Here is a 288,358-nt window from a genome sequence, read left to right as displayed (position 1 = left end):
CTATCCTTTTGCAAATACGGATAAAAATAACTGAAAGACTCAAGATCAAAATTCCGTGTGACATCTAATTGATGCTGGAGAGGCTGTAGATCAGTGAGGAGATCAGACCCATTGTCTGTACACTTGGACTTGCTACACAAGAAGAAATAAAAGTAATCCTGCGAACAGTATTTACCCTGCCTTACATCCTGTTGCCCATTATCCTACAAAACATTTTGTAATTGAGTAACAATAAAATGTTCTTGTTTTACTAAGACGAGGATGGCAATCTGCTGGTTAAACCCACAGCCTCTGACCACAATGCAATGGAAGAATAAAGTCACAGAGGTTTAGCAAATGGAACACAGAACATCCAGACTGCAGTTAAGTATTGATAGAACCCAGTCACGTCATATACCTTTGTTTGTACGGGTTGTTTTTAGATCAGTAAAACGTAACTGCTCTCAGTAGTGTCCAGATCCTAAAATACACTTCAAAATATTCCATTTCATGTTTTGTATAAAAAATTGTAAGAAGTAAGTAAAAAGTACAGAAGTACCGTATCATCATGAGCCTTAATATAAAAAGTTAAAGTACTCAGTAAGAATGGCCATTTCCACAATATGGGCTTTGGAGGGAGGCCTGAAGGGAGGGGCTGGGGTTTATTTTGGTTGAATACTTTCTAGTTTACTCTTGCTGATTTCTCCAAAGTTACCCACCCCTGCTTTAAAGGGGCCATCCAGATATTTAGTATTGCACTTCCATAAAACTGAGTGACTCAGAGAGACAGATTACAAGAGGGATGGTCAAGAGGCTAACACATCCTGATAATCTGTCCCTTGTATTGGCCCTTAATGCAGCTCATTAGCAGGTTTTTGTGAGACCCTCCCTGCCTGGTAAACAATCATATCTTTCAAACTCCTCACCCCTGGTTTCCATTGTTAGCCCAAGCGGAGATAACCCTGATGACATCATCCAGGTTATTGACCTTACCATAACAAAGGTCCTCCAGAACCACATAAGACATTATACAATTGTTTCCACATGTTGAATACTAGTACTCGTGATACGTAAACTGCTGTGATGTGTAGAACTAGACACAATGTTGGGAAGATTAGATGTAGGAATGCATCATGTTTTATTCAGAACGCATGGTCGCTTTGTAAGTCTGCAATGTGACTAATAACAAATAAACAACTAAATGTCTAAAGTACAATATTCCGCTCTTATGTTTCATGAAGGAGTATGAACGTCATTGCCGCAAAGATTAAAACACATTCTTCAAATTGTCATTTTGCATTAGTGTGTGTATTATATATGACAACATTGAAATAAAAGTTTTTATTATTGTATTTTTTCGATTTAAACTTTCAGGTTTAAAAAAATGATTCATTATCAGTGCCAAAATTAGGTTGCAAACTTGTCTTTGTCATTTCACAAAAAGGCCCGTTATGAGCATTCTTACTTGAAATGAGCTATCAGTACAGCAATTATGCATATTCATATTTTCAAAATAAAATGTTATTCTTTTTTTCAATTTTAACTGCACAGAGACATGGAAAATTTAATTTCAGTTTTATTCCAAATTTGATTTCAATATAGCAGCTGTGCTGTTGACTTCCATAGATTAAAGTATACATTTCATTAAGTGAAAATACTTAAGTACATTAACCTTAAAAATGTAGCCATTTGTTCTTTAACTTTCTGAACGCGTTTGTTTTTTTGGTTGTAGGAAAGTGAATGAATGAGAGTTAATAAACACCTTGGCATGTGGCATGTACCATGACAGACCATGACAGCATATAAATAAATTAGATAGATATAAAAAAAAAAGAAAGGAATTGGACCCGAACGACGCCCAAAAGGTCACCGGTCATATCACGCATCAGGAAGCATGAGAATTCGACACAGATTCCAACGATAACATCCAAATTTCTCTCCGTCAAAGCATTCAAAAGTTACGTCCAAGAAGCCACCACAAAGCACAACCCAACACTGCCAAGATCAGAACTGCACCATACCGTGAGACGGTTTTGAGGGCGAAAACTGAGAAATCCAAAATAAATCCATATGAGCGATCTGTTCCTGAGCTCACTGTGAGCGTCTGAAACCTAAAATGGTGATTTTCCGTTCATCTGACACAAAATGTAGGTCAATATGCTGGCCGGCGCATCATACAGGGGCTTGGGGCTTGGGGGGTTGAGCGGCACGGTTTTGGAGTTTTAGTGGCTGAAAATTCTGTCAATCACTTCATGGAACATACGGGTGTGTTCAAAATAACCACCCGGTTCGAACGAGTGGTCACATGCTCAGATCCGCCCACCATCAAGGGCTCCATACACACAGACAGAGACGAGGAAATTGCATGGAGGAGAGATATGATGACCCCCAGAGAGGTCAAAATGGCTCAAAATGATGCCAAACAGCTGTTATGATAGATTGTACAATATGAGTGATAAACATAGTGAAATATAGTGAAATATATAGTTATATAGTATATAAATGTACAATGGAACAGCTGCAAATCCTTGTTCGAAAATGAGAATTTGGCGTGTTTTTTCGTACACAAACTTCTATAAATTGGGTTTGCTTCACTTTATTTACACCAAATCTTTTTGTGAGGCACCTGCACCCTTTTTGCTATGAATTTTTTCAAGCGAACCTGACAATTTTTAATTTGAGCTGTGTGCCATCTTCATTTACTATTAACCAGTAACATATACACAATATTTACTCATCAGAACAGATCTCACAAGTGTTTCTGTTATAAAAAAAAAATAGACCTTGTAGTTAGAGATTTACACTCTCGAGTATGGGTATGCCATTTTCGAGCAAAGGCCTAAAAATAGGCCTTGGGTTCAGGAGGTTAAATGTAACACTTCAACAGCAGAGCTACCGAGCTGTTCCTGGTTGTGTAGCTCTGGTTAGCTGGTCTGAAAGGAGGAGGGGGGGGGGGGGGGGGTCATTGAGCAATACACAAGGAGAGTGACTGTTGACCCCCTCTTCACCCACTCTCATCACTCAAGCGCATGTGTGTATGTGTGTGTGTGTGTGTGTGTCTGTACACGTATACACACAGCTGTCGTCAGTAGCAAATTGGCCATCAGACAGAGGATGGTTAGATGAGCGGACGGATGGCACCTTCAGGATATGTGGCTTTTAAAACCCCATAAACCTCTTGAGCCGCTGGGCTAAAACTCTACTCTCTGGGTGTGGACTGACAGTTGGCGTGTTCCAGTTTGACGAAGATTGGTTTTCCATGGAACACACACACACACACACACACACACACACACACACGTCTTTATTACTGTACTTGTGAAGGCCCCAGCAAACGTATATCCTCACCTTGGATGATTTTCCTCTTCCCCTGATCCCTGTCATGACATTTGGTTCTCATAAGTATAGAAAACCTATAGCAGGCGCGCACTCAAACGCACCACCACCACCACCATCAGCCCGGCTCCTCCACCCTAAACTCTGCACTCTGTCATTTGGAACAATAATAAACAAGCGCAGAGGAAAGCTAAAAACCTGCTGAAATCTATTACAAGGGAACAGTGTGGTTATAAGGCCGCGAAGGGGGGGGGGGGCAACTTCAACATCAGTGTAATTCCAAGTGCCACGCTGATCCGGGCCAGGCTTGCCACATACACTTATCTGATCCTTACGGGTGGTCCGACCAGCGCCGCATGTTACTAAACCCCACAGATCTCGATGTCTTCTCCGCTCCACGCTCTCCGTGTGGATCCAGAACCGAGTCTGCAGGAACGATGATCCAGAAGAGCTGGAACAGAGGACCGGGCCTTAAATGTTCTTTTTTCTATTTGCTTCATTTGAATAATGAATGTATTTCACCAAAAGATAACAAAGATCACAAAATGTCAGGAGTTTTTCTGCACTAATTGGCTGATAATCACATAAATATATATATATATATAAAAAAAAAGGAAAAAAAAACATATATACATATATATATATATATATATATATATGTGTGTACTGCCAATGTTAAATGGAACCATTGAGGGACGGGTTTAGCCGAAGCATCGCAATAAAAGCGAATTGGATAATGGTGAAGCAAAATGTGAAATATCTCTAAAATAGGAAAGACAAATCTACATTGACCTAGAATCACACAGCTAAATAATACCAATTATGAATTTATTTTTCTAATTGTATTTTCACTTAGCATTACTTCCCGCTGACAGGATAGAGTGGGGAATTACTGAATCCATCTCTCATAAGTAAAACAAAAAGGTATATTTAAGGATTACTAGAATGAATCAGTCTTTATAACCCACCAATATGTACTTAGCTTGTAATTACAGAATATAGAGCTTCTTCTGAGGTAATAACAATACAAGATGCTTAGTCTTATTGCGCTGTTTACAGTGAAGTATGAGCGCCTTCAGTGAAACATATCTGACAGATATGCATGAGGCAGAATTCTAAAAAGAAATAGTGAACTAGTTTTTGTTAACTTTGGTTTCAGCTGTTGATTTCTTCCCCATAACAGAAACACATATTTTAAGTAAGTTTTCATTTGAACCTTCAGTATTGCAGTAACCCCTGACAAACACAGAGGGGAGCCCTTTCTACCCCACACTCTTCTGTTGACACACTTATGTGGAGAGAGAGAGAGATGTTTTGTCAGCAGCAGGCCTTCTCACTGCAGATATTCTGACATTCTGACGGGTGACGGCAGGGAAAGCACAGGTGGAAACAACGGAAAGAATGATGGCTGAACTCCACGGGGCCGCTTTGGGTTCGGGGTCCTGGTGTCGTTCATGCTGGCTCACTGTCACGTTGTCACGACTTAGCGGGACACGTGTTATCAGTAACACCTGTGCATCTCCTACTGTGACAAAAATATCTTCTGACTGAAAGGAAACAATACAGAAGCTGCACATCATGTGTTGTAACAGCAATTTAAAATATGTTCTACATTGAAAAAATGTGTTTTTAAATTCAAAATAAATACATTTTATTCTCCTATTTATAATGAATAATAGTGTACTGAGAGACATTTTGACACATCCTCAGTATTCTCCTTTACCACTATAAGCTGCTCATATGAATCTCTTTCTTTCTTATTTTTCCAGAGCTTCAACAACATCATGGTTCTTGACGTATGGTGGAACTTAAATCACTGATAACAGGTATTCCAATTAAAGTAAAAAACAATAGAATATTTAAAAGTATTTCATAAAGAATATATTATAAATTAAGGTTGAATTAATTAAACAAGGAAATACATACAAATTAATAGCCAGTGTTAAATAATTTTTTCAAGCACTGGTAAATTTATAGGTTTTGTTCTATTTTGCTTCCATAACATTTAATGTCTTCTTTCAGAGCAGTGGAAAGAAAACATCCAAAATACACACGTAGGTGTTTTGTCTGTTTGTGTCTGTAGATTTATTCTAAATTCACCAAAAGTCCCCATTTTGGAAACTTGTAATATGAAAATAATTGTCTTAATGTGAGTAATCTGGGGTGGTTTCATGGTGATATCTATTAGTTATTTATTAAACACCATTTTCTCTAAATTATTTTTTTTTCTCCGATTATGAGCCAGAAATCTTGACTTCAGGAGCACTGACATACATCAAACTTTACAGTTTCATTCCTATCTATATTGATTTTTTATGGCTGTTGACAGTATTTTGTGATTTATGGAGTAATACAAAGAGATATTTGTTCTGTAAAAACATTTTACTCTAATATGTCAATAAAACGAAACAGGAATTTTGAACCTGGCTTTATCCAATGTTCACTTCTGTAAATATACAGGACTGTCTCAGAAAATTAGAATATTGTGATAATCCCCATACGTGTGATTTAGTTTACTGAACCAAGCTGAGTGTTTTTCAAGGCTCAGGAAACCCTTGCAGGTGTTTCGAGTTAATTAGACGATTCAAGTGATTAGTTGAATACCCTACTAGTATACTTTTTCATGATATTCTAATATTTAGAGATAGGATATTTGAGTTTTCTTAAGCTGTAAGCCATAATCAGCAATATTAAAAGAATAAAAGGCTTGCAATATTTCAGTTGATTTGTAATGAATCCAGAATGCATGACATTTTTGTTTTTTTAATTGCATTACACAAAATAAAGAACTTTATCACAATATTCTAATTTTCTGAGACAGTCCTGTATATGCATATTTAAACAAACAATCACGATTTCTATTTGTTACCCTGTTCACCTGTGGTGTCTCCACTTCCATGTATGAGTCAGTATTCCTAAAATCAGAGGATAGCAGTACGTCTGTTATGTATGTCTCATCAGATCTCATCTACTGTCTGTCTTTATTAAGGCTTACATGTGTATCTGTACGTCTCTCGACCTCTGTGTATCTACATCTAATCTAATTCATTCATTTGAGATAATATGTCTGAAAGTGATGTCAATATCTACATCTAGCAGTATGTCCACGGTCAAATCTATTCCACGAATAGTGTCAGAGACAGGCTGTATGATTTCCATCTAAATAAAAACATATAGCATTTCATCATGTCCTGTAAAGTGTTCACATTAACTGAGCTGTAACTTAGAGTGTTCTACTGAATTCATCAATACACCCCTGCGGGAGAATTAAGCCGTTCTGACACCAGCTTCAGCAGCTGGCAGGGTGCGTTACACATGAAAAAAATCAAAGAGGTGAATCTGATCTCAGGCTGCAGGAAACCAGCGCTAGCCTTTGCAGTGAACCTAGCTAGCTTAATGTATGGGCTTTGTGTAGTCTGCGCAGAAATGTACATGAACATGAACTGCTCCCTCATTTGTCTTGCTTTAGGTGACAGATGAGAGCGGCTGATGAAACCTGCCTTTTCAGAGTCCATATGAAAATAATTATAGAGCGTGACATGACTGGCTTTGATGAGGAGGAGGGAAGCTGACGAGAGCTAATACATAGTCAATATAAACATTAACATTCATGTGGTCAGAGTTTATTTTTGTTCCTCATTGTTCATTTTATTTAATGGAATTATCCATTTTCGCAGGTTGTCTTTTGCAACAGATAAGAGGGTAAAAAAAGATCCACCAGTCCTTGAAGTTTCATTGTTTTATACCTATAATATTCCAGTACACCTGCTTTACTGCATTGATGGCTTCCTCAACCTTTTCATTGCAGTCTCAACTAATTCTGCCCAGTCTCCAGGAAAAAATGTATTGTACTGTATGTTTCTGCAAACCATGTGTCAAATGTCCATGTGTTTGTTACATTTGTTACATTGCGTTGTTAAGTTGCGTTGTTACATTGCGTTATGTTGCATTGTTAGGCTACGTCGTTCCGATACATCGTTAGGCTACGTCGTTACGCTACGTTGTTACGCTACGTCGTTACGCTACGTCGTTACGCTACGTCGTTACGCTACGTCGTTACGCTACGTCGTTACTTTACGTCATTACTTTACGTCATTACGTTATGTAGTTACATTAAGTGTTACGCTGCATTATTTTGCATTGTTACATTACGTTGTTACTTTATATCGTTACTTTACGTTATGTAGTTACATTAAGTGTTACGCTGCATTGTTATGTTGCATTGTTACATTACGTTGTTACTTTACATTGTTAAGTTATGTTGTTACGTTATGTTGTTACTTTACATCATTATGTTGTTATGTTTCGTTGTTATGTTAAGTTTCTTACGTTACATCGTAGATAGACATTGATATTTTAACAAAAAACATTAATCACTTAGCATTTTGCGTTTCTGCTAGCCTGATACAAGGCTGATATGAAACGTATTCCTGAAATGTATTTTTGGTTCTTCAACGTCAAGATTCAACGTACCCTTGGTTTGTAGAAATGTTTAATGCCAACATTTTCTTTGGTATGTTTGGCCTAAAATGATCCCCACTGTGGTTTTCAAAAAAGGCTTCGAGGCTTCCTCCCAGGAAATCAGCAGCTAAAGAATCCCTCTTGCCATGTGACAAGTTTTTGGTTAAAGGAAATTGGATTTTCTTTTATGTACTGTAGTTTCGTTTCTGAGGTGGAGCATGACATTTCATTCGTGACCTTGGGCACAGAAATTTGATTTTTTTTTTTTTACCCTCGTGTTCTACTTACTAGTTTTTTCAACCACATCTAGAAGTTTTCCTTAGCAGATATGGTGACCATGACAAGACCAACATGATAACCATCCACTGCATGAAAGTTGAAAGTTCAAGGTTAAATGTCATTGTTACTGCCCAAAGAAACTAAGAAATGCAATAGCAATGCTATGTTCATGCTATGAACGACAAAAGCAACAAAGCGTGGTCAGCTACATTGACGGTGAGTCACCATGGAATTGTTAGTCACGCGCACATTGACATCATTAAATAACACTGGCTAACAGCATTTTCTTGACTGAATGGAACAGGGTGAAAAAAAAACATGATTGGATGATGCATCATCACATCATTAATGCACCAAAAAAAGTTGAGAGTTGGGCATTAGTTTGTAGCTTTATTCACCGGCTTCCATTGCAAATGTCTCTCGTAGCCCGTTAGAGGGACATATTATACATTTCAGAATGTTTCCTCTACTATACACGCACAATATTTGAATGTAAAAGACTACGAAAGCACCTGGAATCGCTTCCTCATTCTCCTCCTCTACGATATCCCTCAGAGATGACAAGTCACACCAGATCCTCCACAGTAAACACATTTTCGTGCAGCTACGAAACCTCTGACAAGGCAAATGGCTTTGCATTGGCAGGCAATTTTAACACACTCGTATGTCAAAACAAGCAATATGAAAGTTTCTTATCCCTACATGAGGCTTGGGAAATCTCAAGTCTCTGAGCGAGAAATGAAAGTTGGAGGTGCATATCAGGCACAGCTATCTGTTATAGCGAATAATGGCTCGACCCGGCCGCTGGAATTCCACAAATACATTTTAGCTTTGGCGTCACGTCAACTTCATGTAGCAAACATAAGAATTTGATAACAGCATGTCGGTGATGAATAAAAAAATCTATTCATTTGTCCACTGTATGAATACACCATCAGCACAAACATGCACCGCTCCAATAAGTGCATATTGCTCTTGGCCTCAGCCTCGGCTGGATTAGATTGTATTGATATGAGGAGATGGATTGGAGATAGAGAATTAGAGTGGCATACCTCCTGCTATAATGCTTAATTTATCTCATATTCAATACATGTGGACAGAGTTACTCCATTTGCTGTTATTTCCCCCCCCGGGAGATGTTTTATGAATGAGATCTTCCATTTTAAGAAAGAGGAAATGTGATCATGGCATGTAGATATTGCAGAATTCAATAATTGACTGTCATTTTCTAAGAGGCAAAGACTGTATAATTTCTATATAATACAGTGGGTAGTTGCCTTTTGAGTCCTTCTTTGACTTATTTATATACAAAGAATATATTAATTAAGTGTTAGCAATAAAGAACAATATATTCTTTTGATAGTTAGATCCTTGGAATGAATGTGAACATAGTTTAACCCTTTTAAATACAAAAGTCACACAATAACACAAACATACTAACCGATCGAGGCAGCAACTTCTGTTTTCTGTGATGTACAAATGTTTTTTGTCAAAGGAGTCTTTTGGCTTTGAAAAGAGCATAGATAACAGCTTCAGTTCCTGTCGAAAAGGGCTGTTTGACGGAAAGGTCATAATACAGATTTTTGTATGTGTTTAATATATGTTTAGCTACTGCCCCCGTCCATAGCAGTACATCGCTTTGCTCCCTTGCTGGTACTACTGCCTGTTTCTCCAGACTCCATCACTTTAAGGAAAAATATGTAACCAACGTTAATGTATCCTCAACACACAGAAAACAACACAATCTTATTGTTAATTGATGAACGTAGACCGTTTTTCTTTTTGGGACATCAGTAAAAAATTGGTTTGTTTTTTGTACAGTACAATCCAGAGTTAATGGCCATGCTTTTGTCCTTCATCTTGTTTGTAGTATTCATTTTGAGAAATAGAAGTAAAGAGTGAAGATACAGAATGCAGAGAACTCGAATGTTCAAAGCATTGGAGGAAACACTGGGGTATAAAGACCTATTGAGTTTCAGTATCAGGTTTGACCATTTACAATCAGACCTGAAGCGGCAGGAACGGATCGCCCCTCCAGCTGTGCAGTGATCTCACACACACACACACACACACACACACACACACACACACAAGGACACCCTGGTTGATATCAGTTACATCTGACCTGATAAACACGAGTGTACTGTCATAACACCCCGACATTGCGTGCTCAGAGAAACCACGTTGGACGCCGAACCAAACAGAGCTTGAAATTTGGACCTGATTGCATGGCTGTGTGCCGACTGCAATTGGCCACACTGGGAGTTGATGGTAGACTGAACCATAGCGTCCCGTATGCTGAATGAAGCAGACATCATTCCTAACTTGCCGTTCGCCCCCATCACAGAGGGCTTTGTTGAAAAGGAGGGGGAAAAAGTGGAGTCAAAGTGAATACGGGCCTGGCTCATCCTAACCATCCTCCCTTCAGCAGCCTGTTAGAGGCTTCCTCAAGTTTCCAATGACGCTACAAGTTGAGCAGAGGCTCTGGGAAAGGGAGACAGGCTGAGGAGTAGAGTTTCCATCCCACCTACCATGCGGTGCCCTCGCCGGACCCGAGCCCACTCCATAGCCACATTTATCCTATTACACCAATCTGCTGGGATCCACTTCATACGCTCACAAACAGTTGGAAAATGTGCAATACGATGGAATTGACAAGAAACCGCAGTTGTGGTGCATATTATGTCCATGAATATAATTCCCATAGATTTGGGCTGCCAAACATCTCAGACCGGCTTAATACCTTTATATCAAATCCCTCTAAAAGCGTATAATTTCCAGTGATTGCTCACACTTGCGGCCTACTTACATTCACATTGACAACCAAGCAGTGGCACGACTCCAGAGAACACACTCTATCTCTCTAGTGTTTCCTTGCGTTGCCAGCTTATTTATTCTGCACAGCTTTAAGTGGTGGCTGTGGAAAAGGGAGGAAACAAAGAGTCATTCTCAGACCATGTGTTAAGTTAATATAAAACTTTTTTGAGTGGGAAAATCTAGCACGCTTTCAGCCTTTTTCGGGCCTCAAATATTTCACAGAATCAGAGTTGAGGAACTGCAGAGCAATTTACATCATCCATTTCAATGGCCATGTGACATCTAAGCTGTCAGTAATGTTCTGCATGAATCTCTCTCAGCCTATAAGACTGAGTGAGATTGATCTACATTTCCTCTAAATGGCTGTAGTATGGTGTACTCCATAGGCACCGTGCCTCTATGAGAGATGTGGTGCGCCGTAAAAATGAAATTAATAAAGAGACTCAATATATAATATAACCATGGAATTGTAAAACAACTAAAAAGAGTTCTTACTCAATATATTATTTTTACAAAGGCATTTTCACGATAACCGTTTTATCTCATAATGCTATCACAAAGTCTTTGTCAATCAAGACCAACAGGACAGCGACAGTATTTCAATTTAATTTAATTTAGTTTAATACGATGGGTGTAATAGTGCCAGGCAGTAGGTCTGCAACTGTGCTGCAGTATTATTTTTGTTTCAGGAGAATACTGTCAAACCGGACCAGTAGCTTATGGTAGCTATGTTAGCACAAAAATAGCCACCGTAAACTACTGGTTGGACTATACCAGTAGCTTATGGTGGCTAATGTTAGCATAATGATAGGCCCCATAAGCTTCTGATCATACCAGACCACGTATAGCAGCAAAACCCCTGACTGTCCTGAATTGAGCAAGGGTGTGTTTTATTGCTTGCCAACCTCAGTCTCACATTAAATGCCATGTACATTATACAATACATTCCTGAGGCATCATTGTTGTAACTTTTAGTATGACTTATGATAATATTAAAGAACACTGAACTTTTAGATGGTCTGGTAGGGATGGGACTGACTGCTTTGGGCTCCAAAGATGCCCGTGCCGGTCCCGGTTGTTCCTTTGGCCTCCTTCAAGTCGACCACAAGTAGTGGGTACTTGCTTTTCTTTCCCACTGTGACTCTTGCTGACCGGTGAGTGACCAAACAAAAGTTAGCCACATCTGTTTCCATCTGTACATCTCACAGTGCAGCGTGTGATTTAGAATACTGTATATTTGAGAGGAAGTCTGTTCCAAGTGGCCAGGTTCCAGCACCACGGAGCAGCTGTGCGTTTCAGCACATGCTCCAGCCCCGCTCCGCTCCAGTTGGCATCATGTAATGGGTCCAAGCTCAAGTGGAGAAAGGGATCACTAGCAGTCTCTGACTACACTGCCTGGGAACAGACAGCATAAGAAAATGTCCAGTCAAGCACTATGTACAGGGTGCATAAGTATCACCATCTTGCACCAAAAAGCAACAAAATTCTGCTGACTGACGTCATTGTATACACTACTGTATGGCTTAAGACTATGCAAAACGTCTTCAAGCCGACTATTCCGACTTTACAGTCTTGTTAAATACTCACGCACCGGTGGTGTAGTTTGTTTATAGCCTAATGTTAGCTTTTTACTTCTGGCAAAAGCCTTCACACTTCAAAAATCATAAAAGTGACGTTCATTTGTGACGATTTTCTATCTGAATTTACAAAATGTGTAAGTATCATAAACTTGAGTTTGCCACAGACCTTATTTTAAGCAATAATCCAAAATCCAAAGGAAAAATCCGATTGGCTGAACCAGTGAGATGCTACCTTTCTGGTTGGCCTCCACAAATATGTGATGATCTAAGAAAGTCAGGTTTACTACAGGTTGTACTGGCATACCAAATGTTCACTGTCCATTTATTAAATCCATAATAAGATGTTCAACATTTAAGAGTTGACTTGTTTACCAAATTGTTTCTGGGGTTATCTTGAAGTGTAAGGACATTGTGACATTTTGACACTTTACTTTCACTTCTTGACATATTATTTACCTGAATATCTGATTTGCTGTTTTATTTATTAAGTCAATAGTATAAAAGAAGAGGCAACGTCTTCCAAAAATGTTATATTTACATGGGAATCTTGATCTCACTCACAATGACTGGGAATTTACCTAATCCTGTCATGTGATGTTTCTTCATAAATTGGCAACACATACAATTACAACCGCAATCATGTCCACATAAAAGTAAAGAAGTGGGAAAAAGACAGCAGTTCGCCACCGTTTTTTCTTTTTTCAGTACATACCGTTGTGCTCCAATACAGTAGATCGCTGTTGTTTCCTGTTTATCGACAGTAAATGTTTCTTTTAACCAGGACCAGGACCATTTCCTAACCTTAAAGTTACTGTGAGGAACTTTTACGTGTTTATAAAACAGTCTCAATTTAATGCTGAATTCCAAAAAAAACAATTGTCCTGCCTCTCCATTTGCAACAAACCAAATCAATAAAACACAAACGGCAATATTCTATACATGTAATGCACAGAGCAACAATATGAAGGCATTTCTCTGATCCACATACAAATAACGCATCAAACAGATCTGCATGATAACTCCAATAACCTGCTTCCAAATTTTGCATCATGTATAGTTATTTTCTAAATCAGCCAATTTCAGCTCCTCAAATATAAGATATATAAGCACTTTCTCATTTATGTCAAACATACATGAAATTGTTGCAAGCAAGTTTAATCATCTTCGACAACTTAAACAACGACTAGAGAGCAAATGAAGCTGACATCTGAGCTCTGGCACCTGCTGCCTCTTCTCTTTTGGAGCAACGGTGGAACAATGGTCTCTTGGTTTGGTCACCTCCTCCGGCCAGGAGCAGAGCTTCACCTCACTGCTTTGCCGGTCTTCGTAAAGGAGCGCTGGTGTCGGGTGTTGGACCGCCAAAATCAACACAGAATGAATTACTTGTAGCAGCTTTAACCAAGTGGTTATAATTTTAAGCATGACACTGAAGGTCCCCTAATCTTTGAGTAGTTATTTCTAATCCAAACTATGAACTTTCCCTTACTCTAAGTTATTTCTGTATAACCCTAACCTAAGCTAATAAAAGCGTTAGATCAAAGATTTGTTGTGGTTTTGGAGGGCAGGGTCGTAAAATGCTTCACTCTAAATTATTTCACCGTAAAATAATGGTAACTTACTGGCAGCAGGGACGCCAGTAATTTACTGTTACGGTATTTTACCGTATACTGGATTACGGCAGGATAACTGGGTTTTACCATGATTTTGCGGTATATGCCAGAATGTTACCGTTTATTTACAAAGGGTAATACAACCCGCTACTTTTGCATTTAATTCCCAACCAATACATGAATAACAATAGACATTCAATACATAATTGTTGCAGTTTATTACATGTTCTTAAATAATAAAGGGACATTTGTATTACATCACAAAACTCACAATGTTTAGAAGAAAACTAATAAAATCTTTAATGACCAGCTTAACTGAACTCATGAGCATAACCTCATAACAGGTTATATAACCTCATAACACTGAATTAAAATAGCATCAACAGTGAAACACTGAATTCAAATAGTATCAAGAACAGTGTAATAGAACTGCATCACAGTCTAGCTTGTTGACAAGTCTTATACACATTTATAGTTATTTTGAACTGCATGAACTCACATGAATGAAAACAATAACGAGAGAGAACACCTTGAAAGAGGACTTGACTGCAGCATCTGGCTGTTATCCTCAATCTCTGATGACGAGTGACTGTAACACAAACAAAATAAAAAACTTTAGAAACTTCTGGAAAGTTCTATGACATCCAGGATAAACACACTTACAAGAAGCTTTGGGTGTGCAACTGTGGGTTTGCATGTGCCTCACATGTGTTAACATATCAGTGCAAGTCTTTACAAAAAGCTAATACAACAATACCATACAGTTTAAAAGAACAGACTATGTGATGAGCTGATTACGTTAGATGAAGAAATGAAGCTAAGACAATGGATCACAATGGACTTCAACACTAAAATGAGTTTGAACTGGTTGTAATGTTGCTCTTGGGATAACACACACATAACGTTACTGTTAGCATTACCTCAACTGTTCATCGTCTTGAACACACGTCTGTGATTTCTGGTCCGCTCTCCCTTTTGATAATCATCCCGTTTGCAGTCCTACAGTCGGTTCTATAAGAGCACAAGTAAACACAAGTTAGGTTACTAATGTTACATCTTAACACTGTAAAATTATTAACTTTATTCATGTTAACTTAACTTTCTATGCTGTTAGCTAGCTAACCTTTCTAAGGCTGATTGAGCTCGAGCTAGCTAACGTTACAGAGCTAGCTCCGCCAATATTAGCAACGTAATGTAATGAAACAGACAAAGTGAAACATTATCTGAGATGTTAACAGTTCAATAATCATAAAGACAAAACAATAATGTAGACTTTGAATTTTGGGTGATAAGCTAACTTTACCTCGGCTCCTTGGTTGATCTCCACATGGCTGTGTTCAGAAGGATGAACTGAAGCTGTTGTGTCCAAAGTCACGTTCAGGAGCAGTCGGTCACGTCTTGTCACTAAAAAATGACTACTGTATCACACTGTTAAATTACGGTAGTCTGCTGTTATTGTTAATTACATTAGTCATTTAGCAGACGCTTTTATCCAAAGCGACTTACAATAAGTGTATTCAACATAGGTATTCAAGAGAACTACTAGTCACCAGAAGTCATAAGTGCATCTCCTTTAAACAAGCATCTAAGAGCATAAACCAGAGCAAACGTACAGTGCAGAAACAAATGAATACAATAAGTGCTACAAACTAGTATGAATACAATAAGTGCTAAGTGGAAGGCTCAGGGTAGCACTTCTTGAAGAGGTGAGTTTTCAACCTGTGCCGAAAGATGGGCAGTGACTCTGCTGTCCTGACATCAGTGGGGAAAAACAATTCCACCATTGTGGGGCCAGGACAGAAAACAGCCGTGATCGGGTCGATCGGCCGCAGGGACCTCTGAGCGACGGGGCAACCAATTGCCCCGAGGCAGCAGAGCGAAGTGGTCGGGCGGGGGGTGTAGGGCTTGGCCATGGCCTGGAGATAGGAAGGAGCTGTTCCTTTCACTGCCCTGTAGGCTAGCACCAGAGTCTTACACTGGATGCGAGCTCTTACAGGGAGCCAGTGTAGGAAACGGATGATGCTTGACGTCATTAACTGTTCATTTACGGCATTTACTGTTAATTTACATGCAAGGGATGAACATTTAACTGTATGTTAGTTTTTATGAAATACTGTAAGATACCGTTGAAAATTCACCGTTAATTTACAGCAATTCGTTAGGGCAACGTATTTGTTGTGGTTTTGGTTTTATCATGCAGTTCGTTTTTATTAAAGCCATAATCATGGTTGAGATATATAGTAATCATTACTGTGTACCTTTCATTACACAGGAAATGAAGCCAAACAATTTTCTTACTTTTACAATCCAACTAGCGGTTTCGGTCAAGCCCTCAGTTTGACCTCAGACAGACGGAGGACAGGAGCTGTGGACTCTGACTTTAACTCCTGTGTGTTTGCGTCTGACATGAGATTATGCAGAACGCTCGCGGCTCCCTGCCCTCCCACTTTACTTCCTTGTGGATTAATGTCTTGTTTTCTCACCATTATGTTAAGCAGCCACATTAAGAGGAGAACTTGTCATGCCGTCACAAGTGTTTTTTCCTGTGTCTAATAGTCCTAGTTAAAGGCTCTGGTCTAATAAACCATATGATTAATTAAAACATGTCGCTCGGAGCACCGTTGTGGCTGGGTGTATGGCTGGGTCATAAGGGGGGGGTTAAATGGCTTTACGGTTAGACTCAATGGAGGCGAGCAGCTCCAGCTCCCATTACATCATTCCATCCACATGCTGAGCTGGGACATGGTGATGTCACTCAGTTTACTCAGCTTCCAAGCCATTTGTTTTCCTATGAGTAGCCCTTTTGTTTATTTTCATAATTTTGAATATCACTCTTTGCCAGTTTAACATGGACTCTAAAAGAGAAGTGCCCATTAAAACGCCCTTTCTGACAATTTGTTTGCTTTGCAGGGCTCAATTATCAATGTACCAGCACCTTTTACAGGACCCCCGGCTGTAAGGTTTTAAGAGCTCCAGGAGAGGTTAGATCTGTGATTCTTTCTGTAGCTTTCCAGGAGGAACCTTGGGAGGCGCTATAAACACCTCCACTGCTGCCAAGGTCTCCACGCACACAAAAAGAGGCAGAAAACCCCACTTTTTTTCCCCTTCTCTTTTTTTCCCCTTTTGGGACCCCAAAGACGTAATTCCACAGAACAACAACTTCCCTCTTCTTGATAACTGTTAGCCTCCAGATGATCCACAGTGAAATTATGCAGCTCAAATGTATTCCAAGAGCATTAAATGAGTGTAGATACAGTATCGTGACCGGCCCACCCTCCAGGGCTGCTCACATAGCAGATGGATTGGGCTCAAATTATCCGGCTGTCTTGGTGACTTAGGATGTCAAACTGATAAGATACTGGGACTGTGTCCACACGATACACAATAATACCACCTAATCAAGGAACAAAAAAAGAAACTGCACTTCCTCATACCGAGCCTTTTACTTATTACCTCACCCGAGGTAATTGTTAAATTCTGCAGGGATGTATTTTGAGTGAAGGCATCAGCGTCATGCTATAAATTCTACCTACGAGTTGAAAAAAGAGATTGAAAGTCCAAGTTCAGTGAGAGTGCAGGCTGAAGCAGGGGCCTGCAACCGCCTCTGGGTTTCATCCGATTTGCGGTGGCAATAAAAAATACAAATAAAAAATAAAAAGGCAGCGGGCCACATGCCGGTCGTCTCAGATGTGTTTTGGACTGAAAATAGGATTAATGTGCTAAAGTGTGATTAGAATGGTTAAACACGATTCATTGGAACGGACTCCAGTCGCCCGGGGAGCTGAGAGGTGGAGGCAGTTTGTGTGTGTGTAAGTGTGTGTGTCAGGGTGTTTCTAGACAGATTCCAGCTGAACCAAGTGAACAAAGTGCGCTAACTGTCCAGGATTTTCCATGTCTTTCCTCCTGTATGTGTGTTGTGCGTGTGTGTGCGCACAAGTGCCTTTTCCTTTTGCATTTTCTCATAGCCTGCTTGTCTCAGAGCAGATTGAACACAGCTGAGAATGTTGGTCTAGGCCTGCAGCGCAGCATCCTGGGGGAATAGGCAGGAACCACAAGGCTGGACTTGGCTCGCCCCGCGACGGCTGAAAACTGCCATGCACCCAGGGCAGGGGTCCAGGTGGATCGGCTGGGGAGAGGGGAGTAATTTGGGGGTTATTTAAAATGATCTATTAAACCCCTGAACTTTAATCAGGGTTGCTACTATACTGACAGCTATGATTTACCTACAAATCAGTAGGACGGGGATGTGAGGGGATGGATAGGCTCAAAATGGGACCACTTCATCTGAATTATTTTCTAGGGGCACAGGGGCCAGGGCGTTAGCATTGCTGAGGCCTGAGGAAAAAGAGAACGATAGCTCTTAGAGAAATCTGCATTCCTTTCCAAATGCAACGGCTCAACATCATCCGCGCCTGGCTGTTGACAAAGAAATTGCTTTATTATCCTTTTCCATCAGCATAGCCTCCTGGTATTAGCATGTCTGGGCTGAGAGAGAGAGGCGAACTAGGCAACCTTGGTCTTGTCATCGAGAGCCAGAATACCTCACACAGGGTGCAGACCCCCACTTGTTTGAGTTGTGTGTAAATACAGGCCGGCTCCGACGGACACCCAAAGTCAAACTGGTTTACGGAGGGCCGGCGTAGCCAGAAAGCAGAACCGAGCGCTCACAGGTCATTACCGCTGCCCGGCCTGTCACTGAGGTAATTGAAAAACCACAGGGGTGTGATGTAATCCGCCGCCAGATTAAAGACAAGTACACACATAAATATACAATCATCACAGGATCAACGAGGACCGGGACAAACAGATAAACACATAATCATGAACACGGAGAACCTGTGGCTCAAACATTCATTAAAAGGTCTGATCAATCAGACATCAGCTTTATTCTCACTATGGACCACAATTACACGGTTTACAGCTGAAATCTTGTTTTTTCCATGATTTGCTATTTGTACAAACATATCGATTTTCAAAAACTGTATATAATGTAAATATATCACTAAATCAAAGTACATATAAATATATTATATCATACCATATATAATATTCTATTATCATTATATCGGATAGTGGTCAAAAGAGCGGCTGTAAAACGGTGGAGTGCTTTTTAATTATTATACATTCTTTACAAAAACAAATCTCCTTTTCTTTTGCCTTATGTTTTGATGCTTTTAATGGTTTTATGTGAAGCACTTTGAATTGCCTTGTTGTTGAAATGTGCAATACAAATAAACTTGCCTTACAAAAAATAGCCCCCCATTATGTTACTCTTCTTCCCGGCAGTATTAATAGACTTGTTTTATTGAAGAAAAGCTGTTAACAAAGCTCTGCTAATTCAGTGATTAACACGTTTACCTTTAAATTCTTCACAATAAAACTCCCGTTATTTTAAAGCTTTTAATTTGAAGCAGCAACATGAGGAAATGTTGGTCTTTCGTCAATAAATATACTAACAGGACTCAGACAGCAGGTCTCAGCTGGGCTCCAGCCCCGGCTTAAAGATGATGACGAAGATGATGCAGCCTACGCTTGATAAATTGTCTGGACTGTGTATGTCTGGCATGTGGTCTGGCTGATCTGATCCCAATGCGAGCAAGATCCGACCTCAGAGCAAACAGTTTTGATGGTTAATGCCTCTTGGCATGGTCAAATGACAAAAGTGGTATTGAAAAGACAAGTGTATCCACAGCCTCTGTGGTCTTAACGTGATGACAGCAGAAACAGTTTGTCCTTGAAGACTTTTATGGTGTTGCACTCACTGTAAAAAGTGACAGAAGTTAAGAATGGAAAATGAGAGCTTGAGAGAGTTTAAACACATCTCACCTCTCCACAAAGCTTGTCCAATCAAAGTGGGCAGGGTTGTATTCTTTGATCCGCCACTGGCTCCCCATCTCATTCCTTAATGGGAAAGAGAGTTTGAGGCGTTGTAAGGTGATGTGACCAACACTTTGTTTGAAGCTTACTGAGGCCGTTATGGTGACACTCCTGAGATCAAGTTGCCTTGAACAGAAGCCGATACACCAACATATATAGGTTGCAAAGCCATGACTTTAAGAAAATCTGTATTCCATTCTCTCCTTGTCTTTACTTTTTCTCCAAACTCAGATTCTCCTTCGTGTGCAAACCTTGTCTTCTAAAAATGTCATTTATATACTTCTTAACTGCCACAGCAAATGCATTTTGAAAAGATTGCAAAGCCGCTTGGATTACGTTTTTCATCAACATAATTAGGAAAGGGTTTTAATGAACGCGCCTTTAAAATGTTCACTAACAGGTTTCATTTGTTTTCCTACGATATCTAAACACGGTAACAAAAGCATAATCAAGTTATGTTTGGATCAACTCAGTTTGGGCAACTCAGCAACATGTCAGGGAATGATGGTGGTCTTGGTTTGATGCTGATACAGTCAACAGCATGAATGGAACCAGGCGGCAACTAATGGATCTGAATAATGAAGCTAATGCGGAAGTGCCTTTAAAGCTGCATTCTCTCTAGTGGCCACCAGGGGGCGACTCCTCTGGTTGTATAGAAGTCTATGAGAAAATGACTACTTCTCTCTTGATTTATTACCTCAGTAAATTGGATGTTTAAAAAAAGCAATAATGGCATCCAAACATAATCATGCTCTGTAAAGCAGCATTACATAAATTGAAATAGAAAATAAAGAGGTGGCAGGTGGCAGTAGCTCCAGTTACTCAGAGCTCCCAGCTTCATGATGATCAACACCAGCCAGAGCTCTGAGGAGATAGCAGCTGCAAAAGTGCACAACAAATATATTAATGAATATTCATTACTGTAGCCTTAATTATAGAAGTGCAATTGATGAACTATTGAACTGAAGATCACTTGTTGCCATTTCTGAAGCAGTTTTTTTCATAAAGAGAAAACAGTCAATATATTGCAACTAAACATTTCTAGTGTTCATGGTCTGTTGTGAATGAGTGGAGATTCCCAGTCTGAATCATTCTCTCTGACTCACCCTTTTAACTATTCCAATCCTAACTCCATCGTCTCTACAGGTGAACCTGATTCTACCTCAGAAAGCAGCTTTATAACAGGTATTTGTTTTAGTTACATAACCTATACCCTGATGGCTCAGCGTCGCTGCTGAAACACGGCAACCCAGGACGAAGATCCTTGCTATCCCATAAAAGTATATGTAGTTGGGCAGCTGGAGCTAATAAACGGCTTCTGAACCCTGTAAAACCTTTATAAGTTCCTGCCTGAGGGTGAACAGGAAAATGGGGAGTGACACAAAAAATAACAGGATGAACACAGGGGAAGGCACCAAAAAATCTGCGAGGATTAGGATTGAAAACAGGGATCATACGTTTACTGTCAGAACCAGTCGGCCGTGTCCTCTGTCACGCTCGCTGGGTGGCTGGACGGTGGATGGCGTCAGGTGTACAGGCCAGCCACACAGGCATGGACAGCTGCGTGTACATTTTCAGAAGAGCCCCTTTTTAACCTTTGTCATAGACTCCCAACAGAAATAAAAAGGCATAATGGAAAGAGAGGAGAAAGCAGCACTTATTTAAACGTTCCAAACCAAATACCCACCATTTACTTGGCAGACACCTTCACAGTGAAAGAGCCATGCTTTACGAGAGTGTTAGCTGAATTAACAAATTGCAAAGCAGAAACACGCCTGCGAGTAAAAACAACCCGAAATGTTTTGTCACATTTCCAGCAAGACCCCGCCACCCCTTCCATCTCCCTGGAATAGTAGCCCCGACTATAGGAGTCCCGCCCAGCGAGGGCGGTGTGTGACATACGCCTCCTTTTTAAAAAAAATTAAAATGTTAAGCCAAGGTGTTTTTCCCCATTAGATTTATAATGTTCCGCAGTTTCCAAGAGAGCCAAACATGAGCAGAGTTGCAGGCTCTTGGCCCCGGCCAGAGGCTTGTAGTGGCCGTGCCCTGACAGCAGAGTAATACGCACTGTCGGGAGAATTCAGACACGATGGGACTTAAAGGGAGGCTTCGCTGATGCCTGTCTGTAATTGGCCCCAGGTCAAGGCCACCCGCTTCACTGCAGATGACCCAGGCAAGCATTATATATTATTACAAGACAGGGACTTCAAAACCCCTCATAAAATGAACTATCAAGGGTTTTACTCCCAACTTTTAGCTCTGGAGTCCTGGACTTTGTAAAAAGCGAGACCCCCCCCCCCCCCCCCCCACACTTCCTCCTCTATGTATACTTTTTTTTTCCACCACCCCTGTCTTTTCTATAGCATTCCCAACTATGGTACTTTTCATTTGAATGAGAGCAGAGCAAGGCAAGACTCTCTCAGCACATGGTAAAGAGTGAAGCGGTCGCCCCGTTGAGAGCAACTCAAACTTAAGTGTTTTTCCTCCAAAGATGACCTGACTAATGGAGGCTCATTGGCAGGGAAGTATCTTTGCCCAAAATGCTACAGCCCGAGGCTCTTTCTCTCCTGACTCACTTATGTAAGTCGGGAGCACTGTGCCTGAAAAGCACATTTTTATACAATCTGTTCTATAAAAAAAGCTGCCATTTGAAGGGAAAGCGAAGCTCACAAGTTGCCTGGAAGGTTAATTTTTAAAACACATGTGCACGAGTCAAAATGTCCCAAAGACGGAGGAATCTTAATGAGGTATTTGGAAATGGCAATCAGGTGCAAGTCGACCTCCATTTGATTAATGGTGCCTTTAAATGACCCTTTCCCACCACGTTCCCAATCCAACTGTGTACAAGGATGATATGTGGACTATTACTGATAACTCTGCTTGTTGAAAAGCTTTGGTTAAGTGGATACAAAAATCCCAGCAAGAGCTATCGTGTATCTGTTGGAGACCAGGCCTTAGTTCTTTCATGCAACACCTAATCCCTATTTTTCCATTATGAAGCGAATGCATAACTTTTTTTTTACATTCTTCAGCAATGCGTTGCCATAAGGCTGTATGTGATTTGTGACCAAAGAAGTTGAAGTGCACTTATTGAAGGGGAACTTTGTTTTTTGTTTTTTTCATTCTTACAGGGCTTATTTTCACATTTAGTGTTAATCGTCGATGCCAGAAACAACACACAATCTTTGTCTAAAAAGCTTCCAAAGTCCTGACAGTTTATTGTGGACAGTGTCCACTATTTATTTTTGACATGTTTTAACACTCTCGTAAAGCATGGATCTTTCATTGTGAAGGTGTCTGCCACTCGGTCCTCTCACAGGACTGAGTGGAAGGCACATTGAGCCTCATTCACAAACGGTGCGAACGCACACATCTGTGCATAAAACGTGCATACAATAGATCAATATTTTCTAACCAGAATTAGTTTGTTTGAACAGATTTAGAACTGCCTCAGACCGTGCGCACGCACAATTGCCTGACTGTCCTAGAAAATCTAAACACACAATTTTAGCTAAATGCACAGCATATTAAAACCGCTTATGTTAAAAAATGCTTCAATAGACGAAAATATTTAATTTACTAATGTCTTAGCCAAATGTCTTAAATGACTATTAACACCCTCACATCCTCATCAATTATTGTCATGATTAGTGTCCTGGTCCTAGCAGACAGTAGAGTATATGAGAATGTCCATATCTAAATGTCACAGGTTTGGTTGTCTCCATCCAATTTCTAGTGCCATGAAATTGTGCATTTGTCGCCAACGTGAAATTACTTTTGCGTTTCTGCTTTTTTTGCTTTCGGGGACTTACTCCTCTCTCTTAAAATAACTTCTCCTCTCGCTCCACCATTAACCTCTAGGCACATGTAGTTCCTTACATTGAGACATAGGCTGCATGGCTGTATGCTGATTGCAAATAGCAGGCAAGCGCCTGTCAATTCAGAATGATTCAGATTCTTCATTCTGATCAACATTGGCCAGTCCACATGTGTGGTGGATCCAATGGTAATTTTGCTTGTGCACTTTCTTTGTGCACAAAGTGAAAACATTTCTACGCACATAGTGGATGAGGCTCCTTGGTTGCAGTCTGCATTTTTATACATTTGTGACAACAACAAGTGCTTTTTGGCAAGTGACACAGCTGTGACACGCTTTAGATAAGGCCAGTATTTTTGTGATTTCTTTCTTTTATATTGGATGATTCTGCAGCTCATAATTTACTTCCAGGCCCTGAGGCCTCCTTGTTTAATCAATAAATTGGAATCGACCGTAAATGACATGAATTCAAGTTAACCAAAGGTGCTGTGGGCGAACTCTTAACTTTGTTCCAGCCACCTCTCAGTCCCGAGGGCGAGCTCATGATAAATCCATACATCCAACCGGTCAAATCTTCATCAAACCTTCTCTGACCTTCAACCTAAAGTGAACCATCAGTAACCCGATACCTGCTAGCGGTGATTTATGGCGCTTGTTAAGAGCTGGGAATGAATAGCTCCCCGGCAGGCTGAATTTGTGCTGACACATATCTGAAGTACAATGAACTTGGTAGCCATTTGGTAAAATATGTTTTATTCTAACTGAAACTATTACGTCAGTTTCTTCTGTCTTCACATTTAAACTGTTAGCAAAACAGTTTATCGAGAAGACCTTGAGGGTCCTATTATGATCTGCTTCTATGGATCCGTGATACAATTTACTGCCAAAGCAGCTCATTTGAGAAATAAATGTGATGTCATTCAGAGACAGTTCAGTTGAGTGAACCAATCAGGGTTTAGCATGGAGACAGCTGTGGGCTTTTGGGCTTATGTCTGTAGCAACGACACCCACACAGTCCTGATGAACTGGATAAGCTTAATTATTTACTGTTAAACTCTTATTAATAACCATGAAACTTCCTGAGTTGATTACTCACATTAAGACAATATTTGTTTTGTTCTACAAGCTTTCAGAAATCTGATGCTCAAGGAAGTAATAAAGGATGCATTGAAGCACCTTTCCTCTGCATTTAGAGGATTCTACCATCATTGCTGCCGCGTTAATTTCACTCCGTTAGAAACCTTGACCTGACAAAAAAGACTATTCCAATGCAGACAAATTGCAGTGAAATAAACCCCTAAATGTGTATTTTGGATGTCTTCTTTCTACTAGTCTGAAAGAAAACATGTTGTGCAAAACAGCCCGGAATCTCAAAATTGACAATGTTTTTGCCTCAAGTGAAACTAAGCATTCAGGAGATTTAAAGCAGCATTCATTGATTTGTGGGGGTCAGCAGACACTGTATGTTTCCTTCCTTCGGGACAATAAAGTCTATCTTATCTTATCTTATCTTACAACAATAGACACTTTTTACGCATCCAGTATAGAGCAACATTCATGTGGAGTCCAGTTTGTGTCCACCTGCTGAATGTAATTCTTGGGCTTTGGGAAATACTGATCCACATTTCTTTCCATTTTCCGAAATTTTATAAACCAAACTACAAATGTATTCAATGAGAAAACTATCAACAGATTATTGGGCAATGAAAATAATGTCTGCAGCCCTTATCAAAGATGCTGTTTGATTTTTAGCTTTGCAACAACCACAACAAACTTTGTCTGGTGAGATATCCACCCTAACATTTCAGGAGAGCGTAAAAGCCGAGCAGAAAGCCTCTCAATGCGTCGCTCGCGTCGGACGAATTGCAACCGCAGGCCTCTCATCCAGCATTATGAAAGCTGGAATACATAAGCTTCTGATAAACAGTCCGATACTGTAATGCATTCGATGCCAGATTGCCTAAATGTTTCACAGCTCTTTTGAAGCTTCCCTGAGCTGTAAGGCCCTCATCATCTCCCCTAATGCATAGGTAATCACATGTGTGTCACTTCTCACCACTTCCCCCTCCTGACAGGCCAATCGGCCAGCCACTCCAAACATGAAAAAACATCCTTTTTACAACATGTTTTTTTCCCTCCCTCCTTTTGGATTTCTTTTTTTTATTGCTCCCGAAGCCTGTGATGGACACCCAGGGAGACTGTGTGACACTGATGGCTGGGTGAGGGCATCATTTCCATGAGTAAAATATCAAGCCCCTGTCAGACCTGTCAACTCTCCCACACACCAGCACACACACACACTCAAACTCAAAGATATGTATTTTTTTCTTTTTTTTTGCCATTGTTGACTTTTCCGTTTTGAGTGTCAAATGAATGCAATAGCTCACGGGGAAGAAAAGGAAACATTGGTATTCACATGTGTGACACTCGAGGGGCCGGCGGGACGCTCGTCTTCGTTCAGTGTCGGCTGGTTCACCGCTTGGCGGGCCGGGGGCCCCGGAGCAGACGCAGGGAGATGGCAGCACTTAGCGTGGGGTCATTTTGTTTTCAGTTGGCACCATTTACAGACACCGTGTGGGTTAGAGAGGTTTGTGGAAGAGAAGTCATTTGTCTCGTCTGTTTTTTTTTCCTTCACTCTTTTTTTTGTTTGTTTTTAGGAGTTTATTTTTCCACGGACCATGATTATTCAGATCTGAAGCCGTTTAAAAGGCCCCAGTCATAGTTTATACGATCCACAGGCCAGCCATCGGTACGTGTGAACAAATGATAATGTTGCCGTGAGTGTACAGACTCGGGGTCGATTACTTTTACACATATTTCATATTTTAAGACATTTGTTAGGACCCATTAGTGCGTTGTGTGCAGGGCCGCATAGCAGCGGGAATACTCCGACCACATGGAGGATTATTTGGATGGATTTTACATATTTTATTTATTTGGTTTATTTGGTTTGCTGTTCTGCTGTTTTTTTATTCCAAAATGTCTCCCAACACAGCAAACTAATCTCCAGCTGAAATATGTCTCACCTTTGTACCAAATGACATGACGTACTGAGTTTCTGTCCAGGAGTCTTTAAGAAATGATGTGTCCATAAAATAAAGTGTGAACATTTTTGTTTTATTTAACATTATATGTATTTGAGCCTGTTTTTAAACTACGTTACTACACGTTGCAGACAACAAGGACATGACCTCAGTGTCCATGCTGATTGCTATTGTTGTGTGTATTTAAGTGTAACTAGACTTTATCTTTGTGTTTAATATGTTTATGCTGTTTCTTTCTCCTGCTAATGACTACTTGACCTCATGTCACATTGGGAAATTAATTCAAACAGATGACTATAAGCCTTTTTTTAAACAATTTATTTTCCTATTTACTGCATGAATCATATCATTACTGGTTTCCTAATCCCCAATTTATCGCATTTTTACAGTTGCAGGAATTTACAGCACAATAATAAAAAGAGAACAGTTGCAATAAAACGGAAGAAAAAAAATAAAGTTGCTCAACTGAGAAGCATTTGTTTAATTTATTGATTCAATAACTTCAGTGTGCCCTTCCAAAACACTATTTCACACAAAGATCTAACCAAGTATTAGACATTCCATGATTGAAAAGAAGCATGGTTTAAACGGTTTCATATGACCTCAATGTCACCACACACACACACACACACCTACACACACACACACACACACACACACACACACACACACACACACACACACACACACACACACACACACACACACACAGATATGCAATCAACATGTACTTTTATTTATGAACACAACTGAGGTACTGGTATTTTGGTAATTAAGCTGTATGAGGCCTCTAGGAGAGCGTATATGGTCTATAAATTGTAGGTATTATCCCTCTTTTGATCATTAATCTACATAAAAGCACTTCTTCATTCCAACCATTTTGATTTCAGTATTATTAAAAAGTTTCCACAGGTTGTCCCCAGAGCAAAATAAAATGTATGACCTGCAAAGCAAACATTTTAAACACATATAAATCCTCATTCCTATTTAAAATGAAAAATGTAGGGCCCAGTATGGATGCTAGTGAGACTCCACAATTTATGCACAATCATATGGTATCTATGAATACCATATGAATATGTCATGATGTTTGATATATTATATTGAAAGAATGATATGATATTCTATAGATATATAAACATTTATCAACTGATCTATATGTAGCGATACACTAATTTCATCTATTTCTGTTTACAGCCATCTAGCCAATTTTCATTACAAATACTATAATTGTCATTTAATTTACCATCAATAATCACATCCATACGTTTTTGCCCCTCGTTTACCCCAAACAATAATTGCTAAGCACCCACAACAAACTTGAATTACAAAAAACATATCATGCAATATATAGAAAAATAAATATATTTGCATATAAAATGTACTTAATTGTAAGAAGTGCTGTCACCCTTCTGTTCCTCATCTTTACATAAGTGTCAGCCCTAACTATGAAATAAAATATCAAAAGTCCCGTGAAAATGTGGCGATGTGGAGACACAGAGCAGTTGATTCTGCGTCTGACTCTCTTGTTCCAGATCCTCTATTGTTGAGACGGAGAGGAAGTGGCAGCAGGGTGACGGTCAAACCTCGAGGCCGAGGCTCCATTTGTCTGCTTCAGATGAGCTTCTCTCTGTCTCCGCTGTAACGTGTGATGGGAGAGATTCATTCACATCATCAGGTGCCGGGACCCCACCCCCCCATCAGCTCCCCCACTCTTGATATGTGTTCCATGCATCTGGGGGCCTAATGAGGAAAGCAAACAGAGATATCGCTGCTTCTTATTTCACGACAACTGTTGCTGATGAGTTGGAGGGATAAGGAGCGGAGGATGTGGGGGAAATTGGGCTCTGGGGTTCTTTCTTCGGCCCTGCGGGGGGCTGCCGGGCAGAGCTTGAATAACAAATGAGTTTTGCTGAGGATTTGGCTAATCATCTCGGGACTTATCAGAGAGAGGGAGAGGGAGAGACCCAGCACTTGAACTGCGGACCCCGGGCCCCCAATTAACGGTGACCACAAATGAAAAGCAGCTGGCAATAATTACATAATTAAAGTGCCTTTGGGGGGGGGGGGGGGGGGGGAAGCATAATTTCTGCAGCCATCGCCATAAATCTTGTGCTGTCCGAGCCCATACGTTTAACATGAACTTTTCTCGAGCAGGTTAATGCATTACTCATATAAAAACACAGTATCCCTTTGTGTTTGACTTGGACCTGCTTAATAACAAAGAGCACGGGGACGGCCGGCGGATCGCTCTGCCCGTGAACGCCTCATGAGTGCCGCTGGAGCATGAAGAGCGACACCTCCACTTACCTCCATGTGTGAACTTTCTCTCCTTTTTTTTTTTTTTTTTTACTTCTTCTCATTCCTCCAAGCCGAGCTGGAGATATTACTCACTGTATCATAACATACTGTTGCTGGGATAAAGCATGTTCAGGAAATCCATCCGACGAGTTCTACGGAGCGCGAACACTATCACAGAGAAATCTATTGTGAATTCCTTTTTATTTTCTTTCATGTCTCGTTCCTTTTGGTTTGGCTGTTTATTTGACACCACCTTGAACGATACCCTGTGTGCTGTAAAAAAAAAAAATAAAAAAAAAAACTACAAACCTACAAACATTCACATTTTCAAATGAGCAGTGAAAAGCTCAAAGCGAACATTTGGTTTTACTTTGGCTAATTCTGCTGAAACTCAAGTACAGACGGTAACTTTTACCCGAGAGACACCGCAGCCACCGACAGATGAGCAATTAAGCAATTACAGCCATTTCACAAAGTAAGCCATAAACACCTCTTAAGTGTATTGTGAATATAGGCTCAGCACGTTCCGCCCTGATCTTTTGTCAGACGCCCTCGCGGATGATTAATAGTTTAATTTTTCAAAATTATTTAGACACACAAATAATTCGATACAACGAGGGGCTATTACCACATCTTGTAATAGACGCGTTACAATGATGAAAGCTTTAATTTGTTTTTAGAGCACTTACAGGGGTTAGAAAAGCCACCTCGCTCCCCGTCATCAATCATGTGTCACTTAACAGAAGTGTTATATTATGGGGAGAAATGCAAATAGGCCGGCTTAAATGCAGGCTGTCCGACAGCTGGCTCTCTCCTCGGCTCTCTGAGTCTCTGCTGGCTGTTTGCACTGTAAAGAAAATGACAAGTATCAGGCGGAGGGTTTGTCCCGCATGAATGAAGGCTGGGGTTGGCAGCGGGGCGTTCAGGTAGCCCGTAATTAAAACGGACAGATGCTGTGAGGAGACATGTGGACATTTATGGATGTTGTAGAAGACAGAAAGGAGGGCAAGAGATAATGTATTGATGTTGTGGATTTGGCCCAATGCGTTTGGATATGTTATCGTACGGTGTAACAGATCACAACACAGTGATGTATCTGTAAGTACGGAAGCCAAAAGTGGCTGTGAGTTCATTCTTTTTTTTAACAATAATATTTTCACAAATTGTCTCTTTTTGTAGAAAACAAAACTAATATTGTTGTTACCTTCTTATTTACTCCGTTAAAAACGTTTTCCATTAGATATATTCATGCATTACTGGGTGGAGATCCTGACGCAAAATGAAAGCGAAGCGTGCTGGGGGATGACATGCAGCAACGGTCCCGAGCTGGACTCGAACCGGGGATGTAGTGATACAGGCTGGTCTCATCCAACATTTGTAGCAATAACTACGAAAAATACTGCAGTGTAAGGCGTAGGTACCCCATGAATTATTTTCATATGTTATTCATGTAATCTCGAAAGAGGGAGTGTAAAGACTGTTAAAACACACACCATAGGGGATGGATGGACAGACGGACGGATGGATGGATGGATGGATCCAACAATCAGCGATCTGTCAACTAGGAGACCGCTGTTCAATTCCCATGTCAAACGACTCAATGTTGATTTATTTATCACGTAACTTACATAACTCAGTAACGGCACTTCTGTGGTTACTTTAACCCAAACGACTATTTATTCCTGAACCTAACTAAGTATTTTGTTGCCTAAACCTGAGTTTCCTGTGAAGAAGGACATTTATTTTGAAAAGACTGTATGTCGAGCGGAAATTGCCACGTTTGCTCGACTTTCGTAAGAAAACGCACAAAAAATGTTGAGTAACATTTCGTAGGATATCATAGGAAACGTAAGAGGATAGGTTGAGTGATAACATGGTCAACATCTTAGACTGAGCCCACCAGGACACCCCACCCTTCTTTTCATTTATTATTAGAACGAGTTAGAATTAAACCAGTCAAACCAGCGTTTGAAATGAAAAATAAAGCCCCTTTCAGGCCTAAAATAAAGAAGATTGAAGCTTCATCTACTTGTTAGTGAAGATTTTCTTGTCATTCAGACCTATAGGTGTTTGTTGTTCTTCATGGCTTTATTAGAAATGACAAGACCACTCTAAAGAAAGAGCCCAGATGCTCAGTGATCTGTGTCACTTGGGAGTGGAGGGAGTTACTGCTAGAGGCTGATGGAAAGTAATGATATGAATGAGGAACAGTATTCCAAGGCTGCAGCCATGGTGTTTTTTAAAACTTGTTGTTGAAGTCTTTATAAATGAAAATTGTGAGCATGAAGGTCCCACCTGTACCAATGAATCTCCTATTTGTTGCTGCAACACATTCTCATTCCCAACTCTTCAAATGGCCCTAAGCTTCATTCTTTGGTGCTCTAGGTTCAGCTCGAGCGTCAGCTTTGGACGTGTCAGGGACGACTTGTCAGTTTCTGCTCGTTAGATGCACACAATCTCTTTTCTAAACGAACTTCCGACGTAGGTTAAGTTTTTAAGTTTACTTCGGCAACAAAAGTACTTGGTTAGGTTTTGGAAAAGATCGAGGTTCGGGTGAAAAGTCTGTTTGATACTTTGTTACCGAACTAGTGTTAGTTAAGTACTTCAGTTACATAGCAAGAAAATAGTAAAGAAGTTAGTTTCACACAGGACATGAGCAACGGTGTTTTCCAGAAAACAGATGTTTGTTTGACCCAACCAACCTTTGCTGCCACCTGTGCTAAATGTTTTTTCTTGCTCTATATGCTACATTAGTTGCTACGACTGTCCAATAACGACGTGGATGGTTTTACATTGGAGTTAGTTGGGAGTGAGTTTGTTTTTATCAGTTTTGTCTTTCAGGATTCTGCTGCCTCGTTTAGAATAGCTCCATGAAGCTCACATGCTTTGTGTAGAGCGTTTTGTTGGATATTCATTCATAAATAATGTTGGCATGAGTGAAAATTGAAAACATAAAGCGGAAGACTGTATGATTATTATATTTGTTGTAGGAGAGTTTTTTTCTTTATACAATTCTATTTCCCACATGAGGGAAAATCATTTTAATGGAACATGAGGACTCATTCCCAGTGTTGGCCTCTCTTAGCTTCCATACCATATGCAATGCAGTTTGTTCATTCAACCTCAGCCAAGGCTAAACGTTCTCTCTAAAGTTAAAGCAGAGTGTGCACTGTGCTTGACCTCACACCAGCCAACTTTAAAAGACATTTCCACTGTTTCCAGGTGAGTGGACAAAGTAAACAGTTTACATGTTGCTGCATATCTGTGACTTCTTTGGGACGGAGGCCCGAGAATTACAGAAAATGAAACAAAAGTAGCAAATTCAAAACCTTGACTGCACAGCAAAGTGTTCCTTTTCAGAAGGCTAAGTGCTGCATGTGCAGTTCAAACAGATTACAAAGCTCCGAGCCGTTCAAGGACCGGGAGTCTCCTCAGCTGAAGGTTAGCCGTGTTCCCACTATCCCCCCCTGCTCCCCTCTTTCAACCAGACCTCTGCCTGTTTTTCTTTTCCGCAGCAGACGATGATGTTTTGTTGTATTGTGGACGAGTTCAAAAGGTGGTGCGAAGCATGAAGGCAAAAAGGTCCCTGCAATTAAGGCTGATCACGGCGGCAAAATCTGAAGCAGATTTATCAGTATTTATGTTCAGAAAGTCCACATTTTGCTGCTCCGAACCCATCCGGCTTGTACTGCAGTTGAGTTTTTTCTGTGCCTGTTTTTCTAACCGGCCTTGTTGACACATCAGCGTGCTGCCACACTAACGCGGGCCTGATTGGGACCATGAGTGTTCCAGCGCGTTTCAAGCATCTTGACAGACTTCAGGGTTAAGATGTTCTGAATTAGATTTGAATTACAACCACTAAATGCCCCTGTCAAAACTAATTACGGCTGACACTGCCCATGTGTGTTGGGCTGAATCACTCTTGTAGGAGAGGCACAGAGCTTAAACAAAGAAATACTCCGAAAGGCATCGCCCCCAGAAATTCTCAGTGTAAAAGGGTAATAGGGAGGTTTTTGTCAGCTCAGAATGCTAATCCACGCTCAGTCTCCGGCCGCGGTTTTGCAAATAAAAGGCCTGCGGACAAAATTTCACTAGAAGGTGTTGTTCTGCTGATTAAAGCCAAATGGCTGTATTTGGAGGCAAGGAGGAGTATTTTCTTAGGTTATTTTATGTGTTTCACCAGGTTAAATCACCATCCGTCCGTCTCTGCTGACGTGATGACAGAGACGGCGGTTTGCATAGATCCCCACACATAACACTGGCTCAGAGGGAGGAGCTTCCAACATGCTAGGAGCTAAATCTCCCCCAGCGGCTGCAGATGTTTAAGCTCACTCTTCCTGACACACTAATTGGCCGGGGAGCCGAGGTATCCTTAAACAACGGTCAGCGTCGGCGAGGAAAAATGAAAGGCCGATGAAATGAATTAAAATTCTTGTGTGAAACGGTGAAAATAAACAGCACGCCTGAAATGGCACCAACGGTCCACAGAGGGGGACCCTGTGAGTTCTCAGGCGTCCCGACTGCCGGCGCTGACATCGCCTGGGGGAAGCTGATGCTCTCTCTCTCTCACTTCACTGACAGCTCAGGTGTGAAAGTTTCACCTTCGGAGAATCAAAGAGTCTCTCCCCACCCCCATTCCAACCCTCCATCCTTCCTTCCTTAACCTCGAATCAGATCTGTTACTTTAAACCGGGCCAAGTCCAGCTTTTACTTTAATAAAGGTATATTTACACTTTTGTTTTAAATTTGGTTAGTTTTGGGTTATAATAACATCTTAACACCAGCAGCTTCATCACCAGAGAGACACGCTGACTCTGCTGAACACAGTCGACAACTCTCTAGGAAAACACACCCATTAAAGTAATCTATTACACATGTACAGTACCCTACCATGATATAGTTCTGCAAAATCTGACGGCAGGATGGACGCTAGACACTGAGCGCATAAATTTGGTGGCCAAAGTACATTTTTGGTGACCCAAATGTAGACTTAATGTATGTTGAAACAACACAGAATGTAACATAACTCAACAGTTATTTATTAAAGGAGTTTGCTACTTGTATAACACATTTTAGTTTAAAAAACAGTGACAAAAATACCCTGATTGTTGGGTATAGTTGCTTTGCTGAAGGCTTGCATTATGTGATTTTTGTACATTTGTATTTTACACCTTTTGTTTAGACAGGTAATGTCATTGAAACCCGTATTCTCACTCTCAAGAGAGACTTGATAAATCCACTGGGGGCCACTGGGGGCCACTTGTGGCCACAGGCCATCAGACCAATGGTTCATGCTTAATGCTCGGAATGGACAACAACAAATGAACATTTGGGTGAATTCTAATTCACTTATATTCAAATAATTCTGTTATACAATAATTGTCATCATACCCTTTTACCTCAAAGTGTCAGTTCAACCAAATTAAACCAAACTGGTGAGCAACACAAACTAAATGTTTTCACTTCATTGTATTGGGCTGGAGTGTGCATATATATATTTAATTATTATCACCGAAGTGAGAATGCAGATTTTTTTGATGATATGGGAGAATGACCCTTTAAATTGGGCAGTTTTACTAATTTTAGTCTTTTCCCTTTACTCTTTGCTTTTACTTTGAATTAAGGTGTTAAACCAGTTGCTTTACCTTCAATCCAATCTTTAACATTAAATTAAAACTATGGTTCTCTGAATTCTTCTTGACTGCCAGAGAAGGTACGTAACACCTGGATGATGAACACGTGGGTGTTATGTCTCTGGAGGTTAGATACAATGAGATAGAACAGGCTCCTTTAATGGCCGCTACATTGTATGGTGCTTTTGACTTGTGGACCATTTTATAGACTTTTTCCTACACCCTGGGACCTTATGTAATATGTGACTGTTAAGATATAATACCAGTTTGTCTTAAATTAATCCTTTCACTCCAGTTTGTGTCCATAAACTTAACCAAAACTCTAAAAGTCCATCAAAATCTCCTCTTGTTTATAGTGGAGAATAAAACCTTAAATCACCTCTATCTCTGCCAGCAGACATTTCAGAATGTTTTTTAAAAACGCACTATTATTGCCTCTTATGTCATCTTTGTACAGGCGTATTATTGTTTTCTCTCAAATATCGTTCTGGAGACCAGCGCGGTGTGTCCATGTTTACAATGGCTCTCATGAGCTCTGATGTAATTGGACTCTCAAAAACAGGTCCAGCAACACCTCGTTACTCGCCGAGGTAGCCTTGCTGTTGCCTTGCTGTTGCCTTGCTGTTGCCTTTGCCCCCTCAACCTCCTGAGGTGCCCGTTTCGTGACGCAACCAGAACCCCCTTTTCTTTTTTTTCAGAGCGACCCCCCCCCCCCCACACACACACACACTCTCCACCTCCCTCCACCGTGCAGAAGCAGCCTGCCACTGACCTCTGCACATCGGTGTGCATTACACACAGCAAGTGCAAATTAGGTTACTGAGTAATATCCACAGAGCCGGGGCCTGTGGGTCTCCAGCCGGCGCTCGTGAAGCATGTTTAAGGAAAACAGTTACCGAGCTGTTATTATCAGGGGTGGGATTAGAGCGGGATTTGGCTGGCCATAAATATATCACAGCTTCATTAAACGTGGACAGGGCTGGAGGGGGGGAGCGGCTGGGACGGGGGGGATTTGAGAAGGCTGGTGTGGGGGTCTGAAAGTTCGGTGTTTAGGACGGGGTGGTGAGGTCAGGGGGCCTGGACGAGGCTTAGCTAATTCTCTTATTCTGGACTTGAAGGGGGGGGGTTGTTGGGAGCGGTGTGAGGCCTGAAAAGCCTCTCTCCTTCTGAAAGGACTTCATTAAGGGCCTTCGTCCCCCGGACGCTCCGGGAAGGCATTAAACAGCTGAGGGTGAAAGCGGAGAAGCCCGAGCCAGCTCAGCCCAAAGTGGAGCCTTGATTTGGTCCGTTTATGCCTCATCATCGGCCAGCGGGGTCTCAGTTTACGCCGCCGGTGGAGAGTCACGGTCGACCAAATTAACTTTGAAGCCATTTAGGGGTATTGCACAAACAGGCAGTTGCGAGTTTCGAGGGATTACTTTGTCTGAAACAATTGAGCTTGATAGCCTCCAAATGGAGGGAAGTGCAGAAAAGCAGAGAGAGGCCATGTGAGGCTGTTTGTGGCTGGAAAAACAAATAGACAAATAGAACATTTAGTCCATCAAACTAACAAAAACCTAAAAGCTGCAGCAGGCTACCGGATTTATTTCATGCCTTCAAGTTGCATTCATTAATAAAAACCCAACATTTGAAATATAATGACTTTAAAGTTGGTAATGCTAATTTGTTTAGCAGTTGCCTATTTACACATTGTTTTCACACATATCACATAGTTTTGAATATTGTATTGTAACTAAAATTTTATTTTAGTTTTAGTTAGTTTTCAGAGTGCGTTTGCATATTTTAGTTTAGTTTCAGTTTTTCAGAAAGGTTTTGTTTTAGTTTTTAAATATTTAGCTTTTATTTTTTCTCACATGTAGCTATATATACATATGAAGAACACTGTTGGAGAACTGTTTGGGGATGGTCATAATGTTTAAATCTTTACTTTTGGGAATCACCTTGAGTCTCTCAATACCACAAGAAAACTTGTCACCTGCAATTACATCCTGACCCCAGTTGCTTAAAATCAGACCCGAGCTGAATAAATTGGTAATAAATTGGTTTAATGTTGTTTGATCTACTACAATATCTCTTGTTGTATCATTCCAACAGACTAGACTGAGTGTGAAAAACAACAATGATTAATTGTGGAGCAATTGTGTCAATTTTGTCTCTCTGCCGTCTGATGTAGTTTAAATAAGCAAATTACTTTTTGGCTGCTTTACATGAAAATATATAAATATAAGGGACTTTTGTAAATATATAAACAATGTTTTTTGTTTTCCTCCCAAAAGTTAAGCTGTATGACAGCAGCATCATTACTAACTGAGGATGACATGTAATGTAAAGTCCATGATGTCTAATGAAGATGTCTTCCCTGTATTAAGCCTGAATTAAGATACCGTGTACCATTCACTGAACACTTTTGTAATTGTTCAGAGTTTGCAGGCCAGAAAACTAAAACAATGAGCAAAAAAAAGTTCATCCCGAACTGCCGTTTTGTTTCATTTCATTAATTCAACCAGATGTGTTCATGTTGGCCATAATTTTGCAGAGCACAAGTGAATTTAATCAATCAGTAGTGATGTATCCGTCCCTTCGACCATCTAAGCAGCTTAAGCCCTGAATGTCTTCAGCAAATAGCTGAATCTTTACTGTCCATCTCCCATGGCCTTATCTAAATTACATCTGCGTAGGAACCGATGTGTTTAAATTGAATGGTCGGGGCGAACAAGCAAAAACAGCAGAGCCCCTCATCCTCCCTGCGTAGCTGCTGTCACTGGAGCACCGGCTGGGAGAGTTTCCAGTCACCATCATGCTGTCAGTTCGCAGAAGGCAAGTAGCAAGTAAAGCAAACTTGGGAGAGCTATGTTTACTTGGTTACTAAGTTGTGAAAGCTTTAAAAACTCAAATGGGCGACTTCGCCACAGTAGAGTACAGTTGGCAGTGAAGTCTGTATTCGTGGGCATTGTGTGTGAACATGAATGTCTCAGAAAGCTGAACGATGGACCCCGATCAACAAACCAGGTCTGCCACATCATGACAGAGCCCCGCAGGTGTGCCTCAACACACATCTGTATAGCATAACTATCTCCTGTCTGTTCATCTAATGGCAGCTGATAATAACGTTAACGTTAACATTTATTCGCTTATTTGCAGCGTAAATATTTGTCAATCAAAAGCGTTTTGACATGTTTTTCATCAAATTTGGCAGATGCTACATCTTATTCTACAGTGCGCCTTGGTGGCTCTTAAAAAATGGCAATTTAGTCAGATTACATTCTCTCTCATATGTTATACATTCTAAAACAGACCTCTTTTTTAGCCTCTGCTCGAAAATTGCATTCCCATACTGAAAAGAGTCTATCTCTGCAACCACAAGGTCTGTTTGAATAATGTTGGTCTTACAATAAAGGGAACACTTGTGAGATTTGTTCAGATGTGTAAATATCAGTATATATGTTACTGGTTAAGAGTAAATGGGACACAGCACAAATTGAAAAGTTTCAGGTTCGCCTAAAAGAATCATAGCACAATATGTGAACAGTCTCTCTGCAAAGTTTGACTTTGATAAAGTGAAGCAGAACAAAAGTTAGAGAGGTTTTAGTTCAGAGAGTTCAGGCGAGGAATTTTCTCATGTACCAAACTATATATGAAAGCCAGAATCCTCTCTGTGTCCTGTGTCTCTCTGCGTACTGGAGTTGACTACGCAGGGCTCTATCTCAGCAACCCATTGTTCGATTTCAGTGATTGACACCTCATTTGAAGCGTTAGAGCCAATAGAATTTAGCTACACCGACCAAAATGAGATTGACAGCACTGTTAGCCAATCAGAAGCAGCAGGGCGCCGTCCTGTGAGACATGCTGGTTGTGACGCAAGGCAATTCTCAGACTTCCTGCTTCGACTCACAGCAATCTCAGTCAACCCTATAAACAAGAGGTTTCCCTCCATATGCGACAGCTCCTTTCTTTCCCCCAAAAAGGAAACCGGGGCGCATAACACCAGATCTATTTGAATCACTCTACCAATCAGAGATGTTCCGTAGAGCTGAGGGAACTGTGGAGTTCATCACTAGTGACCCCTCTCACATCACACCTGGTCATTTCATCCATTGTTTCTGTAAAAAAAAAAACACACACACACATTACTACACTGTAACAGGCTTCTGTTACCCCTGTGTGTTTCTCTCAGCACAATGATGAACACCACACTCACATAGCGTTTCTCAATGTTTCTTTATTTCACTATTGTTCTGTCCTCGTCGTGCGCTCTCCTGCCGTGCCTCCGAGCGCACCTGCCGTCTGAACTTGTCTCTGTGTGGTTCTCATCTTGGTCCTCCGTCACGGCTTGTGTTTATTTAGGGGAGAGAGACACAATCAAAGCTAATTAAGCCTCTTCCCGGCACTGTTCCCTGAACCACTCTGTCCCCTCTGCAGCTGAGCCCAGCCACCACATACACCTTTTAATGTTTGCAATTTACAAATTTCCACATAAACTTTGCTGGTACACTGAATCCGTTTATAAATACAGGCAACAAAGAAAGGCAAAAAGAAATGTGACCGTCAGGAATTCTGCTGCCTGCATGCCATCTGTCAAAAGGCTTCATGCAAATACACCACTGCAAGTCAACTCAATGCTAAAGCTGTATGGGGCCAATACAGAGGTATTTACAGCAGGGGAAAAAGCCACCCTAATAACACTGTAATATTATACTTAAGCTTCTTATTTTTCTTTCAAAAAGTGCATGTGTCACATTGGGGCTCCCTCCTACAAATCGGAATTGAGGGTATTGCACCCTGGCATTTACGCCTGGCTCGGGAACAGACGGTCCAAATGGAACCCAGGTCCCATCTCTCCGCTCCAGAATGGCACGGTTGTTAAGAAGGAAAATACATGAGACGAGAGGCTTGGATATCAGATTATCATTAAGTAGCACCAGATCCCCTGGTATTTTGTCGAAGATTTTGGTATTAAATCTCTGCTTCAAAGTGACTAATTACGCTAAGTCCTGATTTCATGGTCACAGCTGTACCGTATTACCAATCACAACAGCTCGATGCAGACTGCTGCGGTTTCCCTGCACGAGGAGATGCCGCGGCTTATCTATGGCGGTGTCGATGTCACTGAGACGCTCAGCGGAACCATCTGGACCGATACCACCATCTCATCCCGGCCTCATCCCAGGTTCCAGGGCATTTACCTTCAGTTTTTATATTTGGAGGTAAAAAAAAAAAATAAAATAGTGCTTCTCCATCCCTTTCCCTTCATGGTCCGTTGCATGACTCGCTCACACTTCAAGCAACAAGTCACGCTGGATAAACAAGTCACTGTTATATCCTGCGGGGCTCAGTGTCCATGGGAGCTCAGCTGATGTGTGGATGGCCAGGAAAAGATGTCCGCAGCTTAACTTTCTGCATTCATCGGCTGTTAACAGCCGATCGGATTTCTGTGAGTGGGATTTAGTTTTATGAGTAACTGTTCAGCCTGTCGAGTGTAAAATGGTATGTTTTTAGAGGCGCTCTGTCCCCCAGATACTGCACTGTTCATTACATTCCACAGTAGGAAATTGCTCAACAAAATAAATAATGTCCTTGAGCTATTGTTTGCCTTGAGTGTGGAGTAAGAGGAGCGGTTACGGGATCACTGGGAGAGCATGAATGGGAGCATGAATGTCCTGAGCTGGAGTTAGAATGTGAGATATCTAACCCATCACTAGATTGATCTCCCATTTGGCCTCTCATCCCGAAATTTGCAGCACATTGCATCTTCTAACATACCGTCAAATGTTCATTGCATTCAACCACTAGGGGGCGATACAGTAATTCGGCCATTTTTTGCATCTTTAGGCAATCTTCCCTGTTTAACAAGCTCCTCCTTCAGAATCTATGCAATATCGACTTCACATTTGGTCAGGACAATCTGCTTGATGCTGCTCCAGGCCTGAGCACATTTCCATGCCATAATGTTCACATAGTCATAGCGCCACCTGCTGGCAAAAGGAAATTACACGTATTGTACTTTGATGTACTCCTCCTAGTTGACCACATCGGCCTCAAACTCAAAGCCTTAAGACATGATAATGATCCATCCTGAATATTGTGAGTTTGCTGCTGTTGCCGTGGCAATGCAATATTTGCCATGAAAAGGAAGCTGATTTTTATGTGGCTTGGGATGCTCAAAAGCTCATGGAACTTTGCTCATGTGCCATAGGTGATGCAAATAAATATTTCATTAGGGTTTTGGCCTTTGCAGTCAAAATATTTCTCATTAGCATCCCCTACAAATATTCTAAAAAATGGCGGCAGCCCTTTTGTTTAACCTACCATGTATGCAATTTTGAAGGCACATGTAGACTTAACAAAATGGGACCATGCTCTAAAATCAAACGAAGGTTTGCCATTTTTAATTTTGTGTGAATTTTCCTTCCATTTCAGTACATTTCTAGTCGCTATACTTTTAACAAACTCCTCCTCAGAAATTTATCAGATCCACTTCAATTTTGGTCAGTACAATCTAAAGACCTTTGCAATTGAAAGTTACTCAAAGCTTTACGTTTGATGGAATGGCATAGCTGTGGCGTGGCGGCCATTTTACATGATTCCCCATTAAACAACAAGCTGATGTAACTCCACTGGACTTGCTCAAATCTGTTCCAAACTTGCCATACTTGATAACACTCCTGAGGATGTCTAAAAGCCAATTTTCACTCATCGTCAAAGCGCCACCTACTGGCAATGGGAAATCAGCATTATTTAACAAACATTATTCAAATTACATGACATTTAAATGATGTGGTCTACACTTGATATAAGCAACATAATGCATATTGATGCATGTTGTCTAGAGCCATACAGTAGATACAGGAAGTGGTGGATTATTTGCAAAGCATCATTTCCAGCATCACACACTCCATGCAGGCAAAAAAACTCGGGGGCGGGTTGTCCGATGCTCACAGACATTCGCGTCGGCCGGCGTCCCGCCAGCACCCCCGACGTGCACAAAAGTGCGAGGGCCCGTTCATCGCTGCTTGCAGCTTTAATGTTTTTTCCCTTGGCAGAAAAATTAAAAGGTGGGAGACAGAAATTGAATATTTGCTTCAAACCTTTGACAGTGAAATAAAAGAAACCCAGGTACAAATGCAGCCCCAACAATGTAAAAATATATTAAGTGTGTATTTTCCAGACACTAGTTCATGTACCTGTTGAGGGTATATTCAGGGTGTGTCTGGCATGGCAGTCTGATCTCACAGTCGCTACTACCTGATGGAGTTTGGTTAGTCTATATGTGGCACAATAAGTCATGTGAAGTACTATCATTTCTTGGGTGTAATGTAAGTTAGGAGAGTATATTATGTTTCCTATGTGTTTGAGGAGGAAGTGTTCAATGTAGTTAAAATTTGGGGAACAGCGTTATTTATCACCAGCTACATTTTTAGGCAGTAGATCCAGTGGGTGTCCAGTAGGTGTCAGTGTTGTTATATCAGCAGTGTCTGTGACGTAGTCTCACGGGGAAGTCTCACGTGAATACATGAGAGAACGAGAATCTCTGTGTACATGATGGAAGCAGAAAACGCTGTGTAGCGACTGTATACCTAAAGAAATATTTTAGTATTTTGCAGAACATTTTCATTAAATGTGTAGCACCAGATTGAGCCTGTGTGACATCATTGTGTGCACCGCTACATATATATGCCTTTTCAAACTATATGAGTTCATGTATCATCTTGCTCTAAAATTATGAAACTTAGACAATCTTCACACTAGAGAAGCGGATGTTTGCCATTTTTAATTTATTAAACAACTGATGAATTTATTATCAAATAATTGCCAATTTATTTCCTGATGATTAACTGATTAATTTAACAAATATGTTTTCTAGCTCAGTTGCTTTATTTACATCGGTCTTCAGGCTGTCTCTGCTTTGAAATCCAGGGCAGATGCCGTCAGTGTATCAGATGACCTATTTATTGGTTTTGGCGCATTTTAATCAGCAACGCGTTACAGCGTTTATACCTGCTCAATATCTAGGAAATTACCAAGTAGGTCTATAAATGGGGACTGTCTATATTTAAGTTAACTTTTTGTCCCATTTTGTTTTATATACACTACTCATTCCATCCACCTCTCACTCTTTCTCATCGTTTCGCACCTCCTGAAAGGGAGGAGGAGGAGCTGAGGAAGCTGGAGAACCCTCATCTGCCCTAGAAGTGGAGTGCAACCAGATCCAGGAGAAGCGTCACCCAGCAGATGAGAAGAGAAGGGAGGAGATGAGGGAGCTGGAGTTGAAGACCAAAGCTACTATTTCAGCACAAGCCCGGTGGAGAGCCTGCAGGACTCACAAGTCCTTAAAGAACCAGGCAAAGGCAAGAAGAACAAATAAACCTCTGACTAGTTTCTTGCTCTGGTGCTACACACATAAACACCCTAGCTGTCTAATATTATTTTTCTTTTACAAAAAAGCCTGCTGAGCAAATATCATTATACTCCATTATTCGTATGTGTCATTTATGTGTTGTTTTTAATAAAGTACTTCATGTTTTAAACTAGTATTACTATTTTTGTGAAGAACAGATTATAAAGCACTGCAGCATTTTCACATTTTTTGTGATCAACATTTAATATCCAGATTCCTTCTTGATCATTCATTGTCATTCATTTGTCATGTGAACAAGAGCAGCTGGGTATTGATCCACCAACAGTACAAGCTATCTGATATTACTAGATATACAGTATTCATCACGTTTAAACAAGTCACCCTCAAATGTATAGCTACCACTATCACAACTATATCAGAACTTCTAATCAAGCCATGTTGATAACAAAGAAGAGCTAAATGAATAAAAGTTGTTGACTGCTTCAGTGTCGTAAGTTTAGTTAAGTTCACTGTCTTTAAGTTTGACATGAGAACAACTACTAAATTATTCAACTGCTCTTTTTGCTTCTTCTTTTTTGACGCTTTGTCATGAATTCCCCTTCATATTAGCTCGTTTTCATCCTGCCTGTTTAATTAACTCTCCTGTCTTCCATTTCAGGTCCTGCCATTCACACCCTATCATCACTCATTGCCCTCACCTGGTCCTCCACGCCCATCTCACCTGCAGCCCATTCCCTCATTAGTCACTATGTAGGTCCACTCACCTGCACTTGTTCCCTGCCAGATTGTGTTGCGTCTCTGCCAAGCTCCAGCGTTATACGTATATGCATATAACGCTATATATATATATATACACACTACCGTTCAAAAGTTTGGGGTCACCCAGACAATTTTGTGTCAATTTTCAGTTTCTTCGCAATTTCTCGCATGGAATAGCTTCATTTCTAAGAACAAGAATAGACTGGCGAGTTTCACATGAAAGTTCTCTTTTTCTGGCCATGTTGAGTATAATCGAACCCACAAATGTGATGCTCCAGATACTCAACTAGCTCAAAGGAAGGCCAGTTTTATAGCTTCTCTCACCAGCATAACTGTTTTCAAGGGTTTTCTAATCATCAATTAGTCTTCTAAGGCGATTAGAACACTGGAGTGATAGTTGCTGGAAATGGGCCTCTATACTCCTATGTAGATATTTCATTAAAAACCAGACGTTTCCACCTAGAATAGTCATTAACCACATTAACAATGTATAGAGTGTATTTCTGATTAATTTAATGTTATCTTCATTGAAAGAAACAGTGCTTTTCTTTGAGAAATAAGGACATTTCTAAGTGACCCCAAACTTTTGAACGGTAGTGTATATATATACATACATACATGTATGTACACACAGCAGTATTGTTCTGATCTGCCTGTCCCGACCCTGCCTGCCTGTTTTCTCGACCTTGGATTTTTGCCTGCACCTTATTGGATTTGTTTGCCTTTTGGACTGACCTCCCGGTGTTGACCCTGCCTTTACCAAGTACAGAAATCTATACTTGTATTCTGTCTCTGAGTCGTGCTTTTGGGTTCCCGTACCTGTAATCCTTACATGCTTGTCTTTTTCCTGTCCATCATTCTTCTGTGGGGGAGTTTGATATTGTTTTACTCTGTCCTCATGGTCCTGCATGAACATCATGACCTGAGGAGGAAACGGTAGAAAACTGTCAGTTTGTTTTCTGTCTCTCTGCTGTTCATAACCATCTCTGCTCTGTCAGGGTACACACCCTATCAAGCTGTTTCACTGTGTCACTTATCCACAGCTCCGTCTCCTTCTGCCCTGTCATTTCTGTATTCAGTTCTCGTATAAAAATATCTATCTGGAATATGTGGTGACCCTATACATGGAGGGATACGGTGCACGTTTACGGTGGCTCTAGATTCTGGAGCACATTTCTTCTATCGTACCTGTTTTCCTCAGTGACACCATGACTTTAGCTTTCGTGTCCATAAAGACGTTGAGACGAATGTTGTGCCTCGGGGCCAACGTGTGACGTGATCTTTCACGAGAGAATCTCGATGCTTCTAGTAACCACACCTTTTCATTCTTGGTCTTTTTTATGCATTACAGCATAAAATGATGCATTCTGTTGTATCAGGCTTTCACTCTAGAGCCCTGGCTTCAAAATAGTAGTTTCACTCATTTTCTAATGTTGTCCTACTGGTCAAATATATGCTGTTTCTCTGGTTTCCACTAGAGGCATTGCTGCTGTATTATGTCATCTGAGGTTTAAGACTGCTCCACGTCTTCAATAACGTTGAACTCCTGCACGCAGTGTCTGATAGTCAAGAAAGTGCACGGCCGCATCACCTCAATCAATGCTGCTTGCAGCTTCAATCAGTTATTACACAATTAATACACAAGAAAGACCAAAAACAGTTTCCATTTATTTGTAGGCAAGATGGGAAGTAGAGCGGAGGACTCCTGCCTGAATTCATTGACTCTATATTAGCTTGGAAGCAAAGGCCAAAGCTTATGAATTGACGGCACAGTGCACTGCTCGCTCTCGCTCTCTCTCTTAAGTCAATTTCGCTCACCCAGTAGCAGTGGAGCTCTCTCTTTCTCTCTCTCTCCCTGCAATCAATTTAACAAACAATAATCCGGCCAGATCATCCAAAGAAGAGAATAGAACTCGGATGTCAGTGCTCTAAATGAATGGACTTGTTCTACACAATCCACTGCACAAAATAAACATCATAGAAACACTATAAATACAAACTTTTGCATGTGAATAATAAGATATTTTAGCATTTAAAATGTTTTTAAAAAGTGTCATAATCAACCAGACACACTAGTTGCCTTCCACAGCACATCAGTGATTTCTGTTTCAGCGAGACCACCATCGAGTCGACCTTGAGCGCTGCAGAATGAGCCGCTAGTGACGTAACTGGACCCCGGGCTGAGGGTGGGGCTGGAGCAAAGCTACGCTGAGTCACGCCTTTGCTTGAACAGTTTACCAACTTTTTTGTGTAAACTGTGTCACAGCTCTTTTGTCATCAGTTGTATTTGTCTTGTTAATATCTCCTCTGGGAGAATATCTTTTTGTTGACACTAGGTGAAGGGATATAGGTGGGAGGTGGGTCAGTGTCAGGTGATGCACCAGGAAGAGACAAGAGCAAGAGAGAGACTGCAGGACGAATGTTTGCTTTTGATCACGGTAATAAAATCAACCTGAACCACAAACCTCGACTGGACGTTGAACTGAAATGGTGCATCAGTGGCCTTGTGATGTAAGTTTTGGTTTTCCTCTTTGACAAATAGCCACTACAGATTCACATTCCAGAGGAAAGCAGAGACTCTGGCTCCATGGTGGTGCTAGACGGAAATAACAACAGAAAGGTGGATTGAACTGTTTAACAAGTGGCCTCTTCACAAATACTGATGAGGGCCTGGGCATGTTGGTTTGTCCAAAAAGCGTTCTCCATTGTTGTTCGTTTTTTCTTAACGATGGGCTGTTCTGCTCCATACATATGCAGCAGTAACATGGCTGTTACTGTCTGTAGTCGTCCTGTGGACATGGCCGGCAGCCTCTGAAAGGGACTTGGATTTACCAGATTGTGTTACATGGTAGAAATTCCTGATATAATAGAAGACTTTATTGATCCCCCCCAGAGGAGAAATTCACAAGGGTTCAAAATATATTTCTGGGCCAAAGCTTGATGTGGCTGATCATAAGTTTGCAGCTGCAGAACACTATGCAACCAAACCACCGCCCACAGTCTGTACATCAACCTCAGCCTGTGAGCTTCTGTGAGAGCATCACGTCGTCTTCAACTGCAAAGAACACGGCCGGAGCACAAATGAAACGCATTCGCAACGATATGAACGAGACAAAGACATTTCACAAGCGTGTGTCCTGTCCATGCGTTTGTCCGTGTTAACACGCAATCTTCTTTCTGCACTTAGTGCTTATTTCCTCAAAGTCTGACATTGTGTTAGCCAATCCCTCTCTCCTGGTGCTTCATGATTTGCAGCGTAAACATGATCCTCAGACAGAGGAGCCTGACGTGATCAGTGTCTAATGTAAACCGACACGCCGATTACTGTGGTCCAACGCTCAAAGCGCACAACAATCACCCGACTTAGTTTCTCCTCCAATAACGCATGTCTGCTGCTATGGCGTGCTTTGACTCCAGAGCACCAGGCACAATCAAGTTCATGTTTTCGTCTTGAGTTACTAATGACTAATAATCATAGGTTAGCATAGTGGAAATATTAAGCCCATGCTCCACTCCACTGGGCTAGGCTGTGCTCCCCTACAGAGGCAGGATGTCAATTTCTGGCACAAGATAGTCAATACAACAAAGAGCAGTACGTGTCTTTTAGTGTTCGGGAGACGAGGAGCTGTCAGTCATCTACATCTACTAAACTCAAGTCAGTTCTGGTGTCACAATGAGAATAAACAGCTGAATTAACTCCTATTAAAGTTGATTTATTTCGGGGATGAATAAAGGAATGGAGTGTTCCAATGCCGAGTTTCCGATTGAATACATTTAAGAAGCAAATTGAATTCAATCCCTAAGAATTGAAGGTGTTCAATAAGAAATTCAGAGAATATCTGGGATTGAGGGATTGCCACCGCATGGCTCTCAACATGGAGGCGACTGAGCCAGAGGTTAGCCGCTAACGGCGCATGAACAGCGCAAACAACGGCAACGGTGTATAGAGAACCTTTAAGCTTTGAGCGTTCCTTATAGGTAATAAACTGAGTACTAAGGTCGACTCTTTGTCGTGCTGTTTCTCCCTCTGTGTTGTCTTCTCCTTCCACCTGATTGGCTGGTTCCTCCCATGAGCCCTGCTGATCTTCACTGGGGTAACGTGGTCTCATTGCACTCAGAAGTAGACTTCTCCAGACCAAAACTTTGAAAGCAACGTACTATTAAAGGATTTGTGCTGTGATCTCTTCAACAAAAAGTAAGGGGAAGAAAGAAACTTTTCATATTATTGCTGGATTTAAGGGAGGTTTGACATCAGAGTGTCTCAGAGTCCATAACATGTCCTCTCAGATGAATACACTTCTTGTGGGAGGAGATCAAATCATATCTTTGCTCGCGTTTGAATGAAGAGCACAATTAATTGAAATGCAGCGTGAGTGATATGAAGAGACACGAGGGACGAAGACGGAGCCGACAGCAAAGCTGATATGTTCTGGACATATTATTATCTGCGTAATAGTTTTTCTTGTGTTTTTTTTTTAGACGAGTTGACGTGACTCAAGCGATAACACACACGCAACACCTCTGATGGTGTTTTCCATCAGCCAACCTAATATCATACTTTTACAGCTGGGCTCGTATCACATTTAAAGTCGCTATGATTGAGTCCTCCCCCCGATGGCATATTTCTCATTTAGGTTAAATCAAAGAGACGTGGTGTCAGACCTAACCACCGCTCATTACCATCATCGCAGGAGTACAGGGAGCAATTTACCTGTGGAGACGCGGTAATGCTGGATGGAAATAGGCCGAGCAGGAGCTGAAATGATGTTTTTAATTATGTGGCACCTCTCCCACCGTTCCCATGCTGCTACCCGAGCCTCCGACGCCCAAAACCTCATTTCAATATTTGCGTCTCATCAGACGGTGTGGAAGGGGAAGAGCGCTCGGAGAGTGTAGGAGGACCCATTTGGGGCGGAGGGCGGTGAGCGTCTCCATCACAGCGGCCTCTGCACAAACGAAACAGCAGCGGGCGCACCGTCGCACAAACTCGACATTGCGTTGATTATCTGCCTAAACACGCGCCGTCAGCTCATTTTCCTATTCGCTAACACTCTCTAAGGCTTCAATCAACAGCTTGATTCTCAGGTGCTTTCTGGTTTGCGCTGGTTTTCATGGCGGAGGCTGACGAGGCAGGTGTTACCGAAGACCGCAACTGAAGCTGGAAGGATTCAGACAGAAACAGAGAAATGAAATATAAAAAACATTTTGCATATGCTCAGTGCATCATACTTTTCCCCATCTAGTCCTCCGAGCTATCTTGATGAATCAGCGTTAGTAAACAATGGGAATACAAATCTGACTGGCCCACCAAGCCCCACCAGGAGACACATCACCACCATGATACATATACTGGGTACTCAATATAGATTTCATTTGTTGAATTAACTATTCGTAGAATGATACATGAAATAGAAACCGCAGGGCAATGTGATATCATTATCATGGTAATTCAAAATATGTTTGGATATGCGTAATGTATATATTGTTAACCAGTGGCGGGCCGTGCATTTCATACCTGGGCCTTCACTGCTGTCCTGCAGCTGAAACACAGCTACGGTTATTATTTGTTTCGTGTCAAAATGAAGATCAACACCTGGAGATAGACTAACTGCAGAGAATACGCCGAGAGTGTGTCTCCTCTCTTCTCTGAGGCTGCTGTGAGAGTTTACCGCCTGTGAGTGCTTTGGGGCGGCTCACGGCAGCTCCCGCTGCTCGTTCACACAGTGCAAAACGTACGAGCTTTAACGTCAGAGTCAAAACACCAGAAAAGTCTCCAACAACACCAGAACAAGTTGCTAGATTTGTCGCTAGTAGCTTTTGACAAAAAAAGTCATGGTTGTTCAGTACATCCGTGCGTTTTAGTTCCAGTAAGAAGTCCTTCTGGATTCATGGACGCCGGTGAAGACAGTCGAGCCTCCTCAGTTGTATTTCTTGAATACGTTTTAATGCGTTTGAGGCTGAAAACATCCGCTCCACAGAGGCAGCAGATATTGGGATTGTCACCGCCCAACATGTCACGCTAGTCCACTGACCAATCACGTACTTGTAGGCCAGCTAGCAGCTCTGACACGTCAAAGAATACGCCCAACATGTCAAACTAAAGATCTGATTGGTTGAACACTATGACAATCAACAATATCGTCCCCATTCACTTAAACTGCACATGGATTCACTGGTGAGTCTGCAGGCCTGGGGCCTCTCTTCTTATCTAGAGACACAGAGGTGAAATCTGATTGGATAAAAGCTCTACTTAAAACAAGCTGCACTGAAGCAGAGCAACTGAGGAAAACAGTAGGTGTGCAATGAGAAAATAAGATGATGGGGAAAATATTATGATACATGTAGTGTATTTATGAAAAATTGTTCAATTATAAAATAGCTCTAACTTTGTGATTCTGTCTAGGCCAGCAGAGAAGGCTTTGCTGGCCCTGACGGCCCACCACTGGTGTTATCTACATCGTGTCAGATCAGATCTTATGCTGATTTAATAACTATAGTTTGTGAGGTGGGTCAAATATCAGAAACACCTTTTTCATAGTACAGTCCACTATAATACCACCACACTCTCAAACATATAACTGAGTCAACACACACAACTACAGTAGTATCAACAAAAACTGAACATTAAAACGTAAGGTGGCTTTTATTTATTGCTCCACAGTATTACATTATGAAGTGATCTTCAAGTTAAGTGCCTCAAGTACTTTGGTTTCATATATAAAAGCTCTCATGAAACCACAACAGAAAAATGGAACTTAACAACAGTACCCTGCTAACCAAACAGCTGCGAGACCTTGACTGGTGCTTTCACTGGTCTTACCAGGAGCTGTGGTCCTGAATCCTCTCTGCTGCTCTGCTCTGCTCCGTGACTTTACATATTTTAAAGTATTTTTACGCTTAGATTTCTTTAGGATTTTCACTTCCTTGCTGAGCTTTATGTTTTAGTTTGTTCTTGTTTCATTCATGTAGGCAACCAAAAACACAAAAGATGGACAGACTCCACAATCATCATATTTCAGGATCAGCTTTAATGGCAAAGTGTGTACACATAGAAGGAGTTTGCTGCTCTTCATGCACAGATATGGACATATGGCTGTTATTCATTTCCCCCGGGGCATCAGTGAAGTATTTCTGATTCCTGATTCTAAAAACATGGAAAGCTGAACAAAGGTGACAACTATAGATCTACACAATGAAATCATAAACAGTAAGACAATAGTGCAAAGGGTGCTGAGATATATATGGAGTGATGCATGTAACAGGTATGGACAGTGTATACAGTGATGCTTGTATTTGTATCAGTAGTGATGCTATTAACACGTGATAGAACAGTGAGTATTTAAACTATGAAGTGTATCATTTTACTGGTAAAGGAGATCGACACTATGTGACTGACGGGCCTGGAAGAAGAAACCGTCTGGTAGTTTTGGCGTTCAGCGTACTGCAGCGCCCCCCAGTGGGGAGAAGCTGAAACAGCTTGTTGTTAAGAGCGTGAGGGGTCCGCAGCGATGCTTCCTGACTTTGGAGGTGTGTAAGTCCTGGATGGAGGGCAGGCTGGCCCCCAATGATTTGCAGTCCTGACTGTTTGGTGGCTGATCCAAACCCCCACAGTGATGGCTGCGTGGAGAACAGGCTGGATGATTGCAGTGTAGAATTGTATCAGCAGGCCCTTGAGGCAGGTTGAACTTCCTGATGGTGTCTACGTTGGAGGTCCACCAGAGGTCGTGGGTGATGGTGAATCCCAGAAACCCGAAGTCTTGCACAAGCAGACACGGTGTTGTTTAGGTCAAACTGTAGGACATTTAAATCCAAGACAGAAAGTGAGTTTGCAACACTTACAAATGTGTGCCAACCGTCCATGTCACAGTTCACAATACATCCACCAACCATGACTGCAGCAGGCTTGGACTGCAAGTGCATATTTTGTTCTAGCATTACAGCAAGTAGTCTGTGCCTTGTTCCAAAAAACCAAGCAGAACTTGAGGATAACGATATCACACTTTAACATTCAAACCAAATGAAAGAATCAGCCACAGAGAGTTTATAAGAGGTTGCAACTGATTATGTATATATAATATACTACTGAGTAATATATTATATATACATAATAGGAGCAACAGAGGTCAGACTTAAACGATTATTCTCCTGGAGATCAACTGATCTCATTCAATGTGGTGCTGAGTCAGCACGCACAGTAGCGTAATGAAGCTAGTTATGACGGGCCCTTATGAAACACACACCTTCACAGCATTGGACAACATCAACACAATATCATCATAGCATATCTGTATATGACAAACATACCAAAAAATAAAAATCATTTTGATTGAATAGTCTTTTATATTTGTGTTTATGTATTGTTTGTATAATATATAATCACCATATTATATAGATGGAGTCTGTCTGCCCCAGAGCCTTGTGCACTGCCTCGAAGAAAGGCCAACTTCCTGCTGTCATCTCGCCACTCTCGGCCCCTGATCCGGTTCTTGGTAATATCAGATCCTCATTGTAAGAAACACAAAGGTTAGATCAACACTGTACATCTTTTTATAAAGCCTAACTTATTATTAAGACTGGAGCCAGATCATTCCCGAAGATTCCCCATCAGTGTAAAGTAAACCCACATACAGAAATAGCCTGTTATCCACAAGCCCATTCAATAAAATAGGTTCACCCTGCACTTCAAGTGTTCCCACTTCTTAGTGGCTTCAATGGTTGTGAGATCATTCTCCAATGCCGTCTCTCTTATAACCAAACTGATGAGAAAAGCAAAGTGGGGCTCCATGATGTGTTCGGGTTAAATGCAATGTGGCTGTCAGCAGGATATGCCCCTATCAAAGGGCTTAACTGGTGGAATGCTGTGACAAGGAAGAATACACAAATAAAAATGTTTAAAGTGGTTAACACATGAAACGGCTATTTGATTATTATTAAGCATGAAACATTTGGAACTCTATTTTTGATTCTGTTTTTAAACCTGGAAGTGAAACGGTTATGCCTATCAGAATATATGTAAAAAGAGTACATCATAAGCTTCAGCCTCAGCTCTCTGTTTTCCTCTTCATTCATTTTTTTAGTGCATTCTTGTGTCAATAAGTATCAAAATAAATCACTATGTACTGCTGCTACTGCTGCTACTGCTGCTAGGCTTAGCACATACACCACTAGATCAAAAAAAAAAAAGACTTGATCAAAACCTTGAGCAGAAGCATTTCTGTGGCCAGTAAAGTGATGCGCGTACTCCGTCAGTCAGCTGATGAAATGGAGCGTTTGTTGTTCGCTTTTTGTAAACAAAATAGTAATGTTTCATCAGAGCATTTGGAAATCATCATCGTGCCATCATAGAACAAATAACTAAACACAGATCTGGTAATGAATCTAATCACCACTGAGCTTTAAGTTTATACATGTAAACTTCTTTTTTCTCATAGTTGCAGTTGTTCCTTCCATAGTATAGTATGACATAGAGACATAGTACTGTATGTCATAGAGATATAGTATAGTATGTCATAGTGACACATGTCCCAAATCTGAGTTAGCCAGTCAGATATATGTGTGATAAAGTAACATTTGCTATATTTTGCTACGGCGGTGAGGATCTGCCTTTTTTCTATTGTTTTCCTTATTGTTTAACTAACCCACACGTACGCACACACACTCATACACACATATAGGCTGTGCTGTTATGTTCATCTCAGACACACGTCGTGGCCTCTATTGTGTGCTTCATTAGTCTATTAAATGATCGTGTGTGTCCCCCCCCCCCCCCCCCACACACACACACACACGCGATTGTTTGTTGATTTTAGATAGTAGGCTTGTACAGTAGTTGTTCGCTTTATTGACTTGATCAGTATTGTTAGAAGTAAATTAACTCGGTTATACTTTAAAGAGCAGCTTTCTGTGATTACTTGCCCCGTTATTTGTTAGAGATCTTATTGATATCAATCATTTTTATTAATGTCAATAATTTAGTTTTCATACTGAAAAGCAATCCCGCTCCTGCCAGATCCCAGCATCTTTACATCGCTAACAGTTGTTTACTGCTCTATTATCACTCAATATGGTGTAGAGAACCTTTAAATCAGGGGTGTCAAACATACGGCCCGCGGGCCGGATCCGGCCCGCCACGTCATTTTATGTGGCCCGCGAATCCGCCAGCAAAAAAAAAAAATGTAAAAGTCGGACAATTTACAAATATCCGTTGTATCGCGCACGGCGGAGCTCCTCCCCGATCCGCACGCGCCGCGCACACCTCCACCAGCTGCCACATACGCCCCCCCCCCCACCCCCCCACCGAAGACGAAGGAGCTTTTTGGAGGTTTTTATCTTAAGGGGTTAATTCTGCTTTATTAGAACTCGGGTCTTGAGCGTGGACGTCTACTGCTGACCCTGGAGACGTGCAGGGTCAGTCCCCCTACCATCATTTCTATATTTTCAACTACAAAAGTACAGGCAAATATAATAGCCCCTTATGACAGAGCACTGCATCATTCAAAGAGAAATGTTGCAATTTAGGATACATTTGATTGTTTTATTGATTAATCAAATCTAGTTATTCCAGTTCTACATGTATGCTGGGCACAATGTGTTCAGAATCTTTTTGTTTTTATAACAATTAAAGGGACAGTTCAACATTCTGGTAAATACGCTTTTTTTGCAAGAGTTAGATGAGAAGATCGATATCAATCTTGTGTGTGTGTTGTTGTTAGGCTAGCTAACAAGCTAGGTTAGCTGAACAGCGGTAGGGAAATAACTCTGGATTCATCTATTAGTGCATTTTGACAACTTTATGGACCTAATGATTTGAATAAGAGCTATTCAAGCGTTTGTACTGGCAAGTTGATTCACTGCGCAAACATTTTCCTGCTGAATTACAGACGTCTCTTTCCAAAATGTCAGTCTATGGGAAACCGTTTTAAGGCCCAATGACCTCAGGAGACGTGACGGTGTAATTCTACCGTTTGGCTACTATGTAAAATGTGCTTCACAGCCTGGCGCTCTTCCTGGGGTCTCGGTCTTTCTGCTATACTCGGCTGCGCCACACAGACTATAGATGTCAATGTTCTCGTCTCACAGTTACAAAGAGCGTGAATGAGCTGGTGAACCATGCCCGTGAGATTTGGATACTTTGTGTGCGAGAGGGAGGATCAGGGAGAACATGAGTTCCCACATTCAGTACATTTCATAGAAATATTTGCCAGTAGTAGCTGAGACATTGTGGACAATTCACTGTATATATATACATCTGCAAAACACTGAATTAACCCCACAGGACCAGAGGTGAATGACCATACCATTACTTTTATTGTAGATATACTGGGCTACAATTATTTTTTTTTAAAAAGGGGAAAAAAATCCAAACAAACATAATTAAAGGTATTTATGATCCATAAGGTGCAGACCGCAAACCGTTGTACAGTATGAGTGAGGAGTTCAATTTCTATTCCAATGTCTCTTAACCATCGGCTGCAGGTTGTGATGGCCCATAATTCCCCACACTGGTGACAGTTCATCGCTCCATCTGTTTAGCTCCACTCTGCTGGTGCTCTGCTGCTCGGTGACCGGACGTCCCGATTAAAAGGGGGCTGGGGGAGGTTTGTCCTGTGTGCCAGACCAACACACCACAGCAGTAGCATGAATCTCTCTGGTAACGTGTCCATATCAAAGTAGTCAAGAGAAAAAATGTACCCAAGAGTGTCACTTCACCCTTCAAGTCATGATTGGACTCCTGATTCTTTTCTAAGCTGTTTAAGGCAGGATGTCAGAGAACACAGTGTCCTCACATGTTTTTCTTAACAGTGTATTTGTCGGATGATAACCAACAGGCACGTTTAGTCTCCCCCTCCCAGAGCCCCGTGTTCTCTCTTTGAATAGCTTTGTGTAATACCAGCAATTGAAACAGCAGCAAAGCATGAGCCACAAGTTAGTCCTCTTAACATTACGGCATCATATATACACTTCTGTTCTTCACTCCCGTTCACACTGACATGAGGTAAAGTATGGCGCCCAAGTGCAATGCTCAATTGTGCTACATGTAGAAAAAAAAATAAAAACATAGCCAGTACGAGAAAACGTAGTCGGCCCTGACTACCTCAACTTACAACCCCCCCAGTTTAACAAAACATACAAGGCTGTTGGATACTGATGCCACTTAGACTAGATTAATCCTTATTTCCATCAGTCACAGACAGAGATAGAGTGGGTGTGGCACCGTATGAGTAATTTCACATTCTGTTTTTGCCCCCCCCCCCCCCGTCCCTTTCAGAGACGTACAGATAATTAGTGTGTTGAGCCGGTGGGAAAGTCTAAATGGCTGTGTGTGTGTGTGTGTGTGTGTGTGTGCGCTACAGACTGAAGGGCCAGATACACTAAGTACGTTTAAAGTCGGACATTATTTCTCTTAACGGGGACTAAATGCACATCAAAGAGTTACACAGGTGGACTTGAGAAATAATGACAGACTGCACTCTTTTTAACCGATTGTATAAAGAGACAAACTTAAGTTTCATGGTGCAACCGAGCTCACATGTGTTTTTGACAAATCCTCACTTTAATATTTTAAACTGTATGAGGCAAAAAAAAAAAACTGTATTCTTGCAATCGGGTTTATATCTAACTCAAACCTGGAAGAATTGGCGTATTCGGGCCATTGTAGGTCAAATAAATAATGGCGGCGGGGGGGGGGGGTTCTACTCTGTGAAAATACATTTAAAAAGATCATGACTATTATCTCTGAGAATGTCCCATTGTGTTCTGGTAAATGTATGCCTTTAATCCCAGAGAATATCAGATACCATCTTCATCTGGAGACAGTCACATGTCTTGGTAGTTTTATTCATCTCGTTGTACCTACAATGGCCCACAGAGAAGACAATGAGTGTCGTTTGCTTTTATGACATTTTAAGACAAATCACTGTGAAGAACTGCTGACTCAGTGAAACAGAAGTCTGCTGTATACTGTGTGTGTTTGACGCCGGCGGTTTGGTTCGCAGAGTAAACAGACTGCAGCGTCTGTCAGCGTCAGAGAGAGCTACTGAACGGCTCTTGTCTTTTGAGGTAGAAGCACCTGTTGGTGGGATTATACGACTGAATTACATTTCTAATAGCTAGATTAACAGTTTAGAAACCACGCAGGTAAAAGGTGTCTTTTAGTCCTAATTCATGAAGATAGTTAGAAATCAAGTATATTCCCCTCTGCCTGTACTTTTCAGAGAAATCCAACATTTACGAGTGCAATCTGATTATCTCAACAAGCATTTACCCATCTGATAAATCAAGCCTCTGTTTTTACCCAGAATTCAGAAACAGATTCTCTGATGAAATTAATATCTAGCGAATGAGAAAAACGTAATAATAATAATAATAACTGACTGACTGACTGACTGACTGACTGACTGACTGACTGACTCCCCCCCCAGTGTCGACCTCAAGTATGAGAGGGAAGACACGACGACGCAGCTCTCCTCTGCAGCTTGATGGCTGACGAACGGGACAACCGAATCAAACAGATCTCCAAAATAAAAGGTCAAATAAAGAGGTATTATAGTTACAGTGCAAACAAAGAGGAGAAATTCAAGCTTAATACAAAAACATAGCACCAAACAAAAAAGAAAAAAAAAACAAAGACAAGAAAAAGCATGCAATTAACTGAGGTATTCAAGTGAAAAAGGACTTATGGATGAGGGGAGGGAAAAAGGGACATTTAGAGAGAAGCTAAATTTGTCAAAAACAGAAAACAGCTGGTATCCTAATCCGGAGCAATCGACTTCAGACTCGTAGTGTCACATCGGTTACAGCTTTGGTAGACACGGGATGTGAGGAACACTAGTGGGAACGAATTGGCCTTTTTCACAAAAAGAAGACTGTATTTGAGAAAGATTCTGAGCCTTAACACGAGTAAACAATGTAGAAAAGTCTGCAGCATATCAACGCGTGTACGTCTTCCTCTTCTCATATCAAAACCGGATGATTGGCTCCGTGGAAAGACATTTAGTGCGCGAGAATGACCGACCGACCGTCTGTATCAAAACATGTTGAACCAAATCATCAAGATAATGCAGAGTCTCTAGATATATCCATAGATTTAGAACATTTATAGAAGCAATCCAGTTGTCATGGTTTATACATAAACTACAAGAACATGCAACCTCAAGTGCGGTTAAAAACTACTTTAAATTACAGTAACTGGGAATGTTGAAATTCCTATCCCGATTTGCAGGATATGAGGGAGAGTCTTAGCATCGAAGGCCAAGAATATCATTAATGTATCTTTTGTTTTTTTATATATATATTTATATACTTTGCTACGTATATGATTTTGGTGTCAACGTGACCACGCAATTCTCAAAGTAACAGACCCTAATGGAATAAGTGCAAAAATGATTAAGAATACCATTTCAAGACAGATTTCAGACAGAAGTGCCACCGGGTGTCCGTTAGCCACGTCTGCCGTTAGCGCCTTCGGGCTGACTGGCACTAGTGCACAGGCTGAGGAGTTTAGCGTTTTTGTTGTTGTTGTTTTGTTCTTCCTACATACTTTGATTTACACCTTTTGATTGAACTATGTACAATCTAATACTACACAATAAGCATAAGCTTCATCTCATTGACAGAATTTAAGCAAAAACACAAACTCAAACGGTGAGGAATAGACATTGCGACCTGACCTTTTAAACACTTTGCTGAACGTTAATAAAGCACTCATGTGATTACACAAAGCGGAGCGGGAAAGCAAAGATTGTGTTTGCGCAAAACAAAAGAAAGAAAAAAAAAGATCTGATGTGAAGTCAGTTGAGAGCTCAGTTCTGCTTCTTGTGTTGCGTCTCCTCGGTTGTGCCGTCGCGGGGCTGAGGATGCAGGGCTGGCGTCGCGCTGTCGGGAAGCTGGTGTTGGTTTTTTTTTTCTTCTTCCCACCGTTAGCGTCAGTAGCTTAGGTGCTAATGCTGAGAGCTCAGTTGGTTTGGACCTGAGGTTGATTGGCTTTGAGGCTGCGCAGAGCTCGTCGCGCTGCCGCCGACTTGGCGATCCGGTAGCTGCGGCCGACTCCTTTGAACTTGCCCTTACCGACGACCTCCACCGTCACCCGGACCTTCCCGTCATACGTCCTCTCTGCAGGGCTGCACACAGAGGAACGGAAACAGGGTGTCACATTAACAGGGTGTCACATTGTAGATGACAGAAACCAAATCCAAAGATGGACCGTAATCCGAACATCTCATCTTCCCAATACAATGCCGACTCAACACTTCCTCCAGTCACCTGTTGTCTTGATAGGTGACACCAGTAGTTGTACTTTGGATGCTTTTATTCCTATAATTGACAGTATTGTTGTCCTTTTCCTTTCTTTTATCCCAAGTTGTTTGTGTCATAATTAACAGACAGAAATATTTCCATTTTACAATGAAAACCTTTTTTTTTTAATCCAGTCACTTTTAGAATTGCTGTTCAGTTCATTTAAATTATTAAACACTGATGCTTCACATTCTAAATATTCCAGGGGGTCTAGGGCTGGATATATTCCCAAAATGAACAGTTTATTCAGGTACATCTCTTAGTTTGCACACTGATGGACTACAAGGATACTACAGACGAACCCTCTCAGCTCTCTGGATTCTGAAAGTCTAATTTCCCTTTCCCGGGCTTTTATTGTGAAAAATCTGGAGGGAAATGTTGAGTCTCATAGACAAAAATTATACGATAAACAATGACTGGAATAACTGGCGAGCATAAGCAACTGGACATGAATGAATGAACGTCTTCCTGTGACAGAAGCTCAGAGCTCATGTTCATGAAACATTCAAACTGTACTGAAATTCACAACGCCACAAGTTACATTAACAATGACGTCTTAAACAGTCATTAACCCCTATCCTTGTATCTGTGCATAGCTACAATGAATATGTTCCATAACATCTTCCGTGTGATAAACGTAATAGCAGAAGCCGTCATAGGTGCTGGTCTCCTACCTGAACTTGGCAGTTTCTGGTTCCATCTCCAGCAGCTCCCTCACAGGAGAGCGTGGCACGTTGGCAGAGAATTTCTCTGGAGTGGTGAGGGGAGAAAAAGACGTCGGCATAAACATCCTCACACTTTCATGTCCACCCAACTGGAAAAAATCCTGAATGTTTGCTAATCACCCACTCATGCACGAACTGCCCAACAATCACGACTGGGAAAAGAATGAATGCGTACATAAATCAATGTGCCTTCACTGTTCCTCACCTATAAGTGGCCTCATCATTGGATAATACACTTGCCACACCGTCTCCAGTGACATCCTGCTGTCCATGTAAATTGCTCCGGCTAGCGACTCAAAGATGTCCCCCATGGCCTTGGGGACCTCGATGTCCTCCTCCTTCTCCTCATCTTCTTCAGAGCGACGCAGCTGGTTGCCAAAACACACAAAAGGATATTTTGAATCAGCACGACAGAATGCTTTTCTGTTAAACATGATGACATTAAAATGTTTTTATATTCTATGTACTCCCGACAGTAGAATAAGCCATTATAAACCTATATAAAAACAGTCAAGGAAAAAGAATACCGTGATATACCGTGAAACCGGCAGAATCTTAAAATATACCGTGATACACATCTTTGGTCATACCGCCCAGCACTAAGACCTAGTATGGCTCTTTTATGTTTATTCATCCGCAAATAAGTTCACTATTGTATGGTACAATGTTTGTATTGAAATTGTGCCAAAACTTCCCATGGAAGTTCTACAATCATTCGCAACCCTAAACACGTCCAATGCAGACAGTGAGTGAGAGTCTGGGTTTTAATGCATTTTATAAATATATGAAGGGAGCGTTAAGTTGCTCTTTAAACCATTCACTGACAGACTACATGCTACATTTACAGCTTCATCACGTAGTCATGAGAAGTGAGCCGAATGGTGAACAGTGAGTGGTACCATACTGTATTCCTGCAGTACAGTTCTTTATTCCTTTCAGCTGGATTGTCAGTATGTTAGCGTATGAGCCTGCTGTCCCTGGGGCAGAGGAGTACCTCTCCAGTAGAACGAGAGGAGATCTGGTGCCAAGATAGTCATTTCCAGGCTAATTAAATCCAACTGCTAAAAGCATTGGCATATGAAACGGACTCCTAGAAACTGACAGCCTTGTTATTTAGACAGAACCTTTTTTTTTTTTTTTTTTAATACATACTATTATTTTAAGGGAGTTAAAAAAAAACTACTCCAGCAAAAAAAAAAAGACTCCAGCAAAGATTAGGTTTCTTCCTGCAGGGCTTTGTTGTTCAGTACCGATGCTAGCTGCGGGTTCTTTGGGAACCGGAACAGGACTCACCTCGGAGTCCATGCCTTGCATCTCGTTCTTCTCCAGCTGAAACTGCACGAAGTCGTCGATGACGTGGAAGAGCTCTGGCGAGATGGCCTTGAAGTACTTGTGGTAGTCGTACTTGACGGCCAGAGAGGCAAAGATGGTGTTGTTGACGAGTGCTGAGCGCAGGTCGGTCAGCACGCCTGGAGAGTGCTGCCGCGGATCTTCATAAAGGTGCTTTGTTATGAGGTAGTCTAGAATTGCATCGCCAAGGAACTCCAGCCGCTGGTAACAGTCTGAAGAGAAACAAAATAAACGGTCATACATGTGGGGAGGTGACATTTGAATTCAACATTTAAGCACAAACAATTGACTAACAACAAACTAACAATGGATAAAATGGTAAATGGACTGTACTTGTATAGACTTTTCTAGTCTTCCGACCACTCAAAGCGCTTTAACACTACATGTCAACATTCACCCATTCATACACTCATGGGAGGGGCTACTATGTAAGGTGCTACCTGCCCATCAGGGCTATAACATTCACACACCACAGGCACAGCTACGGGAGACCGTTGGGGTTAAGTGTCTTGCCCAAGGACACGTTGACATGGACTAGTGGAGGATCGAACCGCCGATCCTCTGATTGAAGGACGACCCGCTCTACTTCTGAGTCACAGTCAAATGACCACGGGTAATCTGAATAGTGTCACAAACCCTCAGACAATTATCACAAACTCTACTGAGCGTATCTCACTCTCAACTCTCAACTCATCCCGCGCTCAACTCAGCTCCTCCAACAGCACCTTGAAGGTTCTGTGTTGTTTGGCTTTGGAGCAGATGCCAGTTATGATCTTCACAGGAGTCATCAAATGATCAGAGGCGGTCACTTTTGCACATAGCGCCTGCTGCTAAATGATGCAGTGGTAATGGAGACATTTTGGAAAGTCTGGGTCACGTTTGCATTGCGCAATAAAGCCTGCATGCCGGCCCGTCATGGCAGGAGCCCCCGTCTGTTGTCACAGACACCAGCTTTGCTAACGGAACCTTTTTCTCCACGAAGAACCTCTTCACCGCATTGTAGATGTCTATTCCCCTCGTTGTCTTCACGGGCAGAAGTGTCAGGACGACTTCAAACACCGTTCGGATAAACATCATCAGCTGAGCTGTACTGGTGCTGTCCACGGACTCGTCGCACTGGATGCTAAACCACCTGCACTGAACCAGATCCCGGTCCAGTTGCTCCGTCAAGTTTTCGGATATAGCCGACACTCTTCTCACCATCGTACTGGACATCAGAGAGAGCGGAGATGGCATCAGGACCATTCTTCTCGTCTTTGAACAGTGTTTGCAACTATCATCATTGCTCCTTTCAAGACCTCCCCGTCCGAAAGGCTTTCTTGTTCTTCATCAAAAAATGTGCAGCTCTAAATGAAGCTTCAGTTGCTTTTTGTGATTTTATCACCGGCCTCATGAAAAAAAGACTGTTTGCCCAAAGCTGCCTTTAAGTCACGAGCTTTTTCTGTCCGTAGTGCGCTGCCAGGTGGGTAGTTAGCATGCAAGCTATTGGGACACGTGCTGAAGTGTCTCTCCACATTGTGCCGCTTTGCCGTCGCAACAGTTGCCCCGCAAATGAGACACACACATTTGTCTTTCAGTGTCGTAAACAAGAACTCTTCCTCCCAATCACTGTGTAAATAGTATGTTTTCTTTCACTTTTCTGCCATGTTTTCTTTAGTTTGGGGGGGTCATCTAGCTTCGTAGCTCCCCATCGTAGCTGCGCCCGCTTCCTTGTCTCAGCTCAGAGAGTGAGATGGCGATTTGACATGCGCACAATATTGAACTTTGACTTCAGACAAGGTCAGAGTTCATATATACATACATTTATTTAGTTAACATTTTATATTAAATATTGTCATTTTAAATCTACAACAGCATCTAAAATCTTTAGACGGAGCTCCATGGTGACTAGTGCTATTGTTAGAACATGCCTTGCGGCCGACTCGTGTGGTCTCTGCGGGCGACCAGGTGCTACCTCTGGGATAGACTATCTGGATGGACCGATGAATGTGTAGATGTGTGGATAGACGTATCTAGATGGATGGATGTGTGGATGTATAAATGGATCAAGGGGTGGACAGGATGGAATTTTTGCCATCGTCCATAACATATATAACATAACATTTAATCTAAACAAAGATTCATGTCTCAATGCCTCGACATCCTTTACCAGCAACAGTTTTCATAACCAGATGCTACTTCTAATCCCCAAACACTGTACAGTAAACCGACGCTGTGAGGTGAAGTCTGACCTGTGATGGTGTTGTAATGGTAGGAAGCGTGGGTGAAGGCTTGCAGAAGGTAAGCCTTGTTCTGAAAGGTGTAGTTGATCTTTCTTTCGAAGTTCTCGAAGCCGGAGATGAGGTGGTTGAGAGTTCGCTCTGCGTCTGGATGGTCCAGCAGGCAGCGGGGCGGGATCTTCAGCCAGCCGTAGCACAGGTCGATGGCGGTGATCTGACAGCTCTGCACCACTGCTCCAGTCTGGGCCCCTCTCTCCAACGGTAACACCTGATGTCATCAAAAAAACAACTCTTAATACCTGTGTGACAGCTGTGAAACGTCCTACACAAAGACGTCAAGTCATGTTGCAGAGTTTCCACTTTGTCCGTCATATAAAATGCCTGCTCTCTCATGAACTAGCCCCACGCTAGTAGCCGGTACCATTGCTGAATCACGAAGTACATGTTTACCTTGAGGCCCAGCGAGCAGAGGAACATCTGGGCTGCTCTCTCTCCACAGCTGGTCAAGTAGCAGCCCAGCAGCGCCTCCACGCAGTCAGCAATGCTCTTGTCGGCGATGCACTGCTCCGTGTGCAGGTCGTAGGAGATCGACTGCTTGCCGAGCTCGGCACCGCAGTTCTCCTCAGACGGGTTCCAAAAGCCCACCACGAAGTCGTCCTCCTCCCCGGCCTTACTGGGGTCCAGGTAGCACATGGCGTCCCACGAGCTGTAGTCGAACTCCTCTGCAGCAGGCGCGCTGGGCGCCGGCTCCGAGGGTTGGTGGGCTGCGGTGGGGTGGTGGGGCTTCTTGGGGGGCTTCCACTCGTACGGAGACTCCGTGGAGGGGGAGGAGCTTGAGGCCGGGGCGAGAGGGGGAGGGAAGCCACTCAGCGAGATCTTCTTACCGAACGCACCAGATCCCAACAGCATGTTGTCGATGAACTTAATGTGCTCCTTGTAGTACTCCAGATCGTCCTCCATGTTGACTTCGTCCTTTGGCTCGTCCTTCAGCATCAGCTCACTATCCTCGTCCACCTCCTCGCCTTCCTCATCGTCCTCATCGTAGTCATTTTCAGGCTGCCCGTTGCCCAGAAGATCCTCTTTGGCCTGGATGATGGATGCAATCATCATCGTTAAAATGTTCATCTCTACACTTCATAAGGACGCCAGTCAGTGTGGAAAAAACAGTTGATTGACACTTCAGACCCCTGAAAGCTTAGACTGCATTTTGGGGGTGTCTATAATCAAAAGACAATTATTTATCACATGCAAATGTCACTAAAATGCTCTTTGAAAGCTCAACAATTTCCAGCAGTTTTCATCAATCAAAAAGCTAAACATTTATTCACAAATATGAATACTGAGTTCGAGAGACAACTTTCTACCGTAACTGACACAGGAGACGTTTGAAATATATTTGAAGTTGCTGCCGCAAGGAATTGTGGGGCGCCATTATCTTCCTTTCTTTCGTAAAGGATGGTCCAGTGTATCCTATGCTAAAGGAGATAAGAAAGGAAGCACTGGAGCACCTTTCCTTAGCAGTCAGAGAATTGGATCGGCTCTTATCACGGCTGCCACTTTGATACTTCCGGGTCATTTCACTCAGCTAGGAAGCCTCCAGAACAAGAAGGACTTTTCGACGGCAGTCATTGACTGTGTATGCAGTGAGTTATGATAAACTGAGATGTTGTATGTTTCTCTGAATTCTTCACCTGGAATTGTCTTTTAGTCACATTAAGCTGCCTTTTTGTACCAAATGCTACATTGAGATATTATAATCATCATCATCTTAGAGTAATAGCACTACATGTTGTTTTTATATTTATTATAATATATTAGAGAGTCTAGACTCAAACATGTGTTGCCTCACAAGGTGAAAGCCTGCCCTCTAGTGGGCTTAAAACATCATAACACTGACAAGATCCATGACAGAAATGAATGCATGAACGTGCTCACTAAGCACAAGCATTCTCTTACACACTTTATCTTTATCACACACTGCTAATTCTTATTTCCTCTCTCTGCAGTGCAGTATAAAGTGGAGAAGAAGCATGAAAGCCACTGACCTCCTCCGAGTCCAGTATGTCTGTGCTGCTCTTATCCTGGTTGACCACGTAGCCAGGAGGCAGCCAGTTCACGGGGGGGTCGAAGATGGACACCACCATCCTGCTGGGGAGCCCCTTCTTCTTCCCCAGACGGTACAGGTTACAGTTGCTCACCTAGAGGAGAGGATTAGAGGATGAGTCGAGACCTGTGCACGCCATCGTCAATGACTTCAACGCATCGATTGCGATTGTTTCCTGGATATTTAGTGAAACTAATGAAAAGAGCTGACCAATCAAAAGATGCACTGAGTCTGCTTTCACCTGTAAATGGACTGTACTTGTATAGCGTTTTTCTAGTCTTCTGACCACACTACATGTCAACATTCACCCATTCATACACTGATGGGAGGAGCTACTATGTAAGGTGCTACCTGCCTATCAGGAGTATCTAACATTCGCACACCAGAGGCAGTTGGGGTTAAGTGTCTTGCTCAAGGACACATCGACACGGACAAAGGATATTTGTCACTAATAATGGAAAAACGTTCAATTGTCATTTTCATGAATCAACTAATTCCAATAAAGGGGAGGTGCAACTGGAAGGATAATAGTCAGTGCACAGCGGGTCAGCTGAACATGCAAAAAATGTCACACTTGTCCTTCAGCGTGTAGTTGTAAATTACAGGCAGGCATACACCCAAACAAGTAAGGAAGATAACGCTTCTGTAAATACGTAAATCGGTTTTTCTGGAGCTTTTAGCCAAAGAGTGAGGACTTCTAGAGTGGGAGGAGTTTGCTTCATTGCCATGGTTTCAGCGTGATCATGTGAGACAAATGAGCAAACTTCCGCTGATGAAGGCCTCAAAATAAGGGTGAAAGCTCCTGAAAAACAATGTAACAAATATCAGATTTCTCTTTTTTTTTTTTATTGTGTGCATGTTTTCCTAAACTGTTGCAATCAGCTACTGCGACACAACTTTAGCATTCACAGAAGCAATAAACTGTCAATTCACTTTTGATACTCCGTCGTCCTCATAATAAGTCATGAACTGTCTCACCTTCTTGCTGCGCATGTAGCTGAGCCGCCCCTCGTGAGCATCGGGGTAGGTGCAGAACAGGTACGTGGTGATGGCGTGCTTGAGGAAAGAGTCTCCGAGCATCTCCAGCCGCTCCAGGTTGAAGCCGTCGCTGGCGTTGGATAGGGTCAAGGCCTGCAGGATGAGGCCCGGGTTGGGCCCCAGGCTTTTGGGGGTGTCTCCGGTCTGGACTTCGAGCTGGGGGACAGCGGCCGGATCAGGAGAAGATGCTGTGGAGGCGTCTGGACCCGTGGCTGCCCAGCTGCAGACTGAGGTAGCTTTACATGCGTGGTGTGAGGTCCTCCCCGGTGTACATTCATCACCAGGCTGCGGATGACTGGAGCTGGGCTTCTTCGAGCCGTGAGAGGGCTGCAAGGGAACTGAGGTAGTGGTTTGCATTGATTCAGGACTCTGCAGCCCAGGGGAGCTGGGCTGGGAGCGTTGGCAATTGTCACGTTGGTGAAGGTGCTCGTCGTGGTGGCCGTCGTCATCACAGTCGGTGACTAGGGCAGTGCCGTTGGTTAGGTTCCTCGTGCATGAGGCTTCTCCGGGCTCGGGGGCCGCTTGGGGCCCCTGCTCGGGCTGGGAAGAGGGGTGACTACTGGGCTGAGTGAGGGGATCAGGGTCAGGGCTCTCAGTCTCTTGGTGCGTACAGTGACCCTCGTCGTCCTCACTGCTGGAGTCGGGACAGGAGATGAATGTTTTGCTGTTGATGGATCTCTTCCAGCCAAAGTCCAGGTTTGGGTACCTGCCCCACACACACACACACCATCTATACATTAGGATGCTAGGAAACATATAGTTTATAGAAATATATAGTTTGGTACATGACAAAATTCAAATGGCACAGGTGGTGCCAAAATGACCATTTTGGTGACCTCGCCTGAACTAAAACCTCTCTAATTTCGTTCTGCTTCACTTTATCAAAGTCAAAGTTTGCAGAGAGACCGTTCACATATGGAGCTATGATTTGGGAGATGTTTAGACCTGCAGCTGCATCATTCCAAAGAGATAATCATCCTGAAAGTGTTTCCTTTTTTTTTAGGCAAACCTGAAACTTTTCAATTTGTGCTGTGTCCCATCTTCATTTACTCTCAATCAGTAACATATATACTGATATTTACGCATCTGAACAAATCTCACACGTGTTCCCTTTATTATAACACCAACATTATTCAAATAGACCTTGTGGTTGCAAAGATACTCTTTTTAGAATGGGAATGCAATTTTCGAGCGGAGGCCTAAAAAAATAGGTTGACCTTTTTAAAAAAAAAAGGTCAAGCTCTTTAATTATATGCTTTAAAGTTGTGTCGTCTACGATTGAGTGGGCCTGCATATATGCAGCTATGATGAAAAGATTCAAGATCAAATTAAATATTAGAAGTGTATCCACATATATAACCGACTTCAGTTAAACCTTCGGCATACCACTTCACACTATTTGTGTACCATTGAGCTTCCTTAACCCGGCAAACCGAGGTAAACCAACTAGAATGCTACGACAAAAAGCTGACAGCAAATGGTGCTCTGCAGAAACACGTTCCAGGTAAAACTCGCGCTTGTGCGAGTAGTAGATATTAACAGCTGTTTGGGTTTCAGGGGGACCCAAAGTCCTGATTCAGCAAATGCAATAAGTGAACGTATCATTAGGAAGTCATGTGTTAATGTATGTGACGGGGACCTGAAGTCAGGGGGCAGGGTCCGGGCTCCCACTCCGGCTTCACTGGCTGTCTGGGCTCGGAGCTCCTCGGCGGTCAGAAGGCAGTGGAGGCGGTAGAGGATGCTGGGCAGACACACTGCTTTCCTCCACAGGGAGGCGGGGATGGGGTGGATGGCACACAGCTCTGGAACCAGGATCTGACAAGCACAACAGTAGTTTAGACCGGGACTGTTGAAGGACAGACTGTTTGGAAGGTGACGCGGCTGAAACTCATTTCTGTAGGTGGTCACACTCACACATACCCTCTTTCCACCAAGCGTAAATGGGTTTCCACTAGAGCGTAAATGGGTTTTTTAAAGTGGGGGAAAGCCACTAAAAGTAGGTGACAGACTCCTCTTCCATTGCCAATAGACGAGTATGCCTGACTTTACTTTTTCTGGTGAAAATGTAGACCAGGAAGGTTTAACTAACAGATCCATCAGACATCTTTATTACACCCACAGAACTCATTTTGACCCCTTCTCTACAATTACAGTGTACACGCGGTGCGTTATTGGACTCACTGAAATGAATGAGGGGGCTGTGTTTTCCACCACAGAGGCACCATTACCTGTTTGTTCTGCAGACTCTCCCACTTGGCCTTCCTCTTCTCTGCACTGCTGAGGGGCAGGGCTTTGCCCTTCTGGTTCAGGTGCCGAGGGGTTAACAGGTTCAGCCTGAGAGCACAAAGAAAACAAGAGCCTCGGCTTTAGGCCTGTCTGAACACCACACACGTACAACGTGCTGTCATTACACTGGGGCTTTTGACAAATTTGGCTTTTGCTAATCATATAAGAGAAGACTCCGGTTCAAGGACTGACTCAAAGTATTGTGAAAACCTCCTAAAACAGTGCAGATCCAGAGTGATCGAGTTATGTATTCCTTGCACTTGTCTCCCTTGTCAAAACCTGGCTTCTTAATTACCCACAATGCAACTGGTCTGCAAGGAGCTTGGTGGGAGATGCAGGTGTGGTTATGCTAGTAGCAGCCAATGTATCCTGGAGCCTCTACTAGCGTGTAGCAGAGATGAGCAGCAGGCTGCAGGAGTCTGGTTGTATCACTTCTTTCTGACTCCAACCAAAGCTGACTCGAGTGACATCACTTGAGGACACTGAAGGCTTTATACTACTTGAAAACCCTGCAAAACACAGGCTGGTGTGTACAATTGGTGGCGTTCCATTGAACACATTGTGTAACATAGGGCAAGATATTGAAAAAAAAAATGAAATGTCAGTTTTTTTCTGCGATGTATATTGTGATATGAAAGGGAAAAATGAATTTTCACCCTACATTTTCTAGACTACATTTCAAATCTGGTGCACTTTGCTTGTGCTCTAGTAAACAACATAATCATAAACGCATAGGTTATATAGATTTCAATGGTGCCGTCACACCCACAAGCCGCACAGGGCCGATGGGCCCCCACCTGTTGAAGTGTAATTATATAAAAAACATCCAAATGAACAGCGGTTCACAGTTATATCTAAGTGTCAGGGTCCCGGTGCTGCTGACCTGGAGGAGGTGTGGTCTACGTCCAGAAGCGGCTGGTTCAGGTTGGACAGGTCCAGGTTGTACTTGGTTTTGTAGTACTCGGCAAACGTCTCGTACTCTGGCGAAGGAAACTTACTGAGCGGTGTCAGGTCTGTGTACACATCGGCAACGTAGAAGCGGTGAGGCTGGTCAAAGTTACGATACCTGGGAGGGAGGGAGAGTGAGACAGTCATTATGTAGCTCAAACCAGTGACATCAGGAGCATTTATACAAGTAACCATGGTACCTTGGAATGATAACAGCATCCTGGTAGTCCTCCAGCTTGAAGGTGAAGGGGTTCTGCTTGGTGTACTGAGTGGTAGGAATGCCGGTGCGGGCCTCAGACTTCTCAATGTCCTCCATGAACATAAAGTCCATATCTAGAGTGTGGGAGTCCCCAACTGAAGGAGTCAAAGAAGCGCCCAGAGAGACAGAGAGAGAGAGAGCACTGATAAGCATCTCCACACGGACAAAACCATCCACCGGGCTCGACCGAGAGCGATTCTACTCACCGACATTCAGAGGTAGAACGCAGTAAGCCGAGTCGGCCAGTGTGGGCTTGAACTCCAGCGCCGGCTTCTCCAGGCGGAGGATGTGGGAGAAGATGTACTGGTGCAGGCGGGTGATGAGGTCGAGCTGCACGGTGGTGAGTGCAAAGCCAGACTTCTGCAGCTCGATGGAGATGGTCACCTCGCCCGAGCGGGTGTACACCGGAAAATGGGGGATCTGGACAGAAGGAAAGCACCACCCATAACCGATGATGAGAGGACGACACTGAAGACATTTCTTTCCTTGGATGAGTGAATAAAGGAGGTGAAAACATGTTAAGTCTGGTCTGAAAGGTGTTAACCGGGTGGCGTACTCGAGGTATGGGTTTGGCGGTCAGGATGCCGAAGCACCTGGTGGTGTCCTCCGGTGGGTAGAGCTTCCTCCGGCGGAAGTTGAGCTCATCAGGGAGAGGGGTGGTGAGGACCATCCCGATCACATATAGGTAGTACGTCTGCTCTGGTACAGCGTAACTGTCCCGTAGACACTCTGGTATCTGAAGAGGACAACAACAAATTACTCTAGAGGAGCATTCCTAATTGCTAATTGGTCATTTACATCATTTGTTCTGCATTAGTAAAACAAGTATGCGCCCGAAAAAGGTTTGCTTTGCGTATGACCTCGTCATTACAGGTACACCAAAGCTAGGGACTCAACCTGCAGCGAGCGTGGGGGGGGGGGCTGTAACTTCTCCGTCTGTATGCAGCACGGACTTGTGTCATTAAAGCAGCACAATCACACACTAACTAAATTGTATGGAGATGAGTCCATGAGTGCTGAATATTTGTACTCCTGGTGTTACCTCACTCGGCGTCTCCTCGTCCTCCTATGCGAGTAGAATTATTTGTAGGATATATTCTACAGTATTGTTGTTTGTATTGTTATTGAGTGTGTGTTTCTCATCCACAGAGTCAGGGAACTCGAGCTGTAACGGACGAGACTCTCTTACGGCTTTAGGGTAGCACTGCCTCCTCTTGGTGGAGCCGGGCCGGCCTGGTACGCTGGTCTCCTCCTCATCGTGGAGGTCCAGCTCCTCCTCATACTTCACCGTCTCCTTACCCACCGGCATCAGGTGATCGTCCAGCTCACCTGGGAGGAGGAGAACAAGGATAACAAGGTCAGACAGATGCAGGAGAACGTTCTATGGTGGCTGACAGGGAATATTTTGTACTACTCATACATCTGCAACATTTCAATTGAGGTTTTACCTATTTTGTGTAGTTTCTCGCAACATAGTAGTGCAACTGCTTTCTCTGCCAGTCTGGCACAGATCATTGTCGGACCCTGTAAAGACAGTGGCAGGTTAAGAAGTGTCTGGATTATACACTGCATTCGTGTACTCTGACAAAATCACTCAAGTGTTGAACAGTCAGGGCTCGCCTGCTGTAGGATGTGACCGTTACTGAAATTCTTAAAGCGTAGATGTTCATCCTCACCTTCACAGGGACTCTCAGAGGGGAGTTGATGGGTAGGTAGAGTGTGGACTGGAAGCGTTCGTCCTGCCTCTCAGCAGTTTTACACTTGGGTGCCAAGTGGGTGAATGGGTCACTGGGCAGCCGGGCACAGTACCTGAGCACCAGAGCAACGGAGACATTCAGAAAGTGTGGCCGTGGGAAAACTAACATACATGACTGAACTCTTTTGACCTGAGGGAGCGCCATGGAGGTGAAGAAAGAAAATGTTGATGATGAAAACGTTGGTGGGGTTATTGCAATGTAATGAAATGAGTTAGAGTGTAGTAGCCCTTTAAGATGTCTGTACATTCTAATTACTGTAACATATGTAACTGTATGTTACTGTAACATATATACTGTAACATATATACATACATACAATATATATATATATATATACATATACATATACACATATACATATATATACATATACATATACACACATACAATATATATATATATATATACATATATATATATATATACATATATATATACATACATACATACATACATACATACATACATACGTACGTGCGTGCGTATCTCGGGGATGGAAGGGGTCTGTCTAACTAACCCCTATGTTGTTTTGCGGTACTTTTACGGTAATTACAGACTTCAAAATAAAAGTCACCTTCTGGTGAATGTAATTTCACATTTATTCAGTCTGTCAAAAAAGTCTGTAAATAAATGCAACTAAATGAATATGAATATATATATTGAAGAAATAAACTGAATTCTTGAAAATACTGTCTGCAAAATGTATTTCAGAGAAAAATTGAATTCCAACGTTTGAATAATTAATCAAACTCAATAATAACATATTTCCAAAGACCAATCTGACTTAAGAATGATGGTACATCACCTTAGAGTGTTCAGATTAGTTAAACCAAACAGTAAATCTGAAAATATCTAGATATACATCTATATTGCAGCATGGCCTAAATAGATTATTGACCCGTGATATCGCCCAGCCCTACTTCACAGAAACATTCTTCTACCTGTTGATGTGTCCGATGGCTGTGTTGATGGTGACCCGCGGACCTCCATCCTCAGAGTGGAGCACATAGGGTGGGAGGATGTTGTCGTCGTCCAGCACCTGCTCCACTTCAAACTCACTCACCTCCACCGACTTGGAGCACTTGTTCCTTAAGATCTGCTCACAAGTCAAATGAGATGGTCACCACAACATGATATAGTATATCTACCAACATAGCTCAAACTAACAGTTTCTAAATCTCTCCTGACATCATTGAAATAATCAACCGCTGACTGAACCAAGCGAGACAAAGAGCAACAGTCACCTTCTCTATGGCCTTGTAGGTGGTGAGATCGTCTTCGAAGGTTCTGGTCCTCTCACTGTCCGCTAGCATGATGTAGTTGGAGACCGGTGCTCGGGCTCGGCCTTTGGACTGGACGTAGGACCTGTACTCTGTGGGCAGGTCGAACCGCACCACCAGGTTACACTTTGGGATGTCCACGCCTTCCTCCACGATGCTGGTGGCAATCAGCAAGTTGGTTTCATGAGCCCGGAATTTGCGCAGAACCTGAGAATGAAAAGGGGGCGGGGCACAAAGTCTTGATACTGCTTTGATACTCAGTGAGAAATTTGATCCAACGAGATAATAGAACAACTCAACATTTTGTTTGACATTCACAAGCTTCCCACATTATTTCAATAGTTTGTTATGGGATCTTGTCAGCACCAGAAACAGGGTCTGAATGGAACAGGTGATTCCAAGATTCTTAATTGTTCTTTATTCAACAATAAAGAACGTCATGTTAACTATAATGTAGGCGGGATCTTCCCACCGCGGATGAACAAAGAGAGCGCTCTGGACCGCTGCAGCTGCTCAGTGGCCTCGTCTCTCAATCCTCACAATGGTGCTGATACAATGCGTGAAGTTGGCAGTTTGCAGGGTGGGGTCGGTTGTGTTTTGGGCGGTGTGGATTGGCTCTCATAACTGGTGTGGCGAATATTAAAAAACCCTCACCTGTGCATCACTTCTTGATAGAAATCTTTGGCACATCTTTGGCACATTTCAATATGTTTGGTCAATTATGTATTAAGCCAAACATGGTCTAATATATAGCCTATTGCATTGGCTTTGAGACTGTTATCATTAAAGTGTAATACAATTATGTTCAAAATAATTCAATATGTTGCAAAAAGCTACCGGGTAGAGTGCACAGTGCACTGTGGATATTCTTGTGAGTGATGCCTGTTTACCTCCTCCTGCTTCCTGAACTCCACCTCCATCTGCTTGTTCCGCGGCTGGTTCTTGCCGATGCTGTGGCCGGTGATGAAGTTGCTGCTGATGTAAGCCAGCTCCGGGTCCTGCTTCCCCGCCTCTTTGATCAGACTGAGGAGGAAATGCAGACTGAGTGAGTCACTGACTCTGACATTTTACTACCTCTCTCTCAGCTGCAGTGTTCCAGGAAATAAACCACGTGTATTTAACAGGGTCACGGTTCTGGTTAAAACAAGACGTTTACTTCACATTAAAAGGTCAGCAACAGCCACATATGAAAGTATAATAAACATCACAAAGAAAAGGACGGAGCCCCACCGATTGAGGACGACAGCAGTGTACCGCCTCTCCACAAAGATGATGCCACACAGGATGTTGGTGAACGGCGAGGGAAAGTTTGCCTCAGGCCTCTCTTTGGCCTCCACCTCCTCGTCCTCGTCCTCATCCTCGGAGTCGCTCCACGACACGTAGTTGTCCTGGTTGCGGTTGTTGTACCACTCCACGCTTTCAAACTGCTGCCGCTCGAAGGGCTTATACTCGTGCAGGATCTCGAGCAGCCGGAGGACCTTGGGGGTGACGAACTTGAGGTCCAGCGAGGCGGGCGAGAAGTGCTCCTCGCAGAGGGCGTGCACCTTGCGCAGGATGGTGTCCGTGAAGAGCAGAAATTTGCGGCTGAGCTCCTCCTGCTCGTGTTTGATGTACTTCTGGAGCTCCCGCACCATGATGCCCGCGGCCTTATCTGCACACCAGGGACCCAGAACCTGCAGCACGGCCAGGCAGTCCCCCAGGATCTGGACAGGACAGAGACAGTGTGAACAACAGTTGGATTTGGGGGTTTTTCTCCCACTTATGGTCTTAAACTCTTTATGAACTCATAAACTGTAACTGCATATTGACCAGAGGAAACTAGGTCTAAATTTAGCAGCTGGGCCATCGTCCTTGTCACCAAAATGTCAGTGCTGCAGGGGCAGTGGCTTCCAGAGGCCCAGGGATTATAGACACTTTTCAACAGCAGGAACTCTCCCCAAGGGACATTTTGAGGAACTCATATTTCGACTGCAGGGACCAGGCTCTAAATTAAGTTCCAGGGACATCTTATTCCTCAAAAAGGCCCTGGTTGAGGTACTGCTCGTGTACCGCACAGAAGAAGGAAGTATTCTGGTATCGACTGAGGACCATTTTAGGACGAGAGGAAAGCATTTCTCTTCTGACTGACTCTGCATTTCATTCCTTGCATAGTGCAACAGTAAATACTTTTAAGCTGTAAATGTCCCAGTGACACAAAAAACAAGCTTTATTTCCCCCCCCCCCCCAACAAGATGAAAGATGTGGATTTCTAACTACAAGAAATTCCTTTCACAGGGTTAAAATGACATGCACCATTTCTTTTTTAACCTACATCACCTTTTGGTTTAATACGCCTTCTTTCTCGGCACTGCTGCCAGCGAATTACCAACTTTTCAATTCGGTTTGGAGTGACACAGTAAAATAACTTAATAACAAATTTGACACGGTCATAGTCCGGATTATTCTGAAGAGGATTACAAAGAACACTTCAGCAAACCTCTGAAAGACAGCGTTTCCGAGCACATATTCAACATGTTACAGTAATGAGCACCTGTGGTCATAGTCAGGGACATCCTGAGCAGGAATCCCTTGTGCTTCTCAGCAAACCTATCATGGAAGCCGTTTTATTAAATTAGGACTTCTTTGGTGACGTCACATGAATGAAACACTACAATCTTTGTAGCTCTGACCTGTTTGGAGATGAACGTGGGATCGCGGTCCTCTCTGGTAACGCATATGTTGCAGTCACTCAGGAAGTGCAGCGCTTCATCCAGCTCTGCCTGCAGACAGGAAGAGAGGCCGCTCTTATCCACGTAGGGGCCACAGTCCAGCACCACTTCTCTAGGCTGAGAGGCGTATCTGAAACATAAAAACGTACACCTTGGGAGTCACTGCCACTGGCATGCTGGTCTTTGGCTGTCATTGATTCTCATCCCTCAGATGATTTTACTCTCTGTTTGAACAAAGTGATCAGTGAAATCACTTGTGAAACTCCCTAGTGTTACCTGTCCAGGACCACAAGGTCAGTGGCAGTTTCAGCGTTGCTCTTCAGGATCCTCTCCAGATTCTGGATCTTGTGCTCCAGGTCTGACGGGTCACACCTCCCATTCAGGATGGAGGCCGTGAGACCCAGGATACGGGGACTGCACGAGCAGCCCTCAAACAGCTGCACAGAGGGAGAGGAGAGCAGGTCATTCACAAATCTCTTGGCAAAGAAGAAAAAGAAGGTGAATTTGACTTTGCGACCACCATCTCACCTTCATTATCTCACAGTAAGGGTGGTCTGTGATGGCCAGGTGGCAGTCATCAAACACCACCAGGTTGATTTTAGACAAAGGTAAGATTTTCTTCCTCAGAACGTGCAGGAATATGTGGCAAGTCATGACCAGCACCTGTACAGCAGAAGGTTGAGAAGGACATGTTATTGTCAGCAGTGATGACCATGATTCAGTCCGACTGTGGAACGACATTCAGGGACAGTGCTGCTTGTTTGAGTGATGCGCATCAATAGCACATCTTTGGGGAGGATGGGAGGATGGACACTTCTGTAGCGCACTGGTATCTTACGGCTCTTACCAGATCACATGAGACTGGGAGGTATTTTAGGAGTTTAGCAGGACAGTTAGATAAAGCTCACTCTGTGGTGGCTGCTCGATCATGGTGCACTCGTGGGGGGAACGGATCACAAGACTCGTGCCTCGGCAGAGAAAGAAGGGAGCAAATGAAATGTTTAGAGATGCCCCGATCATGTTTTTATTTGCAAATCGTCAATGAGCCACATTGGCCAGGACAGATTGTGTTTGTTGTCGTTTTGCTAAAGCAGCTGATGTATAAAGCTTCAGATTTTCTTTCCCCACCACAGTCCCAAAACATCCTTTCAACCACTCTGAAGTCAGTGTTGAAATCGTCACAAATTCTAAATGTTAACCTATTCATTTGTTATGGTCAATTATAGTGGTTATTTGCATAAAAACACCAAATCAAACCATTAGTAAAGAAAAGAGTGTCAGTAATAGTTTTAACGATGAAATATAATGTGCTTAGAGCTAGTGTTCGGAGGTTAAACAGCTCATAATTCATCTCTAATATCTTTTGTATTCTCCTTCAAACAACTGGATTTATTCAAGTTTATCACCAAAACTACATTTTACAAGATTACCTTAGAACACATCGTGATAACATTAGGATTTATCATCAATAGCATCCCCCAATACTCATTTCTACCGATGAGAGCTTGAACACATCATAATGCTAAACAATGGAACCACCGTCCATTAGCTGTTAGCTCCTGTGCTGCTCCTGCCGATTTAAACACACGAGTGTTGATTACAATGTTTCATCATCAGCGATCAGTGACCAGAAAGCATCAATGCTGCTCTCGTGGTCAGAAGACCGGCAGCAAAGCTTCATTTCACATTATGACGGTTAAACTGTGTAATTAATCCAGTGCATGTGCGAGCCAAACTGTAGGCCTTAAATAATGCATTTCTGTGAGCATGTAGCTAGTGTTAACGTATTAAAACAAACACCGATCAGCACACCTGATTCTCCATTATCTCTTGACTCCACCGTTGGTCAGTCCATGATGAGGTCTCCTCCACATCTGTGTACTCTCCCACTTGGAGGTCAGAGTGAGTCCTGACTGCAGCTGCTTGCTGAACTACAGACAGAGCTGTACAACACAGACCAGGGAAACAGTAAACTACTTGGAAAGATCCAATTAAATGTAAAACGACTACGTGCAACAATGCTGGTTTCAAAATGCATTTTACAGTTCACAAAAGTGACAGGAAAACTTTGTGTGCTGTACCTGTGTTCACCAGAAAAACAGTCCGCTTTGCATTTTCTTGGTAACGTCCCCGGATTTGGTGGGAGAGCTCCTTTGTTAGAAGCACTGCAATAAAGGTCTTCCCTGAGCCAGTATTCAAGCAGACGATAGTATTATGTTCAATAGCTGCTTCCAGAAGTTCTACCTGTGGAGGAAGGTACAGGTCCACAGACAGTGAGCTAATGGAGGAAAGTGAATACAATACAAAAGAACAGCAATGAAGAGCTTTTGATACACCTTCAGCCTGTATGCATTCACAATCTAACATCCATGTGGAACGGCCGCCTCCTCACCTGATATTTCCTAGGTGTATAGATGTTGTCGTGGATGGCCTCCTGCTGCCATGGCAGACCAAAGAAAGGCCCCATGGGTGAGGTGGCAGGGGTGACAAGCTGCAGGCCTGCCATGCTTCAAAGAGGTGGAGGTGAGGAGGGGGGGGGGGGGGGGCTGGGCTCCTCCAGTCGTCCACTTTATTTCATTTCATCATCCTCTTCGGATCAGAAGTTCACTGGCAGGGGAAGAGGAGACCGCGTTAACGTACTAGAGATCAGCTAGTCCCGCCCACTGGCCTCAGAGCGCCATCTAAAGGCAGAGGGGCTGCTGAAATGGAAGATTATCTGGTAATAATGCTCGTAGAATTAATGTATGAGGAAATATACTTACAGGTAATAACTGAGACTTTCTGGATAAGCAGACAACACTTAATCTGGGCTTCATGATAAAATATCTCTCAATCAACTCCTGATGCTCCCCCACATTTAGCTGGAAATAGACCTGAGAAACCAAAAACAGAAAACATTGACATACCGATCCATTTCAAACCAAATGCCATGAATTTTAAATGTAGAGGAAGCACTCGGGGTAGCTTGGCTTCCACAGAGACTGTATCCGTTACTCATGTGCTGATACTGTGATAGTACACAGAGTAACTTCTCACCTCTGCACAAATGGGAAGTGTCGGGATTGGGACTGGGTCCTCAGCTCTGCAAAGACAAAAAGCAGAGCGCAAAATGAGAATGGCATGGTTCTGCTGGGTGCCAGATGCTGACGAAGGTACATCGAGCAGAGGGAAGAAGGACCCGTCACTAGACTGAGACGAGCCGGCCCATAATGGACTCGACTGAGAGTACCGCTAAGCCCCACAGCCGGAGCCAGTCTTTAGAGTAATGGAGCGGCTCTCATTTGCGAGTGATTAAAAACAGTTAATCAAATCTAACCTGATGAGTTGTTGGTCTGCGCCGTGGACGAAGTGCAACAGTGTAACGAAGTGAGTTCTCGCGCAAAGAAACGTGTCGATCCAGAACAGAACCACACTGCTGGTTCAAACACTGGCCAAATCTCAAATGTGCAAGTTGTCAACACGCGGGTAAAGAATTCAGAATAGGAGGCTCAAGCTCAGTCCGGTTTAACATAACTGGACCTCAATGCGGCCCGAGATGTGATGGAGTCCATCTGCAGGAACCAAGGCAACCGCTTCTTTGGTGCTGCATCTTTAAAATGGTTACTTTCAAATTTGTTAAACGTCTACTGCAGCGCTACGAATACAATTTGAACATTTCACGAGCACGCGCTTCCGTTCGAGCGTTTAACTTTGTAGTCTGTTATTTGCTGATCGGTTAAGTTTGAAATTGTTGCAAAGAATCTTATAAGAAGTACAGTTAACACATCTGAATCAGGAGGACTGCTGATTATTCTGGAGGTGAAGCATTTTGCTCCACTGTTTCCACTATACCCTTGAAGAAAACTGCATGTCTTCTGAGTGGTACTGTTACTGTTTGTATTGCTATGTTGCTGCTGTTCTACTGGCAAAGAGGCACACAGACACAGTAGTCACAACTAGGCTTACGAGGGGTGTGATCCCATTTCTATTCATTACACAGGGGGGCTGAAACAATGGCATGAAAGCTGAGTAAGTGTATAATATCGTTGAGCTTCTATTTTTGATAACGTTTTTATCAACTGATTGCAATAATGAAAACATACAAATGTATTCATGCTAAACTTGCTCAAATAAACTCAATCTACTAAAACGGTTTAAGTATTTCTCAGTGACTTAAAGAATAGCAAGAGGAAGTTATACAAAAAAATGTAAATGTTACAGAAATAAAATTGGTAGGCTTTTATTTCTCAGCAACTTGCTAATTTAGAAATTAAATTGTACACCAGATAAGACCGGTCTCCAGTCCGAGCTTGGGCGCACAGCTGGCGGGTACGTGGTTTTGTTTGCATGACATGAGGCAACGCTTGCTGTCACGGTGACCCAGCGTGGCATTTCATTTTAAATTCATGAAAGACACATCGAGTGACTCCAATCACGCGGTGCATTTAGTGCCAAGAGGCAGACAGTCACGGCAGTGCTGCTTCTTTTTCTTTCACAATTCAATATCATTTGTATATTCAAATGCAATGTCTAGTTAATGTATGTAGAAAGAAAAAAGCTTTAGAAGATAAGAATCTTGATTCTTAAAACAATCGAGCCCCACTCATCTAATTCCTACTGACATACGCCACTGCCGTAGCTTTGTGCAGTATAAAAACAAGTTACTTATGCTGTAATATAATACTGCAAGATGATTTATGAATGCTATACTTTGGTGGGATCTAACCTGCTGGGGGACCAAGTGTGCACATATCCAGACAAAAATACTTAAGTTCAAGACAATAAACGTAACTGTAAGGTATACAGATGAAATGGTGCATTTATTTTAGGTTAGGTCACCTGTAAATGATGGTGAAAGGTGGTATCAGTCAGTGGCGTATGGGTTAAATTAATAAAACAAATCGCTCACACACATAGTGGCATAACACAATCATCGCTGGCATATGTCAACAAGAGTCAGTATATGCCAGTGAGAAGAGGTTTATCACAATAGAACTTGAGCGACATACCTTTGGTCCAATGCAGACAGACTAAGGAATAAAATGGGAAAAAAGACTTTCTAAATATGACAGCAACATTTACCAAGAAGTGTTTGAAAGTAACGTCGATCCTAACGTCAGTCTGAATCTTTCACACCTGTGAGCTCACATTGACGAGCCGACACATCTGCCATTGCCCAACAGTTTAGCACAAGCGAGGAAAGGCAGCTAAACCGAGCAGCACGCATGCAGAACACAGTGGCCAGAACCGTTCATGATCACTGCTTCATATCCAGTGGCTGTCATTAACTCTTGGCAGCCTCCTTTCTCCACATGTAAGCATCAACCCACATATGCCAATAACAAGCCTTCAGCTGGACACTTGGCCATTAATTTAAGGTTGCAGTTACTCGCAGAGACCATGCTGAGTAACACTGGCTACGTTAGCTAGTTAGCGACTAAAGTTAAGCAGCTCAATTTCTGCCAAGCATTTTACGTTATTAGCATTGAGCTAACGTTAATACAAATTACCACAATGTTAATGCAATTTAGTTAAATATTAGCAGATGCCTGCTTAATATTACCTTTACGCTACAGAGCAACGACCCCTCTCAAGAGCCATGGCCTCATTACTGGTGGCAAAGTATGAACAGGGGGACGGCTAGCTTACGCTAGCACCAACGTTAACATTACCATATGGCACATTAGCTTATTTACCTTCTGTTATCTCAACGCTAGCTGAGGCCAAGAAAGATTTAGTACAAATTAAGTAACCAAATAATGTCCCAGACAGCCTATTAGCTTCTTACATGGCATTAGGAAAACCTCTTGCAGCGTCCACCAAGGTAGCTTAACCTAGCATGGCTAGCGAATGGTAAATCCGACGGATTGCGCCTGTCTGGAACCAGTTCTTGACCTGGCTATTCTGATGGCCGAAGGTATGCACGTCTGAGCGTGCTTACCGACTGCGAGACTTACAGAGCCACACTTAAATATGGCTTCACCCAAAATGTACAGCGTGTAACGCAATACAACGTCTGGACAGTGACTACAGCCACCATGCACCATCACCATGTCAGCGAGCCAGTTTGCTAGCAAGCTAACAGCTAGCAGGGCCAACACATGCTCGAGAGAGTAGCGTTATTCCACGAAGACGAGTCATATCATTCTGTACACAATCTCACCTGAGGTTTGCGTTTCAATTGATAGTCTCGGCTAAAAATACTTGAAATCGTTCGTTAGATATCCTCACTGCCAGTCACTATTGCTGTTCCGATTTGGTGGCTACTCGTTCCACGGTGGGACCCCTTCCTTTCAGCCGGGCCTCTGCTACGCCAAAACATTAACGTAAACTCCGTCACGACCAGCGGCGATCTGCTACGCCATTCTACTAACGCGAAGGAGAATCTCTGCCCTTCGTAATGTGCTGAACGTCTGGAGGTCTCTACAGTTCCACTTTTACATTTATGTGTTTACCTTAACACACTCCATCAACATAATGGAACCATAATACCACATTACATTTTTATTTTATTTCTTATTATAGCAAACACAAACGAGCACAATCAAGCATTTCAAAGGTTGCAAATGTGAACATATAAAAAGGCATATATATATAAATAATTTTCCAAATCAGATTTATGTGTTTTAGGTCCCATTATGTTGATAGAGTATGTTAAGGTGAAAACATAAATGTCAAGTCATATAGGTGATGTGCATGGTAAACATGTGTTAATGTAAAGGCAAAATCACAATTATTCATATCTTACAGTTCACGTATCTTACATATAAATTGGCAGATGAATTCATATTTTTCCCAACCCAACAGGCTCATGATGTCCAATCAAAGTGCAGCAGGCGGAACACTTCACTGCCATATTTTCAAACCACTTAAATATGTTCAGCCCTGCTGAAGTTGTTCACTGTGTTACTTGATGTCCTCTAGGTAGCAGCATTACTACACACAGGCATAGTGTTCAGGTACTAGAACAGACTAGAACAGTAGAACAGACTAGAGCAGTAGAACAGTAGCACAGTACTAAAACAACATAACCTGCAGTTACGAGAGAGGTAAACTCAAGTCTCAAGTTTCTAAATTGGCATTTCGGATTCACTGTATCTGGATGGATGGATGGATGGATGGGTGGATGGATATATACTTTATTCATCCCCAGGGGGAAATGTGTATGTTGAATGTAATGGCATTCATGAAACTGTTTATATACAGGATAATATATACATCAGGAAAAGTATTATTTGAAGCCATAGGATCCACCTTAAAGCAAATATAAGAACATAAATATGTGGTCTAAAGGTTACCATTAAAAAGACAGTCGCCTAATATGAGAAAAATATGAGAAAATCACTCCTAATCTAGGACTCCGAGGTAGAATTGTTGATTCTAAATGAAGAACTCTTGAGAGTATTCTCACAATGTTTAAGAATACGGCCCCAGGCTGATGAGCGCTACCTTTTCTTCTGGGTAGCTGAAAGAGAACAACACACTCAGTGGAGCTGAGGTGAACTGCAGAGTACAATGATACGTCTCTGTGGGTTGTCCCTACGAGCCACCTATTTCCCACGACACAGTCATTTGAGCGTTTCCTTCTTGTAAAAACATTGATTACAAGTGCTTCATTCATTATTCAGAGCATATATAAGGCTCTGAACATGGCGACGGCTTGCAGCTAACAGCGCAAACAGCGGCAACAGCTCGGACGGCGTTAAGCGCCATCGTCGGTCACAGCAGCATGCAGACCGGAAGCCGTGACCTAATACTGACATTTTACTTCATGCATTTCCTTAACGTTAAGCCTCATATTCAAACTGCCCAACTTTAAACTGTTCACAGATCTCTGTGAATCTGCCCTTCAATTCAAAACACTCACCACAAGAGACAAAGGGTTTGAAACACGTCTTTTATTGCAGTCGACTGGTGCTGTTGAAACAATTAGAACGACTGAGGCTCCACTACATAATATGCTCTTACTAGGTCAGTCATTTACAGTGTTTTGGTGGTGTGGGTGGCCATGGTCACTGGATACACAAACACACACACAGTCCACTGCGTCCTTGTAAAAGACCTTAAACCGCCCTCTCTTCTTTCTCAAGTCCTCTCCCAGATTCAGAGGGAGTGCCATCGTTAGTGACCTTACCCTGCAGTAGCTGTCTGGAGGGCTAGGGTGACATTTCTTTTAATAAAAGGCACCAGCCACATGTGGTGGGGCATCGTGATGCATGTATGGCGAAACAGGTCCAAACCTGAGGGCACTGCATGGCGTTTTCTCCACTGGAAGGACACACTAAAGGGAACTTGATCACCTAAATCTGCCCCTTAATCTAACCGTCAGTGGGAGGAGGTTCCACTCTGAGGGTAAAGATAACGGGGACGTATTATGAGAAACCTTTCCAGTGCTTGTACATCTACATGTGGGTATCTGGAGTTTCCTACCGACACCTAAACGGTGAAACAAGACAACCCAGTTACTTTGTTGTGGGCATCAGAATACATTCAGAATTGTCTCCTCCCCCCTCTCTTATGTCACATTCAGGCTCTTCTGTAAAACTGAGCTGTGTCCTATTCCCATTAGGAATGGTAACTCCATGGTCTATTTCAATACGTCAACATGCAGAGAAAAACACTTGATGTTTGCAAGTGTGTCTCTTAAAGTACGTCTATACAGCAATTTAGGAAAGAAAATACAGTTTGAAATGTAATGGCGTCCGAATTACCTTTTTTTAAATCACCATTATGAGGAATTTTTATGAAGACATCTGAAAAGTTGCAAAATGTTCATACTCAAAGTAATAGCAAAAGTAATGCATCATTTCATTAGTACATTTTCAAAAGCACTGTACTTGTACATGTAACATTTTGAGGTACTTTATGGGATTCCAAAGATTGATTGACTTCTTGTATAGTAACCGGTAAATTAGTATACTAGGACAAATGAATATAGTGCATTCTGTATGCCGTGAGTAAATGGTGTGGATTTGGGACACCGCTTTAGTTCTAACAAGGATAACTGTACAAAAACACACACTTGAGACGTGATTATGATGCAGTGTGCTCTAGTAATGACCCAGTCGGTACCGAGCTGGAATGAATGCTCCCCAGTCACTGGATGTATATCCAGAGTGAACACTTCTGCCACTGTGGAAGAATGATCGGATGAAGGATGTGCACTTTGTCATAGTGCTTCATTACAATGTTCAAAAATAACATATTATATAGAAAGATATTACACTGTAAAGCATTCTCTTTTCATTGACAAGCATAGCTCAATCACATAAAACATTTCTTTGTCGTAAAACTTTAAAAATCCATAATGAGACACAGAATATTACAAATACATATTCTGCCTAAACTATGATACAATATAGAGCCGCTGGAGTTACTTTCTAGGTGTCCATTACTGTGTTTGTGGCGAGTTGTACTTTACTTGTTAGCACTTATAGCACGATCTTTGGCAGTTTGTATTCCCGTCATTAGTTATCTTTACAACAGTACAGGTCTGTGAGCTCAGAAAGCCTGGCTGCATCATATATATTCTTCTTCAGCTCTACCATCTCCAGTTTATATTCTCAGTTTAAAGTACTTTTATTTCATTGTCTTAAATGGCTATTCAGATAGGCAAACGGTGCATCCATAAATCCATAGTATATATATCTCTATCTACAAATCAGAGCGTGCTGTACAGTCACGTTGTCTTAAAACGTCAGCTCAGCAATAAACCGTAACGTCTGAGTGCCTTTAGGGGCCACAGATGTCCACATTTAAACTGAAACATTTTGAGAAACACAACAATGTTATGAGAAGGGAGTTGTAATTTGGAGGAGAAGTTATAATGTTACATAAAGTCATAACTTTGTGACTAAAAAGTCAATACTTGGAGAGTAAAGTCACAACTTTACAAGAAAAAGACGTCTTGTTGGTTCTGCTCATTATTTACGGGTCTCTGGATACCTTATCACTCAGTTAATCATATTTGTTTGTATTCAAATAAATAAAAAATGTTTGACACAAAAATAATTTATTTTAATAACACTGACGTTTCTCAAAATATTTTCCTCATAAAATTACAGTTTTTCTTTGAATGCGACTTTTATCTGTAAGTTTACAACTTAACTCTCCAAATCAAACAACTTTATTCTTGATATATTGTGACTTCTTATCTTGTAAAATTAAAATTGTATTCAAAATATGAGTTATTCCTCAAAACCTCTTCATATTTCCCCAGCAGTGGCCAGAACACATTGTAATACAGATTACTTCAAGCCACATCGAAAGCTAAAAAGCAAAACGCTAAAACAAAGCTCTAGTAGTTTAAATACACAATCTTTGAAATGCCTTCACTTGGTCTGGAGTATAGTCAGTGTGATGAGAGGAAAGAGGCGTGGCAGTTGAGCTGTATGTGTGTGTGTGTGGTGGTGCATTACATTTTTATGTCATTGACAAAATTCTATTTTTCCCCCCTGTGTGTGTGTGTGTGTGTCTTTGTGAGTGAGTGTGTGTTCAGGGATCGAGGTTCAGCAGCAGGCTGGGCAGTGTCTTCAGGTCCATCTGTGGCAGCAGCCAGAAGCAGTAGAGCAGCAGCCAGAGCAGCAGCAGCACATAGAGCTCCCAGCTCTCACTGCACCTACACACACACAAAGACAGGGGAGCGGTCAACGCAGCTCTATAGAGATTATGGTAGCAAGCAGCACTGCAGCTTTGAGTCATTAGTAGTCATGGAGGACAGAAATCCATTCTAATGTTCGTTACAATAAAAGTCAAATATTGATATTACATTTACTGTTCTGATAGAGACCATTACAGAAACATCCTGAGTCTGAAATCCTTTCTTAGCTCAGTTTAGGATGGCATTTAGGATTTCTGGTGTTACAGAAACATTTTTCCTGACTGCATTTAGAAAGAAAGAAATCTTATCTTATAGGATACAAATTCAGCTACTGCAGACATGTGCTAATGTAGGGATTTCCCAAGTAAGGAATCCTCAATTAGGATGGCTTATAGACCCCGTCCTTAATTCTAAAGAGCTGGGGAAATGGCAGCAGCGCTGTTGTTAGGTCTGTAATGATAGAGGGGCTACTCGACTGTATGATGACTTAAATGCTTTTTCATTTCGATGCTTTAAATGTCCCAGACCATGTATTCAAGGTCACACATATCGACTGCCAAGACCATTCATTGGGAGTTTGATCGAAGCAACATTGATGACTACTACTACGAGCAGTGAAACCGCTTCGTTGTGAGAGACCGATGTAGTATAGAAAACGTTCTTACCAAGAATCAGAGTCACCGTTGTCAGCTTTTCCGGTCGCTGCAGTCGCAGCGGTCTGGTTGTCCTGTGAGTCGTAACATAAATACAAGGGAAACACTCTCAGTAATCAGTATCACAGAGAACATCAATCCAAACGGAGATGGAGTGTCAAACCAACCGTGGACTCGGTGAAGCGAGCTCCCTTCCTGTGACGGAGAACTGGAGGGATCTGGCTTTCATCCTGTCTGCTGGAACCTTTACTGTCACTCCTGAAAAGACAAAATACATTAGTTTAGGTCTCCACAAGAGAGAGAGAGAGCAGGCCCAGGAAATACAGTGGGAAAAGATATTAAGACATCTTTGGGACTTTTTTCAAATATTAAAAGTATGAAACCAAAACTAAAACCCTACTTAACTATGCTTTTTGGGCCATAGGAACCTGAAAAGAACACCATTTTCCTTAGAATACTGACGAATTGTTTTTAATGTAATTACAATAAATTGGTGGCAGAAGACAAGTCAACGCAAAGATAAATGAAAAGAACTAGTGGAGCAAATTAAAAGCAGCAAAGCCATGATGGGCTTCAAGGCACAGACCTGCAAAAGGCCCACCAGCACTCACTCCTACACCGGAGCAGACTTTAGAGTCGTTGTTTTGTGTCTCTTTGTATTTGTTTTGTGTCTCTTTGTAGTCGTTCTGTGTTTGTTTGTAGTTTTTGTGTCTTTTGTAGTCATTTTGCGTCTCTTTGTATTCGCTCCGTGTCCCTTTGTGGTTGTTTTGCCCCTTTTCATAGTCGTTGTGAGTCTCTTCCTATTTGAGTGACATTTTGTTGGCGAGTGCCAGGGGGCCCCTGGGCCCCTGCGTATGTTGATACGGGCTTGTATGCCTGTAAAAGAATATCTTCGTAAACCTTTTCCACTTTTCCCTGAGTTACACCCTGAAAGGTAAGACATCTCTATGGACCCATCAATGACATGAGTAAACTGATGACCAGAAAGTAAGATACTGAATACTGAAGTTACGCTGAAATATTGTTTCCCATATTACACAAAATGCCAGCGCCCTCATGCATACATCATTTCCTCTGAATCCCTTGTTGACTCCCACATGGAACGAGACTTAACAATGAAAACTAATATAGAGGCAATTACAGAAATGGGGTTTGATCTGAAAGTCGGATATCATCACTTTAATTCCACTGCTGAACATGAACAGAGTTACACACTCTTGTATTGATGAGTTAAACCACATTAATGTCTTCCCCGTGCTTCAGTCCACAGTCTCTTAACCCTCAGAAGGCCTTTCTTCATTCCCGTCACCAGCCCACATAGATTACTTTGTTCAGGACATTTAAGGAAATATCTGAGCAAAGGAGAGAGACCAGGTCCGGCCAGCCTCATCCATTGCCATAACACTGGTTTCCCCTGGGTCCACTGTGTTTCTCAGGGAGCGGACTAAGAATAGAAAGCCTACCTCACAGGCTCTGTGTTTTCCCTGGCAGAGCCTGAGCTCTGCTGCTCGGCCTCACTGAGATCGTTGCCGTCTGCTGGAGCATCATCACCCCAGAGTCCTCCTGTCTTCTCCCCGGGCACCAGACAGAGATGCTGGGATTTAGATGCTCCGTTAGTCTCCTGGTTGGTCTTTGTGATCACCTAATAAGAGCAAGACACGATGAGAGACAAAGCTTTCAGCAGCTTAGTAACGCACAGGGGGAAAGACATTTTAACGACGACTGGTCAAATCGCCAGAAGTCAACAACAATTAGTACGTACACATGCAGAAAATATTCCTTATTCCAAAAAAACTAAACGATATTCCTACTAAGCTGTAAATTAATATTTCACTAACATTCATGTTGACAAGCAGCCATATATATTCTGATTAACATAACTGGTGGGGGTCTTGTTCGAGCGTGCAACCAAATCCCTCCTCTCTCGTTCCTTCAACCACCTTTGTGAAAAGGTCGGAGGTGTTTCTCCTCCCAACCCGAAATGTGGGCTTTCCTGTTGTGCATGCATCTTTGCAAAGCGTCAGCTAGTTTGTTTGTGTACAACAAACAGAGCTGGCCCGTAGACAGGCAAGAGGCTGTGTGGCCGTGTGCTGCAAACTGCCGTAAAAACCCCGGTTGAGACACATATTCCGAATGCGCTGTATACATGTCCAAAGAATGCTCCGAAAACCCAAATAATATCAGCATATCCAACATCCTGGTCGGGAAAAGCTCTATTCCAAATAATGCAGAATTCGAAAGATCGGCATGGAAGATGCTGTTTACATTACCCGTATCAAGTTCTGAATAACAGTGAGATATTGGTCTGCATGTTGATGAAATTGAATGTGGATATCCACGGTCCCCACAGGATGAATGCTAATGTCTTCTCTGGCACCACCTTCAGGTCAAAACTTCAACGGGTTTAAAAAGAAAAACTTCTATTTAACGGGCAGATCGCCATGAAAGCTACTGAGCTCATTCACACTCGAGGACTAACCCATTCCATGTTGGGAACTCTGTGAGCTTTTTTGTAGTACCACCTTCAGACCAAAATGTCTGCAACCTAGACATGTTCAAAAACTGCACAGCAGTGCAATAGATTACCATAGATTTTTACTATAAGCATTCGTGCTTCCCAGATGATGAACCCTTCATATAATGACCGTGTCAAATTTCCTCAGGCATCATCCTTTGGAGAAACGTGACATTTGTAGTCCTACTACGGATAATGCTCTAAGAATAGCCATTAATGTCTAACGCTTTTATACTGTATATAGAGGTCAGGTGTAATAAAACCTGTTTCACTCTAGAGCAGGGGTGTCAAACTCATTGTCGCTCTGGGGCCACATCAGCATCATGGTTGCCCCCAAAGGGCCGGTTGTCGGCGGGGGGGGGGTGCTGCTCCTTCTTTGTCGGCGGGGAGGGTGGCTGCTGCTGCTGCTGCTGCCACATACGCTGGTGGAGGTGTGCGCGGCGCGTGCGGATCGGGGAGGAGCTCCGCCGTGCGCGATACAACGGATATTTGTAAATTGTCCGACTTTTACATTTTTTTTTTTTGCTGGCGGATTCGCGGGCCACATAAAATGACGTGGTGGGCCGGATCCGGCCCGCGGGCCGTATGTTTGACACCCCTGCTCTAGAGGCTGCTTGGAGGGCTTTGAACTATGTAGACCTCAATGCTTCAAACATTGTGTTTTAGGATTAAACCCTGACAATCCTATTTAGCTAATTAATTCAATTCTTAGCCTGTAAACTCTTTTGGACGGAAGACACATCGCACAACAAACTTAGTTTGAAACGTTCTGAGAACTCGTTTTAGGTTAAAACAATTACAAATTCAAATTAAAAAGTCTTGTAAACTGCAAATTACTGAGTAGCTCAATTTAATCTGAGGCACATGTTCAGCTACTCTTCCACTCCTTATAGACAAAACCCCATAATTAAGACTGGGTGATAATTCAATATTATTGCTCATTATCTCTGCATTTAATTGCATTGCAAACTAAATCCACATCCAGTTCAATTGTTCCCACAATCTATCACAGTGCGACATCTTTAATGATTGGCTCAAACTGGAGTTTAGATCATTTTCCCTATTTCTGTGAATTGCACTGATATCTCACCAGTGCTCATAGCTGCTAGTTAACGTTTTCAGGCAGTATTCACTGTGGGTTTAACTCTGAATATTTAGGTTTTTCCAATAAATAATTCAAAATAAGTGAACATTAGCGTGAGTACATCACAGTGACAAGCTTTCACAGAGCATCAGAGGAACAGACTATCACTGCATGATAAATGTCAGCAGGTCATCTGGACGTTAGGTGAGACATTGTGGAAGTGTGACATGTCACATTGCTTCATGTTCCTGTTTGGGCAGTTGGACATTAGACACACACACACACACACACACACACAATTGCAAATAATTAGCAGTAAACACAAAGTACAGCTGAGTATAGACCCCTAAAAATAAGATTTCAATAAAAGTAGGCCATAGCTGAGACTGATGGGAATGACATTAGTTTAACAAAGTATTGGACAAATTGACATTTTGACCTGATAGTGGTGCTAGATGAAATGTCAGAGGATCAGCAAAGGTATTACAATTTATTCGGTGGGAAACATACATATCTCTACCAGATTTCATGTCAATCAATCCCAACGTTGTTGGGAGATTCACTCAAAATCAAAAATGTCAACTTAATGGTGGTGCAAAAAAAAAGTCACGGAACATTTATGTAAAATTTCATGGCAAGAGATTACAGTCTGGACCACAGTGGTGGACTGTCCAGACGACCTACCAACATTCACATCCCTAGATATCCCCGTCCCCGACAAAAAAAATGGCCAAAACTGCACTGCAGCTAAACTGAAATACTAAAAACCGAAATGTCTGATTGTACGGAGGTGCAGCTGAATAAACACATTTACCTTGTCATTCTCTTGTATTGAATCCACTCCATTCCTGAAGTCTTCACCCAGCAGGCTGAGGGGTTGGTCAGGTCCAGTCTCTGAAGCAGGAGCTGGCTGGAGAGCAGATACACTCAAAACTGAAGGCCAACTCTGCATTTCAGTATCGGGTGGCTCTACGAACATGGGCTCCTCTTTGTCAGGGTAGAACAGATCCATGGGTTCGATGGGGTCACCAACTACATCTTCTGTGTGAGGACTTTGATCAATGTCTGTATAACACTTGTGTCCATCCTGTTGATCAGCTGAATCTATTTCCTGCTCAGTATTCACAGGTTGAGATGTAGCATCCGTAGAGGAAGTCTGAGAAGTCAAGTCCTTCTCAGTTTTACCTGTCTGAGAGTCGTGGTGGGGACTCTCACATTCCTGTTTGGCCATTTTATCTCTCGTGTCCGGCTCGCTTATGTCTGAATTCAGTGATCTGCTGGTGTCGTGTTCATCCAAATGTCTGCTTTCTATGTCATTTATTTGTTCTGAAGCTGTTGATTTATCATTTTCTGATACCAAACAGGATGGAATCTTAACACAGTCATTGGAGTCACTGCTCAATTCATGTGTGTCAGTTCCCTCTGGCTGATGTACATCATCGTGCCCAGCATGAGCTTGTCTTTCTGGGTCACATATTCCCTCTTCGTCCTGTTCTTCTGGCTCACTGGAAGCAGAGATCAGAGGAACATTAATGCCAGGGCTTGGGTCCAGACTTGTTTCTGAAGCTCTGTCTTGGTTGGTTGGATGTGTCTCTGAGCTAAAGCTTTCTTGAGCATGTAGGTCGCCTCTTAGAACTGCTTCACTTGCTTCATCTTGCGTTTCTACTTCGTCACCCCTTTCCTTTAAAATCCCAGACTCTTCTCTTGACTCCCCTCTTGTCACCTTGGACAAAGAGTCTTTTTCCTGACATCCAGTTTCCACTTCAACCTCCTCACAGTTATCTCTCTCATTCTGACTTTCAGTTTGACCAGCAATTTGTCCTTTCAGGTCCCTTGCACCCCCAATGAAGACCACAGTTCTCTCTTCAAGACTGGTTTTGTTTCGTTGCGATTGGTTAGATTGATCAGTTTCATGGAGATTTTCCCCACCTGAGTTGGCCAGTTCCTCTGCATTGCACAGTTCCAAAGAAGGTTTTTGCTCTCTGCTCTGACTTGCATCGGTCTGTTTAGACTCTACTTCTTCTGTAATCTCAGTTTTGCTATGATCAGGTACCTGTTCTAGCGCTATGTCCTGCTTGTACTTCTGAAGGTTCGCCTCTTTCTCTTTCACTACTTCTGGTTGTTCTTTCTCAAAATGCCCTTGACTTTTCTCCTGGGTGCTCTCCAATGAGCTCAGTGAGTAAATTCCTTCATCGATATACGACTCAGGAATGGACTGCTCATCGGGGGCTCTATCCTCCATGGATAGCACACATCCTTCATCAAGAGTAGTGACCTCCACAGGGGTGGCACGATACACATCCCAGGCTGTTCCACTGTCACACAAAGAACTGTCACTTCGGCTTTCACAAAGCTTCTCTGGCATCACCCCAAACTCGCTCTCCACCCAGGAGTCCGGTGAGCTGATTGCCGAGTCGCCAATTATTGACCCAGTGGTTACAGAGTCAGGTATTGATGAGCCCGTGGGCGAGTGAGTGTAAGACAATTGTGGGGAGTTAGAGGTTGAGTTGTTAAGGACCTCACTGACAGATTCCTTGGGCTCTTCAACCGCACTGCTGGAGGTGTCTTCCATGTGGGGGGGATCTGCTAAGATGTCTTCACTGGACCACGAGCGAGCTGCAGCCGGCCTAAAGGGGGGTGACATGGCGCTCCGATCCTCTGATACAGAGGAAATTAAGATTTTGGGTGGCGGTTGGGTACAGACCCTCTGGAACATGTAGGACCTCTCCTTCACTCTGCTTTGGTGGATGCTATTCCTTATGTGGTTGGAGTCACTGACGTGGAAGTTCAGTCGGCCCATGGAGACACTTCGTTCGATCAGCTGGACGGGCTCCTCCGGCTGAGAGAGAAACACAAAAGTTGGCAGAAATGTCTCTGTGCTCACCATCAGAGATTATTGTTTTGTCAAAATCTGACTGACACATATCCTCCATGCTCTGTAAATGCCACACCAGTTGAGAAAATATATTGAGATTTAATCACAGGGAAAATAAAGCTCCCGGTGTGTAAAGGCCATAAGAAAGGATTCTTACTTCCTCTATGCCAGGGAAGTGCTCCAGGAACTGTGACACATACGTCATGATGGATTGCTCATCTGGTGCATTGATAGTCACATCTGAGCATGGGAAGATAAACAATTTACAATTATCACAGTGGTATTTTACATAAAGTCCCCCTTGATATTTAAGCTTCCTCCCAACAGTGATGACACACACTTTATAACGTAACAGTGCTGGCAATTTTAAATGCGACAAGTCTGAAAAGGGCTGCAGGATCTATTATTTCAGCATCGACATCGTGATGTGCACATGCGAACCAGTCAAATCGGAAACACATTTGCTGCTTGGTACAAAAAGGAAAACTTTCTGGTTTTCCTTGACTAATCAAGTGTTACGCATTATTTACCAACAGTCTATGTATGCCTGGTCAGTCTCATAAAGAACCATGCATATGGCTACACTTCTCAGCGGTCAACACAGCGGGTCAGAGACGGCCACTGCACAAGCTCTGCAGTTCTATCCAGAGTGACCATAACGTAATTAGATCAATGAAGCTAGCAATGTTACATGGTGTGAAAGGGGCTACATATAGTCAGTAAGTGTGGCAGTATTGCTCACACGTGGTAAGCAAATAACACTAAGACAATTTTAATGGAAAAAAGTAACTTAATTGCATAAAAAGTCAACTTTTTTTAACTCAGATGTCATGCATATGGTGGTGTGTCCTGGTGCCAGTTTTCCCCAAAAAATTATATAAAAAAAAAAAAATCACAATAAATGAATAAAATAAAAGCAATAAATGCAAAAATCGCCTTGCTTACAGTTTTGGGATATATTGAATTGTACCCCTTGCATCGTGATACGTATTGTATTAGAAGATTCTTGCTAATACACAACCCTAGTAAAATAGTCTTTTTATGTTTTACCCTCGGGCTCCAGTAAGCGTGGGATACCCAGGCTGTAGTGGGCTATTCTGAAGCCGTCCTCCAGATTCTCCTTGGCGGTTCTCAGCAGTGCCTTCCTCATGTCCACCAGGCTGGGGTCAATGGACTTAATGACCGCCAAGAAGGCCAGACCACTTGTCCAGCTCCTCCCAAAGTCCTTCACTGCCACACTATACCTATGACGGGACATAAAGTGGTCAGTCCGGAAAGACCGCCAAACAAAACATTGCTTACTGTTTTGCTTGCTGTCCATTGGTATGTACTGTATATTCACCAGAAACACAACACTAAGAAAGTTTTTTTCAGACTGCTAGGACTTTATTCAACAATCTTTATAGAAAATAGCAGATTACTCACTTGCGTGTTCGCTTCTGCACCCACTGTAGCAGTTTTTTGATGGCCTTGCTGTGTTCTCGCATGGCCGTGGATGCCGACTGTCTCTCATCTGACGGCGTGCTGCAGTAGGACGTGTCGGAGTCAGAGCTGGTGGGGATGGACGAAAGGCTGGAGCAAGAGGGGAACTGGCTCCTGATGTTCCCAGTAAGCTCCTTAATCTGGGAGGAGATAGTGAGTTGGATTATATTCCCCTTTAGTCAACTGCTTTATCTGTCGATTCAGCTGTTGAGTATCGAATTCAGCCATGTTTCTGCGGCAGATTATTTACCCAAGTGCTTTATGCTGACAAAGTGCTATACATAGTTCCTTATTGAAGTGTGGGATTGGCCCAGACACATCTAACAGTGTTAGAAACTGTCCCAGGTATGAAATAGAATATGTTCTGACTCAAGATTCTTGGAAAAGACAACAAACAGGTTCAAGTCCCCGTCAATATCAGGATTTATTACACCATGGTTACCATAGGAACAATGATACACAATGTAATCAGTTCATCAGATGACGAGAGATACGTGAGAATCAAAGCCCTCAAAACACTCAGAGGATCAGTTCAGTGCTGCATATGTTGATAGACCTTGGAGATGGAATTCAGTGTACTTGTCACGGTTAGTCTGTGAAAACAGTCACGTAAAGTCTGTGATGATGTCAGACTTTAAGAATACAAATTCAGAGCTGAAAGCCTGCATAATAGACTGTATTGGAAACCAGTTGGCCAAAAGTATTCAGTGTCTTGGACGTGTTATCATGCAAGATATTTATATCTATACACATTAAGTGGTTGATCTCTAACAGGTTCAAATCTGGCATTTTAAGATGTTAAAAGCACATTTACCAGAATTCTTTTTTAAGCAATATCATAGCACTAAAGAACATTCCTCCACAAGCAACGTGACCAGAAACCTGAACAGAGTCTTTTAAGAAGTCACATGACTACATAAGACCACCGCGTAGACATGGGTCAATCGTGATCATGATTCTAACGTGTTAAGATGCCAGACTTTAACCATTAAGAGGCAATAACTTGGCTTTGCTAAGACAAAGATTTTGCAAGATAAGAGGATAAAACACACGAAAGCGTTCCTCCAAATGATTTGCAGCAGACATAAGTCACGTGGCCATTCACAAGGAGGTGAGGGTTTAGCTAAATTGAAATCTCTGGCTTGAGATTCAAGACTCTGGAAAATCTTAATCTTTTAGTCGTATTAACATTAATAAAAATGCCTGACGAGCTGACTCGACTTGAGACTTGACCTGGACACTAGCTCAAGGACAAGACTGGACAATAACACAAAGACTTAAGACTTCACTTTGGCACCAGCTCAAGGACTTATGTCTTGACTAGGACTCTCACTCAAAGACTTGAGACTTGACCTCACGCTCAAAGATTTGAGACTTGACTTCACGCTCAAAGACTTGAGACTTGACCTCACGCTCAAACACTTGAGACTTGACCTCATGCTCAAAGACTTGAGACTTGACCTCACGCTCAAACACATGAGACTTGACCTCACGCTCAAACACTTGAGACTTGACCTCACGCTCAAAGATTTGAGACTTGACCTCACGCTCAAACACTTGAGACTTGACCTCACGCTCAAACACTTGAGACTTGACCTCACGCTCAAAGATTTGAGACTTGACCTCACGCTCAAAGATTTGAGACTTGACCTCACGCTCAAACACTTGAGACTTGACCTCACGCTCAAAGATTTGAGACTTGACCTCACGCTCAAACACTTGAGACTTGACCTCACGCTCAAACACTTGAGACTTGACCTCACGCTCAAACACTTGAGACTTGACCTCACGCTCAAAGATTTGAGACTTGACCTCACGCTCAAAGATTTGAGACTTGACCTCACGCTCAAACACTTGAGACTTGACCTCACGCTCAAACACTTGAGACTTGACCTCACGCTCAAACACTTGAGACTTGACCTCACGCTCAAACACTTGAGACTTGACCTCACGCTCAAAGATTTGAGACTTGACCTCACGCTCAAACACTTGAGACTTGACCTCACGCTCAAACACTTGAGACTTGACCTCACGCTCAAAGATTTGAGACTTGACCTCACGCTCAAACACTTGAGACTTGACCTCACGCTCAAACACTTGAGACTTGACCTCACGCTCAAAGATTTGAGACTTGACCTCACGCTCAAACACTTGAGACTTGACCTCACGCTCAAACACTTGAGACTTGACCTCACGCTCAAACACTTGAGACTTGGGGTTAACTGATAAAGGCAAGGCTTACAGTAGCTAGGTTCATTCTAACTGGACACCTTGGTAATGTTACGCATCAGTTCTCCAGTCAAGCATTGAACGAACCTTTTGATTCATCTTTTTTTTTAACTGATTTGAATGATTTGGTACACTGAAAAGAACTGCTTTGCCCATCACTACTTCAAAGAAGATCAGGGTATCGTGCACATTATTACCGTTCCTCCCAGCTCAGACCAGGCAGTGTAGACAGCTACATAGAGTCTGTGTGAACTGCAGAGATAATAGTTTCCTCATTGTGTCCGCCTTTTACATAAACCACACAGTGACCTGCACTTTGATGGGCTTTTGTGAATGGAAAGTCCAAATGCTGTGAAGCAGCCACTTCATTCTTACTCTTGACCTCATTTTGAGTGAAAAAAAGGGAAAGGAAAGGAGGGAACTCAAAGTACAGAGGGGAGCGGATGAAGAGGCATTAGATAATAGGATAGATCAAAAGAATTGGCAGGGAGAATGAGCTTACCTGGAAGAAGAGGATGATGTTCCAGATGAGTCCCAAGACAATGGAGGAGTTTCCATCAGCGACGTCGGCTGCATCGATACTGACTAGCTTCACCTGAGGACACACGAACGCATGTGTCAATCAACAAGCGGTAGGTGGACATGTCTTCACGCTACCTGTTGCGGTACTCACGTTTCTCTCCTCCAGGAAAGACAGGACCTTGGCGATGTTGTTGAGTCTGAAAATACGATGGGACGACCTCTTGAACCCGTGAAGCTGGAGGATCATTAGGAATGAGAAAAGTGTTCTTGAACAATATAAAACCTGCCAACCAACACGACTCTTAATACCAGTACAGCTGCGGCACTGTACAGTTCTCACACTGACCAGCTTGCAGCCGGAGAGTTCTTCCAGCAGGGCCATGAGGATGTGCCCATCCTGTACGTCCCGGAAAAGGTCATGGACCTCAATGGGCGGGTCACACTGAAAATGGAGGGAAAGAAAAATGAAAGAGAGAGAGAGGAGAGGTGAGAATTAGAGCTGAATGTCGAGTCAATTTATCAAATATCTGCAACTCTTGTGATCATCAAAAATGTAATATTTGCTTTTTAAAAGTATGGATTTGATGTTTTTCTTCATCATACATGACAGTTATATGAATATCTTTGTTTGTTTATTTGTTTGTGCAAATTGATCAATAATGAAAATAATCTTTAGTTGCAGCCCTTATAGAATATAGAATAGTTCATAAAATTGGATACCATGAATTGTCACAGCTTTTGACACCATTACACTGTATATGTCTTGGACATTTCGATATTCACCCCCACCCCCAAAAAACCTGTAAATGCAACCGAGAGAGGCATTCAAGATGGACTCAAATCTGAAGAAAGTACAAATGCATCCATCTCAGAACATAAAGGGCACAGTCAGAGTTAAAATCCAGCACTCTGCCATCGGTCCTCCCAAACACACCCTGGAGCTTTAAAGGGGAAAATATGTCAGTGTTCATGGTAAATGTAGTCCACTGAAGCAATACATTCCCCAGTGCACGCTATTGTGACCCAGAAAGGGGAGTCCGCAGATGCAAAAATGTGTTGTGCTACCTGCATCCAGCGCAGTCATTTGATTTGACTGACGTAGTTGGAAGCAAGGAAGAACTACAAACTATTTGTGCTTGGATTTCTCTTGGTAACCACTGGGTGTGCTCTAGAGGGTGCAGTTAGTGCACAAATAAATGCTGCAGCTCCTCAGGACCAATGAAAGTGGGGCGTATAGAAGCAATGTTGGACAGAATCACTTTTCTGGGTCAATACTGCGTACTACATTTACCATCAACACATTGGATGGAGCTGAACCGCTCTCCAAACAGCACTTATCTGTCTTGAAAGAAGTGCTGCGTTACTGCTGGCAGAGATGTTCATTCTAAAGACAGCAGCAGTAAACCCACCGTGTGCACTGCCCGAGCCACTCGGCCCTGTCATCACAACGACTTATTACTAACTCAGGCATTCGTGAACTTGTCTGAACACGGTGAACGGGTGAATAGTGTGGGGGGGCGGTGTGAAGTGACTGGAACTTTCCAAGACGACAGAAGACAAATGTATGATTGTTCATTAGTGGGTCAGAGATTTGATGCCGGGCCAAACAACGGGTCAGAGAAAAGAGGCTCATTGTGTGAGAGAAAACAAAAGATTTGATCAGACGCTCTCAGACTCTCGGCGGCTCACCCGGACTCTCCCCTTTTTGGAGGGCGGGGGGGGACAGAAGCAAAGAACGGCATGTCAGTGTAAACACAGTGACGTAAGGCTCTACTGGAGGTTGCCGCGGCTACATGTACAGGTGCACAGTGACTATGTGAAACCATTTCCTTCATTTCAGAGGGCAGGCATTTGATATATGAGTGTGTGTTTGACATTCATGTGGAGGTAGACTGCACGTAAGGGAGGTTTCTCCCAATCTTTCCCCATTAAAGGCTTTTTCTTTATGAATCGAGGGTCTAAGGACAGAAAGTATCGTAATCCTGAACAGATTGTAAAGTCCCCTCATGTGGTATTGGCCTGTATAAATACAATTGTGTAAACATTTATTTTTCATGAAGCTCTTAATAAATAAATAGGAGAAAATATATATATATATATGTATTATTTACTTATTTGACAAAATAATGTTTCTAAGATGGTACTGTAATTGGTTTATTTCTAATTAATCAATCACTTTGTATTTGCTTGTGTCCCCCATTTGGGCCTCCATACCACCAACCAATCTAGTTTCTTCCCTTTCATTGGCAGGACGCTCCTTGGGTCCCTCGGAGCATTTCTCCTGTATGTGGCCCAAAGCTCCGGGCAGCAGAGGAGGGGCCCCCTCCTCCACCCGGCCATTGTTCCCATACAGCAGCTAGCTGGGTGGTTTGGGGAGGAGAAGGACCACCCTGGGCTAGCTAGACCTGTAACGTCTCCACCGTTCTCTCAGATTAACACTTTAAAGCCTGATGAAACAGGCAGCTCCACACAACCAACAGGCAGAATTCATAAGAGTGAGACGGAGAGACTGCAACTCTCATTTTATGTACAGCCACAGTGTAAAAGCTCATACAGCGAGCGTGGCGGGGCGATCCCTCGCCCATAAAACACCCTGCCACGCCCCACCCAGGGGCCGCATGAAAGCTCAGCGAGCAGCTCTCTAATTAGTGTGGAGTGTGGAGACCGTGATTGAGGCTGTTCCTCTCTGTGTATTTTCTGCAGCCACCGTTTCACGAAGCTGTCAACAAACCTTTTCTAAATGTAGGTTCATCCATCGGGTGAAGGTCCTCTTCTGCACCAGCTCTCTTTCCACTGCAACACAGAAAGAGGAGAGAAAAAAGGATTTCAGTCACCAGGAAACTGAAGCCGAGGCCACAGCACTCACCAGAGAGTCCGGGGGAGCCAGAGGCACATCATCACCGTAACCTATTTGAACTGATCGCTGCAGCGATCGGCCATACTTTAAAACGCAACCATTTGTGCTTAACATGTCAGAGCCTGGACGCCACACAGGTGTTTCCACTTAACTCTGGCTGATTAGACCTCTACATGCAACCCTATATATGTTAATGTGGACCACGCAGACCATGACGGGACGGAAATGTTGCCGTACATCACTACAGACTGAACCTTAAAGCATTGCATTTGAATATATTATTAAAATATGCTTTCCATAAAACAGTTACCACGAAACACAAAATGTAAAAACACTGGACGTGACACTGGCGAAATGCGTCAAAGCATACTGTAAATCAAGCATAACCGAAGTCAGTACAAATGTATAGTTCGTGAGTTATTCGCATTACATGTCTTAAATATCGTATTTCTTTCTGAATTGGGAGGCGGACTGCAACGCTTACTGAAGGAGCTTTAGTCCGCTCAGTCCGCGCTGACTCTGCCCCCCTAGAGAACCGAACGTAGACGCATGAAGCGGAGCGGCAACCAGAGAGGGCGGGAGGAACTCTGGAGAGGTTACCATGGCAGCAAAGTCAGCTGTTATTCATCTTTATGACCAGTGCGGCTCACTGGAGGCACTGGGGCTAACTCTGCATTACACACACACACACACACACACACCAAGGGCTGCTGTGATGATATTGATTGCTTCTTTCTCCAGTGGAACCGTGACTGCTTCAATGAGGGCCGATGGGGAAGACAGCAGAAAACACAGAGACAGGGGAAGAAAATATTGCTATTGCGAGGGGGGGGGGGGGGGGGCATGCTTAGTTGTAGAGCAGTGGCATGAGGATGGTTAATGAGCCCCATCAGTGGAGGAGCAGTCTGTCCCGTAAAGTGCTGCTTACTCACAGGGGAACGCCCCAAATGCAGAGAACCCCCCCCCCAACACTGTTCTCACAATGCTGGAGTTGGGTTGGTATTCAAGAGGCGTAGCTGAGGCTTTAATGCATGAATCTCTGTCAGAGCAGACGGGGGGGGGGTGAAGAGGATGACAAGAGGAGGAGATGACGGGGAATGGAGTGAGAGACAGAGCCTGAGGGCACACAGGCAAGATAAATGAGGAGCACGCTCAAGAACTGTCGCTACAATCGAAAGGAAAAATGAAACCAATTGTTGGCATTACGTATCCATTGATGCAAGCTTCAATAGACCGGAGTGTGATACAGCCACATGATTCAAAGCCATGGCTCTAATCACACACACTTACTCTATCACCCGTGCAAAGTGATAAAACTTATCTGCAAATAAATCCATCTTTGACTAATAGCAACATGTTCACCACCAACCAGCTTCCCTCTGAAAATGCATTATGCCCTCCAGCACTGTCAAACTGAATTGATAAATCATGCAAGTTCAAATAACGATTTCTCTCTTCACCTCAGGCTGTAAAGGGGCCGTCCTGTACCCGTCAGGCTGACCCCTTCCAGCTACCGGTAGACAGCGTGTGTCACGCCGACTGCAGCTAAAAAAGAGAAAAACGAGGGCCGCTGCTTCCAGGAGCGTTAGAAATTGCAATGTTACTCCACTGAGCTAGATGTACAAGCGTATTAATCCACAGCACATTTCACGGGAAATACAGACAGTGCCTTTTCATCGAGCAACGTATTGGTGAAAGAGGAATTTGATTTGATGATGGTGCACGACAAGTCATCAGAATCATCGCACCAGGATTTAGGTACCATGTTGATTCTGGAGCGGGGAGATGAACAAAAGAAAAAGCCAATAACGTAGTGTGGTAGAAATTGAGGTCTGGTGTGCTAGAACAGCATACCTGCTATGTGACAAGAACAGTTAATCAACAGGGAGGTGACGTAGTGAGATGACTACTCTCTTGGCCACTTGCATAAAATAAACCACCAGAGCTGACAATATGGCACATTCATAAGGCTACACTGAGGTATCCAAGGAAGTCCGGACACGGTGACCTAATCTTTCATAAAAGCGTCAAACACTTAAGACGTGGTGCACTCAGCAGTCCTTCCCTAACAGAAACCAGAGCTCCGCTGTGGATAGTATACCTGGAAAAATGACATCAGCTGACGCCATTTTCTTACTGCACTTACTAGGCCTCTTTTTAAAGTTACGGACGGTTTTATTATACATAAGTCTGACTCCATGTGTGTTTCCCCACGGTAACTGGTTACTTAATTACACACAAAATGGGCTTTGTTAATGTAATGTGGAAAAGTGCCTGTATGTGCTGCAGTGGATCTTTGAAAATTGTGGAAAATTGAATAAATGCGGGGCGAAAAGTTGCCAAATTTGTCAGATGTTCCAGCAGACATTTAATCCAGGGCTGGTAGAAGGGCAGTGGAATGGTATCTGGGCGTAAGCTAACACTGGGTTAACAATTTTTGTGTGAAAAGGGGCTTAAATTATCACAGGATCAACCCAGGATCAACTTTCACCCAGGAGGCCGCTGTCCATGTCCTTTGTGGAACCAGAAGTCAACTTTGAATTATTTGTCACATAACTTCCATATTTAAGTATGGCAACTTCCGTAGTTATTTTAATCCAAACCACAATCTTTTCTACCATTTGTTTCAAGCATTGGGAAAAAAAAACAACCCGGAAAGATGGTTATTTTCTGAACTGTGACGATGCACGGGTGCAAAGTTAGGCTTCTCCAGAGTAGAGTGGGTAGTACAATGAAACACTCACTTACTTTTACTTGGATTACGTATTCAGACAAATTGTGTTTGATGTGGAAAGCTAAGTGGCATGTTTAAATGTATGTGTTTAAGGCTGTATAAAAGACTTAGTGATAAACCTAAAAGGTGGGTTTGAACCTTTAGTATACAAAGACTGTATTTCTCCTCATGTCTGAGTTTGTCTAATGCGAGCCCTCTCTGACTCGGAGTGATTTGGTTGATCGTATTTGCTTGGCATGCAAACAGCGGAGGCTCAGCCGAGTATACCGAATCCACATGGACACGTTTAGGGTGACCACTCTTTTATTACAGTTCTGGGTGGAGGGGAGGGCACAAAGGGAGCAAGCAAAAACAATTAAGTGTCAATTAGCTCTGGAGGCTATAAATGAAAAAAAAAAAAAAACTAGAAAGGCAATGAGTGAGTCCTTTGTGGTGTCTGTGTGCCTTTGCAATCAAAGCACACAAGATAATTGTCCCGTAGTCCCTCAGAGGGAGGATCAATGTATATCAGAGACACACAGTGTGCTTTGTATTCACTGTGGCTCCTAAAGGCAATATTTGCACAAAGATTCCCAGCAAATAGTTGGATCTGGTCTATCTTATATCATAGACTTTATTTAATCAGGTAGTCTCGATTGAGATATTATTTGAGACCTGAGAGCAGGCAACCACACAAAGGGCATACAGAAACTACACAGGCCTGGGGTGAAGCATAGCACATCATAATGTACATCTCATTTGAATCGAAAACGTCAGTTCACTTTGTCCTGAGTAAGTTCACAGTGTGTGTGTGTGTGTGTGGGGGGGGGGGGGGGGGGGGGGGGGGATTTGATGACTTGTGGGGACATAAATCTGTTAACACAGTCACATTGCCAGAACTCGCCTTCCTCATGTGTGAGGTTGAGGCTTAGATTTAGGTTGGTCGGTACCATAAATTGGCCAATGGTCCATTAGTGTCCTCCTTGAGCATTTGCAGGCCGTTTCCTGTATGAATGTAAAATAATGGACCAATAAAAGATCCCTGAGGCGCCCCATTACTGATGGAAAATGGGCTTAACTCCACATCTGAGTTTTCCCTGTAAAATGGGAATAAAACCAATTGACCTAAAGACCTAGACCTAAAGACTACAGGTCTAGACTCACCGAGCTACCTGAGCTACTTGTCCACCTGGTGAAGAAGCAGGATCAGAACCATTCAGAGTAAAGTAAACCCAAACAAATGCAAGGCAAATATAATGGCAACTATGGTAACCACTACAAACCAAACAAACAGTACACCGGCTGTCTGCAGAGTTACTGTCGAACCACCCGCTGTTCCAGACTTTAGGACAGAAGTGCCCAAACCTTGTTGGCACAGGATCCCATTTTCACCAGCCCAGATATTTATGGTAGCCATTCGGTTGCTACTAACACTAACAGTCAGCAGTCACCAGTACACTACAAAAACACAACAAGTTATCAGCAGGGCTGGGCAATATGGAGAACGTCACTGTACGTCTGCTCTGGTTTATGCTCTTAGATGCTTGTTTAACAAAGATGTACTTATGACTTCTGGTGACTAGTAGTTCCCTTGAATACCGATGTTGAATACACTTATTTTAAGTCGCTTTGGATAAAAGCGTCTGCTAAATGACTGTAATGTAATGTAATGGTGACCTCAAGGCATCGTAACTAGCATAGTGGCGAATAGCTTAGACTAAAACCTTTGCTAACTTGTGATCGTACCCACAGTACAGGAAAGATCCCTCCCTTCTTTATGTATACAATGCTGGGTTCCAGGAAAACAAGCAGAGGAGCTAATTCACAATGTCGTGTTTAAGTCACAAAGAATGGATTGCGGCCGCTGATAGCACCATAAATTGAGGGTCACTTTCAACGAGACCAATGTGTGGGTCGTGAGGTGGGATAAGTCAGCCTGGGCCACAGTGCTGGTTCCATCTAAACCTCCCAAAGGCAGTTAAGAGACAGGAAACGGGAAAATTAAAGAACAGAATTTGAGAAAGTAGGCAGAAAAATACATAATTTGTTTATTCATTTATATGATAACCTTAATTTAAATTTTTTTTTTTCTTCAAAATGAAGTGTTGGGGAGCTTTATTCATTAAATGTTTATGACACAACTGTCACTGCATCCAGGACAGCCCATATGAAGACACTTCAGTTACCACCAACTCTCTGAAGACGCTAAGAACAACACTTGTGGCTATTAGCGCTGATCTTTGTGAATTCAACTGTTTCTGCAATGAGGCTCATTTGAATGGAAAAGAGCCAATTTTGCTCCAAGTCTCTGCCAAATTTCGGTAGACGCTAATAGCACAGGAGCACTGAGACGCTATCTGCTTGGCAGCGCGATGCCTTTCACCCTTTGAGGGTGCTTTGAGAATTACACGCTTTCTTTTAGTCTTATTTGTGCAGGTTTAGCGGCCCCGAAAGCTTTTGCAATCCTTTCATGAAGTGTATTTATCGAGTAAGTCGACACAAATGATTCGGAGGTTCAACAGTTGCCATGGTAATTGACGTACAAATTAGTATTAAAAACTTTTTTTTTTAACGCTTTCTCATCCTGTCGGGGTTCATATTGCAATAATAACCGGATAGCTGAACATTATCTCTACTTATTCTGAGTTATTCTCAGACGGAGAACTCTGGCTGTTCAATTGGTTGGCTACAGTATATTTATTTTTACATAAAAATGTATTTGGTTTATTTGGTCGCTGTTATTTATTTGGTGGGATTATTGCAGATTTCGTAGCCGTTAAAAAAGAGGAAATCCTTGATTGTTGTCCTCATCTCTCATTATACAATAATAGCAAAGTAACGCACAATATACGTAGATAATGACCGCTAGTTTACTTCCTGACTGACTGGCGACACTGTGTGTGTGTATGCGTGTGTGTAAGCGCGAACAGTAGTTATGTTCTTTACTTCTGCTTTCAGTCTGCTTTTCAAGTGTCGGACGGCCTTTTTTTGTACGACAGCGTTTAGCTGAGACTGACCTCGCTCTGTACTCTGCCTACCAATTAGAACCACGGAGACGACCTCTTCCACTCTGATGAAACAGTCAAATAAAAAGAAGAAATGCCTGCAGATGTTCTGGAACCACCCACGCACACCCCCAGCTCACTTTGAACACAGATGAAAGACAGCGAGCCATAGACGTTCCCTGGCTGTTGTATCCGAGCTCCTTTGTGTCATAATCAGACCGGGAATACGTTTGTGTCTGGGTAGCCCCAGGTAACAGTTAAGAATATTAATAAATACAGAAGGGCTCTTTTATTAAAATATTCCTCCAGCTGCTGTGACAGGGGCATCCCTTTAGACCACAGCATCATCCAGAGGTGGTACATACTACAGAGTTCATAGACAGGCTCGTGCCTTGTGGGCTAAATCATCTCACCTGTTATTTATTGCTATCTGTGTAAGGACGGGAGGAAACGCAAATGCATGTTACCAATATCACATAATCACCTGAATACAAAGTATACAAATTTCACATGAAATTGAATGTGAAACTCCATTGAGGAAAATTGTGTTTTACTAAAAGTACAAGCATAAAAGCCAATGGACGAATTTGTACTCAATATTGTCTCCAGTAAACGATAACATCGGTTTACACGCGGTCCAAACCATGATGGGGGATCCGTACTGATCACAGATCGATAATGGTCCATTACACCACTTTATCATTTGTCAAATATATATATATATATATATATATATATATATATACACACACACACACACACACACACACACACACACACACACACACACACACACACACACACACACATATACAGTATATATACATATATATAAAATAGAATTTTTTAATGTAGATATGACTGTAAATATCTTTTACCTATTTTATCTGAGATTTTTCTCACAATCTGACTATATAACAAAACCAAAACAGAATTGTTATTAATTATTAGCGAAGTTGTTATTCATTCTACAAAAATAATATTCGATTTGAATTTTAGAAGTGTAACGCTTCTAACTATATAACTGTTCACGACAGCGCACAATAAAAACAATGAATGTCTTCCTCATCTAAAGGCCAATCTGCATTGAAAGCACTTTTACATCAGTCACATGATGTCTGACGAAGCATAACTACATTACCCGACTCCAAAGGCTCTGAACTTTATAGAACAACGGAGCAGTGATAGTTAATCAATCATTTACAGAAAAGTCATCGACTCGGTTTCCTGTCTCTCTCACTACTTACTCCATCATCTCAGCAGAAAACATGTGTTGGAACACCAAGAGTGTGATGACGGCCGCCGGATTCGAGGCCGTCAACCAGTAACGTTAGCGCGAGTGAAACAGTGAAGCCAAAGGTTCAGACATCGCTTGAAGAGGCTTTTGCTCGAGGCAGCATATGACAAGAAAAGCAAGCAGTGGAGCGACAAGCTATGCAAGGACATGGTCCCACTCAGAGCAGACTCAGAGCAATGAGGTACGTCTGACCGGGGCGACAATACTGCTATCCCAACATTATACAAACAAACGAGCAAAGCCTTTATACATGACATTAAAATGTTTTTTATATTCTATGTACTCCTGACAGTAGAGTAAGCCATTATAAACCTATATAAAAACAGTCAAGGAAAAAAAATACCGTGAAACCGGCAGAATCTTAAAAAATACCGTGATACAAATTTTTGGTCATACCGCCCAGCACTACACAATGCAAAGCAACAGAACTTAAAGCAACGCATCGTAATACAGCATGGCCAACGGTACGCAACAGCATGCTGCATAGTGTAAAGCAACACAATGCTATGTAAAGCACTGCAAGGTGAAGCAATACGCTGCACCTGCAACTCAAATTTTCCTTCCTGGTAGATCACATTGCACAGTGAACACAGTATTTCTACTGTCTACCTCACGATCGTCACAACAGACAGTCAAATGTTTGTCGCTGCGATAACTTTCAGAGTTTTAGAGTTACAAACCACTCATTTCATCGTCCACTGGTACACTACCTTTAAACAACAAGCCGGCAGCACGCGTGTCTATTTATTCAGTTGAACTGCCTGCTAAGAGCCCTGTCACAACTATCAGAGACACCTTGTTCTACAGCAAAGACACAGAGTCATCAGAACGCTTCTCCTTGTGAATCATCTCTTTATATGTTGCAAAACAGAAACGTGGTATCTCCCTAAAAGCTAGTCCACATGTTTGTGTAACCACTGGTCAATAGTCAGAGGCAAGTGCTTGTCCTCGTGTCATTGCCCCTGGAACACACACGGTCTGCTTTGCACACTGTCTGAAACTGAATGTGACGGCCTAGTTTTCTGCAAATATCAAAAGCATTCAAATGTTGGAGGGTCTGTTAACGGCAGCACTATAAACCCTGCTCAAGAGAATAAATACCTCAAATTAAGATCTGCAAACTAAGCACTTCTTTGCACACAGCAGTTACAAGAGGTTGATTAAAAGATAAATGTGATTAGCACAAATAAGCAAAGAGTTCAACGTGAGATAAAAGGTACGGTTACATCAGAGTATTGTAATGCTTTATCGCATTCCATTAGTGTGGGTGTACTGAAAGATACAGCGTAATGCTTCAGAAGAGATTTCAGGATATCTCCATTGTAGCATCAAAGACATGTTAACATGTCAGGTGATGCTGCGTGAGAAAGGTCGCTTCTATTTATCACTACGACGGTCAGAGCGCAGTGTGGATGTCCGATTCCAAGGTGGAGTTCATGAAAAGTTAGGATGTAGTAAAAAATATAAAGTAAAGGATATGACCCCAAAAAGAGATGATTCATGATTTAATGCCCAAATTCACAGATCATGAGATTCTGCACCAAAGTAACAGCTTCTAAAACAGTTGTTACCAAGCTGTTCCCCTATCAATGTACCGACTTGAGGGGGTGTTCACGTTCATTTTCCCAGTCGGGAACTCATTTTTTCAGATATCTTGGACATCGTGTGAATGCAGCACAATGCCTACAGCATCTTACACGGCATGAATTAGCCTAACGGCTAGCAGACTTGTCCTTACTCCTAGCTTTTCTACTCTCACTTGGTTTAAAGTAACTTCACCTCCCAACGGAACACCACGGTTGAATTTTAGCCTGCAGGCATGTTTTTTCAGCCCAACATTGCAGCCGTTAGTTAGTTACTTAATTAGTTAGTTAGTTAGTTAGCAGCTAATACTGGTAGCGAGGGTAATAAGTTAGCGGACTGATGAGGTAATGGGAGGGGGAAACACTGAACTACAAACACTTATGATTTCCAATGAGGTTGGAAGACACAACTTACGTTTTATTATAATTGTCACATATACGCAGGTACATACATGAAACCTGACCTCTTCATTTAACCCATTATAAGCATTGGGATCAGTGTGCTGCTGTGAAGCATCCTGGGAGAAACATCTTGGACATGTGGACAGGAGGAGCGGGGGTTCAACCACCAACCTCTGATCCACGGCCACCCCTTTTTATAGCATAACCCGAACATCAACTGTTCTATTCTCTTTTGTAAACATGGACAAATATGCACAACAGAATCCTTGCAGGGGATGAGGGGGGGGGGGGGGGGGGGGCAACATAACATGTAGCAGCACACTTGTTTCACATGAGTCCCAGCTAACTTAAGTTAAGGTCTCTCTTCAGCTCCTCCCTCCTCACCAACATATGGATTTCCTGTACCTGGGACGATGCCATGGACTCTACATCTATGTGGTTAAATAAACTAAGTGTGAGGGATAGTGTGTGGAGAGCAGAGATCCTCTGAGCTCCTTGACTGCAGGCACAGCCCTACAACACAAAGGGATAATGGCTCTCTGATCCCTCAGATCAAATCACAGAGACGGCCTTTGGGAAAGCTCTGAATTGTTTAACTGCACTGAGAGCTCCACACAATCTGCCACGGGCTGTCATCCAGACTCAAACGTCATCCACATTCCAGCAGATTACACCAACCATGACTTCCATTTACCTGATAAGCTCACACACCACCTGAGGATAAGGAACCAGGACAAATAAATAAAGCTTGAAGGTAAACGGAGCACTTTTAAACTGCAGCTCTTCCTTTGAAAAAAACATGATGGCAGAAAAGCTTTTCTGACTGCGGGGGGGTTAAACATCAGGACAGAGAGTATATCTGCAGCTCAGGTTAAACCGGTGGAAAAATGAAAAGCAATCCCTGGTGGGTGGGGTGGCTGTTTTTCTGTAGAGTGAAGGCCCCCGGGGGCCACAGGTCAACCTGAGAGCACCGTCACTTAGAAACACTGCCTGGTGAGGCACACGGCTCTGTGTCACGGCTGTTCACCCTCTGCCTCTGTTATAAACGTTAAATATGACATTGATAAATAATCAAAACTATTTATTTGCAAACAGATCTAAAAATATTAGTGCTGGGCAACGATTACAATTTTTTATCGCGATTAATCGGATGTTTTTTTGCGATTAATCGCGATTAATTTTTTTATGTTTGTTAAATTCTCAGTAGCGATAACTACATGATATGCTTATTATACATATTCCAAACAAAAACACTTAAAAAACTCTAATAAAATCATGGCCTGGCTGTTTTCAGGTAGGCTTCTAGAAAGCACTTCATCATCGTGGAGGGATCTTCCGATGAAGCAGAAACAGCACAGTGTGCTTATGAGGAGAGAGCTCAGTGTTTCATCTTAGTTTCAGTTGTTCTCCTCTGATGAAGAGCAGTGAACAGTCACTTCTCTACACTCTCATAACATAAACATAAAGCACAGAAGACTATGAGACAGCTAGATTTTGTCATAAAATATTATGACTTTATTCTATTTGAACTAAATGGTAAATGGACTGTACTTGTATTTCTCTTTTCTGGTCTCCCGACCACTCAAAGCTCTTTCACACTACATGTCATCATTTACCCATTCACACACTGATGACAGGAGCTACCATGTAGGGTGCCACCTGACCATCAGGACTATCTAACATTCACACCTTGGGAGCAATCGAACTGCCGATCTTCTGATTGAAGGATGACTCGCTCTATCATTGAGCCACCGTTGCTCCTATGGTTAACTACAATTTTATTGTTGTAATATTATGATTTTTTTCGTGAAATATTCAGACTTTATTCTGATTCAAGAGCGTCTTTATTCTCGTAATATTGGATATTTTTTCTAGAAATATGACTATATTCTCACAAAATTACAATTTTATAAACGGAATATTACGACTTTTTTACGAGTCGTAATCCCACCTCCGCCGGGGCGCCCGCCAGCCGGCGCAGACCGCACATTTCCTCTCCAAAAGTTTTCAAATGCTTTGGTGTCCTCAGGTTAGCGTAGCGTAGCTCCAAACACCAAGAGCTCAGTTAAAATTAAACACATTACCATTTACCGTCCTCCAAGCTTGGACTGACCATCAGGAGGACCAGCCAGCTGATTGGCCCGGAGTGTCAGGCCAGTGTTCAAAATGAAATAGAACCACTACAAGTTAAGTTACAAGACAGGACAGGCCACGGCTAGCTGGTTAGCATGCTAATATCAGTAGATATCTATGAAACACTTAGACGTCTTTGACCTAACGTAAACCATAAACTGTATATAAGAAGCGGATGTAGTCGCCGTGACGTCACCCATTGGTTTGTGAACTGTGGTTTTGAAGCCTCGAGTTTGGCATTTTGGTTGCCGCCATCTTAGATTTTGGTCATCTGCACTATTTTTTTGCAACCAGTGAACGGAAGTGACCGTATTTAGAGGAGGAATGATGTAGAGACGCCGTTTACGGTTCTGATAGCTACCGTGTAGCCCCGCCCTACAGCATCCCCTGCTTTATGGTCTGTTTGACTCTAAATGGACCATCATTTACTAAATGAACATCATGCTGTATTGAAGAAGACTTGCAACTAAAGATTGAGACCATAAACTCATGTTTACAATGTTTACTGAGGTAATAAATCAAGAGAGAAGTAGAGTCATTTTCTCATAGACTTCTATACAACCAGAGGAGTCGCCCCCTGGTGCACACTAGAGAGAATGCAGCTTTAACACATGAAGCGCTGGCTTCACTTTTCAGAACCGGGGGTTGCCGCCTGGCTTCAACACTGTAACCTCTTCACATTCTGTTCATAACATTAATTCATTTTTTTGAATATTTGAAAGAAGAATTCTGACCACATCTTACACTGCACCTTTAAATCAGAGTATGGCATCTTCCCTTGTATTGGTCTATGTACTTATAGCCTTTAACCCCATCCAGTGTTACCCATTAATAATTGAGGTTGACTGTATGTTTGCTACCTGGCACCTAGTCACCTTTTGTGTGTTTGCTAACTACTTACATTAGCCAACAGCAGGATTAACGTCATGAATGTTCCTGTCAGTCCAGCTGTTGTAGTCAGCTCTATTCAAAGTGATGTTGAAAGATCATGAGGAGTATGTTTGATAGACGGTCTCTGCCCTCTGAATTCAATAACTCACTTTGACATAAATCAAAGTTAGACACTGTGTAAGATGAAAGCAGATCTTGCAGGTTTTTTTGTCAGAGTTATGTGAGATGTGCTCCCTGTTTCCCATTATGTTAGAGGCAGCGTACCTGTAGAAGACGGAACCATCCTCTGTCTCCATTTTCCTCTCAACTATCTCATGAAAGATTCTGCACAGGGATGTGTCAGTGAGCACAATGACATCACTCATGCAACCGTCCAATCGCTGCAGGAACGAGGCAAACCATGAAGGGACGGCCTGTTGTCAGAAGTAAAGAGGAGACTTTGTGATAAGGATACCTTCAACATATCTCCGCGGCATTATCCCCGCCACTGATCTTTCGTCGCCTCCTCCACAGAAACCAGGTGCTTACTCATCGTCTGTGTGTTCATCATGTGGCCTGTCAGCCCACACTTCCCCACACCTACACTGAGACACACTGTATACTTAACTCTTCAGTTTCAGCTCAGAGGAGGGATGTTATACAATCTGAATACTGTATTCCAAAACACACGATAGAGCTACTAATGTAGCCACTGGTTTCCATTCATTAAACCCTGTGTTTCAAAATCCACTTAAAGAAGCTTGAGTGTGCTGCAGCACATTCAAGTCAGCTTACATCGCTGGTAGTTGACAGCTAGTCGATAAAAGGGACAGAAGCAGCTTTAACATTAGTGAAGTTTAGATTTCATATAGCAACACAGACTCACTCGTAACTTGTCAAATACCATTGCTTGGTCAGTGTTCCTACTCTTTTGGTGTGTCAGTTTCTGCTGGTTACATGCATACAGTCTCTTTTCAAAATAAACTTTGAACGTAGGTTAACTTAGTGTTTAGGTTTACCTGGTTAGATTTAGGCAACAGAACTTTTTGGTTAGGTTTTACGATAAGATCCTGGTTTGGGTTAATAAAAGCATGTTTGTTTCGTTACATAACTGGCGTAGCCGACCGGAATTACGCTCGGAATAACAGTAAAATATGTCACTGTTTTCTTGGTTTCACATGGGAAACGAACAACAGTCTACTGGGTGAAAGTCCTGTGTTCGTATGACTTGTCCAACCTACCCTCCCAGTTTTATACTCTTTATACTATGCCAATTGTACTGAGCATCTAATACTGACATGTATGGGTTGACATTGAAGGTAGTTGAAAGGTGCGTCTCCTACAGACGCGAATGGGTGCCCTGGTGCGTCAGCCACTTTTTGACAAGTTGGGAGTGAGCACAGGTTATTTACAGAGGAAGAGGGAAGAGTGTGTTATTAATCGTTCATCATACATTGTCAGGGAACAAGACGAAGAGTCTACAGCCATGCTAGCGGCGCAGTGAGGCTGAACTAAGACAGTGGCTCTTTGAGCTAATTGCTAACATTAGCTTGCTAACATGATCACAATGACAACGCCAATGTGCTCGCAATGACAATATTAGCATGCACATTTCTACCATGTGTTTACTGCTAGTTAGCACAAAGTGCAGGAGGCTGATGGGAATCTCATTAGCTTGGTTGTTAACATGGGCTGACAGATATATATGTATGTGTTGAATTTTAAACCCTATCTTTGGCAATGAGAGGGTGACAGTGATTGTGAGTCAGTGCCTTGTGTTGTGAATGTTGGGTGACTGACAGTGTGTGTGAAAAAGATGAATGGATGCTTTAATAACTCTTTGAGAATAAATGGATACGGATGGAATGGAAGAAAAAAGGACCAATGACAGAAAAAATAAGACTATAAATCTATACTGAAGTTGATGAAATGTGTCATCGGAAAAGCACAATGAACCAAAAGGTGTATTTGACCTCTTACTAAGAGTTTTCCCAACTCCAGCCTGTCATTAAATTAGTCCATGAAGCTCTTCTGTTGGTTTGACCTCAACCTGTGGAGCAATCTCTGCTAGTGAGCCTAAAAGGGAGCAGGATCAGAGGCTGTAAGAGCCTCTGACAGACTTCTTTCTCTCTGCACTAAAACATCAGCAGAGAGGAACCACAGCTACTTTGTCTATGCAAATAAAGGCTCCATGTAAAGTCTGGAACAAAAACAAAAATAGTCTGCTGCAGTGCTTTGCATAGATTTTTCAGTGTACAGAATGTACTGTATGTTTGTACACCTTTGTAGAAACTAATCCTTTAATAACACCTGAACACATTCTTTCTTTAACTGGTGGTTAGTGCTACTGTCTCTTAGCGCCATGACATCTTCATCTAGCACAACTGGTTGGGTTTAAGATAGAACTGGGTGAATTTTGGCAATTTATTTAAATTCATGCTCAACAATGTTTAAAAAGGAAAACCAATATTCACTTTAACTTGAGGTAAATATCATAGACTGTACATATATAAGAAGTGGATGCAGTCGTCGTGACGTCACCCATTGATGTTTTGAAGCCTTGACTTCGACAATTTGGTCGTCGCCATCTTGGCTTTTTGCAACCAGTGAACGGGAGTGACCATATTTGGACTGAGGAAGAGTGACACTCTGGTAGCTATCTGCCAATCACTGTGTAGCCCCGCCCTAAAGCATACCCTGCTTTATGGTCTGTTTGACTCTAAATGGACCATCATTTACTACATGAACATCATGCTGTATTGAAGAAGACTTGAAACTAGAGATTGAGACCATAAACCTTTTTTTCATTAGAGAGAATGCAGGTTTAAGACACTTCTCCATTGACTTCACTTGTCAGGACCGGAGGTCGCTGCCTGGTAAATACCAAATGGAACTGGCCGTCACGTTCCTGTAGTGCACAGTAAGAGTTGTCTTCAGCGTCCGACATCGAGCGAACCACTGTCCGCTGTGAAGTTTGTCTAAAATCTGTGGCAACTATAACCAGCAGCATGACTAATTTATTCCAGCATCTCAAACGGAGGCACGCAAGACAATGGCAGCCCTGAAACTTCCGCTAAAACGCAGCTAACCTCAGCGAAACCTGTTTTCATTGTATCCCATATGAGTAGGAGGTGAGCTGGTTCCCTGTCAGCTACAACATCAATGCAGAGAGAGAGTTGTGTTTGAGACGAGGACAGTGTCTCAGATTTGCTCCAACGCTGAGTGGGACGTGGATTGAAAGACATCCAACATGCTAACGCGCTGTAATCTGGCCAAGAATTACGTCTCCATCACAAGTGGAGTTTAGTATGTTTGTGTTCTCAAGAGGCATCTTTTAGTTTGAAAAGACAAGATTGGTGGAAGTTAAGTTTGCACTTTATTAATCATTTTTTGTTTGCTTTTGTTAATTATATTTGTTAAAATAAAATAAAAATCTATTTGAATAAAATGTCATTTGTAGGCCTAGTTTGTTTTTAAGGGAAAAAAAGTGAGTAAAGTCATAAATGGGGTGTGGTGTGGGAAAAAAATCAGATTTTATTTACAGGCCCTAGTTTGGGAGTGATAGCTTCATTAATCATTAGGATGTTTGGTGATGGGCTAGGGTTGCAGTTTACCAGCATCTTCTCACAGCGCTGTATTTGAAAGCAAAATTTCATTTGTATTTCATTTGTAGAACTCTGCAGTATTCTGCCACGGTGTGTGTGTGTGTGTGTGTGTGTGTGTAACATGTGCTGCCGTATCACAAATCCTGCCCAGGACTGGACATGTACACACTGACAGATGGTGGCTGGACACACCTTCACAGTCTCCAAGACACCAACACACGGCGACAATTTTTCAAGTTTGTTTTGGCCAGAGAGGTGTCTCAAGGACTCATGTGACTAACAGCAAAATTATTCTTGTGGTTAGGATAGATTTGTTTGCGCAAATACAATAAGTAAATATAATAAATCTCCCATCCCTCAGAATTGAGACACAAATGTATTGCCATAGCGTCTTCCTAGAGTCATAGCTCAGTTGGATGTAAACACACAGCCCATATTTTTGGACGTCCATCGCAAAAAGGACCATCCATAAATCTACTTAGAAATAATTAAGAAAAATGTACATGACATTTGTAAGTTTTCTTGAGTATCAGTGTAATCCGTTGGTCAAATTCATCATGGCAAGTCTGTCTCCATATTTATTCATATTTGAAATGTGTCTATAAGCAATTCTGTATCAACAATATGTTGTTATAGGGGAGGTTTTTTTTTCAATGATGAGAAGCCCTTATGACATTCAAACAATTCTGTTATCATCCATCCAGCTAATGAATGTCCCCGCTAACATGTCTGGTATTAACTCCAATGTCTGAGGCTTCATTATATAATATATTTCTAACTCGCACCATTCCCTCAGAGAATACTGGAGCCTAATCCCTGTATTAAATCGATCGCCCATAGCTGAATGCAGCACAGTGGCCCGCAATGCATTTAAAGGATGTTATCTTGGTAAATACGCTTGTTTTTTTCAAACCTCTCCAGGAACCGCGCTGACCCCACAGTTTAATCGACAGCAGAGAGCCAGATGGTGAGATGGAGAGCCAGGCTCAGATGGTGACCAGGAGGGCCTGATATGCACTTTAGATTGAACACTATGTTCACTGGAGGCATTAGAAGCAAAGGGTCAAGCACAGGACAGAACACCCTGAGTCTGTTATCAAAAACAAACAGCTGTCGCTGCTTTCCAAAGTGTCTTTCTCACCCTTTCCTTTTCCAACAGGGTCGCTCCGGTGCTTTCCCACCTCACAGGTTTCCATGGATCCTGGTTATACCTGGACCATGGTCTGGCCTCCTGCCGTGGTTCTGTCATATACACTGAATGTGTTGTAACTCTGTTATGTTGTTCATTCTGTACACATGACATTAGCACACTTCTGTCCATCCTGATAGAGGGATCCCTCCTCTGTTGCTCTACCTGAGGCCTCTTCCTCTTTTAAAATGTTAAATTGTCTCCAAGCCAAGACAATCTTGATGACATCATTAGAGTCATACAGTCATCTGCAAATAATGTACATTCTCCAGCCAATCAGAATCCAGTTTTGATACTATGATATCAATGCTATATAATTTGGCAGAACACGGTACCACAACAGTAACGTTGAAGTCCCAGTGAAACAGAAGTTAGAGCGTCTTCGTCTTCTGCACTGTGACACATTACACAGTGAAATATTTGAGCGGCGTACAGTAACCAGAGGGACTTAAATCAAGCATTTGATTGGACCGCTACAGAGTGTTTTTTGCGTCATCCGGCGGGCGTTGATCTGCGTGTACTGCCCGTGCAGCAGTGACACAGAGTCGGATGGAAATGTTCAAAGTTTCACTTGAAAGAATTCGACCTCAACCACATTGTTTTGGAGATGAAAACACAGTTAACACCGATATCCAAACACACATCTTTTCAGGTCTCCCTCCATATTGCTATGTTAGCTACTTCGATCCACAAACACGGTTCTATATGGAGCGCTGTGGCTCGTAAGGGAGACGCAGACGGTTGACCAAAAGTAAAGAGTTTATCAGACATAACAAGACATCTAACCATGGTGGTGGCGAACGAGCCGTCCTCGTTGCGCCACGGGGGGATAAGAGAGCGCCGACAGGTTGCCAGGAAGGCGGAGCTTAATAGCGGGAGCGCACCGGGCCCAGGTGCCTCCACTTAGGGCGATCACCACCTCTGGTACCTGCTGGCTTAAAGGAACACAGACAAGCAACCAAGGCAGGGAACCGTCACACCCCAGCCTCTTGAAAGTGCTGAAGTTCACCGCTTGTTGTCCGCATTGTGTACAACACTCACGGACGAGCCGTCTGATGAGTGGCTGTGATCCTCTGCATGAAAGCTGGAGGAGCAGCTAGTGCTTAAAAACAATGGCTCCGAGGCTGTTGCATAAGACATGATGAGAGCGGGAGAGCTGGTCCCTCTGCATTACAGCGCTGGAGTCCCTGAGCTGAACATCATCATACTTCCCACACAGTGCTCTCTCGCTCACTCACTCACTCACTCACTCACTCACTCACTCACAAATGCCCACTCACACACACACACACAACCACACTGCCTCCCACCTCAGTGGGATCCAGGTTTCTCTCTCTGAGAACAGCTAAAGTCCCAGTGAAATGAGAAATACACTCCCCCAGTAATAATCCAGTGTCTCTCTGTGTTCATTTATGTCGTAATATGTCAAATATACGTCAAAACATCTATATCAGAGTATTTATGCATCAAATCCCTGACTTTTCAAATTTTAGATGAGTCATCCTGCTTTTCATCCAATCAAATGAGAGGACCTCTAGCTAGTGTCAGGGCTTCAGAGCCAGGACTCTCTCACGGAGAGTCACATTTCACAGGAAGAGCAGTTTAGCGCGGAGATGCTGAAGCTCATGCAGCGGAGATGCTGAAGCTCATGCAGCTAACATGCGGTGAGACTCTGCAACCGACTCATTAGAGCTCACACTCCAGCAGAGACAGACACCACAGGTTGTGTAACTGCTGCTGCAGTGAGTTCATCACACTCTTCAGGGCTCGACACACAATAGCTCAGTGATGCGCAACTTACAGCCCGAGGGCCAGAGGGTGCCACGAGTCCCGCCGACCATCTTCTATGTCGACATGAAAACATATTGATGAGGGACGTAAATGTAAATAAGGCGCCAGAGTGCATAAAAAGTATCACAATGGACTAATAGAGCTTGTTTATCACAAAACACGCCCCAGGACAGACGTCTGGACTAAGCCCCCAGAGTGCTAAAATAGAGGTTCATCTTTTAAATGCAGTAATTTATCTGACTGATCTGTGTCAACCCTTCTGCCATGTTAGTTGATGAGTTAGGTTAATAATTTGTAATGATTTAATCAATGAATATTATTATAATATTATTAATGTTTTATTAACTGGCCTGTCATTTTAGCTCATACTGCCTCTGTCCAACCCAAGGTATCCTGGGTAAAACGTGATGTCTGCTGGCTGCAAAGTGACATCCAATGCCCACACTGTGCAGTTCATATGACTTTAAGAGAGGCTGTTGTCTTAAACTGGTCATATGGCCGAGGTTACACGGAATACCCAATAGAACTTTGGCTTGGTGTCACATGGGATAACAACAGAAGCTCCTGGTGAAAGTCTGCATCTGTTTCACCTGTAATTCCAATTCAAACTAAAACGCATACTTTCAAGGACCAGTTACATTTGATTATCACCACAGCAACCACAACACATCTTTTTTTGTCTTGTTGTGTTCTCATTTATTTGTGGAGGCGGTTGTCAGAATGTTTTTAACAATCAAAAGAGGTCCATAAATTACAGAAGGCTAAGAACCTCTGGCTTAATCAAATACTGGACATGAACAGACAAAACAGCAAACCAACCTCTGACATTTGTACTGAATTGTTACACAAACATATGACAAGAAATATAAGAAATATAATGCATCATTATTATTATTTTTAGCTTTTTTTGTGTTGTCTCTGACTTCCAAGCCCAGGCAACAAGGCAACAGTTGCTCACCAGGTGTAATAAGACACACAGTTCACTGTAATCGCTTTTGGCCAACTTCATCAATCTTCTTTCACGTTTTAAACCCATTAGGATGAAGAAAACCTTTATCAACTACATCTTCCTGAGAAGCAGTGTTGAAGACTACCAAAACCAAGACCAAGTCATGACCAAGACCAGAGTGTATCGAGACTAAGACTTTGAGACCAAGTCATGACCAAGACCAGAGTATATCGAGACCAAGAATTTGAGTCCAAGACTTTAAGACCAAGTCCTGACCAAGACCAGAGTGTATCAAGTCAGAGACAAGACCAAGACTTGGAGGGTTTGAGACCAAGTCAGGACCAAGACCAGGGTGTATCAAGATGTAGACAAGACCAAGACTATGAGGGGTTAAGACCAAGTAAAGACAAAGACCAGAGTGCATCGAGACCAAGACTTTAAGACCAAGACTTTAAGACCAAGACCTGACCCAGACCAGAGTGTATCAAGATGTAGACAAGACCAAGACTATGAGGGGTTAAGACCAAGTAAAGACAAAGACCAGAGTGCATCGAGACTAAGACTTTAAGACCAAGTCCTGACCCAGACCAGAGTGTATCAAGGCAGAGACAAGACCAAGACTATGAGGGGTTAAGACCAAGTCAAGACCAAGCCCAGACAAGATCCATTGAAGACCAGACCAGTGCGAGTCCCATACTGCATGACACACTTACAGTATAGAACACGCAAACCATAAGCCCTCCTCAAATTGATGTAGAAGATCCACATTCCCACAGAAAACAAAGATTCTTCTTCATTCACCTCTTTTATTGCCACATGTTCTGTACATGTGTATCAAAATGCATCGCAGAGGAGAATTTTACATGTGGCCAACACCGTTCTCAACTACACTACTATAAGCATCACACTGATCTTCCTTCAGAAGTTTGGATATTTGAAGTGAACCTAAAGCCGTGTTCCATTAGGAAATTGTAACGCTTGCTTAAGGTGGACCTTGCTTTTGACTTGTATTAATAAGGTGGACACAAACATGACCAAAGATTATGCTGCTCTGTCTGCTGGATGTGGAAATAAGCAACTGTTTGCTAATGAGTTAGCCATAACTTTGCAATGTTGATTCATAAGTCGTATTGATGCTAATCTTTTTCAGATCAGTGACTAGCAGGCCTTGTATTTACTACTCCATCTCTGCATGCTGTTACACTATTCTTACTTGTATTCTGTGCCAACATATAATATGATGTGTTGGTCTGAATGTATCGGGAGATTTATAGTTCTTGCCACTTACAGGCTTTGGGATGAACTGGGGTAGAGCCTTACAAAGCTTTCATTCAGCACACTCATTAAATCAATTACTTCCACTTTAAAGAGCAATTATTGTTAGTCTGCCCCTCTAATCTCTGTAAAGCCGCTGTTTGGCAAACGTGCAGCACTCACAGTGTACTCCAGCAAGTCATGTATCTCAAATTTGTTTCAATATATTTACTATTTAAAATGTTGGCCTGTATGTTTGTGTTCCAGTGTTGCAGGCCTGCAATGTGTACAACAAAAGGTTTTAAATTATACGTCTGTCTTGGGGACTTTATGGTGCATTAAAAATATTGTATTGTATTTCTAAATAAACCAATAAATGATTCGACTTACAACACATCCATTCCACATATTTGAAATTGGGGAAAAACTCTGCAAAACAAAAAATATAGTAAAAGTATAGAACTGCGGTCATGTGATAACTGCTTGGCAAGTTCTCTTTCTCTGAAAAAGTCTGTGAGATGTGGTTCAAGGCTCACAGTTAAGAATATTTTAATCACTGATGTGTGCTTTTACATTCAAAGAAAAGAAAGAGCTCCCTGCTCAGCTCCAGTGATGTAACTTGCTTTTCTGGGTTCATTTGATTGTTTTTGGCTCTGATTTGTGTGGATGACATCATACCATCCAGCGGCTGCATACGGTGGAACACAATTTGATGCGTGAAAGCGTTTCACTGATCCTATCAACAACATCAGCAGTGGACATCAGGTTCTGGGTTTGGTCCGTTAACTTGGGCTTCTTTCAACTGCAGTCATACAGGAATAACTCCAGTGGAGAGGCAGAGAGAACATAGACCAGAGTATAAAGGAGCCCATCACTGACCATGCACCAACAAGCTCATACGGGACCCCCCCCCCTCCCCCCTCTCTGGGGATTGTTTAGTATTACAAATACTATTTAAAGCAGAACGCACCACAAGAAAAAATAGACATCGAAAATGGACAAAACAGTTGTACAGAAGGCCTTTTTGAAAGCATGGGATTTTGGATTGAGGACAATTAAAACAGGGGCTGCAGTATAATTAGAGATTATTGAAGGGAGAGTCTAACTAAATATAGTATTGTTGCATTGTGACAAATATAGGATCCAGTGTTTTGGGAGTTTAGGGAGTATAGATAGATAAACTTGATTTCCGACTCAGGGTCCAGAAAGACAAATACATAAAATGACAGACACAAACAATAAAAGTACAGCTGTACCAATGTCTCCTCAGCTGGACTGGTAGCGAGTTATTGAGTCGACATGTGAATTTATACATAAGATTTCTTAACACAGTTTGGAAAGTATTGACTCGTGCAGCCACAAACATTTTACTAGCACTACTCCATCTCGGTCTCTTTAACAGTATTCTCATTGCATCATTATAAGCTGTACTTGAAGTCTCTGTAAGCTTTTTTTTTTGTAGTTTGACCACAAGTGTGCAGTAGAGTGGTGTACAACATGCTCTGAACAGACACATCTTGACTCCATCTGTACACAGACCCAACTTGTGTGAGAGACTGTTTGTTGTGCATACATCCTACGACATTGCCTAGAAATGTCTTTATCATCGGTATCATCATGTGTTCTGTTATAAAATGACCAAGATATTTTACGTCATCATAGACACCAAGATTTTTGTCAGACAATTTGAAGTTTAGACATTTGTCCTCTTTGGTTCGACAGATCAAGATAGCACTCTTACTGCCGTTGTATTTGATGTCATGTTCCACACCATACAAAGTACATATAGTGTATATATATATATATATATATATATATATATATATATATATATATATATATATATAGTGAGGAGCTGCTGAAGACCAGCGCTACATGGACTAAAAATCACCAGATCATCTGCATACATGATGTGGTTAACCAGAGTATCACCCATCATGCACCCAGTATTACAGGCTTTCAATGCTTGGACAGATCATCAATATATAGATTAAACAGAACTTTTCGGACACCATTGCTAACCCCAAATGGGGCTGAAACACTTTTACCCCATTTAACTTGCATAGTCTGGATACCAGTAAGCCAGAATTCTCACAATGTATGTGGGGACACGTCTTTGGCTCAGTTTGAAAAACAACTTTTTATGATTAACACGATCAAAAGCTTTGGAGGCATCAATAAAACACATCAAAACTGATGAGTTTTGACCTGTATTTGTTGACAGTTTCCTTTTAAGGCATATAAACACAAGTCAGTGCCATGTTTGGCTTTAAAGCCCAACTGGTTATCTGTGGAGGTGATAAACTCATATATTCTGTCCAGCAGGATCCGTTCTAGGACCTTTGACAGTACGCTGGCCAAAGCAATGGGCCTGTAATGATCTAGGCTCCATACTTTACCAGCTCTGTCTTTAATGACTGGCAAGAGAACAGACAGCATTGAGTCTGGTAACAAGCCGTGAATCATGAAGCCAGTAAAACAAATAGCGAGGAGAGGAGCAAACCTCGGACTAGCATCTTTAAGGTGTTCAGCAGTAATGTGGTCTAAACCACAAGCTTTGCCTTCGGACAGTTTATTTATAGCTTGGTGCACCTCATAGGATGTAATTGCCAATGACGCATTACTCTCAAAATTGTTGCAAATGAAGCGAATGGCATACTTATATCTAGCATTAGTGAGCTTCTTGTACTCAAGCGCTGGCTCTTGTCTGGGTCTACCAGCTATAGCCCATGATGTGAAAGCTTCACAGGCTTCAGCACGACACTCAGCATCATACTGCTTCCAGCCAGGTTTGATGTTATGGGTCTTATTGTTATGCTTGTAGTAGGGCTTACTGTCTTTATACAGAGCTCTTACTATATCATTGTACATGGAGCAGAGTATTTAGATTTAGATTATCCTTTGTTTTCCTCTCATGCCTCCACGGCCAACAAAGAATGAACAATCTGAGAAAGTCTTGAAGAAATGAAATAAATGGAGGCTGTCAAAGCATCTCGTTCAGTATATTCCAAGTCTCTTTTATCCGGGTCTAGGCTCACTACTTCCCAAACACATCTTCACCAAAAACTCACTATTAAAAGTTTGTATGTAGTTTTGCTGTTGGTAAATGCCGTCAATTCATCAAGACTTTTGATTCTCCGTTCGCCGTGGAGGGATCAGAAAACAACTTTCTTCAAGAATTGAAGGTAACCCGTGGTGAGTAACTGACTTACAAATGGTCACTTTGGGGGTCAAGTATTCCTTTAAGTTGCTGATGCAGAGTATACTACTTTAAGTTTGCCAAATGAATGTAATGTAATAACCATGATAACTAAACCCACACACAAAGCCAAGTCCATAATCTGTCAAATACAAAGAAAGACTAAAAACAAAATGCGAGTCATGCCTCTAAAAGCTTACGCAGTCAAACACTGATATGCGATGCACGTAATGAGAGTCTCTCTGAACTCCCAGATGTCTGCAGAGGAGCTGAGTGATGGACAGCAGTGCATCAGCTGTTCAGAATGCTCCTCCTGTCCCAAACCCAAAGACGTTAACTTAAACGATCCATTATCAGAATGGTTGACCATCGGGCTAATCTTCATCAGTCCACTAGTCATGTCAGCTCTAAAAAGAATGTCTTCTGCTCATAATAGAGAAGCCAGAAGTTCCTTTTCCTTTTACACTGGAGACATCCACTCTATACATGACAAGTCTGCATGTGAGAGAGGCTCACAGAAGTCACACATGTATTGTGACATTTGCACTGATATCAATTCAGGCGTCCTTGGTTTTTGGGATTTGGGGATGATTTCTGTTTGGCTTCTATGTCGAATCTCTTTTGCTTCGTTGTGTTTTCTTTTCCTACTTACATTTTGTGGTGATGAAAATAAAGTGTTTTCACTTTAACATGTTATGTTTTTTTTCTCCCTTTGTCTGATTATCCACAAATAAAATAAATCAATCACACTCAAAGTTTGTAAGCTGCACTGGGACAGAGAGCCCTTCAGGGACCAGGGACACCGTCGAGGCTCCGGGCTGTGCTCTTTAACACAACGTACTCTTCATGGATGAAATGCCTCCTCACAACACTGCAGGCGGTTACGTCGTGTGTAAAACCATTTGGAACCACAACATAAAGTTTGGGCTGCTCCGCGAAGTGAAAAAGCACCCAAACACCGTCCCAAGTAAGTTCCCCCAAACCAGAGAGCTGGCAGCGTGTAGCTCCGCGCAGGTCGCCCCGAGGACGGTGCGGGGCGACCCGCCGCGCTCCAGCAGCTCACCGTGTTATTAAAGCGGCTGGAACATATCACCGGAGCCGGTCGGGACGCTTCCTACCTTGCAGGTTCTGCACTCGGATGTCGCTGATCTGCCCGATGAATTCCTCACGCTCGAACCAGTCCTCCCACTCGTGTCCAGCCATCTGGAGCCGCGGATAGTTGCTGCGTGGATCCTGGGCAGGAGCACTAAAGAGAGGAGGAGAAGCTGCTGCTGCTGCAGCGGGCTGTCTATTGTCCGGCCGTCTGACCGAGAGCCATGCGAGCCCGGGGAGCTGACAGAGGCTGAGGGTCTCACTGGCTCACTCACTGGCTGGACATCGCTGGTGTTCACTGCAGGTTTTCTCTCCGTCACATCGCAACGGTGGCGGCGCGATGGAGCTCCGTGAGGAAAGCCCGAGGGGAGGAGCGAAGAACGGGGCAGGAAAGAGCTGCAGCACCTGGTTGGTATTTCCGAGGTGGGATGGCGCTGATCCAGTGCCCGCCCGCCCCCATCTCTCTCTCTCCCTCCCTCCCTCTCCCTCTCTCTCTCCCTCTCCCCTTTTGAAAGGGGCATTCATGGAAACATCCATTTTCAAAGCCAAAGCAAAAAACATGTGCGTACAATAAGTAAAGATCTACTAACACAGAAGTGTGTGAACAGAGATGAGTAGCACTGCAACATTGTAACAAGATATATCAATAAAATAGGTAAAGTTTAAGTACAAAATGCAAACAGAATTTTTTTGATTAGGCTCTTAAAGGGCTGGTGTGTAGCAAACATGGGGATTTATTAGCAGTTGGAATATAATATTCATAACTATGTTTTTGTTAGTGTAAAATCACCTGAAAACTAAGAGTCATTGTGTTTTCATTAGCTACAAATTAGCCCCTCATATCTACATATCTCACTGCACACTTGTAATTGTCCTTGGCATAAAAGTGTAAAACCACCGGGCACAAAATGTAAGCTGTCAGTCTTTCCATGTCAAAACAAAATGAAAGGTTAGGAGGAAGTCCTAATACTTTGTGTTACAAGACAAAACATATTCTCTCTGAAGCACCTGCAAGCTGGATTACATGAAAACAAGTCATTATCTTCTGCGGAGCTCTGGCTCAGTATATATTCTGATTTCAGTTGTGCATAAAACAGCAGCAAATAACGTTTCCCTTTCCTGTGCTGCAGTCATTAATTCCAGGATGAAGCTGCGTCTGGTCTCTGTCACCTCACGGGAAATGAGGCTCATAATAGTGAAGCATGTTTATGCACTTCAGACGGACATGTTTGAGTTTTCAGTGGAGCGACAAGGACTGACAGGTGTGGGAGACAGAAAAAGTCCTCATTGGCATATTTTTTGGTGATATGAAACCAGGTTAGGTTTCCTCCATATTAACAGCGCAGGCCACGGCTGAACAGTTGTTCATTATATTAATATGTGTGAGGTATACAGCATCCCTTCATCAAGATTACATTGCTTAAAGGTCGACTCCGTCTGCATTCTTTCCCGGGTTTTTCAAATGGAAACCGTTAGCAAAGAACGATGACGTGGGCTACCAAAGTGAGCTAATCTATAAGGTTATAAATAATGTGAACGCTAGCACTAGCTGACTTAATGTTAGCTGCGCTAAGTTTGGAATAACAAAAAGGTTTTGTCTGGACTTTTTGAAGTGGGGTTGTATGTGTACTCTTGTGTTCTTTGAGTTGAAATGACTGTTTTTGTCAATGGATCCTTCGTACACAACCCTCAGCAAATCGCTTTTTTACAAACACCGAATGAGACTTCCGTAACGCCACTTCCGTATGACTGAATTATTTGAACCCAAACGACATTCTTTTCCTAAATATAAACTAAGTAGTTTTGTTGACTAAACCTAACTAAGTTGTTTCCTGTGAAGACAGAAGTTTATTTTGAAAAGACGGTATGCATGTAAACGAGCGGAAATTCACACGTGTTGCTGGCTTTTGTAGGAAAATGTGCGAGAAATGAGGACTAACCTTTTCATAAGATATCGTATGACCCGTTGTAGGAGGATAGGTTGATACTAGTGTTCGGCGGTATGACCAAAAAGTTGTATCACGGTATTTTTTAAGATTCTGGCGGTTTCACGGTATTTTTTTTTTCCTTTACTGTGTTGTTATATAGGTTTATAGTGGCTTACTCTACTGTCAGGAGTACATAGAATATAAAAACATGTTAATGTCATCATGTATAAAGGCTTTGCTTACTATAGGGTGTGCTCGTTTGTTCGTATTTTCGCCCCGGTCAGACCTTGAATCCAGTGTTTTAATCGTTGCTCTGAGTCTTCCTCGACTGTCTGTAGTGGGACCATGTCCTTGCAGAGCTGGATCGTTATTGTGTTGGTAATGTCGCTCCACCGCTTGCTTTTCTTGTCATATGCAGCGCCTCAAGCAAATGCCTCTTCAAGCGATGTGTGACCCTTTGGCTTCCGGTTGACGGATGACGGCCGTAATCACACTCTTGGTATTCCAACACACGTTTTCTGCTGAGGTGATGGAGTAATTGCTCGTGTTACCACCAGCGGCAACAACAGCAGACCCAGCTCCTCTCTTGGGCACAGACTCTATCGGTGCATCTCCGGTCTGTCTTTGTTCATCCTGCATCGCTCTTTTCTGTTCTTTAATGTAACGTTACTGTAGCGACGGAGCCTCTCCCAGCTGTTAACAGACTGTTGTGCTACCGCCGGGCTAGCTAGCGAGCTGTACCCAGCATGCCATTCGGCGGTGTCATTTTATAAATGTACAATTATTAGTGTTACAAATTGTTTATGTGTCACAAACTGTTGTGTCGTGGTGTTTTGCCCTGTTAAAGAGCGTTAGTTGTGGGTTATTAATTGTTGTTATAAAGTTATAACCATGACTAGCGGTCCCTCTCAATACACTTAAGACAAGTAGCTCCGACCACAGCGCCCTCCGCGGTGAACAATATATTTAGCTGCCTGTTGAAGAGTGACAGCAGTTGTTTCGGCGATGCACCGGTATGACGGTGTGTGAAGCGAAATTAAAACCGGTATACCGCGCAGCACTAGTTGACACCAAACTAAGCTAAGCTAACCACGTCCTGACTCCAGCTCTGTATTCAACACACGAGACCAATATCCACCTTCTGATCGCACTCTCAGAGAGGAAGCAGATAAGCATATTTCACAAAATATAAATTACTAAAACTATTTCTGGGAAGGTTCACGAAAAAGGCTCTGGAATGTAAAGCAGAGTCCAGCTACATTTAAAACAGACAATGTGTATTGTTCACCACGAAGATAAGATGATAAAAGGAGACCGCGAGGAACCCTATGCCCGATATCTAATCATTTCTTTCACAAAAACTTTTCAAGGACCAGCCTCCACTCTCACCCACACGGAGAAACCCACACAAGCTAATACACAAACGGGGATTTCTATAAATAAATACAGATGAGAGAGAAGCAGATTTTATAAGCTCATTTGCATGCTGACCCACATTAACTGCAGTGTGATAGGAGGTTATTTCCCCCTCTCGGAAGCGGAGTCAGTGCACCCCTGCCCACACATAACACAGCAGAGGCAGATGTTACGTAACTATTTCAGAGAGCAAAGTGATCATCTTCCCACTGAGAAAAAAAACCCACAAATCACTGCAGTGAATCAACCTTACAGTGGATCCTAATCTTCGGTGAGCTGAATTCAGAGGCCCGCCAGCAGATATCATCTGGAGTAATCAGTTTAAAGGCCATCTGGCACATTTCACTGCACCCGGCCGTTCAACAAATAATCAAATCACACTGCGGTACTTCCACCGGAACAATGCATTTCTTACGATTTAATGTATTACAACAAGCACTCAACATAACTCATCAGGTCACCGTGTAAAATGGCTCTGCATGCTGCTCCGCCGCTGCCGCCTCTCTGATGAAAACAACTGGGACACATTTAGTGAGTGTGTTCTCATTGTTTTGATTGGCAAAAAGCTGTTCTTTCCAGATTATAAAACTTCACTAAAAACTCTGTGATGCTTGCAAATATCCCCACTGTGGGACTAATAAAGGATAATGTTATTCAGTGTGGCTCTGACACAACAAGGCTGTAAAGCACAGAACACTGACTATAATCCTGAGGGGCTTATTTCTTATTCTCCATCTTCCCCCTCGATTTGATTTTCGCCGCGCTTCTCCTCCCACTGCGTTGCCAACACATGCGTTAAAATACATCAAAACGTGCAGCCTGATCGGGTGTGTCACCTCAAATAAAGTGCCCTCATGGTCACATTTTAAACAACACAAACATACAAATGATGTCAACGCTTTTGGCAGTCTTTCCTCTCTGTTAATTATATTTTGGTGATTTGATTCATGTTCTTTTGCCTTGGAAGCAGGGCTTTGACAGGTAGTTTAGTTTAGTTCTTCATGTGGGAAAAGGCTGACTCACATACATATGTAGAGCTGAATAATGCAGTCAAGAAGGTAGCACATTTCCTCATGTTTGGGTACTTTTCCTCTGCGAGTAAGTTCCGTAACTGTCCATGAGCCCTGGACTTCAGCTGTATGTCATGCTTGCAGTGTCAGAATCTCATCCTCCACTCCAGACAAGTTCAGGTGAAACAGCGGTGCAATTTTTTGATGCGAGTGAATCAACCTCAATATCTTCCTGAAATGTGCAGCACATGCATGTAGCGACTGGCTCGAGTAAAGCAAAGTCTCTAAAGCGTTTGTCAAACTCTGACAGACACTTGTCAATCTGCTCTGTGTAGCGCACACTGTCAAGTTGCGCACACGCCTTCCGTTGTGTCTCCAGTTCCCCAAATCATGGCACTGCAGCTTTGAGGACTGATGTTGCATTTTTCATTTGAAAGCATTAACTGAGCTGATCATATTGACCACGGTTTTGTCTTTTCCTTGCAGCTCTAAATTAAGCTCATTCAACATGTTGGTCAGATCGGTTAAAAATGCCAAGTCTAGCAGCCACTGATCGTCATTTAGTTGGATGTATTCTGCATGTTTAACAACAGAAACTCCTTTATCTCCGGACAGAGCTCTCGAAATCTCTGCAGGAATTTCCCCCTACTAAGCCATCTCACATCAGTATGTAGCAAGAACTCAAGAGTGGTCACAGTCGGCCTTCTCCAGATGTGCACGGAACAGTCGTCTTTGAAGAGCTCTCGCTCGAATAGAGCAGGCCATCTTCCACATCCATTATCTCTTTCATGTTTAGCGCATAATGCTTGTTGGTGTATTATGCAGTGGTAATTAAGGAAGTCGGGGAAAGCATCGTCCTCCCTGCACTTGGCAATAAATCCATTCGAGCGGCCAACCATTGCGGGCGCACCGACCGTGGTGATTGACATCACTTTGCACACTGGGAGCTGGGTTTTGTCAATAAAGTTTTCTAAAGACTGAAAAATGTCCTCTCCCCGAGTGTGTTCTTTCATGGACAGTATTGTTAACAGCTCTTCGTTTGCAGTCATATCTGTAAACACCATCCGAATAGAACTGCACCACTGGGCTGTATCACTTCCGTCCGTAGACTCGTCCAATTGCAGTGAGAAACACTCGCCGTCCGCGATGTCCTTCCAAAGCTGCTGTGTCAAATCATCGGCCACACTTCACACGTGTACGTGTAACTGTACTTCTTGATAGCTGGAGAGCTTTGATTGACGATAATATTTCCGGTTTGTTTTTAAAGTCCCGAAACAACAAGTCAGCTGCTTCAACGAATGCCTCTTTTATCATCTCTCCATCTTGGAAGGACTTCTTGTGCTTAACGATGGAGTGACTCACCCGGAACGATGCTTCGGTGGCAGCCTTCGATTTTGAAGTCAGCTGTGAGAAAAATGACTGCTGTCCGGACAACTGTGGTTTTAGTTCCTTCACCTTTCTCAGCTCGCTTTTCGGCGGGAAGTCAGTGTCGTAGTTTTTATGAACAGTCAGAAAATGCCGCTCCACATTTCCCTTCTTTGGAATAGCGATGGCAGATCAGACAAACGCACTTCGAAAATGACATTGTGAAAAAAAAGTCCTCCCATTCCGCATGGAAGTGGTAGGTTTTTGGTTTCTTACTTGGTCCAGCTACCCCCCACTCATTGTTATACCCTTTCTTCAGTAGAAATAAATTGGAAGGCTAACTAATTAGCTCGCCAGAGTTTTGCAGTAGCCTGTGCGGTTGACTGCGCATGTGTGGTTAGAAAAGACGTGATCTCAGACTGGCTGCCCTGTACGTCAATCAAGTGGCCAATGCCATAGGGAGGATGGATGATGATAGTTTAACAGACTGTCTTATGTGTATCGTTTTGTATTAGAGATGATATGTCCCTTCAGGGTTGCCGTAGAGGAAAAGAATCTCTCGCCTCTGGTCGAAGGGGGGGAACAAAAATAAAGAGAGAAGCCGTGGAGTGAACGAGATGTCTGGTCTCCCGACTCCGCTTATTACCCTCTTATAAGTGTGCCCCCAATACACGAACCCAGGACGCTCGGTCACAATAGGCTAACATCTCGTTTTTTTTTAATGGCATGCGATCTCGAGCCTCGCTGCACTAAGCCTCAGCCTACAGTTCAGCGAGGTCCAGTTAGAGAGAATTTCCTCATGCAAAAGTCCATAACATCACAATAATGTCTAACTTGCGCTATGATTTAGTCCCATATATATTGAATTAGCCAACAGTTGTACTAACGTCTGTATGTAGTCAACAACTGACTGTCAAATCAAATAAAGGTTCAATTGAATAATATCTCAACAATATTCGTTGTCAGATTTCAAATTGAACTGGATAAATTATAAATAATATATAATCTAATAATAAATCAATGTTCTTCTCTCGGTTGAAGTACAATAAGGGCTTAAAGAAAAAATGACATAACAGAAAGCTTTTGAAAAATGTACATTTTAAAATAAAGTACTTAATTTTAGAAAAATGTATTTCACTGAATTGCCATGCAGCTTTAAATTTAGTTCATTCAGGGTGAAAAAACCTGTGATATAATATTGTTCTCATCTTCTAAAAAGAGAGAAATTTGTGTACAGGCACTTTATCTGTGGTTATTAAACCACTTGTTTCAGCTCTATTCCTCTCTGTTAAGATCATTGCTGGGAAGTGAATTGTGTTAGGATTGTGATCATATTGGGCTCTTAGATTGATTATTATCTGTGACTTAATTTCGGATTTGAATGGGTACGTTTGCTGAAAAAAGTTACGCTTTGACTCCTAGTGGCTTTTAACATTTCTGCAGAAAATGCGTTGGAATGCTGAAAGCTGAAGTTAATCGCAAAGAAATTTTTAAAATACAAAAATGTAAAAAAAGCTTTAAATTGTGAAAGCCTAAATGCATTGAACTGCACTGCTGAAAAACCTAGAAGTTGAAATGTATAACTGGCAGAGTTGGAAGCTAAACTGTATTATCTAAAGAAGCTAAAAAATGAATTACAATGCAGGAAAAGCTTGAAGCTAAACGATTCGATGAGTAGTCAAAGTAGTAATAGTAGTCAAAGTAGTAATAGTAGTCAAAGTAGTAGTGGTAGTGGTGTAGTAGTAATAGTAGTAATAGTAAAACTATTATTATTAGTAGTAATAGCAGTAGTAGTGGTTGTAGTGGTAGTTAAAATAGTAGTAGTAGTAGTAATTGGAGTAGTAGTAATAGTAGTATTGGTAGTAGCAGTAATATCAGTTGTAGTAGCAGTGGTAATAGTAGTAGTAGTAGTAGTAGTAGTTGTAATAGCAGTAGTAGTAGTAGTAATCATAGTATTGGTAGTAATAGTAATAGCAGTAGTAGTAATAGTAATAGTAGTAATGGTGGTAGCAGTAATAGCAGTATTTGTAGTAAGAGTAGTAGCAATAATATAGCAGTAGTAGTAGTAGTTTTACTAGTAATAGCAGTAGTAGTAATAGTAGTAGTTGTAGTATTTGTTGTTGTGATAGTAGTAGTAATAGCAGTAGTCGTAGTATTATTAGTAGAAGTATTAGTAGCATTAGAAGAAGTATTAGTACTAGTAGTAGCGGTAGAGGTAGTTATAGGAGTAGTAGTAGCAACAGCAGATGTTGTAGTAGGAGTAACCATTTAGAATTCACACAGCAGAAGAAAGAGGTAGAGCGTCCGAGCGACTTGGCGTGGCATTAGGCTCAGAACGAGGAGGCATGCAGGTTGGCCCTAGAAGAAGTGAAATTAAAGGCTCAGGGCCAGAGAAGAAAGAATCCAGCTGAATAACTTCAATGACTCCCTGGCAGCTGAGAAACGTGAGCGGCTGCAGCCACTGACGAGGAAGAACCGTGAATGTGCTGTGAAGAATGCAGAACAGACTGCTGTGAGGGAGAGACATCTCCAGCAGGATGTCCAGCATGTCCCCCAGGTGGCAGGTGTCCCTCCTCCCCAATACGTCAGAGATAACATGACGCAGCAGCAGGACTGCAACAGAATTACTGCGACCACCACAAACTTTCCTACGTTTTGACCTACAATGGTGTATGAAGAGTGAAAATGTTGGGAATGCCAGCAAGTTTGGAAAAATTACAGAATACTTTTCAAGCTCCTCTCCACTCTAACGGTAATCAGCCCACCCACTCTAACTCTAATTCCGTGCAATACACACCAATTACAAACTCAGAAAAGGACTGAAAAAATCATAAAAGTTAAATTGTTAAATATATTAGAAAGCTGAATCAAAAAGTAATAGTTGACTTGATGACTTGATGAACAAATCATGTGAAAATTGTGTCTGTAGTGTAAAAAATGTGGCTTCAGTGGCGATCTAGAAATGCTGTACGGTTGTCTGTGCAAGATGTTCTTGGAGTATTAACATTGGTCTCTATGGAGCAGAAAGTTAGACTTCCTCTCACTTTGAAGCTGCTGTGGCCAAATGTTTAAATCTGTTGGATTCCACAGTCATTTGTCCAGACCAGGACAAGATTAGCTAAACTTTCATCAAAAAAATGATGCATGAAGAAAATTGTGGAAATGGTGGCAAAATATAAATATTTTTTTCACAAGATTCTGATGCTCCTCTTCACTCTGGCAATGACATCACGCACTCTGAGCTGCACAATACACAACCATTATAAAGTCAGAAAAGGACTGAAAAAATCATGAAAGTTACAATGTGACAGTTCAAAAAGTGTAAAAGATATCAAAAAGAATCATCAGAAGAATGCTGAATCAGCATTCCAACAATTAGCTAAGTACAGCTGAAGCTGGTGGTCAAAAACCATTGGAACAAGTGAGACTGTACTAGTCCATCTAGTAAATGTCAAGATATGAATGAATCCACTGGGTACTTTGAATATTTGTAACATTTTCATGGCAATAGTTGAATAAAGAAATTTCACTTGTAATCACTGTTTTGATGGTTTGCCCCTCCAAGTAGCTCCCATGAACTTCACTCCATTTCAGTTTTAATTTGTTGTCTTTCTGTCTTTGTTGCTGGAGCATGTATCACAGAGCCACACCTGAAAAGGAAGAGTAGTCATTGGATTAAGTGCAGTTACCTTGAGACAATCATCGCCCACGACATCTTGATGTTTCCCTGATGAGCCATATGATCTGCCAGAGAATTCTCCAGTGTTTCCGCTGCTGCTCGTTACATTCCTCCGGATGCAAACTCAAAACGAACTGGAGGGTGAGGTGGGGTCAACTGAGAGAAAGGGAGGTTGCCAAGTTCTTGGTGGACCTTTTCTTTAGTGAGCACAAGTATAATTTATAGAAACTGACTTGAGTCACGATTCTGAATCAACGTATCACATTCTTCTAGTGCGAGTGGATGTTTTAAAAATGTTTCAACTTTGTCGGGAACATCATGTCATTTATTGCAGAACGTTTGGCTGGGACAGAGAGTTGGCAGTGATGACATAAACAGGAAGTGAGTTATAACCCCAAAAATATCCATCCATCCATCCATCGTTCTATCTATGCAGCAAGAGACCATGTTAGTCCTTCTTACACTAATAGAGAAACAGGTTAAGTGAGTCACTGCCTGGAGGGCCCTCAGCCAATCGGGAGCTAGATAACACATGGCAGGGTAGGCTATATTTAACTGTATCTAGGTCCAGGCATACTGTAGGTACATGTGGAGGAGATGACATGTGTGGTGTAAAACAGGTGAAATCACAGAGAATTATCATCAGCTATATGGAGCTTTTTTTAGCTTATTTAAGCTCATTGTTTTGCAACTTGTTCTCACACAGCCGCTCTCCACCACCTGTCCAGCATCAACACACATAAGCCTTTGGCAGAAAATCAATAGAATGGTAAGTAAGTCAAAAATAACTTGTTTCCCCACTGAAAGAAAGAAATCAAGTTTCCATCCAAATTTGAACTGAATTTCAAGAATACCTGCAAATGAAAATGAGAATGAATGCATTTCCATCCACTCCTGCCAGGTCACTATGAGGAGCATTTTGATCATCATTCATTAAACCATTACAGAAGAAGAGGAGGTTATTAATATAGTGCCAGTCAAAGCTACAATTACAGAATAACCATATGGAAAACATGACGTTTATTTTTCTTTCATGTATTAAAGGTGCAATGTTTAACAACTGGCCACCAGCTCCAAACAAATAGGGATCACCATTCCACCTCTAGGTCCATACAATGTCATCAGTTATAAATGACTAACAGCAGTTATCGGTCATAGTCTTCAGGGGTGTTTACTGTGACACTAATCGGAGGCTGTACGTGGGTCATGGTGCGTTTTGATAGTTTGTTTATTGGCTTGGGTCCGAGGTGACAGAGACGAGGGTCTCGCAGCTCATGTGGCGCATCGTTAAAGATGTCGACATCCCCCTCATTCAGAAACACCCCATGTGGACACCTCCAAGTGTCAGTTGTTTATGAACTGCATAGCGTGTGGGTTGATGTCTCGTAGACAACAGAATAAATGATTCACAACACACATTCAAATCATAACAAACCACACAGGAACAAGTTCATCCACTTCCTGACCCACTTCTGCTTAACACACACACACACACACACACACACACACACACACAAATTCCTCCCCTTCCTGTCACGACCATGGTGTCCATCTCCCTGTCCATCTGTTGTGTCACTGCCTGAACGCACAAACACACACACACACACACACCATCAGTTGCAGCCGTTACCATGCACTCTCACCACATGCGGCTAGGAAGGAACACTTGACGAGCAGCTGACCACAGTGAGCTGATACTGTGTCTGTCTGAAGCTGGACTCGATGAAGCTGTGTGGAGCGTGAAGACGGCAGCGTGGGTAGGCCTGATGAAGGTCACATACAATTCATACAGGACATTAGCAAGGCGCTATGGTTTAGCTGCCTAGAGGACAATCTCACCTCTCTGATCTTTCCTACGTCCTTTGTTTAGGTACCACCAAGCTGTTCTGTGCTCACCTGCCAAAATTGGTCTTTAAAGGGACAGTGTGTACGATTTAGTGGCATCTTAGTGGTTTGTGGCAGATTCCATCCAACGTAACACTCCTCAGCTCAGCCCTTCCCTTTCCAAGTGTGTCGGAGAGCTACGGTGGCCTTCAGGTAGAGAGTTATCTTTAGGATTTTAGTACAACAAGGAGCTACTCTAATCAAGATTCTGTTCTCATTCATGACGAAATAATTGCTTTTTAAAACAAATATAGAATTTTTAAAACAAATACATTCAGAACAGAATTAATAGTTACTTGTAATTTAGATCTAACTAGATGTTGTTTCTAGAGCAGCAACAGTTATGTGTACAACAGCAAAGTCACTATAAAGTCATTAATATCTCACTAGAAACAAATCTAAAATGTTAATGAATAATGGGGCCGTTTATTAATATTGGGTTTCGGAACGCATCCCTACCTTCAAATAACGTAAAGCGTGTATGGCTCTCACTAGGACCATTGTTTTGTCCGTTCTGGGTTGCTGTAGAAGCATGATGGCGGCGCAACATGGCGGACTCTGTGGAAGACGATCCGCTCCCTAGGCAGATATAAATGGCTTTTTCTAAGCTCAGGAAAACATAACGATTCTTAGTTTCAGGTCATTATACACCGATTAAAACATAGTTATGAATATTATGTTCAATATCTGCCAATAAATCCTTCTAAATGTGACACACTGTTGGAAAGGTTTTGAAGTCGGTGCGTAGAAGTGATCGACACAACATGAGGTTGTATTTATTTTAAACGTGAGACAATTATTTGACATAATTACGGACGTGGTGCGAAAAGGTCCTTTAAAACACTAAAGATGCTACAAATCTCCTCTGACACCGGGAGACAAGCAATCACACCGGTGGAGTCCTTCATTAAACAAGAGGCACACCAGGAAAGTGAGTTGTTACCGTGACTATTGTCTACAGTATGACTTTAGCAATATACACACAGTAAATCCCATTCATTATGTTCATGGCACATGATATGGGGCACGTGTTATGCTATGCTAATGTTAGCATGACTGGATAGGGCAAACTAGAAGCAGTACCTACACAAAGCTAACGTAACTCGTCAATGTGCACTCACCAGCTCGCTGAAGCCACGTGTGAAATATCACGTTTTTAGGGAGTCCTGCAGCAGCAAGGACACAATCCCTCACTGGCTTCCCATCAATAAGGACAGTGGTACCAACATGGGAATCTAACTACAGACCTCTGTGGTGATGGACAATAATTTAGTGTTCTGAAAAGTAAAGGTTAGGGAGTTAGTGGTCTCCAAATTATGCTGGTAGAGCATGCTGGGATGTGTGACGTTCTGATTGAAGGGGCCTGTCTGACAATGTGAATATTAACAGATGATGCGTCATAAATGATAGACGTGCATGTGCATCTAAAAAAAGATGCTGCTCTATAATTCAAGAGAGATTACTTAAGGCTGAATGATAAATCACATGCAGCAGCTGATACAGGATGTTCAGTTCATGCTGTTGGTAAGGTGTGTGTTTTACACAAATATGTGACAGCCGGACTCTGTGACCCACAAATCCTAAAGATTTCTCTCAGTGAGATTAAAAGTAGAGTTTATATCCCGGGATGTTCTAAATGCTGCAAGAGAGAGGGATGTAAAGCCCATAATGAGGTAGCATTAGCTTCGAGCTGTGTGCAGACCAAACAGAGTGCAGCAACAGACCAAACAGAGTGCAGAAAGTGAAAGACACAGCTGTTTTAGTGAAGACACAGCATCATCCACCATGAAAGGAACAATTCAACGCTCAGTTCTGTACTCAAGCTGGAGTCAGGACGTGGTTAGCCTAGCTTAGCATAAAGACTGGAAGCAGGGGGAAACTATTTCTTGTTATAAAACGAGTATCCGAAATCAAGCAATCTTATTGGTCCATAGCGGTGAGGTGATGGCATCTTGGATTATGGATCTCGCCATGTTGAACAGAAGTGACCATATTTGGAATGCGGAGGAGTGACGTAGTGACGCCGTATACAACTCTGGTAGTGTCAGCGACCTGTCAATCACCGTGTAGCCCCGCCCTAAAGCATCCCCTGCTTTATGGTCTGTTTGACTCTAAATGGACCATCATTTACTAAATGAACATCATACTGTATTGAAAAAGACTTGAAACTAGAGATTGAGACCATAACCTCATGTTTACAATGTTTACTGAGGTAATAAATCAAGAGAGAAGTAGAGTCATTTTCTCATAGACTTCTATACAACCAGAGGAGTCGCCCCCTGGTGGTCACTAGAGAGAATGCAGGGTTTAAGACAGAACCTGGTGGCAACTTTGAATAACAGGTGGGTGCCCTCTGGGGTCGCTCGCCACTAGCTTTCGTCTCTGCTGGGCCACCACAGCTCCACCAACGATCCACCTCTTTGACCATTTGTTGGATTAGCCAGGAGACGGGCTTTGTCCTCACTGCTGGGATGGCAACTTCCTCATCCGCCCACTTTGAGCTTCACAACAGCTCATCAGGAACCTACCGGGGACGTCATTGCGACCAGGTCCATATTCCACACGGTCTTTTACGCATTTGTCAGTTGCTGAAACGTAATCCTCTTATGAGCTGATTTACTTGGTTCGTTCGTCTCCCAGCACAAAACACATCATGACAAAGTACAGAATACAGAGATGCAGAATTTAAAGACAGATTGTAGCAGCTGATCACAGAACAGTTTGGAATCGTTGAAGGTCCCCAAACAAAGGATAAGACAGCGCTCTTGGTCGCTAAACCATAGCTTCTTGCTAATGTAATAAATACACTACCCAGTTTGAGACTAGCGCTATCCGTTGCACCTAAATAATGAATTCAGTTTCATCCTGTATTACAAACTTTTGCAACGAGTAAAATAATAAAAACACATCAGGTTTCTGCTACGCTGCAGCTTGAGGAGGAATCTTCTCTGGGAGGGTTTTATTTGCTCCGTGTATTTGGCAGAGCGAGCGCTCCAGATTGCGGCACAGCTCGGCGGGCCTGGCTGGGAGGCCGAGGTGAGAGCGGCGTAGGAGGCAGCGCACATTCAGAGAGAACACTCTCACTCTGAACACAGACGGAGACGGGCACGGAGAGCAGAGAGAGTGAACGTGTGGTAGCGGGAGTTAGTAGTGTGATGCATCAAATAGCACGCTTTAGTGAGCACAACGTGTACGTCCGTGTCCACTTTCACAGTACACTGTATCACTTGATGTCGGATGCTGGGTGTAAGTTTCGTTTCCTCTGAAAGGTTAGCAAAAAAAAAATTCTGAATTTCAACAGATTTCCACCTGCGGAAATATACGTTTGGCCCATGAAATCCTTTGTTCCAAGTGAGCTAACAAGCTAGCTAGCTAGCTAGCATGACGCTGGTGGAGAATATAGCTCCACTGGCAACATTAGTGAGAAGAATTCTCAAAGCAAATCACACAGAATATTCAAACTTCATTTTTTTATTTCATCAGAATAAAACACATCGGTTAAATACAAGCTCTCCTGAATATGTTTGAAAAGATAAATAAAATAGAATCGTTTCACAAAAAAAAGCTCTCGTCAATCATTACCAGCATATTTAACACCTCCATCTGAGAGCACACACCGGCATTTAGGACATGTTTTGCATAAGGAGTGAACCCAAACTTTCTTCTGTGTGTCTGTCACACAGGCTGCAAAGGACCAGCTGTGCTCAGGAGATTCAAGTCACTTCATGTTGCAGAAGGTTATCAACGGACACAATGTAGGGCTGGAGCCAGGCGACGCCACACGGGCAGAGAGCACGACAGAGGAGGGCGGTGCAATAAGCAGAACACAGGGCAGCACTAACACACTACATGTTTAACTTGGTACATAGGTTATGGCACCGATACAAATGATTAACTGGATGGTATACATAAAGTTTTAAGGCCACGGTAACACGGTAACATGCAGCATAAGTACAGTCATGTTTTGGGGTCGATAGTGAAAGCGTGCGTACGTGATTGAGTCTTTTTATGGTGATGATCGTAGTTTCATCTCTTCAGGGTGAATTATACTGCGACGTGTGACATGAACTCAGAAACATGCCGGAGTACTTGCGAAGTTGCGGCAAATCAAAGACACTGTCTATCGCTGCATATGAAGAATTAGGTTTGCTTGATTTGGTCACTGTTGCCACAGCAACATGATAAATCAATAACAGCCTACAGTGTGTGGAGGTGTTTGGGTGTATTTTTTAGGGGCGCGTGTGTGTGTGTGTAATGTGGAAAGAGAGAGCGTGCAGGACAGAACACGGGTGGTGCCGAGGTTTACAGACCGCCACCTGTGGTCCAGGCTGTGAGGAAGCACCTTCAGGAAGCTCTCAGGTGAAGGAGAGGACAGAGTAGAACTGCTTCAACACGATAGCGGCTATGAGTCGTGAACTCAGTTTTAACAGGATCAAAATAAAGATCACAAATCTGAAGCTTCTGTGCAAAAGCACCAAGGACACGCTGTCAAGTGTCCCACCAACAGAATCAAGCCAGCAGCTGCTATTCTAACGGCCCTTCTGGATTATAAATCAGAGCATTGGATGTTTCCACGAGGGAATGTGTCATCAGAAGAGAGGACACGCACACGCACACGCACACGCACACACACACACACACACACACACACACACACACACACACACACACACACACACACACCTTCAATGGGCGACCGTCAGTACATTTCGGAGTAAATCTTCCATCATGTGATAATGATACTTCATGTGTAATTGTTGCCTCTGTGTCTCCACACTGTGATGAGGATGAGAATGTTTGGTCTCCCTTCCTCTCTCTGGGTCCTGTTCCCCAGTAAAATCACACTGACTTAAGGAATATCAGTAGAACCAGCTTGGGAACATCACCCTGCCCAACAGTAAGTCTTACTGTTCATTCCATTCGTCTCGACACGGATGTTGTTTTGTTTGTTGTTGATTTAAAGATTTCTGTTTTTAGCTTCATTTAAAAAAACAGCGTCAAATGGAGATCTACGACAGGTGGGCTGAACGGCGGAAACATCTTATGGGCAGAGAGGAGAGAGCTCCTGTAGATGAGCAGTTATTATGGGGTGTGGTGCATGAGCTGGGACGAACAGACACTGCAGCTTTAAAAGTGCTACAAAAGTGTAACCAGTAGACCCCAGCAGCATGTTCCACCTTCAATGACATGTTGCTAGTGGAACAGCAGGACTATCTCATCTAAAATCTATGACAAGATATCTGCATATGAATACAGAATCTGGATGCAACGGTGGCTAACGGGACTGTAAACAATAACCAGGTCTCAGCCCGGATATGAGCCGACTGCACCAGAAATGTTCTGCGTATCCTCCAGACACTTCTTGTCGTCAGACCGATGGCTGTTGGCTTCTGATGGGAATTTAGCGCTCTTAGTGTCCAGCCAACACACTGGAGCAGATCAGGGTCCATGTGGTGCAGACAGCCACACACCCTGATGTGGCAGCACCGCACAGCACCGGGGCTCTAATGCTACGGTGACACGATAAATCTGTAAAAATGATCGCAGCAGAAGGATTGGCCCCGGTGCTCTCGGTGTGGACATACGGTGATTTTTATAATACCAGGGACACACATTCAAGTCTTTAAAAAGATGAAACACAACAATTTAAAAAGATAAAGCTGCACTTTGTAGTTCTTTGCAAACTAGTTGTATAAGGTTGCTACATATCATGAGTACAGCATTAGCTAAAAGCATTGAGTTACCTCAGGGACTCTCTGCAGGTCTCCTGGCTTTCTGAGCCGGACCGCTGGGAGTATACAGTTCACCGTGTCATGTCCAGTTCTGTTGCTGTAGTCTTTGGTCTGGATCTGCTACATGTTCCACATAGTGGTAGTCTCAGCTAGTATGCAGCAGGGAGCTGTGCTCCTTTCCGCTGTCACACACTCCGAGGTCCCCCCCCCACACACACGTGTCTGTTTTCTTTCCAACAAAGGGTGTGAAGACGTCCACGAGGTCTGTGTGGACGGTGCAGATTGTTGTTAATAAGAAGCCTTTTCCAAAAGGTTTGGTGTGTTTCATTCTTCTTGAAAATGTGTCTATTGACACTTTACAGTTCTTTGAACTTTGACCATAATTTATTCTCAGTGAGATGATAAAAGCTGACGATCATATTTAAAATTGGGACAAAAAAAACGAATCTCAGAATGAGCATTGGAATTGTAGGCTGTACGCTTATTCTTTGTGATAAGTACTTTGATAATTATCAGATCATTATTGTGTGCTCTTCTAGAATTCCTTCCATTCTAGTCGATGATGATATTGGTCTTAGCAAAATCTAGTTGAATTGTTTTTAAAAGGAGATGAAGATTTGTCGCAAAGCCACAGAACCGGTCCCGTTTTGTGGCATGATGATCAAAGGACAGGTGAGACATAACTCCTCCCTATGTAGGGGGGGGGCCGTCGTACCGGAGCATGACGTTGAAGGACCGGGCGAAGTTGTTGGAGAGGGAGCAGCTGTTGCCTCCGTCCATGAGGGGCAGCAGGAAGGCCAGGAGCAGCAGAGCCAGGAGGAGGAGCCACAGAGGAAGAGCCAGCCGACACACCCGCCGACACAAGCCGGGCTTCTGCAACGACAGCAGCAGCAACACGTTACAGCTTATTGTGGCATTTTCATCAATGCACATGCACACACACTCCCACATTGATTCTACTGATATTCACATCCCAACACTTGCTTTTGGGTGAACCATTACCATCTCGACTGTAATATATGACGTATTATTAGCCGTCAGCCTGCCTCTCCCTCTCCTATTGGTCGTGACATCATAAATCATAAAAAAAAGAAAAAGCAAGTTGGATTTTCATGAGAATTGAAGGATCACGTATTACACGGAAACACAACAGTCAAGCTTTAATTTATGCGTTTTGTGTCCGGTAAGCCAGAGCACGGCCCAATCAGAGGAGCTGCTGGCAGCTGCTGGCGGGACTTTGGTGTGTGTGTGTGTGTGTGTGTGACGAGATAGAGAATGGACGATGTTAGTGTAGCTGCAATAGCACCGGCTCTATCAGAGCAAAGAACGCTGAAGGCTTTCCTCAGTGGAAAACCTCCTCCAAACATGATTTGAGTTTGAGTGACAGATGTTACGTTATGTTTATTTTCTTTGATATGGACATCACAGTAGCACAACGCTAATTTACAACAACCATGCTTATATATACACAAAACACAAATTACATGTGTGTCTACAAGGGTGTTAGGTGTGAGAACAATGTTTCTCTTTTAGCCATGATGTAATACCTCTATTAAAAACATTACAATTGTGTTGCATTTTCAATGCAGTTGGTAGACAGTTCCATAGTTTTGCTCTTTTAACAGAGAAGGCTGAATGAAACATAAATGAATGAAACATAAATGTTGTCATGTGAGGCATCCTATCAGATTGACAAAGATCGGCTTATCATAAATACACTGGTGGGAGCTTTATTCACCCAATGGAAGAGAGAACCAGGCATGTACCGCAAATTACAGTCCTTGTTTTTAGAAGTATATAAGTATTAAATTCTAATAAAAAGCCTCCCTCTTTCTCGTATCTGCTCATACTTTAACAATCAACAATATGTGTTGACTGTTGATTGAACACTTGTGTTTGTCAATCCTCAGTCATGCTGTATGAGTTTAAACTGGAATAACATAATAAGATATGACTGCAGAGCATGTAACATCGTGTAACATTCCTCAGATACGGTTGCTTGTTTATCTAAAGCAATGATGACATGCTACAGCTGCTGGTGTTTAAAGAGTTCTATCTGTGTACGTCTCTCTTCTGCTGGCAAAACGAGTTGGATTCTCTTTCTCTGCATCTGATAAATGAAACTACAAAGTGCGTAGAAACTACAATTTCTCGTCTCTTAATGATCATAAAACCCCAATGTAAACATTAATGTTGATCTAGTAGCAGAAATTAAATATAATGTTCAGAGCTATCTTTTCATTAGTGTGCAACCACCTGAAATGAAGAACAGTTGTGTTGTTGTCATCTTACAATGAGCCCTTCATATGTACATAGCGAGCAGGTCCTCTTCACGGAGTCCTCCATGTTGCACTGCTATGTTTCTACAGTAGCCCAGAACGACACACTGGCTCTAGAGAGACTTTCATGTTTGTACGTTACTTGAAGGCCACCGCAGCTCTCTATGTGAAACAGTGGTAACGTGAGCTGCAGAGTGCAAAACCCTGGTTCCACCAGCCGCCATCTGACCTCCGTAGATTCGTGGCGGTGTAGATGGCTGCTGAGCGAGGTGAAAGTGGGCAGCTCACGTTACCACAGTCTTGCAGAGGGAGAGGTGAGTGGAGGCGTATTCAGCTGGTTGCAATCTGCAACCACACCGCAAAATGCCTGTCTCTTTAAGACAGAACTCTACCTCATATTCTTCACTATTTATCAATGATTTTTTAAATGTTATATTCATTAGCTCACAAACATATTTTGTTAACAACAATCACTGGCAGATGTAGATTGAGAAGGCCTGGGTAAGTAAAGGGAATCTGAAGAGTTATAAGATGAAAGCAGAAGCAGTCCGCCCACAGAGTCACAAACATCACGTACCACTGTGAACTGATTCAGGCTCCAACACTCTCTGAATCCTGTTTACCGCCTACGCTCATCTTTCACCTTCTGAACACTGCGTCACACAGAATCACTGGAAATAACTTCATGTCAAACTAAACTGTTGCCTGCAAAGATACAATTCACTGAGGCTCGGCACCAAACAACCAGACAACCGACGGGCTGCTTTTGTAAGACGGTTGTGTGAATATAATTTGTTAAAATCCATTTCACCAACACTCTGTAGCACTAATAGAAATGTAACAACTGTAGTTCCTTCATACAACGGTGAAATATAATTCAGTAAAACCGCCTTTGTGCCACAAAGCACACTGTATATAATCCATCGGGCTTAACAATAGTTGGAATGCTGATTCAGCATTCCAACTATTGTTATCCTGTTTCTCTTTCTTCAACTTCTATTTCTTCCGTACGTATTTTGCTACTTAACTCCTTCCACATTTTTTAAGCTACAGAAACCGTTCAACTATCAAAATGTTCAGCTCGTTAAGGACACCACAAAATAACTCAAATCCAGTGCTTTTATAGTTACCTTATGAGTACTGCTTCCACCACATTTACCATAATTAGTTTAACAGTTGTGCTGAAAATTAAAGTAAATCCCATAGAATAGGAGTCAAGGGTGAGTTAAGTGATACCAAATGAGGGCTAGGATTGAATAACAGGAATCTACAACGATAACATTTGTCAGCTTTTATCTTAAGAAACATTTTCAAGTGTTTAAATACAAGCCTTGAGGTACAGGCACAGTGTGTGGGACTGTGTGTGTAAAGGTTACTGATTGATGGAAGAGGAAGTGAAACTAGCTAATGATACCTCTATATGACAAAGGACAAAGGTATGTGTTCATGTGTTTCTTAGGGTATCGTTTGAACCTTACCAGTAGCAAAAGCAGTACCCTGAAAGTGATCGAGGGTACTTTTCATTTGATACATTTTGTTGTGTACTTCATTTGATGCCCATCACGTGAGTGGAAACATTTAGTTGCGTAAAGTGCCAACACCACCCCATTTACTTCTTATCAGATGCCAAAGGCGTGTAGTGTATAGCCATTACTTTCCAACGCTTTGGTGACATCTCGGCACGCTAAACTACCAACTCCGTCAAAAACAGCGCACTGGACTTCCCCCACCGTAGACTGTATGGGTAGTAGCTGCTGCGGTAGTGGGCCAATTATACTTGGCATTAAATCCTAAAGCCTAACCCCTAAACATGTTCTCGTAGAAACCCAAAATACAAGCATGAACCTTAAAAGGAACATGATGTGTCACCTTTAAGTGTAGGATTTGTGCCTGCCAACATTGTAGGGTTTGGACTGATATATCTCGATAACCACTGGATGAAAACTACCAAATCAAGTTCAGACGTTCATGTTCCCTTTAGGATGAATTGTAATGACTCATCAGGTCAACATTTCAACTGGTCCAATACATCAGACTCAGCTACATTTTGTAGTTACAAATGTTTAGCATGCTAAAATGCTAAACTAAGACGGCGATCATGTCAAACGTCATACCTGCTAAACATCAGCATGTTAGCATGCTGACTTAGAGCTGAAGACTCTTTTACACGTTAATGTATAATGACATTTATTGCTGAGTTATTTGTTCAAATAAAAACTATTCATTCGTTGGTACAGATCAGTTTTGTGCTCTGGCAGAAACACAGACTGAGAATACTGGTGGATGTGTGCTGAAAGGACCAGTAAACACGAGATGAATGTGGTAAATAAGCCTGATAAACCGGTGACTGCATAGCTATCAGAGGCTTTGACAGCTTCAGAGACATGAAGCCCAACAGTAGCAAAGCAGACAGGAAGTACATTGTTGAGCAGATGAGTGCACAAAGACGCCTGTCATTCCAAGACGAACAAACATTATGTTTAAAAGACACAAAGAATCACAAGGAGCTTAAACTCAAGACTTTTTTTCCCAGCACACCAATTATTGTGGTGAAGCCATAAGTAGCTGTTAAACGGTGGGTGTTTTTGTTTCATGGCACAAGAAGAGAAGGAGAAATGTAGTGACTCCACGGACCATCTAGTCAATAAAACAATCAGCCCCCTCTCCTGCAGATAAAGGATGCCTGTAAAGGCCGTGTGAACACATACAGGAATGTTTGGAGGGCTTTTCTGCTGGGCTGTCTGAGGGGTCAACAGGGGGGCCAATGGGAGGGGGCAGACTTTAATCTGCTCATCAGCCACTAAATGAATGGAGGGGGGGGTTGATTTGCTTGACTTGATGCCAGTCCTGGGTGGTCAGGTCAGGTGTTCGGCTCTCTACGGCCCAAAGACCTCTGGGAAATTTCAATATGTCAATGCCGGTTTAAGACAGACCCAAACATTTTGAATTTCAGCACTTCACAATTCCTCCACCACAAGACAGAATAGAACACACGTTATGTTTCTACTTCCTCTGAATTAAACTATCTCATTGTCTATGTAAGCAGCCGTGCAATGCATTCTGGTATAGTGTTGACGGCTGCTCATTTGCATAAAGTTGAGTTCTTAGCTACTTCATGCAAATCAGAGGCGTCCCACTTGACTCCTTACCTCTAGAGACTGCAGAAACACTTTTAAACTAACTGCTTGTCGATCTAAAATAAAGACGGATTCAACAACTGAATGGCTAACATCTCGGCTCAAATGTTTTTCAGAAACACATTTGGGTGAACTTCCAAACTCGCTGCCATGTTTGTCTGGTTTGAAAGTCAGGAGCAGACGGACCACGGGCTAAAGTGTTCGTCCAATCAGGTGCATAGTGCCAGTGGCAGCTCCTCAACCATAACACACCTCAAATGAGCTCAACAAAAGCTCCTCTCTCTTATACATTATTCTACAGATGTGGGACTGTTGGTTGGACACAAGACATCAGTTCGGGCTCTTTTTCTGACACAGACTACATCTGTTAATCAGAAAATAGACCGATAAATAACTGTGGAATGCAGACAATGAGCTGATTCTATGAACGTGTTGTGCAAGTAAAGTAGTGCTACTCGTTAGCTGGTGGAGCATCATGCCACGATTGTGCTGTCCAGTTATGGTGACCCCATCTTTTTTAAAAACACTTAATAGTTTTGGTGTTACCTTTTGCACTTTGGCTGCGAAGGCCGGCTCCTCTTGTTTGGCTTGGATTCTCTGCAGAGATATAAAACACAGAGTTATACACCTCAACCCTGTTCAAAGTTCAAACCACATGGATGGCTCTTACAAATCACATGAGATTGTGCAAACAATTGTTTTTATTTGGTTCCACCACATCTGGAGAACACGTCAGTAAGTCCACTGAGCAGCAGCTACTTTACAGAGTGACTGTGCGAGCAGAGCTCTAAATGGTGTTACACCGCCACCGTGTGGAGGAAGAACACATCGGTGCACCTAAAGTGGGAATCCTGTGACAACACATTCCAGTGAGGACACGTCAGGTAACGCACGAGGACCCATTTATAGGCAGTTTCCAAAATATCTGTGCTCTGGATTTAAGATTTGTTTCAGATCAGATTTGATAATTCTGCTGCTTCCCAGAAGCTCAAATTGCAACACAAACAACAAATGCAGGAAACAAGGATGTAAACATTTAACATACCATTACACTCACTGCAGACATTATAGAAAGACCCGTCAACCTACATGTGATCTGCGATCTAGACGTAGTAATTCTGTAGTAAACCCTGTATCTCAGTGTTTACACACAGAAACCTCTCTATTATCACCGGCACCAATTCTCCGTCACTTTTATTTCTGTTTCCCACGCATGCACGATTATCCGATTAAAATGATCAAATACACAAATGTATAGGACACAGGATACACGAGCTGACAAAAGCTTCATACATTCAACACGTCTCTATTTGCCTGTAACCAGAGCTGAACCTGAGAACGCTCGGGTCGTGCAGCTGTAGTATGAACTCACAGGGTCAGTGCTGGACTGCAGGAAAGTCGATGCATATTTATCTCTTTTCCAACGTTACTCTGCAATGTTTGCATGGTAACAGGAGAGCAACAGTTGGATTGGAGCATCAGGAATTATAATGACATTTACCTTTATGTGGTTGGACACATCCAGTCACACCAGCAACTATATGCCGACATGCTCCTCATTGTTTATGACAAAACCATGTGAAAAAGATTTGTGCCTACATCAAGCTAACACTTGTGTTGTGAATGGTCTAAATCTGACTCAGAACTGATGTCATTCACTTCAGAGACAGGATGTTGAAGGCATCTCAGACGTCAACCAATGACAGAGTGAGACTGACAGAAAGACTCCCAGATACAGCAGCCTCAACAGCCAATAATAATTAAAGTCCTGCTTGAGGAGATCCATACAGAAAGGTCTGTGATATGAATCAGCATCAGGAATGGGGACAAATAACGAGAGCTGTTAATGACGTCAGTGAAATAAAGAGGAAAGGGTTCCATGTGAAAAAACGTCTCGATGACAAATGATTTAAGATGTTCGTATTCATGTTTGAATAGCATCAATAGCCAATGGTGATATGGTTAGCCCATATGCATGCATTTAGAATGATAATAGTCTATAATTTGATAATGTCAACATAATTATGAAGTGTAATCTTCACACTCAAAACTGTGTCAAAGTTATGAAGAAATATACAACCGATGAGTGCTCAGACTGAGGCTTGGCTAACAGCAGACTGATGTCACATGACTCCTATGACAGGTCTGGTCATAGGAGTGAGACAATTCAAAACACAAGAACATTGGTGAATGTGGCATCATGTTCACCTGATTCCCTCAAACAAACCACTGAAGAACCAATCAAAGAGTTTCTCGCATGAGGCCCAATGAGAGCAATCAAGACTAAGTCTGAAGAACGTGTAGTGGACTTTCTGAGTTTAGCGTTGACTGAAGTACAATGGTTGGCTCTGCCAGGGTTCCCATGAGCAATGAGATTACTCTACCTCCTGTTTAGGATTATTGCTTACATCCACAAAAAGCATTTAAAAGGAATCCTCTGTGAAGTCCACGATGCTAAAAGGAAGGCTCTGCTCTCACCTTGGCACTGGCCCTGGACCTGACGTCTCCCACGTCCTTTAGTTTGGACTTGTAGAGCATCCAGCGGTAGCGGAGTTCCTCCAGACTCACGTCCTCTGCCGGTCCAGAACCAGCCTCGCCGCCTGGACTCTCCTGGAGCAACAGCTGGAACTGCTCCTGACCCCAGCCCACTCCTGCCCTCAGAGCCTGCACCAGGACACAGCAGAGACTTTTAGGAGAGTGGACTAGAACAGGACATTCCTGGTGTCTGAACGACAAGCAGCATGAGGTGCAACTAAACCTTTACCACAAGAGGTCAGTGTGAAGGTGCTTTTTTGTTTCTCTGTAGGTTTCTTTCCATGATGAACAGTGTGAGCCTGTCAGTGGCAAGACCAAGCACTTTTTAGTGGACGTACATTAACGGTGCCTGAAGGATTACATTACAGCTCGGGCCGGCGCATCCAAGATGTTGAATGTGACAAACAAGGGAACAAATAAACAAACTGTGAGTATGCCTGTGCAACATCACGGCATACTCACAGTTGCCATACACGCTAATTACGGTGGAAAAAGAGTATTTGACACAAAAACATAAGGAAATGACCCTTTAACACTTATACAATACTGAGCAGAAGATAACAAAAACAGCTGCTGTGTTTTCTAGAATCCTCAGCAGCAGCAAGCAGCCGTGGTTGTGTTGCATCAGTATTCACAGCACAGTGACAGGAAGCTCGGGTTCTTCTTTAGCACCAATACAAACGTCAGTTCAGTTCAGACTCTATGTACATGTGTCTTACATCACTTGTCAGAGTCAGTCATTCTCAGGAAGCACATACGGACGTGGAGCTTTTGGTAGGATTTAGCAGTGCACGTTCCTATCACTGCCTGACATGTGGGCACATTCCTGCAGACAGATATATGAGTGGAACCACAGGTGGCAGACAGAGCAGTGCCTTGCCGTGTGTTTTATTGATATAATCATCTATTAGGTTATCTGTAAAATGGGATCCGGGGTACTTGACCTCATTAATTACTGGAAGTGCACTTCCACTTAATCTGTTATTACATCACTGTCAGTGGCGCTGGATCTGATGTCAAAGTTAGCACCCTATTGGTAGCATATAAGCAGGGCCAGGGTTGCAGGGTCATACTCCAACTACAGACTGAGCTGTGACAGTGTTTTAACGTCAACAGAAACTCACCGTGAGTGTGTCCTGTCGGATCTTGACTTCTTTGGCGCCGAGTGTTGCTCCCTTGCTGCTGAAGATCCCTGAGAGCAGTTCATTCTCTTTGGACAGCCAGGCCTCAAACTCCCTCCTCCTGGATCTGTACTCTCCTGTGCCCCCCTAAAAAAAAAGACCCCAAACAACTCATAAAACTCTTGCACAACACACCCTAACACTATCAACCAGTAAGCCGTCACTTTGCGCCCTGTTTCAGATTTGGAGTGGCAATACTTGGCACATGTATGGACTGTGAGGAAGGTCGTCTGTCACCAGATGTCTGTGCTTCTTGGTTTTCCTATTGATTTTATTTGTAGTAAAATGGGTGCAAAGGTGATTACAGCCATTCAGAGCCCACCGATATCCTACAACTAAAGCCGGGTTCAGACTAGTTAGAAAAATCCCAACCGATGTTGAAATTGGGTTGCACTACACACACAAGATGTTCTTCTCTCAAATCTTAAACATACACACACACATTTTGGGAGGTCCTTTCGTTCATGTCCGTCTCATTGGAGCAGACTTGTCTCTCTCGTGACATTAATCATAACAGTTATCATCCAGATCCTCCTAAATATCAAACATTCTGTTTGGGGCGGTTGCGACTGGACTGCAAACGGGTTCAGGGGGTTTAACACTGGATCTGTAAACCCGTCACGTTACCAGATAATCTGGGCCGAACATCGGTACCAACCAAGGTCTCGGACTGGACTTGTGCTCTGATTGTCAGGAGGGGGGAATCAGCCTGAGCCAGGCTTAAAACTGGAAAGACATGGGACATGGGATTCAGCCTTGACAGGCAGCCAGGGGGGGTTTTAATTTTTTATGGACCATTTCTCATTAACTTTTTATCCCCATAGCCAATTATACATGACTTGAGGTTGGATATTTCTGACACAGGGACAAGAAAAAAATCCTTCCTGTTGACTTATCAGTACAAACAATGAACCACTGCGCTGGAACATTCTGGTTTGTTGAATAAAAGACTAATGGGAGAGAAGTTGACTGCGAGGCCTAGAGAGCGATGTCGTCATTAAGTACTTTCAGCAGCTTGAATCAGTTCACTGGATCAGTTTGGGGGTGAACTGAGTGTTTCAGTTACGGTGAAGTATTTTGCACAACATAGAGGAAGGAAAGACACAACCCTTTAGTATTCCTGTGTGTCTGAGTGGAGGAACATTTACTTCATCCCTGAACGTAAACTATGAAATGAAATGTACAGAGAAGAACAGTCCAGATTGCTACTCTACAATTTTAACCAAGGGGCGGGAAGTATGAACCCTGCACAAGCATACCACTGGGTGTTGAGTTGGTGGTGTTGATGATGTCTTGGTCGGGTCCCTTCTGAACAGCATGAACGCGCCTCCTCCTGTCTCCATGCTGCCTTCACCAGAGCTCATTCGTAGCCCCTCACTATAGCCGACCTTTGAGGTTAGCGATGTTCCCTCTCTGGCTCCAGCCAAGATGCTGCTGCCGCCCCCCGTGGATTTATCTCTGTCAAGGCTTTCAGTGGAACCTTTCTGGCCTGCTCTGCTGCGAATTCTCCAAGCGGAGGAATCTACTTGGTCGCCTTTAAAGGAGAGTCCGCTGTCCTCGCCCGTCCTGGGTGGGCTCACGTGTTGATCGTCTTGTCCAGCCAGAACGAGGTGACTTTCACCGCGGCCCTGGATCTGACCACCCTGCCCAGTCGTCACCCCCTCTCCCGCCTCTCCCTCCAGGCTCCTTCCTCCCCCTCCAGACCCAGAGCCGGCCAAGGCTCCGTACATCCCAGCTGGCTCGTCTCGTTGTCGGCCTCTCTGGCTCCTGGAGCCTCCTGCCCTGCCCTGACTGGCTCCCTCCCCCAGACTGAGCTCTACTGTCGGGGATGCGATGTCTGCAGACAGGCCTCCAACTCTCCATGACTCAGACTGTGTCTGCTCTGTGGAACTGTTCAGCAGCCTGGGAGATAAAGGAAGAGACGGGTTAAGTGTCTCCATAACTCACTTCAAAGTCTGACGCGGCACAAACGCAAGAAAAGACGCAATGCTCCTCTAATTTCTCTAGCCTTCAACCAGGTTTTATTACTTCTTTTAAAGAAGATCGATTTGTTTGTTTATATGCATGCATAAATATTCAGTACAACAACCATTCATTAACACTTTCAGTAACTGAGCAGTCTAGAGGGAGCACTGTGGGCAAAACACTGTGACTGATGAATACAGTATTGATATGAAACATGCATGTATGTTTACAATTCAAAAATGTGTCTATGTAACATAATTCATGTAAAACCTTGGCTTGAGAATGATCCATTCCTTAACATTGACTTAATTCTCTTATTCTAATGTCTTGAGCTTTCTGTTTTACAGTTAACACCTCGTCACGCCTCGTCTCAAACCATAATCTGTGGAAATAACAGCAACAGGTGACAAAAGCATGCAAAAAGTATTCCTAGTACCTGTGAAGATTGAGACTCATGTTGTACAGGGCAAACCAGGACTCTCGTAGGCGCTGAATGTCTCGCAGAATGTGGACCTGTCCCTCCTCCGAGGTCCTCTCCAAAACCCCCTGACCCTGGACCTCCATCTGCTGCAGCTGGAGCTCCTTCTCGGGAAACTCTCCAAGTGCTCTCTGTGGACGAGGACAATGCAGCGCATGAGTAGACGCGGTGGTGAGAGAGAGGAGACCAACTGCTACTGAGTAGTGAACTTCATATGGCGCGACACCTTGCATCCCTCTACAAGTGGTTTTCAAAACGTGTCCAAAATGACACGTGCTTCATTACTTCCAGTCACAGCCCATCTTTACTGAATGTCATATGTCTGTCTGTGAGCCCAGCTGTTTGTCTATTAACCAAGTAACAGACACAATCCAGCGCCCAGCTCAGCCGATAGTACACGGTAGATGGCTTCATACACATTTTGGGTTTGAGGTCTGGTTTGAGATTAAATCTTTACGGCAACAGTTTCTCAAAATCTCTTCCCAAAAGACATTTTTTTGTGGTGCTGATATCTAGCACATGGGTCTCCACCAAGAAGCGCGTGAGCTACCGTCACCGAGTGGCTCATTAATTAAAGCTTCAAAGCATCTTTTGAAAAAGTCACTTTGTAAACCTCTTTCAATTTCTATCCAATCAAATTCACAGACTCCTGACACAAAGTGAACATTTGTCAATCAGCTGTCAATTCAACGAGTTTTGTTACTTTCCGGGTGGGATTAATCAGTGACGGAGTAACATTAGGCCATGTGAGCATACTGACTAATGACCACAGAAGACATACTCCATTTCTATCTAATAACAGACGGCTGCTTTTCTTGAATGATTGTAAATGACGGGTGTGAGTCTCATTTGCTGTGTAAGCGTGTTAAAAGTTGTAACACCACTTCTTCAGGGTCTTCTCATGGAACTTTCTGGCTGCTAGCAGTCTACAAAGAGACCAGCCTCTGTTCCCCAAACTGAAGACTGAGGCTTGGTTTAGAGGCACACCTCCTAACAAAACACTAAGAGTACTTTGTCTACGGCAAAATTGTAATAGAGGAGATGACTTAAACGTTGATAAAGGACCATACAGTGAGACACAAATGATGTTTGCTAATAGCCACAGAGAATAAACGTAACCCGCCCGCTATCACAAATCAGATATGCTGATTTCAGCAGTGTGTGTTTGACATCTGGGCGTTCTGGTTGAACTGATAGGAAAGGGGATTTAGGGTTTAATCACATACTTCAGGGACTACACATTCATGTTTAATGCTGACTCAGCTGTGACGATTCAGACAGTCACAGATTGTTGAATTTGCAGCTTTTGCAAATCTCATTCTGTCACTGCTGGATAAGAAAGAAGAGACTTCATTTTCTGCCTGTGGTGCAGTGCACAGCTGTTCAATGATCAAACACACCGTCTCCTCTCTGGTACACTCCAGGTGTCTGTTTTAGGCTGATAAGGTGGGTGCTACTTTTCTTTATTCCTAAAGAGGAAACTTTTCTGCACACAAGAGACAAACATTTGATATCCGTGGAGCAGCTTGAAGGAGGGCGGTGCTCCTGAACAGGATGTCAATGCTCTGAGTTAATGAAATGCATTGGCGAAGAACCTCGACCCGCGTTGCTGATGATAGTTCAGTGTAACAAAGAACACTGTAATTATAAAGAGTCTCTGAGGTATTCATGGTCAGGGCCAGCACTAAGGTCGCTGTGAGCTGCCGTCAGTGCTTTTACAGAGAACAATAGACGACAATAATATGAAATGAAAAGGCTATTTCAATGAATTCATGAGTTTTATGACTCAGACTTGCACAGTACCTAATGCTTGTTATTTTTACTCTGTTGTTGTGACTTGAGGAGTTTATTCATGCCCAAACTGAAACCCTACTATTGATCACCACTTTAATGAAAATGTCTCTTCTCCTGCAATCCCCAACGCCTGTCTCTCTCGCTCGACCACACGCTCTCTATGCACTTGGCTGATTGTATTTACTGGACGAACATAACTCTTTACTGGCCACAGGCCATCGGGAAATCCTAATGACGTCAAAGGTTCCGTGTGATTGGCCGGAGCGTTAACGGCATGATGCGTATCAGACAGAACGTAATTGAAAACATTGTTACTATATTCAAAGTGCAACATTGCAATCTTTTGTGATGGGTTTATTGCTCAATGCATCGTAACGAAACACACTCGCATGTTGGTCAGGCAGGCACGGCGCAGAAGGAATGTTCCGCCATGGAAATTAGACCCAGGGTTCACCAGCACAATCACACCGCCAGTAACAGCTCAGACCCGTGTTTTGGCTCGTGAAGCACGACAGTTGGAGATGGGGCTATCACTTGAACATTGCTATTTAAACTCAGCAACAATTACAGAAGTGAAAATATGACTGCATGCTTTGTGAAACTCATTCTGAAATAAATAACATCACTTTTTTTGATTCGTAATATTTCACATTCTGTGTTCATAACACAAACAAAGTGTCATGACAAACAAATGAATGTGTACAATGTTACATGTTCCCTACAGAATCCTAGTATTCAAATAAACCCTGAAATAAATAGAGATAGATGTGAGGTGCAAGAACACACACACACACACACACCTGAGCTTCGTGCTGGCGGCCCTCTACGCTCCACTCCCCTGAGGGGCTGTAGAAGGACTCCAGCTTCTGCTTCATGATCATCAGCCACTTCTCTACGTTCAGCAGGCTGTCGTGGAAGTTCTCGTGGTCTGCGATACTCTCCTCGCTCTCGTGCACCTTCACCTGCAAACACAAGACAAGAGGTCAGCTGGTCAGTCATTGGTATTGGCAACATCTGAGACATCTGTCATTATGTGAAAAGTAACTTTCCATTCCATTATTGTTTTGCAGCTCAACTGCTACGACACCAATATCAATCCTTGGAGTTTGTGTAATTGTTTAATAGTAACATATTAATGTGCTCGGTCACTTTTGACAAAAATTAAGCCCCTTTTCAACCGCAGGAACTTAGGTTATAAGGATGTGATGATCACAGTAACATCTGCTCACAATACGTTTGTCGTGTGCATTTGCATTATCGGGTTAACCTTGATCTCCTCACATGTGTAACTTGAGAAAGCCGTCTGGCTTCCTTTCATGCATATTTTGATGATATAGTAAATAATGTTTTGGCCAGGATAAACATGACATTGAATTTTCATATTTTCATATTTTATTTTATTTATTATATTTTCACCCTTTGCTCAGTCGAGTATTACCAGCTTGTAAAGTCACCTGCTGCTGTTGGAAACAAGGTTGATGAGAGAGACTGAACCAAAGCAGTAACGTTTCAAGACTACGAGCTAAAAGATAGTTTATGTTGTTTCATCACAATGAGCGAGCACTTACCCGACACTACACAGCCATTTGGTCCATTGTTAACATAAATAGATGGATTGGTGTCTTACCCTGGCTGCCTTGTGCAGGTGTTTCCACTCAGCGTAGAGCCTCTCCAACTGAGTCCTGTTGCTCTGACTGGACGAGACCAGAGTCTCCAGCACTGTGATGTGGGCCTCACAGTCCTCCAGGTCCTTCAGGATCACCTGAGGACACACAGGACACACAGCGGGACGAAGTGTTGGTTCACTTATAAAAAAATATATCTAATCTACATATTTAGTATGATATTGCAGTACAGTCTTTCATAATGAATGAATGAATCAATCACTTTGACAACACTAAAAGCAGCGATTTCCTAACTTAAGTGAGATGAAGATCTGTGAAGAGGATGTGAGTCGACTCTTTCACAGACTAAAGATCAAGAAGGCACCGGGCCCAGGCGGTGTGTCCCCCTCCTGCCTGAAAGTCTGTGCTGACCAGCCAGCCCCCCTCTTCACACAGATCTTCAACCGATCACTGGAGCTGTGTGAAGTCCCCTCATGCTTCTAACGCTCCACGATCATCCCGGCCCCCAAGAAATCCTCCATCACAGGATTAAATGACTACAGGCCTGTCTCCCTGACGTCTGTGGTCATGAAATCCTTTGAGAAACTGGTGTTGACCCACCTGAAGAACATCACAGGGCCCCTGCTGGACCCCCTGTAGTTTGCCTACCATGCAAACAGGTCGGTAGATGATGCAGTCAACATAGGACTGCACTACATGCTGCAACACCTCGACTCCCCAGGGACATATGCAAGGGTTTGTGGACTTCACCTCTGCGTTCAACACCATCATCCCAGCAATACTCAAACCCAAACTCTCCCAGCTCACTGTGCCAGCCTCCACCTGTCACTGGATCACTAACTTCCTGACTGACAGGACGCAGCAGGTGAGGCTGGGAAAGATCTGTACTTCCTGAGCTGGCGCAGGAAGTACAACCTCTTCTGGGCCTTTTTCCTTTTGCCTCAGGAGCTGCTGATCCTGTTTTACTCCACCATCATCCAGTCTGTTCTCTGTTCTTATATCACTGTGTGGTTTGGATCGGCCACCAAACAGGACAGGAACAGACTACAACGGACTGTCAGGTCTGCTGAGAGGATCATTGGTTCCAGCCTGCCCTCCATCCTGGACTTGTTCACCTCCAGAGTCAGGAAGCGGGCTGGAAAGATCACTGCAGACCCTCCACACCCTGGACACAAGCTGTTCAACTCCTCCCCTCTGTGTGTGTATATATATATATACATACATACATACACTTTTTTGGGGGGATATATTTGTTCTTGTTTATTGTAAAATAGTGTTTGTACATTGAGAGCGGAGTGGAAACCGGAGCCAAATTGCATGTATGCGTACACATACATGGCCAATAAAGCTGATTGTGATGAACTGATGACTGCCTGAAGGTAGCCAAACACATTACTACACTACCGCATGGGTTCACAAGTGGCTGCTAGGATAAGTGTAATTGATATGATAAATATGACAAAGCTGACACAGAAAACACTGAGTCATTTTCGGATCTCTGCACTGCAGCTATCATCTGTAACTTCTGAGAAGTTGCATGGCACGTGATCTGAATCTGCAGGAGGCGACAATAAAACTGCGCTCAGACCATCTGGTGCTCCGGCTGACAATTTGAGCGGACTCTGATTTGGCCGGGCTCTAGTCTGGGATTAAACTCACCCTGAACTGGTCTGACTGGCTTTTCTTGGCCAGGATGTCAGGCTGGAGGCCGTCGGCTGCCATCAGTTGGTCCCGGAGAGCGGCCAGCTTGGAGCGAATCAGATCATGGGAGTCGCCAAAGTCCTTGGTTCTTGAGATTAAGCCCTGAGAGAGGGGGAGATGAATCGTTAAGAGGGCTTTTACACAGCCAGTCATGAGCACGTCCTCTTTGTTTAAACCTCCTCCATAATAACATGAGGTCTGCACAAGGAGCTCAGGCTTTCTAAACTATTCTCATATCCTTCAAATGCTATTTTGGAATTATATTTGAAATTGAATTTGATAACTTTGATTTACAGCGCTGATAATGTGTAATTATTGAGTGTGTGTGTGTGTGTGTGTGTAGGCGTGTGTGTGTTTCACCTTATGGACATAACACCGCAGCTGTGTTTCCATTCACGGTTCTTTTATGCACATTATGAAGTATCGCATTACAAGCGCAAAACATTTGCTAAAACTTCCTCAATTGAGCAAAACATTTTTTACGCTTTACACGTTCAAACTGAAGATGCAGTGAAGCCAAATGGATGACAGCAGCATGTTAGTACCTGCAGCCTGCTCTTGCTCTGCAGCAGCTGAGTGTGCAGCAGCTCCCTGTTCCGGATGGCGGCACTCAGCTCGCCCTGCAGGCTGTCGGACCCCTCGGGGCCGAACACCGAGTCCAGCAGGTCGCCCTTCACCTGCAGCAGGCAGAGACGCTCCTGCAGCTGGACACCGGCCTTCAGCAGACGCTAGAATCGGAGGAGGTCATTGGAGAGCACATGAAGTCTGCTGTTATTAAATTTATACTCAGGCCACCCCTGTTTAAAGGCTCCACACTGCTGAGGGGCTGCCACAAAGAGGGTGCAATATGAATATTAGTGCATTTCATTTACAGATCAAATCTATAGAGTGCCATGTCATTCAATATAAAATATATAAATATGTACACAAATAAATATAATCCTGAAATAAATGAGGCAATATAGTTAAATAAATAAAAAGTTTTCAAAGGACTCATTTTATTTAATTCAGGGAACTTACTATTATTTCATAAATCCATTTATTTATTTCAGGGGGAAAATAAAAGAAAATAAATAAAAGTCCTCTGAAATATATAAAAGTAGTAACAAAATAATAAAATAAACGTTTTTATTTATTTATTGAACTATATTAACTCATATATTCATATTCACATTTATTTATATATGTATTGCCTCCTTTTTTATTTCATTTAAATATTCATGTATTTATTAAATATTGAATAAAATGTTATTCCATACAAATCCCCATAGCTACTCACACGCTGCCACAGTACACAAGCTTTGACTTTGACATTTCTTTTACATGTAGACTTGAAACTAGAGCGTTATACATCTTTCTGATCTTTTTTTAGGAGTACGTAAATGTGTGGGCAGCAGGAAAGCAGAATTCCACGTTTTGAGCTTTTTCTTTTCCTTCTCCTCGGTGACCCTTGGAAGCACATTGCCTCCTGGCAGGTACTGATTGACATTGTTCATCCTCATGGTTTTATGTGATTGGGTAACAGAGTGAGCACGAGAGAGAGGCCGTACCTCTGAACAGCTTTCTGTCAGAGCTCCTGCTGTGTTCACATTAGCCTGAAGACCAATTCAAGCGACTTTGTGAGGGAGGAAATGAAGTGCAGAAACTCCCTGACATCACATTCGATAGCTGTCTCACAGTTTTACTGAATATGGATGAGTGGCAACCACTGGCATTCTGTATTCTGTGTAGTTTAGAAAGAGCTGGAGCACATTGGAAGGATGTTTGATTTATAATTAGAGTCACAGCTGCAGGTCTCTTATGTGACTTTACTCCTCTATATTTGATGCTGTATTAATTAATGCTCTGAGTGTTGTCGTTCAAGTTCATGACGACTTGAGAATGAATAGGGTGAACTTGTTAAGAAGTAGTTGTTTTTTTGTCGAGATACATGTGTTTAGGTTGTGTGTGTGTGTGTGTGTGTGTGCAGAGTCCTGAAACAGATGAGATTGATAGACATACAGAACTCCTTGCTTTTCATGGTTTTGCCTTCAGCCGTAGTTACAGTGAGAGATGCAAGCTGCAAACAGCTGTGTGTCTACTCGCCTCCCCCAGCTGATTTTAGAGGATCGTTAAATAAATCAAAAATATATTTGTTTTTCAGGTTGATATCTATGCCAAAATAGGCTATATATCATGATTTATTGGGAGAAACCAAGCAATGCTATGTCAGGCTGCTGAGATCGAACCATCTCGATAGTAATTCTATAGTATAAATCTTTGGCACCTCTCGCATTAGACATTACACATGCATTATAATTATTTAAAAAAAACATCAATCATAGCCACATTAAGGAAAAGTGTGTGTGTTTTACCTCTATGCTCTGGACCAGCATGGCGATGTGGGAGAAGTCAGTGACCTCAGCGGAGGCCTCCACAACCTGAGAGACCCTGTGGCTCCACTGTGCGTAGACCAGCAGCGGGTCCTGGAGAATGTTTCTCAGCCCCGACTCGGACTCTGAACACAGCCTCGTCGCTCTGCATTTCACACTGTTACGTGAGCACACAAATGTACGACAGAGAACTTTACTATGGAATTACAAAACTGACCTACAAGGCTGTGGTTAGGATATCGTACATTGTAATATGTGAGAAATAATAATAAACCAAAAGAATGTACCAAAGGAAAACAAAAGTAAATCATTACACAGTGAGAGACTTCAATATTCTGCGTCAAGTCTCCCCACAGGTGCCATCAGGTTCTCTTTACGATCACAATGGTGGGGCGCATCAATCCTACATCAGTCAATAACATTCAACCTCTAGAATAATGCTGAACGTACATAGAAGCTGACATTTATAATGTCCATCCATAGGATCCAGGGTATTCCAGATGTCCCTCTGCCCAGCATTGTTTTCTAGCTCCCTCCAGGAGGATCCCGAGGTAACTCCAGGCCAGATGAGATAATCCCTCAAGTGTGTTCTGGGTCTGCCCCGGGGGCTCTTACCAGTTGGATGTGCACGAATAATCAACTAAAGGGAGGCGTCCAGGTGTCAGATGCCAAACTCGCCCTTTTAATGCCAAAGAGCAGCGGCTCTACTCCGAGCTCCCTCTGGTGTGTGAGATCCTCACCCCATCTCTGAGCCCAGCCCCCCTACGGAGGAAGCTCTTCTATCAGCGATGTCATTCTTTCGGTCTTTCGGAAGACGTTGCTGTGAGAGTAACGTCTGCATACGTTGCACGTAAGCAGCAGAAAATGGAATGAATGCATGGATGGACAACTAACTAGATTCACTAAAATGATTTCTCTGAATGATTTCTACAATTCCCACTACAACACAGCTCTTTCCAGGAAACGCAACAAATTATTCCGAAACTATTTGGAAATAAAGTACACATTTAATGAAAAGGGTTGTTTTTCTTCACTGGACTTGATTTTAGTCGTTTTCACTAAAACACCACTTGAACATAATGACCTCCCAGCACAGGGAACACATGGCGCAACACACTCGAGTCTGAGTTTGAAATATCCAAAACTAGAGCACTCCATTAAGCCTCGCACATCTCTGAAAGTAGCACTAAAAGCTAAGTAGGACATCCTGCTGCAGGGAAATACAATTCAGATGTGTAAAATTATATTTTGAGTCATTTATATCGTTAAAATGCACGAGAAGCACGAGTAATGACCTCATTCTGTTGACACGTTGCGACTGGATATCGTTATCAGGTAGTGTTTGGGGGAAATGTCGTTTTAAGTTGAAAACATTTCCTACTTCGTAAAATATTTCCTCAACCTTTTTATCTTCTTTTGAAAACTACGTTGTTTGCTTTGGCTTGTGGTCTTCTCTGCTTTCCTCGACCACATTTTCAGGTGCATCCTGCCACCAACTGTGAATTTGCATAAACGTGGGCCAGTGCCCATTGGATCCAGACCGTTTGTTAACTAGGTCTTGGTTTACCTGACCCTGGTTTGTGTCATTTTCTGCTGAGTACAGGTTGCACAGAGTACTTAAAATTGTATGTATTTCTTCAGTTGATTGTGTAGGATTCCCTGCTGAGTCTTTGATAACTGGGATGGTTGTTTTATTTGAGTTGTAAGGTATTTACTAGTTTTATTGGTGTACTCAAATTCTTCATGTGTATCCGAAATTCACATTTGCACAGATATATTTCCTATTTTAGAATTAGCGACACACAAGTAGATAAACGAGGACGTTTTAAGATATTATGTGGCCTACATGTGGTCCACAAGGTTTTGTCTTTCAGGGTTTTTCAATAGCGGTAAGCGTCCTGTCACATACCTTTGATGTTCTTTGACAACAGCCAGGACATCATCAGAGAGGTGCCGCGAGTCCTCTGAGAACCTGAAGAGCTCCTTGAGCTGAGCCTTGAGTAGCTCCACTTGGGACTCCTCCCCTGCCAGAGTATTCCTCACGCCCTGCAAGATACACGTATGGAACACAAGCAAAGTGAGCACAAGCCACAGCAGCAGCAGCAGCAGCAGCAGCAAACTTCAAGGTTGCACACTCGCTAAGCTCCTGTTTGATGTAGTGGTGTAACGGACCATTATCAATCCCCCCTCACGGTTCGGCACATGTGAACCAATGATTAATGACACAGTTTAACGTTAACCATCACAGTGTGAAATAAAGTTTCACTAATGATCGTTATCATCTGATATTCAGTAAAACGTGTGATCAGGACATCGGCATTCATGCTTTCTTTTCACTGATCCCTGATAATGTTACATTGTAAACAACCAATTCCATTTTGAAATTGACAGAAGAGCTAGTAACGTTAGCAGCACCGGTAACGGCTAATGAACGGAGATTCCGTTCAGTTACATTATGATGTGTTCAGGCTCTGTTCAGGGAAAATGAATAAATGAATTAAAGCTGCAAGCAGCATTGATCGGGCCCTCGCATGTTGACGCATGTCGAGGGTTCTGGCAGGACTCTGGTTGACGCGGCCATGCATTTCTGTGACCATCATACACCTCGTGCACGAGTTAAATGGTATTTCATGTGTCGACCAATGGCGTAGCCAGGTCATTTTATGGGGTCAGATCAGTCTCAATGATTGAAAATGCACACAGAATGACTCACAAATGCACACAGAAAGTCTCACAAATGCACGCAGAACGATTCACAAATACATTCCAATGCACACATAAATAAATTACGATTTATATAAATGTAAAAAGATACAAGAATACACTTTGAATTGTGACAAATATGTAACTCAACAAAAATCGCTAATTTAGGCCTTTTACTTGGGGTGACTACAAGGCTAACAGTGGGGGGGTAACCATCTTGGAATGATCTTGGTCTTCCTATGCATGAATGCAGCATGACGCCAAATAGTTCTAGACGTTTTGTTTATCAGCTCCAGAAATAAAATCCCAGAATGCACAATAAAAAGCTGTCATCTTTGCACTGTAATGGTCATTTTTCACGTAGTATATATTTCTACTTACGTAGTATATATTTCTACTCAGTATATTGTATTCATGCATAAGTAATTTTGCTCTGAACTTTGTTGAACTTCACCGTGTCTCTGTTGTGCAGAAGAAGAATCCTCCCTCTCTGTTCACAAAGATAACTAACTGTGTTGTATGAGAATGTTCCAGCACCAAGGCCTTTGGGCCGCTGGGTTTGGTTGCTAACCGTTTGTTTTCAGTCTGAGACCAACATGTCTGTAACATCGGCCATCGGCCCCACCTTTGCTCATTCTGTATAAAGAAAGCTTGTTCACTTGTTTCTTGGTTCTTCCTCACTGAGACTGTACGCATTCTGTTGTGACGATTGAACCTTCTCTGCGCAGAGAATAAAGACTTAAAAGACGACCTGGTTTTCGGTATTATGTATTTCAGCAGTAAAAGACTCACGCAAAGCGGGTAGAGGAATATTTTCCACCACAGCACTTTGCACATCAGAAACAGCAGCATCAGTACACTTCCAATGGACCCTTTTCACACCTTCCTGTGTTTCAATGCCACACCGATGTAAACAGCATACACTGTTAACATATAAATAGTCATATCAAATAAATGCATGTAGTGCAAACAAGGCATTTTCAGCTTTAAGCTGCTCCTCCACCTTCGTTGTATTTGTCATCTTGGTGGATATTTTGACTTACATAGCAAGAGGAGCAACAGGTGCCGCTAACAAAAGCAACAATGGCTCTGTCTCATTTAGACGTGCCAGTCAACGAAATGCACAATACCAAAGCCCTGGAAATGGCTCATAGTAAATAGAATGCGAACATTACTGATGTCACTTCACGGTGGACAGAATGACACAGCTGCAGATAATTACGACAAGTAAGTTTGCTTCAGGTGTGTCAAGGACAAAAGCACCGACCGTGTTATCATTGGCCGTCGGCTAACCGGCAGAGTTAAATGAAGCGTAGCCATAATGATGTTTATCAGCTGCGGCCGTGATTAGCTGGCGATGACACACCTGTGAAAAGAGTGTGTCTGAAAAGCACAGCTGTGCTAATGTGAAAAACTCCATTCTTTCCAGCAACTGACATGTGCTCTCATGAATTATTAAACACACTTATTCAATAAAAGCACACCACTGTATCTTCTTTAAGGTTAGGACCCTTACTGGAGAATGTCCTATAACTGTTTGGCATTTCTATCCATTACCACTTTATGCAAATTCTCAGGAGTAGAATATCTCAGCTCAAATATAGATAAACCGTGAGGTGTTTACAATCCATTTCACGTCTGAGACTAAAATTAAAAACAGTGAGGTGACAGCCTGTCTAGATTGCAGCAGATGAGTCCACCGGATCGTTAAGCATTCCAGTCACACCCAACCGAAGCAGCTCCACAGGTCCACAGGAGCTGAAAGATTCTCTTTGAACTGTGAATTCTCTGTCTCCTGCCGATTCTGCCCTTTATCCATCACACGGTGCAAACGTGTGTCTGAAAACGTACGAAAGCTCAATTCTATGGAGACAATGCTTGTCACGTTCATGCCCACTTTTCTGCCAAACAATGCTGCTTATCAATCCACAGGCAGACAAAGAGATGGATGGTTGTCGCAGTGGTAGAAATAGTAATCTGACTGGGATTGTGCCACACCTCTCTGAGAGGCACTCATTCAGTGGATCCACTAAAGTGATAGAGCAGCTTCACTGACAGCCAGGAAGGTGAGATAGGTTGTAAAATATACTGTGATGGAGAAAAAGAATCCAGTCGAGAGTCATCATGTCAGGGCACGTAGGTAGTATCAGCTCTGAGAGGGACTAGAGGAGCAATGATGTTTATGTGAAGAGAAGAGGTACAGAAAGAAGATATCAACATGACAGAAAAAGAAAATGAATGTGTGCAACCACAGAGAAGAATGGATAATAGAAAGGAAGAGATGTGGGAGGACAGATGGAGTGCAAATACATTTGGTATCCTGGAAATGAGCAAAGATTCAAACCTACAGCTACGTATCAACTCTCAGTCCCTTTGTTTCTAAATGTGTCCGTAGCACCATACCAAACTATCAAGTACTGAACATGGCAACTGGGGATATCCTGCAAGAGTCCTCTAGTAGTGAGAAAGCCAATAAATCCTTATTGATATAATAATTAATTAATAAAAAAAAGTAATTTATTTATTTATTCTTATTTATCAATTATATTTTGTAGTGTTAAGCGGAATCTGCAAAGTAGCTAAAGCTCTCAGATAAATGTAGCAGAGTCAAAAGTATTTGCCACGAAGATGTAGAAAGTAGTAGGAAATAGAAATACTTCAACCAGCAGTGTGGAACCTTTGTCGCCCCCTCTGGCAGTGAGAGTAATTACACAAACACTGTCGACGTGTGCTTATGGTGCAATGGTGTTTGTCATGTGCATGAAAACAAAACCGCAGACAGGGGATGTAACATGTGAGTGGCTGGATGAAAGAAGAGATAACTACATTCTCGTGTTTAGAAAAAGTCAGGACTAATGGACGCAGCATATTCTGTTACTAATACAGTTCAAATGAGAAAGCCAAAATACAGATGGGGGAAGGGGAGAAATTAGATTTCTGACCTTTTGCGTGTATACAAGGCTTTACAGTAACCAGGATACTAGGGATTTTTGATTTCAACATTTAGTTCAGCACTGACAGCACTGACAGCTGTAAAGATCATCAGATCATTGGTTTAAAGCCCAGACAACATTCTTCTTTCGACAGTGAGACTACATGATATCAAGTGTGATATTCTTTTGGAATCTACCACACTAAGGCCATATGGTTCAATCTAAATCAGTTCGCTGAGCCTTGTTTTGCTGGGGGGGGGGGGGGAGTCTGGTTGTGGCAGTCTCTAAATCCTCTGCAGCCAATAAACTGTATTTTTCTGTCAACAACGTACGATTACGTACGATTATCTGTGCAACCTGATGTAAGCGGGAGTAAACCGTCATATCGCCCTACCCTACCAAGAGGAGCAGTACAGTTTTGTGTTGTACTTTACGTTAAACAGTTTGCTGTATAACATACATTTGACAAAATCTGAAAAAAGTAGTAAAGGGCAGCCAATTATAACAAAACTAGTGCAGGAAGAGTTGCTGCATACTTCTAAATTGTTCTAATCGAACTAAATCAGTACTGTTGCAATATAGGTTCCATTCCAGTGTCAGCATTGTTTGAAAGAAAATGACCATCCATCTTGGCTTGTATTGAGTTCAACCAAGTGGCAACCTTCAGGTCTGAAAAGTGAAGCCAATGCAGAAGTGCCTTAAAGCTGCATTCTCTCTAGTGTCCACCAGGGGGTGACTCCTCTGGTTGTATAGAAGTCTATGAGAAAATGACTCTACTTCTCTCTTGATTTATTACCTCAGTAAACATTGTAAACATGAGTTTATGGTCTCAATCTCTAGTTTCAAGTCTTCTTCAATACAGCATGATGTTCATTTAGTAAATGATGGTCCATTTAGAGTCAAACAGACCATAAAGCAGGGTATGCTTTAGGGCGGGGCTACGGCTTGCATCTAGAAAACTTCCACTAAACTTTATAAGACGGCAGATATGTTTAAAAAACCGTACCGTGTATTTCCTCCACTGGCCCTCCATCTGCTCCTCGGTCCGGTCAGTGCGATCCCTAGCCTCACGGCCCTCCTCCAGTTCCTGGTCCAGCCCCTGCAGCAGCACCCTGAGCTGGCCGATGTCTTCTCCCAGCCGCTGGCATCTGGCCATGTACTGACTGTGGGAGTCCAGGCTGGAGCGCAGGCCCTCCTCAGACTCACACAGGCCCTGCCTCAGCCTCTGCCAGCCCAGCCTCAGCTCCTCGGCCTCCTCCATCACCATCTCCGCCCCAGAGGGAGAGGTGTTGCCCCTCACCGCCTCTGCCACTCCCTCGATATGCTGCAGGGTCTTCTCCTCGCCGGCGACACTGTCATCCAGAGCCTGACACGGGGGCAGAAGAAGAAGCATTACAATTCATGTGTTGGCTTGGATTCCAAAGGTACAGGTGGAAAAAATATATTCGACTTGGTTTCAAATCAAAAGAAGTATTTCTCTATAACATGAAGTACTTGTGACTTGTGAGGATAGTTGTGTCTACTTTTCATTTGGTTGGTACTTTTAGTTCATAAAAGTACATTTTACACAGCATATTTACTCAAACTATTACAGGTTTGTTTATTCAGTCTCACCTGTAAGGCTTTGAGCTTGTTCTCGGAGGTATCCTCCCTCTCCATTAGATCAGTGAGCTCCTTGGTCTTTGACAGCAGCCAGGACTGGAACCTCTGAACGCAGCCTTGGTATGTCTGGTGCTCCTCAGCGATCTTCTGAAGCAGCGACAGACGCTCCTAGCGCAGCAGGAGACATTTTAGCAGACCTTTCAACACACATTACAGACTTCACACGTGGGTATCTGAGCGTGAATACGAATTAGTATTCTCCTGTGAGACTGAGAGCTGTTGTCTGTTACTACATGATGCTTGAGAGGGCGACTGTGGTGAAGTGGATAGCAGGGCCGTCTTTCAATCGGCGGTTCGATCCCCGGCTCAGGCTCCACTAGTCGCATGTCGTTGTGTCCTTGAGCAAGACACTTTATCCCAAAATAGCTCCCGTAGCTGTGCCTACGGTGTAGAAATATGATGGAATCTGTAGGTCGCTTTGGATGAAAGCATCTGCTAAATGACTGTAATGTGATGTAATGAGCTGTCTGGAGAAGGAAGAGGAAGAGCCGTCTCATTGTGTGGCAGCTGGCATGTATTTGATCATGTTGACTAATCCAGCAATATCTCTACTCTGAATGAAATTGATTAAACAGTAAACTGTTCGCTCCCTTTGCAGATTCAATATAGACACAGAATGAATATCAAATGTATTTACTGTTGTGTGGCTGAGGGATACGCTCATACAAAGAGTAAAGTACAGAAGGAGCGAACATGAATTACAGTTTGAAATGCTTGCTGTGGGATGTAAATTAAGCCAAGGGATCACTGATTTGTGGGCACATACTGTACACTCACTTTGATTCAAACATAATGCAAATCCCACAAACAGCCTCTCCCACACCATCATCAGTGAAAAAACATTTCATCCTTTGAACCTCACCGCCACAATCCCTGTTCCCTTCCATCCCTCGCAAAACCTAGTCAACATGTGTACTGTGTGTGTGTGTGTGTGTGTGTGTGTGTGTGTGTGTGTGTGTGTGTGTGTGTGTGTGTGTGTGGTGGAAGCCAAGAATGAGAGCTGAACAAAAGCCACTGGCATTTCATCTGCAAGCGTTTATCAAGCTCCGTGCTTCCTGTTACAAAGACACAGTTCCTCATTCTAACCAGAGGACCCACATGCTTTCACTGCATGGCTCATTTTCTTTTTCTTCTACCAGTGTGTTTACTTTATTCATGTACTTGTCTTTTCTCCTCATGTGCTTAAAGTATTATTCCACACACAGTGTACCAGCTGACCTGTGTGCATTTTTTACATAAACCACCAGCTTTGCATTAGCATGAGCAGAGCTGCCACAGACTGGGTGCAAGGCTCTGACCGAACTTGTGCAAGAGTGCAAGACCCCGATCACTGATATGCACGAGCATTAAACCACTAGAACGACTTAGTTGAGCCAAAGTCAAGTCCAAGACCTGGTGCAGTTGAGTCTGAGGCAAGACTAAGTCCTGTTCAAGACATAAGCTCGAGCACACAGCTCATTCCGGTTAATGCAGGCAAAATGCATAACAGATAACAGACGAGTTGTAACGAAGGTATAAATAGCAAACGTGGCAAAGTTAAAAGTAGATTACTGGCCCATAATAAAATACTCATTTGCATACTCGTACTACTACTACAGCTACTACAGCAGCCGTCAACGAGACGTGAACAAATTAGAATCGATGTTGGAATTGAGTTGGAACTTGGTTCCAAAGTCAAGCAAAATAACTACGGCTGGGCCATATGGTGAGATTATCCAACCGGCAACCACCAACAACTGGCAAGTGGTGATATATTCATGCAGGTGTGTGTGTGTGTGTGTGTGTGTGTGTGTGTGTGTGTGTGTGTGACGGGCTTTACACATGAAAACACAGACTGTGTGAACACTAAATTTGTAGTCAGGAACATCTCTAGTCTGCTCTCATGTTTACATTTGATGGCAGTACTGTAGGAGATGGACTCACGATGCATGAAAGTCACTTTGCTTGTTTGATTTGCAGCAAACACACATCTGTTGGCTCTGAGCGTACGCACACCTTCCATGTAGGTATGCAATAGGATGTACTGCAGTAGAGTCTGACCCCACACACACAAGCGCCTCACCTCAGCTCTGTCTCTGACATCGTTGTAGGCCTCCTGCAGCCTCTCCTGGGCCTGGGGCGCCACGCTGGGGTCCTGGGTTCTGTTGTGCAGTGCGGCGGCCTCGTCCAGCAGCCTCTCCAGGAGCACCGCCTGGCTGTGGATGTCGCTCACCACCACCCTCTGCTGGTCCACCTGCCAGAGCTTCTCCTTCAGCCCCAACTGCAGCTCCACCACGACGTCCAGGCCGCGCTGCCGGCTCGTCAGCCACAGCTCAAACTCCTCGTAGGCCTTCAAGTACTCGCCCCAGTGGAGCCACACCCACTCTATGCGACTGGGTGTGAGGTGAGACACATGAAGAAGAGTTAGCCTGTAGCACGGAAACATGGCCCCCACCGTCCCATTCCCCCTCAGGTGAACACTGTCTCTGTCACCAATGTTAGCTTTGCTTACACTGTGAGTGCCAATAGCGCCGTTGGCTCAGCCATCGCTATGTTGAGCCGTGTGGAGGCAATAAATACGATCTATTTTTCTAATTTACCAACTTTAAAGACAATCGTAGTTTAGTTTACGAATCACGACACACACACACACACACACACAGTCCACCTGAGGTGTGCAGTGAGTAGGGCAGCACCTGTGACAGTGGATGATATAGGTGCTGGTCTCCTCCCACAGGCCTTTCATGTCTTTGAGCTTAGCGTGGGTGTCGTTTCTCAGCTCTTCGTCTCCGCTCTGCAAAAGGTTCTCAGCTGCCACCAGCGTCATGTCCACCTTCACAAGACCCTCATGCTGCGAGTGATGGATCTTCTACACATTCAGTAGAGCACAACATAAAAAGCATCATCAAACCTCTCATGTGGTACAGTGACTGGGAGCAGCTTTCTCTCACAACGTGCATCATTACTGCTAATACGTCTCAAAATGAAGACCACATTATCTGTCACTCTTCCTGCCTAGCATCTTTGACACGAGAGAACATTTTTAGCATTTTCATCATGTATGCTGCTCACATTTCTCCTAAAGAAGATCATTAAAGTGTCATCTTCTATGAACCAAAGAAATCCCAGAAAACCCATTTATTTCAATTGTCAGACCTTTTAAAGATTACATATAAGTATATTGAAGTATTGTATTCAGCATTGTTTTATTCACCTTCTCATGACTGAGGACAGCGTCACATGATTTCTACTACTACTAGAATGTAAGTAGACATTGGTCCCTAATAAAGGATCCCACAAACACTGGAGTCTACTGACAGAGTACTAAAGTGGCAGCAGGGGTCAGAAGTGAAGGGTCAGGAAGTATCTCACCTCCGTTTCCCGGAGTCGGCCCTCCAGGGCGTCACGGGGTCCCTGGGTGTTGTCATTGGCCTTCAGCCTCTCCTGGACGGCCCGCATCCAGGAGAGGGCCGCTTCCAGGCTCTCCGTGAACTCCTGCTGCTCCTGCTGCGTCATGGCCAGTCCTCGGGCTGAAGAGAAGAACAGAAGTAAGCGTCTGTGTCAGCAGGCCAGTCAAGAAACAAAAAAGCCTGTGTTAGAAACTGGGAGCGTGGAATTTGAAAAGACATTGGCGTTTACAAAGTAGGCGGGGCCTAATAAAGAGTTCATCATGGTAGCATCATGGGACATGTAGGATCCAGTGTTAAGTGGAGCTTGTCCCATGCCAGGGATGAACAATGTGAACACATATGGGTTGAAGCAGGATATTTCATTCCATAAAAACATACTTCCAACCATTCGTTCCAGCCCTAGTTCTGCATATGATTTGGATTGTGACATTTGAAGATAAGACAATAGCCATGATGCAGTGATATTGTTGCACCAAGCACACACAGACTTTGAAATAGGAGCATAGTTTGAACAGAGGAGACATTGCTATTAAATAGATTGATTTTAATATCTTAAATGAAAAGTTTACACTATTTCATTCTTTTTAAAAAATCTGCCTCTCGCGTGTCCCCCGAAAAAAAGCAACTCTCTCTCTCTCTCACTAGAAATCACAAGAAGAATTTTACAAAACTGTGTGTTTGTGTGATAAAAAACCAGCAGGCACACTTTGTTGTGACTGATCATGCAACTCTACCACACGGTCTGGAAACCCCCTGGCCCAAGGCATGTATTTGTGTCCATCTCCTGTGTATACTGGATATTACATTTCATACTTTTGGAAGAAATTGAAATAACTTGTCCTCTTGTCTTGTTATGTACATTTTTCAAGAACATGGTAATGGCACAATTCCAGGAATTCCTGACTGCATAGAGAGCAGTAAGATGAAACTCAGTGTGCCTTGGGACAGAGGCAGAGGTGACGCTAGTAAAGAGTCTGCAGTCAGATGTATGGGAGGAGCACAAAGAGCGACCGCATCATTTCTTAGAGGGAAAATAAAACATTCTCCTCGTGACTCATTCCTCCCAGCACCGCGACATTCCTTCTGTCTGCTCGTTTTGCCTCAGACTCTTGAAACTTGGTCATATGAGGAACTCCTTTTTCTCAGTGAAACACAACAAAACAGTTCGTTTTGTTGTCTATATAATATATATAAGTATACTTCAAAATCAAAATGTCTCATGCTCATACTTTCTAGTTGTTTTTTAATGTTTTCATTTGTAATAGTCTAGTTTAAACAGTCTATCATTTTCTCTTTTGGAATTCACGAGCACCTATGTAGAACTTCTACTTGCCTTTCTCTCTGTCACGCTCTCTCTCTCTTTCTCTTTGAACTCCTTGAACAAACTCACATATGGTCTACATGTTTGTAACACCTGTACAAACAGAAGAAACGCTGTAAACATGCGCCATGACAGCTTACAGTCCTCTCCATCTGAGAAGAGTAAAGTTAATCTTTGTTTGAATTGTATTGTAGCGACCGTTGCAGTCTGTTTATGCACAGTGAAGCCCCTCCCCCCTCACTTTGACAGCTCGTGCAGTAAACTCGCGCATTAACACAAACCTTAATCCAGTTCACTCACACGTGCCACCGTCAGCGGTCATATTCACTCTGTTTGCTTGTCATGCAAACTGCGGTTACCGTGCCCGTTTTTCACTAAAGTCTAATAGTTTAAACATGGAACTTCAGTCTGTTATTAACGACCTATATGCTATGCTAATTCAAGGCTGAAGAGTCAACGTAACTGGTTTACGGTGAATATCCCAAAAGACGGTCTATACCACAGACCCGTATCTCCACAGCTCATTATAGTCCAGTAACTTAATATAAGCACGAGAGGCTCCACGGAGTTCCCACGTACAGATGGAGATAGGCCTATCGTTAAGCTAGCCGAACAACGGTGCAGTTCTATTGGTCAAGTACGGCTCGATAGGAATAAAAACACTTACGGCTTTGTGTTCATCAGGTGAGAGCTGCCTCTACGGTGAACGCTGTCCTGCTGTATTGTGTACAGTGAAGTTGTGGCACAGGAAGTAGAGCCGAGGCACTGGGGGCTGGAGTCATCGCACACTTTCATGCTGCCTTCAATGACTCCTTGTAAAATACAGTACGACCCGACATTACAACAGAAACAAGCTTCGATTATTACTAAAAAAAAAAAATCTTTCGGTGTACGGGGAAAGAGCAACGTACACAGAAACGATCTAAACACAGTACAATGCGTTTCACGTGCAATAAAAATAACAACCACTTAACAATAACACTGAAGTGATGCAACAAGGGCGCTGTGGATGTACATTACTGTAACACTGCAAATAATGGATTAAACGGTACGTTATTATCCTTTTAAAACTAAATATGATGATAAATAAATAATGAAAGAAACACTTTAAAAAGATATAGCACCTTTAGGCCTATAATACTCAGAAATTCTGGGCTACCCTAAGGTATGGTATTTTCCAATTATTGGGGGATTTCACATGTTTTACCACAAATTATTCTTATTAAGGATTTATAAATACATAGAAGGCTTAATATTTTTCCTGTCATGTATTGTGAATTGATTGATGTATTCCCCTAAAACAATGACCGTTACAGGCTCAAGTCAATGATAGCCATTAAAGAAGCTTCCTCCAAAATAAGACACACACACATATATATGTGTAATATATATATGTATATACAATTTGTTATCGGTTACAACTTGTGTTTGTCCTCATAAATAAATAAATCTGTGCGTTACTAAACATCTACAGTATATCCGATAGGGAAGGTTCTGCTGGAAACTATGTAATGAGGTTGTAATAGCAACCAGACATCCATGGCTTCTTATCTTACAATTTAGCCTCCTGACAAGGAGGGAAAGAAAGATGCGAGTGCTTCTTGCTATGGGACCACAATGGCTTTAATTAAGCACATTTATTCATCGAAAACATGCAGAACAGCTCTTTTTAAATCAACTTTCAACTCATACTGTACTTCAGTATTTCTGACAGTTCCCTTCAAACTCACTCGTAGTGTAAAGCAGTGTTACCCGCAGCACATGAACTCATCAGCGGACCAGCTTGAACCAGAGGAAGGAACAAATCCAGGGCAGCTGTTGACTCAGAGCCTCGCATGACACAGATTCAAACTGCAGGCCGCGTCTCAGAGGTCTGTTCCTATTGGAAGAAAGAACAGTGACCACCCAGTTTCCATTCAGTCTATCAGTATTCATCCGGGGTTTGAATTTGAAATACACAGTAAATACTTGATGAAGAAAAACGTTTAGATTACCATTGACAACATTCTACAATAAGGGATATTAATGGATTACCTATCAATTTGCAGTCCTTGACAACCTTCTATAAATATATTAAACCACAGTTGAATTGCTTTCATTTAGTATTACGTTAAATGTATTCACCAAATTATGTCTGCCTGCTAACAGGCCAAGAACTGGATCCCACTCACAGATGTTTGGCTACAAAGCTAATATTAACAACCAGTTACAGTCCAGTTCAGTTGCACTATGCGGTAGGTAACCAGCTTTTATTTACCTTCTTCCTAGTTGGAGTTGAAAATGCGGATTTACTCAAATTCAGTGGTGGTGAAAGTATTCAGATCCTTTACTTCAGCAAAGTAAGTCCACACTGTAAAAATACTCTGTCACAAGTAAAAGTCCTGCATTGACATTTAAGTAAAAGTATGTAAGTAAAATCAGGAAAGTATAGTAGAAAAATGGCCACTGTGATTGTAGACAGTGGATTGTAAAATATATTGCATCATAAGATTATTATTACTCATGCATTCATGTAAAAGCAGGTCTTTTCTGATTTCTCATTTTTAACTACTGCAGCTAATGATCATTTTCATTATGGATTCATCTGCTGATTATTTTCTCCATGTTTCATTTATCTAAACTCGTCATATGTTTGGTGTGTAAAAATCTTAATCTGTAAAGTAACTAAAGCTGTCAGATAAATCTATTGAAGTAAAAAGTACAACATTTCCCTCTGAGGTGAAAAAAACAAACATCACCGTTACCCATTTAGTGGCAACTAACTGTAGAGTTTTGGCCTTCATAGTTCTAGTTCAAGTAAAAAGTCAAATATATGGAACATCTCAACAAATTGTACCTAAAATGTCATCACAACATCTAATAATAATTGACCCTTCAAGACAAGTGAATTTAATCTTCATTTTGTCTCCAAACAGGAAAGAAGAAGACAGAAATGTGCTGTTAAACAGCATGCAATCTGACATCTTTGTATCTCCCAACATGTGACGGTCCTTCCTCTCTTTCCACTCACACCGTCTCTTTTTCTATCCATGGAAATCACAAACTGTCCTAACAGACAACTCATTCAAATTGTAGCTGGCATGCAGCCAAACAAAAGTTTATGGAAGGTCAAGTTGTAACTGAATAGAAACGACAGCTGCTTTATTTCAGTGTTAGCCTGGCTTTGGTTTTTTGAGTGTTGGTTTACTAGAATTACTTGGGTTTTGAATAAACTATTAAATTGTTTTACAAATGTTTATTGTTGACTTTGGTTTGTTTCTAGATTTTGCCTTTCTCGTCAAACAGTTTACAAGAATAGTAATTCATCCTCAATGACTTTCACATTGGAAACACTTTGCAATGGGTTTTTTCAACCCTTCACATAATAAAATGTATTTTATTTGATAACAAAATTTAAAAAAATGTCCCAACACTTCAGTTTCTTGATGCTTTTATATTTAATAATGTCACTTTTCATGATAATGGTGTAATCAGGCCCTCTCCCCTCTCAACCAATCAAATGCAATATACAGGATTCAGAGCATTAATATAGCAGCCAACAACTATTATCTATGTAGAGATATAGTGGACTAATGTCTAGCTGAGCAGAGGAGTCATTCACCCTCAGGTAAACACTGTTAGCTCTGTCTGTACTTTTGTCATAGTTTACACTGTAAGCACTGTTAGCTGCTAGCCGCCAGCTCAGCCGTCTCCACGTTTGCAGCCATTGAAAGGCAATAGAAATATTCCCAATCCCCTATATTGCAACTTTACTGCTACCAGAATTAGCCAGTTAGCACCTGTTAGCTAGAGCAACAACAATACTTAAGTAATTCTATACTACCTAGTTGCTTCTGTAAATAAACACAGTATAGTTATTTATAGTTATTTAGCTTAACAAGGCTGCACAGCAGTGGTGGGCCGGCACGGCCAGCAAGGCCTTCTCTGCTGGCCTAGACAGAATCACAAAGTTATAGCGAATTTATAATTTCATAAATACACTACATGTATTGCAATTTTTTCCCCCATTATCTTATTTTCTCATTGCACAGCTACTGTCTTCCTCAGTTGCTCTGCTTCCAGTGCAGCTTGTTTTAAGTAGAGCTTTTATCCAATCAGATTTCACCTCTGTGTCTGTGTGTAACATGTGTGTTTATTGTATTTTCTGAGAAATGGGCCTTCAGAGAAATGTTTGTTTTCAAGATAACACACTATTGGACAAATTGAATTTTTTAACATAGGGTTGAAGGGATATCAGACTGTGGGAACATAGGGCTGATGAAACATAGGGTTGAGGGAACATAGAGCTGAGGGAGCATAGGGTGATGGGAATATAGCGATGGGAATCTAGGGTTGAGTGAACATAGGGTTGAGGAAACATATAGGCTGAGGAAATAATGGCATGAGGGAACATAGTGCTGAGGGAACCCAGGGTTGGGGGAACATGGGGCTGAGTTAACATAGGGCTGAGGAAATAGGGCTGAGTTAATATAGGGCTGAGGAACTAAGGGCTGAGTTAATATAGGGCTGAGGAACTAGGGCTGAGTTAAAATAGGGCTGAGGAACTAGGGCTGAGTTAACATAGGGCTGAGGAACTAGTGCTGAGTTAAAATAGGGCTGAGGAACTTTAATATAGGGCTGAGGAACTAGGGCTGAGTTAATATAGGGCTGAGGAACTAGGGCTGAGTTAAAATAGGGCTGAGGAACTAGGGCTGAGTTAAAATAGGGCTGAGGAACTTTAATATAGGGCTGAGGAACTAGGGCTGAGTTAAAATAGGGCTGAGGAAACACATGACTGGTGGAACATAGGGCTGGGGTAACACAGGGTTCAGGAAACATAAAGCTGGTGGAACATAGGGATGAGGGAACTAAGTGCTAAATTAATGTAGGGCTGGGAAGAAACATATGGTTGAAGAAACATAGGGCTGCTGGAACATCAGGTTGAGGGAACATTGGGCTGGGGAATCATAGGGTTTAGGAAACAAATGGCTGAGTAAACATATGTGCTTCCGTAAAAGCAGCTAATAGGAGAATTGTGGGGAATACAGAGATGTACTTGTACAGATGTCAATATGTGTTATTTCTGTTTTTTGTCATTTGTAGATAGATGTTTTGGAGTTCAAATGTTTCATTCTGTACTCTGTGTTTCAATTTAGGTATTATGAGAAGTGTGATGAGCAAATCTGAAAAATGCTTTCTCCACATCAGCCTTGGTGTGGTCTCTTTGAAATAGCCATTTGTCAGCACTGTAGAGAAAAACATCTCAAGCGATTTCATGATATATCCCTTTAGCATTCCAATGTTAGGTTTGAAACGTAGCCCTGTAAAACTACTGGCAGAAAATGTTAATCGAATGGAAATGTTTCTAAATCAAAGGCATGCTTAAATTGATCATAATTACATTTAATACCCTGATAAATACATTGTAACATTCTGTAATTTCAGTAGCAACTCATGAATGCTTACAGTGATAGGCCTACAGAACATTTCAATCACAGTGACCGGCTCTCTAAGTTTCAGAAGTTTGGTTGAATTTTGCATATTCTTTTCCTGCTGTTATCTAAATGCTGGCGGTTTTACATATAACTGAAGACTGTAAATTTACATTATATAGACCCAGTGGTAGAGGTAAAATGCTGACCCCCATTTCTTTGGAGCAGGCGACCAGATCTTTAATGCATTGAACTTATTTTCATATTGTTTTAATCATGTCCTTAAAATATTGTAAGTGCTCTCAAGACCAATTGCCAAAGGGAATAAATGAATAAACAGTGAAATATGGCTGTGAATAAAACCCTAAATACACATATGCCTGGCTGCGATTTAAACAGCAACACTTAATTCTGCTACTGAAACGGGATGCTGGTGGTTGGTGTGACCACCCTGAACAGTTACAGGTCCGTTTCTCATGACAATATCTTATAGCCTAGACTAAGTTTCAGGAGAATAAGTAGAACCGCATTACAGACTGTAAATTCAGTTCATGGGTGGTGCTCAAATAAAAACAATGAGGACACCTTTTCCTAATTCCAACTTCTTGTACCCATCACCGGAAGTGATCTAAGAAGTTGTGTTATTTTACATTTTTTCTCTCCAAGTGTGTCTAAAAGTGAATTGTCTAAAATGTTTCAAGTTCATTTCATGTTTTCTGAACTGCATTTGGTTTCAGTTTTGTTAATTCCTTTTGTACCTCTCGACCACCACATATGGGGAGCATATGCACCCATACGAGGCTGGTCTCTGTTCCAGTAGCTATGAACAGACAATGTTCTTTCTAATGGACACGTTTCAATGTTTGGACGTTCTTTCCATGTTATTACATAAGTATGAATATCTTTCACTGTGCTTGTTATTAAAACTTGAGCAGGAATCTGGGCCAGCCGATTCTGCAGGCAAGGCCCATCCTGATTTGGGTAGATAGCATCCAAACCCCTAAAAGAAAGAAGTTCCCATCTAGGTGTGAACTCTTCACCCAAATGCAACAATGTGATCTAATTGTCCGAGGGCCACAGACACCCCAGGACCCTGGAAGAGAAAGCGGACAATTTTCCTGCAGAAGTGAAGAAATGGATTTCTTCAGAGAAAGAGGACGACTTCTATTTCCCAACCAAGTCGATCCATGGCGTTAACGAGGACGGGAAATTCCCTTAATAAACCGAAGGAAATATCTCTGACACACAGAGAGTTTCGTCATCGCGCAGCACGGAGCTGCGTAGCCTGAGTCAGCAGAGAAACTCAGAAGAATTGACTCATAGTAAGGCAAATAGATGTTTTTTTATAACGTGATGTATGCTCCACAATCGCCGAGATTAACGACCGAGATCGTTAATGCTGTGTATTTCAATCCTGCTGCAATCGTGTTGAGATGTTTCACCGCTGGTGAGACCGGAAGTTGCTGTTTCATCGGTCAGAACCGCGGCTGTGCGAATGAGAGAGTCGTCAGTCGTGTTGCTGTAGATGAGAGGGCAATCTTCCGTACTCCACCGTGGCGGGGAGGATCTTATTTTGTTTTTGGAGGATCTTATTTTGTTTTGTTTGCTTTCTCTCTTCTTTTTCTAACCCCCACACACACATATAGCTTTCAGTTAATGTAGCTCTGTGGTGGAGCTAACTGCTTCAGACACACGTAGATAGCGATCTCTCTTTTGTCTATCGCCGTGTTAGAGTCCCGCGCCAATTTGTAGTCCCGCGAGGTGGTCACGTGCAAATTCCATTTTGGTAGTTTGGCCTATCTTCAACGTGTAGTTCCACGTGACGTAGCTACGTTTAGATTACATCACACGTCTGAGCTATTGTCTTGCCCCCCCCCCCCCCCCCCCCCCCCCCCCCACACACACACACACACACACACTCACACACACACACACACACACACACACACACACACACACTGACACTCACACACACACACAATCACACACGAACACACACACGCACACACACACACTCTCACACACACTCTCACACACACACACACAATCACACACAATCACACACTCTGACACACACACACACACACACACACACACACACACACTAACTTGAGGCAGAATTTCAAACAACATACTCGTCACGTGAAGCCTGACGAAGCGTTTCCTCTGATCGAATGACTTCACGTGAGGACTTTAGGTTGGCAGCACACAAAAAGCAGGGTTTTTTCAAAGAGTATCAACATATTGGAGTTCTTAAAATGTTTCTCAAGAGCAGAAATAATGTACATGTATGTTACAATGCAGAAAAAAAGAAATCTATTACATTCTTCTTCGGACAAATTGTCCTTTTCAGCTTAAAGAAGGAATTTGCTTTTCACATTCGTTCATTTTATTGTGAAAAGTGTTACGCCCGGTCTAGGGGAACCTGGACGCAACACAGTATAAGGACTTCCTCTCTCTCTCCCACTCCCAAGAACGACCAGTTATCCCAATGTTCAGTCCATGATATTTATTAGTGACGCCATTGGTAGCGATATACGTCAGGGTGAGCCTGGCCCAAAATAATAAACAAAACAAGCTTCATTAATCAACTATCTAACCTACCCAAACTGAACAAAAGAAAAGACAGGCAGCTTCCCTAACTCCCTACCCAAAACAGGAGAAAACAGAGTAAACAAAAGAGCGGCTCACCCCTACCACTACAGGGACTGTTTATAGAATGTACTAGGGCGGTCGCCCCGATCTGTATCCGATGCAGCACGGTCCGTTTGGGAGTCGGAGAGAAGAGAGAGAGACGGCCGGCCTCCACAGGTGCCTTCTTATGTCCCGCCTCATGAGTCCCCCGTCCAATCACCGGTCACCTACAGGTAGCACTGAAAACTGTCACACTACACAGCCCCAACCTCAGGCAGGGAGGCACACAGCATATAAAATCCTATATTATGACTCGCAGTCATAACAAAAGTGAAATAATAATTTGCCTTTTAAACAAAACTCAAGTTAAAATCTGGTTGGCCAGCTCTCTATTAATACAGGCGATGACAGAACTCTCTTTTTTCCTTTATTTCCTTTCATTTATTTCATTGTATTTATTTTTATTCTATTATATCCATAATTGTTGAGGTAACACTACAGGTACGTTGGTTAATGTGTTTGGGTTGGAGAGGGGAGGCTGCTCATGTTTATGTGACATGAAAACCTCCTGAATATAAGTTAAAACAAGTGTAATTGTACAAAAATCAAGGCATCCTGAGCCAAATAACAAAAAGTGGTAGCACTCAAAGTCTATTCTGAATCCAAAGTTACAGGTCAGATATGCTACTGGTTTACACGACAGGAGTTTGGTGCAAGTATCTTACCACAGCATCCTACATCAGACCCACAGGAAGCTTGAAGTGAGCTCTGAGGCAGACTGGCACAAAGACTTCCTGCCCCCAGGTAGCACTGAAAACTGGCCGACCATCCTTACACTCTGCTGACGGCAGCCTGCGGCTTGCCCCACACAGCGAGCTAACACTGGCAGGACTCAAGAGCGCGACTGAGTCTTCCCCCCAGTTCAAACACTCACCGTCAGCATGGCTCCGAGAAGCCAGCTACTACCTGGGGGCAGTTCTGAAAATATGCTGCGGCCTACCTCAGAGCTATCCAGCTGTCCTCTATGGAGTTGTTTTGTTTCCATACTATACAACATTTCTACAACTGTGTGATTATAAATACCGTGGCTCATTGGGTAGAGAGGGTCGTCCGGTAACCGCAAGGCCGGCGGTTTCATCCTTGGCTGCTACATGTCCTGTGCCGAAGTATACCTGAGCAAGACACTAAACCCAGCCCACTGCTCCCAATATGCTAGGGATTGGTTAAATGCAGAGCTTGAATTTCATATGTATATAATGACGACTATAATACATTTAATTTCATTATATTTTTTAAATAAAGATGTCTACATTTCCCTTTCTCTCCTGTAAGCTAAGCTCTTTTTTATTCTACTAAGTAAATAATCAATGTGAACAATTTGATATTCAAGGAGGGATTTGGTAATCCTAAAATCAGTATGGTGGCACCAAACATCCTGAGCCAAATAACAAAAAGTGGTAGCACTCAAAGTCTATTCTGAATCCAAAGTTACAGGTCAGATATGCTACTGGTTTACACGACAGGAGTTTGGTGCAAGTATCTTACCACAGCATCCTACATCAGACCCACGGGAACCTTGAAGTGAGCTCTGAGGCAGACTGGCACAAAGACTTCCTGCCCCCAGGTAGCACTGAAAACTGGCCGACCATCCTTACACTCTGCTGAAGGCAGCCTGCGGCTTGCCCCACACAGCGAGCTAACACTGGCAGGACTCAAGAGCGCGACTGAGTCTTCCCCCCAGTTCAAACACTCACCGTCAGCATGGCTCCGAGAAGCCAGCTACTACCTGGGGGGCAGTTCTGAAAATATGCTGCGGCCTACCTCAGAGCTGTTCAGCTGTCCTCTATGGAGTTGTTTTTTTTCCATACTATACAACAATTCTACAACTGTGTGATTATAAATACCGTGGCTCATTGGGTAGAGAGGGTCGTCCGGTAACCGCAAGGCCGGCGGTTTCATCCTTGGCTGCTACATGTCCTGTGCCGAAGTATACCTGAGCAAGACACTAAACCCAGCCCGCTGCTCCCAATATGCTAGGGATTGGTTAAATGCAGAGCTTGAATTTCATATGTATATAATGACGACTATAATACATTTAATTTCATTATATTTTTTAAATAAAGATGTCTACATTTCCCTTTCTCTCCTGTAAGCTAAGCTCTTTTTTATTCTACTAAGTAAATAATCAATGTGAACAATTTGGTATTCAAGGAGGGATTTGGTAATCCTAAAATCAGTATGGTGGCACCAAACATCCTGAGCCAAATAACAAAAAGTGGTAGCACTCAAAGTCTATTCTGAATCCAAAGTTACAGGTCAGATATGCTACTGGTTTACACGACAGGAGTTTGGTGCAAGTATCTTACCACAGCATCCTACATCAGACCCACAGGAAGCTTGAAGTGAGCTCTGAGGCAGACTGGCACAAAGACTTCCTGCCCCCAGGTAGCACTGAAAACTGGCCGACCATCCTTACACTCTGCTGACGGCAGCCTGCGGCTTGCCCCACACAGCGAGCTAACACTGGCAGGACTCAAGAGCGCGACTGAGTCTTCCCCCCAGTTCAAACACTCACCGTCAGCATGGCTCCGAGAAGCCAGCTACTACCTGGGGGCAGTTCTGAAAATATGCTGCGGCCTACCTCAGAGCTATCCAGCTGTCCTCTATGGAGTTGTTTTGTTTCCATACTATACAACATTTCTACAACTGTGTGATTATAAATACCGTGGCTCATTGGGTAGAGAGGGTCGTCCGGTAACCGCAAGGCCGGCGGTTTCATCCTTGGCTGCTACATGTCCTGTGCCGAAGTATACCTGAGCAAGACACTAAACCCAGCCCACTGCTCCCAATATGCTAGGGATTGGTTAAATGCAGAGCTTGAATTTCATATGTATATAATGACGACTATAATACATTTAATTTCATTATATTTTTTAAATAAAGATGTCTACATTTCCCTTTCTCTCCTGTAAGCTAAGCTCTTTTTTATTCTACTAAGTAAATAATCAATGTGAACAATTTGATATTCAAGGAGGGATTTGGTAATCCTAAAATCAGTATGGTGGCACCAAACATCCTGAGCCAAATAACAAAAAGTGGTAGCACTCAAAGTCTATTCTGAATCCAAAGTTACAGGTCAGATATGCTACTGGTTTACACGACAGGAGTTTGGTGCAAGTATCTTACCACAGCATCCTACATCAGACCCACGGGAAGCTTGAAGTGAGCTCTGAGGCAGACTGGCACAAAGACTTCCTGCCCCCAGGTAGCACTGAAAACTGGCCGACCATCCTTACACTCTGCTGACGGCAGCCTGCGGCTTGCCCCACACAGCGAGCTAACACTGGCAGGACTCAAGAGCGCGACTGAGTCTTCCCCCCAGTTCAAACACTCACCGTCAGCATGGCTCCGAGAAGCCAGCTACTACCTGGGGGGCAGTTCTGAAAATATGCTGCGGCCTACCTCAGAGCTGTTCAGCTGTCCTCTATGGAGTTGTTTTTTTTCCATACTATACAACAATTCTACAACTGTGTGATTATAAATACCGTGGCTCATTGGGTAGAGAGGGTCGTCCGGTAACCGCAAGGCCGGCGGTTTCATCCTTGGCTGCTACATGTCCTGTGCCGAAGTATACCTGAGCAAGACACTAAACCCAGCCCACTGCTCCCAATATGCTAGGGATTGGTTAAATGCAGAGCTTGAATTTCATATGTATATAATGACGACTATAATACATTTAATTTCATTATATTTTTTAAATAAAGATGTCTACATTTCCCTTTCTCTCCTGTAAGCTAAGCTCTTTTTTATTCTACTAAGTAAATAATCAATGTGAACAATTTGGTATTCAAGGAGGGATTTGGTAATCCTAAAATCAGTATGGTGGCACCAAACATATGAGCCAAATAACAAAAAGTGGTAGCACTCAAAGTCTATTCTGAATCCAAAGTTACAGGTCAGATATGCTACTGGTTTACACGACAGGAGTTTGGTGCAAGTATCTTACCACAGCATCCTACATCAGACCCACAGGAAGCTTGAAGTGAGCTCTGAGGCAGACTGGCACAAAGACTTCCTGCCCCCAGGTAGCACTGAAAACTGGCCGACCATCCTTACACTCTGCTGACGGCAGCCTGCGGCTTGCCCCACACAGCGAGCTAACACTGGCAGGACTCAAGAGCGCGACTGAGTCTTCCCCCCAGTTCAAACACTCACCGTCAGCATGGCTCCGAGAAGCCAGCTACTACCTGGGGGCAGTTCTGAAAATATGCTGCGGCCTACCTCAGAGCTATCCAGCTGTCCTCTATGGAGTTGTTTTGTTTCCATACTATACAACATTTCTACAACTGTGTGATTATAAATACCGTGGCTCATTGGGTAGAGAGGGTCGTCCGGTAACCGGAAGGCCGGCGGTTTCATCCTTGGCTGCTACATGTCCTGTGCCGAAGTATACCTGAGCAAGACACTAAACCCAGCCCACTGCTCCCAATATGCTAGGGATTGGTTAAATGCAGAGCTTGAATTTCATATGTATATAATGACGACTATAATACATTTAATTTCATTATATTTTTTAAATAAAGATGTCTACATTTCCCTTTCTCTCCTGTAAGCTAAGCTCTTTTTTATTCTACTAAGTAAATAATCAATGTGAACAATTTGATATTCAAGGAGGGATTTGGTAATCCTAAAATCAGTATGGTGGCACCAAACATCCTGAGCCAAATAACAAAAAGTGGTAGCACTCAAAGTCTATTCTGAATCCAAAGTTACAGGTCAGATATGCTACTGGTTTACACGACAGGAGTTTGGTGCAAGTATCTTACCACAGCATCCTACATCAGACCCACAGGAAGCTTGAAGTGAGCTCTGAGGCAGACTGGCACAAAGACTTCCTGCCCCCAGGTAGCACTGAAAACTGGCCGACCATCCTTACACTCTGCTGACGGCAGCCTGCGGCTTGCCCCACACAGCGAGCTAACACTGGCAGGACTCAAGAGCGCGACTGAGTCTTCCCCCCAGTTCAAACACTCACCGTCAGCATGGCTCCGAGAAGCCAGCTACTACCTGGGGGTAGTTCTGAAAATATGCTGCGGCCTACCTCAGAGCTATCCAGCTGTCCTCTATGGAGTTGTTTTGTTTCCATACTATACAACATTTCTACAACTGTGTGATTATAAATACCGTGGCTCATTGGGTAGAGAGGGTCGTCCGGTAACCGGAAGGCCGGCGGTTTCATCCTTGGCTGCTACATGTCCTGTGCCGAAGTATACCTGAGCAAGACACTAAACCCAGCCCACTGCTCCCAATATGCTAGGGATTGGTTAAATGCAGAGCTTGAATTTCATATGTATATAATGACGACTATAATACATTTAATTTCATTATATTTTTTAAATAAAGATGTCTACATTTCCCTTTCTCTCCTGTAAGCTAAGCTCTTTTTTATTCTACTAAGTAAATAATCAATGTGAACAATTTGATATTCAAGGAGGGATTTGGTAATCCTAAAATCAGTATGGTGGCACCAAACATCCTGAGCCAAATAACAAAAAGTGGTAGCACTCAAAGTCTATTCTGAATCCAAAGTTACAGGTCAGATATGCTACTGGTTTACACGACAGGAGTTTGGTGCAAGTATCTTACCACAGCATCCTACATCAGACCCACGGGAAGCTTGAAGTGAGCTCTGAGGCAGACTGGCACAAAGACTTCCTGCCCCCAGGTAGCACTGAAAACTGGCCGACCATCCTTACACTCTGCTGACGGCAGCCTGCGGCTTGCCCCACACAGCGAGCTAACACTGGCAGGACTCAAGAGCGCGACTGAGTCTTCCCCCCAGTTCAAACACTCACCGTCAGCATGGCTCCGAGAAGCCAGCTACTACCTGGGGGGCAGTTCTGAAAATATGCTGCGGCCTACCTCAGAGCTGTTCAGCTGTCCTCTATGGAGTTGTTTTTTTTCCATACTATACAACAATTCTACAACTGTGTGATTATAAATACCGTGGCTCATTGGGTAGAGAGGGTCGTCCGGTAACCGCAAGGCCGGCGGTTTCATCCTTGGCTGCTACATGTCCTGTGCCGAAGTATACCTGAGCAAGACACTAAACCCAGCCCACTGCTCCCAATATGCTAGGGATTGGTTAAATGCAGAGCTTGAATTTCATATGTATATAATGACGACTATAATACATTTAATTTCATTATATTTTTTAAATAAAGATGTCTACATTTCCCTTTCTCTCCTGTAAGCTAAGCTCTTTTTTATTCTACTAAGTAAATAATCAATGTGAACAATTTGGTATTCAAGGAGGGATTTGGTAATCCTAAAATCAGTATGGTGGCACCAAACATATGAGCCAAATAACAAAAAGTGGTAGCACTCAAAGTCTATTCTGAATCCAAAGTTACAGGTCAGATATGCTACTGGTTTACACGACAGGAGTTTGGTGCAAGTATCTTACCACAGCATCCTACATCAGACCCACAGGAAGCTTGAAGTGAGCTCTGAGGCAGACTGGCACAAAGACTTCCTGCCCCCAGGTAGCACTGAAAACTGGCCGACCATCCTTACACTCTGCTGACGGCAGCCTGCGGCTTGCCCCACACAGCGAGCTAACACTGGCAGGACTCAAGAGCGCGACTGAGTCTTCCCCCCAGTTCAAACACTCACCGTCAGCATGGCTCCGAGAAGCCAGCTACTACCTGGGGGCAGTTCTGAAAATATGCTGCGGCCTACCTCAGAGCTATCCAGCTGTCCTCTATGGAGTTGTTTTGTTTCCATACTATACAACATTTCTACAACTGTGTGATTATAAATACCGTGGCTCATTGGGTAGAGAGGGTCGTCCGGTAACCGGAAGGCCGGCGGTTTCATCCTTGGCTGCTACATGTCCTGTGCCGAAGTATACCTGAGCAAGACACTAAACCCAGCCCACTGCTCCCAATATGCTAGGGATTGGTTAAATGCAGAGCTTGAATTTCATATGTATATAATGACGACTATAATACATTTAATTTCATTATATTTTTTAAATAAAGATGTCTACATTTCCCTTTCTCTCCTGTAAGCTAAGCTCTTTTTTATTCTACTAAGTAAATAATCAATGTGAACAATTTGATATTCAAGGAGGGATTTGGTAATCCTAAAATCAGTATGGTGGCACCAAACATCCTGAGCCAAATAACAAAAAGTGGTAGCACTCAAAGTCTATTCTGAATCCAAAGTTACAGGTCAGATATGCTACTGGTTTACACGACAGGAGTTTGGTGCAAGTATCTTACCACAGCATCCTACATCAGACCCACAGGAAGCTTGAAGTGAGCTCTGAGGCAGACTGGCACAAAGACTTCCTGCCCCCAGGTAGCACTGAAAACTGGCCGACCATCCTTACACTCTGCTGACGGCAGCCTGCGGCTTGCCCCACACAGCGAGCTAACACTGGCAGGACTCAAGAGCGCGACTGAGTCTTCCCCCCAGTTCAAACACTCACCGTCAGCATGGCTCCGAGAAGCCAGCTACTACCTGGGGGTAGTTCTGAAAATATGCTGCGGCCTACCTCAGAGCTATCCAGCTGTCCTCTATGGAGTTGTTTTGTTTCCATACTATACAACATTTCTACAACTGTGTGATTATAAATACCGTGGCTCATTGGGTAGAGAGGGTCGTCCGGTAACCGGAAGGCCGGCGGTTTCATCCTTGGCTGCTACATGTCCTGTGCCGAAGTATACCTGAGCAAGACACTAAACCCAGCCCACTGCTCCCAATATGCTAGGGATTGGTTAAATGCAGAGCTTGAATTTCATATGTATATAATGACGACTATAATACATTTAATTTCATTATATTTTTTAAATAAAGATGTCTACATTTCCCTTTCTCTCCTGTAAGCTAAGCTCTTTTTTATTCTACTAAGTAAATAATCAATGTGAACAATTTGATATTCAAGGAGGGATTTGGTAATCCTAAAATCAGTATGGTGGCACCAAACATCCTGAGCCAAATAACAAAAAGTGGTAGCACTCAAAGTCTATTCTGAATCCAAAGTTACAGGTCAGATATGCTACTGGTTTACACGACAGGAGTTTGGTGCAAGTATCTTACCACAGCATCCTACATCAGACCCACGGGAAGCTTGAAGTGAGCTCTGAGGCAGACTGGCACAAAGACTTCCTGCCCCCAGGTAGCACTGAAAACTGGCCGACCATCCTTACACTCTGCTGACGGCAGCCTGCGGCTTGCCCCACACAGCGAGCTAACACTGGCAGGACTCAAGAGCGCGACTGAGTCTTCCCCCCAGTTCAAACACTCACCGTCAGCATGGCTCCGAGAAGCCAGCTACTACCTGGGGGGCAGTTCTGAAAATATGCTGCGGCCTACCTCAGAGCTGTCCAGCTGTCCTGTGTGGAGTTGTTTTTTTTCCATACTATACAACATTTCTACAACTGCAGTTGGCAGAGCGCTACCGAGTCTTCCCCACAGTTCGAACGCTCACTGTCACCTTTGGTTCCGAGAAGCCATGGGCTACTAACCAGAATGTAGTTGTTAACATATACTGCAGGACACTCTCCAAACAGCTCAACACAGTGAGCATGAATCTGCTTACATGAAAGGGCAACACCCGACTGTAATAGGTTGAAAAGCCTCAGCCAACGAGCCAGATGATAGACCTTCACGTCAACAGGGAGCCCCCACAGGAAGCCTGACCACAGTTAAATAAAATAAAACTGTACTATAAATTATGAGCAGTTGTTTTCCCACGGCCTACCTCAGAGCCTCAGAGCTGTCCGGCTGTCCTCTGTAAAGTTTTGGAAGATACTGAGTTTAATTTGCATAAGCGCCTGGCTTCATACATAAGATGACACGTCAACATTCTAATTTATTCGAGTCAGAGAACAGTGCGTGTTCCATCCAGCATTCTATTCTATTCTCAAGGGCAGATAATGTCTTCTTTTATGAATTCACTATTTGCTAGTCCAGCGTTCACTATGTTTTCCATGGCACAGTTTTCACAAAACTCCACACATTATGACCCGTTAGCAGTAATGAAATAACCCAGTATATTACAAATAAAATGTGTCTATTGCTTTGCAGAGTCACAAGTCAGAACAAAAGTTTAAGCTGTTGCAAGTAACTCAACAAATTCTCCTTTTAACATTGTTAAGCTGTCTATGTTTGCAAATTCATATTCAAATGCTAATATATTGCATCACGTGTACTTGATGGTAACTATAGCAACATCCAATTTCACCTGCTCCTGAGTTTGGGAATTAGTCAGTTGATGGATTTAAGACCTTAAAACTGTTTTGAACTGAAGTATTTGGTGGTTAATAGTTATTAAGACAAATAATAATAATAAGTCTTTCTATTAATTATTTTTTGTTTGCGTGGCATGTTTCACCGCTCTGATTGGAAGAAAAGATTACCCAATTTACATTTTACTACTATGACTTTTTTTTACATAATATAGGCCTACTATGACTTTATTCAATATGCTATACTGACTTATTTATTACTTTATTCGACATGCTAAAGCTAAACTATGACTTTTTTAGCTTGTGAAGTAATTCATATTTTGCTAGCTACAATGTTAGCGAGCAAGCAAGCTAAGGTTAGCCAGCTAGCTGTAATTTAGCTATGCTGCATGGATTTGGCAAAAACTTTTTGGACATACTTTATATGACTTTTTTCAATATACAATACTTAAACTTTTTAGACATACTGTAATGTGGCTTTTCTTTGACTTGGTCCATAATATTTTGCGACAAAGGATGTTCTGCTTAATGTTTAAAATGTAAAAGGTATTGTGGACTCTCATCTTAGTACAAATATTCATTTTTAATTGAAAGCTTTCTAAAATTCCTCTTTTTGGGGTCCCAGTAAAGGAGGACGATGCTGTAGGATCTCTGAAGTACTTAAACTGCAGGCTTACTATCTTAGTGAGCGTGCAGTATGAGAAAAACGGAACTGTGATCTCTTCGTATCACCGCTGTGCTTTCTGAAAGTTGGCATGCTTCGAATGGGATCAACATTTATATGGCCTGTGAGAATGCTTCCTGTTAAAGGGTGAAATTAGCCTTGTGTGTTTCTATTTTTTGGAACCTTTATCAAATGCAGTCAGTTGTAACTTTTATTTTCTCACTTTGTTACCATAGACCTTTATGTCTTTTTTTTATTGTATCTGATATCTCTTTGTATCACCGCTGTGCTGTCAGTCATGCAGAGATTAGCTGTGAAATATTGTGTAATTTACATAAACACACATGACTGGATGAGATGCAGGACGAGGAGGAGCTTGTTGATGGCAGAGAGGAACCCTCAGAGGGAATTATTGTCCTGTGAATGACTTACTGTTTTCAGCCATAAGATTGTTAAGACTATATTTTCAGGGATCATTTCTATAGTGTTTGATTTGAGAAATGTGTTTCTAAAGTGTTTGGTCTTGCTAACCACGATGATGAGATGCAATATTTCCCACTGAGCATGTAGCGGGCACAGAGAAGTGATTCAGTTCACACACTTTCTGCCCTTGATGACTGTTCTTTACTTCCTTGTGGAGTTAAGAGGTGGGGAATATCGACAGAGTGGTTTTCAGAAATTGTAAATTTAAAAAAAACACGATTGTTTCGCCAATACATGTTCGAGTCAGAGTCAGAGATTAGCTGTGAAATATTGTGTAATTTACATAAACACACATGACTGGATGAGATGCAAGACGAGGAGGAGCTTGTTGATGGCAGAGAGGAACCCTCAGAGGGAATTATTGTCCTGTGAATGACTTACTGTTTTCACCCGTAAGATTGTTAAGACTATATTTTCAGGGATCATTTCTATAGTGTTTGACTTGAGAAATGTGTTTCGCCAATACATGTTAACATACAGCAGAGCTCTAAACAAAAGTGGAGACAACACGCTTCGATGGGGCTAACATGTATATTGCCTGTGAGACTGCTTCCTGTTAAAGGGTGAAATTAGCCGTGTGTGTTTCTATTTTTTGGAACCTTTATCAAATGCAGTCAGTTGTAACTTTTATTTTCTCACTTTGGTACCATAGACCTTTATGTCTTTTTTTTTATTGTATCTGATATTTTTGGGGCGATTTCTTTATGGTATACTAAACTATGACATATTATTGTGACAGTGGCAGTGTGACTATATCCGTCAAACTATACTGTGACGTTTTACGACCTTTTCGACACACTATACTTTGATAATTTTTCAGCATACTATACAATGACTTTGTGACTTTCTTCGACATACTTTACCTTTAATGTTTTTGACATACAATATTGATTTTTTTTTGTGGACCTCTTGTCATTCCATACAATACAAGTGTTGACCTTTTTCATCCTGTACTATGAATCAACAACAATAATTCCAATAAATAAAGCTTGAGGACAGAGATGCATTGTAAAATTGTTTGAAATCCAGTGCTTGTAAAAACTGTCCAAGGGCAAAGTCTCATAATAAAACATATTTTAAAAATTAAAAGTGAAAAGAAAGGATCCAAATGTGACCATTTTATTCTTAATTTCATCCTGTTTTTTTTTCTTTTTTTTTTTTTTTCGATTTTGAAGTTCTCATTACTTCCTTGCCTTCTGGGTAACACTTCATTTTAATAGTGTTGAGATTGAAAATGGTTACGCCATCCACTACAGCTGTGCCTTTATGTATATTTTTCAAAAACACAACATGTTTAAAGAATAATATAGAATTATTTAGTTTAGATAATTTGTTTCACAAGTACTATTAATTTAGTTTATTTCTTTTCATACGTGGAGTTTTAATGTCACTCCATGCTATCCAAGAGGGAACTTGTGTCATTATTTACCAACCAACGGTGGACCTCTGTCATTCCTTACAGTACAAGTGTGGACCTTTTTACTGTAAAGTGAATCCAAGTGTAGACTGAGCACACTAGTATATTGAAAAGTTGATTTACATCCAGTGCTTGTGCAAACCGGTCAGGCAAGTATTTTGGAAAGGCTGATGACAAATCAGTTTTTAGTGAACTAAAACTGAAAAGAAAGAATCTTATTAAGTATTTAGGTACTTAAGTATTATATTCTTAATTTAACCCTGGTTGTTTTTGCATTTTCTTCCATTCTTTTAGATTCTAAAATACACGTTGCTCTCCTGCCTTCTTGGTAGCCATTTAAATTAATACAGTGCCAAAAATAAAACTTAAGGTATCCACTAAAGTTGATTATTTTGTTACCATTTTTCTAAAACAAACATCTTTCAAGAGACTGATGTCTTCACTAAGTGGCCTGTTAGCCCCTCCACAGTCTGAAAGACAGGCTTGGGGCTGCAAGCCATTCACACAATGGAGGAGTGTTTAAACGACGTGTGTGAATGGGGTCGTTAAAATCCCTGCCCCAGCCTGTAGGATAAGTGCTGCGCATGGACTTAAACACTCACACACATGCAAGTCCCCACTTGGCTAAAATTAAAAAAAATCTACCAGAGGGCTTTGGACATGATTTCAGCTTGATATAAGGCATGACCATCAGGGGACCTAAAAAATGTCCCCTGTTTGTTCCTCGGTGCACAGTTAGTGGCTGTGTAACGACGCCTAAGCCCACTGTTGGATAGGTGCGCCGGTGCACACTCTCCCTCTTACCACAGTTTGTTAATTTTAGATAGCATGCTCATGAATGTATAGTTGTTGTTAGTTTAGATATTAGTTGAGATAATTATTATTGGAACTTAATAAACTGTTATATTTTAAAGAGCAGCTGTCTGTGGTTACTTTGTGCATGTATTGTGATACTAGCTGGATATGTGGTCTGTTGCTCGAACTCAAACCTTCACTTTCCCTCTGAATGTGTAATAGTACTCAGACTATTGACATTGTGAGTGAACACTAATTATGAGACTTAGTTCATAGTTTGGTTATTGGTCCCTGTTCGCAGGGTGGTGCCCCGATATTATTAATAATCGTTAATAATCTTACTGACATTAATAATTCTATTGATGTCAATAATTTAGTTTTATATATGCTGATAACTCAAACACGCTCCTTTTCGTTCCCAACACTTTACATTTTCCATACAAAATAGTTGGTCTTTTATCTTTGTTAGAATGATGGGGTATCCAAATTTGACCAACCAGTACAGAATCAGATACACATGGACAGAAATCCCCAGTAATGACAAGTTATGATGCTTGAAGCCATAAATTCAGTATAAATTCACAAATGACAAACAACCATAGTTTTGTGATCTGGGGAACTGTGTTCATTACCACTTAGACTTACTTTAATAATCCTAGCCTATAAATCATATGCACACACTCTTATTGAGGTTCAGGTCACATTGTTTCAGTCACTGTTGGTTCTATTCATGACATTCAATTTGTCAAAAACATTTCACTGAAAGATAAATATCCATCTACATCCAAGTGGGTCAGCGTTTTCACACTGTGCAAAGTCACCAGGAATATTCTTTAGTGAAGAAGTTCAGGGAAAATTATTCATTCAAGAAACATTCGTATACGAACAGATTGGTTCTTAAGTGGTTTGTTTGAGTGATTTAGGAGAATTTGCCACATTCACAAATGTTCTTGTATCTTGAATTTTCGGTACAAACACAATTTTCGGCAAGTAGTGAGAGTCATGTGAAATTAGTCTGCTGTTATCCATATACTGTAATATCAATATGTATATCTCAAACTGCAAACCAGAGACACATGGAACCATTTATTCTATATTCCATGACAGTACAACTCTCAGGTGGCTCAATAACAGCACTCGTTCATTTTCCCCATTCCTTGTCTTTAGCGGGTCCTTTAATTTGCTGCTGATGCTGTTAAAAATGATAGACTTTCTTTTATGGATCCCTGAAATCAGGACTTGGCTCATTAATTATGCGTATTTCCAATTCTCACGAACGCACGCTTTTTTACGCACAGGTTTCTCTATCTGAAATTAAGAGCGTTTCCTCAATCTGATGTGTACTAAAAGAAAGTTAAGATGAGAATACCAAAATGTTCATGAACGAGGTCTAATAGTCTGCCTGGTAAGTGCAACATGGACGTGACTGATTCCAATGTCCCAAATAGTGTACTTCACTTTTATTTCACAGACAAGATCCCTCTGAAATGATATTGAGTAATTGGCTGCATTCAATAGTGAGTTCATTTTTATTAAGCCAGCTTTTGTTCATTCTGTTTGCTCACGAGGACAAGTGACTACAGTGACCTGAGGAGAAAATGCCTCACTGGCCAATAAACCTTTTAGATATTATAACACATATATCACCACAGTCATCTCCAGTACTTATACATGTCACATGCTAAGGCAATTAGCAATACATACGATGGCCCTTTAAGTAATCCAGTGTTGTGTTGTGAAAATTACCTGGATACAAAAGTTTACCAAAAAGTCATTGTAGTCTTTAGAGAATCATCATAAAATCAGAACAGCATCAGAACAGCACAACAATACAAAACCAGTAAAAAATACATGATCTGAATATATATTTTTTAGGCCTGTTATCTCAAGAACATTACTTGAATTTCAAATTTCACCAAGAGATTAAATTGTGTTGTGGTGCTGAAGATAGATATCCTAAGATGACTTTATCTAAAGATATTTATTTTCTTTCTCAGCTGTGCTTCCATCCACCTGCCTTATCAATGTGACCATGAAAACCCACGTGGAGCGATGAGGAGATTGTAATGTTCTTCAAATTAATACATAAAGCAAATAGAATTGTTAGAATTTCCCATATGGTTTTTCCAACGTTTGAGGTTGGACCAGGGCTCCTCTAATTATATCATGTTAAGCCATCTTCTCCTGGTTTAATGCCAACAGACAGGATACTTAGTACCCACCAACTGTTTACCAAATGTAACAACAATGGTTTTGCGGGGGTTGCATTTCTAGCGACATGTCTCGGCGTGATCGGGGTCATAAGTCGTTACTATCGTGAGTTATCACTCACTGTCACGTGAGTGTTAAGTCAGTCACATAATGTCAACCATGCTCTTTTCCTTAATCTAAGTTGTTCTGATTTTGAAAAGATATTCTGATATGAGCGTGTATTGACACTCCCTCCCTGACACGTCCAAACCTGATGCTAGAGGGTTACGTAGAGCATCATAGTCTGTAGCTTAGGGCCACTGCTGCCGTATTTGACAAGTTGGAAGTGAGAATGTGTTGAATATTCACATAACAAATAACGCTTTTCTGGAAATTCGGTTAAAATTTGGGCTACATTTAGATGGACATCACTTAAATGTCACGACAGAGAGAAAAGACTTATTGATGAAATTCACTCTGACTGACCACGAAGTACGGAAGCCTGTTATCCTCCGATAAAGATACATTAAAGTCGTCACTAGAAAACAGTTTGTATCCATGCTAGCAGTGGAGCTCTGGAGAAGGTTCAGGGGTGGTTACTTTGGTCCAAACTGACATATTCTGGAGAATATTAGATGGATTGTCTTGCAATTCTAGAGACATATATTTCACCCAGATGGTGAATCCTACTGGCTTTGGTGACGGTCGGACCTGATCTGCCTCTAGTGCCACCATGAGGTTGACCTTTTTGGTTTTGAGTGAAATATATCAACAACTCTGGGATTGATTACCGTGACCTTTGGTACACACATTCATGTTCTCCAAAGAATGAATTGTAATACCTTTGGTTATCCAGAGTTTTCACCTGGCACCATCATCATCCAGTTTCAATCCAGTCACAGTACTTTGGTTTATGACCAAACACCAGCAAAACTAGTGACATTCCCGTCACCCTCAGCTGTACTAGCTAATGTTTGCATGCCAAACCAAGATGGTGGGCATGGTAAATGTTACCTGCTAAACATCGTCCTAATGTTACCATGTTGGCATTAACATAAAGCTAAAAGCACCACTAAATACAGCCTACATTATTTTTTTTTAGATAACAGGCTTAAAGAATATGGTCAGAGTGTGTTATCTTGACATACTAGAAATTCAGGCGTCATCGTTGTTTAAAATGAAGTCATGACTGATGGACAGTAGAATAATAATCATGATGATTCACAGCTTGACAATCATTATAAACAAATAAATGTAAAGAGACCTGTCAATTAAGTATCTCACAGATATTAACTTTCTATCAATCGTAAGACTCAAATACAAAACTTTTTCTCCTACCAAAGTCAGGAACAGTCGTAATGAGGAGCTTTTCAACAGCACTTGACAGGTAATGAAGGTGAAAAAGACTCATCAGCATCAGTAGTTTGAAAACAGCATTCAAATGACTATTTTCTTTGTTCATAGTTAGAGCATTAATGAACATTCAAATTGCTGCATGAGGAAAAAAAACAGAATCAAATCAATGCTCAATCAATCCCAAAGTCTCAATGCTACATTTTTTTGTAGAACTTGCACTTTGCAGAACCAGACATCCAGCACAACAGCACGCTTTGAGTTAGTGTCCCATTCTGATGCAGTCTGTTTGTTAATCTCTCTGGTTTCAGTCCAGACCCAGGAGCGTCTTTCAGCAGTAGACGGACCAGTAGATAATGTTGAAAAAGATGTAGGAACCAGGGAAAATCATCCGGGAGTATTTGTCAATGGCGTGCGTGTTCTGGATGATGTTGAGGGCACGCAGGCTCTTCTTCTTCTTGGTGGTGGTGGACTCGCTGCTCACTGACAGATGGACCACCATGTGTTCGGGCTTCTCCAGAACCTCATGCAGTTCTTCCTGCTCCTCCTCTGGCGCCATCGGTTCCTCAGTGTAGCCGGCCAGGCTGTTGGTGTCGGCCTCGCTGTAGGTGCCATCCAACATGGTCATGGTTCGTGTCTGGGACATCCCGCAGGTGCAGGGCAGTGACTGGCAGGGAAGAAACATCCAATGAAATCATTATTGTGATACAAATTTTGTGGTACAATTTGGTGATACATGCTAAAAACTTTATTCCACAGAAATTGCCACCACAGTTTCTCTCTTTGCTGCTCTTGGTTTGTGTCCAGACAGATGCTCTTGTAGGTGAAATTGTAGAGTCAGTGAGAGTGGCTGGAGCTTTTGGAGTTCTAAAGGGTCTGTTCTGGCTCATGAACGGGGAGAATGAAGCCTTTTTTTATAATGCATGCCAGTCTGGATTTTTTTTTTGTCACAGCACCAAACAGCAAACAGCAGAAACAAACCTGAGAACGTGCCCGCTCTCGCATCTTGCGCTCCCGGCGGTCCTGGACAGTGGACAGGTAGTTGACGGCGGCGTACTCCAACACGGACAAGAAGACAAAGACGAAGCTGACCCAAAGGTAAATGTCCACCGCCTTGATGTAGGACACTCGGGGCATGGACGCATTCACTCCGGTGATGATGGTGGACATGGTCAGCACTGTGGTGATGCCTGGACACAAGATACACAACGTTCTAGTTATACTAAAGTGACCTGCAGGTTGGGAATGTGTTTGAATCTGAGTTTGTCTATTTTTACTTTCACAGGATAGTTATAATGGTTTGCTCTGGATCAGGAAGCAGAGCCAGTGTTGGGCAGCTGGAGCAGTAACATGACCACTCATACAGTATGATGCAATGTTGTCCAACAGCCTGCAATGAATACTCTGTGAAGGACCCAGTCAGCACGGGTGTTAAGAGGTGCAGATGAGATGGTATCAGTCGGGCTTTCACTAAAGTAAAAGCAGTTAAACCACAGTGTAGAAATTACGTAGTTACAAGTAAGTCAAGTGTACTTTATTTTTTCAATTTTCAACAGATTTGATGAAAAGACAAAACACAATAATACGTCTCCTTCTGACTCCCCTACTCTGTATGTGGCTCTCAGCTCCAAGTCTATTGGTTCCTATTGAAGACATACATCTTCAAAAACAATTAACAAATATACAGTTTCAATTAAAAAGAAAAAACTCCTCAAAGAGCAGGTCCCTGTAGTTTGTATCTGAATTTAACAAGAGTGATGACATGAGCCATGAGAGGATCTCAGCGAGGGGTAAAAAACAGCCCCAATACAGAAAATAACTCAAACGAAAAGTGAGAGTGGGAGGTTTGTGTGTGCATGTGTGTGTTCCCGACTGGTGGAGCCAGCTTTCATCTTTTCACAGACAGATTTTCCTCATCTCTTTAAAGCTCCTTCTTCTGCAACCAAAGACACATTTGTCTTCTTTAACGCAGATCTAATCTCAATTGCATTTAAAGGAACTCATCCTGGGATTGTCTTTTCACCAGATGATATTTAAAGCTCAATGTCTGTCTTTCAATTAACTTGACACAAGTCATTGAAAGACCCGCGCGTCTCAAACACAGACGTCGAGACGAATCAACGCTTATCAATCTTTTCAACTACCAACACGCTCTAAGCCATCACTGTGTGGTTGGCAAAGCCTCACATTGTTCTGAAACGTCATGAATGAATGAATGTCAATTACTGTAGCAAGCCTTCCTTTATGATTTCATTCATTAGAAATGGGACTGTGTTTGCTTGTTTTAGTTAATTGATGAACAAACTGGCTAAATTTCCAACTGCGTAATTGCTGCACTGCTTCCATTAATAAAAGCCAAAAGCAATTATTATTTACCACAGTTCAAATAACCCGAGGAAGTTTTGGCATACTATAAAGTCTCTGTCTGCCAGCTCTTGCCTCCCAATATTGTTGTTATTGTTGTACCTCCAATAGCTACACTTTCTCTTTTACACATTTCTTTCTGAGGGATGTTTGTAACGGCCTTAAAGGATCTAGACCCTACATCGACCGATCCTAACAATATCCACACTTTCTTCTTACAACTGATTGCAGATATTATAACTGAACCAGTGGCACACGTTTGTAATCTCTCTATACAAGACAATGTCATACCTGATGTGTGGAAAACTGTCGGAGATCCCATAGTCCCATTTCCAAGCTCTCGATTTTAGTTCAGGTCTATGAAAGGCTGGTGAATGACCAAACTAAGGGATACATGTGCTTGAACATTTTATTTTCTCATCAGTCTGGATTTAGTTAGCAGCCAACAGAAGATCTGCCGCATTTGAAGTATTAATAAAGGACATTGTGGAAGCCTTGGACGGCACGAACTATTGCACTGCCCTTTTTATTCATTACGCCAGAGATCATCAGACATAGGCCCGTCAGATCAAGCTGCAGGTTCATTCTCAAATGACCCTTCCAATCATAAGCAATGTGTGCAGTTCAGTGGTCTCTCCTCCAGCTTTCTTAATTTCCCCAAAGGTGTCCCACAAGGTTCAGTTTTAGGTCCCACCCTTTTCACAATTTATGTAAATAATAAAACTGACCCGAATGCTCTGAAGCTCCAACTGTTGCCAAGGTAATTGTCGTTGAAATCTTCAAATAAAGACTACGCATTACCCCGCAAATCCCAAATAGCCCATAAATTAAAGAATAGTAGTCCCATATGATTCATTTTGCGTGAACATGAATTATTATGAGTTGCTTTTTGTCCTCATCTCTCGTTAGACAAGGAAAGTACAACACAAGTAAATAATGACTGCACGTTTGAGGAGAGCTTGACAGCTTTTTACATCTGACTTTTATGATTTGTGTTCTATTTTGTATGAAGGTCTTGTCTGTCTGTAAGTTTGTGTCATATTGCTGTTGTGCCCTAACTAGGTCTCTCTTGAGATTGAGACCCCATGTCTATAATATAAATGAAGGTTAAATAATAAAAACAAATACATTAAAAAGGACATTCGACCAGTTTATTTTTCTCACCCAGGGACACTCTGGCCGGCACAGCCCGGCGGTCGATCCAGAATGACACCCACGAGAGCATCACCATAAGCGTGGCGGGAAAGTATGTCTGCAGCAGGAAGAAGAAGATGTGGCGTCGCAGCGTGAAGTTGATGTAGAGACGATTGTACCAGCCTGAAATCACAGCAGGAGACGCTCACAGATTTAACAGTGTAGGAACAGGTTCATACAAAACGTTTCACATTTCACACATGAGGTTTGATCTTCTACATTTAAGATATGTGCTTACTAACGAGGGATTTCACTTGCAAAGACTTGTGCCCTCTCAGTGTATGTTCCCTCTCAAAGCAGAGCTATGAGGCTGGATGTGTGATACATGTATACGCAGATCCCACTGTTGTGAATGCATAAAGTAGGTTCAACCTTTTTTTACTCTTTAATGCATACGATGGTTTATAGTACGACGTTTTCCTTAAAATTAGATTTGTAAAAACACAATTATCGCCTCGCTTACAACATTGAAATATATTGAGTGGCGACCTCTGTATCTCGGGACCAATCGTACCAAAACTCAGCCCTAATATCACCCTAAACAGAGTATGTAGAATACTTATAATTAGTATAAAATGTGACACATTTAATGATGTCAAACCGCAAAGAGTCCTGAAAATGCACTGGAGCCAGATCTATGACCTTTGACCTCTAATACATAAAAGGTATACACCAAATGTGGATGACACATTAGATTTGTGTCTGAATTCGTCCATACATATAAAGAAACATCTGCAATCCAAACCAAGGAGGGTTAGTTTGTCTGGAGGGGATACACAATGCTGCAGCAGGGAGCATGTGTTGGTATATTCCCATTGGCTAAAAGTCTATATTTCAATATAAAGTGTACTCAATAAAGGACTATTTAGATATTCGGCTGGATGTGGTGAGTACAGTTCTGAATTGTTGTCCGTAAAGTCATTTAAAGCCTTTTTATGGGAGACTGTGCATTTGCTCTCTGACCCTTATCTTTAGAGACGTTTACTTCTCACAATTAATTCATCGAATTCAAGTAAAATTAAAAAAAAAAAAGACTTTCAAGACTCACTTCAATCACCTTGCTTATCCTAACTGATCAATTTGATGCTTTTATATGGAGCAGTTTCTAACTTTTGTTTCGAAAAATAGGGATATGTATATCAATCTTTACTCGCTTACTTTGCATCATGTCATTGAGTGCATGCGGCAATACCCTTTAAATCCCTGGACATCATTTTTCGGGGCCTTCCAGGAGTATCGGTTGGGTTTGGCCATAAGAGCGACTTGGTTAGGTTTAGGTAAAGGTCACGGTTTGAGATAAAATAAGTTAGTTTTTTAAGGTTAGGGAAACATTGTGGTATGTTTTACAATTTGGTTGACCCATCTATTCACCCTGACCCCCCCCCCCCCCTACGTGCACCTTGTAACAATAACGCCACCTAATTTCCTTCTTTGCTTGATTATAATTCCAGCGGCTGCTAAAGGGCTTTTCCTCTTCACTCAAACTCCATTGGCCAGCAGTGTTAAAGCAGCGCTAAATAAATAACATTTGTCCTGAAGGTAGAGCTGGAGGAAAGGTCACGGGGTCAAAGAAGCATATTCGGTGGCTGTAGGCCCGAAGACAGAGATGACTGCAGCCGTGATTCATTCGAACAAAATAATTGTTATTCACATCATGATGTTGTGCACAGTGTCTAACAAGCATCATTTATTAATTATTTTATAGCAGCACGTAGTTAGTCCTGTGTGTGTGTGTGTGTGTGTGTGTGTGTGTACCTGTGCTGCTGTAGAAGGCCAAGCGAGACGTGGTGTGGAACTTCTGGATGAGGAACTGTGACAAGGAGATGCGATCATCAGTGCTGAGAGACTCATCGCCGCTTTTCCAGTACAGCATCAGGTCTTCATCCGTGTAGGCGTCTGCAAAACACCAGACCGCCCAATCAAATAGTCTCATTCACTTCCAACGATGAATTATCATCAAAAACTACATAAACATGCCCCCGATCATCAGAAGTGTATATTATTTTCATGGTTGCTATGTGTTTATGTGTGAACGTGATGGGAGACGATGAATAAGCACTTCTTTAAAACATTCAAAGTTAATTAAACGTCTGTTCATATTTATTTCATTGTTAGGAAACAAAGGAATGAAAATGAATTGTTCATTTTAGAGTTTATTGTTGAACACATCATTAAATTTGATATACTATATTACGTATTTGCTAATGATAAGCAGATCTTTTGTAAAAAATCTAGAAACATTACATAAATAGATGGAACAGATGTTTGTAACACTTTAATGGTTAATAATTGGTTTTTAACCCTTCTAAAAAATATTTCTGGATGGCTTTTATAAAGTTTCAGTTGATGATTGTAATACCTTAAATGGTCAATCTATTAAGATAGATAGTTAATACTTTGACAATGGTTAATAACTGGTTTGTAAACCATTTATAAACATCAGGATAGTTATTATTAAGTTGCAACTGATTTATAGCCTAATACTTTGATAAAGGCTGTGCAGTGCATCTTTAAACATTATTTGGGTGGCCATTATAATCATCAGTTACAACTTAGTAACAAATCATGTGTCAATCATTCACAGAAAACTGAATATAGTATTAAAAATTATATAATGTGTACAACCATAAACTGTTAAGATATAGTTTAATGTGTAATTACAATGTTATTGTTATTGGCTCTTATCAGCTGTGATACAATGTACACCAACCAATTACATGCATTGTAAACTCGGACAATTACATATATGTTTTCATAAAGTGTAAGAGTGTTAAGCACAACAAGAGCATTTAAGTTCTAATTCTACCTCTGCTTTGTCTGTCACTGGTGAGTGACAACCTAAAGCATCACCATGCAACCAGCCTCACGATGGCATAGCTCAACATTAAGCCTATTAGCTCAACAACATGGAAGATATTCTTCCGTAAAATAGCGTCCTCAACGAAAACGAAAGATCTCTGGTTGGCTTGTTTGTGTGTGTGAGGGATGGAAGGAGAGAGAGAGAGAGAGCAGCGGATCTGAGAAAAATACAGAAAAGGCCTGGGGAGGTGTTCTAGGGAGACTCCATGCTGTGGTGTGAGCTGAGGAGAGGAGAGCGGAGGAGAGGCCAGGGGAGGAGGTGGAGATGAGAGGGGACGAGAGGAGAGGAGAGAAGAGGAGAGGCCAGGGGAGGGGAGAGCACAGGGGAGGAGGTGGAGATGAGAGGGGACGAGAGGAGAGGAGAGGAGAGAAGAGAAGAGGAGAGGCCAGGGGAGGGGAGAGCACAGGGGAGGAGGTGGAGATGAGAGGGGACGAGAGGAGAGGAAAGGAGAGAAGAGGAGAGGCCAGGGGAGGGGAGAGCACAGGGGAGGAGGTGGAGATGAGAGGGGACGAGAGGAGAGGAGAGGAGAGAAGAGGAGAGGCCAGGGGAGGGGAGAGCACAGGGGAGGAGGTGGAGATGAGAGGGGACGAGAGGAGAGGAAAGGAGAGAAGAGGAGAGGCCAGGAGAGGGGAGAGCACAAGGGAGGAGGTGGAGATGAGAGGGGACGAGAGGAGAGGAGAGGAGAGAAGAGGAGAGGCCAGGGGAGGGGAGAGCACAGGGGAGGAGGTGGAGATGAGAGGGGACGAGAGGAGAGGAGAGGAGAGGGGATGGGAGGAGAGGAGGATGCACTTAACAACTGGACATAGGCCTACTTTGTACTTTGGAGGGTAAATTAGTTGGTTGATGATTCATTTTTATTCAGAAAACAGCCTTTTTCAATTTCAATTTCAATACAAATGGATTTCATGAAAACCTTGGTCAGGTTATTTTGCGACGTTTCATCACATTGAACTTGCCAGCAGCAACCATTCCTCAACTGTTTGTAGACTATACTGTGTATGAAGAGTGTGGCTGTTTTCAGATCAATATGTATGTTGGCTTCATTATATATTATTCTTTGACACTGTTGTAGTGCATATGTTTCGATTTTCAAAATTGGTTTCAGAACATTTAATAAAGCTTATCCTCCATCAGTGAAGCAATGACTGACAGCTGAAATTCAAGTTAATTCAACCTGAAGACAAATCTACCCAAAGTGACAGTTTTCAAACAGTTAATTAAAAAAAAAAAACACAACTTAATTAAAAACCCAAACACACCCCACCTGCTCTGCCTGGGGTTTTGGCAGCAGAACAGTAAAATATGATTCTGAAAACACGTGAGGTGAAAAAAAAAAGGAAATGCATGAACCGAATATTCATTCATATTGGATCAGTGCTGCCTTGTTTGACAATTTGATCTGAGCTTAATGAGCCTGCTGGCTTGCAATGGGATGGACCTCATTTGCATGAACTTGAGGTTGAGTCATTATTAGGCAAATTCAGATATGGCGAACGGTCAGTCAACTTGAGCTGAGACATTTCCATCATGCAAAGCACGGCCGCATCTCCTGCTCTCCATAGCAACTGAATAGGACCGCTCGACTTCACCTACGTTAATGGATTTGGTGTTTCTCCACCATGAGAGAGACCTGCACCTGAAACGGGACCACACGGGGGAAATTTGGGGCCCCAACACTGTCTCTCAGCGCAAACAGCACCCCCAAGTCCGTAAAGAGCGCACAATAAAATGTATTTTGTTACAGTATGTAACACACAGAGAGAAAGTAACCATAAAATGAACATTTACTCACAGCTCTCAAGTTCCAGTGAGCAGGTCTGAGAATCCAGAGGAAAGCGGCTGAAGTCCATGTTACAGGCTGCCGTCACTGTCACTCTGTTCCACCGCAGAGACAAGAACAGACGCAGAGGGTGAGAACAGTCATGGTAACGCAAATATGAATTAATGCCAGTAAATCATCTGACATCTGTTTTGTGTGTCATTACTCAATTTATGTTGTGCTATTTTTTTTAATGTTATCACAAAATTACAAGCTAAGAAATCACATGGAGTCACACGCTATAGCATCAACACATGAACACACCTGTGATCGGTTAGCGCCATTGATGTCATAGCTCAGACAGGTAGTCAAGCTCACAGGTTAGCACAACATCCATTACAGTTTGGTTTAGCTTTCACCTGCTGTGCTGACTTACTGATAATTAATGATCTGATGTTAGATCGACAAACAAGCAGTAACGTATGTTCAATTAAGGAGCAACCTTCAGGTCTGAAAAGTGAAACCAATGTTTCTTGTCTTAGCCTGCATTCTCTCTAATGTCCATCAGGAGGCGACTTCTCTGGTTGTATGGAAGTCTATGAGAAAATGACTCAAACTTCCCCAGCTTCACCCTCTCATCCAAATACGGTCACTTTTGGTTGATTTGGTTTAGCAAAACTCCCCAAAAATGACATTGAGACATTTTCAGATTCCGTCATTCTTGGCTTATTACACAGAGATCAAACCACATCACTTTACCACTCTCGAAATCCAACAGTTTGTGGACCTGTGTGATGGTCACCTCTTATCATTTCTAAAATAAGATGCTGGTCTCAAATAACAACACAAATCAATGTAGGAACATGCAACACGTAAACACCAAACTAAAATAATGAAGCTTTTTGTATATTTTGGTACTCCTGTGTGAATCCAAAGGAAGCTCTGTAAAGTCTGAGTAATGTTCTCAAGTGAAGTCACTTCAATCAGCATGGCGTGGGACTACAAGTTTGAAAATGAAGCTACATTTTCCACCCTTGGTTTGATTGCCTCCGCCAACCAGTCAGGTTGCAGTTCACGTACATGTTTGTCCGAAATGTCATCACTTCAGCATTTTATCCTGTTTTTATCTGAAATTGAGTTCTTGAGTTAAAGCCAAAGATGTAGTAGCCAAAGTATTCCTTTAATATTAACAATTGGTCAAATGCGTTTGTGTAATGTGGAAGGTGTGGAGATATTTTATATCGCCTATGTATATGCATGTTAGGATTGATAACATTGTATGTAACACACTCTGGTATTCACAAATGGCTAACATACACGTATGGGCATAAACTTGACACCCCTGTATGTTCCACCCCCCCACTTCTATTTAATGGGAGGGTATAAAGGTTTTACGGTTCCTTCAGAAGAGTTGAAGGAATTCAGCAGTCCAGCAAACTATGCTTTCCTTCCCATGATTCATGTCCAATAAAGAATTCAGCAAAAATTGATCTTCGACTCCAACCTCATCTGTGTTGCTCGTTGTCTGCTGGATGTGTGGCAAACTGTAAGCTAACATATTACCATAAAAACTTGATATGGTCATTATTAGTTAAACACGTGTGATGTTTTCCAAAAGTGGCAAACAAATTTGAAAGACAGCTTTAAGAAACTTTTTATTTTGTATTGCCTCTTAAATGTGTCTAGTTTTGACAATCAAATGTTATTGCTTGAAAGGGTTACTTCTGTATTTTTCCAAACCTATTTTCCCACATAGCAACAGTTTTTTAAATTGGTCCAGTACTGATGGAGAGCGCTACAGCCAGCAGCTGCTAAACGGGCTGTGATCGCTCGGGGCGACTTCTCCCAATCGATGAACATCCACTAAATGTGCTTGTTTTTTGTCACTCAGAGATTCTTATAATTCTTATAAGTGTTTGACAACATTATAGAAAGAACCCTACAGAAAAATGTACGTTCTTTCTTTACCTTTCTCATCCTGGTTGTTACTGTGTCATGTGCCAGAAGACAACGATGGAAACAAAAGTAAGAGTTGGAGAGAGGAGTGTCGGTGTTGTCAGAGTTGGAGCACAGAACGTGTAGCTTAGTGTAACACTTCAATGATTTCAACAGTGTGGATGTGATGTGAGATTTCAGAAGGAGACTTTGTTGGACGCCTGAACAAAGAGACAGGATCAGGTGAAAGGTAAAGAAAATGCTTTTATTTCTCTCCAGGGTTCTCTCCATAATGTTGTCAGACACTACTGTCTGAGTCTGTCAGTGGTAAAATACAAGCACTTTGAGTGGACGTACACTGACTTAGAGGACTTGCCTTGATGGATTACATTACAGCGTCTGCAGCGCTCTCCCTCAATACTGGACCAATTTCAATAATAGTCATACAAAAACATGAGAAAATATGGATGTAACTGTGTCTAATGGAAGGCTTTACTTAAAACAGGTGCCAATAGCACACGCAGAAATCACTTCTAAAATGTCTCCACATGTGTGCCTTTGCCAGCTGCAAAAATCTAGAAGTAAAACAACGCCTTCAAACACGGCTTTGTAAAGCCAGAATTGCACCGGAACACCTGACCTGCACTGACGCTCTACAAACGATGTCACGGTGAGCCACTCAATTACCAGCTGCTGTTGGTCGGCGGGAAAACGTTTGCTCACCCCGATGATATGACCCCTTCACTTGTTCTGTGCCGGCGTGTTAACAGGGCCCTCAGTGAAGGGAACATGTTTCTGTTCCAACAGTGTTGTCAAACCCCTTCCAATGAAAACAGATAACAAGTACCGAGTGCTTTTCTTATTCCTTTGAAAAGCCTCTGAATCAGAACTTCAGTACAGTGACATATGGAAACAGGCTGATGGAGGTCTTTCAGGATTAGCAGCTCCTTCAGGCAGTATGGCCCACATCATTATTCAACAGACGGAAATATAAAGGCTTCAAAACGAAGACGTGGACTTTCACAACGGAAGAAAAGAAAGAATCCTGGCTCGTTTTCTTGACTGATATGATATGAAACCACCATCATATCACAAGTGGTCTAAATCGTGGTGGATCATTATGTGTGTATGTGTCTATATCAGTGGTGGGCTGTCAGGGCCAGCTAAGCCTTCTCTGCTGGCCTAGACAGAATCAAAGTTATAGCTATTTTATAATTTAATATTTTTTCTTAAATACACTACATGTATTATAATTTATACAAATATTTTTCCCATTATCTTATCTTCTCACTGCACAGCTACTGTCTTCCTCAGTTGCTCTGCTTCCAGTGCAACTTATTTTAAGTAGAGCTTTTATCCAATCAGATTTCACCTCTGTGTCTCTAGGTAGAAGAGAGGCCCCAGGCCTGCAGACTCACCAGTGAATCCATGTGCTGTTTAAGTGAATGGGGACGATATTGTTGATTGTCATAGTGTTCAACCAATCAGATCTTTAGTTTGACATGTTGGGCGTATTCTTTGACGTGTCAGAGCTGCTAGCTGGCCTACAAGTACGTGATTGATCAGTGGGCTAGCGTGACATGTTGGGCGGTGACAATCCCAATATCTGCTGCCTCTGTCGAGCGGACATTTTCAGCCTCAAACACATTAAAACCTATTCAGGAAATACAACTGAGGAGGCTCGACTGTCTTCACTGGCGTCCATGAATCCAGAAGGACTTCTTACTGGAACTAAAACGCACAGATGTACTGAACAACCGTGAGATTAAACTCTTTGTTAACAAAGAAAGGAGGATGGACTATTTGTGTCTGCCGTGTTTGCTAAGGCTCCAGGGATCCATTTATTGTCATGCATGTCGTCCTGCACCCCCTGTGATCTTTGGCTCCCCCTGAGGGGGGCCTGGGATCCCTGGTTGGGAACCACTGGCCTATGGTATTGGCTCAGTGTCACGGCTTACACTAGTTGACACTGAGACATTGTTAATGTGCTCTTCTTCTGTCACGACACATTAAAATGTCTGCTGTGGAAAAAAGGTCAATTGAAAACATTTCTGCGACAAACGAGAGATCCTGTGAGGCAGATCAACATGGGTCTGAGAAAGCAGATGCTGAAATGCTACAGACCTCAAGCTGTAGAGGACATGTCCATCCGGAAAGACACGCAGCATGATGTTCTCAGTGGTAGTGTCGTGGATGAAGGACCTCTTCGAGTGGACAAAGAAGACATCGGGGACCCAGATCTTCTTCACCAGGCGCCCATCAAACGTCATGCTTTTGTTGGTGCTGCTGGTGAACGACAGGCGCTCGTCCTTCCAGTAGTGCCTCAGGTACAGAGTCATGGTGAAGTCCTGGTGGAATCAAAGGAAAGACGGACGATGTTCATCAGTCTACATCCATAACAACGCGCTCTCACTCCTAACCCCTCCAATACGGCAGCTTAGTTAGTGGCCTTAGGCTTCAAACTGTGATGCACTAGATACTCTGTCGGTTATTCTCCTTACATGCATCTTTTCAAAATAAACTTCCATTTTCACAGTAAACAACTTGGTTGGGTTTAGGCAACAAAGCTATTCATTTTTATGTTATGTTTAAATGTGGTTTTGCTTAAAATATATGTTTGTTACGTAGTAAACAAGGTTACGCCCACTTTGAGTAATCAAATAGAATCTCTGGATGATTTGATGAAATCCCTCTTGTATTGATAAATACACATATATACTGAGTTTCACTTGTCACATTATAGAAGCTAGAGGCGCCTGTTTTACTGAGTCTTTATAGAGTGCGGATGTTGAATTTAAGGAGACATATCATGCTCATTTTCAGACACATAGTTATATGTCCATCACCATTGACGATACTGTAGTGACGTCAACTCGGACTGCGAGGAACCTGGGTGTGACCCTGGATGACCAACTGTCATTCTTAGCAAACATCTCATCAGTTACACGCTCCTGCAGATTCCTGCTGTACAACATCAGGAGGATTCGCCCCTTCCTCACTGAGGAGACGGAGCAGGTGCTCATCCAGGCTCTTGACATCTCCCGCCTGGACTACTGCAACTCTCTACTGGCCGGAGCCCCGGCGTCGCCCATCAGACCTCTGGAGCTTGTCCAGAAAGCTGCAGCTCGCCTGGTGTTCAATCGCCCCAAGTTCTTCCACACAACTTCCCTTCTCCGTTTCCTACACTGGCTCCCTGTAAGGGCTCACATCCAGTGTAAGACTCTGGTGCTAGCCTACAGGGCAGTGAAAGGAATAGCTCCTTCCTATCTCCAGACCATGGTCAAGCCCTACACCCCCCGCCCGACCACTTCGCTTTGCTGCTTTGGTTGCCCCATCGCTCAGAGGTCCCCGCTGTTTTCTGCCCTGGCCCCACAATGGTGGAATGAACTCCCCACTGATGTCAGGACAGCAGAGTCGCTGCCCATCTTTCATCAGGCTGAAAACTCACCTCTTCAAGAAGCACTACCCTGAGCCTTCCACTTAACACTTATTGTATTCATACTAGTTTGTTGCACTTATTGTATTAGTTTGTTTCTGTACGTTTACTCTGGTTTATGCTCTTAGATGCTTGTTTAAAAAAGGAGATGCACTTATGACTTCTGGTCACTAGTAGTTCTCTTGAATACTATGTTGAATACACTTATTGTAAGTCGCTTTGGATAAAAGCGTCTGCTAAATGACTGCAATGTAATGTAATATTTGGAGTTTCTACTCAAACATGTTTACATGCATTAATGTTCAAAAACACTTACATTTCCTCATACTGTCTGTCTGAATATACCTGTATTCCTCTTCTGTCAGAAACGCTCCATTTTAGTGCCTGTCTCTTTAAGGCGCCCTCCCAAAAAAGCCCAAGCTGCTCTGATAGGTTAGCTTTTCCGGTCTTCAGCAACTGTGGTGTAGACTGCACAGAGTTTAGCCGCACTTCTACCGGTGAATGGACAGTTGTGACATCGCAACCTGACGTCCTGACGGCTCGTTTTAAAGACAGTCTCTGAATACAGGTGGATTGAGTGTTTTGATACGTAGTATACCTTATTTCAATCATGGAGAGACTTCATTAGAATTTAACAATGCTTTATTATACATGCATAAAATATGAACAGTGCAAAGACTGTGGCGATTGAACTCCATCCTGAAGTAGTATAATAGAAGGGTAGTGATGCTGAGTTCAGATAAGGCAGAATCCCCCTGGAGTCCACACACTGGTGGTGGTGGTGATGATGAAGAGGAGCATGACTTTGATGCTAACTTTGATGCTGACTGGAGGTAACTGGGGTGGGGGAGGGTCGTATCTGCTTTGAGCTGAAATAACAACTGACAGCAGCAGAGAGGAGAACATTTTTTAAAGTTTGACAGTAACGATGTGATTGGCTTAAGCAACCTGTGCAGAATGCTGAGTTGATACCGGCCGAGCTCACTCAAACGCATGTAACTGAACCCTGCTTTCATTGTGCCCACGTGGGGAAATCAAATTCTGGTGACTGACTGAAGTCTATGCAGCACTTTATTGATTGTGTTTATTTGTGCTATTTTGGTTTTATAAAGAGCTCATAAAGAGCTCATAAAGATTTTAAGCATTATTAGTATTATTAGACTGGTGCCAAAGTTGGGGAGCACACGGACGTGCATGAGGCAGCATGAGACAGAAATGATGCGGGGCTTATTACTGTGGGATCACTGTCACACACTTTAATGGACTTAATGAACTGAGTAAGAGACGGATACAAGCACAGCAGTTTTAACAGCTTTTGACCTGTGACCTGAGAACGTCAGGTTCGGGGGTCTCGGGATCGCCTCTCTGCTGTTTGCAGATGATGTGGTCCTGTTGGCCTCCTCGGATCGTGACCTCCAGCACACTGGGGCGGTTTGCAGCCGAGTGTGAAGCGGCAGGGATGAGAGTTAGCACCTCCAAATCTGAGGCCATGGTGCTCTGCCGGAAACCGGCGGATTGCTCCCTGCAGGTGGGGACGGAATGTCTACCGCAAGTGAAGGAGTTCAAGTATCTCGGGGTCTTGTTCACGAGCGAGGGTGAGATGGAGCGGGAGATCGACAGGCGGATCAGTGCGGCTGCAGCAGTAAAGCAGGCGCTACACCGGACCGTCTTGGTGAAGAGAGAGCTGAGCCGGAAGGCGAAGCTCTCAATTTACTGGTAGGTCGACGTTCCGACCCTCACCTATGGCCACGAACTTTGGGTTGTGCCTTCGAGATAGGGTAAGAAGCTCAGACATCCGGAGGGAACCTGGAGTTGACGCCTTTGCGTTGAAAGGAGTCATCTGAGGTGGTTCGGGCATCTAATTAGGATGCCTCCTGGACGCCTCCCACTGGAGGTTTTCTGGGCATGCCCAACTGGGAGGAGACCACGGGGAAGACCCAGAACACGCTGGAGGGATTACATCTCCCAGCTGGCCTGGGAACGCCTCGGAATCCCCCAGAATGAGCTGGAAAATATTGCGGGGGAGAGGGAAGTCTGGGTCAGCCTGCTTGGACTGCTGCCACCGCGACCCGACCCCGGATAAGCGGAAGACAATGGATGGATGGATGTACTACAGAGAACCATGTCCATGAGTTACATGGAGTTGAAGTCACTTCAAGGTAGAAAATGGAGTGAACTGAAACATATGCAGATTATTTTACCCTTTGTTGTACTGGAAGAAACTGCATAGATGCCTGTTTGTGTATCATTGAACAAGTTGTTTTACACTGACTTATAACCAAAAAAATCGTATTATTGACCACCTGCACACAGATCCTTTCCAACATATTCATCATTCTATCTGATTATAGGCGTGACGTTTAGAAAGAGCATCAACTTGAATCACATATTAGCAAGGTCATCCAATCTTTAGCCTACACCTCAAGGAATATTGCCAGAATTCAATACATTTTGCACTTGGACTAAATACAACGTCACATCATACACACTTATGGTTCCTCACTGTGAATGTCTTTAATCAGGCATAAACTGCAAATTCTACTTAACAAAATACGAGAAAAAATAACTTGTTAATCGCCCTTTCATTTCTTTACACCAGTTTTTGAGATATCACTCATAAGCACATCATAGCCCTCAGATAACTTCCTCTCTCCTTATCGACCTGCACACAGAGCTCCTCGGGCAGCAACCTGCGGGCTGTTCCCATGGCTGGGTTCAACGTGATGTCTCCACAGCATGTGTAGCAAAAGTAGCACATTGTGAACTTCAGTCCTCCGTCTGGTTCCACGCAGGATGTGTTCAGGCACAGAACTTTTTAGTGTAGGTCACCTTTTGGCAGAAGTCAGAGCCCTACACAGTCACTGTAGGTGTGTTACGTAGGAATTATGAAACTAGATTTGAGACATGTGTATATGTGTGTATGAATACTACGTATACACTTGATTATGTACTCTGCTGCATGTATTTCACAGATGTTTGTTTGTAGGAAGAGATTTTTTAAATCCTTGTTGCTGATTCATTGCTGTTTTGATATTTCATTCGTCTCCTTTGCTTATTCTGCTTTTTTAATGCTTACTTGATTTCTCTTCTTTCGTGAATTGTTGTATTGCTTTATAAAAGCATGTTGTAACTGTTGTTTTGATTTGTGCTAACTATATTCATATATATTTGTTTTATTATTATCATTATAATATTCTAAAATAATATAAAATAAAAACATATTTTACTTTTCTCCGCCATGTCATTACACTACCACTAGTACACTTATCTTTCTCTCACACTGTGGCATGCATCATCTTTAATTATCTGTCACATGATATTGAGGTGTGGATAAATGCAGGTTTTCTTACCATATCAACCTCAGAGATGCTGTCCAAGCTCTCCACCTGAACGTCCACTCCAACAGGGATGGCAGGCCCTGCCAAACAAAAGTATATCATGAGCAAATACATGTGAAAGCAAACTGCAGGCGGTGCCGCCCAGCTGCTTTATGAGACAACTATTACATTTTTCAAGTTGGCTGCCTTCCTCCGCTCAGTTCAGAGCTGAGTGTTTCAGACACCTAGTTTCCTTCTGCCATAATTTGACTGCAGCACTTTCTATTTTGAGCATCTACTGACCTTTCTTCTAAAATGAAGAGGCTAAAAGCAATCAAGTGGGGGAAACACAAAGTGCCAAAGGACCAAACAAACAAAAAACGAACTATGTAACTTATAGGTTAAAAAAAAAAATCATCCTTTTTCACAGCACACAGATTTGCAAAAAAAAGTAAACAAATAGGACTAAAACAAAACAAAATATGAAATAACAATAAATCTTAAAAATGTGATTCTGTGAGATTAGTAACTTTTTATCAGATTATTATTATTATTTTATGTCAGGCATCTTGAAAAGCTTGCGATGAGCTGAATTCTGAAGTAAGATAGGGACCATCAAAGTGCTGTGTCCATTATTCATTTCCACCTGTATCCTTAACAGTTACACAGCTTATATTTACAATCAGTTTAGACATACTTACTCTTGTCTTTTTTGTGGGGCGGGGTCTATATATAAGTGAATTTCTTGCTGAGAAGTATTAATGTGAGTTTTGGGGACCCAAATACAGCCAATTTTTTTTAAAGCATTGGTGACACCAATTTTATTTTGTCCTGTGTGAACTCATGGTGACATTTGTACCATTTTCTCAGTGTGCTTCAACTCGTGTGGAATTCAAAAATTGGCAGCTGTCTGATTTAAGCAGTGTATAAATCAGGGATCACAACACTTTACGTAAATCCACAGGAAGTGGAACAAGTGACCCAAAAACAGATCAAACATCTGCTAAAGAGTTATTTTAATGGAAAAGAGGAAATCCAGGCATCAACTGTTCCCATGCCTTATTGATATACTGCTGGTACATCTATGTCATGGTTATGTTCATACACGTTGGGTAAAATTGAGGTCTTTTCATGATTGGTTAAATGAACCCACCTAATGAGACAGCGTTCTATTTACTGTATCCCATTCTGCTTTAACTGGATTCTGGTAAACGTTTTATATCCCTTTACTATCGCTGCCATGGCCTCTGACCTTTACATAAGGATAACAGCATTATGTATGACCCTCTCACATATCACCAGTCAGCGTGTACACACTTCATACGTTGCACATAAGTGGAGGGAAGATTTGCAGGCGATTTGAACCACTTTGCATCACTTATCTATACAGTCTGTAATCCAAGGAGATTAGCAGAGACTCTAAATGCAAGATTACAGTCATCAAAGCTCTTCAGATGAGGGTCTGGGAACGGATCTCTGCACTCTGGATTATTCTCCACCTAATGGGACAATGCCATCAAGTGTGTAGCACTTCTTGTCACATCAGGCAGAAAGGTCATCTGTTCTCACGGTGACCTGATCAACCAATGTTCAACTCAATATTAAGGCGCTATATTCATGTTCTGGAGTTTTCTAGCAGTGTGTCTGATCTGAGATACAAACTACACCAAAAAGAATGTTCTTTCTTCTAAAGAAACAATGAAAGATTGCAATGCTCAAGCTTATTCAACTGGTTCGTTGAAAGCATCTAAATCAGCAATGTCCACCTAGAGGTCAACTGGTTGGCATTCAAAGTACAAAGTAGCATTTTCAATTTCACACCTTCAGGGACTTAACGGAAAAAAGTCCAAATCAACAATTCAGAGCTGTGTTTTCTCAGCACAACGTCAAGCACATTCTTAGTGGCTGTTGGCCTCTGCCAGGGTCGTCCCTTGTCAAGGATTCTGTTCATGAAGTACACGGCGAGGATCTCAAGGCACAGTCAGGAGGAAGGAGAGTGTCAGGTTTGGGGACAGAATTGCTTTTCTGCTCTTTGCAGATAATTTGGTTCGGTTGGCTTCATCAAACCATGACTTTCAGCACACACTGGGGTGGTTTGCAGGTGAGTGGGAAGGCCCGGATAAGCAAAAGAAAATGAATGGAAAGTAATTTTATGACTGCACAATTATTGCACAGAATGTGCATATATGCTGAACATTTTGGATTTTTTTTATTTTATTCTGCAGACATGTAAAGTTTGCATATGTACAGCAGGTGAGCGGGTGAATGTGAGTCAGGTGACTGGGACTGGTGGGTTCTTCTAAGGGCATCTGGTGGACAGGTAGAGAACGGCAGGTCTGGGGGGGTTAGAGGAGAGCACATCGCCTTGAGGAAGTGAGACAGCTGAGACAGGGACAGAGAACCAGGCTAGTCAATACAAACTAACAACTAGACAGTCCTCAAGACAGAGTGAGTCTAAATCCTGTCCAAACATCCCAGCATTAGCACAACAGGAACGACTAAGCGACAAGTGTCGTTGGTTATATGACCAAGACCAGAAGTTAAGTTGAATTTGGATTCTAAAATATTAAGTCATTTGGCAATGAAAAGGTCAATCCAATGGCCTGGCACACCAAAATGGCAAGAAAGAGCCCTGAGAAAATGTGCCCAAAGAAGCAGATGAAAGCAGATGAAAGCAGATGAAAGCAGATGAAAGCAGATGAAAGCAGACAGCGCTGCTGGCCAAATGCCAGGCTGAATTTTGTTTGATTACCAATTGGTCATGTTGGTCACAGCAATTACAGTCTGCATCAAGTTGATATTAGTTCAGATTAACCAGATGGGATTTTACTGTGTTAGTCAGTACAAGTTGATTGCGTCAATGACTGTGATCAGAGAGTGATGTTGTTTACACTACGATTATGAATCAACCTGCAGGCTGCAGGCTTCTTCTACGTCTGTTTTAAAAGAGGTTCCCAATCACTGAGCCTGCACACTGAGGGAGGCATTAGCTAAACCCTCTGTGCTTGTTTCCTGTTCTGCATTCGAAAACCAATAAAGCTACAGGAAATGAGAACTTCAAAAGACTGCTTTTAGCTGTGAGTGCCAAACCAACCAGTTTACCTCTAGTTGGACGGAGCTGAAGTAATAAAAGCAGAGTATCCAGTGGATCTATCAAGACTAACAGATACACAGATACTGGAGAAAAAACAAATGGTTTTTGAAATACTTTGAGTGGCACAAAATAAATTCCATTCACTTTTATTGTGAAGGCAGAATTAATTAAAGATGTCTCAAAATCCTAAACAAACCAAACCGAAAATATCTGCAAGGAGACATACCACAGGAGGAAATTTAAATAAAGTTTATTTTTATATAATTTGTGTGAGCCAACCCCTTTGTAACAGACACTTTCATTCTTGTTGCAATCAACTCGATATTTGCACCCTTCCTTATACTGCAACTGCTGCACAACAATCTCTCTTGGGATAAATAAAGTTCTATCTTATCTTTTCACGCCAGATCTCATGAATTGCTTACAATCTCTCTGCATTGCTGAGAGTGCTGTGAAGTGATGTAGATCCAGTCAGTGACTCGGATGTTCAGAGCCTGAAACTGTATTCCGACATGTATCCAATGAACATGACAGCAGAGACAGCAGCAGCCAGTGAATCTGAGGCTTTGTTGCACCACTGACACCTCACTACAAGCTGACTAAATGATGACAGGACTGCAGAGTCTGAAGGGGCCTTTAGATTTGAACAGTGTCCCCAATCCATTTTTGGAAGTCCTGAGAGGTCTTCGCTCGCTTCCTTGTCTTCACTCCGCAGCAGTGTCCCTTTCATTCAAATGCTGTCCATGCTCGGTGACCTCTCCACACTCATTAGCCCAAAACCATGCACACACATATCTTTGTCACCTTAACCATAATGAGGAAAACAACAACTCCTGAACTGGAAAAGCACGTCATCTTTTTATAATTACTGCAGGCGTTGCCAGTGGGTTGATCAAGTTGAGTTGTTTGTTATGTGTTAATACAAATGTAATGGTATTTACATGGAAGGAGCAACTTTACTCGTTGCTCCAAGTTCATTAAATGTATGTGTTAATATGCACAAACTAAGTGGTTACAAATTAAATGAACTAGATTTTATAAACTGAAATAGATTCTATTTTATTTTGGGTTGTATATATATATATATACGTATATATATATATATGTATATATATTTATATATTCCCAAAATAAAAGGAAATTAGTATTAATATGTATATGACCAAAGTGCAATACAGCTATGGAAGTCTGTATTAACTGACAATTGTCAAAGGAAAAGGAAATGACAATGATATGGAAATGGTCTTGGAAATGGTTGACTTTGACACATTTTACGAAAAAAGGCCTCGGAGAATCCATCACTGTCGATAAGAAGTGGACGTACTTACTGTGGATACACCCAGTGGTTTGTGGACGAGTGTTTTGAAGCTCTGAGTTTTTGACATTTTGACTTTTGTCATCTTTGTTTCTGGCTGCACCATCTCGTGTTTGTTTAATCAGAAGTGACAGAAGAGGGTGGAGCTAATAAGAAAGCTAAATAAGACATTTTTCATGAAGTGATCACACTGTGAAAGGGTTAAAGTTCTAAGAAAAAAACACAGACAACTCCAAAGCAGAAAAAAACGCTGTGGTAGAGACCTGTCAATCACAAAGTATTCATACACAAAAATACAGTTTTGAAACAGGTTGCACGTTGTCAAATTGAAAACGAAATGTCCATTTTACATTTAATTTCACTGTAGCGTATATCTACTTGGAGTACACTGAACATTAACTGTATATGTTATTTCCTGTTTTCCATATCCATGATGTGCACGGGATTGGAACACTAAATATAATGATTTTTTAGTTTATTGTTTGTTTGTCAAATTCTTAGACAATTACTATAAATGACATGTTTCCCTTGCAATAGAAACTGTAAAAGTAAATAAACTGCCAGATTTTTTAATTGTGTTCTTTGACTTGGCACAGACGCAGTGTTTCGGTGTTATTGATGTTTCAAAATGAATGTAGACTGATGCCTGATTGCTTTCTTCAGTGGCTGTTATCACAAACACAGCTGGTGGATTTCTGTCTCTTCCATCTCTGTGGTTTTTAATAGAGCCAATCAAACGAGGGTGTTATCAAAACGGTTTCGCTGTACCACTGCATGGGTGTAAAAGGTTTTTGCTCGATGCTTGTAAATGCGGACAGCTCTGCCACTTAGCCTGGGTTTATTAGACCCAGCAACAAACAGCCCACCCTCACTGAATGTGTGTCAGCAACATGTATCACAGCCTTAAAGGAACAGTGTGTAGCATTTAAGGGAACTATTAGCAGAAATGGAAGATAATGTCCCTAACTATGTTTCCAGTGTATAATCACCTGAAACCAATAATCGTGTTTTCGTTAGCTTAGAATGAGTCCTTCATATCTACACAGGGAGCGGGTCCTCTTCACAGTAGCCCAGAACAGACAAACCCTCTCTAGGCAGACCGTAGTTTCACTGTAGTCCTCCGACATGCTTGGATGCCACCAAATCCTACACAGTGTCCCATTATTGTGCCAATCAATAATTGTTTTGGACAAATGGGAGTGATGTTTTTACGTACTTGAATTTGACGTATAACTGAAGCATTTTAGTGTTTTTAATTGGTCATAATGGAGGCCCTTTTCTACACATTGACAAACTTTAATGGTGTAAAGAAACCATATGCAGTAGCAGAGAACAACAATAACGTTAGTTATTAAAAGACCTGTCAATCAATTTCAGAGTGATAAAGAGTGACCAGCATAGCAGAGTGTAAAACAGTACTTGCTGGTCTTTCCTGTGCACCCTTTAACATCTGTGCATCATACATCATACGTATGAGAAGCACTGGGCTTTCAACTACCATCCATGCCATTATTAGACAGAAACTGATGTAGTATAAAGAGTCTGCTTAGAGTGGACGGGTCAAACAAACATAGGACATTCACCCAGTAAACCACTGTTCATGTCCCATGTGAAACCAAGTCAACATTCACTTATTTTAGCTTCCTTAACTCCATTTCCGTAATAAACATACTTATTTTAACCCAACCACAATCTTTTCTTAGACCTAACCAAGTAGTTTTGTTGCACAAGTAAACCCCAAAAACTAAGTAAACCTACCGTAGAAGTTTATTTTGAAAAGACACTATGCATGTAACGAGCTGAAACCGACACACTGTTCCTGACACGTCCACAACTGAACCTAGAGCTCACCATCTAATACTGATGCGGATCGGTTTATATTAGTTAGTTGAAAGCCTGGTGAGGCCAGTTAGTCTCTAACTGTGTGTGTCTGCTGTTTGCTGCTGAGCAGGTAGTGTGCAGTGGTTTTATGAGGGCTTTTTTCATAGAACACAGCTGCCTGCTGAGTAAAAAGGCTCTGTAGAGCTGAGAGGGACTGCAGACTTCTCTGTGAGTTTGCAGCCTTTAAGAAAAATCATAGCATTTGCAAATCTGGTTGTTATTCTCATAATTTCATACATTTTTGACCTTTGCTCTGATATTTTACTCGCCACCCACTTTTTGAAAATTTGGCAGACTCTAGCAAGAACATCAATCAAGATATCAAAAACTTAATTCTGACGGAAATCCTCTTCACGTAAATTAAAATTCACAGAAGTATAGGAAGTAGTCCATAGGGCACTGTGTGTTCACCACAATGTATGGAAATACACAGTAAAAAAAAGAAGAAAGAAGAAGTTATCAAGACCAAATTGTCATAATGCACAACATACAATACAACAATATGAGAGTATCAAAGTACCTTCACCAAGACTGGATGCACTTTTTTTGCACGTTTGTTTTTCTGTGTCTGTTCTTCAGTTGGGATAAAGTGTCATTGCGGGGTAACAGCTGCCTAATGGCTTAACAGATTGGTGCCTTTGCTAATCTAAGCTGTAAACAGGAGGAACCGCTGCCAGCTTAATCTGCTCATCTCTGCTGGAGTGGGGCCTGCCATGCAGCCATAGGCAGTGCTAGGCTAGGCTAACACTGCAGGCAAGCTGAAATAGACTGGGTGAAGCTAGCGGCTAAAGCTCGACTCCACCTCAAATCAAGCCGACGTCAACAGATGGTATCTGGGTGCTACTGACCCATCCATCAGTGAGCTCTGTTTAAAGCTTAAGCTACGCAAAAAGGAAAGAAAAACGGTGGTTATTACTGTGAGCTCATGTCCCCTCACAGATGACAAACAGGGATAGCATGTCACTATGGTGATCGGGGATAAAGTAAACAACACATTTCTGTTGTTGGCATTTGATAAGCTGAACATCTTCTCGTGCCAATTCAATTATGCACACATTTAAAAGTGACATAGTTTAACTTGGTTTGGAATGATGAAGCGGCAGTGATCCTAATCAATAGTGTTACATTTTCCTTTAATGTACAGTAGCAAGCTTGATACGATCTGCTAATTGAATCTCCACACTTGTGACATCAAACTGTGGCAGCAGCAGTCACAGCCCTGATGTTTGGTGGATATTATGCGATTATATTTTTAGACTTGTGGGGGATGATTTTCAGTCATGTCAATTCAATTAGTTTTGAGTTGAGAGCCTTTAAATGAAATATAAAAATTGTTATACTTTCTGTGCATTTCAGTGGTGCGGCAATGCCCCTTGAACCTCTTCATCAAGACTAAAAGATTAAAAACTGCTCATAGGCAAAGTTGACAGATTGAGGATGCAGCAGGGAGTCACCAAAGACCCACAGCTCTGTTGAATTTCCCTGGATAAGTAAAGAAGAAAAAGGTACTTAACATCCCTGTCCTTGTTTTACCTTCCAATGCCAATTGGTATCAACATAAGAATCACCTATCCTATTCTAAGAAATCCTATTTAACTAGAAAGGAGCACTCAGTAGAGTGCAGATGTCCGCCAGTGATGTGACTGCCAACGACCAATGTTGTATTGTGTGATTGAATGAACACAACCACTGCTGTAAAGCGTCGTCAAACCGACGTCATTCAACTCAAAATCGAGCGGCTATGTAACGTTTTTCAAGCAATGGGCTCGATGTCGTCTTATAATACACTTTATACAATCATGCCAAAACACAAAACCACTAGCTTCTCAACACAATCACTGAGGATTTCCTTCATTGCTCATTCTGACAAGTGTTCCTGCAGTTACTATGTCTGATTACACCAGTCCACTTGTCAACAGAGGAGGTACATTAGGATGCTTTCAAGTAAAAATGAGTAGTGGGCAAAGGTGAATTATATTGTTATCATGATGTGTTCAAATGTAATCTCGTGAAATGTACTTTTAGCAAGAAACTTAAATAATTCCATTTGTTTGAAGGAGATGCCACTATGGAGCCAGGTCTCTGTGAAGACGTGGGCACAACAGACCAGACTTCCTATTGCTGGGTTAACCAGAATGTTCCTGCTACCAGACATTAGCCAGGAGCAGATTGGGTTTATTATTAAACACCATAATGGTTGGTTAGTTATTGATTACAAAGATGTTCTATTACACTCCAATACATGTAGAGTATACAGGCTTGACACCAATGTGAGCCTCTATATGGCACGGCAACAGGAAATGAACTGGGACACATCTGGAATGTTTGTATTTGCAACTATGAAATGGTCTGATTACAATCGCACCATATTCATCTGATCCGTTAATATGAAAATGTTACAGCTTTTAACTCAAATAGAGAAGGTATCCGTTGGAAGTTTTGTGGTTCAATACATTGCATGTCATTTTTCTCAGCCTAAGACAGACCCACTCTCATTGAATCCAGCAGTGTCCTCGGTAAAGGATACATTTAAGTAACCGCGACCTCCAGTGAATCTGCAACACTGCTAAGCCATCACAGTTTCTGAAATGCACACAGTGGCTTTGGTATACAGTTAACAGATCGTAACATGAGTCGCTCCGAGCCCATACATCAAATTATCTGTCCGATTGGCTTTCTCCCTCTTTCCCTTCTGCATGGATTAACAACAAGCTTAATGTGTTATTTTACCGAGGATTAAGAGCAAAAATACACCCCTCACGTTAGCTCCACTGAAAGACAGGCCACATCTTACTTTGATCCAGACCTTTAAGATTGTGTATTTGTACTCTGTAAATGTAACAGTCTTGCAGTGTACACAGTATGTACTCATCAGTACCACTAATGGTGAGATCAAGGGCCTGCATTACAAACTGGGGATGTGAGATTTGAAAGCCGGAGCCGTTTACCAGGCAGGGTGGGACTGATAAAAAATGCTATTGGTTGCATTATGGGAAATGCTGGATCAAGTGTTAGGTAAGTACTAGGAGTCTGTATGTCAGGATATCATAGCCTCTACCGGATTGATTGAGCATTTTTCTAGAAAAGATATGAATCTTGAAAGTTCCACAGCTAAGGAAGTGCAAAATGTAACTGTTTTAGAGAGCTTAATAGGACAGCATTCGCAATACCACGACCCTGAAATCAAAGCAGCTAAACGGACTTCTGCCATCTTTCATTTCATTATTTACCTGTGCTTTTCGTGCTGTGACAAGTCAAATGTATTTTTGGGTTCAAGTCAAACAAAATCAAAAAAGGAATTTCAAGTTAAGCGTTGAATCTAAGCTTTTGGCCTATTAGGTGATCCTGAGCATGGATATATCCATCATTCACAGTCTGATCCAACACAGAGCAAGATCCCCTTGAAAACCATTGGCCAGATACATTTTATAAGTATTTTATACTCAGATTCCTGGTCCCCTGAAGAAAAATCTGAATTATTTTGGCTGTCCCCCTGTCCTTTCAGCTCATTGGGTCAGAGTTTCCCCTTGACCAACAATTTTTTCCATGGCAAGCTTTCTTAAAAAGTAATGCCTAGATGTCCATAAATAGTACCTTGTGGTACTATTCCTCACAATGGGGGGAATACTGGTAGGCTCCCCGGAGTTTAAAGAGGTATTGTGTCAAGCATCGAGATCTTTGTCAGACAAACCTTGATGGTTTAAAAGATTGCTTTCCTAACTATTGGGAGCTTGGAATATGTATGTACAGAGATTTTTTTAGTTCAATATGGTAATGTCTGGCACATGTACCCAACTGGGATTGTACTATGGAACAGTAAATGTATTAGACCCCAGACCATGCAGTACAAAATGTTTGGTATATGACAACCTTTATACACCCTGTGACCCAAACAGATGGTTACATCTACTACTCACAAGCACTCACAAGAACAGAAATTCTAATGTTACCCACAAAGTTTTGGCAGCGCACCAGTTTTTATCTCTTTGCTGTAGCAAAGACGTTCCAGAAAGGAGACACCCCACGGAGAGTCAGCTTCCGGTATCTGTGTCACATGCTACTGCCGCTTTAGGCGGGGCAGTGGCAAAAACAATTTTTGAACGCACAAATCAGGAGAAAATGTACTTTGTCCCACGCCATGACCACCCGAAGACAGTAAGTGTTCATACCACCTAAACCATTGGCGGCGCTTATAATGCGTCATTGTTATCATAGAGCATCTCTGGCTGTAGCCTGCTAGTTGACTTAGCCTGGTTTGCGTGGTTAGTCAAGGTCAATGGACAATGATTTGTGTCAAACTAATCACTTGAATGTGTGATTTAGTGGAACGTGACAAAAACAGCCTGGACGGTGAGTTCAGATAGCCTCCCACTGCAGAGTCAGACCGTGCCAAAGTAACGATCAATCCTAAAAGTGTTTATCGCTGTATAAATGTGACCACACCAGATCGTAGACACAAGTGCTTGAGCCCCGCAGCAATGTGCCTTTACATGTGCATTTTGGTCAGTCTGTTGCACAAGCTGCAGTTCAGGGATTATCGACAGCCTTACGATGGGGCAATATATTACAGATATTTGTGAGATTCAAAATAAGAAGGATAATAACTTAAAACTTCAAATACAGTCCAACCTTTGGTTGTATTGGTTATGATAATGTTGTACTCACTAAAAGTAATCGCTAAAAACTTGGAAAAGCAGGATCATTATTGCTGAAAATAAATCCAACGAGGCCCAAAACAACAAGTTGTGATAAACCAAAGTTGTTCCTTTATTAAACGCAACTTGATATCTATACAACACCAAGCTGCTGTTTTGGGTCCGAGTCTGTTATTGACTTGCCTTTGTGGAGGAAGGTTGGGCAGTGTTGGGGGCATTTTAAATTGTCAGACTCTTTCATTCTGATGCGGCTAAGCCACTAGCTTACTAATCTGTTTTGATAGAAAAAGCAAAGCATTATTCAATATAAAAAAACCTATGGGTATAATCACATCTGGAGGGGGCAGATCTTTCTAGGGAAACAGGATGGAGTAAGAGACTCTTATACTCTTATACTAATGCGACTCCAGCCGTGTATCCTGAGCTGGGACTGTGTGACTGTACCCGGGCTATTTTTAGTCCCATTTCCACTGTGACCTCCTGCTACCTTCTCTGTCTCACTTAACCTCACTAAATGGCGGTTACAACAGGGTACAACTTCAGACAAAGAAGATTTAGCAGAAGATTTATTCCTTTGTCGCCATATTTTAGATCAGGGATGTGGGTTCATCTCATGAATGCTCGGTCAAGTTTTGAGCAGTTCTACAAGCACCATGGGATTGCTCAAAAGAATGATAAGAGACAGTTCTTAGCATATCAACATGGACCCAGCCTTGAACTAAGTATTGGAATGATAAAATACCACTTTCTCTCATTTTTACTCATGCCATGAAAAGACATCAAGACACAAAAAAAAAGTGTTTGCAACATCTTGTGAACTGGGTTTTTAGATCTCACACTAAACAACACCAGTTTGGGTGTTAAATAACTTAAAAACCCAGAAGAGGCATTGATAAAAAGCTTTGGATCAAGTTTTTCTTGTCTGTTATTTGCAGTCACAAGAGCTGTAGGATACAGATGCTTCATGCTTTGAGATGATTCCAGTTGGAGACATGAGGGCGGATAGAAGTGCTGACATGCAATAGGTTTTTCAAGCTTTCGGGAGGACAGGTCACGCACACCCAGGTCAATGTGTACCCTCTTCCCTCCATCCCTGTCTTCATGCAGGTCGCTTCTAGTTCCAGGTATCACATCTGACAGGATTAAAGGAGCACTCCAACAGTTATTTATGCCTCCGCGCCGGCAATAGCATTTAAGTGTGTGGGTTGTCTGTCCGCCTGTCTTAACGTCTTATCCATTCTCGTGGACGCGATATCTCAGGAACGCCTGGAGGGAATTTCTTCAAATATGGCATAGAGGTACCTGGAGGATAGACTGATGAGATTTTGGTGGTCAAAGGTCACCTTGACATTGCATACGTCCCATTCTTGACGACATCTTATAAAGGAATTTCATTAAATCTGTCACAAACGTCCACTTGGACTCAAGGATGAACGGAATATGAATGGTCAAAGGCCATGGCCGCTGTGCCGTCACAAAACTCATTTTTAACTCAAGAATTCATATGCTAATTATGACAATGTCACACAAAAGTCGAATAGGATAAAAGCATCAAGTGATGATAATTTGGACTAACATGTATGTAAACTGCAACATGACTGGTTGGTGGAGGCATAACTACTCAGCTTGTGAGTATAATGTCTTCTGTGGCTATGGTCATGTCTGAGAAAAGTAACCTTGAGGATACACCCTGAAGATGTCATCGTGATATCATCAGGGTTATAAACTTGGCTACAAAACAGAAAAGAACAACACTGGATGTTGGATGTACGCCAATACCAATATAAATATTTAAGAGCTACAAAGAACTATTGAATACAAAGTCTATTGGCAATGTATTCCTTTTTTAGTACATAAACCCATAATGTTATTATTTTTTAAATATTATTCCTGAAATTTGATTCCTGAAAGAATGCGACAAGGATATGTAGTGAGAGGGAAAATGAGTACAGGAAACAAGAAAGATAGTTCTCCCTACGCAATGAGGACACTGTGTGACACAACACATATTTAGCATTTCTGTACTGATTTCTTCTTACTTATATAAAGTAACATATCATCGCCGTAGAGTGGAAACCTTCAAAACCGTTAAAAAATGCAAAGAAATTGCGTTGTTGTTAATTGGGCGACGAGGTACGAGAGAGGGCTGCTGTTAAGCTCACACTCAGAGCTGCCAGCCACCTTTAACCCAGGCTTTTCCAAGCCGACCTAGAATCAGCAGTTGCTGAGCCTTATAGAGGAAATGACCCCAGCGAGGGCCAGCTGGCACCGGAAAGAGGTCCCATGAGGGGATCCTTCCACACCGAGCAGCCGTCCCTAACCCGCCAGGTTGAATCCCTCGGGCAGGCTGCTGTTGAGAAGTGTACAAATATTTGCAAAAACACCTGCATTCTGCATGATGTATTGTGCAATGAAATTAAAATTAAATCTGCTTTTCAGTGTCTATTTCTAAATACATGCATAATAAGAGATGTGTATCTGAAAATAATGTAGAAAAATGAAATGAAATGATAAATAAAAATGAACACACCTGAGTCATAAGGGCCTAACTGTTTCAAACAAAGATATTTGTCCTGTTCTGCTGCTTAGATCGATACTGTTAATCGACAAAACCCCGACTTCAACGTCCTCTTACTAGCATTTTCCAGAGCTTTTGACCACATCACTGATGGTCTTCAACAGTAAACGGAGTTGAGATGAGATGTGATCAAAAGCTCAAGAAAAAGCTGTTAAGTGGACCTTGAGTTTGCGTCCATGTATGTTTGTGATCTTGAATAAATGCCTGCAGAGTACGTATACAACAGGAAAATCATATCTAAAAATAACAGGAGAGCATTCCACACCCACCTCCAAACGCCGGCCTCATGGTGAAGTCATGATCGTCCACTTTGAGCAGCTGCTCCGTCTTCGTTTTGCGAGACTTCGTCACATCTGGAGGCTTCTTTGCCAAGGAGCTAGAGAACGATGACATTCACGGTTAGAGGGCAGGAACTAGGTTTTTGGTTTTGAAAAGATAATAAGCAACGCACCGACACATACAGGTTCAATCTGATGTGACAACCAAAACAAGAACTGCATAAATGTATCATTTATTTACAACCGGTTTCTTCTCTTCTCACCTTAAATGTTGTAGTGCATTAGAGACCACAGTAAAAGTCTCCCTTTTCAAAAAAAACAATAAAATGTCAGCGGTTAAAAGGTCACGCAGAAACTAATCATTTCTTGGTAGAGTTTTAGGAATGTCGATATCAACCATGTGCTCAAGCAAAACAGTTACTCTGGCTGCACGCAGTGAGCATTCTTCCGTTGAAAAGATGTTTAAAAGACGTCGACGCCCACCGTTGAATAAGCGTTCAGAATTGGTTCAAAAGTGAACGTTTTTTAGCCGACTATTTATAGAGTTTTCAACGGCCAGATGTCAACGGGATTTGCAATACTACAATTTTTCGTCCTCTACATTGTGCTAATAATAGTATATCATCATTTTAGAGGCTTACTAAGAAACCACATCCACATTTATCAGTTGAAAGCCAGTATTGGAAATCCCCTTGAAATCTGGTCTAAACGTGAACGTTTAAACAACGTCTATATATAGTCAGTGAAAAAACTTTCACTTTTGAACCACTTTTAACCTGATTTCACCATCGAAATGCTCTCAGATCAATATGTAGCAACTACATGACATAGTCATAGTAACACATCAGTTTCCACTTACAGGACAAAAGACCAAGTGACACAGGCAACAGTTCATTTGTATTTATTAAGCGCAATATAAATATAACAAACATCGTTCTTTATATACAACCATAATCTCTCTTTCCTGATTTAAACGTCATTGTCAAAGCCACACAGGAGCCGGTTTCAGAAGATCTGACATATTTTCAACGTGGACATCTGTAAATAAAACAAATATTAGAAAAACATATTGACTTTTGGACCAGTTATGAATATCTTTTCACCAGAAACCATAGACGTCTTTTAAACGTGTTGTGAATGGAACGATGCTGACCTGGATATTACACAGTATATACCAGGGTATTCAATTAAAATTCCGAAAGGTCCAGATTGAGAAAATCTCCTCGTGCAAAGGTCCGGAACATTACAATAATATCTAACTTATTATATTTAATAAGTTAATGAATAGTAATATTATTATATAATAATATTTAATTAGACTCCTGATATCATCTGTTAAATGAAGCTTTCTTTTTCTTGGAAGTTGTCGGCTCTTCTTCTGTCTCCTTAGTGGCCTTTTCCTCTTTGCAAAGAAGCTCTCCAGAAGTTATTTACTCATTTTCGCTAGTTTGCGGGCTTCATTTTTGAGGTAACGTATCACGTGACCGAGACGAGCGTCTTGACATGTCACGATGCACAGGCGGATGAAATTGGGAAAGAATCCGGTAATTTTTCAAAATAAAACTTCTTTCAGACTCTGATAATCAATAAAACGGAAATAGTATAATATGTATTCTTACTGTGCGGCCCGGTACCAAATGACCCGGTGGGTGGGGACCACTGGTTTAGACCACACGTTGTGTTAAATCACCTCTGAGGACAGACGGGCTTTACATGGCGAAGCTATACCAGACAGATACATGTTCTCTCCACCACCAAGAGATACACGTGCTGCTCTGCTTGAGCACCAAGTCTTTTCATCTCTCATTGAAGTTTGTGTTTCGCGTGACAATAATTAGAAAAATGGGATTAATGTTTTGTCATGCTCATGCTGTTATTATGCTCTGAGAGAGTTGTTGTGATTCGCTTCCTCAAGGATTTTTATCACGGCTCACACTGTGATTGAACTCATCAGCCCATACTCGACTTGTTGTGTGGGTGGTTTGATTCCAACAAGTCCTCTAAAGTACTTTGTTTGCAACGACCCTTAAGATTGATCATTTTCTATCAGCAGGTCAACATTGCTTGTGAATTCCTTGCATTACCTACATTACTAATAACTATTTCTGATCTCACCACGATGGTTTGGTTAGATTCAGCCATAAAAAGGCCAAACAGAGTTAAGGAAGCATGGATGCAACCACCACTAGGCAAAGGTTCCAACAGAAAGTGTATTTTAAAGCTTAAGGTAACTACCGTTATAATTTATATTAATATAATGAAGACAAATCTTCAATGAACATAAATGGAAAGTCGCAAAAATGTTGATACTGAACCTATTAGAACTGTCAAAATATCTGATTTTAAATGTTCGTTGTGACAACAACAGCATTTGTAAAAAATAATGTATGATTATTCTGTGGCAGCACTATTGATTTTATTGACAAACATTAATTTCTGATATGCTATTTGTGTGTAGCGTTGTATTGAGTGTCTTGAATGTTCCTTATGGTATATCTTGTATTATGTCTTTTCCTTTTACTGTGTTATTGTCTTGTCCTTGTTTGACCTGCCAAGGGACTGCAGATGCAAATTAGCTTAAGCTACAATCTGGTACAGTGCATCGAATGGTGACATTAATGTTTAAACTGTACATGGTCCCTTTTAAATAAAAAAAAAAAATAAAAAAAAGAAATTCAAGGTAGGTGGTCATAGTTTAATACCATAGACTGAATATAAGAAGTAGACGTAGTTTGTGGACTACGGTTTAAAGCCTCAAATTCTAAATCTTGGCCATCATTATTTTGGGCTGTCGAACGAACGCTGAATAAATCAATTGCAGGTGACCAATATGTATCAATTACCTTTCATGAAGTGAAAACACGCTGTGAAAGGGTGAAAGTTCTTAGACGAAAACACAGACAACTCTCAGACGGACAACGCCGTGGTAGCGACCTGTCAATCACTGTGTAGCCCCGCCCTAAAGCATCCCCTGCTTTATGGTCTGTTTGACTTTAAATGGACCATCATTTACTAAATGAATATCATGCTGTGTTGAAGAAGACTTGAAACTAGAGATTGAGACCATAAACTCATGTTTACAATGTTTACTGAGGTAATAAATCAAGAGAGAAGTAGAGTCATTTTCTCATAGACTTCTATACAACCAGAGGAGTCGCCCCCTGGTGGACAGTAGAGAGAATGCAGGTTTAAGGCACTTCTGCATTGGCTTCACTTTTCAGAACCAAAGGGTTGCTGTCTGTTCAATACAGACAAAGCTTACAGTGGCTTGATGCACAATACACAACATATTTATTAACATGCAACAAAATCCGTAACCTTTACCAAAGTGCTTTTGTTGCCTAAAGTTAACTACAAGCTGGACCTCAGAACCCTCGTCCACCTTCCTGCTAAAAGCCTTTCCTGTTTTTGGCATTTTCTGAAACAGCGATACTGATCACGGGGAGCAATCTCTTTGATTCCCAGATCCTGCTAATACTGCGACAATTTCCCCCAAACTAAGCATCAAAACAACTTGCTTTCAAAAAGACATGTATTTTGTGATCTGCTGCCTCAATCAGAAGGACTACATTGTTTGAAACTATTGAGAGGTAAACAGGTGGGGTCAGCGCAGTCTGCCCGGGGATTCAACTCGGTGACCTGAAAGACAGTGAACTATGCCGGGGTAACTCTGGTGGAGGCCCATAGTGGTCCTGACGTGCAAACCGGTCGTCTGATCTGGGTATAGGGAAAGACTAATTTAATCAGCCACGCCCCCCACGCCAGATCAAGGCCAAAAGTCTGAAACTGAAAAAATACGATCTGAATGTGAAAAAAAGATTTTAAACAGAAACATTTTTTTGAACTGTAAAAGATAAGATCTGAATCTGACATCAACTATCAAAATATATATGAAAGTATATATTATATATCAATATTTTATTCAAAACAATTCCAGAATTGAATACATTTTAGTTTGAATACATTGCTGTATTTTTCAATGTTCAAGACCAAAACTTAAGCTTTCGGGTTCAATTGTTTTTTTTCAAATGAACAAAGCTATTGGCCTGGATTTGGCTCCATACTCCCAAAGCAAATACGTCTGTTACAGCATACAACAATAGGAATCATATAAAAAGAAAAACCTTACTAGGAAAGATCATGGTCATAGCTAAAAGTGGACATGTGATGTGAAACCAAAGCTGACTATTGGTAGCAGTTAGAGCAGTGCTGTCCAACATTAGAGTGCAACCCTGTCTCCTACAAAATTACATTCCTATTCACACCAAACTGCATTCTAAATTATGTTTCAAGCGGAAACATATTTTCCACACACGCGTGAATTACAACAAAACAAAAGCGCAACAAAAAATATCTTGATTGTGATTAGGAAACAGAGCTACTTGGTTATGTTTAGTAAAAATGTCATAGTTTCACAAAGACTCAAACTGAGGTCTCCTGGGTGACAGTTCTGTTTATTGACTTAACCATCCAACTGCGGACTTCACTGACTTTGATCTGAAACGTATTTGTGATATGTCAAAATCAAATATGTTTCCCTCGAAACTTAATTGGCAATGCACTTTTGTTCTTTGGGAACTTATTGTCTTGAAGACCAGGCAATTCCAGGTCCAGTCATCAACCCTGGCCTCCACCCTTCAAGGTTTTGAGGCTCGATGTCAGCATCAATGTCACATTTCCCACAGCCACAAGTGGCCCTTTGTCTGGTTCTGTTAACATAATAATCTGGAGAGGTCTCGGAGACTATGACGGTGTCCTTCTGAACCTCAGAGTTTTTGCATGCAGCTCCCCCACCATCAGTGTATGACTGTGTGTGGGTGAATGCTCGGCAGAGCACTGAAAAAACTGCAGTCCGTTAACCATTTAAAATACAGCCCATGCCGTTTGAATTTGCTTTATTTTAACCTTTCTTGTCGTATTTTTTTTTACGATTTCCACTCCTTCTATGTGATAGATGAATCAATAAATAGGACTTTTGCAAACAATCCTGCAAACATACACAAACTGTTGCATTACCATTACCAAGATGTCATCATCAGAGATCCACTTCTGACACACCTTATTTCTGCATTACGCAAACTTCACAACGTTGCTTTTTTTTACCAAACCAGGCAAGAAAAACATCATTTTATGGCTAAAATAACACAGAGAAAAAAATTGGTTTTATACCATTTTGATAAAACACACATTTCACCCAACATATACTTCACAATGCATTTTTGAATATCTGCAGGTCATTTGGCTCCATCTATTGACTTCTGTTGCTTGTAATTGTTATTTTCTATTCATGATTATGGAAAATGTAGATCATTCTAAATGATATGACAAGTGATCCATGAGCTCCACTACTCTCAAGCATCAGTTCAACAATGTCCATTTACCTACTGACTATTACCTGACACATTTAGTGATGATGTCAATTCAATTAATATAACTTGTATCTGTATCTCCGTGGTATCTGCACATCTCTGCACATCTCTAAAAACGTGTTGATCCTAAATTTGTCTTCCACTTACATGCCATGTTTCTGGGTCTCCACAGTGCCGGTCCATCTCCGCACCCGGTGGATGTGCTTACGGCATTCGGCAGTTGCAACCAGACACAAAAGTAAAATCAGAGGTTTGGTCAAATAAGGCATTTTGGCGGCGCTAATCCTCAGGTGAGTCCCTTGAAAGCCCCTCTCGGTCGGTTCATTCCAGCAGGGCTCGACCGGCAGCGCATGGTTCCTCAGCAGAGGATGGACGCGTCCTCGCTCATGGCAACAGACTCTCTGCCGTGCGGCGGCTGCAGGAGAGGAACGCGCCTGTTTGCACGATGCTATACACTGTGTGCACTTATCCTCACGCGAGAGAGCGAGCGAGTGAGTGAGAGTGAGAGAGAGAGAGAGAGAGAGAGAGAGAGAGAGAGAGAGAGGCTGAACATCTGTAGCCTACAGGCTAGGGGGGAACTCACACACACACACGCACACACACACAGATTATGTGCAGCCTGGCATGACACAACAAGAGAGGCAGATTATTCCTCCCTCTTGTAAATAAAATTCTCATCAGGAATCACGTTTCACTCAACTCAAGGACATGGCGGAGCAGTTTAAAGACAACCTCCATCTTTAGGGCAGCCTTTCTGCGGCCCTGAGCAGAATCATCCACCATTTGAGAGTTAGTATTTGGACTGGTGCGTACGTGATGACTGCTGTTGGTTTGATTCCCAGCTCCTCTTAACAGTGTCCCTGAGCAAGACACTGAAGTGTAATCATACGCACATATCGTTTCATAAATGTCTGTGGACGAGTGTTTATTGTCATTTGTAAAGCGCTACACAAACACACACACACTCCATGAAGTCAGCATGCATCATTTAAATAGCAGTCAATGAAATATTGTTGACAAATGTTAATATTGTTGCAAAGTTGTCCCTCCTTTATTTGTTAATTATCATGCACTTAACGAATGAAGCAGGTGGTAGTCAATATTTTGTATTACTGTCAGAAAATGTAACTCTCTGGTACAAGCCCACCGGTTCCTACTGAAGATCACAGATATACAGCTTTTTGTTTAAAGACTCAGTCATTTCCTAAAACAGCTGGTCCCTTTAGTTTTTAGCAAAGCTCACTCACACAGGAGGAAATCAGCAGCGGATTAATCCACATTTGGTGCAGTCGTGAGTGGAGGTGTTCCGAGCTGATCCTAATACTGTGTTCACACCAAATGCAAAGTGAATTTTACTCGCTCCGTGAATACATATAAAGTCAACGCAAAAACGGGAATGAACGCGAGTAGATTAAAATTGTGCGAATGAGGCGAATATGTGAAATTCGCCTCATTTGGGTATTTGCTTTCAACTCCAGCGAATATAGAAATATTGCAGCCATAGGTGTTTACCCAGAGCTCTACGATACAGAGACCGGACTGTAAATCAATGCAATAGAGGCTTCTTGGTTTGCTCCGCTGGTTTTAATAGATCACTGTGTGTCTCACTTTTCATGCGTTCCCGGAACTCCCGTATAAACCCCAGTATATGCGCAGGCGCATTAGACTACCATATGACACGGACAAAACTATGTGGATAAACCACAGACTGTTTATGGTACAAACTATAATAACGCTGCCGTATTGACGCCTGTATGATGTTATTTTGAGAGTTTATGGAGCTGCTACAATGTTAGCAAAGCCTAGCACCGATCGATCTGAGCTCCATTCAGAAAACAAGCAATTTTAAAAGGTCGTCTTGCAGAGAGAACTAACAAAACAGGAATTCAGTGCGAATTCAAATGCAAGTTAAAATTAGTGTGAATGTGAAAAATGAATATTATTTAAATAAACAGGTGGGAGGGTCAGGGTAACGAAAGGGTTGAATTATAATATGATTACAGGAGGTTTAAATCAAGGTTAAAAAATATAATTTTAGTAAACTGCAATCAAGTTTAATTTGAAAGTTTTGGCTATACCATAGCACACCAATGTCTCTCTATATATATTCACCTGGGTATACAGGTGAATAATACGTTATCTGTATTATCACACCATTTCTTTTTGTGATTCATTTCATGTTGCTATGTGAACGTAAATGTATGTACATTTGTAATGAATATGTGATTAACTTAGTGAATAAATGTACATGTGTTATGCATTGTCAACACAATAGTTCAGTGACTTGATTTGTCATGTACAATGTCTCCTCAATTAAAGGAAAAAAATCTAATTTTCATCGGGTGATATTTTATCAAAAGTCCCATGAAAAGACCAAACCAAAAACGAATGTCAACTAACAAGTCTTGTGTGAGGACTGATCTCCTCTTCCACTGCTGCCAAAAACTATGAAAGCTGCACTAATCACCATTTCTATATTAACAATAGATTAAATCGCTCATAGTCACCAATCCGCAGAGAATTAGAAGTCTTGAAAAAAGACACATTATAACTTCAGACTTATCTTTTGAATGAGATGTTACATCTCTGGAAACACAGATACTCTTTCTCTTTGTTTTTTTCTATGTTCTTCAAAAGGTCAGCTATAAAGGAGAAGCTTTGATAACTCAGTGCAGTGGAGAAGTGTGAAAAAGGGTGTTGTTGGTGCACTGTGTCCAGTCAGAGCAAAGCAATTCTGCTGCTGATGATGTGTAGACAGCTTAAGGCTAACTAGGCCTCATCTGATCTACTTCATACCCGACAGATGTATTACCAGGGACCCAGTGCTTTTGTCAGTGTTGGTGCAATTTAGACACTTCTAATGTCAATGTTAATAAACTTTGAAAGAACAGGCGAACAGCGCTCTGTTCAGCAGCAGGGGCGGAGCTTCAGAACTCTGCAGACCAGTGTGTCGTCTGTAGTGGGCAGACCACAGCTCTGCAGACTGCAGTTCTGACCAGAGAGCTGTAAGCAGCAACATCACAGGCCGAGCACTCGACCCGTTCTGAACGGGCATGTTTTCAGTGCAAAGTCAGTGTCAGTGATGAAAGCGTACGAATACAGAGTGTTCAGTATGAAAGTTTTGGTGAGTGCTGAAGGGATTAAATAACCCGACACCACAAAGGCACTTCAGCTTGACCCAACCAAAGACCTGCAACACACACACACATTCTACGAGGGACCAAGGCAGAGGGTGCTGGAGCCGTTTCTGTCTATCCCACATTAGGGTAACTCTAGCGAATCCGCCTCTGGTTAGAACACTGCATGGAACAAAGAACGGGGTAAAGTGTTGCTCATAGATTAGTCTAGGTCAGTGGTTCTCAAACTTCTTCTGTCACGCCCCACTTTAGAGGAAGAGAAATGTTCACGCCCCACCGCCCCAACAACATGGTGTCTGAAGGCCTCGGGCCTCTCTTCTACCTAGAGACACAGAGGTGAAATCTGATTGGATAAAAGCTCTACTTAAAACAAGCTGCACTGAAGCAGAGCAACTGAGGAAGACAGTAGCTGTGCAATGAGAAAATAAGATAATGGGGAACATTTTTTGTATAAATTATGATACATGTAGTGTATTTAAGAAAAATTATTAAATTATAAAATAGCTATAACTTTGTGATTCTGCTTAGGCCAGCAGAGAAGGCTTTGCAGGCCCTGACGGCCCACCACTGTGTTTTACTGTCTGCAACACAGAGTATCAGTCACGATCGATTCTTTTTTTATCCTCTTCTGCTATCTGGAACCTGAGGCTCAATTCTAGGCCCTATTTTACTTTTTATTGTGCTTCCACTAGGCTCTGTGTAAAGAAAGTACATCAGTCTCTTTCAGTTGTCTTGAGCGTGTAAAATGCTGGCTGGTCGAAATCTTTCTTTTTGCTAAATGAGAATAACAGAGGCTCTAACTGTTGGTCCCAAAATGTCTCTGCTGGTATGCTCAATTATATGTATGGCCCCTGGCCTTAAATCTCTGCACACATGTCATGTCACACTGCGTTACAATTTTATAAACAAAATGTCATGAGCAGTAGCTTTTTCTTACTTTTCACACAGATAGTGAAAATAAAACCTTTTCTTTCCTTTGGTGATTTGAAGCGATGGGTATGACATTTACTGTATTGGCCCTACCATCCCTGGTTACCCATGAAATATTGAATGGACTTTCAGAATATTCTACCATGCTTTATAGTTTTTAAAGCATTGTATGGACTTACGCTAGCTTACATCTAGTCTTAGTCCACACTACACACAGAAACCTTCAGATCTTCTGATCAGTTTCTCCAAGTTTCCTGTCAGAATCCAGGGGATTTGTTCTGGGTGCTTTTTCCATTGCCGCACCCAGAACAGTAAATCCCTCACTGTGAGATCTTCAATGACTATGTTTGATTTGGTTCATGTAAACATAATGTTCCGTTTGGATATTCTGAATTATGCCTTATTCCAAATTGAGCATTTTCCGATTAAGACGTGGGAAATGCTGATATTATCCGGGTTTTAGGAGCATTCTTTGGGTATGGATGCAGCGCATTTGGAATATGCGTCAATCTGTCCATATATCTATCACAGTCGCATACTTAATATTCCTATACAGCGTGACGGATCAGATGAAAAGAGAGTAGCGTGTGTGCAGCTTGTCCTGACCATGGCTTTAGGCGGTCGAGATTGGACGAGGTAATGAGTTCTTTGATACCTCTTCAAGTTGCCCCTTCATCAAAGTACGATCGGGGAGGAGGATGCCAACCCCTTTAACAACCAGCAGGGCTGTGTTCCATCGCAGAGAATGCCACCAGCTCACTCATTGTCCTTTTCAAGGGGATTCAGTACAATCCACAGCAGTCTGCACACGTCCAATCCTGACAGCTTTCATCTTGACAAGCTGGCCTTGGTACTGGTAATTATCTGTGTGGCAGACCACAATATGTGATGCTGAATGACACTCCAGTCACAATGGGGAGTCTGTAATAATGGTGATAATATACTGAGTCACCAAAGAGTGTGTTATGTTTGAATAACAGCCACTGATCATACCATCCCTGAAGGCTGTTAGACTCTAGCAGCTCGTGAAAATCCTCGTCATTATTGTTGTGAGTAGAATGATGAGTCATTTTAAGATAAAGATAAATAAAATGGCGACTGTGGCCAAGTGGAGCGCAGGGCCGTCCTTCAATCAGAGGATCGGCGGTTCGATCCCCGGCTCCACTAGTCGCATGTCGATGTGTCCTTGAGCAAGGCACTTAACCCCAAAAATGCTCCCGTAGCGTGGGGTAGAATCTGAATTGTAAGTCACTTTGGATAAAAGCGTCTGCTAAATGACTGTAATGTAATGTAATAAATCTATATTGGGACCCTTGGTTATACATATATAAATAGAGCAAATACAATTTATAAATAATAAGACTTTGTAAAACTTAATTAATAATAAAATAAAAAACTATAAAAGAGCATGATATTTCATTTGATGGAAAACAATGATAAGTTGACAGTGATGTGATTAACATTGAACTTTCTTTGATTTGAGAGTCAGTTGTTGACTACATACATAGGTTGATATAACTCCTCGGCTACTTCAATATACAGGTATATTTGACTAAATCAGAGCGCAAGTTAGACATTATTTTCATGTTCCGGACCTTTGCATGAGGAAATTCTCTCGAACTGGACCTCGTTGAACTTTAATTGAATACCCCTGGGATATGAGATATAGAATAAGTGAAAGGTAGTAATATAACCTAACATAATATTCAGCAATACAACTTAATATAGAATAGGTGGTAACATCCAGTAAAGTGAAACAATGTGTCTTATAGTGTCCATGGTTCATATGAACACGTTGTGGCATATTAACAGACACACATGCCTCCACACCTTGTGCTGGCAGTTTTCTTCGCCATCCAAGCCTATCGTCAGAAATTACAGCATTTATCACATGCTGATCACCGCAGCCTTTTATTGTAATTAAATATGCAAAGCTCCATGAAACACTTTGGCACTTTAACTATGTCTGACCTATTAGTATTCGGTATTCCCTGATCAAAAAGTACTGCATTAATGTAGTATTAACAAGAATGTCACACCCTCACTACATAGTTTTACAGTTTTAACTTGACATCCAGGCGGCAACCTTCGGTTTTGAAAAGTAAAGCCAGTGCTAAATGCCTGCATTCTCTCTACTGACCACCAGGGGGCGACTCCTCCGGTTGTATAGAAGTCTATGAGAAAATGACTCTACTTCTCTCTTGATTTATTACCTCAGTAAACATTATAAACATGAGTTTATGGTCTCAATCTCTAGTTTCAAGTCTTCTTCAACACAGCATGATGTTCATTTAGTAAATGATGGTCCATTTAGAGTCAAACAGACCATAGAGCAGGGTTCTACAGCTCTTTATAGTCTTGTTTATGTAAACAGGAGTCTTCACAGTTAGCCTTGACCTCATCTCACCAGATAATAAGATGTATGACGGCCTTTATAGAGTTGAAAAAGTAAGCTCTGTGTTCACATATAGGACACTCTTACACAACGCACATTAAACAGCCGGAGAAGGTCAAAGCCAAATGTTTGCCCTTTTCACAACAGATGTTTCACATAGGTGTAGCATACAGCTCTAGAGTCATACAGTATGACATAATGGCACAGCCGGGTTGCATGAAAAGCTGCTACATTATGCTTTCAAACACTTACATGGATTGACTTGCTGCAGTACACGTTACAGTTCACATTACGTGTGATTGAGCCTCAATGATCTGCTTTGCCTTCAATGCAAACGGCTTGTATGTTACACTTAGCTCCATAATGTAACACATCAGTCAAGCCGACCATGTGTATATTGCATTATAAAGAATTTAAAGCCAAAGTGTTTCACATTATAGAGCAGTATTACAAAACGGGGGGACAGATTAAGCACTTTAAACATTAAAATTGACAGCTCGCCCGCAACACATGTGCAAACTGCTGAAACACAACAGATGCATGACAAACTACAGATAACTATGGCTGTGTGATGATAGTTCTGTTTTCTCTCATCACGAGCTGGCAGGCCACTGTGATGAACAACACAAGAATGTTGCTGAGAAGAAAACATGGCAACTTGATCGATCAACCTGTTTCAAACATGGCAAAAAGTCTTTACTTCCAAAAAGACGTATACACAGGAAGTCAGTCCAAGGACAAAGCAAACACATCCCATAAGGGGTTTGACAAATGCAAGGTCAAATACTGTGCAGGGATCAACATTAACCAGGAAAGCTAACACTGGGGGTACATCCCAAGTCTCTTAATTGTCATTTCCTCTCTCCTCGCTCCTCGCTTGAACCGGACGTCGTTCTGCTCCTCCATATTGACGGCCGTCCCAAAGCTCTTATTTAGCGCTGAGGATCGAGGAGAGAGGAGGGAGGAGGGATCTCGGAGGAGCCATGAGCGAGGGACCACGAGAACAGACTTCCAGGAAGTGTTTTAACGGCCGACACGCCCCCTCATTGTTCATCAGTCATGTGATTGGATGCTGTAGCTGATCGGACTGATCTGATTTTTCTAAATATTGCTGGAGTTTAACACCAGAGTGAAGACAGATCAGATTAAACTCTAGTTTATATTTGATATGCCATAATGATATGACAGTGTTATTAGTACACCATAGATATCATTACTGTAGAACATGATGAAGTTGGACTCATGATAAGAATAGAGAGAATTACACACAATTTATTTTCACTGCTTATTATGAATAATACATACACACTGATCCGCCCCTACACAGATTCACACACACATATTCAAACTCCTAGTTCTATATGGTAATCTACACATACATGTATATACACACATATATAGTACATGATACATAAGCGCATACAGTACATATATCCTCATAAGGATCTATTCATTCGTATCAATAGAAACTCTTTGGGCTTGTTTTTATCTACTTATTCTGAAAGAGTTGAGATCAATATTTTCGCTATAGATCTCATTGGATGATGCATTCCATTAAGCCTACTGCCAGCAGCACATTTAAAGAGATATAATCTGATTGGTTGGGGTGATGAGGCTCTTAAAATTAACCTATACATTTTCCCAACACTTGCGCATTTAACGACGTCTGCGATATTTTGCCATGCTTCTCGTCTAGCCCTCACAGCGTTAGATTTCGCCATGATTATGGTCTTGAATTCCTCATATGCGTTCATGATCATCTCCTGCTCGTCAGCGGAGTAAAAAGAGGCTCTTTCTTTGAGTTTATTTGCCGTTGTACTGTTAGAAAATCATGGTTTCGGTGATCGACGCTTCCCGCTTTTGAAGTAGGACGGACACACGCAACGATCCTGATGATTGACGTCTGGTTCAAATTAACGAGACTGTTTGAGCGCGGATCAGCCTTTGAGGAACCGAGATAGCCTGATGTCAATCATCGGGTTAATTTAAGCTGCTAATAGGACATTTGATCGACTTAGTTGAACCACGTACGAGGAATAGGGCCCAGGTCTCTTTAAAATGATGTTCCCTTCAACAAACTGCCTTGTCAATTACTTTTGCAGGGAAACTCATTTTCTACTCTATTGGGTTTGTTTTTGACATATTTCAATTATGTTTCTAATCAAACTCTCAGGAGTTTATCTGAGTAGCACGTTGGATTGTTAGATGGGTGAAACAAACACAGGACACGGTTTGTATCCTGTGTAAAACCAAAAGTCAATGTTGACGTGAAGTAACCTCTGTAACTTTGAGAACATAACAAACTTATTTTGAGCCAAACCATGCGTGTTGCCGAAACATATCCAATCAGTTTTGTTGTGTTTTGTTTCAATCACAACATTAATCACGAGTTTAACATTTCAGTTTAGAATATATTTTCCTCAAAACGTATTTGAGTATTCAGCATAGGAACATAATTATGTAGGAGACAGGGTTGATTTTGCTATCAGAAGCATTCTGGTTTCCATTTGTAGTCTGTTTGTAGTCTGCGTCGAATTGACCAATCACATTTGAGCAGACTTTGGTTGCATGCAGGGAAACAGTCCATGTGGAGAGCAAAAGAGGCAAAACGCAGTGCTAGAAATACAATCTCAGAACCCATCTGCAATTGTCTGAGAATTCTGGCTATTTACTAGCTATTAGATTCGGCATAGGCGTTGTATCTCAACTCAACCCAATTCTCACGTCTCAAGTTGCTGATCACACTGTCAACAATGAAGAGGTCTTGGTCCGCATTTTCATACTGATAGCCGACGGGTTCCCAGATTGGATTTGTAATGAAAGAGAAAAGGAAGTTGAGGTGTAGCGGATAACAGCTGATAATATGCTCTTTTTTTGTTTGAGGTCCTAATAATACAGGCTGCCTGTACCGTAGACAATACAGATAAGCAGACAAAAGACATATGGGCTCAGATATGCAACAATAACAGCTCTGGATAAGACAATAGTTAGTTACCGGAGTGATTTACCAGAAATGTCTGTCTCCACTGAGAGGCAATGTTCTTTTTATTATGCTCCTTTTCCAGTAAAAGAGTCTCTCAGCTGAAAAACAAAGCTGATTCAGTGCACATGTTCTAAAGCTGCAGCCGACCGCAGCTTCACTTGGACAGAGTTTCTGAGAGATTTAATTAGTTTATGTGAATCTTTGCAGTAATAGAGCTACTTATTTCCAGTTGTGTAACATAAATCAAATTGTTAATTATAAAACAGAACAAACCCATTAAGCCTTGGAGACTGATATTCTTTTTAGTTGTGGTAATAAGACACATTTTTTTCAGGAGGCATATCATGCTGGGGTATTCAATATATCAGTCCAATAACTGTCTTGTGCATTTCAGTGTGTGGTGTAACTCAGGGACTTTTTTATTTTGACGAGTGATGAAGACAGACGGCTGATCTGTCACAGGTTACCCACCACGATTTCTTACCCCACAGTTCAATGTGTTTCTCACAACGCCTCCTCCCTGCAACTAGACAGAAATCCCCCAGGTGTTTCTGCTAGAATGATCAGGACTCAGACCATATCACCATAGGGGACCATCACACTCTGATATACTGTGCAGGCTGGAGTCACTGCAGGGGCTGAAATGCTGCTTTGACCTATGGAAGAATGTGTCTATGGGCTGATGGGTTCATGGGTGATTTCCAAGGCAAATATTTTGATGTATATCTCATATAAAGGTTGTTATATGGGGGGGGGGGGTAGAGCCTGTGACAAGTAGAGTAATGGTTATGGATTATAACTCTAGTTCTATAAACACAGGGCAGCCCTCTAGTTATTCCCTTTTATTCTTTCCCTTCCTCCCCTTTCCCTCACTCAGGGCTTTTGTGCTGGTTGGATCGTGTCAATTCATTCAGAGGTTTCTTATCCTCCAGCTGCATCTCTGATTATACTGCACCTCTTCGAATATAATTGTCATTGTCTGCAATTAACTGCTTTAGAATGTAATTCTTGAGTTATTCCTCTTGAGTATATTCTGCCCTCTTACCAGATATTTGTGATACAGAAAGGGTTTGGTGGTCCAGGTCCAGTGCTTGGCACTTACTTGACGTCACTACCTCAGATTGTCTCTTTCTCCGTATTGGAATTATTCATTGTTATATATTTTCTATATATTGACTGACTCACTTCCAGCTCAGCGTTGTGTTTGTCCCGTCAGCAGGTACTTAGTATCAGTTAACGTGAGGTCCCTTGGACAAGTCTTTTATATGCCTAGATTTTAACAATATTATTTTCTTATTTATCACTGAGTCCTAGTTAGGCCCTGCATATGTCCCTCTGCCCTTCCCCCCTACTCTATTTTATCTTCAGCTCTTATCAGCTATCATTTTTACTAACAACTACAAATGTACGTTTGACTCTCTTAATATATTTTTCTTCTTTTGAGTCTCTGGGTTTTTCTATGTCCATCATCACGTGGCCTATTTACAACACTGGTTCTATTCAAGCATTTTCTGAGCTTCTTTTTCTTTTATTATGGCCAAATATGATCGAGTTCTATCCTCGCTGCCACAGTTTTTGCCCCCGCATTTCTGCTTTTACTGATGGTTTCATGGTGTTTCTCTAAATAATATTGAATAGCTAGATTTTAATGTCTCTGATCACAAGGTTGTGGTCTTTCATACGTCCTGTTTCCTGGCAGAAGACCATCTCTTTGTATCCGCTCTCGACCTTTTAATTCCAAGTCAACTACCAGTTTCTGCGAAAAAGTTCAATGCCCATTGATGCTCTTAATCAGAAGGCTCTCTCTGGCAACGATTTATTAGATCCTTTAAATAGGACTTGTCAGAATATCCTGGATGACATTGAGATGAAAACATAATGTCCCTATCTGGTTAAATGACCATATAAAGGACTTAGAGAAGCAGTATCGGAGCGTTGTGAAGAAAGAAGCAGAAAGTCAAACTCAAGGTCTCTCTTGGTATCATAAAAGGCTTGGAGATGGTATAGCAACAGCATACAGTGAGAGAAGCAAGGTATTCTTATTTCTCCAATTGAATTGCTAGTAGCTACCACAACCCCAGGGTTCAGTGGTTAACTCTCCTCCTGCCAGGATATCAAAGACAGGCGCAGACAGGAGATCCTAGACACAGGAAGCAGACGTTAGGAGAAACCACCAGAAGAATATAGCAACACGAAAGGCAGAGAGTCACAGTACCGCAGAGGTGGACGGAACAACCGGTGTGCAGGTTCACCAGGTGGTGAGGATTTTTAATTAACTCCCCACAAGACACAGACACACAGTGACAGACAGGGGAGGAGGAGACACAAGGAAAACATAGGAAAGATAAGAAAAACAGTGAGTTTCTTCATCTTAAATTTTAATATTCCTCACCACGAAAATGATGGATGATGATCATGGTTAGACTGACCCCTCCAGGTGTTGGATGCAGCGGCAGCACATACTGTATATGTAACCACTGTATCCCTCAAATCGTATCAGCTTTTCTTGGGTGTGTTGTTATACATTTCATATGAGCGTTTCCTAAAGTGACAGTAACCTTCTCAGTAGTCTGGGTGAGTGCTGCTCTGAGAGCTTTGTTCAGGCCCGGAGCCCTGCAGCAAGTAACATGAGCCAGACAAACAAACTACCCTGTTGAGCATGAACCCAGGTCGTGTGGCTGTATTTATGTTTTCAAAGCAGAGCGCTATGACTAAAACTCCTAAAACCCTCTCCATTCATCACAGCTGGAGGTCACCTCTCTGGCTCTGCTCTCTGTATTCGGGCTGAGTTGTGCGGAAGCTTAAAGAGGAACTCTGTTAGATGGCATATGTCTGTGAGGTATAAAGCTTGGGTAGGTAATAATAAGAATAAAACATTTTATTTATAGCGCTTTTAAAAGGTACTCAAAGACACTTTACATGGTAAAACCGAAACAATAGAAGTAATAACAATAAGAACAGAATAGATGACATAACAGTGAGAAACATTCATAAGTGACTTCACAGGTTAAACGCAGATTTAAATAGATGAGCTTTAAGTGCAGTTTTGAAAGTGACGGGTGACGGATAATGTCTGAGGTGCTGGGGGAGGGAGTTCCAGAGGGAGGGGGCAGCGATGGAGAAGGCCCCGTCCCCCCAGGTCCGATGCTTGGACAGAGTAGGGGGGGTAAGGAGGTTGGCGTCGGTGGATCTGAGGTTGGGAGCGTGTTGATGCAGGAGGTCTAAAGGTATGAAGGGGCGAGGTTATGAAGGGCTTTGTATGTGATGAGGAGAATCTTGAACTGGATTCTTTGCTGTATGGGGAGCCAGTGGGGGTTTTGAAGGACTGGGGTGATGTGGGCTCTGGAGGAGTGGGAGAGCAGACGGGCAGCTGAGATCTGGAAGTTTTGTAGTTTGTTGATGATTTTGGTGGATGAGCCGTACAGGATGCTGTTGCAGTAGTCCAGTCGAGAGGTGATGAAGGCGAGGAGGAGTGTTTCAGCGGCTGTGGAGGAGAGGGAGGGGCGGAGATCGGCGATGTTTTTGTGATGTGATTCAAAGGAGAGGCTTTGATCGACAATGATTCCAAGGTTACGGACATGTGTGGATGCTGGAACAGTGTTGCCATCGATGCAGAGGGAGAAGTTGTGGTGGGATTTGTTTAGTGATTTGGGGCTGATGATGAGGATTTCAGATTTGTTGCTGTTGAGTTTGAGGAAGTTGGCTTGCCTCCAGGTTTTTATATCTGTGAGTCAGTTGGTGATGGTTGGAGTGGGTGGTGGGGATGATGGATTTGGTGGAGATGTAGAGCTGGGTGTCGACAGCATAGCAGTGGAAGTGGAGACCATGGTGGCATATGATGTCGCAAAGGGGGAGCAGGTAGAGGATGAAGAGGAGGGGACCGAGTAGAGAACCTTGGGGGACACCTTGAGAGACTGTGTCAGACTTGAATTTGTTGATACTAATGAACTGTTCACGGTCGGAGAGGTATGATTTGAACCAGGAGAGGGCTGTGCCAGTGATGTGGAGGGAGGACTCCAGACGGGAAAGGAGGATGGAGGGGTTGATGGTGTCAAAGGCTGCACTGAGGTCAGTATTAGGATGTTGAGGAAGTGGTCATCAGAGGAGAGGAGGAGGTCATTGGTGACTTTGATCAGGGCAGTTTCTGTGCTGTGATGAGATCTGAATCCAGATTGAAATGGTTCATACTGTTGGTTTGAGTCCAGGTGGGTTTTGAGTTGGTGGGCAACAGTGCGTTCCAGTATTTTAGACAAAAGGGAGCTTGGCGATGGGTCTGTAGTTGTTGGGGATGTCAGGGTCCAGGCCAGGCTTTTTGAGGGTGTCGCAGTCTTCATGCCAGAAAGTGATTTATTGAGATCTGAGGGGGAGATCAGGGAGAATCGGGACAGTGACAGGTCAGTTAGTGGAGGATTTACAGGGTTGGACATGGCGGGGCTGGAAGTGGCCAGTTGGTTGTAGATGGTATCAACTTTTGCTTTGTAGAATGACAGGAAGGACTTGGAGTTTTGTTTGATCTTACATTTCATACGTCCACATACAGGACTGTCTCAGAAAATTAGAATATTGTGATAATCCCCATACATGTGATTTAGTTTACTGAACCAAGCTGAGTGTTTTTCAAGGCTCAGGAAACCCTTGCAGGTGTTTCGAGTTTATTAGACGATTCAAGTGATTAGTTGAATACCCTACTAGTATACTTTTTCATGATATTCTAATATTTACAGATAGGATATTTGAGTTTTCTTAAGCTGTAAGCCATAATCAGCAATATTAAAAGAATGAAAGGCTTGCAATATTTCAGTTGATTTGTAATGAATCCAGAATGCATGACATTTTTGTTTTTTTAATTGCATTACACAAAATAAAGAACTTTATCACAATATTCTAATTTTCTGAGACAGTCCTGTACATATTTTAAATAGTTCACATTTTTTTTGTTGAATTTTGGTTGTGCGGTTAACTCTTTTTATTTCACATTTGTGTTGCAGAACTGACTTAATATCGTAACTTTTGAGCTTAAATACGAGCTGGGTTCTTCTAAATTCAGAAAACTGTTATCTTAGAGAAAATATCGATATGTATATTGTAAACATCGGTATTGCCTGAAAAGATTGATTATTTATAAGCCCAGAGAGAAAATGTTTATGTGGAAGTAGTTTCCAAAATGTTGAACTATTGTGCCCGACAAAGATCAAGGAAACATGCTTAGTTCATGCACCATCACATGCAGCACATAGTTAAACCCTAAACAACACATGCAGTCTGACACGTGCGTTTATGCACGTCAGATATGACTGACCACACACAACATGTGCTGGCTTTGACCTTTTGCCTGTGCTTCATATTTTCTAACATCTGTCGATTGGAGCTGTTGATGACTTCCACATATCAGAGGCTTTTTAATCCCTGGTAAGACGATGGGCGTTCTGGGCACCAGGCCATCATAGCAGGAGGCTGGACGGCGCTAAAAATGGCAAACTAAGGAGCTTTGTAATCTGAATGGAAGAATAGTATGAGTCCGTCTGTGTAGAAAATCTGTGAAGAGATGATCAACGCTTCAGTTGATGTTGTACTTAGTAGTGTAATATAATGAGCAAACTCTGACCTCCAGTTGGTGAGATCAGTCTCTGGACTCAAACCAAATCCTGATGTAAATCCTCTGCACTTGTGTCTCTTCCAGATGTTGTTTGTCCCTGTCAACATATTCAAATATTGTCTTTTTATTGCCATGAACTATACAGTTTTTTCCCTCTTCTTTTCTTGTTTTAGAGAGGCTTTAATAATAATAATATCATTTTTTCTAATGACAATGTGAAAGGACCTGTAGTGATAAACCTACAATCTGAATCTGTCAGCCAGTGTTAGCCAAAACTCTTTTCTAATGAAAGCAGCTAGCATTAGCTCCAAAGGTTGCTAAAAGTAACCAGATGACTAATTTGCATATCGGTAACGTCATCGACAGAAGACTGGACTGTTATGACTCTGGGCAGGATGCAATAACATAAATCTTTCCCCTGATGGTCTGAAGAAGTAGCTTCATTTGTTGCTTGTCTGCTTTTTTAAATAAAGGCGTAGAAAAGGGTCTGAAAAGTCGTAAAATCTAGCGAGAAAGTCATCAGGTTGGCAACACTACTGTCAGCTCAGCGCTACGTTATAGCGACTTTCAGCTCATTGTTTAGCTGTCCGGTCCATAAGTTTAGATTTTTGGTTCACTCTCTCCCGTCTCATTGCTGTTTTCAGTGAAAAAGCTAGGGGGGAAAAAAGACCTGCTGCACACTTACTACTACTCAGTAACCAGCAGACAGATTTTGAGACTAGCTGGTGAACACAGTGGAGCATTTAGCAGCTAAAGAGACCGATAATTCCCTCAGGAGGTGGTGGAGACCAAAAATAGAGCTATAAGAGAGAGAATGTAGGACTTCCATTCATCTAGTGGACACAAACACAACTCCAAATGAATGATACATTTCCTCTGTAACTGCTGGATGTGCAAATAAGCAACTGTTTGTTAACAACTTTACTATTTCAACGTAAAAGTCGATGTCAATGATGAGTTCAATACTTGTTACTGCTGCCTGCAAGTGGACAAAAAATGCATAATCAATTTAGCAGGTCTAAGTATTCATACTGTATAACGCCAGCTATTTGAATACAATTCATCTTACAAAATATGAATGGATTAATGGATGATGTAATAATTAGTTTGCAGCCCTGGTCTATATTAGGTCTTATCACATGAACTTTGGCTGGTGTTAGTTTTTAACTTTGTAGCCATGAAAAGAAAAGACCCGAACCAGCGATGTGTTGAGTCTGACTCTCAATACATTCCGACTCAGCCCCAATCCTATTGGTACCTGCTGAAGACATCAAACTTTATTCAAAATAGCTCACAAATATATAGTTTTATTTTTTCAAAAAGGCTCAATAATTTCATAAAACAACAGCTTCTAATGTTGGTCAAAGAGGAGGAAACATTCGGTGCACTACTGAGTATTCCAGTCGGCAGGACGGGGGGACGTGGGATTGAGTTTTGTCAATACATTAAGTTTATGGAAGTGCCATAATAAATCACTGGAATGGCCTTTTAAAATGTATCCATCGCTGAAGGAGATAGATATACATATGTTGTCGCATAAAAGTAAGAATTGATTTCTGAATTTCAGACTAGCCCTTTGACACAAACACACATCCAGCGACTTAGTTTGTGTCAAATGCTTCTGTGGCCTGAATGAAGGTCCCAATCAGCATGCACAGCTGTGAATGTGTGTGCAAATATATATGTGAGAGCTCGGCTTCAGAACACCTTCATCCTTTCTGTCAGTTACCTAAACACCCTGGTGAGTTCACACGGCTGCAGGTGACGCGCGCACACACACACACACACACACACACCTACACACACACACACCACCTCCCACGGTGTGCAGCAGCAGGCTGGTTAGTTGGTGTTGTCAGAAGTGATCTTCAGACGCTGACGGTGGATATTCCCTCTGATATCCTCTTCATCTCTTCGGATCACACACGCCCTCCCAGGAGACACCTGCAGCTCATATTTGGGGTTTATTTTTACTTGGCTTAGTTTTACCTGTTTGGACTTTTTGGAATGTGTCACTCCAACGCTGCACTGCGTTCTCACACATAATTGTCAGGAGGAGGCAGGGCTGATGGAGGATCATGTTCATCTTCAAATGGAAATACCAAGCTGCAAGGCAAATATGGAGGACACACAGACACAGATGTGGTTGGCTGGTACAGGTTGTTGGTACCTTTCTATGTAGGCCATTAGGTTTAATTAAAGCGAGGCTAAAACGCTCGGTAGAGCCGAGGGGAACAGAAGAGCTGGTGATCATTTTCTGCAGGTTCGTCACTACAAGCACGACCCAGCCGGCAGAACAAAAGAGGGTTAACTATTGCTTTTGAAGTATAACAAATAGGTTGCCAATCATAGGTCGTGGAAGTCTGTGTAGGGAGGAAGTCGGGGTGAACAGATGGGTCAAAGACCCAGAAGACCGCTGGTCATGTCCCATATGAAACTAAAAGTCAAATTTGACTTATTTTAAATGATGTCCTTAACTTAAATGACGTAACAAACATACTTATTTTTAGCCCCAAAAAATATACTTAACCAAGTTTGGTTTCCTGAACATGAAGTCATTTTGTGTGTTTTTGGCTTTGTTTCAATTTACGACATCAACCACATGTCGAAAACTGTCGGGAGAAAATATCTTTCCTTTAAAATGTAATTATTGCCATTTAGTTGTAATGGAAAATAATTTTGCAGCAGACAGCGTTGTCTCTGATTATTAATAGTCAGGCCAATCCAGCCAGCATGACTTCAGAGGGGATCAAAGGGCTCAAAGGGGCTGGTGGCCTGTCTTTACACTGGAGGAGTGTCGGTGTCAGCACAGAGGAGGGGAGGCCCAGAGCTCAGGGTGAGGACAGGCTGGAAATCCCAGATGGGGAGCGCTCAGGCAGCACAGGCCGGATTATAACTCTGAACATCAAATTGTTTTATGTAACACATTGTAGTGCAGACCACAGCCACCAGCAGCTGTTACGCAATCCACTGAGCTGGCAAGGAAGAGACATGCCTGCACATGTGCACACACACACAAGCAAATATGTATGCACATACATTTAAACAGACAGATGCACAGACAAGCAGGATATGAAAATATGTTCTAGTTATGATGACACACTCTAAAAGATGATATTGCTGCTCGTTATGTAAAATAACTGCATTAACCACATTGCAACTCCACCTCTGGTTTAATGTTTTCAGCTGAGAACATTACTTGACATAAAAAAACATGAAAACATTTGAATGACTATTAAAGAAATGTACAGTCTCTGACTTAACATCAAGTCAGAAGTCTGAGAAAATGACTCTAATTCTCTCTTGATTTATTACCTCAGTAAACATTGTAAACATGAGTTTATGGTCTCAATCTCTAGTTTCAAGTCTTCTTCAACACAGCATGATGTTCATTTAGTAAATGATGGTCCATTTAGAGTCAAACGGACCATAAAGCAGGGATGCTTTAGGGCGGGGCTACACGGTGATTGACAGGTCTCTACGACGGCGTTGTCCGGGGTGTTTAACGCTTCCACACTGTGTTTTCAGTTTAAGAAAGTTAATTGTAATGTAATCATGTCAGCTCGCTCACCAGGCCAGAGCACCACATTCACTACGCCAGTCAGACAGAAAGAGTCATCTCTGAATAAATGACGTTTGAATATAAGTAAGTTGCTCTATTGTGTTGTTTGGGTTGTTTTGGGGTCCTTACAGACTTTCCTGCCCACATTTGGCTGTTTCAACTCTTGTCTGAGGTGAACAAGTTAGATGTTATAACCATTTCGCCAAATATATCTGTCTGTGATGCTTCCAGAAACGTTTCCTTTCCACCCCGTTCCCAGGTTGGTAGGGTATATAAGGGTACATACCCCTCGTGGGGGTGTGCTCATGTGATTGGTTGAAAATGGAGGAGACATCTCATTGGCTACGTCAGGGATATCTCAAAAAACAAGCTCCCACGTGACATGTAGTTTGATTAAAAAAGTAAAATCCTTATATGTTTGTGTATTTGTAAATCACATTTTTGTTATGTGGATTCCATTTACATTTATATATCATGAAAACTATTTTTGTGCGCATTGAAAGAAAAACAATTGTGGAGATTTTTTAATCCCTTTGTGTGTATTCATTTATATTGAGACTGATCTGACCCCATACACATCTTGACGTAACAAAACAGCCCAAACCCAAAACTCTACAGCTCCTCCAGTATGCATCACAAACTCAACAATGAAATACTACAAAAGCAAATCGACTGCAAGGCTACGATCGCCATGGATACTATCAAAATGGGGTTTCATGTGGAAATCATGAGGATTAAAACATAAAGCTTAAATCTCCACAACAGTTAGCATTCAGGAGATAGAAAATGTTTTTATGTGATAACAGCAGTATATTCTTAGTCAAAATGGTACGTGACTTGTGCCACAAATACATATGAATTCAACATGTGACTGAGAGTAGGCATCGTGTTCACAGCCGGTCCCTGAACTACCGTCTCGTCATGTTGCTCATCCGAGGACTCTCTAATGAGGCGTTCCAGCTCCATTGGGCTAAATAAGGATACAGGGATGTGTGAAATCTTTCTCCATCTGTAAAAGGTGGCTCATGCATTCCCCAATGCCTATCGTGCCGTGTGAGCAGCTCGTCCTGCCATCACCTGTCAGTGCCTTACCTCACTTTCTACCTCTAATTGGCTACAGTTTAATGATAGAGAGGGCAAACAGCAGCGTTGAAGGTCAAACATTTTTAAAAACACGGGGATGATGTTGATTAGGAGCAGGTGAAGGTGTTATAGCTTTGTGTTGTCATGGCACCGCCAAAGCTTTTGGTTTCTGCTTCTGGCAGCAGTCAGCATCGGTCTCTGTCCTTCCATAACCTCAACCACAGAGGTCCAAGATCGGAAACAAACTGTTTGGTTTTTCTTTAGGGTGGAGAATTCGTTGTAAAATAATTGGTGATTTTAATATTCGTTGAACAAATCTTCCTTTCACAGACAGCAGGTGAATTAACCAGCCTTGTTTCCAAGGTTTTCTTGTTGCAGTCTTGTCTTGAAAGTTGACAACTTTCTAAATTAAATAACTAACTAAATTAAATGTTAAAATGTTTGTGAATGGACCTGTATGATTTCATCACCTCGGGTGTTCACTCTTCTCTGACTGGTTTTCTGCCCCAGAGCGCATAATGAGACAAGAACGATCAGATGTCGTATATTTCTATTTAACACAGAAAGGCTATATATACTGTATATATTTATAATTATGAAAAGTACTATACTAATAACATGTGATTGAGTGAACGCAGTCCTGGCTATCTTTATGACAACACAAAAAAGAGAAACTGTGTGCTTACTGCAAGAGGATGTTCTTATTGCTATAATAAATTGATGACAGCAGCTGTTTGCACTGGTAAACATCACGTCACGATGAAAGCAGCTGAATGGGATGTAGCCCACATCCAGCGTAAACACATAAGGAACATCAACGTGAAACGTCAGTAAGGAATGCAATGAGAACAGAGCTTTACGAGATGCTACACAAACGGTGAAGGGCTGAAAGCGCCATCAAAATAACTACGATTTATTGTGCGAGCAGCAGCGTCACCGCAATCCCGATAATGGCAGTGCCGGCAGCGGGCCTGTGTATTTGGCCCGATTCTGGCGCGTAATTACGCCGGAGCTGAGCCAGGTCATTTTGGCTACCTGGGATGTGTTGGTGATGCAGAGCAGACACGGACATCTGAGGCTTTGTAGCTAAGCTGCAAAAGCAACATGCTCAGAAGATGTCGGTTCTCTTTGGATCGACCTACATCTGTGAACAAACATTCTCATCATGATGAAGTTTAACAAATCCAGATCCAGATCCTCACTGACTATCAGCTGTCCTTCACATATCCACCTCACACGCTCAACCTGACTTCAGTCACTCATTCACGCCCAACAAAGGACTACATTTCTAGCACTGAACTGAAAAACTGAAAATGAGGTCATTGGACTCCAAACTATAGTAATAAAAATACTACTTTTGCAGAAACATGATTCCTGTCAGTGCCACACTATTATATATAGATATTACAAATGTATATTTGTTTGGATCATTATTCCTGCTGCAGATGTTTCAGGTGGAGCCAATTGTAACTCCTTTACACACTGTTGATCAGTTTGGGTAGTTAGGAAGGGTTTGAACAATTATAATGTGCGAAGTAACTAGTAACTAAAGGTTTCAGATAAATGTAGTGGAGTAAAAAGTACAATATTTCCCTCTGAGATGTAGTGGAGTGGAAGTACAAAGTTGAATTAAAGCTGCAAGCAGCATTGATCGGGCCCTCGCATGTTGACGCACGTCGAGGGTTCTGGCAGGACTCTGGTTGGCGCGGCCGTGCATTCCTGTGACCATCATACACCGCGTGCACGAGTTAAACGGTATTTCATGTGTCGACCAACGATGTAACCAGGTCATTTTGCCAGGTCTTAAGCCTCGAATGGTTTGAGTACAATCATAACTGTCACCCTGTAAAAATCATCAAAAAACTGAATGTGTGTGAACGCGCTTCAGTGTTAGTAACATAACAGACTGTCAAAGTAAATGCAGGTCGTTTGTTTGTGCAGGTAGCTGACAATCACTGCTGAGTGACTCAAAGCTGGAAGAGTCCAGGAGAAATAGGAGAATGTATAGTTCCATGTGGAGAAAAAACATTTTTATAAAGAAATAAGTTTAAGCCAAAAGGTGAGCCAATGTAGAATAATCCATCATACAAATGAGTCTGGGTGCAGTTTGATTTTATTAAACAAACTTGACGTTGCATGAAATTACTTTACATTACGGCCTGTTCCAAACCGAACAAAAACAATTCACTTTACTATTAATGAAAACTCCACGTACAAGCGCGATCTGGAAACCTTTTTTATTCAATTTCTGCTCTCCAAGCATCTTAGTTTGCACATATTTAGATCAGAGAAGTCCTTTTCTGGTGGTGTGCCCACGAACCCTTTTAATAAGTTCAGTGTTTGGGCCGCTGTAAATAGAGAATCCTGCTTACGTACGTGGTTGCCAGTAGGTGGCGCTATGACTATGAGTTAATATTGGCACGCAGAAGTCCTAAAGTCATCACAGTCATCAAGCATGTCAAGTTTGGGACAGTTTTAACAAAGTACAGTCGAGTTACAACAGCTTGATGGATGATGGCGAACCATGTAAAATGAGATCTGAGAAATTTGGAGTAGATTAGATACGGCCGAGTTACAACAACTTCCTGTTTCGTGGTGAATGTTGTTTTTTTTTGCCGCCACGGATACATAGTTCGATAACTTTTTGATCTTTGAGTAACTTTTCACTGCCAAGGTCTCAAGATCATTCTGACTAAATATGAAGTCAATCAGGTTACATCTCTACACTCAAAACAACGATTCAAGCCCTTCTTAAAGGTGACACATTTAAATTGTTTGATTTATTTAAATATATCAATTTTAAAAATAAACACATTCATATTTAATGGGTCAACACAAAATGTATGAATACTTTCATTTATTAGATTTATTTAGGTTTAGGTTAGATGTTTTACGGTTTTACCACCAGTTTGGAACCACTGTCTTATGGACATAAAAACCTGGATGACCTGCAACTTCCTAACGTTAAACTCAGACAAAGCTGAAGTTATTCTATAGGCCCAGAACACCTCCGACATCAGTTATCTAATGATATAGTTTCTCTAGATGGCATCGCGCTGGCATCCAGCAGCACCGTAAAGAATCTCTGAGCTACCTTTGATCAGGATTTGTCTTTTATTTCTCAGATAAACCAAATTTCTAGGAATGCCTTTTTTCACCTACGTAACATTTACAAAATCAGGCACATCCTGTCTCTAAGCGATGCAGAGAAATGAGTTCATGCATTTGTTACCTCGAGACTAGATTAATTCCTTATATTCAGGCTGCTCTAATAAGTCTCTTAAATCTCTCCAGCTGATTCAGAATGCTGCTGCTCGTGTACTAACAAAAACTAAGAAAAGAGATCATGTTACTCCTGTATTAGCTTCCCTACACTGGCTCCCTGTAAAATTAAGAATATAATTTAAAATCCTTCTGCTTACCTATAAAGCCTTAAAGGGTCAGGCACCTTCATATCTTAAAGAGCTTATTGTACCCCATTATCCTACTAGAGCTCCCTAAATTCAGGGTTACTTGTGGTTCCTAGAGTCTTAAAAAGTAGGATGGAAGCAGGCACACTCACCACATTTAAGACTAGGCTTAAGACTTTCCTTTTCGATAGTGCTTATAGTTAGGGCTGGCTCAGGCTTATAGTTAGGGGTGGTTTAGGTTTCTAGTTAGGGCTGGCTCAGGCTTATAGTTAGGGGTGGTTTAGGTTTCTAGTTAGGGCTGGCTCAGGTTTACAGTTAGGGCTGGCTCAGGGTTATAGTTAGGGCTGGCTCAGGTTTACAGTTAGGGCTGGCTCAGGTTTCTAGTTAGGGCTGGCTCAGGTTTCTAGTTAGGGCTGGCTCAGGTTTCTAGTTAGGGCTGGCTCAGGTTTACAGTTAGGGCTGGCTCAGGTTTATAGTTAGGGCTGGCTTAGGTTTCTAGTTAGGGCTGGCTCAGGTTTCTAGTTAGGGCTGGCTCAGGTTTGCCTTGGACCAGCCCCTAGATACGCTGCTATAGGCCTAGACTACTGGACTTCCTAGGACACACTGAGCTCCTCTTTCCTCTTCTCTCTCTCCTTCTGTATGAATTAATGTCCCATTAATGCACATTACTTACTTTGCTTCTTCTTCGGAGTCTTTGTGCTTTCCCACCTCACATGGATCCTGGTTATACCTGGACCCTGGTCTTGCCTCCTGCCGTGGTTCTGTCATAATCATTGAATGTGTTGTAACTCTGTTCTGTTGTTCATTCTGTACACATGACATCTATCACACTGCTGTGCATCCTGATAGAGGGATCCCTCCTCTGTTGCTCTCCCTAAGGTCTCTTCCTCTTTTCTCCCTGTTAAAGGGTTTTTGGGGGAGTTGTTCCTGTTCTGATGTGAGGGTCCTGGGACAGAGGATGTCGTATGTGTACAGAATGTAAAACCCTCTAAGGCTAATTTGTAAATTGGGATTTTGGGCTACCAAAAATAAATTGAATACTAAAATAAGACCAAATAAACATATCAAACGGAGTGAATTGGAAATAAAGGCCTGTCTCTAATACGCTTCACAGAAAGGCCTGCTACCCTCAGTGCTCAGTGGCATTCACCACCAAAGATGGCGAATGCAACCTAAACAAACTAGATGTTAGCGAGTAGGTAGAATACATTAGTGGCCACATATCTACAAGTATTTAGCGTTACAGCAGCGAGACATTACGAACTACAAGTCCCTAGATGCTTCAAGCTACGTTATCAGTGGACAGAGCGTCATACACCATGACACGTAGGTGTCCTCGTAAAAGCCTTCAATCCATTTAAAAATACATTCTCATCTGGGTTTATTATCCCTGCCAACCCTAAACATACATTTCTACGTGCAACCACAGATGCATTGGGCGGAAAGTCAAAACGCCAAAACGCCAAAACGCCACTTCAGTTGCCAACATGCGCGAGCATAGTTTGAATGACGTCTTTCAAAGTAGGGCATGTAGCAAGATTGCAGTCGGCAATAACTACGATGATTATAAAATATTACCAAGTTGCCATAATTCAAATAACCTACATGTGGTCAGAAAACATGTGTCCATCATAAAGTCCTAAAAAAACACACTTCGGTTTCACAGTGCCAATGTCTTTGTAGATGACACAAGTAACGGTCATTCAAAATACTTTTTAATGATACAAACTGAAATTCTAATCCGCATACACGTACTCTTGACAGTTTTGAGCAGGCTCATTATAATGTTGTTTGGCCTGTGACCCTGTTTTCAGCTCCCCATGCTCCCGTTCTCATAAGCGATTACTGCTGACAGGTTGTCATGTGAATTTGACCACCTGAGTGGTCTACTTTCAACAGCACAGAAGGAGCTCCAAAGGGGGATTATAGAAATGATGTACTTTAAGCTAATTATTAAAGTACAAAAGAAATGTCAAACGGGTCTCCTGACTCCCCATCAGAATATTCAGAGACGCGTGGGGGGTCCAGACTCAAAGGTTGGAAAACTCTTGCAGATTTTGACACCATTCTTTTTTTGTTTTACAATCATGGCTACATCGTGTATATTCTAATCTCTCGAGTGATACAGACCCAAAACTATTGACAGTATAATTTAATGAGCCGGTACAATTACATTACATTTCACACCGTTGGGGGACTAACATTGATTTTATTTTAATGTTAGTATCCCCTCTTTTTTTCAACCCACCACCATGAGGGAGAGAGAAAAAGAGTGTACAAGACTGTGAAACCCACCCACTGATCAAATTACAACAGTTGAACTGAACCCCAAATTACTCACGGAGGCTGTGCCATCGGTGTGTGAGTATGAATGATAAGATCAGCATCTGATGAGCAGGCAGCACCTTGTATGGCAGCCTCTGTCATCAGTGTGTGAATGGGTGGATGTGCATGTAGCGTACAGGGCTCTGAGTGGTCGTAAGTCTACAAAGGTACTTTATAAATGCAAGTCCATTCACCATTCAGGGCTTCATTGTTATCAAAGTGCAAATCTTTTGAAGAGTGTACAAATATGCTAAATTCCTTCTAGGGAATTGATTTCCATCCCATCTGTAAGCTGCTCTGTGGTCATATGTTACATTTAACTCCCAACACTAAAGTCCGATTGGGATGGATTTTGACTTTACAGGAGGCTGGGAATTAAATATTCACTAAACTCCTCTGTAATTGAACTCATCGTTCTTTGGGGCATTTGAACCAATCGGGACATTACAGGATGTGATCTGTAAAAGACATTGACATTCAGGAGGACAAAGCCACAAAAAAAAAGCCACACATCCCCAGAGGATGAGGGAGAGTCCGAGGGGAGGCGTTGATTTTGAGTCAGAAATGGTACTCCTCCTCAGAGTCATAACTCTCTCAAAGACATTACGTCCATAAAATCATCAGGTTTATAAATTATTCCCTTTAGTAATCCAGTAATTGTCTGTACATCCATTGGGACATAACAATGTACAAACAGAAACTGCTTATAGATAATTCGGCATACTTTTGATTTGAAAGAAATGTTAACCGATATAGGCTTAAAAACGGGGCTCCGAAGCACATACCAGTACCTATAAGTAGCTGAAAACCGTTTTGACGTCCTCCATGTTCAAACAAAAGTCACATTTCACACCGAGCTGAAAATAAATAAAATATAAATGTAATAAAGTAGAAGGACAAGCAGTTCCATCTATAGTGGGAAAGAATAACTTAGAGATCCACTTTAAAATACAAGGATGTGGCTCCAATTTCAATAACAGGAACACCAGAGAGTTAAACAGCTGGTAACTGTGGCTGTAATTATAAAAAAAAATGACCCCTATGTGGACTCCGGACGTGAGTAAAATTACTGAGGAGTGAAGGTAATGTTAAGATCGCCCCACCTCCTCTAGAAAAATACATTCAAATCTCTAACGTGCTCAGATTCGTTCCAGAGCATCACATGTAACATCACGTGCTCCTCTGAACGAGGAAGGAGTCTCCCGGATGTGTCGGGGTGCAGCTCAGGTACACCTGGCTGTCCGGTGTGATGTCGTCGCTCCTCAGTGGGGGTTACTGAGCACCCCATTGGTCACAGTCAGTTTGCTCCACCTCCTCTGAGTGAGAAGTTTGCGATTCTGTTGAACCTTCACCCGAACATCGAACACCTCCTGGATGGCGTTCTTGAAGCAGTGGAAGTTGTAGTCGATCAGTCCTGTGAGGAACAGAGAGAGGACACCAAGTCTATTACTGGACAGGTCGGAGTGGGAAAGACTTTGTCTTTATGAAACATAAAAGCCAATGTTCCACAACAAAAATCACCAATAACAAGTACATTTTTCCACAACAATACCAGATAAGAAAAAAATTATAGAAGTAGCAAAAAAATAAATACAATTAAGAGCTGTAGAGGGTGGATTGACCCCAAATTAAACGGCAGATTAATTGTTATTTTCATAAAAGATGCAAGATTTCTCAATTGAAAAAAAAGCTGTTTTCTACCTGCTAGCTACCCGTCACTAATACTTTTTGATCAGCTAAAAGAGACAGCACCCCTTTTCACTTTTCCAAACATCAAATTAACAGAGTGACGCTCCGTCTTCCACAAAACCATCTTTGACAGAGTGTAAATGTCCAGACACTGGCATGCAGAGAGCAACCAAGACAATAACCAAGAATGAGGCTGTGGGTTTGGAAGTGTCGGCCCGTCGGGTCAACCACGGTTCCAACTGAAATATCTCAACCGATGGTAAAGACATTCATGGTGTCCAGAGGATGAGCCGTACTGACTTTGGGGATCCTCTGACCTTTCATCTCCATTCACATCAGGTCAACTTCTTCTTTGTCCAATACTTTGACTAAAAACTAAACTAATGACAGCTTGATACCAAGACATTCAAGAGTTTTATGTCTCTTGTCCTCCAACTTTATGAAAAAGCAATACTGAAGAGTACCACTTTACCATGAAATGGTAATTGGTGAGTTGGAGAAGGTAACCATGAGATTACTTTGAGGAAAAGAGTGACAGTGAATTTGTCTTAAGTGTGATTCTGATGTCATGAGAGAATGAAAGCAGAGCTCAGTGGTGGGAAATAATCTTCACCATACCTGTGAATTGTAAACTATGTTGTACTTCCATGTGTAATGTCATGAGGTCAATATGGCAGGCTAGGGTGGGGTGGTGTAAGGAAATTCACAAAAATCAAAGGTTCCCAGAAAAAGGTCAAGATTTATTCTTCGGTTACTGGTAATTATTTTTATCAAACTCAAAAAGTCCAAAACAAACAAAAAGCATCGAAAGGAGATAATGCTTCGTTCAAAAGAACAGTGTTAAAAAAACTCAACTTAGTGTGTCCTCGGTGTGATGTGGCTGCTGTTCATTGAAGTAATTGAAGTAATTGAATGTAGCACCCATCTACCACCTGGCCCATTGTGATGCCACATATCCCTGTCCTCGGCACGGTGAATGAGGACCAAAAGGCATCTCCAGCTCTTCCCAGTTTCGTACATGTCTCCTGCTCGATGTCTGGCGCGGGGCCTGAGCGTGTGCTGTGATTGGTCAGTGGGCGAGCATGTGACTATTGGGAAACGAAACTTAAAGTAGCCATCAGAGGCTTAATCGGAGTAGTAAGAGTTCAAATTGAATTGAATTGAATTTTTTTAACACTCAAAGGCTGAAGGATGAGAAACGGATTTGTGAGTTGGGATTAAACTCTTTGTCAACAAAGAAAGGAGGATGGAGTTTGTCTTTAAGTCAACTGCGTTTGTTTTTTTACATCTAATATCTGAATGGCCCTCGAGTGTGTAGCAGAATGCGTGTTCTGCTGCAGGTCTGCTGGATTGATTTGTTGCTTTGTTGTCATATGAATATATGTGACTGGTTCTTGTGAGTTTTTTGTTGTCATTGTGTTAATTATATAGATTAGGACTGTATGCATAGTCCGTTAATTACGAAGCATACCATCATGCGCGGAGCCTAGCCTCTCAGAAGTGCGGGGCATCAGCTGTTTTTTGTTTTAGTTTTTTTTTTTTTCGGGTTCAGAGGTCACACAGCCCGTTGTCTCCTACGTGAGCAGCTCCACTTCATGTGACTGACAGTCAGTGAGACACAAGACGACAGGCATGTTTTACAGCTATTTATCTCTAGAAAGGTGGTACTGTGTTGGGAGTGAACACTGCCCTTTTCTTCCATCACCAGCCAGTGGGTACGTACCCTTCAGAGAGGCAGGGAGCCCCCTGCTGCTCCAGGGCAGCTCCCAGCAGCTGGACCTTCCTGCTCCATCATTATAAAGCACTCAGTGTAGGGACAGAAGAGAATTCACACAAACCCACTGAGTTGTGCTTCCTTTTGTCTGTTTTACAGGGACAAAATAATCTATACAGAAGTTATTCAGGCTGAGTCCACTTAGGCCATGAGGCATGTTTATTTCTTTAGAATCACAGGCAATTCAATTCAGTTCATTTTTATCACTTTTATTGATTTGAAATGATGGAGACGAAGGCCTAAACTCTCCCAAATCATATCACAACATGTCAGCAGTCCTTTTAAAAAAGAAATTGGCTTTGATAGAGTGAAGTATGCCTGAGAAATCAATGCCGGTGTACAGATCAGCTGAGGTCAGCCAACGTCAATTCTGATTTTGGAAGGAGCACATATAGCTGTCTTATTGTACTTTTATATACTATATAACTATATATTTCACTTCTTTTATCACGAATATTGTTCAATCTATCTAATACAGCAGTTTGGCATCATTTTGAGAGCCTGGGCCGTATAATAACCAGTAAAATATGGCTCATTTTCGTCTGAATTTCAGTTTTACGGGATGTAATTGAACCTAACACAGCCTGTGATCGGCCGATTTGCGCATTTCTCACAGATCTGAACCCGGAAGAGTGTGGGCAGTGTAGTGATACGTTCTTTGAGTTGTTTGACAGAATTTTAAGCCAATGACGGGTGATGAGTGATTAAAATAGGTTATATGGTCCATTTTATCAGAATTTCTTCGTCATGTAGGTTTTTTAAATATTTAATTCGTTCTCAGAAGTGATTTGTACTACATGTGTGTACTCTGATCCCCCTTTAAAGGGGGCTCTAGTTTTTTATATACACAAGATGATACTTTCAACTTTTTTATCACAGAACCAGATCTCAAATAGAGCTCTTAATCTTTTGTGCTGCTCATTGAATCGGGAAAGTTTCACGCCAATGCAAGCCGTAGAAATACTCCAACTGTGAGTCACCTGACATTGTGTATGTGAAAAAATTAATGGGACCTTTACTTCCTCCACCAGGGGTGCCCCAAACCGCTCCTCTCAATTCGCAACTTCATGCTAGTTTACCTTTTCTCTCAAAACTTTCCTTGCGGACGAAGCAGACCATAGCGAGGAACTTGGTGACCTCCTTCAGGTACATGACCGTGGTGTTGTTCAGGTGGATGATGGCCATGGACTCCTTGTCGTAGGGTAAACCGGCTTCACTGTCCGTCAGACTGATGGAGGGGAGACAGAAAAACACACTTCACTGAACTCCAGTGAGGAAAGACATACTGTCCCTGTTTGAAACACAGGGAGGACTCCTATTGAGGTTTCAGGAAACGGACCTGTGATTTTAGTATTCGATCCCATGCATTTCTAGGTGGTGGGAGGGGAAGAGACAGAGAAGGAAATGGATGCATTGATAGGACCAGTTTGAAGGCAGAGAAGAGTCTGAGAATGTAAACAACAAGCAGAGCAAGACGGAGAGGACATGCTGTTCTTTCTTGCTTCTCTCTTGTAATTTATTCCTCTTTCGCACAAAAAGCCAACAAACAAAAGAAACACTGTTTTGTTTTCTCCGTTCCATCCGATGAATATACATGATGTCTTCCTGGTTCACATCTTTGGGTTTCCTTTTCTTTTGGAGCCACATAAGACGTTTCATTATTCCGTATAAATACTCAGTTTATTAGTGCAACCCTTTCATCAAAAGGGCTTCACAGAAACTGTATGTGAAAAGCCAGCACTAGACCCTCAGCTCAGCACTTCCACAGAACAGATTAACAGAACGTCTAAATCTGGGTCAGCACTCTGATGAGACGGCCTCATTTGCAAGTGTGAAGTTCTGTTTTCTGCTGTGGAGTAAGCAAAGCAAATAGGACCTGACGCCCCTGCAAGATAAGATAAGATAAGATAAGATAATCCTTTATTAGTCCTGCAGTGGGGAAATGTACAGCATCACAGCAGCAAAGTGGACAGTGCACACAAGATACAGAGTAAAAAACAAGAGCAACAAGTAATATAAATAAGTAATAAACAATAAAGAATATCAACTAAGTAAAAAAGTACAAAAATCCACAATAACTAAATATAACAAAAAATAAAAACATTATATATACAGACAGAGTATTTTTTTATTGCACAGTAATTATTGCACCAATTTTTTGTGTTGTGTAATAATGTGTTTTGGACAAAATCTTTTACTGGATTGGATCGTCATGATCTTTGCCAAATGTAACAAGAGCGTTTTTGTTGGAATATAATCGATGGTTGGATTTCTAAGCTTCAAAGGTGAGGTGCCTCGATTTTGCAACTGCTTGTTTGTGGGTTGGTGGTTTGACAGAGGCATTGACTGAACCTGCTGTTGTGATTGTATCTTGAAATGGTTTACATGAATCAAATCTCAAGAATCGTAGCTTTCTAACGAGATATCGCTTCAATGCCTAACTATAAATAGCCGTTGTGTACATGACACAGATGTACAGTAAACACTCCAATAGCCCGCAGACGGGCCGTCAGATCCCTGATCCCGGTTTTTTTGCATCACACAGAGCACAAGCAAACCGAGTTGTCCCAGGTTCAACTAACTTCACAATGGAAATGTACATCCTTTTATACTCTCACTCTGCCCCAGGCCTGATAACCCATAGACCCCCCCCAAGGTTCCTGTCTCTCGGTTTCTGAGACATATTTCAAGACACACATACATTTTTCTTCCACAGCAGACAGCCTGCATTTTGGTTCACTTCCTGCCATTGTGACTGTGACTACAGTGGAAGCAGAAATGGTCAGAGACCACAACTCGTAAGCGGTCTCAGATCTGTTATCTCGGTCCGCATCAGAGTATGATTACTGTGTTCACAACTGCCCAAACAAACCGCACCAGATTTTGATTAAAACGAGGCGGCAACCTCCGGTTCTACCGAGTGAAGCTGATGCGGAAGTGTCTCAAATCTTTATTCTCTCTAATGTCCATGAGGGGCCGACTCCTCTGGTTGTATAGAAGTCTATGAGAAAATGACTCTACTTCTCTTTAAACTCTACTTCTCTTTAAACATGAGTTTAGGGTCTCAATCTCTAGAGGGATTGTGCTCTAGGCAACTAAACCATAGCTTCTTGCTAATGCCATTCATTCATTAGCCCCGTTTGGGACCCACGTAATTAATTCAGTTTTGTCTCACATAGAACAATAAAATGCATCGGACTCAATGCGCAAAGTTTCTGATCTTAACGATTTTATTGGTTGGTGGATTCAAAAAAAGACTACAAAAGATACAGACTTTGCTTGCAAATGCCGTCAAGGTGATCCATCAGCATGCTGAGCAGCAGATTCAATGGCTCAATGACTTTTAAAGACGGTTTTCTGAACAGGATGTGATGGGTTTTCAGTCGCCACTGTACACTGGAGAGGATGTGTTTGGGGAAATGGAACACATTTCACAAAATGTCTAAGTAGCTGTGAAGAACTATAACGGTTTCACAGGGAATTATTTTTACACACCAGGCAGCAGCAGTCGTAAAGACAAACAGACAGCACTGGGCAGAACTTCGTCTCATTTCTGTACCTGAGGCATCGCTGACAACAAACACATCACACAGTAGTAGAGACGAGAGAAAAAAAGCATCACTACGCGGCGATTATCAAAAGAAATAAGGCCATTTGCCTAAACATGATGTGGGATAAAAATAATGGCTGAGATCCACAGATTAGAGACAAAGAAGAGAAACAGCACAGCTAGTGTGCGTTTGGTGAAATCCTCCATTGTTGTCAGAGATATAATTGCATTTCACTGACAAAAGAGGAGGCCAAGGAATATTCTAGTCACTGGAGCTTTCCAAGTGCAAAGCATGCCAGGTTTCTCACAAGAGAGGAGTAAATGAATGAAACGAGGTGGAGAAAGAGTCCATTTACTAAAGCCGCTAATTAAGGACAATAGCTGTGTTTTCTTGATAATGACGGCAGACTTCTGGACAACAATCTGCTGATTAATGCGAGCAGGTCCAACTGGGGCCTACAAAACAATTCCAGGACACAGGTGAGCGCCCACGTTATTCAGGGTTACTTGAGCGGAGAGTTCGCTGTGTGTTTACAAAGAGAACACAATCCACAGTAGGGATGGGTCTCACCAGGATTTTATAGATGCTAGTACTCTCAATGATTCTGCTACCCGTTTGGTTCCTAATCGATACTCTTATTGGTTATTTTTGATTATTTTGTGAGAAAAAAAGATGAATTAAAAAAGAATCAACATTTCTTGATTATTCTTGTATGTAAACAAAGTATTTTTTGAGCAGCAATATAAGAAGTTCCAAAATCTTTAAAACACATTCTCAGCTAAACAATTATCTTAGAGATTATTTTTCATTGATTATCCTGTTCTTATGATCAAACTCCGTATGACATCGTTACCTGCAGTGGACAAGGTTGGACGGCTGCTCCACAAACAGTAGAAGACTGAGCATTTCTGCAGACTGATGTTCTACTCGTTGGCTAAATGTTGTGATAAATTGCTGGTGTTACCTCCTTTACTTTTGAGGGTTTTATTGCATTTGAGACGACAGTTCACAGATCTCCTGGAGTAAAATGTAGCCACACTTTGGATCTTTTTCTTCTCTCTGCCATGATGTGTGTCTCACGCTGTACTGAGCCGGAGTCAGAGTAAAAGTCAGAGCAGAACCGTTAACTCCGGACCTTATCAATAACTTTAGTTTTACTAATTTAGAACGGGCGGGGCATCGTTAATCCACAGACATCTGGCCTCCACCTTCATCCACAGCAAAAATGTAGCAGGAGTCCTGTTTGTGCCCTGAGCTACACATTCCCCAACACAGCTGTGATGGGTTAAATATTCACTCACTGCGGGCCAAATGTGGCCTAGTTCATTTGAAGCCCTCAGCTGTGACACCTAAGGTGAATCACACACACCCCCCCCCCCCCTTCTTGTTAAACAAGGAGCAGCCGGCCCAGGGGAGGCCTCGTGACCACACGTCATTCCACAGTGACATTGTTACATCGTCTGTGTGTTCCCAACCAACGTCACCAAAAATGTTGTTGGTTTCAAACCCTTTCTGCGGTCGGCTTCTCTCTGTCTACTCATGTGTAGAGACATTTACTTCAGCTGTAGCCGAGAAGCTCGATGCACTGAAACACAAGCAAATAGACAAAACAGAAGAAATTGACAACTATTTCAATTAGAAATGGAAATTTCCAGCCTCTCTTTTAAAGTAATACTCATACCATGTAGTTGCCATGATTACTAGTTTCCAGTGGCGGGCCGTGCATTTTATACCTGGGCCTTCACTGCTGTCCTGCAGCTGAAACACAGCTACGGTTACTATTTGTTTTGTGTAAAAATGAAGCTCAACACCTATAAATACACTAACTGCAGAGAATACGCAGAGAGTGTGTCTCCTCTCTGCTCTGACTGCAGCTGGGACTTTAACGTCAAAGTCAAAACACCAGAAAAGTCTCCAACAACACCAGAACAAGTCGCTAGATTTGTCGCTGGTAGCTTTTTAGCTGTGCAATGAGAAAATAAGATAATGGGAAAAATATTTTTATAAATTATGATACATATTCTGTCTACACTTACAATAATATCTCCGTTAACACTAGAACGCAAAAAAAATTACTCCAAAGAATATGATTCTGAGCATGCTCAGTGAGCTTAATTTAATTTGGCGATGTTAACAAATAGTGAGCAGTAGAGAAGCAGTAGCTAATTATTTCTTTATTTATAAAATGTGATATTTGGTGTGTGAGGAATTTAAGGTTAATAAACATTTTAGTCACTGTATGTATTAAACACTGTAAGGGACAGACAGGGATTTGAGACAGGCTTTTCAGATAGACGACCACGACCATATGGAGATAGGACCAGAGACATCGTCAACAGGAAGTGGTCAGAGAGGAGCCTGGACAGCCAACCAGCAGGTCAAGAGGGCAAGGAGGAGTCCAAAGAATGTCAGCCAATCACTGAGCTGATAGACATTTTAAGAGACACACAGAACACAAAAGGACTTTGATGAGCTTGAGGAGGCCAGATCAGATGTGGAGCGTGCTGCAGCTAGACTGGGGAACGCCAGACTGCAGTGTGCAACATGTTTGGTCTCTGTTTCATGGAACATTAGATTATTAACAGTGTACTTCGGTTTGTAACTGTTTTGTAAGGATAATAAATCCATTTGATTTTGATTTAAACCTGCTGTTCTTATTTGAAGGGGGTTGTGATGCACATGGCTAGGGATGGGCGGTGTCTCTCTTTGAACAGAAGTTTTAGTGACCTCACAGGTGCTATAGGGCGAAAAACTAAATTTGACTCATGTGGACGGACGACGAGGTGGAGTTGCTGCTAAGCTTCACTTTATAATATAAGGAGATTAAAGCCAAAGAAATTGTTGTTTGGGAGTCTTGTTATAGGAATTACTCAGACATCTCAGTGGCTCAGAGGAAAATATCCGTTTAAAAAAACATCCTTTCACGTGTAGACAGGGCCTAAGTCTGGGAAAGTTGGATTTTCCTGAAAGCTCTGATATAATATAACAATCTAAATTCAATTCATATAATGTACAATAGCTAACTTACAGTATTTTTAACCCTCACCCAACCAACTGCGACCAAGTAGCTGTCTAAAGTAAATAACTTTACCATCCATCTAAATGACGTGAGCGTGGCATTGGCCTTTGACTGTGACCAGAGTAGTTCTGAGTTCCCCATATAGTGTCCTCACCATTGTGTAGTGTTTTCCAAATGCCTAATGGAATTATAAAAACCTATATATTGGACTCAAATTATGCCGCAGTGTATGTAAAAAGTTGTGTACGGTAATGGTCGCTCCCTGAGAGTGCAAAGCATGTGATGTCAAAGAGATTAAAACATGATTTTAATTTGCTGTTGTGGTGTGCTGAGCTCCATCAGCCAGAGGTTGGTGAAAGTGAACCTTCTACAGACAATCCTTTTATTTATTTGATCAAACCGGAGACAGGCACCTCTCTCTGGCAATCTATGTATTTAATGTCAGCGTGTGCTCTCTGCATTGTTCTCTTTGATGTTGGAAACAAGTGAAAGAAATAATGACTCAGTGGCGTGATCAAGCCCAATCATTCCATGCTGCTTTCAGTGGCAGACAACACTCATTCTCAAAGATAACACAAACAAGCCAGGGACTGTTGCAGGAAGCTGGGGGAGGAGCTCGACGATTGTTCTGACTTTTGAGCTCTATAAAGGGCAAAGTAAAGAATGTGTGCAGTGTGGAGTCATTTGAAAAACCCATTTCATATAGAAATACAGTAGGAACCTTGTATAGTGATCACTTCAAATTCTTCACCATTTTTTCTGTATTTCTCATGCAGATTATTATTTATTTATTATGAATATAAAAAAATTAAACGGATAGCTATTTACTGAATTTGTATTGACAAAATACAGCACATCTGTTCGGCTTCATCCAAAGATGTGTTTCCTGTGCGCATTTGTTTTCTGCCTCCATTACCAGCTGTTTCTTTTTGTGAGAGTAGACGACAGAAGGTCGCCTGAGGAACACCCACTTTCTCTGCTGAATGCTGTTGTCTCCTTTTTTGGCAGTTTTCACGAGCTTCGACTCGTTTTCAAAGTTACTTATTCCTGTTTTTTTTCTTATTAAGCCACACGTTAATTTCTGCCGGTTACATGCATACAGCCTTTTAAAAACAAACGTCCGTCTTCATAGGAAAAAACGTAGTTAGGTTTAGGCAACAAAAAAATGTATTTAGCTTCAGGTAAAGATCATGAAATACTTTAGGATGTGACACATAATCAAAGTCAGTGATGGGCCGTCAGGGCCAGCAAGGCCTTCTCTGCTGGCCTAGACAGAATCACAAAGTTATAGCTATTTTATAATTTAATAATTTTTCATAAATACACTACATGTATTCTAAATATCTTTCCCATTATCCTATTATCTCATTGCACAGCTACTGTCTTCCTCAGTTGCTCTGCTTCCAGTGCAGCTTGTTTTAAGTAGAGCTTTTATCCAATCAGATTTCACCTCTGTGTCTCTAGGTAGAAGAGAGGCCCCAGGCCTGCAGACTCACCAGTGAATCCATGTGCAGTTTAAGTAAATGGGGACGATATTGTTGATTGTTTAGTGTTCAACCAATCAGATCTTTAGTTTGACAAGTTGGGCGTATTCTTTGATGTGCCAGAGCTTCTAGCTGACCTACACGTACGTCAGCATTAACGTGCAGCTTGATTGGTCAGTGGGCTAGCGTAACTGTTGTGAGAGTAGCTAGCAGAACTTTGAGTTAAAGGTTAAATATATGTAAGAAGTTTTTACGTGACATTACATTTTTAGCGTTTTGGCGGTGACAATCCCAATATCTGCTGCCTCTGTCGATCGGACATTTTCTGCCTCAAACGCATTAAAACCTATTCAAGAAATCCAACTGGGGAGGCTCGACTGTCTTCACTGGCGTCCATGAATCCAGAAGGACTTCTTACTGGAACTAAACTGCACGGATGTACTGAACAACTCCAAAGAAAGGAGGATGGACTTTGTCTTTAAATAGTGAACAGCAGCTTTGGTAAGTGAACGGCTTTTGTTTTTTTTACATCTGCAGTAGTGTTACTACTGTGTTCATTTTTCTATTGTGTCGTTTTTATTATATGGTTAATATTGTTCCCTCTGATGTGAATAATATTTGAATGGTGCTCTACAATGTGTGGTGGAATACGTGTTTTAGTGCTGCAGTGTTGCTGGAAGGGGCAGATGCCTGTTGAATCGTGTTATTTGGCTTTTATGTTGTTCTACCTGCTTTGTAGTCATATAAATATATGTCACTGGTTCTTGTGAATTTGTTCTTGTCGTGTTAATTACATTGATTTTGACTATATGCATTGCCCGTTAATGACGAAGCATCCCGTCATGCTGCGTCTCGTTTCACACTGGGGAGGAACAGCAGTCTCCTGGGCTAAAAGCTACGAATAGCTGGATGAGAACAGCCTGCTTGATTTCTATAAGCAAAACATTTAACATAAACAGCATTTGTCTGGGAATGATTCTGCCCCAAGCTGTTAGATCTATAAAAGCGGTTGATCACTGTAACTGTGACCACTATGAGCAGTTTCCACTGTGAATAATCTTTTTTCGATGGCATGACCGGTATCTGTAACAAGAAGAGAATTCCATGGATACAAGTGTTTCTCCACACACGTCTTAAAAGACAGTATTTGGACATATCTGAGTAAACAGCCTCTGAGCCTCAGGCCTGAGTGGGTGTTTCCCATGACGTCGACTGGCTCACGACGGAGAGCTGGCTCTGCCGGCTCTTCATCTTCTGTGGGGAGCTACTGACTGGAGAGTGAATGTGATACAAGATGAATTTTCCCTTTTTCCAACAAGTGTTTTTTTGATAATATAAGTTATCAACCATTTGCAATCTAAGATGTCCCTTTACAACATGAATCATCAGGGCGGACCCATCATCCATTGAGAAAGTGGAAGCTAGTTACGACGAGATTACATACAAAGTCGACGCAAGGATGAGAGTTGACACGAAGATGCGAGGGGCTGCACAAATGACACAACGCAAATTCTTGAAATTCGCCTCAGAAATTTGCGTGACTATCATGAAAACACAATTAAACACAATTGAACCCGCGATCAAGCTCCCGCGAGTGACGCAACTCGAAAATTCGCTTTGCGTTTGGTGTGAACACAGCAATAGACAAGCTCATATTACAGAAAGAACGGGGGTCTAGCTAACGATAGTTGTCTCTCTTTTTATTGGTCCAAGGTGTGGTGATGACAAAGACTGTAAAGGAGGGACAGGGATCTACCAATACTGTCGTCTGTCACCTTCCGTTGTGTACTGCTCTTCCTCCCCCACTTTTCGTCCTCTGCCAGCCCCTTCTCTACAGAAAATCTCATTCCAGATGGATCACTAATTCGTCCTACAGTTCTGGGTTTGCCTCAGCGTGCCAATTTCCTTCTTTTTTAATGAAATTTTGTGGCATGAACAGAATGAATGAATTGATGCAAAACATCATGTGTTGTGATATACAATGACCATATGACACCTGTCCAGCTGGTCCAATTATTATTTGATGTTAACCACACTGTTCCATTATCTCAAATCCGACATCAGCCGATGCTCCAGAAATGATACTCGACATCATATTTGTCATAATCCCACAACTTCCACATTCCCCTACGATACCCCGACTTTCTGACGGCACATCTTCTTCTGTGGTCACAATGTATTACTGAGGACTTTTTGGACCCACAGCCCCGGCTTTAGAGATATATATTAATGAAACATTCCCTGCTGAGACACAAAAGTCTCCAAGGCAGGCCTCCAAATTCTATTCTCATGATAATTGAGGTGAGACCATAGAGCTGATTGGATCTGCTGGGGGATCAGGAGCGCAGACAGTGTGCTTTGGGCTTTACTTCACATTTCGCTCTGGACTATGTGTCACGATTAGGCTTCGCCTTCTGTGTTCTGTGTGTGCCTTTGTGACTGTGTGTAGAGTCATTTTCTCATAGACTTCTATACAACCAGAGGAGTCGCCCCCTGGTGGACATTAGAGAGAATGCAGGTTTAAGACACGTCTTGGCTTCACTTTTCAGAACCGGAGGTTGCTGCTTGGTTTGCACTAGCTTAAACACATGTTGTATTTTGTTTTACAGGAAGAAAAGATGTATTTTTAAATCACAATGGTAGAAATTGGCTTTTTGAAATTTATTTTGCAAATATCGTTAAATAGGTGCGCAAAATGACTGTGAATGTGATCTAAAAGGGTTAAAAATCATCATCATCTTAATCAAGGGAGGGTTCCAGCTGAAATTGAGAGTTACTCTGTAAACACAATACGGATCTACAAAAATCAGGAGGGCCGAGAGGCAGCAAGCTATGTGAACGGGTACAGACAGAGATGCAGACAGGACTCCCCAAATCAAAGCAATAAACCATTTCAATAACTCTATCTGATAATGGAGGCTGATAACAATAATGGTAAAAACAAATTGGATGTTTATTGATTGAATAATTTGTTTTTTTACATGGATCCCTCAAATTTGGTCATAAGAAATGTGACACGGATACATACTGGGCGTTGGGGTTAAGCGACAAGGCAATATATACCATTAGAGCACTACTGTCAATGTTACGCTGGTGGCTAGCAGCTAAAGGTGCTAGCCACCATCAGCTGTCGCCATGTTGAGAGCCATGCAGAGGCAATCCCTAAATCATATATTCTCTGAATTTGGAATTAAGCATCTTTCAGACCTTTCAGAAATGTAAAAGGACGCAAAGCTGAACATTTATTTTGCAGATCATAAAACCTTGTTTGTAAATGAAACTTGAGTGGCAGCTAATTCTCCAATATATACACACATGTATTGCATAGCCATTAATAAGTATAGCATAATTTAATAACTGAACTATTAAATAGTATGTGTCCTAGCAGAAAAAAGAAATATGAGCCACATTCAATGTTACTGAAGACCAACAACTTAAAATACTTTCCATCCATGAATTCCACTCTTTTGACATTGAGGAGGCTGACTAACACCATCTCTGATGGAGCTACAGCAATGTTTTTCTGTTTTGTGACAGTGTTTGTAGAGTGTGTCTGTTGGCTTACCCGTAGATGCAGGAGATGTCAATGACCACATCGATCATGTCACAGCACAGCTCGTATGTCTGCATATCCACCGGACTGCTGTCCGTGGCGATGTAAATCTTACTGACCACGTCGAACAGGAAGGCCTTCTCAATGCCCGAGTTCTGAAAACAAGGCAGAGACAAAGAGGAGCATCACAAAGTGCAAATCCTTCAGGCAGGGAGAGGACTATCCTCTACACAAACCATGCGCTTTGACAATCAGCTTCACTAACCTCACTGTTATCACTATTGATACACACTTTTATAATTTAGGAAAGGATGAAACTGAAAAAGACAAATACAAACAAAGTGCATTCCAATTAATTTAAATTAACAGAAGAGATACGATGGAGTTAAAGAGATGAGCCACACAACGTTTCTGAGACAAACTCAGTCTGGTATACTTTTGAGAGGAATGGGAGGTTAGGGACTGGTCGATAATTATTAGGACACCCTGGGTCAATGTGTATTGTGTTTCAGTAGAGGTTTAACCACAGCAGTCTTAAAGCTAGTGGGACAATGACAGTCCTACGTGACAAATGAATATTATTCAGTGTTATAGGTCCAAGAAATAGCCAGATATCATTAATAGGTTTAGCTGGTAGGGGGTGAAGGAGGCAGCTGGTTGCTTTGGGAGGCTTGGACAACATTTCAAGAGAGAAAGTCTCCAAATGTGTGCGCCAGTTTTACAGGACGAGCTGGAGACGAGGAACCCATTTTGTATCTGATCTCATCTATTTCATATCTATATAGAAGAAAAAACCTAAAAAATGATGAGCCGTAATGGATGAGAGAGACGCAACGAGAGAAATAAGTTGTTTTGGCAGCAGATAGAGCACACTCGTAATATAACACAAACTCAGGCCATGAGAAATAGAAAACTTCCTCTTGGACTGTCTTGTTTTGGTAGAAAAAGGCACAATCCAGGAGACCAGTGAGAGCTATGAGTAACAAATGACTAGCAGGGATGAGCATTTCAAGCAAAACTACTATTTGATGAAAAAGGCTGTAACAGCACGAAGCCACTTAAAGCCATTATGAGGAACCTTCAATTTGTGATGTAGTGTTTCTGAGCACCAAACTCCCTTTAGAAAACCTAATTTTACTACAGCCGGGTCTGACAGTCTGCCCCTCTCAGTCCTGGTTCTGGTTCACCCGTGCCTCCCTTCCCTCTAGGTGGTCCAGCAATACGGCCTGGGTCTTCAGCAGCGTGGTGTCGGTGTTGACTCCCCGCGGGGACCAGAGGAGCAGCAAAGAGAATCTCTGCTCCTGGAGGAGGAGGAGGAGGAGGAGACGCTTGATCTGGGTCTGTCCACGGTGGACTGGACTCTGCTGGAGGATCTGGGCCTTTCCACGGTGGACTGGTCTCTGCTGGAGGACCTGGGTCTGTCCACGGTGGACCGGTCTCTGCTGGAGGATCTGGGTCTGTCCACGGTGGACTGGTCTCTGCTGGAGGACCTGGGTCTGTCCACGGTGGACCGGTCTCTGCTGGAGGATCTGGGTCTGTCCACGGTGGACTGGTCTCTGCTGGAGGACCTGGGTCTGTCCATGGTGGACCGGTCTCTGCTGGAGGATCTGGGTCTGTCCACGGTGGACCGGTCTCTGCTGGAGTCTGAGCTGAAGGAGGTTCTGGTGAACCTGCATGATTTCATCTGGTTTCACCAGAATCCGACCCGGTGGCTCCGATGACGAGCTTTAAGAATAACTCTATAGAAATAGACCATCTTCTCTCTGATGGTCTCTTTACTGATGGAGGTCTGACAGAGGATCAGGTTTGAACTTATAGTGGTTCAGAACCAGTTAAAGGTACTCACAGTAACTTGAATTTGCACGGGACAGTAAACAACACGGACAAAGAGTAAAAGAAGCCAAAGTAAATACATATTACATGGACACTGGAATAGGATTTCACCTAAAAGAAACTGTTTGAAGTTTTTGAATAAATGGCATCAAAAGATGTTTGCAAATATTTTATACAGTATGGTTCTAAGGGCTCTTTTTAAAATAAACAACTAGTTACAACAGAACCACAGTAGTGTGCGGACCTAATGTATGTAGCATGTTTTGCAGTGTGAATATAAACATCAGTGGTGGAATTAATGCAATGCAACCAGTGTTCTGTTGTGCAGCACTACCACCTAGTGAGTGGAATGTAAAGAACACATGATACTACAATGTGCCGACCACAACTTGATGATTAAAATGTGGTAGAAAAGCAGCAGCACCCTGATGTAATGTTTCCATGGAGATTTAACTAAAGGATGTCTACGTGTTCAGATGAATTGATTCAGCAGCACCGCTTAGTTTAAAAGGTGCAGAGTCAGCCTGGTTGGATTACTCACAGATATGAAGATGTTGAGCAGGTTTTCCAGCGTGGGCAGCTGTGGAATAAGCTTTTGGACCACTTTACTGAAAGCCTCGAATATGGAGTGATCGTATATACTGGTTAAGTAGAAGCTGTAGAGATCAGGGAGAAAGATCTGAATCAGAATGGATTTCAATGACAAACTACTTTTACAATCTGATCTTTTTTTAGCTTTGTGCAGATGCAGACAGATAACAACAGTCACCGATGAAAAGATGAGCATTTCAAGGTCATCACACACAGATAATATCACCGTCCCAAGATTACAATTATTGTAGACAATGAAAAGAGAAACCAAATGAGCATATTAAAGTTATAGCATATTTAGTTTCACTCCCCTTAGATAAATAACATTTTGACGAGTGTATCGGCCAGATTCAGCAATCTCTTGCTACTCCTTCCTGTTTATTTAGTGTTTCATTCGGCATGTTAAACTGTGTCAGTCAGTCAGTTACTGTTCGTAGAGGTGTGGACATTTCTTGATCCCAAGATGCATTTTGATGTGGATGTGGACAATTCTGCTTCGATGCAGTGACATCACCGGGAGCTTGGTTTCATTTCAGCCCGGTGTGAGTCTTTAATGAGTTTTGCTGTCTGTTTCACAGCGGGCCGAGCTCACACTCTCCGCCAGCTTGCTGCTCTTGCTACCAGTATTAGCAGCTCTGGTGTCAACAATTTCGGGCTGAAAGAAAATGTGCATGCCAGCTGAAATTCAACCGTGCTGTTCTGTGAGTAGATGCAGTGACTTTAAACCAAGTGAGACTAGAAGAGCTATGAGCAAGGAAGAGTCGGCTAGCCGCTAGGCTAATTCATGGGGTGTAAAATGCTATAAGCATTCAGGAAGTGCCCTGTGCTAGAGCTGCTAGAGATGTTGAAGATTACAGCACACCTGTAATGTACTGTAAAAAGATTTATGTTTGGTTTTTGTAATATGTACACAGATACTGGCATTGGAAAGATGCAGCTTTTTTTTTAATTATAGGTTTTGAGTTCTGATTTATCTGACTGTAGAAGTAGCCGAAATTTGAGGGTGCGATACATTCAGACATATCGAGAGTCACTGGCATTTGAATCTCTGATGGGTGAATCCGAATGGAATTGTGAGGCCAGTGCAGATTCACACCTCGAGTAGTTATATTATCATACTTGGGTAATGCGTCTTCTATAGTAAGTCTATAACACTCCAATAATAGTCCAACTGAAACATTAAAGAGTAAAAGTGATTATCTATTTACCCACATTGTTAATACGTAAAGAGCTTCCCTGTATTATTTGTAGCCTTTAGTATCACTCTATAATATATTACGGGATGTCTTCAGCATGGAATCAACATCAACTATTCATTCAGGTTTTAGCAGCAGTGTCCCAGTCAGGATGCCTCTACATATTACGCAGCAGGATAAAGAGACACATTCTGAATATCTAAAGAATAAAAACACGGGAGCAGAGGATATTGATGCTCTTGTGAAACGTTAGCAGCATAAAAGCTCATAAAAGCTTGCAATACACTATCTGTTCAATTGTGAAACCAAAAGCAGTCCAAGCCCACCTCAGATGTATGCGTTCCAGGCCGGCATCTGCAAGGTCATCGTTGGCTCGCTTGTGAATGTCCCGCTGCTTCTCGATCTTGTGGTCGTCTGACAGGCCGTCCACTTTGTGGATGAACACCTCGAAGTTGATCTCCGGGTTGACCTCGTAGGCACGGGTCACGGTGAGATGCAGCCGACTCAGAGCCTCCACGTAGTCGTCCTGCCACGACGAAGAGGAGAGAGTCACACAGCTTGGTTAGTCAGCTTCAGGTTTGTCAGTTTGAACTGCTAACGTTTTCTTGGGTTCTCGTATCACAGAGTTATTGCATCGGTGACAGCTGATTTCTACAATTTGGAGTTCAAGTTAACAAAGAAACTTTTGTGAACTGCCTGAGAAGAGACCACATGGGCACCTCCATCTTTTTATCAAAGCAACAAGAACGTTATTAGTAGGGATGCCCTCCGATCCCCGGTTCCTGTTATTGGGACTGAGCAGGTACCGTTAGTGATGCCATACCGAGTTTGATCCTAAGAACAGGATAATCAATGAAAGCTAATCGCTCAGCTAATTGTTTAGCTGCGACTGTATTTTAAGGATTTGGGAACTTTTTGTAGATTATTGAGCTGAGGCTGCAGCCTTGACCCAGCACATCCCCCCTCCCTCTACACCCACCGGTCCCAGCACGTCCCCCCTCCTTCTACCACCGCCGGGCTCACTGTGCCTGTTATTTATTGATCATGGCATATTGTCAAGATGATTATCTTGTACAGGCTCTGATTAAAAGATTGAGACTACTGTCATATCACTGCCTTTTATTAGTCCCGTTTTATGCTAGCTTAGCTTAGCATCAATTCTGGAAACGGAGGGAAACAGCTAGCCGGGCTCTGTCTGAAGGTTAAAACAGCTTCACTAATTTTACTAACTATAGTTGTCTAGTCTAAGCTGGCTTGTCTGGTACAAACTGAATTAAGGTTATGGGGATGAAGGAACACCAGTGCCTTCAGTCAATATATGAGCAGTTTCTTCTCAGGTCAGCACAGAGAATATTGTCTGATCCATCCCATATTCTCCACGCTGAGTATGAGCTCTTACCGTCTGGACAATATCGAGAGCCCCGATGTCCACATAACCCTTTTAATTAGTGCTGTGGCTGCAGGGGTTGTGCAATAGATTCAAGATACGGTGAAGGGTCATGCAATATGTTGCCTGTTCTCATCACCACTTGTGTAATATGTGTAATGTGTGGTTGTGATGTGCTTTAGTTCATGTTGCTTTGTTTGTATTTTGTTTCATTATTATTATTACTACTATGGGGACAGCTATGTGATATCCTGTGAAAGGCATTTGAGTCTAAGACAAATTTCTCTATGTGGACAATAACGTATATTGTATTATATTGTAATTAATCTGTAATATTTCATTGACATATTTGGATTTTAAGGGGGTTATGGGCCAGACTATTTCCTGGAGTCTATGTCCTGGTCTAGGGAGCGGCTGTTGAAGATTTAACAGAGGGCAAACTAAGAATGCTACGCTACACCAATGTATGAATGAGGTTCAAATTCCAACACCAGCACCGTATGCTGCAGGAGCTCATGGGAATAACGGTTCTGACCACTCAAGAACCAGTACCAGTCCTTAGTACTCAATACCATCTCATCTGTCAGCTCCCCACTCCTGGTCCTACACCTGACATGGATGCTGATGTGAGCAGCAATCTCTTAGTTGTCACCCTGTTGTAGATGTTTGCTTTTGTAATAATGGTATCACTTGTGTTGTAGGAAAATAAGTGCATATTAAATGTGACTTCATGTAATCATATCAATAATCTGATAAGTCTTCACTGTTCAAATGTGTTATCAATCACCTATACTAAGTACACGCACACTGACGAAGTTCACTCTGTGGTGTGCATGAGAAACAGGATGCCGAGCCAGGTGGTCAGGTAGAGGGAGCTGTCAGACAGCAGTGGAGAAATCCGTCCGGAGTCCCTGCGCAGTTGCGGATTGATGTCAGTTAAAAATGAAGGTTAATGTTAATGCTATTAATTGCAGTGTTGCGTTTCCATGCTGATGCTGTTCATGTTTGTGCTCATTGTAAATGATTAGTTGCTATTTTCTATTCTTGATTATGAGGCCTCAGTTTGGTTACAGCGAGTAACCAACGGGCACTACACCTCCAGCTGTTTATTGCTTTATTATTATTTATATATTATCAATCACACAATTTGGAACTATTGCAGCCTCTTCCTGCTGTTTAACCAACTACGTAACATTACTGTTAATACCGCAATTAGACCATAAAATAACAGCACAAGGCTGTGGCCACTAACTTGATCATAATAGCTCATTTCAAAAGCTATATAGACCCATATGTGTGTGTGTGGGAGAGTGTGTGTAAACTGTGAAGCTTGGCTGAGAAAAAAAAAAAAGAGAGAGAAAGAAAACTTCAAAAGGGATCTGTATATTTAAGCCATTTTGGCGTGTTTGATTTAATAATAATAATACATTTTATTTCAAGAGCGCTTTTCATAATTCTCAGACACTTTACATTAAAATCATGATTTTCAGATTTAAAATCTCTCGCGCTACATCGGAGCATCGAGCGTAACTTTAGACGGGGCAGTGCGGCTGTAATGGCAGTAATTGAGTCTTGTTTGTTGATACTGTGGGGAGGAGTGCTGGTGGTGAGTCTGTGTTAGGGACTAAAAATAGCATCTGGAGTGGCAGTCATACTGGTGGTGTGTGAGTGGAGCCTGTGTCATGCTGCTGAGGCTACTGTCCTTTAAAGCCTCACTCATGCTCTACGTTTCTCTCTCTAAACCTATCATTTCTGAAATGGCAGGATTGACTCCATTAGTTAAAGTGGTACACGATCATGGGGTAAGTATAGCCCTGAATCAGCAGTGTATGACCAAGTGGCATAAGAAGTCCAAAAGACAGTGGCCACTCACTGGGAGCACTGAAGTAAAAGCTTTGCAAGCAGTTGAAACGTATCTCGATAACAAAGACCTAAAGATCAAGAACAAAGACACAGTGAAAGGGAAAGTCGTGGCAGAAGCAAGAAAAGTGCAGAACTGGTTTAAAGAGCCCCCTCCCTATCTCCCTGGGGGCACTAGAAATGGCATGAGTCCTGTGATGAGTCAAACAGACAGAAACAGCACCATCCCTCCATCTGGTGGTGACAATGGGGTATTAGAGCGGTATCCACAACAACTCGATTTGCTTGTGCTCTGTGTGATGCAAAAATACCTACGTGGAGTGAAGACAATCCAATCTCTATTGTGTTCTGTGGGTGTTCATTACGGAGTTCCTGATAGTGAGACCCTGTGGTGTCTCGCCATTAGTCAGATAGCTAAAGGTTATTAAGTTAGCAGTAAGATATTAAGGCTTGAGCATAATCAACGAAGCTGCTTTTCAAAAATCAACCACTACATTTGGCGAGCCACAGCCGAGCCACAGCAGATTCAATCGGGACGGCCTTTGCTCTCTCACAGACTGAACGCGCCACGAGCTCAACATAAAGGTAACAGGAATACTTTTTCTAAAATGTTCTGCATTGGTGGTTTCGGTCTGTGAGGAGGAAGGGACGACCGTGGCGATGTAGCAAGTCCCACGGGAAGTCCTATAACCATAAGACAGGAACCTGTATTCAGTGGCATTGTTTAAAACCCCACTAATATTTACGATAGCAAGACTTGAGCATAATCAACGAAGCTGCTGATCAAAAATCAACCACAACATTTGAAGTGTCATTTTAGAGCAACATTATAGGGACTGATCATAGAAATAGAGTAGAGGGGACATTCCCATTCAAATCAATGTAGTAGGATTGTTTGAGAGGCGTCCAATTTTATGTGTAGCGTTGCCATTGCGACCGTTGTAGCTGGCTAACTTCCTTATAAACTAAATTTGCAGCAAATCGTGGACTCACTGAGGTGAGGTGTTGCAGTAACGAATAAAATGATTGGGGTAGTAACATTACAAAGCATAGAGAGCCATAGTAAATTAGTCAAATTTAACAACTTATTGCTTCATCCCAGCCCAGTATCGTGGCAGGTCATGAAATAGTCACTAAACAAACAGGACTTTGATGACTTTCAACCATGTGGCATGTCCCAAAGTGTTGTTGTGGTTTTGTTGCTTACACTCAACTGTACGTAGTTATTTTAAGCCCTCATAGACTCATATCACAGTGCAATCGCCAGATGAGTGACAACTTTGTTCGGCTCATTTACTGTAACCAATGTAGCATTAAAGCAAGATTAGCAAGCTAGATAGCTGGCTAATGAGCCGACAATTGGTTAGTTAGCCGGCTTGCTAATTCTGTCATGCTTTAATGCTACACTGGTTTGAACAGAAGGCTGGTGGATCTAACGGTCCTTCAACCTAACTTCTTGCTGCTCCGGAGAAAAGCAAGCTACCTAGCTAACTAGCCAGCCATCCGTCTCCAGGGCTGGGCCCGCTCTCTTCCTGGCAAGCTGCGACAACAATTTACGCCTGCATTTTCTTTTGAACTACCACGGAAAAAAGTTCAATGTCTGTCCTACTCCTATCCTATTCTATTTCTATTGGCCGGATTATTTTCCTTAAGGATCTGTGGGCTGACCTGTGAGTCGATGACAAAGATTAGCGCTCCAGTGCCTCTGAAGATCATTTCATAGTCAAAGGTGGGGTCGAAAAAGTCGATCTGGCCAGGGAAGTCCCAGATCTGGAAGCTGACGAAGGAGCTGCTGGACACGTCCTCTCTACAGATCTTGTTGGTGCTCTCCAGGAACAGGGTCTCGTTGGGCGACATTTTATGGAAAACCACCTTCTGGATGGAGGACTTCCCACTCCTCCTCAGGCCCATCAACAGTATCCGCGGTTTGACCTCTCCATTCAGAGAATCGCTGAACCCCAACACTATACAACAGCAAAGGAACAGAGACATTAAACAGCTTCAAGGGGGAGTTTACGTGACAGGAGTATAGGAGGATATGGCCTCAAAATAATATCATAATATGGCAGAGTGATTCTGGGATAACAATATTCATGACAATGTGATTAAATACTAGCAAATACTACTAAATCAAAAGTTTTACAACCAAACCAGACCAAATTTAATTGTGTACCAAAATACTCTTTCCCCTGTCTGTGTGTGTGTGTGTGTGTGTGTGTGTGTGTGTGTGTGTGTGTGTGTGTGTGTGTGTGTGTGTGTGTGTGTGTGTGTGTGTGTGTGTGTGTGTGTGTGTGTGTGTGTGTGTGTGTGTCACATTATTGCTTTGACACCTCGATGGCTCCATGTTGAGGAATGTCAATGTACAGTAAATAAGTCAATGAAACAGTGTTTGGTAAAACAACAGCTCTCATTGTATCTCAACTCCAGCTGACTCCCTCTCAATATAAATGCCCTATTCTCATGTTATATTCCAGACCTGCAGAGCTGAAGGCCTCTGAGGTTGCAACTATTTACATACCCATTTGATAAAAACCACACTCATGGCCATTCCCTCCTCTCTACCGCGTATCTCCTGACTGGAAGTCATTTAAAAGGAACAAAGGGAAGAGACAGAGTTCAGACAGCTGTTTGCTTCGTATTGTCTTATGCCTTTGATGATAATTAGTGGCCCTCTATCATCCACATGGCAGTCCAACAGCCAATCACAGAAGACTAATGCATCGAAGTTCAAATAATAAAATAAAAGCTATAAATCCATTTGTCCTATCCTTTATTGTACAACTGAAACAACTAGACTACTACAGATTAGAAACTGTGATGTAACTGTGAGATTTTTCACTTTTCTCTGATGTTAAATAGACGAAATGAATTGCAATGTTTACCACGTTCACTATCTTATGTTAACATGCTTACACGGAAGATGTGATGATACAAATAATCATTAGTTGCAGACTAATCAAATGGTAAGTTTGAGTAAATATGGGTCGCGGGCTTTTGCCTGAAAACAAAAAAGTCCTGTGCTTTTATTTTGAAGGGGATTTTTTATGCAGCGGAGTTATTCACACTCCTTATTTTGCCTTATTAACAGTATTTGGCGTTAATGCCTTGTAATGCTAATAGACACCTGCCATTTCACAATATAGAACAAGACCCACAAAGTTTGTTTTCATGTGCTAATTGAGCATGGCAAAACGCAAGTATGACACCGACTACATGAGATATGGACGTTCTTACATTGTGGACAAAAGAGGGCAAAAACCTCAGTGTCTTCTGTGACGGGAACAATTTCTCTGCACAAGAGAGCTCCTACACTACGACTGCAGAAGTTCTGCTCAGGTTCAAACTGCACCACCTTTTCTTTAAATACATTTGAGAAGTTGAAAATGTGGGTCACGGCTTGTCATTAAGGACCAGTTGAGAACCACTGCCCTAAATCAGTGGTGGGCAACCTTTAATATCCAAAGAGCCATGTTGACCACTAACGGTTAAATTGCCAGCTGACGCAGAGTGAAATAGTGTTATACAGAAAGGAGGGACTAGCTAACGTTAGAGGCAGTAACGTAACACTCCGCAGAGAGACGTCTCAGAGCAAAGCAGAGCCCCCCGCTTCCCTCGCTCTCTGCCCGTATGTGACCTTCCCGAGCAGCAGAAATATCCGCCTACCTCCGTCCTCACAGCCCAGGTCGGCGTCTGAAAACGCCTCCAAGTCATCTTCGTCGTCGTCGTAATATCCCGCTGCAGCCGAGTCTTCTTCCTCCTCGACGTCCTCCGCGCTCAGCTCTGCGCCCCTCTTGCTCGTCATGCCGACTCCCTCTCCTTGTCGTTGGGTTTGGATTTAATGCGCCTCGCGGTGTCCAACTTTCCCCACATTGTCACCTGATATGTGAGAGCCATGCCGGTGAACTTTCACCCCCCGCTGCCTCCAGTCCGACACTGCATATTAATATTTTGTAATATATTTATATTAAAATAAATACAAGAGATTCAGCCATGTTTTAACTAGTTTGCTACCAATATTGATAATAATAATAATAATAATAATAATAATAATAATAATAATAATAATAATAATAATAGTATGGCATAAAGCCAATCTATCAACACTCCTATTCTACTTAATCCCACTCTACTTAATCCCACCCAGATGTTCAGTCTTACTAGTAGTATGTCTTGGTCGACCGTGTGGAATGCAGCACTGAGATCCAGTAATACAGAGACTGAGATTCTGCCATTGTCTGTGTTAAAGTGGATGTCGTTGAAAACCTTAAAGTCACTGATTATGAAACAGTCTCAATGAAATATTGATGCTTCTATATGACCTACATGAGCAAACAGGACCATCAGAGAGAAGATATATATATGCCTCCTCAGTTTAGAGAGAGATAGAGAGAGAGAGAGAGAGAGAGAGAGAGAGAGAGAAACGATGGTCGAGTGAGCTAAGGAGCAAAGCAGTGAATCAGAGAAATAAAACCTTCTGATTGTTTCTCAGCGGTTACTTTTTCAAAGCACCGCTGTGTGTGGCTCAGTCTATTTACTGCCTTTAGAACATTCCTACATATTACACATTTAGTGTTTGTCATCAGCACCACCAGGTCTAATTACGACACAATCAGAGATCCTGGCAGCAGCTTTAAAAGCTGGAGTAAACACGTGTGTTTGTTATATTGTCTGTTAACCAATAGAAATGTAAAACTCCAGTCTGTGAGCTGCTCTTACAACAGCAACCACAAGGGGGAGACAGATCCCTGTCAGATAGCGGTGTAACGGATCATCGATCCGTGATCGGTTCGGATCACTTGTGAATCAATTGAGTATTTATTTTTTCTCCTCTGTGAGAGTCACACAGACAGGTGCTGTAGACACGCCCCCTCTGTGAGAGTCACAGACACACACCTGGTGCAGGTGCTGACAGAAGCAGCAGAGTGGAGCTAGACAGGCCCAATAGTAACATTCCAGTCACCACAGAAAGGTCTACCCTCTCCCCAGACAACGGAGATATTCTCATCTTCTTGAAAACAAATGTAAAGTTGTAGACCATTTCACAGTAATGGTAAACATCATTGTTGTGTATTTGAATGACATAACCTGACAGGAAGTAAACATAGACCCACGTTGTTGCAAGTTATTTCAAATTGGACATCTTAAATATTTGTGTTTTTATGTAAGACTATAGCCCAAAGTTCTGTGCTTTAAGTGTTCTTGAAGTTCTTTAATTAATAAATGGAAAGCAAAGTTATATTTGACTCCTCCCCTTTTCTTTGCTGATCCGAAAAATGATCCGAACCGAACCGTGAGGTTTGTGATCCGTAGCACCTCTACTGTCAGTCCCATTAATAATGAGACTTCAGACACAGAATCAGATCCACCTTCAATGAAATACAATAAAATAAATCATCATTATGCTACCATACATGACTTCCTCCTTTGCTCCCATCATAGCTACTAGAGGTCAGCTTCGTCCTCTTGTAAATAACGCAGCCCTGTCTCACCAAATGGCATCTGAATGATGCTAAGTCATGCAGTAATAACGACATTCTTGCATTCTTGCATGTCATTTTATGCCATGTAGTCTGTACTGACTGCAATGTAAAGGGGTACGCGTGAATATGCAACACTCAGAGCAAGTGACGTAGTATAAAAAGTTAGAAAGAATACTGGCGGACAAACAAACACAGGACTTTCAACCAGGAGGCCAGTGTTAGTGTCCCAGAGTGTTGTTGAGTTGTTACATCAGTGATGTTTATGTCACGTAGTTTACGTACCTAACTGCAGCTGTTTTCACAGTAACAAGTGTCCCTCAACTCTTGTGCTGTTTGTACACCTTCTAATCAGAGATGGGCAAAAATACATCAAAATGTATTTTGATACAAAATACAAAATACCCCCAAATAAATGTATTACAACAAAATACAAAATACAAAATACTGGTGCCAGAAAATGTAACAAAATACATGTATTTTGTATTTAAAATATAGGAAATACTTTTTTCTGGATTTTCTGTTTTCTCACAATTTGGTATAGCAGAGCATTCAGGTTTGGGCTATAATGTACACAAAGATCTGGTGAACCCCACAAAAAGGAAGAACAGTCACGGAATGTCAGTGTAACTAAGCAAAGCTATTACAAGACAACAACTTGATTGATTATGTATATATATATTTTTATTAATGGGACACGGGATGCAATATATTAGCATTTGAATATGAATTTGCAAACATAGACAGCTTAACAATGTTAAAAGGAGAATTTGTTGAGTTACTTGCAACAGCTTAAACTTTTGTTCTGACTTGTGACTTTACAAAGCAATAGACACATTTTATTTGTAATATACAGTGTTATTTCATTACTGCTAACGGGTCATAATGTGTGGAGTTTTGTGAAAACTGTGCCATGGAAAACATAGTGAACGCTGGACTAGCGAATAGTGAATTCATAAAAGAAGACCCTTGAGATCTGCCCTTGAGAATAGAATAGAATGCTGGATGGAACACGCACTGTTCTCTGACTCGAATAAATTAGAATGTTGACGTGTCATCTTATGTATGAAGCCAGGTGCTTGTGCAAATTAAACTCAGTATCTTCCAAAACTTTACAGAGGACAGCCGGACAGCTCTGAGGCTCTGAAGTAGGCCATGGGAAAACAACTGCTCATAATTTATAGTACAGTTTTATTTTATTTAACTGTGGTCAGGCTTCCTGGGGGGGCTCCCTGTTGACGTGAAGGTCTATCATCCGGCTCGTTGGCTGAGGCTTTTCAACCTATTACAGTCGGGTGTTGCCCTTTCATGTAAGCAGATTCATGCTCACTGTGTTGAGCTGTTTGGAGAGTGTCCTGCAGTATATGTTAACAACTACATTCTGGTTAGTAGCCCATGGCTTCTCGGAACCAAAGGTGACGGTGAGCGTTCGAACTGTGGGGAAGACTCGGTAGCGCTCTGCCAACTGCAGTTGTAGAAATGTTGTATAGTATGGAAAAA

At 42.1% G+C, this 288,358-nt stretch overlaps 5 protein-coding genes across 6 annotated transcripts; all 5 read right to left on the bottom strand.

Moving 5' to 3' along the window:
• Positions 1–56,123: 56,123 nt before the first annotated feature.
• dicer1 (dicer 1, ribonuclease type III) lies at positions 56,124–82,095 on the bottom strand. Of its 2 annotated transcripts, XM_079175204.1 has the most exons (30): positions 81,960–82,095; positions 78,854–78,899; positions 78,580–78,690; positions 78,210–78,424; positions 77,899–78,061; positions 77,630–77,760; positions 76,346–76,480; positions 76,094–76,254; positions 75,779–75,947; positions 74,340–74,812; positions 74,000–74,132; positions 73,074–73,316; positions 72,771–72,925; positions 71,749–71,881; positions 71,521–71,596; positions 71,262–71,401; positions 70,629–70,808; positions 70,279–70,492; positions 70,014–70,167; positions 69,749–69,931; positions 68,808–68,913; positions 68,219–68,394; positions 66,520–67,285; positions 65,483–65,635; positions 63,888–64,523; positions 63,450–63,705; positions 61,162–61,430; positions 60,074–60,236; positions 59,818–59,893; positions 56,124–58,968 (listed from the first exon to the last, which is right to left on the bottom strand). In XM_079175204.1, the coding sequence occupies exons 4-30, from the start codon at positions 78,321–78,323 to the stop codon at positions 58,803–58,805; spliced, it is 5,724 nt and encodes a 1,907-aa protein (XP_079031330.1). In that variant the 5' UTR covers positions 78,324–78,424; positions 78,580–78,690; positions 78,854–78,899; positions 81,960–82,095; the 3' UTR covers positions 56,124–58,802. The 2 variants fall into 2 exon arrangements, with proteins under 2 accessions (XP_079031330.1, XP_079031329.1); XM_079175203.1 differs by lacking the exons at positions 77,899–78,061; positions 78,210–78,424; positions 78,580–78,690; positions 78,854–78,899; positions 81,960–82,095 and having other exon boundaries at positions 77,630–77,746.
• Positions 82,096–86,290: 4,195 nt separating this feature from the next.
• On the bottom strand, positions 86,291–125,806 carry clmna (calmin a; the record flags this gene model as incomplete). Its single annotated transcript, XM_079174722.1, has 13 exons — positions 86,291–86,414; positions 87,062–87,123; positions 87,217–87,307; positions 88,513–88,691; positions 91,463–93,487; positions 93,681–93,763; positions 94,574–94,767; positions 94,949–95,145; positions 97,737–97,829; positions 97,908–97,991; positions 98,103–98,198; positions 100,488–100,549; positions 125,722–125,806. 13 exons carry the CDS (start codon positions 125,804–125,806, stop codon positions 86,291–86,293), a joined length of 3,375 nt encoding a protein of 1,124 aa, XP_079030848.1.
• Positions 125,807–140,438: 14,632 nt separating this feature from the next.
• Positions 140,439–174,524, bottom strand: syne3 (spectrin repeat containing, nuclear envelope family member 3). The gene is made up of 18 exons (XM_079175271.1): positions 174,452–174,524; positions 172,426–172,583; positions 171,750–171,922; positions 171,137–171,446; positions 169,027–169,182; positions 168,419–168,778; positions 163,686–163,822; positions 161,759–161,933; positions 159,950–160,132; positions 159,363–159,506; positions 157,706–157,840; positions 156,879–157,040; positions 154,243–154,415; positions 153,101–153,743; positions 151,785–151,928; positions 150,604–150,789; positions 148,672–148,722; positions 140,439–143,582 (listed from the first exon to the last, which is right to left on the bottom strand). The coding sequence occupies exons 2-18, from the start codon at positions 172,567–172,569 to the stop codon at positions 143,400–143,402; spliced, it is 3,459 nt and encodes a 1,152-aa protein (XP_079031397.1). The 5' UTR covers positions 172,570–172,583; positions 174,452–174,524; the 3' UTR covers positions 140,439–143,399.
• Positions 174,525–198,319: 23,795 nt separating this feature from the next.
• Positions 198,320–234,295, bottom strand: gabrr2a (gamma-aminobutyric acid type A receptor subunit rho2a; the record flags this gene model as incomplete). Its single annotated transcript, XM_079174965.1, has 9 exons — positions 234,171–234,295; positions 228,646–228,752; positions 214,887–214,954; positions 210,225–210,448; positions 206,199–206,281; positions 203,302–203,442; positions 201,517–201,669; positions 198,970–199,178; positions 198,320–198,655 (listed from the first exon to the last, which is right to left on the bottom strand). Exons 1-9 carry the CDS (start codon positions 234,290–234,292, stop codon positions 198,320–198,322), a joined length of 1,443 nt encoding a protein of 480 aa, XP_079031091.1. The 5' UTR covers positions 234,293–234,295.
• A 24,635-nt stretch (positions 234,296–258,930) lies between these two features.
• On the bottom strand, positions 258,931–285,236 carry rragd (ras-related GTP binding D). Its single transcript, XM_079174344.1, has 7 exons — positions 285,045–285,236; positions 283,050–283,345; positions 278,461–278,660; positions 276,889–277,003; positions 274,527–274,669; positions 263,987–264,135; positions 258,931–260,858 (listed from the first exon to the last, which is right to left on the bottom strand). Exons 1-7 carry the CDS (start codon positions 285,181–285,183, stop codon positions 260,707–260,709), a joined length of 1,194 nt encoding a protein of 397 aa, XP_079030470.1. The 5' UTR covers positions 285,184–285,236; the 3' UTR covers positions 258,931–260,706.
• Positions 285,237–288,358: the final 3,122 nt, after the last annotated feature.

Source organism: Pholis gunnellus (genome assembly GCF_910591455.1).
Source record: "Pholis gunnellus genome assembly, chromosome: 15".
NCBI classification, from domain to species: domain Eukaryota; kingdom Metazoa; phylum Chordata; class Actinopteri; order Perciformes; family Pholidae; genus Pholis; species Pholis gunnellus.
Note: the sequence above shows the minus strand (reverse complement) of the source record. Positions and strands in the feature narration are given on the sequence as shown.

Coding starts and splice junctions, on each gene's coding strand:
- dicer1 (XM_079175204.1), bottom strand. CDS start 78,323: ATGGCAGGCCTGCAGCTTGTCACCCCTGCCACCTCACCCATGGGGCCT. Junction 72,926..73,073: donor CCTACAAGGCCATAGAGAAG/GTGACTGTTGCT, acceptor ACTTGTGAGCAG/ATCTTAAGGAACAAGTGCTC. Junction 70,168..70,278: donor CGTTCTACCTCTGAATGTCG/GTGAGTAGAATC, acceptor TGACTCCTTCAG/TTGGGGACTCCCACACTCTA.
- syne3 (XM_079175271.1), bottom strand. CDS start 172,569: ATGACGCAGCAGGAGCAGCAGGAGTTCACGGAGAGCCTGGAAGCGGCC. Junction 171,447..171,749: donor TATATCATCCACTGTCACAG/GTGCTGCCCTAC, acceptor CCTCACACCCAG/TCGCATAGAGTGGGTGTGGC. Junction 157,841..159,362: donor GCCAGTCAGACCAGTTCAGG/GTGAGTTTAATC, acceptor GTGTGTCCTCAG/GTGATCCTGAAGGACCTGGA.
- rragd (XM_079174344.1), bottom strand. CDS start 285,183: ATGACGAGCAAGAGGGGCGCAGAGCTGAGCGCGGAGGACGTCGAGGAG. Junction 283,346..285,044: donor CCTGGGCTGTGAGGACGGAG/GTAGGCGGATAT, acceptor GCTGTTGTATAG/TGTTGGGGTTCAGCGATTCT. Junction 277,004..278,460: donor CTGGAACGCATACATCTGAG/GTGGGCTTGGAC, acceptor TGATCTCTACAG/CTTCTACTTAACCAGTATAT.